The sequence below is a fragment of the Epinephelus fuscoguttatus genome, linkage group LG1 (assembly GCF_011397635.1).
Source record: "Epinephelus fuscoguttatus linkage group LG1, E.fuscoguttatus.final_Chr_v1".
Taxonomy (NCBI): domain Eukaryota; kingdom Metazoa; phylum Chordata; class Actinopteri; order Perciformes; family Serranidae; genus Epinephelus; species Epinephelus fuscoguttatus.
Window position 1 is genome coordinate 11,231,948 of NC_064752.1, and position 288,358 is coordinate 11,520,305.

Genomic DNA, 288,358 nt, shown 5'->3' on the forward strand with positions numbered 1-288,358 from the left:
TGACCATGACATGTATTAGGTTGCTTGACAGATAGAACCTCAGAAACATGTAAATACTTGAAAGATTTTTTCAGAGATAAGTCCATCTCGTACAGATTTATGTATCAAACTGAAAAAAAAAAAGATGAATGTCTGCTGGATGGTGTTGCCATAGAACTGCAGAGTGCACCGTATGTGCTCATTAATCAAAAATCATGTCCTTTTTGCCCTCTGGAGTGACGACCACGAGACGACGTCAAAAACACGATACTCCAATGAAATGCAATCAAACTGAAGTCGGTATGAATGTAATGTCTGTTAGAAAAAAAAGGCTTCAGTCTAATATTATAAATATGTTAACAATGTATGTACATGCTTATTAACATGGCTTCAAAAGCTACCAAAAGACCCTGATAAAAGGCACCTTTGTTGCAGTGAATGCACAGCATGTGAAGCGTTTGATATGACGGTTCACTTTGGGGAGGCGGTAGTGTATCTAGCATTTACAGACAATGAGCTCCAAGCAGTGTTATGGTTCTGATATTTGTGCTGTATAGCAATTGAATGAACAAGTGAATTGTCATCTTTTTATTTGTATTCTGTGTATTTGTTCAATGTGTTTTAATAAATCTTCTGGACAACAATAACACTGTGTGATTGTTCCCTCGCAGACGAGTGAAGGAGCGTGAATGAATAACTGTGCTGAGTCGAGGAGGACTTCAGATTCAATTAAGGCAATTGACCATCTTGACTTGACCTTACACATTACCTTGTGTTCGCTGTGCGGCATCACAATCTGCATGAGCCAGCAGTGCTGTAAATGTGATTAGAGGCAGGAATAGAAACACTGGCGCAGTCAGTGAGGGACCGAAGACAGAAGCCATTCACAAAGGACACAAACTAGTTCAAAGACAATTGAAAAGAAAATACTGAGAATGAATAAAAGTTACCAAACCAGTCAGATGACGTGGTTCTGGACCTCCAGCATGCACTGGGTTGGTTCTGGCAGTCAGGATGAAAGTCAGAACCTCCAAATCTGAGGCCATGGTTCTCCACTGGAAAATGGTGGATTGCTCCCTCTGGATTGGGAGTGAGTTACGCCTCAAGCGAGGGAGTTCAAGTATCTCAGGGTCTTGTTCATGAGTGAGGGCAGAATGGAGCACGAGATGGATCAGAGGTTTGGTGCAGCGTCTGCAGTGATGCAGGCGCTATGCTGGACCGCTGTGGTGAAGAGGGAGCTGAACCAGAAGGCAAAGCTTTCGATTAACTGGTCCATCTACGTCCCAACCCTTACCTATGGTCATGAGCTCTGGGTAGTGACCGAAAAAATGAGATTGTGGATACAAGCGGCCGAAATTAGTGTCCTCAGAAGGGTGGCTGGGCTCAGCCTTAGAGATAGGGTGAGGAGCTCTGACATCTGGAGGGAGCTCGGAGTAGAGCCGCTGCTCCTTCGTGTCGAAAGGGGTCAGTTGAGGTGGTTCAGGTATTTGATCAGGATGCCACCTGGGCGCCTCCCGTTGGAGGTGTTATGGGCATGTCACACTGGTAGGAGGCCCCGGGGGCAGACACAGAACACTCTGGAGGGATTACATATCTCATCTGGCCTGGGAACTCCTCGGGGTCCCCCAGGAGGAGCTGGAAAGTGTTGCTGGGGAGAGGGACGTCTGGAGGACTTTGCTCGGCCTGCTGCAGCAGTGACCCGGCTTCAGGTAAGCGGTTGGAAATGGATGGATGGATGGATGAAAGTTTGAGAAACTCTCAAACTCAAACTTGATCATACGACCACACTGACACCATTTGTATGAGATATGTCAAATTAGCCAAATCCTGTACAGCAGGTTTCATGTCCTGATGTCCCCGATGTTCAGACCCCACTTTATCTTCTTACTTTCAGAACATACTGCAGCTGCCCTTACAAAATTCATAGTGTTGCATGAAGTATTCATACAACTGGCACATACTAACACTGCACCAATAACACTGCACCTCGAACTTTGACCCTCTTTCTTAATGATATCACTGACGGTTACCTTGGAGACAGTGACAACCCATCCACTCCACTAGGTGTGCCTGTTTTCCTGGCTGTACTTTCTGTTACAGGATGTGGGTCAAGGCAGAGGGTTGTCATTTACCTCACGAGCCACACCGATATAAAGCTCACCACCTTCCAGCAGACTTCCCTCCCTCCCTCTTCCTTCACGGCACAGCTGCTGTTCTTTTGCTTTCTCTACAGGCAGTAATAACTGCATACATTGTAGACTCTGACACATTCACAGCGCCTAATCAGAAGTTGTTATTTTGAGCCTCAGAATTGAGCATCAGAACATTTTTTTTTATCACAAGAGTAACAGATTAAACACAGCTAACAAAATGAGAATTCTCACATCACGAGGACAGATACTTGTATAATACTCGTACTTGTCAAAAGTACATTACCTGTACCAGATACTCGTTTTATCCGAGTATTCGGCTCAGCCTTACTGTGTATACCTGCCACTACACCACTAGTCTCCATCACTTGACATCCGTCATTGCAGCTTCTGTTAGCTGTTAGCTGAGCTGTCATCTGTCTGCAACTCAGTCAATGTGACGTATCTTCCACTACACAGAGGGTCAGAATAGCCAGGAAAGCATGCTGGCTTTCATACTGCAAAACGCGACTGGATGTAATAACAATAATAATAAACTTTATTCACATAGCACCTTTCAAAACACAGTTAAAAAGTGCTGTACAACAAAACTAAACACAATTAAAACACAAGAAGAATAAAACAAATAACATGTCATGCAGTAAAAGATAAAATAAGGATATCAAGATAATAAAAGGTCATCAAAATCAGTAAGATAGCATAAAATAAACAGACAGCTCAGATAAAGTCAGGATATGCTTTACGATAAAGGTATGACTTAAATGAAGCCAGTGACTCAGACAGCCTTATATCCTGAAGGACATCCTGGTATTTTTGGCATGCTGTATTTGGCATACTAAATCTTTTTCCGCCTTACTAAATGGTACAGCAGTATGGAAACTCATATATCTTAACATGTTTTGTAATATGTTTCTGTTATGGCACTGCTGTGTTTCCCCTCCCTGTGTTCCTGTCTGTCTGTCTTCCTCCCCCTGTTTAGTTTTGTCCGTGTGCTGGCGTGGGCATGGTCCCCCTCCCTGGTTTCCCTGGGCCTTGGCTCTGCTCATTATACTCACCTGTCTGCCATCAGCTCATCAACCACACCTGCCTCATCAGCTCAGCAGCATGCAGCGTTTCTACTCCGGCTCTTCAACAGTGGATCATCACTCTCCTGCCGTCCAGCTTCATCTCAGTCTGTGACAATAAACCTTTTCATCATCTCCACCCTGTGTCCCACGCTTGGGTTTCCCTCGAGTTCATTTTTATGTTTTATCTTCAAGTCTTTGTATTGTTTTACCCGGCTGTGAGACAAATTTCCCCCTGGACACAATAAAATTAAAGTTGAAAACTGAAGGTCACACTGTTGAGAATTTTCCTGGCAACAATCGCATGAAGAACAACTAGTTTTTAGGCCAATGTGTGGCCCAGAGAAATAAACCAAACCCAAACTAAAAGGGTAGTTAAGGAGACAAACAGAACATTTTTCCAACCCCAGCATCTTTTAGGGAGTGGTGGATAATTTCTCTGCTTTAATTACTATTTTAGCATCAGTAAAACTCGCAATTTAAGATAATACAATCCTTTCATTATATTTCTTTTCAAGTTGGATACCAGAGTGCTTACTTAATGTTTTTCGGTCTCGTATAGGCTCATTTACAAACTGATAAAACTGCACATAAACACAGTTTACACAGTCGACAAAAAGATGACAGCATGGAGCCTGCACTGCTTTTACATTTAGCAGATTCATTCCATATTCTTTGGTTTCATTCATTATACTCAGACTTTCATTCCACGGCTTCAGAGTTCTTAATATTCTCACAGATTATTTCTTGAACAACAGGATATAATATACAGTATTTTAAATTTTATGTATAGTATAATACTTTATATGACATCATGCATGGATAGGTTACTGAACAGACCTACTGGGCACAGGTCCAGGATCCTAAAGTGTCAGGATGTCCTGGTGTTTCCCTGCAAGATGTCAGTCAAATTAACACATACCAACCAGGAAGAGACATAATGACCACAAAAAGGACACAAAGAGATCCAAAGAGACACAAAAATACTTCAAAAAGACACAAAATAACTACAAACAGGACCGAAACAACCACACAGAGACACAAAATGACCAAAAAGACACAAAGTTGTTTCAAAGACACATAAAATGAATTACAACAGGCGGAGAAACCACCACAAAGAGCCAAAAAAGACGCACAGTTTCTTCAGGGACACTAATTGACCCAAAAACACACAAAATGTTGTCAAAGAAACACAAAATAACTACAAAAAGCGGCTTAACAACTACAAAGAGACCCAAAATGACTAAATAGAGACACAAAGTTACTTCAGGGACACAAAATAACCACAAGAAGGGGCAGAACAACCACACACAAAATAACTACAAAAAGCGGCTTAACAACTACAAAGAGACACAAAAAGGCTAAAAAGACACACAAAATTTCTTCAGGGACACAAAATGACCCCAAAAGACACAAAATTATTTCAAATAAACACAAAAAATATCTACAAAAAGGGACAAAACAACTACAAAACGACACAAAATGACCAAAACGAGGCACAAAGTTCCTTCAAAGAGACAAAAAATAACCACAAGAAAGCAAGAATAGCCGATGCTGTTGCTGGTGCTAATGGGGATTAGCACAGTAGTAGTACACAAATTGATCCCAAAAGACACAAAATGTTTTCAAAGAAACACAAAATAACTACCAAACGGGGCTTAACAACTACAAAGAGACACAAAATGACTAAATAGAGACACAAAGTCACTTCAGGGACACAAAATGACCCCAAAAGACACAAAATTATTTCAAATAAACACAAAAATATCTATAAAAAGGGACAAAACAACCACAAAGAGACACAAAATGACCAAAAAGACACCAAAATATTTCAGAGACACAAAATACTACTACAATGGGGGGAAACTCCCACAAAAAGTCAAAGAAAGGCCAAAAAGACACACAAAATTTCACCAGGGACACAAAATGACCCCAAAAGACACAAAACTATTTCAAATAAACACAAAATTATATACAAAAATATGCTTAACAACTACAAAGAGACGGAAAATAACCACAAGAAGGGGAAAAAAACATAAAGAGGCACAAAATGAACAAAAAGAGACACAAAGTAACTATAAGAAGGGGCAAGAAAAACACAAAGAGGCATAAAAAGGCCAAAAAAGACACACAAAATTTCTTCAGGGACACAAAATGACCCTTAGAGACACAAAATTATTTTAAAGAAACACAAAATAACAACAAAAAAATGGGGAAAACAACCGCAGAGAGACATAAGAAAGCAAACAAGACACAGAAATTATCCGAAAAGAGTAAAAAATAGGTAAAAACACCACAAAGTCTGTGTGTCTTGCTCGTGTTAGAGAAGTGGTGGGGCATTTTGCAATTACTTACATGTTGCCAACAATCATATTCATTAAAGCTACTTTTTAAATATAAAATATGTCTCATGTTGATTGTTATATTGCATGAGCAAAGTCTCATTTTACCTTTGAACATTTTATTGAATGTATCACATGTATTGCTCCGGTTAAATCTCAACCATTAGAGAGAAATTCACACAGCTGACTCCAGTTCAGTGTGAACTTCAGTCCCACACGGAAGTACTCTGAGATAGCATTGCCCCTAATTCCCTTTGTCCAGCCCACTTGTACGCAAAAACTCCCCTGATTGGTACACACACAGCCCCCTAGGCTTTTCATTGGCCACGTGCTTGACTTTGTCACTCTCCCATTGGCTGGTTGAGTCTGAGAGCCCTCACCCTGCTTTGTGCTGCTGTCTGGGCAGCAGCAGGGGTCTGGAGAGTGGGAGGAGGGAGGAAAACCAAAGAAAGGACAGAATGAGAGACTGGAGGGGCTGAGTGGGGGAAAGGACCCATCTGAAAAAGAGAGGGACAGAGAGGGGAGATAGAGGGAGGAACACAACGAGGCAGAGGGAGAGGGGAGGGAGCACAGAGGGTTACCTCATCTTGAGCTGCTCGTGCACACGGTGCAGGGGAGAAGTTGTGGGAAAGTAAACAGCACAGGAGAATTCCAATCTGTTCTCAGCCACTTGCAGCCCTCGCAGGATACCATAAAGATGACTGTGCTGGACCCGGCAGTGTGGTAAAAACTGAGAGTGTATGGGAGGTTACCGGGATTAAAGGGTCACCAGGGAGTGCCTGAAGCTTCTCGGAGGACACACTGCTGAAGATAAGGAGGTGAGAGGCGTCTATTTGTTGTCCTCTAAACACTTTCCCCCTTTCCTCCCTTCATTCTCCTCTGTCTCCCTCCTCACTCTCAGCATGGTTAGCATGTTGCAAAGACAGCAGCTTTGTCCAAAGGGGGCCATTGATGGAGTGGAGCTGGGGGTGGGTGTGCTGGTTTGTGCCTCTCTGTCTCAGTCCGACAGCTATATAGGAGCAGCGGAGAGGACAGGGGGAACATGGAGGAGGAGAGGATGGGAATGGCAGATACCCGTGTGGCCCTTTGGCAGAGTACACACCATCATGGACGATTAAACCTGAGCCTGCCTCAGAGAGCCGGCAGGGCTGCGGAGCGTGAGGCCTTGTTATGATAGCGGCAGTTCCCTGAGACAGACACCAGGAAGGATGAGTGAGAGATTGGCGGCACGTCCCAGACCCACACCTCTGGCCCGGCTGTTTTTCAGCAGCGCTGCACAGCTCCTCCACAGCCTCAGGCTATATAAAGAGATCCCCTGGCTCGGGCCAGGCCTTAACCATTCCAGTTTGACGGTTGCTTCCCGGAGTACAATAGCCCCTCCCAGGATGGATTTCACGCTGCCTCAATGCTCTGAACAGAATAGAGAGGGGAGACAGGGAGGAGAGGGGTGAGGAGGGGTGCTAAGGGACCTCTGACCAAAGTAATTTGCATTTTGAGCTAGGGCACTGTTTCTGCCTCACTTGCCGGATGTCCAAGTGCCTTTTTTTCTTTCGAGACACTCCATGGACTCACTGTATCAGATTTTTTTCTTCTTAGTCACAGTCCAGCACTTCCAACAGACATTAACAATCCGTGCATGCATGGCCTGAAGCTACCACAAAGACCTCACTATCAATGGGAACCCTTTCCCCTTTTGCTACACATTCACCCATGAAAACTTGCACTCACGCATATGTACACATGGAAGGGCCTTGGTGCTCAAGTACACAATCAGTCATTTGATAGTGGTGACACGCCTGCCAAATGTTTCAAGGTGTACTGGATTACACACTGACTACATCCCTTTGTGAGTGTCAGATAATTAATTTACAGGAAGAATTCAGGGATGTTTGTTGAGGCTAACCTGCAGTATTTTGTTGTCACATTCGCATCACGTCACCCAAACTTTTTTATTTCCTGTTAAGGTCCAGACACACCAAACTAGATCAAGGAACTAGTGGTGACAAAGGCTGACTGCCTCACATTGCCTGCAAATTAGCAAGAAAGTTGCACTTAAACACACCACAAAGACTACAGCTAGCGGCCAACTAGCATGTACGTTCTGCACATGAATAAAAGACTTGTACAGACCCAGACACACCAAACCAACATCAAATAACTAGTGGTGACGAAGGCCTCACATCACCTGCGTCTCAGCCAAAAAGTTACACCTGGGCACAGCGCAAAGATGACAGCCAACAGCCAACTAGCTTGTACGTTCGGCACCTTTTTTGGACAAAAGACTTTAACTAGTACAGGCCCAGACACACCAAAAAGACATCCAAGAACTTGTGGTGACGAAGGCTAACTGCCTCATGTCACCTGCTTCTTAGCCAAAAAGTTGCCCTTGACCATTGCGCAAAGACTAAAGCCAACTAGCAAATACGTTCTGCACCCCTTTTGAATCAAAGTCTTGAACTTGTACAGGCCCAGGTACTCCAAACCAACTGTAAAGACCTTGTTTTGGCCATAAAGTTGTACTAGAAGACATGACAAAGACTAGAGCCAACGGCCAGCTAGCACGTATGTTATGATCTTGCGTGAGAGGATATAACTCTCCCGACCAACAGGCAGCGATAGTCTGTATTTGTCTTTCAAAACGGGAAACCAGAAGACCAACAGGACGGAATCAAGATGCTAGTTAGCCAGTTAGCACATTAATATCACAACCTAATGCTGAAAGAACAAAGGATGCTTCAAAGGCTCAACGGCTAAAAACATAATCTTACAAGTTTGTTGTGATCTCATGCCGTCTTGACTTTAACTGTTAGTTTGGTTTCCTCCCTTACGTTTCTCTTTTTGTGCTGAACTGCCAGTCAGAGTGACGGGCTCCGACAGTGATTGAACATGCTGAATCGGCCAAAAAAAGCCGCCACAGGCCGACAAGTTGCCAACGGTGTGGGACATACCACCAAAACTAGGGTGACAGATGCTCACAGACAGCCCGAGACCATCAGCTTGGTGTGTCAGGACTCTTAACTCTTCTGATAACAGAGTCCAAGGCCAAATCAACTCGACTACGCTGGTGTGAAGAGTAACTCATCATCGTCACCTATTTGTTAAACACAAGCTTACACTGAACTCTGGGTAACTGGACGATATGAAAAGCATTCTCTGGAACTTCCTGAATAATGACTGAACTCTTTGATTCAGGAGAATATTTTCATATGTTGGTGATATCTGCTTTGACTGGCACATGAAAAGAGCAGCCAAACTCTTTTGCACTGATGACAGTGAAAGCAGGCCGTTCCCTACCTGAGGCTGTACAATAGCTAACATCAGACAAACACAGTGACTGATGCCAAAGGGAACAACTGACTGTGATACAAGAGTTGGGTCACTGCACCTGCCACATACTGAACTGTCAGAGACGGTTTGCATCAGATATTTTTGATCTACATTAGTGTAGTTCAAATAACTATCGTTTTGTACTCTGTGTTGTGTCGCAGTTGTTGTACATGTCGTGATATGGTTCAATAGCAAGATCAGGCTGAATTTGACAGGAGATATTTAATGTCTCTCAGCACTCAAAGGAAACTTCATCTTAAAGCTTTGACTTTAAATCGTAAATAGAATGAACTCTTGAATTTGGACTCTTTTATCCTAGTCTTTGCTATTTTTAAGATAAACAGGGAGCTAATATATCCCACAGGATCATCACACAAACTAAAGTCAATACTCTAAAAGTGACTTTCTGCTCTTAGTGGTCTCACAGTTATTGAGCAAACACTGTAAGGCTCTCTGTTACAAAGGTTAAGTTTGACAGATTGGTAATAAATTTGTTTTTTGGCCAGTGTATGTAAGGATACTATTAAAAAAGCATCATCTGTGTACTAGAATATATGAAAGAGGTATTCGTACACATGAAGGTGCCTTCATGCGTACCGGGGATAACTAAGCCTGTGGGCACAGTTTCATTACAGCTCTTCTGTGGCTCTGGAGAAACTGTGTACAGTCTGAGACTCTCTCAAAATAACCATGATGACATGTCAGTTTCAGATTGGAACCTGGAAGTGAGGAGTTTGAAAGGCGTGGTCATGTGCCAGGCATGGAGGGTTTAACTGTTTCTTGCAGTAGGGCAGGGTTTTTTTTAATATAAAGACTGACGATGTGGGCTCCTAAGACAAAACTGAGACACTGGTGACCCCCCCCAACATCCCCTGTCATCTGCATCCTACTGTGAGCTACAACTTGATTTGCTTTTCAGCCTATGTGTTTACATGTTGGCAAGTATGCCACAGTATCAGTTCCTCTTTGCAATATATCCACGGATGCACAGACAACTATCACTGGTTTACTGTGATACTGAAGGAAACTTAAAAATATGGTGATTCTCAGGCAAGTTCTTGAGTAATAAAAAGCGTCTTTTTATCATTTCTAAATGATGCATATCTGAGAGAATAGCCTCATAAAGCTAGGGTACTGAGAATCTACAAAAAAACTACATCATTTCTGTTTGACTGAGTTATGACTCACAGAAGAAATGAGAGTTTTGACACTAATTGTGGCAATCTGAGCGTTTTAAAGGAGCCCTATACAAGTGGTTCCCAACTGGTGGGTTGTGGTCCAAAAGTGGGTTGCGGGTCCAATCTGAATGGACCAAAAGTGACTCACAAACGTGTCATTTGTAACACGATGCAGAGCTTTTATTATGAAGTGCAGTTTCCTGCTGTAGAGTGAGTGACTAACGGATTGCTACTTGAAAGAGACAGCAAGCTAGCTCCAAGACATGGCTAAACCCAAGTGTGACACTAAATTTATTAAACTGTGTGTACTTTGAACTAATGACTAAAGAGAAATCTGGACCCCGTGGCTGGACCAGTTGGAAACCACTGCCCTATATAACACTCAGAGCACCAATACAGCAGCAAAAAACTTTTTTCTATGGAAAGATATTGTGGGGTAATGGTGTCCTGAGCATAGACGGATGTCACAGTCCCTGTGTGTGTGTAGTAATCCATGCTTCTCTGTCTGTTGTTGTAGTAGATGGTGTATGTTAGTGCTTGAGCCCCATGTGTCCAACAAGCTGGCTAACTGACACGGCTCTGCTCTGCTGTCCTACAGTGTACAGCTGACATCGAGACGCTGTTATCGAGGAAGCGCTGTGCCCACCCCCAGTTAACATTGTCAGCTCTGTCAGCACTGTTGCTGTTGTAAGAGTTAAATTGTGTGATGTACATATAATAGTACACACTTGAATGTACATGACACCATCATGTTTACACATACTCAGTGTTTACAGTAATGTTATGATGTTCTGGTATCAGGTATTTCCACTAGTTGGCGCTGTTCAGGATGCTGGTAGTTCTTGTGTAATGCCGCGTAATGGCTGACTGATCAGTGTTTGGACTTCCTTCTCACACACCCACGTTGCTTACACTGTTGTTGGCACTGTTTGCACTCTTAGCACTGTTAGCTGCTAGCCACGTCCATGTTGAGAGCCATGTGCAAACAACCTTTGAATCATATGTTCTGAACATCATACACAGCTCCTTTAAAGCAGTGGTTCCCAACTGCTGGGTCATGGTCCAAAAGTGGGTTGTGGGCCCATTCTGAATGGACTGCAAGTGACTCGCAAATGTGTCAAAAAATGAAAGTACAGTGAATTCTGCCACAGAGCTTTCATTTTGAAGTGCCATTTCCTGCTGTAGATTGACTGACTAATAGACAGCTACTTTACAGAGACAGCAAACTAGCTCGACAATATGACCAAACAGAAGTATGATGCTTCATGTATTAAACTGTGACTAAGGAGTAATCTGGACCCCGAGGCTGGACCAGTTGGGAAACAATGCTTTAAGGAACTGACGCTCAAGAACAGCCATCCTTTTGACCTCTCTTTGCCTCACGCTGCTCCCTCTGCACCACCCTCACACTTTGAAAACCTCTGCATTAGAGGTGCAGTATGATCAATTGTTTGTGAAACTTGACCCGCACCAGGAACCAAAAGTCAGGATATCTCGGTTTCTGTTGCGATGACTATGCTCATTCCTTTTTTCAGTCTGTCTCTTGTGAGTTCCTAAACTTCATGAAAGTGCAAGTCTAAATTGCAAGGGTACCCTGGTAATGTGTAGCATGTGCATAAGGCAGATATATCTATCTGAGATACAAGAGATGAAATGGTGGCTGCACTTATCTAACATTGGAATACAAGACATCAATCAAGAATCAAGACACCCTTGAGCAGTGCTGGAATATAACATTTATTCAAATACTGCACATATTTGAGGTAGGCCTGTTTGTACTTTACTGAAGCATTTCCATTTTCTGCTACCTAATACTTGTACTCCACTACATCTCAGAGAGAAATATTGTACTCACTTTACTACGTTTATCTTATAACTTCAGTTACTCGTTACAGCAACAGTGGTGCAGTGGTTAACATTGTCACCTCACAGCAAGAGGGTTCCTGGTTCAAACTCAGGGTGGGGGGTTCGAGCTCCTGGGTGGGGGAGCCCCTCTGTACGGAGTCTGCATGTTCTCCCTGTGTCACCGTGGGTTTTCTCCGTACTCCTGCTTCCTCCCACAGTCTAAAGACATGCATGTGAACTGGTGAATCTCAACTGGCCGTAGGTGTGAATGTGAGCGTGAATGGTTGTCTGTCTCTATGTGTTGTTGTCTGGCGACCTGTCCAGGGTGTACCCCATCTCTCACCCAAGGTCAGCTGGGATAGGCTCCAGCCCATTAAACAGATATGTAATTTGATAAGTAATAATCAGGGCAGAGAACTTTAAGAAATAGGGTTCTAAATGATCCTCCCCAGTTGCTTTCCTGCAATCAGTAGTTTGCAGCGCTTCCTTAACAACAGATGAAGTGACAGTCTGAAGGGTGAACTGAGAGGTACGATATGAGGGGAGCACGTGATCCCGAGGGTTATTATTAAGAGAGTAATCTGAGTAAACCATATCAAACTGATGTTTATCAATGATAGTAATAAATGATTTTGTAAAGTATTCCAAGGCTAATTTTATGTCCAGTATTTCAGAGGTGTGATATATATTACAGCCTGTATGGTCATTGAGGAAAGCCTGTTCATTGAAAGTTTTTAAGTTTCTTTTGGTAACAATTCTGGGGGTTGATCGTTCCCATTTAGAACTTCTAACACAGGCTACAGGACAGTGGTCCCTGAAGCGAAGTGCAAGATCTCCAGAAGCCGTAATTTTGTCCCTTATACTGGAGAGAATAAAATCAATTAGTGTTGATTTTGAAGGGTCCTTCAGATTGGGTCTGGTCGGTTCCTCAATGAGCTGTGACAGATTGAGATTATCACACATTTCCTTTAAAGTAGTTGAGTCGTTAGAGAACCAATTTAGGTTAAAGTCACCTAGAACTAGCATCTCTGACTGACTGTACTGAACAAGAAGGTCTGCTTATTTATTAACAGCACCAGAAACAGCTGAGGGTGGCCTATAAACACCCACCACATGTACCTTCAGAGCAATAAGTTCAAAGGAATGAGGAATTGTGACAGCATTTAAAACTATAATGGACAGACATGACGTCACATACACAGCCACACCAACCCCTCTTCCCACTCTATTCAGAACTGTGTATACTCTGTTTAAGCCAGGTTTATGTCAAAACCAGGGTATCGGGGTCCGTCTGTGATATGAGAATTTCTAGCTGATCCAGTTTAAACTGATTACACAGACTTCTGATGTATAGATGCATTAACCCCAGGCCATTTCTGGATCTGAACGTGTGTGCGTTCAATGATATTTGCCCAGCATCACAGGAGGGCCGACTTGCAGATGGCACCCTCCAGCTTGTTTGAGGTGTGAGGTTAATGGTGATTCAGTTTCTGGGTTATAAAAGCTTGTACAGGAGTTAGACCGGTGGTGCTTACGAGGGCCATTAGTAATCAGAACAGGGATGTTAGACACAGGGTCAGAGTGGAGGATGAAGTGTGTTGTGAGGTCATGGAGTGAAAGCGTTTCAGGAGTGTAAAGTCAGTTCAGTGTTGGTGGATAAAAGGCATGAGCCTTCCTGTGATGGGTGCAGACCGTCAGGCCTAAAAAGTATTTTCACTGTGAGCTGGGTCACCCTGTTTGGGCTGGGGCTTCTTCTCTGACTTCTCCCCCCTCTTTTGGTTCTGAAGGGCGGCGCCGTCTGTTGCTGTGCCTTCCTCCACGATTTTGTATTGAGGAGAACAATACACTGTCAACATCCTGTGTCCTCTCTTCACCTGAGGAGGAGGGGGAGGCGTGACATTATTTTTTTTTACTGTGAGCGGGGTCACAGATGTGTTCATTATGATGAACACACTACTCTGTAATATTACTATCTTTACTCAAGTAGAATAACTGAGTACTTTTTTCACCTCTGCCTTTGACTACCTCATGACCTCATGATTTGACTGGCTGTGAGGAGGAACTGCAGCACTTACTAAACTTATCCTCTCCTACATACTGTAAGTTTCTGTCTCAGCCTTCAGCCAGTGATGGATTCTTCAGATAATCATAGCTTTAGTTTTGCATAATGGAAGTTTTGCATGGAGAACCGGAGAGACTGAGTCACATTGGCTTTTGAAATCCAGAAACATTCACACATAAAGGTAATTATTGAGTCACTGGCATTGGTCAGTAACCCAGTCAAACCTCAGTAAATAGAAGCAGTCACCTTTTATTATCTTCAACTGGTCATATGCTGAAAAGCTATGGGTGACCATTATTCACTGAAACCTGGACATTTTATAAAATCAGTTTGAGTAGTATTTTTCTTGATAAACTAAAGCACCAGTTCCTAAAGTGCTCCCTCTAGTGGTATGCAGAGGAACCTCCCAAAAAATAAATAAAAAAATCAGTACATTTAAATATATGCTATCAAAATATGACAACATTTTTAATGAAAATATTTGGAAAATGAGATCCCTGAAATGTAATTTAGTTTAGCCTTTCCTGTTTCAGTATCAGCCCGCTATGTTATCCTGTTCATGAGACATATTTTAGTGCACTGTTTGGCTGTAATACGAGAATTTGTGAACAAGAAGCAGGTGCCATGTGGTAAAACTAGGCAGTGCTGATTAAATATGAACCAAAATCTGTTACTGTGTTGCCTATTTCTCCCCAAAAATGTTTTCAAAAAACACATTTTAGCTTACTGTTCAACTGTAATTTGAGATTGTTTTCTACCAGCTGGCTGCCATATTGTTTCCCCGTGCCAAACCATGGCTGTATTAAGAGACCTGGATACAGGTCAGGGTAAAGGTGGAACCCTGTCCATTCCTATGACAGTTGCTCAGTGGCACATAAAGCCAAAAAAGCTCTATTTTGTGGTACGAAATTCCCCAGATGATCAGTGCTTCTTCTGCATCATGGGGCCATAGAGCAGGCGCTTTTGAGACTTCCGCTAGCCAAGCCTGCTACTTCAGGTTTAATGTTCCACTAACTTGGATGGGGATGAAATTATTTAAACTTGCTGCTCCTCCAGACTTTTCAAATTAATTAAATCCTAAGAGTGGAATGAGTCATTTTGTGGGTGTTGTGACGCGCTAAATAATTAATCCACGGATTTACAGACGTTTCTTTCCCAATGTAAGTCAACGGGAAAAAATATTTTTGGGCCCCATGGCACCACATGTTGGACCTGGGAGTTGCAGTGCCACTGTTTGTCCACTAGGAAAATTGGCTTCAAAGCCCGGCACACTTCCTTTTGGGCCTGGCCAGTACAGGGATGCTTGCATTACATCACCAACAAGTGGTAGAGTTTATTTGTCCGGCGTGGCACAGTGCATTCTGGTAGTTTAGGCTTTCTACCTCTTGAGCAAAAGCATATGCTAGAGCCTTTCTTCTCTTTTTTCTCAGGTCATGTATCACCAGTTTTAAAAGTATTTGTGTCTTTCTATTACATAGACACCCCAGTTTTATGAAAAGACCCATCTCTCCAGCAGGGACGTACTTCTTTAAGCAGTGCCAGTGATGTCTCCACAGCACCTAATAAGGGGGTGGCCTTTGCAGTGAGGCTATGGCTGACAACAGTCAAAAATAAATAACCTTCTGATTAAAAATAAACCTGCTTCATGCATAAACTGACTGCAGCTGAATAGGGTAGGCCTGTGCTACATTTTCTTAACGTACGTAGTGATGGCACTTGAGAGCATTAACATTTTACGAGCTGGTACGCGCTGTAAAAAGTTTGAAAAACACTGAACTGGAGCATTGTCAGGTTAACACATTCGGGACATTCTTATCTCTGCTCAGTGTTTGTACATTACAGCACACATGAATCCAGCATTGTGCTGTGAGCACAAATGCCAGCTGGGAGGTGGAGGTTACTCCCACTGTGTCCTTGACTAATGTGACACCATCAGCACATCACTGCTGTTGTAGACTGACATTATTGGAGCTGCTTTCTACAGCAGAGGGCATCTGAAGGCCAGACTGGCTCCTGAATGAATAATATGTCCCTGAACATCTTAACCGTGGCAACATGATGGCAGACCTGGGGGAAGAGTATCTCAAATATGCATAGATAACCTTCTAATCATGTTGTGTTTACAGTGCGATATGATGTGCCTTTGGCAGGCAGTCGTCAGAAATTCATTTAAAGTGAAATTTAAAATATTCATAACATTCATAATATATAATGCAATAGACTTGGCCTCTTCTGTGTTCTAAAAATCTTTGGAAGGGCAATGTTATGTTTAAGGGAACCCATGAAATCCACAAATGTCTGTGAACAGCCTCCCACTCAGATTGTTATGCCTTTTGACAGGCAAAGAAAGATATATTCCGTCTGTTCTCAAGGAGCTGTTTGCAGTTCCTAAATTGGCCGAGTCACATTCGTATCTCTTGATAGGAAGTCCTCGGGGAAGCTGGAGAACGAAGCAACGCCAGAGGCAGAAACGTCTCTGCCTGGCACTGTTTGTTGTTGTCGGTGGTCGGCTGGTCTCTCATTGTCTGTGTCTGAGTGTTTGTGTGCCATTTTCTGTTAAGGAAAAGCCTTAAGCAGCGGTGCTCTCACTGACTTTCTGTTAGATATCCCAATGCTGTTTATTCAGTTGTCACCAGCTGCTGCTCTCTTCCATTGTCCATTGATATACCCGACTGCCACTGACCAATGGCTGTGAGGTTTGTCTGTAGTAGGTCAAACACAGCACTCTGTAAATCAGTGGCTAGAACTAAATATGCAGCTCAGCAGATCTGCAAAACCCTGACAGAAAGCTCTGAAAACAGTTAGTGGTTAGGCACCTCTTTTTTTCTTCCTTTTGTTTTGAAACCCCGTGATTTCATTTCATTTTTAAAAGCAGATTACATACCCTCACTGCTTTGTGAAGTGAAATACAACACAAAAGGGAACTGAGATTAAATCAGGCAACATAGATCAGATGCCAAGTGCACACAAGATCCAAGTGAGTAATCAAAAACTGCACAATTTGAATGGAAAGGACGTGAAGGGAAAAATACCACAAAATGAAAACCAACCAATAAAACCAACAGCACTTAATATGCAAATACAAGAACTGCTATGTTTAAAACAACACATACGGTAATGATGCTTGCCATTTTCAATCAGAAAGTACACGTGTGCACGTGTGACTTGGCGTTCCACGGATCGCCCATGAAAGTGTACACATACCTCACTTTCCTTTATTCACATACAACATCCCTCCACTCATTAGCACATTTGGTGCACAGCGGGAGAGTGTTCAGAGCTCTATGTAGGTCAGGGACAGGGTGTGTAGGAGTTGGTTTCATCTCTATTCTGTGATGTATCTTATTTTCCCCTCAAGAATAGCTTTCACACAGCTCCACTCCCGGGGCTCTTTATTTTTCTAAGCTGCAGTGTGTTTGATGGCTTGTCCAAATGCCTTCCCTCAAAGAAGTTTGCTCAGAATACCTGTCATTTTCATTCTGCGGAGGGTTATTTTAAGTGGAAAAACTTTCGGGCTCCAGTTCTGTATTAGTTTTATCAAGCTCAACTTTTATTCAAGGCACCGGCTGTCTTGTTGATTGTAATAATGTGGAAATATCAATTATGTCTCTGAGATATCTGGGTGTTTCTTATGCTCGCGTAATCCAATTCAGTCTGGTGAACAATCGGGAGTGATTGTTCAGTCAGCATGGCTTTCATCTGTGGGAGCACAGTAGCAGTATCTTTCAATAAAATCTTTCAATAGAATCATACCCTGATGGTTTCTATGATGTTCTTTCAAAGAAGATGCTGCTTTGTGGGTTTGGCAGCACCTGTTTTTTTTCATACCTTCCTGAAAGTTTGCTGTGGTATATGGTATATGGTATATGATGGTATTGATCGGCAAGTTTGGTATGCTCCGCAAAATCTCTTAAACAATATAAAGTCACAAAAGTTAATATTCTTATTTTAACTGAAAAATACAGCTGTATGTTCTAAATAAAGGTTTCTCTCTTTCACCAAACTAAGACTAATAAATTATACAGTCCTGTATCATAATAAATGTTTTACCAGTGGTTTAGTTGGGAGAACTGGAGAGACTGAGTCACACTGGGTTTTGAAATCTAGAAACACTGACACATAAAGGTATTACTGAGTCACTGGCATTGGTCAGTAACCCAGTCAAATCTCTGCATATAGAAGCAGTCACCTTTTATAAATTATCTTCAACCGTTCATAAGTTTAAACATTTAATGTGACCATATGTTCTATGTTCATATGGCAATGTTCCACGCGCTCTCTTAACTTAAACAATATCAAGTCACAAAATGTCAAGAGTTAATATTCTTATCAAACAGAAAAATACAGCTGTATATTCTGAATAAAGATTTCCTCTTTCACCAAACTAAGACCAGCTTAACTGCCTTGTTAACTCATTGTTAGGGTTGCAGTAGTATGAGATTTTCACAGTACGATAACCGTCTCAGAACATGTCGTGGTTTCATGGTACCTTATTTCTATTAGTTACAATAACTCGTAAAGGAATGAAAATAAAAGGGATTTTTTTTTAAAAGTGAAACAAAAGTTTATTACTATAATTCAAACATGAAACCATTTTTTAAATGGCAGTATGTGTAAAATGTCTTCCTATTGAAAATGACTAAAATAAAGATGAGATTTTCTGTCCAGTTGCATTTTTCACTAGATGACAACTAGTGAAAAATGGTATGATGACGGTATGATAACTGTAAATTTTCACACCATGGTAAACCTTGAAACCAGTATATTGCAGCAGCTCTACTCATTGTAAAATATACTTCATTCAAACTTGACGTAAACAAAATAAAACTAAAATAATGAACTGGCAAAGTTGGTCTTGTTAGTAATTTATTTTATATTAGCTAGTTCACTGTTCCAACAATCACCAACTGTGGTTTGGGATAGTTCGGATTTTTTGAAGTGGGGTTTGTATGGGTACTTATCCATAATTACTGTATCACATACAGTGTTGCCAAGTCCGCTTATTATAAGCGACTTTGGGCTTGTTTTTCTGTAAAGTTGCTTACAAATATCGGTAGTCGCGGGTCACGTTTTTTTTTTGGGCTTGTTTCTAAAGCGTAGTTGCTTATTTGGGCTTGTTCCCAGCTCCATAATAAGTTGTCAAGCAGATATTTTCGATATGTTATTTAAACGTAGGATAGTTTGTCTTGCCTGTTCCCTCTGTCCCTCCCCTTTCCCCATACACACAGGAGACAGCAGAGTTTTTTCCCACCCGCATCCTGCTTCTAATTGGCTCTGACCTTGATGGCAACGAGTACTAGCCAATCAGAGGCAGAGCAGGGCAATCTGTTTTTTTCTGGTTAGGAAAACGTCAGTCCTGTAACTAAAAGAAAAAAGTTAGATGAGTGCATAAAAAGCAGTAATAAATAAATAATTTGTGAATTCAGGATGATATTTATTTGTGTGTGCAAATTTTAATTATCACAGGTTTACTGTGTATATAATGTACTTGGTACATCAGTCTATATTCGATATCCCATCTGTTTTCTAATGTTAATTAATGTTAAAAGGTGGTTTAACTCCCTCTTGTGGTCATTGTCCTGAAGCTCAGGGGGAGAAAAATAAATAAACTATGTACCATGGGTACAGTTTTGCAAAACTGCACACAGTTTACTTATCTGTCCACATGGATGTAAATTGACAATTTGTACCCACAGTTTAAAATCCATCCCCACGGATTGTAAAACCCTGCACACAGTTTATTTAATTTTCTCTCACCGGAACCTAGGGGAGCTCCGTAGAAAAAGTCGCTTGTTTTGGGCTTGTTTTCACAGGCCTGGTTGCTTATTTGTCTCATGAGATCTGGCAACACTGATCACATACAGTAAAAGCCCCCAGTTTGGAGAAGCAGACAGGAGTGCTGACACAGAAGTAAAGCAATGTACTTCTGTAGATGGGGCAGCAGCAAAATGTAAAAAAAAAAGTCCCACCTAAAAAATCTGTAACAGTCTACGTCTAAGCCACAATTTTCATTTTACCTTACCGTCAGACTGCCCATTCAGATGGGGTAGCCATTAATGGCTTCAGTTCCCTATCTATGCTCTTGTCAAAGCCACCAGACTACATTGAAAAAACAGTAATTTTGGCTTGCTGAACACAGGAGCTGCTGGTCTACTGCTGCCTCGATCAGTTGTGTTATTCTGTGACTTTGGTGAATCCAAACTAACCCTTTTAAACACCAAGGTCACCCAATAACACAAACAAAAAATAAGTGATCAAAGCAGTGATACACCAGCAGCTCCTGTGCTAACAATATTAAATCTCTGTTTTTTTCAATGGTGTCTGGCTTCGAAGAGTGTGATTTAACGGCTTCAGTTTCCAGTTTACACTTTAACTGATTGGGATTATTTTTAGGTGGGACGTTTTTTTTGGTGGTTAAAATACATTTTGTTGCTGAACCCTCCTCAGCAGAACACTGCTTAGCTTCCGTGTCCAGCCTGCTTTTCCAAAGTGGGAACATGCTGACTGACATCTACTGTATTTAATCGCCGACACTGACTATGGATAAGTACCTCATACAACCCCATTTCAAAAGATCCGAACCATCCATTTAATTCATTGCGTAAGATGTTAAAATATGCTGTTTTCCCCCACAATCTCTCTCTGCTGTTGCTAGCAGGCTGTTGACAGTCCTGTAATGTTAACCCATGGATTTATAAAGAGAAGTGGATATAGCGATGGAGGCCGTACCCAGTTCAATCCTTTGAAAGTTTGTCAGTTGCGCATGAAGCCAAAATTGTTCAACTGCCACATATAAAATTACCCAAGTGATCGACAATCAGATTCTGATAGTAAAACAAGCTGTGATTGTTACAAAAAATGTATCCACTGATTTATATACGTCTCTTTCACAATGTAAGTCTATAGGATTAAGTCTTTTTTGACCCAATGGCCTCGCGTGATGGATTAGAAAGTTGTAATTCCATTGTTTACAAAAATTGGCTTCAAAGCCAGGCACGCTTCCTGGGGGCCTTTGTTATCCTCACCACTCGCAGTTGCTACTTTTGTCAGCCCAGCTGCCTGTTATACCAGCAGAGAGTGGCCTCTGGTGGTGTGTAACATGCACTATTCTATATACAATACATCTTCAACACAGCCTCTCCATATGAGTTTAATAGAAAGAAGCGTCTGGATTTCTAAAACCCCTGGTATACTGTAACACCCCCCAGGCTCACTGCTCTCTTCTGCCAAATCCCTCCTTTTCTCCACAACTGATACAAGCCATACCATACACTGCACAGCCATGGCCCAACTGACCTGTGAGCTAATCAGTATTGCAGTGACGAATGAAGAAACAATGGTTTCTGAGGCTGGAGAGAAGTTTTTTCCCTCCACAAAAGAGTCATTGTTGATTTGACCGATGAGTGGGCCGACTGGAAAAACTGTGTTTGTGGCACAGAGGACGTGGCTGGGTCCAAAGGCTGCAGTGGCATCTCATACTCGTAAACAGGCAGAGAACTGACTCCTCAAGAAAGCAACAGTGTTTGCTTTGCATAACTTTTAGTTTTCGCCGTCTTCTTCAACACACATGGTGGTGCTTAAGGATTCAGAGCCATCACTACTCCTGAACCGCAGTACTAACAGACATCATGAACAAACATCAACAGGCAGTAGTAAAAGATAATGAGAGCTGTGACTGACATCATGACAGCCCTTGTATCCAGGTTAAACAAAAAATGCTGACAGTGAATTTTACAGCCGGCCCGTGTTCATCCGCCTCCGCTACATGCTGTCATTTTCCCAACGGAGCCCCGACAAACAGCCCCATCAGGCCCAAGAATGTTCCAGCATTGGAAGCAGTGTGGTGCTAATCAAAATGCAAAGCAGATGCAGGGTTCATCGAGCGGTACACTAACATGCGCAGAAACAGTCTGGACGTCATAGAAAATCCCCACTTTGTGTCATAATGAAAGAATTACTGCGTGCAGCAATTTAATACCTTGAGGGCACGGGGGAGTCATGGAGAATTTCTATTTTATTTTGAAAATATGCTAACACAAGTCTCATTTCCATGATTACAGCTGACACTTTATGTGCCCAGCTATTTGTTGAGGAAGCACCGGGGTCTAAGAAGCACTGTAAAGCATGTTATGTGCTCGCAGATACTGTATGCCTGTATTGATTTTTCATTAGTTTTTAATTAAGTCCTAAAATATCCTGTCTGCTGTCATACCTGTTTTCATTGATAAGACAAGATGAAATTAGCCTCTTAGGTAATTGAGGTCTGTAATGTTAGGGCAAATATTTTCATCACTGGATTAATTAATCTGCCACTAAGCCTCATCAGACTCTTTGATTTAACTAAGTCTTTCTAACGGTCGTCCTGTTTATAGTGCCAGGATTATACCCTGCTTCTCTCTCTCTGCACACCAAGTGTACATTACTTCAGTTTTATTTCATCTAAGTTGTCAAACACTTTGAAATAGTTGCTTAATTTATGGTGTTTTTATGTACTGCAAGAAAACACTCAGTAAACTCCACAACCTGTACTGAAGAACACAAGTCTGGGAATTTCAGTCTGACCTATCGCTGTGTACACACTGCAGGTTTAAGAGTTCACGCCATTTCAGTGTTGTTTAGCACAGCACTGATTTGTATCTTCAAGGTGTTTTACATGCGGCTGTTTTTGTAAAGCAGCTTTGCTATGTTTATAAAGACCAGAGGACATTCCAACCCCAAATAAGTCCTGGGTAGGAGTTAAAACAACACTCTTAATGTCATTACTCTGAAGACAGCACATTAGAAAGGAACTTTGATATGTTTCAACTTGGACCCTGTTTTCCTTTGTTTAAGTGTCTGTGTCTAAGTGACTAATGGGGACAACAGCTTTTGAAATTGGTCCAGTGTTAGTGAGACCGCAAAACAGACTGCAGTGTAACCACCAGGGAATTTGTGCACCGTCAATATACTTCTACTAAAAGCACTTGTTTTGCCATTGACAGTGTCTGAACACATTATTGAAAGGATCCCTAGAGAGATGGACCTTTTTATTAAAGAGTAAGAACCTTTTTGTTTAACCAAAAACAGCCCTGAAATCACTATCACCAAACCCACCAGACTCCATTTAAGTAAACAGTGATTTTATTATCATAAAACACACTTCATTTAGAGTCGACAGAAATAGACTGGAACTAACAAAAGCCATCTTGGTTTGTCTTCACTGGTCCAACAAACACCAACTCCTGTTTGGTTGAAATAAACCCTTAATTCACCCACATAGATGTGAAAATATGCTGCCTCTATGCATCATATCAGTTACTGTTTATTTAAATGGAGTCTGGTGAAAGTGGCAATGACGATATTGGGGCTGTTCCTTGTTAAACAAAAATGATCTTACTCTTCAATAAAAAGGTCTATCTCTGTGGGGATCCTTTCAATACTGTTGTCAGACACTCAGAATAATAATCCGAGCCTGACAGTGACAAAACATGTACTTTTAATTTACGTATATTGAACTTTTTGTCACAGAAGCAGCCCCGAAAACTCCATCGCAAGTTCCAACAGTGTCCATTAAAATAAAGATAATTTCAGCATGTGTAGAGCCAGCATGTTTTACATCTGTCTGGATAAATTAAGAGTTTACTTCAACCAACTGACCTTCACAGCGGATAAGGAAAAACTCCCCCCAAAAAAGGTTTAACAGGGGAAATAGATGTAAAGTGATCCATATGACAAAATGATACATAATGCCTATGGCTATTTCGGGGCTGTTTCTGGTTAAACAAAAGGATCTTACTCTTAAAAAAAAGGTCTATCTCTGTAGGGATCCTTTCGATAATGCTGTCAGACACTTGGAATAATAATCTGAGCCTGTCAGTGGCAAAAAAAAAAACAATGTTAGTGGTTAGAGGACATAAACAGATGCACAAATGCCCATTAAGGTTACATTGCAGCTTGTTTTGCTGCTGTCAGCTGCAGCAGTCTCACTCCAATACTGGAACAGTTCCAAAAATAGTTGTTCCCATTGGTCACTTAGACACAAAAGCATTGGAAACAAGGGTACAGGTTGAAAATTACCTAAGTTACCCCTCAAGGCTCAAGCAATAGCTCTGACTTCCTATTAGGTGCAGCTTATTATCAGATGCAGTTGAAAAGACTGGTTATAGCTGATTGCAATCTTTTTTTCTGTGCTTTTGATTTGTTGTAGAGCAACATTTCAAAGCTTGTAAATCCCCTGTAGAAAGAATAAACATTACCTTAACTTCATTATTTAATGTCTCTGATATCAAAGAAGATTAAGTGTTATCATTCTGTCATCCAAAGCCTTAAGTAACCTCATCTTTATCTGTACTAAAATCTTTTTTGATTATGTGGTATCAATCATTTTTTTCATCATCACTTTCAACTCATCTATTTACACTTGAATTTTGTCACTCTTTCAGGGATTATGTCTACTGTGATGTCTCAGCAGCCGCCGAAGGAGGATGAGGAGGAGGAAGACGAGGAGCAAGGGGAAGAGTTTTCGTTTGAGGACAGTGCTGATGAGGAGAAACTTAAGGTGGACAGTAAAGGGATCCGCTCTGACTCTGATAGATCTGTCCAGATGTCAAAAAAGGAGGACAGTGAGACATCACAGACAGGCACAGATGGCACACAGCTTCACAGAACTTCGCCTCCTGCTGGACAGGAGGGCGTCATCACCAAGAACGTAACTTCAACTTCTACTGGAGGTAACATATTTTCAGAAATTACATATATATATTAAACTGGTGCCAAATTGATCTTGGGTGTTTACTAGAAATGATAAAGCACTATTTAGGCAGTAAAGAACAATCTGAAAGGGATCAACTTGCACTGATAGACAGTGGAAGATGTACCGGTACTTAAATCCTTTACTCAAGCAAATATATGTGACTCAGAACTTCCCTTAACCTGTTCAGACACACAAAAAAAATGTAAAGGGTGGGTTTCTACTCTACATGCGCTCATAAATTAGCAAAAAAAAATATTTTATTATGTTTTTTTTCTCTCCTGTCCATTCCAAATGATCAAATATATTCACGCAGAAATCATCAAATAGGAAAAATGACAATAAATGGTCTTTCTCAGGATTGGTTAACTTATATCTATGAACAAAGTGGTGCTTTATAACACATTGCATATATATTTGCATTGTATTCATCATCACGACTCAAATTATCATTAATTTATAAAGTATCTCCAGAAAACAGTATTTTGAAAACCTCCTCAGATGAATACTCTCTGAACATAATTAACAGGATGCTTTATGAGCTGATTGTATCATTAGAAAATCAAATCACAGCAGTGTTTAAAAAGAATCCAAAGTAAAAGCTAGAAAACTTACTTGTAATAGTAATTTAAAATCTCATTTTTACCTTAAACACAGTTTAAACACAAATTAAGTACTTTAACAATATGATTTATTCACTGAAATGTGCCTTGTGCTTCCCTCTTGCTTCACAGTCTGCCACACTTGTTAAAAAGGGGGTAAGGCTCATTGCAGTCCACTTAAGATAATGTGGAACACTGTGACTGGTTTATAGACATCATAAGTCTGTACACTTATGGAGCTAGATAACAGTAATCATAGATCTAGACATCCTAGAAAAGGTATGTCCACTGGGACACGGGAGGATCTGAACGGGTTCAGTAAGTTTAAGCATCAACACTTAATTTTTAGCATTCCGGTGAATTTTTATTCCCCAATTTGTGCATTTTCAGCACACTTCATGGTGTATATGGCTTAAATTTCGTCCCACTCACGGCTTTCTCCTTTTAAATGTTACCATCCCTCGCACTGGCTGCCAGTCAGGGATTTTGATGTGTCACACACTTACAATTCTCACGTGTGAATGGCGACAAATAAGTTCCCAGTTAAGATTTTTTTAAATTAGAGTTAACTGAATTTCAATTTTTAGGCAGTGTTTTCCGCTTTATTAGGAAATGGGTGCATACAACTACGGAAGCGTATTGCATTCACTTGACAAATTAAAAAAGCCCTGTTTTTCTGAGTAATTCTTTCCCTGTTTTTCGGGGTATTTTTTTTCTGTTTTTCGTGTTAATTTTTTCTGTTTTTTTTGTTTTGTTTTTTTTCTTCTGTTTTTTGTGGTAATTTCTTTCTGTTTTCCGTGGTAATTTTCTTCCTGAACGAGGAGACGAGATACTTCAAAATCTCGCGAGAAGCTCCCACCTGCAAGTGATCGGTGCCTGCGTAAAGTCGACAAAATAATGATAACACCATCTATATGACTTAAAGACAACAGTATCTCCCAGTGTCTCAAACCCAAAACAAAGTAAAACTGGATTAAACTAAACAAGCAGGTCATGTTTGCTTCCTTTATATCGAGCTCTAAAGAAAGGAATGAAAGCGTCTTTTGTTCTATTGCTCTCTTAACTCAGAAAAAAATACTCAGAAAAACAGAAAAAATTACCCCGAAAAACAAACAAAAACCCCCCACAAAAAACAGAAAAAAATTACCACGAAAAACAGAAAAATAAAAAAATTACTCCGAAAAACAGAAAAAAATACTCAATAAAACAGATTTTTTTTTAAAATTTGTCGTGTGAATGCAATACGCTTCCGTACATAACATACTGACACAGTCCATTAAAAAAATAATGTAACTTTCTGGAAAAGTCCTGTTGAATATTGTAGTAATAATGGGTCGTTATTACAAAATCCCAAGGCACACCTGAATTGGCATCACTGCACATGATTTGAGAATAACTGATCTAAACAATGAGGGGGACATGTTGCCTGTGTCTCCCCCCCAAATCTACATCCATGTCTAATTAGCATCAAGGTGCACTTTAGATGAGCAGGGAACTTAAAATCATTAAAAAGATTATTCCTACAAAACAGCAGAAATTAGTCAGTCACTTCTTACTGTGCAACATGGGGGCTGTTGTGTGGGGAAAAAAGTAGGCCATATTTTATTATTAGGTATCATTGGAATTAATAGGCTACTGTTTCGCTGAGTCATGGGTTAATAATAATATTTCCCACCCACAGGTGTGTGTAAAGATAGATTTACCTACTATGCAGGACTTTCTTAAAAACCATGTATAGACCCTAAACAGAGGTAACCCCTGCAGCGATCACCTGCGGCCTAGTTGAAGTATGTGAAGGTGCCCTCTGCCTGTATTTTTATTATTTTCTGTACTCAGGACGTTTATGTGTGTGTACCCGACAGCAGGTGAAGTAACCGACAATCCTGTGTAGTGACGTCATATTTCAAGCTAACGTTGCTGTCAGTTGAGCTAAGAGGTTAACGGCTAGTTTAGCTTCGGTTGCTAACTGTTAGCTAGCCACCATTTCAGTTAACGTTAAACCGCGGGGTTCACACTAACAACTCTGAACAAAACCAAAGTGACAGGCTAGTTACGTAAATATAGGGGACTTACCAGCCAGCTAAGTACACACTGGTGCGTGTAGCTTAAATATGGCGACTTACCGGACGATGTATCCTCCCTTTTGGCGTAGGCTAACGTTAGCCGCTTTCCCCACTACTCCAGCCCCTGGCGCTAGCTAATGCTAAGCTAACAGGTGTGTATTAGCCTGTGCATTGAACAGAAGTATGCAAGATGATATCAATATTTGCATCCAAATTCTGGTAAGAAAGTTGACAAAACACCTCAAATGTCAAAATATTAGTTACTGTAAAGCAATGAGCTATGAATTAATAAATTATTTAGGTACACTTCATTAGTTAGCCACTGAAAAAAGTAGCTAACTGTGTCACACAATTACAAAACTCAAATGCCCAACACTGGCGTCATAAGTATTCATATTAATCTAAGTTATGGCCTTTCTTATATTATAATAAATGTATTTTTTGTTTTAATAATTCTGACACACTGACCTGTTGTAGGAGTATTTTAATGTTGTGACATAGCAGGTACATTATGTTAGATGTGTCATTATTTGTTTTGTACATTAACCATACATACTACATAAACTGTTTTTCAAGTGGTAAAATGAATTGTATGAGCAATAAATCATATTTTACAATCTGAAAATAAATTTTGGATTCAAATTATAATATTATAAATAAGTAATGAATAACTATGGCTGCTAAATAAATGTAAGTTGTGTGAAAAGTACAATAAATGTAGCAGAACATAAACCAATGTAAGCACAAAATGGAAGAACTGAAGTAAAGTTAGAAGAAACGAATATAACTGGCTGCTAAATAAATGTAAGTGGTGTGACAAGTATGATAAATGTAATAGAGTTTAAAGTAACGTAAGCACAAAATGGAAAAACTGAACTAAAGTACGAAAAAAATAAACTGTAATCATAGTTTCCACAAGAGTGGAAATTTGTTTTTGGCTCATCTGAAAAATGGAAAAATACTGGATACCAGGAAATTAAATTAAAATATAGTACATGACTAAATGTAGGCTATTTTGTTATTTTCCCCCACTGCTGATGGGTGTGGACTTTGACAGCTTGACACCATCTGGCTCAAATTTAGTGAGCCTTTATTTTGTTACTGTAGAGACGGGGTTAAAGTTGCTGTACTGTCACCAAAACCTACACGCTACATACTCCCAACATATGTGCTGTCATCAAATTGCCGCCAGGCCTATCACTGAAGCACAACCAACTTAGTTTTTGTACAATAATCTGTCTTTGATAAACTGTCTTGAATATTCTATGTTCCTTCTTTTGGTAATATATCTGATCAGTTTCCCATAGCCACATGCTGTGTGAGTGACTTCAGTTTGTCTGTGGTTTTAATCTCTCTCTAACAGGATTTAATTATTGCCACAGGCAAACAGAACAGAGTTAACTTCCCCCTTAATTGGATGAAGTTATGTAGATATAAGTATGATATATTTACTACCTGGCTAACGTTGCCAAACAGGCTCTGGTAATTACACGCCCAGATAAAGAGATTTAGGTCTTGGAGAAGTTCTGTTGGACAAAGTGAAGCGATTAATGCTTAATTAAAAAGCTTTTTTACCAAGTCTGTGTGGTAATCCGCTAAGTGGGCTGTGGGGATGCGTAGGGGAATTCTGGGTGTTGATAATAGTGTGTAGTGGACGTCTGTTACTGTTATGTAATCGAGGGCTGAGAGCAGGCGAGATTCAGAGCCCTCCCTCACCAGATGACACGAGTTTACATGGTGGGGTCCAAAAGAAATCGATCATGACATTTGTTTAACAGTGCTTTCCTTGTGCTGTGCTGTGAAAATACAGCACAACCGTGCAAAATCGTCTTGACTACCTTACACCATCTGCTTAATTGTCTTAGACTTAGGTGTCCTCCATGTAAGCAAGTTTGGTTTTAAGAAGTTCAGCTGTGTAAAACACAAAGTCACAGTCTTTCAAGCTGCCTTTTCAAAATTCTGACTAAGTTGCATTTGCCGTTTTTCAATTATGTGCTTCCTTTGCTTTGGAATAGTTTGTCTCATGGTTGCTGTTTCCTCACTCTGACAGATGTTCCAGTTATCAAGTCACCCAGTGGGTAAGTTGCCTTTGATTTCTATTACAGTATGGGGAAAATTACTAAAGGGCGGCGGAGAAAGTAAACACGCCACATCAGTGTTATGTCATTTTGTCTGAGATAATGTCATGCTTACACTCCATCCAAACATGCCACAGTGGGTATGAGATACCGTGATGTTACGCCGCATCTATTTGTACAACATTTAGATGCCAGATGGCGTGTCACACCCACAGTGACGAGTGGTAATGTCAAGTAGAGAGTGATGTTGCTGATACAATTCTAGAGGGAAATCACAGGATTGCCTTATTCATTATGATGCCTACAGTGTAACACGACGTGCCTTGCTTATATTGTATTATGCAGTGCCAAGATGATTTTAAGTTAAAAAGTCAGTCACCCAAGCAGGAAACAACATATGTTTTTTCCACGTAACCACAGTGATATGTAGCCATGCAGTCAGTGCTAGTTTCCTCTGCTTAAGAAAGGCATCTCTAAGATTTCTACCCAATACTGGGTGCAAACTGGGGGGAAATATAAGTTAATTTGTGATGCTCAGAGCATTAAATAATGACATTTGAAAAAAGCTAACAGCATATTCTTGTTCCAGAAATATTAGATCTTTTTCACTGCAAACATTTTGCAGGAAAAAGACAGGTGTCACTAATCACACTCATGGCTTAATTCAATTAGGTGTCTCTGTAAAGCAATTTCAGTGAGATAGGGTTTACAATATCAGGGAATCTAACCTGGGACACCCAAATGAAATGTGGTTTTAATTATTGTTATTAATAACACCTGTGCGTTTCCTGCTGTGACATGTGAAAATGTCTGCCTTGGAAAAAGCCTATGGGAACTATTTTCTACAGCAGTGGTTCTCAAACTTTTTTCAATAATGTACCACCTTTGAAATATTTCTGCCAGTCTATTACCCTCTGACCAGCACAGAACATTGTGGGTAGGAAAAAAAAAGCCTGAATATAGAGGTGCAATGCAGCTCTGCACCATCAGTGTCTGATTTACTAAACAACAACCTTACAAAAACTTAGACTAGTATTATCAGAGGACCTCATGTGATTTAGAAGTTACCCTCTGCATGTGTGTTAAGTGGTGCATTCGCAGAGGATAAGCGGTCTGTATGTTACTGATATTTACTGACATCATTACAGTCATTTTTAACTCCATTCTACACAACACAGAAAGACTACATGGTACTACTAGTGGTTATATACGGCGATAACCTCCTTTTTTCTTTTAAATGTGGGTTAGACAAACAGAACCGATTCTGCCACACATTGTCACGTTATCCATCTTTCGAGAGTTTGCTCTTCTAATTGATTTAAGCTTGCTTTTTGGGTGTCTGTGCCTTGTTGCCAGATGAGCCTATTACACCCAAAATGCTGTCAGAGCTTTCATTTATATTTGCCAACATAGCCTCTGTAATTCTAGACAGGGATAGAGGCAGAAACAATGCACAGAGAAGCACAGAAAGCCTAAATACGACTCCAAATCAGAGAGATGCCGATTAGTTTGGATACTGATATTATTGCATGACCTCTGTGTTTTACAGAATTTAGTTGGAAATTTGTGGTGTTTTTTTATTTGACGAATTACGAATGTGGCAGATTTGTATGGGATTAAGATCACTGATCACCTCTGTAATTATTAAAAATTACTAGAGGTCCCACGTAATACTAGTTCCGGGTGAATAATATTTTGTAAATTAGCATTTAAAGAAAATTTACCCCCTGCATTACTCCAAAATACCCCTAGGGGTAGACGCACCCCCATTTCAGAAATACTGCTCTAAAGTAAATGGATTATAAAGCTTCTGGAGAGACATATTTCTGTTTAGCTTTTCAAATGTCATTTTGTATTGCTTTGAGTAGCACAAATGAAATCTCATTCATCTTCATTGTATTTGGGTGGTGGCGCAAGTTTACAAGCCCTGCGCACTTATCAAACACCGACTCAGGTGATTCCAATTATCTAGGCTGGTTAGACCCCTCTCCAGGCCTGTGTGGGTGTGTTTGACTGTGTGAGTGACAGCTCCCTCATCTCCTGTTAGCTTTGCTGCACGTGCTAGGGTGGGACAAATAATTACACTTTTATCGTTCTTAATAGTACATGGACCTCACATAATTCCCCAGCACGGGTCCGCCCACCTTCAACTCGAGCAGTCGTCTTATCACACAGATTAAGTGAAAACACCTGGCTGTGTGGGTGTGTTGAGCCTTTAAAAGACGAATATCTCAAAAACTTTGCATGTGAAACAAACTGCATGGTTCTACACTGCTGGGGTGAACATTTATTTCATTTACTGATTGGGGTGAAATGACATCTAAAACTTGTAGAATTTAGGAATGAGAGGTCCCACATCAACATTTGGAAACATTAAAGGAGACATGTTCATTTTCAGGTTCATACTTGTGTTTTGGGTTTCTACTGGAATGTGTTTATATGCTTTAACGTTCAAAAACACTTTATTTTTCTCATACTGCCTGTGCTGGAACGCATGTAGTCACCCTCTGTCTGAGGCGCTTCGTTTCGGTGCCTGTCTCTTTAAGCCCCCCTCTGAAAAAGCCCAATCTGCTGGCATTTCCGCAGTCTCTCACATCTCAGCATCTCTGTATTGTGGCTGCAGGCAGGGACTGCACAACTGACACAACTAGACAAGTTCCAGTTACACCACCACCAGCAGCCTGAACCATTGATTCAAGGCAGGATGGAGCCATGCTTTCATGTTGTTTACACCAAATTCTGACCCTACCATCTGAATGTGGCAGCAGAAATCCAGACTCATCAGACCAGGGAACATTTTTCCAATCTTCTATTGTCCAGTTTTGGTGAGCCTGTGTGAACTGTAGCCTCAGTTTCCTGTTGTTAGCTGACAGGAGTGGCACCTGGTGTTGGACGTGTTGTTGGTTCAGAGATGGTCTTCTGCAGGCCTTGGTTGTAATGAGTGGTTATTGGAGTTACTGTTGCCTTTCTATCATCTTGAACCAGTCTGGCCATTCTCCTCTGACCTCTGGCGTCAACAAGGCATTTTCACCCAGAGAACTGCCACTCACTGGATATTTTCTATTATTCGGACCGTCCTCTGTAAACCCTAGAGATGGTTGTGTCTGGCACCAACAACCATGTCATGTTCAAAGTCACTTAAATCACCTTTCCTCCCCGTTCTGATGCTCAGTTTAAACTTCAGCAGGTCGTCATGACCATGTCTACATGCCTAAATGCATTGAGTTGCTGCCACATGATTGGCTGATAAAGTATTTGCATTAACAAGCAGATGAACAGGTGTACCTACTAAAGTGGCCAGTGAGTGTGTCTACATATACTTATCTCTCTCTCTCTCTCTCTCTCTCTCTATATATATATTTATATGTATACATGTGTGTGTGTGTGTGTGTGTGTGACAGACAATAAGGACAAGCATCATATGTCCCTTTAAAAGCCAACTGGTATTCCAAGGCTGTACTATTGGAAATGTGAATTGAACTGTAGTCTCTGTATACAGTTCTGGCTGAGTAGATGTATGAGTGAAATGACCCCAGACCTGATGCAGTCAGACATCTTTCATACAATCAAGAAGGCAGTTTGCTTCAAGGCCCCAGCACAGTAAATGATAATGTGATAGTTTATTGATTCCTCTACTGCAACTGTCTTTTGCCTGCTCCCTCCACAAGGAGGTCGGCAGTCAAAGTCACCTACAGAACAGCAGCCCTGGAGCTGATAGACAGAGTCAGTTTTTTCCAAAGCATACTTTAGCTTGCTTGAACCGAGTCAGGGCATTTGAAAGAATGGAATCTCAGCAATCAATAGAGTATAAAACAAAATGAAATGAAGGCTGTTATACAGTTTTTAGCTGTGAAACTTATACCATCTTTATACAGGGAGAGCACATCTGAACTGCTAGAACCACCAGACATCGATAAAATGTGAATAAAAACATATTTATACGCTTGAGTATCACTATACTATGTTTTGTCATACTGTATCATCTCCTAGAAAACACTGTCAGTTTAATTTACATGCAAAGATTAGTGACAGTGGTTAATTTTTTGTTGTGTTTAAACCCCCAAATCACAAGATTCTTATGTGTTGTAATCTCTCCTGAGCCATTTGACTCTTCCACGCCAACTTAACATGTTGCTGGCAAAGAACACAGGCCTTTGAAACAAGCAGAGTCATAATGGGCACAGGGCTAGCATTTATAGTTTTCAGTAAGATAATTATGAAATGCCTGTTTTAAAATGTGTACTATATTCAGTGTTCAACTCTTTTTCTCTTGGTTTCTCTATGCCTCACTGTATTGTTGTAGCATATCACAGAACAACACGCTAGCATATGTCAGACGCTGTACATAATTACCCATGGAGCCCTGACTCCTGCAGGAAAGATGTCTGCACTTGTTAGCAAGAAGAATACAAATGTGCCTATTGGGCTATTCCTTGGCTGTAAACCAAACAAAATGGGGAGCCAGAAAATGTGAATGAAGTGATTTGTAAGCTTCGCATTAACCATTCTGAACTTAAGATGGAAACACCTCAATTTTTTGCTTCCATCTTGAGACTCACCGTCCGACAGAATATGCAAGTCCGCCACCGACTGTCACCCACGGCAACAACGAGCATGGCTGAAAGCAAAATTATTACTCACTCCACAGTGGTTCCAAAAAGAGGAGCAGCTTCAGTAGTGTGGAATAAACTATGGCGTCCTGAATGCTTTATGAACAGCCCCGGACTTCTCAGACTCTTTTAGTGAGTTACCGCTCAGAGGGAACTCATTCAGCAGCTCCTCTGGCAGCAGCGCAGCATCTCTCCCTCTCCTTTCTTGCGATGTGCACACAGGAGTTGGTGTCGTCAAGTGATTTTGTCATAAAACTCATAAAAATGTAAACCTACTTGACCCTCGCTGCTCAACAAAATGACATATGTGAATGTGCCCTAGTTATAGTAGCATAACAGCCTGTCACAGGTTACAGCGTGATGATGAGAGGAGATATGTTAGAGCATAAAGGTCCAATCATCAATCATTTAGCAATATCATCACTGCAGGAATTCGAATACAGCACAACTCTACTTTGCTTTAAGTATCACAGTATATTGAATAATGACATCATGATACAAATCATATCTCCAAATTCTGTCTAATACACAACCACAGTGGTCGTCATACTGAGAGACGTGAACTTCTACCATGCTGCACATATTTTTGCAGACTTTCCTTCCTTGTTTTCTAACATTATATTTACCATAATTTTTTGAAGCTAAACAAAAAAAAAACAAAAAACAGAAAGATATTTGCAGAAACACATTCTTATTAGAATCATCTGTCTCCTGCGCTCCTGGATGACACCATGCAGAGTTCCTGGTTTTGGTGAGGCCCCCCAGCTGTGCCTTTGCTGCAGGAAGTGTGTTCAGAAACCTCCACTGTCTGTGAACTTCAGGGTTTGGATTCCTGTGGGCTTTCCTGTGCTGAAAAGAGCGGCCTTTATTATGCACAGGTGTGAGTGTGTGTGTACAGTATATGTTTGTGTTGTGTGCATTTGTGTGTGCTTATGCGTCGCGTGTGTGCAATAGAGTCACACCGAGGTCTTGGCAATTTCTCATGCAGGGAGATATCTGCTGAGTGCACATTTCCACTTTGGTTTAGTCAATATTCTGCCTTTTAAAGAAGAGCTATCAATAGCACTTTCCGCCATCAAGGTGTTAAGACTGTCAGCACATCCACCAGATCTGTCAGCAGTTTTAGAATAATATTGCCAAAATTACTTTGCGATTGTTATTGCAGAAATATGTTTTTTTCTTAACACTGCAATGACAGCACATCAGCTCGTTACAGCTATTAGGCTCAAGGCAGCATTTCCCTCCTGTGAGTTTTATGCGCGCTGCAGTGTTTGATGCCAGCATTTACTTCTGACTTCACTTTTTACCCCTTGACAGATAGTTTTCATTAAAGGCTTTGCATGGAGCCTCGGCAATGAGAAGATTAACACAAAAGATTCCATGACAACGTGACATGTATGCTTCTGTTTTGTGTGCACAGAGCTTTAACCTTAGAGAGTCTAACTTTACTTCAACTGTTTTCCCCCCTATCATCGAAGTTACTTTTTGTTCGAGTTCACCTTTCCACCCTTTTGCAGCCTTGCAGAACTTTAGACTTTTGCCCTTGTGAAAAAAAAAAAATCCTGTAATGTAGCTCACAGAGCACATTTATTTTTCACAACACTTTTTTTGAAGACCCCCTCACCTTGTTGTACTGGCCTCAGTTGGATGTGCTGTGAAAGCAAAAGCAAAAGGAGGTACTGTGAAAACATTAGCAACAAATTTGAATACAAACATAATGAGAAGCCACAAAGCAGGCACTTTGAGTTCTAATTACTGTCTCTCATGTACAGAAGAACTTCAGGCGGTAACACTGGGTGCATTGTGGGAATGGCTCAATGTGAGGAGTGGGCAGTTGTTTGTGGAGGAGATTTATGACCTGAGGACAAATAGAGCTCCATCAGTATGGTCAGCACAATGCCTGTGCAGTTATAAAGAATAGCTATGCTCATGAGAGACCAGGGGGCAAAACAGGTGGAGCTATGGCAGGTAGTACTGCCCTGGCACAGTAGCTGAAGGGAATGGACACAGATGGAAGTGCGAGATTTGCATTCAGGCAGCCTCTGCTTTAGGCTGTACTCTGCCCCAGGCTATGTCATTTGCATTGAAAAATGATTCCTGCTTCTTTCCCTGAGCTATATGACTCACTAGGGCTTATAGGCACAGATAAGTTGTTAAGGGGTGCGCAAAGATATGCCTGGATCGATTGCTACACTGCTCAAATCACTCACGCCTGACATGAATGCATACAGTCGGGCACACTAGCTGTATATCGCCATTCTTCTGGCTCCACTCTTTTTCCACACAGGCAATTTTAATGACAAGGGATCAATTTATCGTAAGGAATGTGTTGACAAATAGCTCTTTATATTGTTTTCATGTGGGTTGAGATCGTTTTTGTTCTTTAGATTGAGATGAATGATGCAGCATCATAGAGAATGCGGCGGTGTAATACTTTACACTCTTTTGCAGCTTGACACCGCAGCAAAACCAAATAGCTACTATCAGTAGCTCTAATATGACATGTTGGCAGACCGTTACGTCTATTCCCAGATATGTAGTGGGCATTTATAGCACAATAGGGAGAGCATGGCACAAACACAGCCAGAACTAGGACTATATTTATGTAATGTTTATAATGTTTAGAATTCTATACTTGTTATATTTGCATACATAGTTATATTTTACAGTTATTTAATTTGTTGATTAATCTGTGGATTATTATCTCTATTAATTGATTGGTTGTTTGGTCTATAAAATGCCCAAGAGAGTGTCCTCAAATGTCTTGTTTTGTCCACAACCCAATGATGTTCAGTTGACTGTCACAGAGTAAAGAAACCAGAAAATATTCACATTTAAAGGATCAGTGTGTAAGATTTAGTGGCATCTAAAGGGGAGGATTGCACATTGCAGCCAGCTGAAACTTCTCCCATATGCCAAGTGCACTGTTCATTGTTTTGGAGGTTTTTTATTGAGAGCTGAATTATCCGCATGGGTCTCTTCGTCTCCTAGACGAACAGACTAGGTGAATAATACATTATATTCACATATAGGCCTATCAGTGTTTCTCTACACTGTTTGGCTCATTGTAGACCTGTGAATATACATTAGACATTGAGGTTTTTACCGGGAGCCGAGTTATCCGCAGAGGCAACTCTGGACCTGGTGATTTAAACCTGTAAAAACACAGAATGAAGCTGTGTCATGTAAAGATATCAGTTTTTTTCTGATACTGCTAATCGCGGAGGGGCCGATGTAAAAACACAGGCCCAATCTAGAGCCAGTATTTGGGTGGTGGAAAGAATCTGTGGATGAGGACCTGCTCCCTCTGTAGTCAATGGCTCATTTTAAGGCAACAACAACACAACCTGTGTTATTTTTAGGTGATCATACACAAATGAAAAGAATACTTATTATATTTTATTCCATTTCTGCCAATATCTACTTAAATCCTACAAACAGGACCTTTAAGGTGCTGGATTTAGAAAATTAACACTTTTTTGTCTAAAAAAAACAAAAAAAAAATCTCAAACTGATTAATCGATTATCAAAGTTAGTTGTACAGTTTGCATCTAGGCAATTAATTGTTGCAGCTCTAAGGAGAGTTGGAAATCAGATCTCTTGTTTGTTCAGCCTATTTCTCTGAGACATAACTTCGCTTAATAAAACATCAGTATGAATTTGACCATTTCCTTGTTCAGACATAGCCTTCCTCCTGTTTTAGCCAGATCCTGATTTAAGATCTTGTTTGCTCTTTTTCCTTCCTCACTCTCAGTTATCTTTATCTTTATTGGTCTAAAATAATCAGCTCTTGAAATAACTGTAAGATTCAAAAGAAAACTCATAAATGAGCCTGCACAATTTCAGAAATTTGTCCCAGTGATCAAATATAAGTCTCAACTCTGTATTTTAAATGTTGAAAAACCTCTGGGAAGCCTAGGAACACAGCAAAAGAACACCTGCTGATTTATTCTTTTGCTCCTTATTTGTCCTCAGGAGGGGGTTTGGGTAGAATTTATTAATATCAAAATTAGAAGCTAACTTATATCTGATGAGACAATGAAAAGACTATTATTTTCCCCTGGGACTTTTCATTGTGGACCAGATTGGAGACAAGACTGCTGGGGTTTGCTGAAATAGCTAAAGAAATTCGAAGTCTTTGTAGAAATATTTTTTTTCTGATTGACACTATCTAAATTATTCTCATGCAGTGAATCTTGCCTATCAGTATTCTGTGTATAGATGCTCCAAACTACCGACTGTGTCTTTTTGAGCCTTGTTTACTCTGGGCATACTTTCCTTTCTTTCTGACTCATAGTACACGGTTCACCTGGTGCTGTGCCTTACAAGAAAAGATAATGGTTTGCAAGATCGTTGAATACAGATAGTCTACTTCCATTGCCTCTCTAATGTAGTCTGCCAGGCTTTCGCCTCAACGGCTCCAAATTTACAGCATTTTGTGCACATTATTTTTCTGCAATGTCTTGTTTGTTTGCAAGTTGCCCATCACTCTGAGCTGCTGCTGCTGGTGCTGCTGGCATTGCAAGCTTTGCTGAGGTGTTAAGCAGGGGGACGGATTTAATTAGTGTAGATGGGACTCTCCTACACACTGGATCCTGTCATATTATCAGTCATGTGGGGGAGGACAATCCCACACTGGCAGCATCAACACAGGCCATGTGATAGCTGTGTCAACAAGATTTTCCCCTGTGATGTCAGCCTGTTTTTTTAATAGCTGGTTCAGGGCATGTTTTCATTCAAAAAGCCAGCGGTGATTATGGTAAGCCGCAGGCATGACACGTAATGATTTGACAGTGCCTGGGGGCAAGTGAAGTAACTCAAGTAACAAATGGTAGGTGTGATTATATTTCTTTTGAACACGTGGATTTGCAAAAGTTCTGAATAAGTAGATCAGCGCAACTTATCCCACATGTAGCTGAAGTTGTCACTTTTAGCACAACTTGTTGGGGAAGAAACGAAATAAACTACACGCATAAACTAAAATAAAAGATAAAGAAAGCACTCAGAGAGCCTGTACTAGCAACGCTGGACAACAGGCCAGATGCCAGAGGAAAATGTACGTTTCATACGTATCGTACCAACACTTCTAAACTGACATTGTCTTCGGGAGGTGGAGGGAATGGTGTTATGCCTTCAGACCACTGTTTCGAGACCAACAAACTACCAAACTGGTTGTTTTATAGGGACACTGTTGCAGTTTTAGCCCCCAAAAGTGTTTGGACATCGCTGCTTTTCCAGCGGCCATTGTGTTCCACAAAACTAGGTATCTTAAGCCAAAACATGATCTTATCCAAACCATAGCCAAGTGTTATTTGTGCTTAAACATAACCAAACTTTAACAATAGCATCGTTGATATGTTAAGTTTCAATGTATCCTCACCATAATAATGTAGAAATGTAACGTAACCGTGGTTTGCAGCGACAATGCCAATATTTTTTTTGGCGATTGTGTTGTGGATAGTCCTCTAAATGTGTTTTTTGGTATTGGAAAATGTTGTGAAATATTTCATCTGTATCTGACCCCACAACTGCATCAAAATACACAGGCTTTTATGTGCTGCACCATTTTTATTCATTCAAATTGTGAAAAACTAAAAAATACCCCAGAACAATGCTGAATAATTTAATAACATAACAATAAATAAGACAAATATTTGAGCCACAAAAGAATCTTTGATCCACACTGAATATTTGCTGTATACCAAGTGTAATACTTGTTGAAGCTTGTTCATATGAACCTGTTATCTTGTTCTTTGGCCCATGCCCTCACTTTCGTCCAAATTTCAGTTCCTGGGTGAAGATAAAACTCCACAGCTGCCCGTATGGAAAAACAGCGTTCATGCTTCCAAAAAAGTTCAAAAACATCACAGTAATTTGACAGCAGCAATATGTGCTCCGTCAGACTTTAGGGAGTGTGCATTTGCATGCTTGGATAGCGGAGAACTATTTTGACCCCCACCTCCAGCCTCTCTGCCTCCCCTTCCTCTCACTGAAATTAACTCGTAATGAGGCACACAGCACTCGGTGTTAGTTTAACAGTGCCAATATTTGGGTACCTTCCAGGGCCTCAGCAGCAGCAGCCGAGCCCATTGCCTCAGCTCCTTGTGTGGGAGAGGAGCTCCAGGGGCTTCCTGTGGCGCCGCCAGCTAAGGAGAAGTCGACTGATTCAGGAGACCACGGGAAAGAAATCGTCAAGGAAAGCTCCGGCTCGAGGGACATCTCCAAAGGTACAGAACTAAATTATATTGACAGGGAAGTGATGCACCTTATATTGTAGATCAAGGGTTCAATTTCAGCCCAAAAAAGATTAAATTTAAGCTTGCCTTGGGATTCAGGCTCATTCCATCTATGTATTATAGTGTTCACACTGTGGACAGATGTGTTAGAAAACCAATTGGGCCTCCACAGTTGCGTAAACAGTACTGTGGACCACACCACAATGACACTGGCAGTATAAATCGAGCACTAGTGTTGTGTTAGCACTGCACATCGCATCCCTTGACCTTGATCAAAGGTGGCAAGAGCACCATATTACAGGCCTACGGTCATCTTATGGTTCATTGATTTCTGTGGTGAAAGACGCCAGGCTCACATACGTATGTATGGACACATCCATGTGCACAAATACACGGACATTTGAACTCGTAATGACACAATAAGCACTGGCTCTCGCACACATATTCCCTGGCATGATTTGATTTCTACACAGACATGACATGAATCCAATTAATTCAGGATGAGGATCAATAGAGAACCATTTCCATGAGGGAAAATTGCTTTTGGATTTCGACTCAGTCAGCAGTGCTGCAGTTATTTGAAGGTGGCTCAGAAATGAGAGATGTAAAGGAGCCCTGCAATGCTGCATGGTTTTTTTTTTTTTTTTTTTTTTTAAAGTCCCACTCCTCTGATGTATTTTCACGCACAGGCCAATGCTGTCATTTTGGACGTGTACAGTATATTTAAACTAACTGAATAATGAAATTAAACCGTTCTCCTGGATATCTGAAATTATAATAGAGATGGTTGAAAAAGCGAGGTAACTTAAAACAACGTAATTTAATGCGACTTCTGTTCTGATCTTACTGCAATGCTGCGTTTTTGTTTTCTCATTCGGGACTCTTTCCTTTTTGTTTTCAAACACCAGACTCCAGGAAATATTTTGCATATTAACCTGCTGTGGAGGGCAAATTTGTTTGTGTAGAACGCCTCTGTTTCAGTTTGACCAAATGTACTTTATGTGGATCATTATGAATAATTATTTCCTGTTTGTAAAAGCAATCATGTCCCTTCACTCCTCCACTGCAGTCCAGGCACGTTTTAATGGCATTATCTGACATTGATTGCCAATGCTTTGCTACGTGTTTTTTTCTCTTTCACATTTTTAACAACGAGGATATGTTCATAATAGCGGTGTCTTTTCCTTTTAATATCCTTCGGTGTCATTGTGAACTGTGGGTGAGTTTATTGGGGTGTCATTGTGCTGCTGTAGAGAAAAGTTAAATAAAAGTAAGTAAGAAAACACAGCGGGAAACTTCTGGTTTACCATGTTTGAAATAACAAGCCATGTTCCCAAGAGGCCCAGTCACTTTGCAGATATGCTGATAGTCAGGCTGATAGCCCAAATCCAGTTGTTTTCTTCTCTATTCTGAATCCTCTCTGAATGCACAAGCATAGGAAAGTGAGCGATATATAAAGAACATTTGTGTAGCTAATCCTCTTTTGTAGCAAAACAGTCACTCTTTGTTCATCTCCTGGATTGTATCCAAGGTTATTTCAAGTTTTTGGGCTGAACTCTGCTGAATAATCCATGACAGAATACACATCTCCAATCAGATTAATTGAAAACAGTGATTGTTGCTGTTGAGGGCTTAGGCCAAAGTGTTACAGACAAATCACAGTTTAAAACCAAATCAATAAAGCTCACTGAGCTAAATTAGGCTGAAACACTCTCAAAGCAGTTAATGACAAATCCTGCTGAGCGTGGAGATAGAATGGGTCAATTGCTCAAACAAGCTGGATACAATCATGTTGCGTCACATGGACAAAGCCATTATGGCAATATGCGCAGGCGACGTGCCAGATCTCCGCGAGGGATTAAGACCTTTAAATGCAAAGGATACAATAAGTATGTAAATACTCAAAGGCTGTGCAAATTCCTAACCAGAGGCAAGAAGATCTGGCGTCTTTTATCTGTGCTGCTGTGCCAAAAGGATTCAGGCAATGTAGTTTGGAGCCGTGTGTGTGTATATCTTTGTGTGTGTTGTTTTTTGGGGGAGAAATGTAAAAGACTGATCTAACAACAGGAGGTGCAACTATCAAACAGAGCGGGAGATAAAAGATAGAAGGCACCACTCTCTTTCTATTTAAAAACACTGTTTGTTTACTTTGATGCTGCCGGATTTCTTTGCCAGCTTTATGTGTGGCTAAAGCTGAGCCACAGACGGTGGAGGCTTCAGAGGTGATCTATGATGATGTTCCAAGCGAGGACCCCCTCTCTCCCGACGAAGGTTAGTAGCTGCGACAGAATTATGTTTGTTTAGGATGTTTATTCCCATCCTAAGTCTTGATGTGGAGCCTCTGATATGGGAGTGTGGTGTGTGTGTGTTTTTTGCAGATATGATCTATGAAGATGTTCAGAGAGACAGCGGTCCCCTGGATGCAGACAATGGGTGGAGCTCCAGTGAGTTTGAAAGCTACGACGAACAGTCTGATAACGAGGCCAAACAACCCACACGGAGCAAGGTACTATTAACGAGTGTGTGGATGCATGCTCTGTGTGTGTGCTTATCTCACACAAACCATCATCTCTGTTTATTTTACATGACCGGCCAGGTTGTTTTGGTTGGTTTCCAGCACTTTAAAAATAATCAAGGGGAATATTTCATCCTCCTGCTCCTCTGTCGCAGTCCTCTTTATTAATGTATAGAACTGGAAGGAAACTATAAAGAACATGAAAAATGTATAATAGGCTGTCTAGGCCTTAAACTTTCATTGTGGGATGAAAGTAAACAAGAGGCATTTCTGTGTTTGAAAAGCCTTAGATCTCTTTGCCTCTCCTCTGCCAAGGATGCTGCTCATCAGTGCTGTGCGGCGCAGCTACACAGTGTCAGTCTTCCACATGATGGCACTGTGTGCACATTCACACTGTGCTGCATTTCCTTTACGCTTCACCAGCCTTTAACGTGCATGCACCTATGCAGACATAGGGAAAATCTGGAGTCATACTAATAAAAAAGTATTTTGCTGAGTTGAATCATTATTAATGTATAGATTTATACCTACCATTGCATATTTTTACACATTATGTATGGGTATAATTCCATTGTAATCCAAGGAAATCCTGAGTTAAATTAATGCTTTGAGAAACGAGTGGACTGAAGGGAAAAAAATGTTTGTTGCATTGGGACTGAAAATGAGTTGCTCAGGTAATTACAGGAAAGTGTGGTGTGAAAATCCCCCACTCTCTTGGCGTGGTTGTCCCAGGCAACAAAAGGAAGGATTCAGCTGCACTGGTTGAACTATTAATATAATAAAGTAACCTTGACAATTAGGGCCCGACAACACTTTGTGGCTTGCGCAGCCTTCATCAGAAACACGTAGTTTTTAATTAGTCCTGCACGATTAATTTTTCACCAAGTGTACCTGAAGTTTTCCTCTTGTTCAGTTCACTGCTTAATTCGAGCAGCCTGGGAGAGCTGTGACAGTTTGCTTCTTTAATAATTGCCCTAAACTGCCTGTACCCCTCTCCTCCTGCTCATCCTCCTTTAAATCAGCGTCCATTAGTCTCATACAGTGTAACCTCTTTGACCAAAGCAGCGCTCTGTGCCTTCACTGTCTATGCTTGTGATTAATTCCCGATGTTGCTTAGCTTGTTTTGCCTTGATCACTTTGCCTCCATTTCCCCTTTTCTATTTCCTCTCCCCTACTTTTTCCGTCTCTCTTTGCCTTTCATGGCCAAACGCAACTCGCCCCCACCACCCCTCATGCCCCGCCTGTCCCTGTCCAACACCTGTAGCTCTCTCCTGAAGTACGTCGGCTGAGGGAACGCTGTGCCAGGACCAAACGTGAACTGGCCATGAAGCTGTCTGGCAAGCACAACTATGACATCAAGGTATATCACCAGCAGCAAGCGAACACAGCTATATCACACTGTTTCTTCGCAGAGCTCAAATCACTCCTCTAGATGTTTGTCAACAGGATTGATGATCACCCAGAGCTGAAATATGCTGCGCTGTGTGCTCAGCTGACTCAAAGGCTTAACTGACTCTGCACCATCCTTCCCTGCTTTCCTTTGGACTGTGACTTTGCTTTGAGACACTCTGTCGGCCTCTCTCTTTTTTCCCCTGCCTGGTTTAATATCATGATGCATTTATGGGACACATGAATTATTAAATAATATTCTGCATATTTACTTCCATAAACACCAGTGCAACTTGCCCCCAATTAATGACCTACTTTCCTGAAGTAGAGCCATTTAAAAATACTACCACCGTGTGTGTATTCTTGGTCTGTGGAGTCATGCCCGGGGTGGAGTTTGTGGTCAAGTGAATTCTCCCACACTGAGCAGTGCAGCTCTGATGTGGAGCTCACTCTGTTACCATAATCTCCCCATGATATGCTCATAGACTCTCTGATTAGAGGCTGTACAGCGACCCACAGGGAGTCGCAGATGGCGAGATTCATGATGAGCCCACCGAGCGCCACTTCTCTCCATCGCTCTCCAGAGGAACACCGTAGGTTATCAAGTCTCCGCAGCATGGCACACTCCCCGCACTCTAACACTCCTCCGTTGTTTCTGTGTGCTCCTTCCAACCAGGTTCAGCAGCTCATGAAGGCGGCGAGAAGCGGAACGAAGGATGGGCTTGAAAAGACCAAGATAGCCGTCATGCGAAAAGTTTCCTTCCTGCAGAGGAAAGATCAATTGGGTAATGCAGGGAAGTCTGTAAACTTTGTAAATGCTGGTCAGCTGGCTTTTTTTGGGATGAAAGTTAAACTATTTTGAATAATGGGTTTTGGTTATGAAGTCTGGGCTTTTACTCCTTACAGTTGACTCTTTGAATTATAGGCAGTTGCTTATGTGCAAAGCTAGCCAAGCCAAAGTAGTGTTTGAGGCAGATAGAGTAGAAAGTCTTCTCTTTATACAAATCTCTTCAGGGAGAAATGAAAGCACTGTGAAAAAGAAAGATCCAGCTGATTATAACCATAATAAATAAAACAGGCAGGCTTTCTCAGTTTTAAGACAGACAATGTGGTCGAGTTAAGTTTTTGATGTGTGAAAGAGAGGAGGATGAAGCAACTCATGCGGTACAATATAGGTTGTTATAGGAACCTTTTGTCAAACAATAGCGAGAGATTACCATCCATTAATGGAGTATCGAGCAGCTCCATAAACCATAGATACCAGACCCACGTCTCAAACAAATCTCCGAGCCATCACAAAGAGGTAAAGAGGCCAGTGCTGCTATTTTTAGGTGTTGATCGAGGGAAATCTGCACGGCATTATATTTCTTTTCCACCAATCCTCTGTTATCATTCCAAAGTCTTTAATTGGAACGGTGAAGGCTTTTGGTATCTGTGTCTTTATGGTTACGGGTGAAGTTTTTGAGACTGTCGAATGTCTTTGTGCCAATGCAGAGATGAATATGTGTTGGATCGTGTTTTTCCAGACACACTTCTGTGTGCTTCCTTTACTCCTACAGAGATACAGTATTGTTTTGAAAGTTTTTTTTTTTCCGAAGGCCTCTCACTCTCACGTCTTTCTCCATAGCTCGCTCCTTCTCTCTCGCGCACTGTCTCTGTTTCAGAGTATAGGAATCTCTTCATATTTTCGAGGTAATAAACTTAGTGTGTCGCATTGTGTCTCTAGCTGCAGTGAGATCTGAAGGCTGCCTCTGTTTTTCCCTCTCTGTCTCATTCTGTCACACACAAACACACTCAGACACACACACTCACACACACACAGCCTCCTTCTCTTTTTAACCTTTCTGTATGTTTCTCCTTTGTTTCTGAATGTCTGCAGAAGAGGAGGACGATGCAGGATACCTGGATGTTGCTGTGTCAGAACTGAAGCATCCTCCCCCACAGCTGAGCCCCATGCCAGAGGGGCTGACCAGCCACCAGGTGCACCTGACACTTTTTGTAACCATTTCTTCCTGTTCTCTCCAAACTGAATGTTACTATTATGTAGAAACATAGACTGCACCTAAAGCGGAACTGCGGTATTTTTCAACCTGGACTGTAATTTCCAGAGGTGAAAACAAGTCGTTGTTTTCCAAATAATGAGTAAGGCTCAAGTCTTTGCACTCAAGTCCCAAGTAAGCGAACAAGCTTATTTTTGATATCATTTAGCAGTGTAACAGTTCACAGAATTCGCGGCTTGGTTCAGTATGATAGAGTCGTGACAGGGTTCGGTATGAATTCAATACAGCAAATACTAGAGTGATTGATTTTTTAATTTTTTATTTTTCTTATTTCATCCATCCATCCTTTTTCAACCGCTTATACAAAGCTGGGTAGCAGGCATAGCAGGCTGAATTATCACAGATGTTCTGCTACCCAGCAACGCTTTCCAGTCAGAAGAGATATGTAATCCCTCCAGCGTGTTCTGGGTCTCCCCCCGGGGCCTCCTACCAGGCATCCTGATCATTTCATGTTATTTTAATAAATTCGTTTATTAAAACTAACCTCAAAGTATGAGCTTTTTTGACAACGACAATGACAACGAGCTAGCTTAGCGTAGCTGCCTCCCAGTGTGTCTCAATGGAGTAGAATACTTTAGTTTGGGGGTGGGAAGTACAGACAGCATGTTGTTTGTTCTGTCATGTGGGCTGCCTTGCTGAGCACAGTGGCACTGTGAACATTATATTAAAGTAGTATTAGTATCTTTTTTTCCAGTTGTTAAGTAATGTCACATTAGTTCTTTATGGTTCTCTCCTGCAACTCGACTGACTGCTGTCAGATTGGTTCAAACAAAGTGGATCCAGGTGGAATTAGGTGATGACTTGTTGGGAATGAATAGTGTTTATGTTAGTTGATTTAGGAGATAAAGGGAAATGAATTGATTTGTGGCACACATTTTTGATAACATACTTTAAATAACTACTACATCTTTGGGTTTCGGGGAAGGTATCAAGTGTTTTTAAGTGAAAAGGCTCAAGTCCAAGTGAATTCACGAATCATAGGAGTCCAAGTTGAGTTACTAGTCTTTTTGATTTTGTCAAGTCGAGTCTGAAGTCATCAAATCTGACATGAGTCTGAGTTAAAGTCATGCAACTTGAGTGTGCACCTCTGCTGTTTTCCAATGTTCTGTGTCTAAGTGACTCGTAGGAACAACCATTTTTTGAATTGGTCCAGTTTTGAGGGACCAGTTTCAAAAAATGGTCGATGTAACCACTCTGAGCACGAGCGCCCGATTATAAATGCAAGCTTTTGCCACTAATAGATTTAGATTCGTTAAATGTCACGGAAAGAACCTACGGAGAAGTGAAATGTTTTTTTTGTACCTTTTTCTTGTTTTAGTCTGTTTTGTGTTCAAGTCTCACTTAAAGGTGAAGATGCGCTCTGAAATCTCATGGACTTTTTTATATTCTCGAAATCAGCCTAATATTCAGCCATGATATTAACAATCGTTTAGACAAGAGTAAGATTTGCTTTCTGTCCTTAAACACAACAACCAGCAGTCCTCTCTCTATCTCTAGTTCTAACTCTAACTCTAACTCTAACTCTAACTCTAACTCTAACACTAACTCGAACTCTACGTTTTCTTCCTGTAACAAATTACATGTCATGAGATTTTAGACTTCTCATTAGTGAGACTTGGACTCAAAACAGACCCGAACAAGTGAAAGGTAAAGAAGGTCCTTTCCGTAATGTTTAAAGATACTCAAAATAACAATCTGAGCATTACATTGTAGCCTGTTTCAACACTCTCTCCCAGTGCTGGACCAATATCAAAACTTGTGTCACTCAGACATACAAAAACATGGGAAAATAGAGACCAGGCTAAAAAATACCAGAGTTCCCCTTTAATGTCTAGCATCTGTGTGAACATATTCTGTACCCTGTAGCCTTGAGATAAAGCTCCAGGCCTTTCAGTGTTTTAACACATCTATATGCTCTTTTCTTTTTATTCTGTTTGGAAAAGCAGTGTGTTTTGTAACAGCAGGAACAGCTGTTTCTTTATGTCACAGAAAATACAATGATTCAGAACTCTGACGGAGGCCTTGTTCAAACAGACCTACTCCTTTTTGAGTCTTTTTCCTCCTGTGACAAACACATGATTATAGTGCAATCCATCAACCCTGCGCTGCTTAACTGAAAGCATACCGCACACTGCAGCCCCATCATGTCTTCTTAGTGCTAGATTTCCTGACTGGTCTGTTGTCTACGCAGGTTGTCAGGCGCCATATCCTCGGCTCCATCATTCAGAGCGAGCGGAGCTACCTGGAGTCTCTGAGGAGAATCTTGCAGGTGAGCTGTTGAGTCCCCGTTGTCCTCCTCTGCCACATGCAATATCTTCACCATTTAGCCATTATGAATTACGCTAAAAAGAGAAGCAGCGATATCCATCAAATTACCGAGGTGTCTCAGCATAAATAATCCTGATAAAACAGCCGTCCTTGTTTCTGCGGTGTTGCGCAGATGCTGAGAGGGAGAGAGAGACTGTCAGGCTGGCGCAGGATGGGGTGCAGCCTCTCCTCTTTAATCTCTCTTTTTAGTGGGGAGAAGGAGACTTGTTATCTCCTCATCACAGAAAAATAAGAGGAGCCTACTGAAATGGAATCAGCAGCAATCAATGGCTTCCTTATGCACTGCAAAATCTTTCACTGTCAAGATACAATACGCTACCTTTGTTGTCGAGTGACATGATTGCTTGTGATACTTGGGGAGGTTTAGCTCTTTTGAAATCTCTCTTGTTATTCAGAGAGTCCAGCCAAGTGGTAAACGCAGCCTCTCCAGACAGATAACATAAAAAGATGAAAGGCCACAAGCACAATTAGACACTGAGGGCTCTAACCGTCATTATTGCTGTAAAACAGATTGCAACAGTTGTTCATGTTGTGCTGCCCGTCCGTGTTCCTTCAGTTGATGATTCATTTGCTGTGATGGATTTGCGGAAATGAGACTTGCAAAACATCAACAAAAATTACCACTGCTGTTTCTCAGATAGATACATCTTTGGTGTTAAATAGCGTTTTCATCTCTCACGTTTGGGTAGCGCACAATACCTATACATGTTCAGATTCAAAGATGTCATGTTTACCAGCTTTCACAAAGAATATTGTCCACAAAGAACCTGCCAACTTATTTCTGTAGGCTATGCTAATATCCCCATGAGTGCTGAGTGAAGGATCAATCAATGCCTCTTTCACCACGTTGCTTTTGCATCTGTAACTCTGCTGGGAGCTGCTTTTTGCCATTATTATTCTGGCTTTTATGATTACAAGTCACCTTGAGTTCTGTACATGTTTGCTAGTGGCAAATGCTGTTTTGTGGGTGAATCCTTTGGATTGATGTGCTTCCAGGCACTGTGACTACATTTCCTCATTTTCCTCGATTCATAGAATATTTGTCTGCTACCCCTCAGTTGTCTATTTATGCTGCACTGAAAAGAAGAGACACTTAAGGAAGGTGGACTGCTGATTCATCTTAAGCATCCACCCACACACACAGATACGCACATACATATCAACAACAATAAAAAACCCAATTTTCTCTCAAAATCTCACCAGGAATACCAGAGACCACTGATGGAAGCTGATCCACGCATCTTGAGTCCAAGGAAGATCCGGCCTATATTTTACCGAATGAGGGAGATCACACAGTGCCACTCCATGTTTCAGATTGCACTGGCATCACGTGTGGCAGAGTGGGACAGCAGTGAGAAAATCGGAGACTTATTTGTTGCCTCGGTTAGTGTGCGTGCATGTGCATGTTTGTATCCTCATATCTGGGAAATAGAAATGCAATCCGGAGGCTTATTTGCTGCCACATATATATATATGTGTGATTGTGTGCATTGTTTGTTTCTGTCTAACATGTAATCAAAGACTTACATTCAGGGTGAAGGAACTCCTATTTTTCTTGGCAGTTTTATCTAACTGTATAACACAATCTCTGCTACTAGAGTTCTAATGAGCTACAGGCTTTAGTCTGAGCAAACAGGGATAGTTTACCCCAAACATGGAATCAATTACAGCTGTGATGAATATCTCCACTGCATCCAATGCTCTCTGGGATACGTGTTTGCAAATTTTGGCACTAGGACAATCGCGTTCAGTGTGAGTTTTCTGTTGTTAGTCTCTGCAGTGTGCTCATCCATAAGGTCCGCTCATTATTTGCCTATTAGAGGCGCTGATTCGACCCTCTCCCTCTCTGCTGGCCATTACAGGGCTGTTCCATTGATAACTCAAGACTTACTATCAAACAAGACCATACTGGGAATGGAAGGTGTAGGGACTGTGCTCCTTATTGAGCTGCCCCCTTCTTTATGTGACAATGTATCTGCACCTGCAGGGCTTGTAGTAGTATCTGAGGAGGTTGTGAGCAAAGAGGGTTAATTCCTTCATGAGGTTTGCTAATTCCCCACCACTCCTCAAACTGCCACTATCAGCTGCCTGGTGTGGGTTTAATTGAGGAGCGAGAATAAATGTCTACCGCACCACAGACACACCCCCTCCCACACACACACACACACTCTTTCACACTCTGCCACCTCATTCCTCTTTGCCCAACCTCTTAAATGGCTCGTGAAGGGTGTTGCGGTAACTGGGGATGGTAAACAAACCAATTTTTTAAAGCACTATACTTAAATGGCCATTTTCTTGCCTCTCTTTACATTGAAATTACCCACGGGTTGCCCTGCAAACAGCACGGTTGACCAAACATTTGAGATGTCAGAAGAAATTACATGACTGTGTTTGCAGATGCCGGTGTAAAGATTATCAAACATGGCAGAGCAGACCCTGTTATTGTAGGGATGTTGTTACAAATTCACATAAATATATGTATTTCTGCTTTCACAGTTTTCCAAGTCCATGGTGCTGGATGTATACAGTGATTACGTGAACAACTTCACTAATGCCATGGCGCTCATTAAAAAGGCATGCATGTCCAAACCAGCGTTTCTGGAATTCCTAAAGGTGAGCTTCAGCCCAGGAGCACAATTTAATTTCTCATTTTTTAAATCAAAGTGTGTTTTAGCCCCTCTGTTTGTTTTCCTTTATGTTCAGCAGATGCTGATTTTAGCAAAGCCCCAAAGCTAAAGACTTTGATAATACATACTGTACTTCTCAGATTTCCAAAGAGACAGGCAAATAATTTAGTGTGTGAAAAGGTGTTTATTTACGCAAAATACATAATTGCTGTTTACACTGGGTTCATGGATGGTTAAATTGTGTCCTGATTTTGTGAAATAGGTTGTCTACAATTTAGTATTCACTAATGTTGGCATATAGATTGAAGCTGTGTCTAACCTTGAAATGTTCATGACTGTTCAGGTAATGTCCTGCATTCATGTTAATCACATGAATATTTTTGGAACATGACATTAACTGTGTGCAGTTGTAGGCTGCTCTATGCACAGACGTTTTTATTCTTTCACGCCAATGACAGCTGTGGCTGGAGACATTATGTTTTGGGTTGTCTGTCCGTACATCCCATTCTTGTGAACGTGATCAAAGGCCACAGTGACCTCACAAAGCACATTTTTGGCAATAACTCAAGAATTCACAGACTAATTGCGACAAAATTTTTCACAAATGTCTTATACGACAAATGATGAAGTGATTACATTTATATCCAAAAGGTCAAAGGTCAACTCTACTGCGACACCATAATGTTTCAACTCCATATCTCAGGATCAGAAGGGCAGACAGTTGGTCAGACACTGAATTGGTGACACTGATTGGTGGTTATGTGAAAAAGTGGAAATTTGGCAACTTCAATCAAGATGCATTTTTCTGTTTACCTAACATTTTGAACAAGAAAAAGTAGCGCCAGGGTGCACGGAGAGTGCCAACGAATTATTTAAATGTGCTGAGTTTAACAATTCCCTGTGCGCTCAGCATTCATGCATGAGTATGGCCTGGATCATTGAGCTGTAGTGCTGATTTACAGAACCAGATCACACAGCTGACAGCCCGGCATGTAACTCCAGATAACATGTGTCCCTTCCTTTCTGTTGAAAGGTTCCTCCGTCTCTCCTGCTGCCTGTTGCAGCTCTCACTCACAATGGGAAGACAAACCAAGTAATAAATTGGCCAGACACAGACTGGAAACAACACTGAATCAATGACAGACTTCATTATGTTGCTTTTAAAATATTGTGCAGGCACTGACTGCATGTACTTGACCATTAGCACGCAAGGCAGATTTCGAGGATAGGGACCATGAAATGAAATGAAATTCAGTATTCGAGAACAGTTTGCAGACATTATGATGTAATATGAGAGCTGCATTTGCAGATAAGCCTCTTGGTGAGTTCAGTGTAAATTAGGACTGTAATGGTTTGTGGATTTGTACCGAACTGTCACAGTATGGGGGTCACAGTTCGATGCATGCAGCCACTGCTCAAAAACATGGCATGTAGATTGATGCACGTAAGGCGGAACCAAATTTTAGAAGTGTGAGTTCCATTTGGAAGATGATAGCATGTGATAAGATAAGCACAACAAGCGGATTGTTGTGGGAGTCAGTCACACTATAGCGAATGAAATCAAACACCAGACCTGAAAGACCCACCTGTGGGTTCTCAGTCAGCTACAGCAACAAAGGAAAGAAAGTTGTGTATGAAACAAGGGTGATGTGTTGGTGTTGCTCTGCTTGTGCACATGTGACTGCATCACCCAAATGTGGTGATCACCAAGATGAGGAATGAATGAGCAATTAGAGCTTAACTCCTTATCCCAGTGCATTCAAGCACTCTAGGTGCCAAAGCAGAATGGGAGAAAACAAATCGCTGGAGCAATTGGCATTTGCATTGGCATACTGCCACGGTGCAACTAACCGTAACACTCCTCCTAATGCATGAGATTTATTTTTAATTTTTTCTATTTATTTTGTATTTCAAATTTATATCATAAGAGATGCTTTTCAGTTTAATAGCCAGTGACCTGTTACCCTTTGGAAGAGTGTTTGTTCAGTGTTTGTACAGTGTAATACACACATGTTATAATTCATCCTTATTTTTACAATTACAGTAATTCGTCAAAGTGGCAAGAGGACAAAATTCTGTTTCAGTCTCCAGCACGAGGATTTTGTTTGTCTTTAACACATGCAGTCCCATCTTTTCAAAATAAATGGAGAGGCACGTATCCTTATGCATTTTTTTCCCCCCCTGCTGTATCGAACTCACACCAAACCGTGACTTTGAAACCGGGGTATTAACCAAACTTGTGTATAGTTACACCCCTAGAGTAAATCAGCTGTTTTTGATAGAATAGAATGATAAGAAGAAGCTGGAAGCTGGGGGAGGCATAAGCACATATGGCAAGCGGCAGCAGGGACCCACCGTCCGACAATGACACACTGTGATCACGGAAACAGAGGGCTGGGCGGGTACGGAGCACTTGCCGCAGCAAGCGAATGCGTCATCTCTGGTCATTTTGACATGACCAGCTGACTTCACAAGCCGATTGGCTGTTGAAACAGGTGACAAGCTTTACCTTATAAAAACCAGCCATTGGCAATTTGACCAGCTGAGGTGCAGGTGACATCATCAGCCGGCTTGAGTCGTGGTCACACTACTGCAACTTTTCTCAGCTACGTTCTGAAACAGTTTTGTCTTGTTGCGAATCATTGGTCTGATTTGGGCATTAGAAGTTGTATATGTACATATACAGTGTAGTTTTGCATTATCCAGTTCAGTGGTGAGAGCTTGTGTGGAGGTGGCTGGTACCTGGATGGCAGGACTTATTATTGAGCCTGCTGGAGGAGTCATGGGCCTAATCTAGTTCACATCAGCTGTGGAGGGAAGTGTCCACTTGAGAGTTCCAATGACATATCCAGCCTTGCCCATTTCCCATTTTTCTTGACATTAAAAGAAGGTGTCAAGTGTTTTAACCCAAAATTTACATAAGGGGCAGTTCCATCAGCTCCAGCATAAACGCTGAGGCTTCTTGCTTTGCTGATAAGGTTGCCTGGCAACAAATGCAGTTCTACTCGGTAAGGTAGGTGACATTGCCAGAAAAATGTCTTAGAGTGAGAAAGTAAAATGTTCCTGATTCATATATCGCAACTAGATGTATGTCTATTTTTATCTTATTTATTGTAATTTGTCAACAACAGTTGGTCACAAGGGTCAGTAATTATATTATAAATAGTCACTAACACATTCAGTTTGTTTCCTGTTTAAGAAAGAAAAAAAAACACAGTCTGCTGTATTTCACTCAGGTCTCGCCCACTAATGGGATCTTAAAGCTTGACCACTCTCCTCTGCAGAGCAGCATACTGAAATTTGCAGCTACTTTCTCAGCCAGTCAGCTCTAATCTTTTCCACTGGTACTAGAATCTACTTTCACTCAGCAGCTGTGAGAAAAACACGACATTGAAACGACTTACTGTGGTCAAGGAAACCCCCGCTTTACCTTGGGCTTTTCGCCGCTGCCCCACCTGCTCAGGCGTGGCTGATCCTTATTGTGAGCATGCCACTGCCAGTGTCCAGGAGGATCTTGAATGTTTGTTGCTTACCTCAGATACTCATAACACAGTTGTTAGCGCGACAGAGGTGCCAACATTCTTGTGTCATCCTACATTTCTACCGCCAGCAAACTTTAGCCTACTCTCCAGATGACATTAATGGATGAAGACCTGCGTGGGAGAGTGAGACGCTTTCCCTCTCTCAGCAGAACAGATTTACACTAGAGGTATTCATGTGTCCAGAATTGGTGAAATGGATCTGTGGAAAGCTTGACGTGCGCTGAGGGCACCAGACAGTCAGTGGACCAAATCTACCCAAGAATAATAATACCTGATCCAAAAGCTGTCAGCCTGGACAGACCCAAACAGAAGGAGGACACCAGCACTGGTAGCAGTATGATCTGCCACCAAGCATTTCTCCCTGCATATCACAGGTCCCTCTCTCAGTCTTTCTACTGCAGTGATTATAAAAACCAGATCACAGCTGATAGATCGTCCGCTCAGATCCATTTGGATATCGAACATATTGACACACAGATTCAAGACGACACAACAGGACCTTATCTGACCTGACTAGAATGAGTCTGATTTGGACCTGACCTGACTCTAGTTTTGATTACTACAAGCCAAGTTAACCCCTGAAGACCTTTAACTTCTTCAGAGTTTCCTCAGCTCCCATGTGAGCAGCCTTTCTGGTGGTTGTCTGGGCTGCCTTTCCTTGTTCCATCTCCCCAACTAACCCCAAGCTGTTGGGTGCCTTCTGGCTGGTTACATTAGTTCTCTGCTATTCCTTGTTTCCCTCATGCAAAAAAAATATTTTGACAGCTTGTAGTTCCCAATACATTAGGCAAAGACTCATGGCTGCATTCCCTGGTTCTTCTGACCACTTCTTCCTCTTGGTGGTGATACACAAGTCCTACACTGCCACCTCAAAACAAAAGAGCAAGGGTGAAATAGATCGTGAGAAACTGCCCACGCTGAAATTCACTGCAGCAGAATGATTCAGTTACTGTTGGCATTGGAGAGCATTTTGAGAATAGGCACCACCAGTCTGTTTGCTTTTGAAAGCTCAGGTTCTGGAGGATCCTGCTGGCCATATCCTCGTGCACGGCTCATGCAACGGCAGGCCAGGCTTTTTTCTGCTGCATTTCTTCAGTCATATACTCTGACTCAAATACATTTTTTGTCAGCCAGAACAATCTAGAATATATCCTCACCTAAAACATTCTCTGCACTCATATTTTTGGAGGCTATTTTCATTGTTGGAAACCTTGCTAGTTTGCAATACAAGCAAAGAGAACAAGGTCCTTCTGCAAACTCAACTTTCTTGGTCAATCTCAGTCAATACAGCAAGCACCAAGAAATGTGTTGTTTCAGCTGACTACATTAACCATCAACTAAGGCTGCCGCCTGAATATTAAAAAGTTCAAATCATCTTCCAGAGACCTTTCAGTTGACTAAGATTCTGTCAAGTTTATTTATTTATTTTTGTTGGTCCGTGTGCAGTATACTACAGGGGATGTTTTGGTCCCCAAATTTTGCTGTAGAGTGAGTATTCCTTAACCTGGAAATCCAGATGCCCCGCCCCTAGCAAATTTGAATTTGCTCTGCACGGGGATCTGGCCCCAACGAGCAGAGCCTGTTGAATCGCCATCGGACCAATCAGATCAGTCTATCAGACAGAGGCAGGCTCTGGGCGGGCGTGACATGATAAGAACAGCGCTGTGCCGTATGAGTTGAAAAGTAAACAGCCAAGATGGCAGCTGCCCAAGGACCGCGTCCATTCAGCTTAGCTTTGGAAGACACACTAAGCCAACTACACTTATCTTTTTCCTTGAGAGAGGAACAGAAGACTGCCCTAGAAGCCCTTGCTTCCAGGAAGGACGTTTTTGCCGTTTTGCCAACGGGATACGGCAAAAGCATAATATATCAGTTAGCCCCACTGGTCGACAAACCAATGGGGCTTACTGCAATGAATACGTCACCTTGTTTTTTGCTCTGATTGGCTATCGTGCTATCCAATTGCGTGCGACAGCATTTAGTATGCCTCAGTTAGTGCCGCCCCTTGGGTAGGAAGGGTGTATCGGTGAGGGCCAGACTCAAAATCTTTTTAGATTTGAGTCTGGATTTCCAGGCTAAGTGCTCCTCGCTTTCATGCTGCTCTTGGGTACAGGCAGCTGCATACATAGAGTCCGCTGCCCAGAGGAAGAGCAGCTTTGTCCGGGCTGGCTCTGAGATAACGTTATCTTTTGCCTTCTGCTTAGAAGTGGTGAATTAACAGCTCACTGCAACTCAATAAGATACAGTCTCTGGCTTTTGTTTGATGTCTAGTGTCATCAAAAAATGTTGCTGCACATTGCCCGTTCTTCTTTAGCACGGTTAGCCTGTCGACTACATTACGTGAATGTAACTGTCATTAAACATCCTGCAGAACCCTGGTCAAACTCTCTAACTCTTGAATACTCATGTTGACCAGCCAAATCTGATTCAGCCGATACAATTGTGAGTCGCATATAGCTGTACTGTCAACACCGATTGGATATCTACAAGTCTGTTGACCAGTGAAAATGTGTCTGGTGATGCTGGGTGTGATGGAGTGTTTTTGCTCCCATAAGTGGAGCCCTCACATGTTTGCATCCTGCTACTCTACAAGTTGCCTTTAGAGCCTGTCAAAGGGCTCCACTTATGGAACTAGGGTTACAATCCATTTACATGTATCCATATCCTGGCTTGTAAGCATTTGTCGTTTTCCATAATTGGTTTTAATTCTCTGCTCGCTTTTCTAATAATAAGAAATCATTTTTAGTGTTTTAAATTAAGGAATTAGCTCAATAATGTGCCTTGAAAATGGTTTAAAGTTTATCAATTAATATGAGCTGATGATATCCAGTATGTAAGGATATTTGTGACTGTTACTGAAGGTCTATTAATGTGAATGTCATGACCAGAAAAGTAGGGGTATTCATTATTCATCTCACTCAGCTGGAAACATCAGATATACTCAAATATTTGATGTTTGAATTTAATAGACCACAAGATTAATTTCTAGGAAAACACATTTAGACTGGATCATGATATTACATTTACCAAAATCTGAGGCAATATCTCGTCTCAATATCAATCTAATTTATTTTGTAATATCAAGTGTCAGTTAAAGATATCCAGCTATAATCTCCGTGTATCATATTAAAAGTGCAAAATTAGTTTCCCAACCCTGGGAAACAATCAGTATACTTAAACTAGAATGAAAGCAGATGGTATGTTCGCTCCTGCTCTGTATACTGTAGCAGATGATGTCACATCTCAGTTTCAGCAACATTTTTTCAGGCTTTTTTTTTTCTTTTTTTTGTATTTCTGTCTCACAGTTGATCTTATTCAACCTTTAGCACCATACCATCTATTAAATGTGCCCAGTGATTTGCCTTCTTACACTGATGGTGTCACGGTGGCGCAGACTTGACACTGCACCGAAACGATCTTCTCCTGACCTCCGCCCACAGTAATACATTAGACATAACACACTCAAAAAAACCTCCTCTTTCATACTCTCATATGACTAACAGACCCTGATTTTCATACCTTATTCTCCCACTCACCCGCCTACACGAGGTCTATAGAGGAATCTGACAAACTCCTCTTAAAGTAGGAATATCATAGTTTCCTCTTAATAGCCTTTCTGTGCAAGAATATCTTTCCAACTGCATGTTATTATGATTTTTGTTTTCCTCTTTCTGTTTCCAGAAAAAGCAGGCAGCCAGTGTTGACCGGATCACTCTGTACGGTCTGATGGTGAAGCCCATTCAGCGATTCCCGCAGTTCATATTGCTCCTGCAGGTATGAAATATTGTTTGCAAAGGAATAGACATTCAGCTTGTTTTAATTAATTCATTTCACTAGCTAAACACTTCCAATATGAGAAACTAGAGTCTCATTAAAGATTCAGCAGCACACACATGCTGATAGAGATGCAAAGCTGCAAGGTCACAGAAGAAGTGTAGATTTTAACTGATCCAAAGTACAAGACGTCTCACCTCTTACTTTTACACCGAGGTTAGCCTGAGCTAGAAAAGTAGCTAGTCACATCAGTTTTTCACATTGCTGGCTTTATATCCAGACTCTTCCACTTTCCATTCTGAGCAAAGATTTGGATTTGAGCTTGACTCTCCGGATCGGCAGAAGCTCATTTCATCCCTCAGCAGGCATTGATTATCCATGAATTCAAAAGATAAGTTATGAATGTGAATCAGGCATTTTCTTCTAGCCTAAACTCAGTCCTCCAAATAAGAACTGTATGTATTAAATCATACATTACAGGCATTGCAGCTCAAAGCACTGCACTACATCTGAGATGCACATCAAGACAACACGAAGCTTTCACTGGGCCATAGATGCAGGACAAATATAGACACATAGACGAAAGCCAAAAAGCCTACGCTTAGACCTGTTTGTTTTAGCCGACACTGCTTACGAAAGGGGAGAAACTGCAATACAATAAGCTTTACAAAGTTTACATAACCACTAGAAAGTTAGTGTTGCGCACACAGTTAAATCCTCTGGAGTCTGTGACAGTCACACACCTACCTCAAAGAGAGTATCTGACCCACATTTGAACTTTTTAAGACAAAACTCCCAACCAGAACACTTTATATTGTTATTACTCAGTATATTGCAGGATACAGATAAAAGTATTATATCATAAACAGTGAGTGGTTTTTTAGCTTGTAGTGTCTTTATTTAAAACTTTCCTTGTCACCTTTTCTAGGACATGCTAAAGAATACACCGAAGGGCCACGTGGATCGTCTGCCCCTGCAGCTTGCTCTTACAGAGCTGGAGATGCTGGCTGAGAAACTGAATGAACAGAAACGAGTAGCTGACCAGATTGCAGAAACTCAACAACTAGCCCGCAGCGTCAGTGATCGCCTGCTCAGTAAGGTGACTGAATACACACGCACTCTCCAGTGCACATGTACATGCACTCGCACACGCACATATGCCCCAATCCCATCAGCTGTGAGCCAGCCTCCGAGCCCTTTAACTCCTCTGCGTTGTTATCACTGTGAGCCAAACACCTATAAATTAAACTAGTATACAGCAATCGCTTATATCACTTTCCCACACATTAATCTAGTGAGGCATTTTTATTTAGAGAAATTATCTCCTAGAAATGATGCCCATTATCATTCCTAAACAGTACCAAATGCAATGGCAGAGGCGTTGCCTCTCCATTACCACACTGAAATTACAGTCCTGCCGCTGCAAATCTGAACAAATGCTGCTCTGAATAAGAAGAATTAGGGGGTAAATGAGACATTTAATTGGAAACTGTAAGAGAGCTATCTCTTTCACCCCGTCGCTCTTCCTCTCTCTCCACTTTGCCTCCCCTCTATTCCCCTCTTGCACCCCCCTGCTTACTTGCTTGCTTACTTTCTCACTCCACTTATGCACTCTTTTTCTCTTTCTCTAGTGTGACTGCATCTGCCTCTGTCTTCTCTCTCTTCCTCCCTCTCACATCCTCCTCCTCTCTTTATTTCTCTCTATCAGCCCTTGCTTTCCAGGACTCTGAGATGAGCTGATTCGGCCAATCTCCTCCACTCCACACAGAATTCCATTTGCTACGGTGACACTGCAGAATTCCAATAGGAAACAGTCTCCTCTATTGCCCCCATAACCATCCAATGAAATATTCATTCTTTGTCTCAAAGTATCTAAGTCGCCGGAATAGGACAGATAACAATGTGAGTGAGAATGGGTTTAGCACACACTCACACACAAGCCTGCACTCCCACTCACACATGCACATGTGCACGGTGCAATGTCCTCTGTGCCTATTGATGCTTGAAGACTTTAAGGGTGTGTTCTTATAGCGGCCCACCTCTTGAGGGAGTTGTACGGTTTGGTGGCCATCAAACGGCAGTCCTACTCGGACTAATGACTCATTTTGTGTGCTATCTGAGCCTCAGCCAAAAGCAGCTACAGATTGCCTGCAGATAGGACATCCTCTTCTGTGAAATGTGGTCAGATGCGTTACTGCACTGCAGGTTGTCGAATGGACACAGCAGAGAGATTCATTACTCGCTAAAAATGTGTGCCTTTTGAACAAACACAAACATCAAAGAATCAAGATGTGAACTCCATATATGGACATAACCCGCTGCTTGCATTATAAATTGTGATGAGTCTGGCTTAGATTGGCACAGTATGCATAAAACTAAAAGTATTGATTTAGGCAGTCATAGAAGAAGCTGGACCAAAGTGATAAAAAAAGCTTTTTGTTGCTGTTTCCTTTTGCCAAACATATGGATGACTGGAAAGCACAGCATGTGCCAACATACTGTGGCATAAATTGCATCTGTTATTGGATTCATTAGCTGTGTGTGTGTGTGTGTGTGTGTGTGTGTGTGTGTGTGTGTGTAAAGGTGTGCAGCCAGCAAACTGTTTTTGTATATATCCAAGTGAAGCTGCCTTGTTATGGTGGAAAGGATTGTGTGTCCCAGTGCTCATCCAGTAAGCTAAGCCAGTTTGGACTCTGAGGTAGTGGTGTGGTGGATTGCATGGTACAGACAAAGAGACAGAATGATCTGAAGCAAGTGTTGGAAGTATTTATTTTGAAGTAAAAGTTTTTGGCAGCTCGTATTGCCCCATTAAATTAAAGTTTGTGTTTAGGTTCCTCTCATCACACGTGTGCAGGGAAAAGATTCACTAAGTTTGCTGAATGAACAGGGTAGAGATGTATGCGTGACTTGTGTGTGTGTGTGTGTGTGTGTGTGTGTGTGTGTGTGTGTGTGTGTGTGTGTGTGTGTGTGTAGGTATACCAGGGCTGGATGATATGGGGAAATAATCTAACTGATCAATATTGCAATTATGATTTAGTATGTGATTGTTTTAAAGGTCCTTATCTTCCCTTATCTTCTTCCTTTTCTGTATTATTCAACATACAGGAGGAATACATCGTTCTAGATTAATATCATCACAATCTTTATCGTCAAAGAATATGGAATTTCTCTTTGGCTTTACCAGTTGGTGAAAGCTTATTGTAGGAAAATCACATTACATACAATAAATAACACATCATGCACAGCACAGACAACAGTAATGGACAGGGTTTCAGTGCTCTGGGTATGACCTACAGCTGTGTATTGGCAAGAATATGATACACATCATGATACAGGGTTATGATTCACTATATATTGTATACATAGAGATATACACAGATTTATTTTTAAAGTGAAACTGCTTTATTCAGTGTTTTTACCTGTTTAAGTCACTGGGTCCATTTTTGGAGAGAATTAGACCTCTGCACATAATTAGTCTCCTGGTAAAATCCGCCAGAACAATGGACACTGAAGGAAATCTAACCGGGGAAAAGTTTTAGCCAGTTGCAATGGGCAGTCCTCGCCACTAGATGTCCCTAAATCACCCTAAATCTTACACACTTTTGCTTTCAGTAAACAAATTTGAAAAATGGTTAATATTTAGAAACTGACAGTGTTTTTGAGAATTAATACAGTATAACAAAACATTATAATGTGATACTAACACAAGTCATGACCAACACAACATTGGTACAGTCGACATATGAATAGCTCTTTCACAGGCTAAGCCTACTTGTTACGGTGAAATGAGATGATGCATGAACTGAAATGAATAACATCTTCATGTAGCTGTTGAATTCTATCATCCTTTAATCACAGTAAATTATAACCTGAAATTTTAAGCTTCATAAACATGTAATATAACCATCATGACTTAACTCAGTAAACTCTGAAAAATATAATAACAAAGCACTGCAGAACAACAGGCCAGAGTATGAACATTAATGTATGATAAGTAGAATAAATGCACACTGAATATGGTTCTACAGCTTACATCGATGTAAATATGTTAACTTTCCCAGAAGTCAGAAAAGGAGACACAGAAAGTTTTCTTGGGTCTTGAGGAGCTGAAGCGTTTTTTAACAGGAGACAACTTTGGTGCAAATTTTTCCTCAGCTGCTCTGAAAGCCTCCACTGTCATGCACTCTGTGTCACACGACCACACACTCGCTACACACACATAACGCTACCCTTACAACAGTATAATATGTAAACATGTGGTGTACTTAAACTTGTCGTGTCCAATGTCTGTTTTCATATATTAGAACTGCAAGCATCAGATCTCGTGCATAGCATTTGTACAAGCTGTTTTCTTTATCTAGTCTCATTCCCATATGTCACGTGCAGCGTAGGACGGTGTGCACGTGAAACCCACAGCGCCAGGCATTTCTGACTCTCTGGTTGGTTCAATCCTGTAGCAATAAACAAACAGCATCGTTTGCTATTTAAAAATTGCTTTCTATTACATCACAATGTCGATTTGAATTCGATTAATCGTTCAGCCCTAACAATCACACACATTAAGTGACCTTCAGCGGCATGAATGTGTTGCTAATCCCCGATGAGACATCTGTTCCTCCCAGGCTGACTTCTGTGTCCTCCAGGCACCAAACTCTGGAGGACTGGCCCTTTGTGATGCTGTCTCCTCCTCCTCTGATCTGATTGCTGTGTCCCTTTTAGCAACTGAACTCGGAGCAGGGGTCACTGGTCCTTTGTGAGACGCTTATTGAGACTGTGTATGGCGAGCGGGGACAAGTCCTGAAGTCGAAGGAGAGAAAGGTCTTCCTCTTTGATGATGTGCTCATCTGTGCCAACATAAATGTCAAGTAAGTCCCTCTTGCAGAACAAGTCGAGCCGAATGCCCTTGCATTCAAAAATACTTTGCTAATGCGTTCATAATGCGCACTTCTAGCATGAAGTTGTGTGAATTTTGAAAGGAGAGTCTGCTAAACTGCACAGTTAGGAGAAATAGCTATTAGGTGGCACAGGGCTCTAATGTGATGCCCTAGGTTTTGCAAGGATATTTTGGCAAACTGCATAGGAAAGAGAAATAGCTGCTAGGGGATTTGAGCACTATCTGGAGTTGCAGGAGCTTTATCAGCTTTAAACAAATGGTAGAATGCCTAACTACAGCTACAGGAGTCCTAGATTACTGACATAAAACATTTTTTGGTTTCTTTCCAATTTATCTTCTGTGACAGCACCATTGATCACATCTCTCCCTCTCTTTTTCCTTCCTTCTCTCCTTCTCTCCCTCTCTCTCTCTCTCGAAGTAAACAGGAAAGGGATTTTGTATATTTTGCAAAGCTCCTGTCAAAGATGTCGCTTAAAGCCCTCTTGTTAAGCCTTCAAAGTAATTATCGCTCTACGTCTCATTCAACTCGAGTGTCCCGAAGTTGACTTTGTCTGCCCTCCAGGATCTTGACAAACCGATCACAATGTTGATTGTCTGCATGATTACAGGAATACATGAATAGCAATGAACTCCTCCTCACAGCCAGGGGTACAATTTTGGCAGGGAACATGGGTGATCATACAGATTCTAATTCCCACTCCCAAGTTGTCTTCATGACATCTCTCCTCCTATGGAGAGCTGTGTGTAGTGCTGTTAGCAAAATGTGGATAGGGAGGGAAATTCTCTCAGGTTGTTTTCCTTCTAAACTGCCTCCGCTCATATTTTTAATTTCTTCTTATCTCCACCAGGGGGCCTCCGGATATCAGCAGCCTGGTCCCTGTCGGTCCCAAGTACACCATGAAGTGGAGCGCCCCCCTTCAGCAGGTGCAAGTAGTCGAGGTGGGGCAGGAGGGCTCTCAAAGCAAAGACACCTTCTTCCAACAGAGTGGAGCCAAGCGCGCAAGTGTCGCCAGCACTTCAGGTAAAACCTAAAATCAAAGTGAACCGGTCCTATCTCATTTCTCTCCCCCCCATGTGTCATCCCCCAGTTAATCTCATCACTTGGACTGACTTTTAGTCTCAGCCCCTTACTCTGACTCAGCAAGGCTAATCTGTTTCTGTTCTCAAGTGTCCCGCAGAGGGCTGGAGATGCATCCGTGCTGCTTGTCACTCTGATTGAGGATGTGTTTGTGAGGAGGATAGTGATGACGGTCACTTGTTCCAATCTGCCTAGGGTGTTTTATCTTGGAGAGAGATGTGGGGGTAGAGAGCCCCCTGCCGCAGCATCCCCACAGTCTCATTTCACTCTCTGATAGACCACAAACACATCGAGAGTGGAGTCATCAATCTGCAGAGATTATTCCCTCCCTTTCCAGGCCCAATTAGAGAGCCAGTAGCAGTAGATAGGAATCGGTGGTTGAAACACTAGTTCTCCCACCACCCCTCACTAAACTCTGGTGTATACAGAGCTTGACGAGATCCCTGATAAATGTGCCATGGGAAAAGGAAGATACAAAGCCTTATCAGGATGTAATGGTACAGGCTTTTTAAAGTTGCAGCTCCATGACTTAAATATTAATGCCGCCTTCTTCAGAGCTCCCCGTGTCATGCTCGGCAAGCAGCTACTGTTTTGAGAGCTGGTTCAGATTCTCACTGGATTAAGTTTTTGCTTTTGCTCAGGTAGTGTATACTCACAACTTTGCTGCAAGGTTTGGGGATCATTTAAGGTTAGCTCTCAATGCAGCTGTCTCTCCTTCCTTCACCTGCGTCTAACTCTGCAAATGTTATGCCCCACAGAGAGTGGTGCTGGATTCTGGCTCTGACATTCTCTCTTCTTCTTCTTCCTTTTCTTTTTTTTTTCCACCTTTTCGACACGGTGCGGTCACCTTAATCATGCCTATCCAGAAACCTCCCCGAACATCTGTGGGACCGTTCCCCCAAATTTTTATTCAGACAGGCTGTCCCATCTATTTATAGTTTCATCCCCTGTGATGTCATTCAGTGGGGTGTCTCGTCTAGATCCTGCGCTCCCTCAGCATGGCTCAAAATGGAGTCATTTTTCATCTTGTGCAGGCCCCGGCGCCCTTCTTTACTGAAGAAAGCTGGCCTTTAGGGAAATGCAACCCCGTCTTTCGTACTCTTCCCTTTTGTCTCTGCCGGACTGTCTCTTTCCCTGTCTGTTCTTACCAACACACAGCAAGCCCGCCGACGTACGTGCTCTTTGTTTGAAAGCAGAGTGTGCCAGTTGTTTATGCTGCCTTACCTTCATCCTGCCCCCATTACACCTCCCTTATTGCTGCTTCTCTTTTGACCTGCTGTCAGGAGTGCAGGTTTTTTTTTTGTCAGAGATGTACCAGTGGGCTTTGGCTGCGGATCAGACAAGGGTTTTGATGCAGGTGTGGAAGCTGCATTGTCTTTAAATCCACTGGCCGGCATCACTGGCACAGCCGCTGAGGGCTAGATTGCTGACTTATTCCAGAGAAAGCAGGGATGGACCCCTCTGGGCTCTGGCCTTCCACACCAGTGAGCTACGTGCCTGGCGGCCGATGTGTATAGCCATGTCTGAGTGTGAAAACCATATCCTGCCTCACCAACGGGATTACGCTGGATTACAACTCAGCACATTCACCTCTCGGGCCGTAGCCAGCAGCAAGCCCCAGAGGACTCAACGAACCTGTACAGGGTTTCAGGCAATCCCTTTGGAGAGGACAGGAAGACATTGTTCGTGCAGCTCACAGCGCACCCTTTTATATTCAGATGTCTCACCTATTGATTTCTTTACACAGATGACAGATGTCACTGGCGGCCTGTGACAAAGATCCCATTAAACCCCAAAAGCTACAATGGAGCTCTTTAAATGAACAATGCAAGCCCACCACTCTCTTTTTCTCATTCCCTCTCCTCTTACGGCTTTACTCTCACTCCATTTATGCACGTGGATAGACAAAAGACGGCAGGTCTCCTCGGAGGAGCGTGCCTCACTAAGCCCGCCTACCGGCTCAGCTCTTCTGCTACTTTATTATGTGGCAGCGGTGACAGTGCAGGACAGCTCAGGAGCAAAATCTACCTGCAGAATTTAATTAGGCAGCTCTCATGGAGCCTGCTGCTGGGGAGATGTGGGCCAGGGGAGCCAGGACGGAGGATGGCAGACAGGAGGAGACACAGCTATCGATTCGCAGCAGTAGGAGAGAGAGACTTTGAAGGTAGCGGGCCTCAAATCGATGCTGAATTTTGCGTCTAATGAGACACCTGCATTCCTTTTGGCCAGCAAAAGGGCATCATAGCTCCGAGTAACAGTTTCTCCATCTGATTTTTTTGCTCATAAATTCATTCTCTGTAGTTCAACAAATAATGAAGATCGATCCATCTGCACATCGAACCTCTTTTATTAGTGCCACTGGAGTTTCAGCAAAAGCAACTTTTCTTTCTGCACTTCCACTAGTTCTCAGAGGCAATGTCATTGTTTTCTCTGAGAGGGTAAAACACTTTAACCTTGAGCGTTCATGTATATTTCATGGTGGTATCAGGATGATGGTCCATGTACCACACATGCTTATTGTATATATTGCTGGGATCTTTTATCCTTGTATCCTTTAAAGAGAAACTTTGCCAATATTCAAAATTCATACATGTTATTCCAGTTGTCTAAGACAGTCCAAGATATAATTAGAAATTAACAAATCTCTCTCAAATCCAAAACTAGAGTGCTTAAACCTAAATTTGTGATTTCATAGTATATAAAATCTGGAGCTGTTCCATAGACAATAAATTGTAAAAGATGTTACAGTCACACTGAGAGCACCCAGGGGAACGTTCTGAGTATATGGGCACATTTTCTGTTTCACAACGTAGAACACTACAAGAGAATAAAGCTTATTTGAGTATAAAAAGGAAAACAAGTATTCTTTGGGTCCACAGAATCAGGCTCCCATTAACTGTCTATGGAGCAGCTCCAGACTTAATACTTTATGACATCACTAATTTGAGACTTATTTCTCAGGTGTCTGGCTTTGAGAGAGAGCAGCTCACGTTCATAAATATTGATTGAAATTTTATAGGCCATGGAAATAACATATTGGAATTCTTAATTTAGGCTTTTAAATGGTTAGTTAAATGACATATTTTTTTAATCAAGTCGTTTTCAAACATTTACTGGTTGCCAGTTTTCAAAAATGAGAATTATCAAAGGGCAACATTGGGGTGTTGTGGTTAGCACTGTCGCCTTACAGCAAGACCCTCCGACTGGCTGGGCCCTTCTGTGTGGAATTTGCATGTTCTCCCCGTGTCAGTGTGGGTTTTCTCTGGGCACTCCAGCTTCCTCCCACCTCCCAAAGACATGCAGGTTAATTGATGACTTTAAACTGGCCGTAGGTGTGAATGTGAGCGTGAATGGTTGTCTGTCTACATGTCAGCCCTGTGATAGTCTGGTGACCTGTCCGGTGTGTAACCCGCCTCTCGCCCAGTGTCAGCTTGGTTAGACTCCAGGCCCCCGTGACCCTGAACAGGATAAGCAATTACGGATAATGAAAGAGTAAATGAGAATTATCTGAATGTATGTTGAAAACCGCAGGGCTTTCGACTGTTTAACTAAACAATTTGCAGACATGACCTTAACACTGAAAACACACCAAGTGAATTGGTGAATAACAGTCAGAGAATACACACAGCCAGGCAGTAAGCAGAGTCCCGTCACTCATGTGACATGTTGACCTATCATCCCGCCTCAAACATGGACCTGACTCACAGCTGCTGAAAATTGTAGTTATTAGAACAAGGCGCACTTTGCTGCTGCTTGGTGTGTTTTTTGCGTGAGGTTTGTGAAATTGTGATGTCATTATTTTATGACAGTTCATAAACAAAAGGCCCTTACTAATAGGGGGTGGGTTTGTTTTTGCCCAGTTAAATGCACATCAGTGCACATCAAAGTGTTGTTTTTGTCATGAGTATTTTCACACAGAATGCAGATATTACACAGCAAAAAAGTGACGTAATTTTATTTCAGATGCCACTCTGGGTCAGTAGGCTTTCAGTAAGTAGCTGTCGCAAGTTTACATTGCTGCCGGTATGAATAGATCTGATACACAACATTTAGAGGCAAGCATTTTGCATTTTTGTGTCATTTATTCGTCACGCCCCCGGTGTATAAAGGCTTTAAGTGTACTAATTTTTTCTTTGAGGAGGAATAAATAATATTTTGGTGATTTTGCAATCCCTAAGGCTTTGTGTGTTGCCCACTCCTTAGGTAAAGCGATCCTCGGCCCTCCACGTCTCTACCAGGAGCTGCAGGAACTGCAACATGACCTTTCTGTCGTGGAGGAGGTCACTCTCCTTGTGGGTACGCTGCAGGGGATGTACCAGGTACGTGTCGCCTCATGTTACACTTCCACTGTGGCTGCACTGTCTCACAGAGAAAATGTGTATCATACAACATACATAATGCAACAAAGATGAGCGACAGGTGAGATTTCAGGCACAGATTTCCCCAGTCTAGCTGACTCCAAAACCACTGAAGGCACAGTTTGCTTTGTTTATCCCAGCACTACACAGTGTAGCCCTGTTCTCTTAGGATTTCCTTTAAAAGCCTCTTTTTAAATTGGCCACTGGAAAAAAAAAAAAAAGAAACACTCTCAGACTGACCTTCAGACGTGCTATTCTGCCCTCCAATCCCGCTTTCAGTATCACAAATTATTTATAAACCAGCTATCTCAAGATATTGACTGAAATATGGAAATATATGTGTATATAATATATAAAATATGAAATGTATTCCGTAAACCGCACCTTACTTTACAATAAGCCCTGAGAACACCGAGGCTGCAAAGACAAAATTGAAGTATGCCCAGCTAATTTGAATAGCCTGATTCAGTGCAAACTGAGAGCTCAAGTCTGGATGGTACAGGGATAACCGTTTGGGGAAATCTCTTTCTGCTCTTCCTCTTAAAGAAATTACAAAAGGATTCTAGATGTTTAAAATGTGATCAAAGAGCAGCCTCATATTCATCTCGAATCATCAATTTCTAAAAGCATGCATGCTGCCATCTATCTCGACATCAAGAGTGCCACAATGGTGGGAATGAGATGTTCCCTCTGATATTCTACATTGGATAGAAGTGTCAGATTTGCTATGTAGCAGAAGAAATCGGCAGCGCCCCTCCTGCGGCGTTCAAATCAGGACACTTCCCAGTTGTCTGCCACTAACACATTAACAGTACCATACACTACATAACACAGCCAGGGAGGTATACTCCAGCAATCACCAAAGAGCCTCTCAGGCTAATGGTGGCACCTTTGCCTCCCTGCACTTAATGAGCACAATGTCCTCAGGAGGAGTGATATTGACACGGCACTAAATGACTGATTTTCACTTTCCACCCAGTTATAATGCTGCCCACCGAACAAACAGACAAAAATATTTCAGCACAGCTCATTGACTACAGAAAATTGATTTGATTCAGTTTGACTTGAGGGAACGAGGTTTACTGTAAAATGGATGCTGGTGTTGAAGTGAATTCAACGTTACATTTGAGGGGATAAAAATGTCATAACCACACAGTGTCAAATAATGTACTGCAGTTGTGCAGCGAGTGGATGTGTGGTTGGTTGCATGTGAGAATATCAATATGTAAGTGCATCTACAGTATGCCCTTGTGCCCTGTACACTTGTGTCTCTGTGAGATGACCTACTGTATGCTACAGCAGAAAAACAAGTTTTAACTGTGTGTGTTTCTCCCTCAAAGAACCTGAACACCACTGTGGCCCAGGACTGGTGTCTGGCTCTACAGAGGCTTATCCGCATCAAAGAAGAACAGATCCAGAGTGCTAACAAATGTCGCTTACGCCTGCAGGTGCCCGGCAGGCCAGACAAGTGAGTAGTATCTCACATAAAGATGTGCTCCAAGTAAAATGTCCCGTATGTCTGGGTTTGAGAACATAAATGACCACAACAGCAACGACAACAACACAGACAGCAGCACCAGAGGCTTTTCTTGTGTTGGTAAATGAATTACAAAGCTTCCAACAATGGAAGTGCAGCATCTTCGTGATTCCATGGCCGTCATATTCACCACTAAAAGTTAACAGCCAGTGACAGACATTAGATTGCACATACAAACAAGGATTATGATGTTCATGGATTGTAACATTGTGCATCTTCATTCACCTCAGAGCACATTCTCCGGGCTTATTCTCAACCACAATCCAGTGCCAGGTCCTGACCTTTTGCAACATGTTTTGTTCATCCAGAATGGCTGAGAATATAGGAGGAAAGACGAGGTGGCTTGAAAAACACAGGACATCGTGGTTACATATATGCACTTTGCAAATTAAAGGCAAGAACAGTTTATTTTGTCGTGAGTGGGTAATTACCTGACTCAAATAACTCATTTCCTTCGGTGCTTGGAGAGAATAATGAATGTTCCTTTTGCAGGATTTAATTGAGACACTTTTTGCCTCAGCCTTTACCTAACATTGGACCTGAGTGCAGAACGGTTGCTCAACTAATATCCACATTATTTTATGTTTAAAGTCACTGTGCTGAAGAGCCAAATTAATTAATTATAAGCCAAAATGCTCAGCATTTGGCAAAGTAGTATATGCTTCCACGCTACAGTGCTATTATTCATCTGCTGGATGAATGAATAATGTATAACACTTTTGGTTATTAATATTAGATTTAAGAGTTGATAAACAAGAGTAAACTATGATAAGTATATAACCTATAATATATATATTCCCATGAAGCTGTTTACATGGTTAATGAAAATAAATATTCAACTAATATTCCTGTTTACATGCAGCCATAAATGCTTCAGTAACGTAAAATAATGTATCAAATAATGGAAAAGACAACAGCCGAAACCACCAATGTCATTTTGCCTCTTTGCTTAAAGGGAAATTTCGGTTTATTTCAACCTGTCTCTTATCGTCCTAAATTCGTTTCAAGTGACTAGTGACATAAAAATAATAGTTAGCATGTTAGCCGTTAGCCTAGATACAGCCGGGGTGCATAGTAGCGTCAGACCTGTTAAAACGTAAGTGAACGGGCAACCTTCAAGTGCACTGTAAGTCCACTAAACAAGCTTTTTTTCCACAAAGACCACCTCATATTGTTAAAACGACATGTAAACGTGTTGTCTTACCTTACCGGTGTGGTGCCATGTTTGTTTACCATTTAGCTCTGCTTTCCAAAGCGCAGCCGAAATATATCGCTGCCTTGCAGCTGTTGCTGCTTGTTCTCGCGAGATTTCAGGCATGGTATGAGATCGCTGCTTGTTCTCGCGATATTTTTGGCCACGCTTTGGAAAGCAGAGCTAAATGGTAAACAATTTATTTGAGCCAGAATACACTGACGAAGAGCTTCGTGAAATTGAAGAACGGAGGAGGAAAGAGAGAGAGGCGCAACAGCTAGAGGACGAGAGAGGAGGAATGGCTGCTGCAAGGCTGCGTAGCTCTGGAGATTGGTGGTGTACCTGTGAATGCTGTGCCCCAGTGCCCACAGAAAAGGAATGCCTGTGTTGCAAGGAATGGGACCGGTTGCAGCCTTATTTTCAAGGTCTGGATGTGACCGAGGACGAGACACCTCCACCTGGAGTAGTATCCAGCTGGGCTTTATCTAGAGCTCGCGATATTTCGGTTGCGCTTTGGAAAGCAGAGCTAAATGGTAAACAAACATGGCACCACACCGGTAAGGTAAGACAACACGTTTACATGTCGTTTTCCATATGTTCTCTGACATTTATCCTAACGATATGAGTCATTGTGGAAAAAAAGCTTGTTTAGTGGACTTACAGTGCACTTGAAGGTTGCCCGTTCAATTATGTTTTAACAGGTCTGACGCTACTATGCGCCCCGGCTGTATCTAGGCTAACGGCTAACATGCTAACTATTATTTTTATGTCACTAGTCACTTGAAACAAATTTAGGATGATAAGAGACAGGTTGAAATAAACCGAAATTTCCCTTGAAAATTAAAATTATTTTAGAGTGTACGACCAGTGGTGGACTCTTAACCACCATGTGAATACAGCCACCCTCTTCCATTCCTTCAACCACTGTTTTAAAAATTTGGCTTTGCGATATTTGTATCCAAAAACCTGTTGATATCCAAGTCTTTCATAGTGATTAAAAGTAGGTGTGTCTCTCCTTCCAACCAAAAATGTTGGCTTTTCTTTTTCGGCATGCATCTCTACCCCAGCCTTGTAAACTGCCAACTGGTTGGTTTGTGTACAATGTATCCATGACAATGCTCAGAGCAGACCATAAACTGGCAAGATGCCTTGTCTGTGCTGTACACATGTCTAAAGAATGCTCCTAGAATCCAAATAATACTGTCATATCCCACATGTCTTTCAGAAAAAGGCCCATTTCAAATATCCAAATACAATATACTGTCACATGACCCGCATCATATTCGGAATATCGTCATATTCAGAATAACAGTGGAATATTAGTGTGCATATAACTGTAGTGACTGACGACAGCAGTGTTTTACTCCATCAGCCAGGCAGTTTTCAGCTATGGCTCTGGAGGTAGAGCAGGTCGTCCTTTAATCATCATACTGGGAATATTAGTGGAATACTGCCAACCTTTCATCACAAGGTTGGTGATTTGATCCCCGGCTTCTTGTGTGTGTCGCTGAACAAGGCACTGAACCACAAGTTGCTCTAAATGGAGAGACCAGCACTGTGCGTGGCAGCTCTGCCACAATCATTGTATGAAAATGTGTGTAAATAGGTGAATAAGAAGCCAATTTTAAAGGGCTTTATCCGGTACGGTAGGAAGGTGCTATATAAATGCAGCCCATTAACCATTTAACATCCATTTTATCCAGCTGAGCATTTATGCAATCCATGACTAGTTGTCTTGTCATACTAAAGATCTTAAAGTGGTTGTCTTAACATGCCAAAGTGGATCCTGGTGGGTGGAGAGACTGCTGAACGACTGAACGCCTACTTAGAGAAGAACAAAGATGGCAAGGAGAGAGCATATGAGTAGCTTAGAGTACTGCACAGGAACTGGGAGTAGCAAATAATGGCAGATTATAATGGATCCCATTTCGTGGGTTCTGGTGGGGATAGGATAAGAAAGAGGCAGGGGAGGACAAAAAGAGAAAGATTGCGATAGAGAAGCCAGAGCCCTGCTGAGAGAGACTAAGCAGGAGAAAGAGAGGAAGAAAGAAGGAGTGAGAGTGATGATTGACCTCCCCCATGAAAGGCTTGGCTTGGTGCCGGCAGGGCAGCGGCAGTCAGAAGAGTGGGCCTAATGCTTCAGAGCCAGGGAGAATCTAACTGTGCCAAGCCAAGCTAAAGTGACAGCTTGAGCAGCGGAGCTGTGCAGATCAGTTCTCCCACATCTCCCAGCTTCCTCGTCGGCTGTCACACCAGGCCTGCAGGGCCAATCTGCTTACTCAGATGTTTGGTGGAGCCAGATGTCATGCTTACAAGAGAGTCCCTGAATTCCTCTTCAAGGGGTACCCTATTTGCTGAGTTCTTGTGATAATGTCATTAGCAACTACACTGACAAGGAGATTTCCCACCCCTACATATGTCCAAGCTGTAGATTTGTATTTAAACCTTAAATAATGTAGAGCAAGACCTGTGCTGAAATCCTACCTGGAGAGTGGAGAGTTTTTTTGTGTTGACGTAAAAGCTAACAATGTCAGCTGAAAGGGAGAAATCTTCTGTTGGGAAAAAGAGCCAATCCTGGTTGTGTGATAGCAATCTAATTGAGGCTAGGCCTCAGTGTCGGGTGGCTGGACCGGCAGTGAGCCTCGGGGCTGGGGGTGACAGGTGGCACAGCGGGTGCCCAAACCATTCTGACACTACCCAGGGTGCAGCAGTGGCAGATTGCAGGGGAGAGCAGCGGACTGGCTCTGTCTCGCTCACAAACACGCCCACACAATCACACACACAATCACACACACACACACACACACACACACACACACACACACACACACACACACACGTAGGATTTTCCCTTGTTATCCGAATCTGTTTTGTTGCTAATCTAAGTAACAATCTACAGGGCCTAACAGCGCTTGCAAAGTGTGTGCGTGCACATTACATGTATTCACACGTGCTTCCTGCTGACAAATGCACCTGCACCCATGCCAGCATGCATCTTAGACAAAGAAGCACACACAAACTGGAGCAGAAACACACATACACTCGCTCACAGAGCCGCGCCTTTGCTCTGCTGGTGAGAGAGTGGGACCGCAGCAGGGACCCCCTGTACTGAGTTGGTCCCCTCCTGTCTGGCCGCGAGCGACTCTCTGCAGTCAGGCAGCACATCACAGCCTCCACACTGCAAACAGACTGAGTACGTGGAGAGAATCCTGACTGCTGCCTCAAAGGCACCAGCCTACGTGTGACAGCAGTTCATTAACATCCTCTTTTTACTGCGTCTACTGGAGCAACCACAGGCAGGGATACATGGGCCATACTGGCAAGCGATAGATACAGAGTTCAAGTTTCACAGTTTAACCAAATGTGTTTGTTGCTTCATCCTCCACTCCCACAAGCACGGCATCCACGGAGCATTGTAAGCCCTAAGCTCCTTTTTTTTCATGGGCTCTTTTATGAAGGATGTGCAGGGTACCTTCAAGGCGAATGGCAGACCTTACATCCTCAGTCAAACAGTATGACTGATTTGGGCTCCATCTCTAGTTCATTCTGGCTGAGTGTCTTACCCAAACAGACATGCTCCCAAAGAGGCTCTGGAGAGTCCTCATGACCTTATTTCGGTGTCTGAACAGTAGAGGGGTTTCTCTGATTGTTCTGTGTGTGAGGAGAGGTGTGCTGCGGATAAGTGCATTGCAGGATCCCACTTAATGGGTCATTTTACCCTAATTAGAGAAAATGTTAATTAAATTCTTGCTAACCTCCAGTGGTATCTCCTTGCAGGTACTTTTGGCTTTATTTGCCCATATTTAGAGGTATCAACCTCTCAGTTTTTTTCATGATGGAGGTGAATTGAACTTCATTTGAGGTGCTCACAGCATTGAAAAATAATGAAAAAAAAACAACAGCAACATGTCTCAGAACGAGTGTCCCTGTTACTGGGGATACTGTTTTTTTTTTTTTTTTCGGTGAAGAGATCGTTTAAGGGAACACTTGTGTCTCAGAATGATCTCACAGAGATGAACTATGTCTCCTCATCTAACTCTCAGTTAGACTTCAAAGTGTACTTCTCAAGATAACTGAGTGTTGCTATAACATCTGTGACATCCGTGTGCTTCAGTGTATAATGGTAAGTGAATATCTCGGCACCTCTGCAACCCACCCCAACCTCTGCTCCACTGTTTTCAGCCTTACTTCTCCAGGCACAGCTTGCTGCTGTTTATTTCTCCCTTTCTTACTGTTCACACATGTAGACACATTCACACCTGGAAGCCACCAAGAATAACCGCAATCCTCTGCTTGTAGGCAGTTATCAGGTGCAGAGGTGCTGGAGGTACGTCTCTTTGGTCAGCTGTGGTGGAAAAATTTGTGTTGCTGCTTGAGTAGCCAAAACAAATAGGGAAATGTGCTCCTTAGCACAGGAGGTATTTTGGGCCTGTCCCATTTCTACCCCTTAAATCTTCCACTTGGTATTGAGTGCCCTCATTTGCGAGATAACCCTTGATGAGGGAAGTGAGAAATATTAGGGTTGAGATCTTTCCCTAAGAAATGGGACACCATTTCATGCAAGTCGGCGTGGCCGACGTACAGGCATACATCACGCGTAGTAGCAACGCAGTGAAAATGCTGCCTCCAGCGCTTGTGTTGTGGCATGTGCTTTGTTTATTCTTCTCTGTCTGATGAATCAACGGAGAAGAAATGCTGAAAACAGGAGGCGCCTATGGTGTCTTCTGGTTCTGATCGATTTTGTTCGGGTAGGTCGATTTGTTTAAATATTTTGACGCTGTGTTCAACCGAGTTGCTGATGAGTTTACGCTAGTCCAACCATCTGTTGTTTGTATAGCCTACATTCCGATCATACAGTAAAAAATTGTTTTCCAAAACTTGCCAAAGTTGTTGACCACATCTTCCACTTCATTGTAAGTGTGGGTCGGGGCTCCCTTGGGGTCTAGGGTGGATTTTAAGTGTTGGAAACCACTTCCACGACCTCTATTCTGTTTGGGACACCGCTAGCCTAAACGTGAACATGCACGACCAAGTGCAAGTGGGTATTTCTAGGGGAAGTGTGAGTATTGGGACAGGCCCTTTATCTGATCTTCACAAACTGTTTGTCCAAGATTCATTTTAATATAGGCTTTTTACCAGCTTATTCCCACTATACATGACCCCTTTAACAAACTGCTAACGAGAGTCAAACCTGAATTTTTATGCTGCTGTAATGCAGTTATTTGATGCCATACAAAGCTGTCTAAATGAATAAAGCTGAAGCAGTGAATGCTTTTATATACTCTATATCCACTAAGGGTTCATTATAACCCCAAGTCGATTTTTGGGGGTGAATTCTAGCCCTCTCAGCTATCACTTTTGTACTCAATTGCAAAGATAGCTGGACAGGATTAATGTGAATTGCTGCACTCACATTTCATTTCTACAGTAACATCAGGTCACCACCATGGACTGTATGGAATCACGTTTGTGGACTCCTGTTTTGAAGTGTTGAGTTTGACATTTCGGCAGTCGCCATCTTGGATTTTATGAGCCAGAATTTACCATATGTGAACGAGAGGGTGGAGATGATACTAGCGCTAGCTGCTAGCTTAGTTAGCATGGTTCATTTACCGCTTAGTTAACTGTGATGATGCTAACATTATGCTTTTGTTAACCAAAAACAGGTTTAACACCATTAAAACAAAATGTATTTACTGGAAAAATTGAATATCTGACTCCTTAGAGGGCCCTTTAGTACAACCAAATGCTAAATAAGACTTTTTTTTTAAGGCAACCAAGATGTGACGTGTAACTTTAATAAACAAAAAATCACACTGAAATAGCTACAGCTATGACTGTGCCTGTGCTCTGTGGATCTGGGGTTACATCACACTTGTTACTTAACCAATGTTGCCGCAGTGATAGCAACTTGGCAACAGATGACACTACTTGTTACTCAAAGCAGCCACGCCCTTAATTATGCATTACTTTAAGCCTCAATAAAATTTAAAGTGGTGAGTTATGTAAAAGGGGATGTGCTGGTGCAGTGACATCGTCACCTCACAGCAAGAGGATTCCTGGTTCGAACCCGGGATGGGGGAGCTCTTCTCTGCGGAGTTTGTGTGTTCTCACTGTAGCGTGGGTTTTCTCCTGCTACTCCGGCTACTTTCCACAATCCGAAGACATGCAAGTTAGGTTAATTGGTGACTCTAAAATGCCCGTAGGTGTGAATATGAGCATGAATGATTGTCTGTCTCTATGTGTCAGCCCTGTGATTGTCTGGCGACCTGTCAAGAGTGTACCCCCCCTCTTGCCCAGTGTCAGCTGGGATAGACTTCAGCCCACCTACAACCCCTAATAGGATGAGCGATTTCGGAAAATGAAAGAATGAATGAGTCTTGTCAAATTCATCCCTGTACAGTGGTCTTGAAGGGGAAAATTAGCTAAAGAGACTAGAGCCACCCTCAAGTGGCCATTTGAGGAACTGCAGCTTTCGGCACTTACGCATTGGCTTTATTTTTTAGCCTTGGAGGTTGCTGCTTGGTCACCACTTTCTGGTAGCCATCTTACATATAAACGCTCAACCAGGCACTTAAATTTAATTTAAACTTAACCTTGTTTGTTATATATCTATGCAAGGTCTGATATAATTTTATGGTTTAGCAGAGACATGTGTCTCAGAAGGTGACAACCAGGTATTAACTTGTGATCAGTGCTTTAAAGGGTCAAACCAGACTGAATACATGTTCAGTTCAAAGTGCTGTTAGTGACTCACACAATGGCAGCACATATTTAGTTGTCAAGGTGAGGGCGGATAGTCACAGGACAACTACTCAGGGTATGGCAGTCTAGAAATGTGTTCAGAGTTTTTCCCATATATTCACCAATTAGTGCAAACACATGTAGACAATATGGACATGCTGACAAACACAAAAACAAAACAGCAGACGTACAGATGTTACTCATTTACAAAACATACTAGGACACAGGTAAGTAGCAGGGGACAGCAGGCGAAGAAAAGCGCTAATTTATACTTCACCTTAATCACACACGTCACAAGCAGCCAGTGTACTGACTGCACACAGATATCAGCTGCCACAGCAAGTGTTTGTTTGTCTTTATACAATGATGGACTCATCTCAAATCTTACCAGAAACTCCAGATGTTTCTGTTATTTTCAGGCTCATTTCGCACTGCCGACAGAAAATCCTGTTTGTGTTTGTATCCACTCGACAATCTTGTTTACAGTCCTGTCACCTCTATAAATCACATCCAGTCTGAACCCACTTTAAGTCTATCTCTTGTAATATGTGTATGTGGCTGATCGTCAAGTCCGTCCAGAATTAGATCAGTGAACTCTCACAGGGATGCTGAACCGTCTCCTTTAACTTGTCTCACTATTTGCAGAGCACACTTTCCCTCTGACTGTTTGTTTCTCTGGAGGGTGGAGGTGAACTGAAGGATGGGTGCATGACAGGCTGCCACTCAGCACTCACTCCTACATCTGTCCCGTCCTTGTGCATTAGTGTCACACGTGTGCTTCGGCACTGACCTGCTCCCATAAATCAGCTGGGCCGGCTCCTCGCTTCGCTCCCTCGCCCCGCGCTGCCCTCGCTCCCCTCCCTTTCCCCTCCCTTTTTGACTCTCCTTACCTCTCAGCTCTCCTCATCTCCCCTCTGCCAGCATGCCCGAGTCTAGTTCTCTATTCTGGCAGTGCACCACACCTGCACTGCGGCTGTCAATCAGCGGGCAGGAGGGAGGAATCGGAGACTGTGCTCAGTTTAGCATGTTTGAGGCCGTGTGGGCATGAAGTGTTGCCTGAGGAATCCAACCAAGTGAGTAGTTGTATTCTCGTCACACCCTGTCTCCCCTTCTGTCTTCGGCAAATTGCCTCTGCTATATTTAAGCAGCGAATGGTATGAATTACACCTCTTTGTGAAAGCTCCACTTTTTCAACATGTCAAGGAAGTTTGAGATCTTACTTACTTTATTCTGTTCCTGACTGCAATCTCTCTCTGTGTCTTTTTCTCTGTACGTGTGTGTGTGTCTCTCTCTACCATTTTTCTTCCTTCGTCTATGAAATGAAAATGAATTTGCAGCGGGCAGCAGCAGGTATGACAGAAGCAGAATTTCAGGCTGCGCTCTGTTCTCCACTCTATTACCTTCTAATGATGTCTGAATGTGAAATTGTCTTCCTTATGTGTGCCTGAGACCCCCACCCCCCACCCCCTTCTTCTCACGCACTCTCTTGCACTCTCTTGCACTTCTTTCTTCTTTCTTTCATCGCCTCAGAATCACTGTAGAATAGCTGTACAGGTGACTGAAACAGGGCCATTATTCTGGAAAGCTGCTTAATGCTTTAAAAAGACGTCTCATCCTTGGCCAGACAGCTAACTTGAAGTTCCAATAAAGCCTGATCAATCCAGACAACAGAGTGCCCCCGTCAATGGACAGACACTGGCTGAGTCATTGCTAACTCAGGGCCGATGCTGCCAGTCTCGCTTTAGCCTGCTCAGCATTAAGAAATTATTTTATTTTACTTGACAGGAGGGAGAGTGAAATATTTAAACACAGACGTGGCTAGTGGTCTAACAAGCCGACATAAATTTTACTAAATAATTGCTCATGGAAGCTAAATGTTTAGGTGGGGATTTACAGCGGGGAGATGAGTTCGTGTGCTTCTGGCCTGTAACGCTCCCTTTGCATGTGTAAAGTCCACCTGTGTTTATTAACTGTCATGTGTTGGTTTTTATGCCTCCTCCGCGGTGGCGGCCGAGGCCAGAGGCATACTGCTTTGTCCGTCCGTCTGTCCGTCTATCCATTGTCCCATTCTTGTTCATGTAATACCTTAAACAAAATTCCTGACTGATTAGAATTTGGTGGTTGAATGTTCAAGGTCACTGTAACATCACATCCATCCTGGTCTCAAGAACACCTTTAGAGATTTTTTTCAGACACAAACATCCATTTAAGTTCGAGAATGAACTGAAGGTCACAGTGACCCTCCAAAACATGTTATTGGCCATAACTCAAAAACTCTTCGCTTATTATGAAAAAAAAATCACACAAATGTCTAATAGGATAAAATAATAAAATCATAATATTTTATATCCCCGAGGTCACTTTCACTGTAATATCATAATGTTTGACAAAAACACCATTATTCAACTCGAGACACATTTGGTAAGACACTGAACTAGTGACACTAATCTTGTGTGTTCACCTTGAAGCTTGTCTGACTGTGTAGATCTTCCCTCTTGCAGAACTGAAGATGTGTGTGAAGCTGGACTGTTTTCATGCACTGTTCATATGTATGTATGAAAAGTAATGCACCCGAATTCATAAATAACCCATGTGATTGGAAAGGCTGCAATCACGTGACAAATGCGCTGATGGCAGCAATGACAGAAGCAGTATAAAGCGTGAAAGTCCGCAGATTTGGGTGGTGGATGGGTCAAACAAACAGAGGACTTTACCCAGGAGACTGGTGTTCATGTCCCATATGACACCAATGGAGCTTTGAGGTATTTTAAGGTGCGTCGTCACGTCATCAAGTTTAGTTTAGCACATCATTTTATGTTAATTTAAGGTTAACAAGTTAAGTAAATTCTTGTGTTCTAGTAGTTTGCTAAAAAATACATTTGCAGTGTTTGTACAGTTAACTATTTACACATTTACATATCTACACATTAAAATATTCCGGCAGCATCGTTAAACACTTAATTTTCACACACATTTACCACAGTCTAAGTCCTCCTAGCTTCCCATCGGTTAGTTAAGAGACATGTGACCCATAACAAGGAAGTGTAACCAGGAAAGGTGGTTGTTGGGAAGCTGCTGAAGCGTGGAAAATAGGGAAGTGCTGCTTAGAGAACATCATCTCTAACGTGTCAACCCCTTGATTCTTTTCCTAAACCAAACCTTCGTAACTTTACGTAAGTACCTAACTTTGTGTTAAGCGTGACGATGCCATTCATGGGGCATTCATTTGATAGGTATCATATGAACTAGTGTAGGTGCGTTTTTATGCCTCCACCTCACTGACCATGCGTCGAGAATGCGACGAGCGCGAGGTGTAAACATCCACTTGGACTCAAGGATGAGCTGATCAGAATTTGGCGGTCAAAGGTCACTTTGACCTCCCAAAACATGTTTTTGGCCATAACTCAAGAGTTTAAAGGCTAATTATGGCAATATTTCACACAAATGTCTAATTGGATAAAATGGTGAAGTGATGACTTTCTGTACCCAAAAGGTGAAAGGTCAGCTTCACTTGACATAATATCTTCAACACCGTAAGGAACAGAAGGGGAGACATTTGGTCAGACACTGAATTGGTGACACTAATCTTGGGTGTCCATCTTGATGCTGATTGCATAGATCTTCCTTGCTGCTGGGGGGCATGTGAGTGTAAAGCATCCATGTTTCAGAATATGTAGCTTCCTCGCAGCAACATCCATATTCTAAGCATTGTCTCCTGTCATGGCTATATATGAGTGTGGACAGACATGGATGTAAACTGCATCTTGACTGATTTGTGGAGGCATACAACCAGGAGGTGGTAATTCCAGTAAGTCATGGCTCTCAGTTGAGCCCACAGAGAGAAAATCCACTTGAAAACCCTGTTATCTGGGAGAGACCTTGCATTTCAGGCCCACTTCAGTATTGACTTTGGTATTGACTTAAGGTGTGTTTTTTATTAGCTGGTGAAACTTTCTTAAATCACTCTCATTAGACATACCTGCGGTTCTCTCTTGGTCATTTGCATTTTTGGAATCCTTTGTAGTATTCAGGCTCAGTGACCTTGGTCTCATGAAGTTATACCCGTTGTGTTTAATAGCATGATTTTTATATTCTCTGTTATATCCAGCATACTTTCTTTGGGTAGGTCGGACAGCTTTCCTCGTTGTTCCCTGCCTCAGATAATAAGACAGCGGCTTGAATGATCAAATGAAAAAGACGTACCTGGTAAAAGCATCACGGAGACAACATCACAATTGCAGTTTTTGTGGTCACAGAACTGGGATGAGAAACTTTGTGACAAAAATCAGCAGCTTAGAATCTGATTTCAACACAGTGGCCTGTACTGACACATTAAAAGAACAATCATCTTTGTGCTGTCTTTGTGTAGGAAAATACTTGTTTAGCTCACAGCATGCTACGTCACAGGGTTCCAGTGTTCCCTCGGCACAATGGAGCGAGACATGAGCAAAATCCGTCTCAGACACCTGAGTGCTTAAGTCTGGGCAGCCATGAAGGATCAGGCCATAAAACACTGTTTGACTGACATTTATTTGTTTACCTCACATTGTTTTGTGCTTTGTAGCCCAGTACTAGCTACATACAATTTGTAGCTCTTTCAGCTCGCAGAGAGAGACCTGAGGGGATAAAAGGAGACGCAACACCCGATGGCTTGTGGAAGGCTCATTGAGAGTGTTAACTTTTGGCAACTTTAAAGGCGTCTGCAGTCCTCTAGTCAACAGCCAGTGAGACTGAAGTCCCTTGTTTCCACATGTGTGTCTTAATAACACAAACCTGAGTTTTGAAATATAATCAGTTTAAAATGTTTCCCCACACATTAAAGGCAAATAATTCTTTATCAAAAAAAATCTGAGCATTAGGATTTAGGATTTAGGACACATCCATTTTTCTGATTCAACAGTTCAAAAGACAAAGATCAGAATAAAATTTATTTTACTCAGTTTAATACAGTCTACTGGTACCAGTTTCTTTCTGAAATTTTTTAGTTATTTTTGCACACCTGTCTGCAAAAAATAATTTTTTTGTTCTTTTCCGAAACAATGTCACTTTTCTGTTTTGTGTTTTGAATGTGACTTGAGCAAATAATCTCTGCCTACTTTAAGTTTGCATGGGAACCACACCTCCAACCACACTTGTGAGTAAATGTCGACATCGGTAACATATTTACCACTTGTCAAAATCACTCAAATTAGCATACAGGGACGGAGGCAAAATGCAAATTCAAGCATCAAGATGTGTGATCTGACATGTTGCAAGGCCTTAAGCAAACTATGTTCACATGATTTATATCAAAGCTGAAGACAGGACATATTTTAGCTCTGTTAAACTTAAAATTATGCATTCCCAGTGGAAATATGTGCACAGATTAGTCAGTATAGTACCATAACACAAAACATCTGTCTCCTTACCTTTGTTAAATGATTATGTTTTAATGTGTTAAACTTTTGAACACCTTCATTAAGTCATGGACAGTGAGTTTGTCTTTTGGTTCAGCAGAGTCTTGTGCATTTGGAGGTTAAAGGAACGCTTCACCAAAAACCTCTGATTTGAACATCAATCGCTCACCCCCTGCAGGTTTAAAAAAATGCCTCTGAAGAGTTTGTAGCTTCTTGTTCCCTTGCAGAGAATGGCAGGTGCAGTGGGCTTGAATTCATGTTTTTTACAATGAATTCCAACCCCGACCCAGTTTCAAGGCGAAAAAGGTTCATAGAAGCCTTTCATACCACTCCTGCAGCATAATACATTCTTCTCTGTCGATTTGTATGTTTGGTATTCATGTCCTTTTTTCCTTTATTTAACGAGGTAAAAGGCTTATTGAGATTTCAATCACTTTTTTTAGGAAAGGCAAAACAAACTGTAATACGCTAAACAAAGCAGAGTCAAGAATGTCCAATTGGTGCCCGTATACATGCCGCGCTTTTTCAGCTTCAAATTTATTGTCTTAAAAGCAGATGTATGGTAGGCGTGCTCAAAAGTAAGAGTGACACTGTCGTGGCACACAAACGTTCCCAAGAGTTTTCTAGGGCCTGCAGCTGCGCCCTGATATAAAGTTCAACTTTTGAAAAGCGGTAACGCACACTGCATGTCATGTGATGAGGAGCCACCAATCACCGCCAGTAGATATCTTTCCTTTCTTCTGTTTCTTATGCCCTCTGAAGTTCATCTGTCACACAGATAACATTTTAAGCTGAAAACACTATTTACAAAACAACGCCTGGAAGATCCCTGGATTTCTGGCAAGCAGTCCATGATACAGTGCTGGCTGTGGTCGCTTAGCAACCTCAGATGCAACCTGCCTTAGCGCCCTTGAGTGTTGGCAGGGAGGAGGCACAAGGGTAGAACCCAGCGCCTGACCTCGTATTTTTAAGGCGATTAAAGATGGAGACGGAGACTGGGATGATAATGAAGATGAATGAAATGACAGCTCCTCCAAAACATCTCAATCTCCCCCTGCCGGCTGGCATAAACCCTGTTCCTGCCATGTTAGTGGACACATGGGCCAAACTAAAAGAGTCCACGCCAAATAATTTTTTCCCATAAAAGATATTTGTCATTTTAGGTAGTTCTTACCACACTGCTGTGTTCAAGTTTATTTACTCTGGTAAGTTTGGTTTTAATTAGTCATTTGAAGCTATAAAAAAGGGGTGCGATGTTATGATTGACAGCTGTGTGTGCTGATCTTTGTGCTTGAGATTGGCGGCACTGCTTGTGACTGGTCGGCGGGTGTATGGGCGGGAACTAGAGATTGCAGATATCACTACTGTGCAGACTCTGGTTCCAAATGACGTTACCTGCCCAAAGTGGCTGCGGCCAGAAATGTCAGGGCTTCATTTTTGTACAGTCCGAGTAAGTGGAGAAGCATTGTCCATCTGTATAGACAGCCTATGGTATGGACATATGAGTGTTTGGAATTTATGTTAACATGCTAAAGTATATTGTGTTAAAAACAGATTGTTTCATAGCTTCTTACATTAGCAAGCATTGTCGCAATCAACAGACCTGACCAGTCTAAAGGAGTGTGTGTTAAATTTTTTGATCATGATGTTTTAAAGTATTCATGATATAACCTGACACATACACTCACATCACCACTGCTGCCTCTCTATTTCTTTCCTTCGTTCTGTCTCTATCACACATGCACTCACAGACACATTCATCTAAGATCTGCTCTCCCCCTGTGTCTGAGCGTGAATTGGCACCAAAAAGCCCTCACTGATCAGAGCTCGTACTGCTCATGCCTGATCCCAGTGGAGCTCCCACACATTAGTGGCATTTTGAGCGTCGGAGCCCACCTAGAAGCGATTTACTGTGACCAGGCTGTGTGGTCGTCGCAACCTGACCTGAATGTTGACGCGTAGGCTGAAATCATAAAGCCTCAGCTTACTGGACTGAACTGCTGTAAAACTACAAACAGGCAAGCAGCTGTTCTGACAGAAAAAAAGTATCTTGACGTATTAAACTTAAAGTCCCATGAAATGAAAAATTTCTTTTCCTTGTTGGTGCCCTGTTTCTCTGACTGTATTGTTCTGCTTTCTGTTTTTATAAAGCTCATCCTCAGTTTATGCCAAAAATGCGCTTTTGCCCATTTTATATCAAAATCTCACACTTTGCTGCCCTTTTGTGATGTCAGATCTCTCCTAGTAAATTTAACCTGATTTTCTGGATAAAGTAAAAGATGATAGGAAAGTCTTGTGATCCTCCATGGCTACCGTCAAGGTCCATTTGTTCAGCGTCAGTTCATCTGCTGTTGGGTTAGATTTAGTGTTTAAGTGATTTCTTGCTTACTTTACTTAGGAAGCTTATTCTGTTTTGTAACTGCAGATGATGTTTTTTTTTTGTTAAAATGCCAAATAGTTCAATCTTTGCTTTTCCAGTAAACAACTTACCAGGTCTGTGGGATTGCATGGGTATTGATTTCTAGTTTTCATGAGGTCATTATAGCTTGTGGTAGCATGGAAAGAGAATCCAATACATGTTGCAGCTACGTTAAGGCTGTGCTCTGTAATCAGAGCTTGACCTGCTGTCTTGTTTTGGGGATGGAGGCTTAAGCATCTGTGCAAGCTCCTTTTTAAACCACCTGCACATTTATATTTGTTTAAAAGTTTTGCACTGTTCTTTATCCATATTTTCTCAAACAGAATGTTTTCCGCACAGATGACCTGTAAGCAATTATTTTAGCATTCATAAATAGCTGGAAGAAACAGCTCAGACTGAAAATTGATCCAGTTAAACTACTGTAATAACTGCTACATACATCCACCCTGAACCCCCTGATAAATGTAGCACTTTATTAATTATAAAAAACAATTTCCTGTGAATATGAGAGTTGTATTCATTGCATTTGTCAGCACAAAATAATTAGAAAACACTAAAAGTCCGGCTTGACGCTGTAAATGTTTCTTTTGTAATGTTTTTGTCCCCTGAAATGTCTGACGTTGACCACTAGAGTTTTTTTTTGTTTTTCACGTTTTCTGTGTATTCCCAAAAATCTGAGATTCAAATGTATAGCAAGCAAGCTAGTTTAGGTATGTCACTAATACCAAAGCCATTGTCTGATATGGGAAACACATATCTATGGGGGAACAGATTTTGACGCAATACTAGCAAAGAAACTTGAAACCGTCAGGGCAGAGCAGACTTGTTAGTACAGAGAGCAGAGTTAGCATTAGCATAGTGAAAGCATGGACGGCCATCATGATACAATTTGCAATTTTTGTATGTGAACTGGTTAGCTAACAAGCTAACAACAAAATAAACAACGCTAACTACACTTAATGTTCTTATACGTCTGCTAGTTGCCAAGTTTAGTGCTCAACCAACTCCTTACTTGAGTCCGACTGAGGCTACATGTATAGCTGAATTTCTCTGATGTTTTCTCCGATGCTAACATTAGCCATCTTGATTGCACTGCTCTTTCACCTAGCATTAGTCTCTGTAGATACAGTTGGTGTTATTGGGAGCGCTCACAAAATGTCACATTCTTTCACAATGGGGAAAACAAAGCATTAGCTATCATGCTAAAATGTTGCTGTGTGGCTCTCTGCATGCCAAATAAACTATATTTTTTTTAACCTGGACCCTATTTTCCAAACGTTTTTGTGTCTGGGTGACTAATGGGAACAACATTTTTAAAAAACTGGTCCAGTATTGAGCGAGGCTGCAGCAGTGACACAGGCTGCAATATAACGTTAACCATTCGCGTTGTGTTTGCGCCGTCAATATTCAAATTTCACTAAAAGTGCTTGTTTTTGCCACTCAAATGCTCTAAGTGTCTGGCAACATTATAGAACTGATTCCCACAGAGACAGAATTTCTTGTTAAAGACTAATATCCTTTTTGTTTAACCAGAAACCGCCCCATAATTGCTATCGTTAAACCAACCAGACTCCATTTAAAAAAACAGTCATTTTGTCATTTTAAACAACACTTTCTTTAAAGTTGACACAAACAAAGTAAAACTCGAAAAGACATCTTGGTTCACTGTTCAACAATCACCTACTCTGGTTTGGTTTAAATAAACCCTAATTCATCCAGTTAGAGGTGATAATATGCTGCCTCTGTACACTCTTAAATTACTGTTTATTCAACTGGAGTCTGGTTAAATTGGCGATGGCAATTTTGGGGCTGTTTTTGGTTAAACACAAAGGATCTAACGTTCATTTCCCTTCATCCAAACAGTGTGAGGTTGGTTAGCCACTGGTTAAAAAAATTATGAGCCGTTCCACTGTGTATAATTCCTGTTTGATAACGTTGCAGTATAACGTTAGGCTAATGGCAGTAGGGTATATTGGTAAGTTTAATTAATCATAGCTATAGTGAATGTAATAGTGGCTCTTTCCAGGCAATTCAACCAGATAGAGGATATCTGGGAATGACACTTATTTAGTTGGCTCATTCGTCCAGGCTTTTATATGGACAAAAATCAGATTCTTCAAGCAACAGCGGTGACTCTATGCTAGATATGACTCCTTGTTGACATTAACAACCACGCTTTTACAGTGTTTCTGGCTGGGAGAAAGGACTGTTTTCCCCCTTGCTAATCTCGCCCCCCAACTATGACTGGACATCGACTGTGTCTATTTCCACACTTTGTTTTCTACCAACTCAAGAGAAACAGTAATGTGAAACCTGAAAGCGGTATTCTCTCAATGAGGAAGAAACAGTAGATCTACTCCTGGCCCCCTTACAATGTTTTATTTTGTGGGGAAAACTTGTTGAACGAAATACGAATCATAACAGAGCATTTTTACACATTTTAAGTGTGCCTGGAGGGGAACGTTAGGTAATAAATAAAAACATTTCTTGGAGACAGGGTTGCAAAAACACACGCATGCACATTGTTTTTGTGGCAAAGGGAATGCATTTTGGTTCAAGGTTCAACTTTACCATCATTACACAATACAGAATTTCACAATGAAATGCAGTTGCAGCTCCTCTATGCTGGTGTCAAATCCTAGTAAATACCAGGTTCACTCCAGGGCCTCAACAACAGAAACTAGCTGACCAGATATCAAATGATGAAAGGGAAAAACCAACAACCAACTAAACCAGCAATGATGTTTATATTCTGTGCTGTTTGGTGAAGACTTCAAGACAACATGTTAAAAAATCAGAATCAGTACATCTGTGTGTTTGTGTGCACTTGTCTGCTCTCTTCCAGGTCAGGGCGTCCTGTCAGTTTCATGGTGGTCCTCAACACTCCCAGCCCCCTTAGTAAGATCTCCTGGGTCAACCGTCTGCACTTGGCCAAGATTGCTCAACGTAAGTACACACACACACACAGACAGACAGACAGACAGACACACACACACACACACACACACACACACACACACACAGAGGCACGCATACAGAGAAAGGATTACTATGCCATTTCTATTTAAACAGGATGATGTAATGCAATGAAATGTAATAACAATGTTTTAAGTCAGGGGCTCAGACACATCATCAGTGTTTGCCTCACTCTCTATTGGCTAAGTGCACAACTGGTGTTACGACTTATATAATCACAGAAAAAACGAGACTCTCAACTGGGTCATCTGAAGTTTATGTGCTGAGGAAAGAGGCAAACTTTTTAAACAACCTTAAATTAATAACCTCTCTTCTAAAATACCATCCATCTATTGTGAAAACAAACATTACTCATCGTTCAGGAAGGACAGTGTTGCCACATGAGGACTTGAGTCATTTACTAGGTCTTGAAAAAGCTTTAGAATTCCTTTTAAATTCTGTACAACCAATCATTTATAAGGTTTAGTCTCCTTCTTTCAAATTTTGGATATCTCACTGGTTGTGGAGACTCAGCAGTGGTCAACATTGATGGAGGAAAAGAATGGCCAGGCCCTGCCCAGCAGGGAGCAGCACAGTTCTTTTTTTTATCTTCCTAACCTCTTTCCTCCACTCCATGCTTTGCTCTGCCCAGGCCCGAGCCTGCAGTCTGACCACGCTGTAGTATTGGAGGTCCTCCTCTCTGGGCTTCATCAATGCGTGCTGTCATCCAGTGGCAAATAGAGAGACGGGACTACCGAGGACATTAATCTGCTTATTTGGCCATGATGGCACGCATATTCAACCCACTCACAACCCAATCCTTCCCTACTCTCTGCGTCGCCTTGAGCGCTCTTCCTTGTCACACACACTTTATTCTGTGTTTGTTGTGCATGCAGTATGTCTCTCAACACTGCGCCTGAGTGTAGCCCCAGTCATCTTGTTGTGGTCTCTCAGATCCCAGAGGCCATTGCTGTGAGCGTCAGCAAGGTTTTCAGATTCAAGGTTTCAGAGGAAGTTGGAGGAGGTGGTCAAAGGACACAATTAGATGTCTTGCTCAGATGAGTACGGTTATAGGGAGGATCAAAGACCCTTGGGCTCAGTGAAGGTCAAGAGAAACCAAGAGTGTTTTGTGCCTCTCCTGCATCCCCTGCATCTTGAGGTTCTCCATCCTTGCACATTACAATAAGAAACACACACAACACTGGATTCTCTCCCCATTCTACTGGCCTTCCTTTCACAGTGGGTGTATAGAGGTGCATGAAGCATAGGCATGAAGCATACACTACATCTGTAGATTCTCCACTAGAGTTTGCAGTATATGGTTTGTGTCAGAGTGGCATCAAAAACATCAGGCTGAGCACAGAGGATGCTGTGGCTGCAGCGAAGCGCAGCATTCCCAGCCTTTCCTTGTTGCTCACACCTTTATCAGCAACACAGCAGGCGTACTGATGAAGACAGTCGCATAGTTAGAGCATGCAGCTCTCCTCCCCCTATAGCTGCTGTGTGAATGTGGGTGATATTCAAGACCAAATCATGCAAGATATCCATACTGTCCTGCAAAGGCTAACCGCAGAAACTGTGCTAACTCTGCAACTGAGAAAAATGGCTTCAAAGCTTTTGACTGTCCAGTCAAATGTGTTATAGTAAGAGAAGTGGTAATATGCTTATTAAATATGGATTCATAAAACAATTTTTATGCTGAAAACCATAATCAGTGATTTGACCTGTGACCCCAAAATGCACTAAAATTTCAGTAACTGTATTCTGCCTTTGTATTATATTACACACCTGTATAGGTCAATTTGTTCTTACTCCCACCTCGTCAGATACCAACGCTTGGTTAGGGATCCTACTGATGCACCAGCAGCCTTTAGTGGCAACATGAGAGGCACTGGGTGACAGCATTTTTGGCACTCCAAGCAACTGCTGGAGTATAGAGAGCAAGAAAGTCCACATAGGGCGGATGGGAGTTGAGGTGAATGGGTCTAACAAGCTCAGGACATTCATCTGGGAGAGCACTGTAAGTTTCCCGTGTGAAACAAAAAGTCATTTGAGGTATTTTAATAACGTGGTGTGTTTGTATGTGTAGCTAACTATGCTAGTGACATATGTTATGTTATGTGACATTACATTATGTAAGTGATACACATATATGTATTTTAAGCCAAAATGTTTTTTCTAAACCTTACTACATACTTTTACTGCTTTAATCTAACCATGTACTTTTGTTACCTAAGCCTAAAGATATACTTCTATTGCCTAAGCCTAACCACATACTTTTGTTGCCTAAACCTAATCATGTACTTTTGTTGCCTAAATCTTGCCACATATTTTTGTTGCCTAAGCCTAAACATGTACTTTTGTTGCCGAAACTTAACCACGTACTTTTGTTGCCTAAACCTAACCATGTACTTTTGTTGCCTAAACCTAACCACGTACTTTTGTTGCCAAAACCTAACCATGTACTTTTGTTGCCGAAACCTAACCATGTACTTTTGTTGCCTAAACCTAACCACGTACTTTTGTTGCCTAAGCCTAACCATGTACTTTTGTTGCCTAAACCTAACCACGTACTTTTGTTGCCTAAGCCTAACCACGTACTTTTGTTGCCTAAACCTAACCACGTACTTTTGTTGCCGAAACCTAACCACGTACTTTTGTTGCCTAAACCTAACCATGTACTTTTGTTGCCTAAACCTTGCCACATACTTTTGTTGCCTAAGCCTAAACATGTACTTTTGTTGCCTAAACCTGATCCCATACTTCTGTTGACTAAACCTAACCACATACTTTTGTTACCTAAGCCTAAAAATATACTTTTGTTGCCTAAACGTAACCACATACTTTTGTTGCCTGGACGTGATTATTTACTTCTGTTGCCAAGGGCAGGGAACAACTACATTTACTGAGATTTGCTTTGGACTTTGGTTGGATTTTGTAGTTACTGCAATTTTTACACCCTGTTTTCTCTAAAGCAGAACAACATTATCAGGATGTTTTGTCACAGGATAAAATAGATATCAAAAAGTTTAATTTAGTTTGTATCTTATTGATGACTAAAATTGTAGTTACTGCCTTTGTAGATCAGCTGTCATACAGATGAGGAGCCTCATACTGAATTAATGGTGATAGAAACCATTATTATTAAGAATGACTTGAGGGGGATTGAAAGTATATCATTCTAACTCCTTTTGCTCAAAATAATTAAATAAACTAGAATTTATTAAGCATTCACTCCGGAAGAAAACACCAAATAAACATTTATTGATCTTACACCTGGAAAATACAACCTGAAAAGCCTGAAGACAGGGGATATGCTATCAAAATGTAAATATTGCACATTGTTTTCACTCTCATATTGATTGACTGGATAATAGTACAACTGTCAGCACCAATCTGTCTTTGTCTGATTTGCTATCCTACTGCCTCGTAGCCTCGAGTGTTTGTCGCAGACATTATACTCCTGTGTGTTAAGATAAACATGAAATCTTTTGTTCTTTCTTTGACTTAGAAAAGTTTCAGATCACTCCACTGATGAAAGAAAATTGACACATCTAAGGTTGTAAGGTTTTAGGCTTCCAGCCAGCACTGCTACCCAGGGCAAGTTACCATGAGAACAACAGTTAAATAAGCTTCGATTCCTCCATCACCAACATGACAAGCAGCTAAGTGTACGGAGAACAAGGTTTGAGGTGCAAGGAATAAAACAGCAGAGCAAGGACAAGAAATAAAATAAGAATTAGAGAGAAATAAGAGGAATTGTGGCAGTTAAAGTAAGTGGAGTAAAAAGAGAGGAGGGGATGTATTACAGAGACACTCCCGCTGCAGTCAAGACATCAAACAATTAGACTGTTTCTATATATCAAACTCAAGACACAGAATAGAGATTGTCTTTCATCCTGAAGAAATATTTCACTAAGATATTGATTCACTCATCTCCAGTTAAATTGATTGACAGCACGTATTTTAAACAATTTCAGGATGTTTCCTTTACTCCCAGACAGTTGCTCTGCCATACAAATGCTGGTTTTGTTGTTTCACACTCTAGCTATGGACGAAACTTTCATATCATATATGCTTTATCATATATCGCCTCAGGTTTTAGATCCCTGCTGTCAGTGTCTGAAATTAACACCTACCAAGCACCAAATGTAGGTAGATATTCAATTAGCAAGTGAATTTCGGAAGACTGTCCGCCATACAGGCAGGTAAATGTTTGTACCAAAATAGTCATGTAATAAAAAACAATGCTGAGAGTGTCTATTGCGTTTTGGTGTCATTTTGGGGTGCAGTGCACTGCTTCTCCTAATCTGCCTCTTTGCTGTCACACACAAACACGTGCACACGTCTAAGCAGTGCTGCGAACTGAGCGTCTCGAATGCCCCTAGTTTTGTGGCACTGTTTACCATAAGGAACACCAGCTGATCTGCAAAGCTATCACTTGCCACAGGTCTACTGCTAGCTACCATCATGCCCACACTTACAAAGGTGACAAAATATTACATGGAGGCTCTGTAGTTTAACTAAAACGGCAAACTGTTTATAGACCCTTTTACTGTTAGCAAACAGTATCACGTTATTTGGTGGGCGAGGCTTAGCTGGAGGTAAAACAATTCTCCAGACATTAGCTAGCCCTAGCTAGCAGGTTCTGTTAGCTTGTTTTAGACAGTGGAGGAAGACAATATGAGTGATGCATTCAAAAATACTCATTCTGAGTGCCGAGTGCAAATGAAATTTGTAACGCTCTTGGAATGTACTGTTTGGTTATCCAGAGCACCACGCTCTCAGAGTGGCAGAGCGTTACGTATATTGAAAAATACAATGCTCCATATTTTCGGCGGAGAGGACTCCCATTTTATTGTAGGGTGTCAGACTGAATATACGAACACATCATTTCAGGTCACTCACTCTGAGGGACCGTGAGTGTCACTTGAATAAGTAAACACTGACCAACGGGACCAGACTGGCCGACCCGCATACTCTCATTCAGCGGATGGATGATTTGACAGGATGGCCAGCTTTGTGGTTGATTACTTTACCAGTCTTACAAGAAAGGATGACACTTGAACAGTTTCCTCCAATTTGTTTCACTATCGAAGCTATTGTTATCTACTGTGCTAAAAAGTTAGCTTTAAGGAGAAATCCATTATTCCTCTTAATGCTTCCCCAATTTCTGATGATGATGAGGTGGACATGATAACCCTTAATACACATAACGTTATTCATCCCTACAACAGGAAATACTTTCTCCCTAACCTGATATAAAGTGTGCGCTACATATGTTAGCATTTTTGATGATCGCCTCCATCCAGTTCTTTTGTCTTATTGCATTTAACCTTAGTTGTCTTTGTTTTTATTGATGGGCAGTGGCGACTGGTATGTGTTCAAATTTAAGCTTTGAGCCATGACTCCTTGTATTCTGGCTTCCAATAACACAACAAGACGACATTTTAAGACTCCTATGTAGCCTACAGCCCTGTGGTGGTGAGTCGGGTTTTGCCCCCAGCTAACAAACTGACATCATTGTGACTTTGGCCCTAAAGGGGTCTATTGCCTCCCTGTTTTTCAGCAGCAGGGCATTTGCTTCACTTTTTCCGTTCTTACCTTTCACAATAAAAGCCCCAGACATATACACAACATCACTGGATACCAGAGGGAACTTAGTGACATGCTGAGACTGTGGTCATGACTTGAGTGTTCAACATAATACCTGATTAACTCAATGACAAGTACTGACACAAATGTATGTATGTGACGAAAAAAGGCATTTTATTGTTTTGGATTTTTTCATCTACCAGCCCCCTTAAATTCAGACACTGCCTGCAGTCTTAACCAATCACAAACACACATGGAGAGAGATAACACTGATTGTAAGGCAAGCAAATAGAACAACTTTAAACTTTGTCCTGTTTTTTTTTCCAAGGCTCTTCTCAAGGCCCTTTCACATTTACCCTTTTTCTCGCAAGAATTTATATGCATATTCACAGGCGGCAGCCCACACATTGTCAGTGCTCTCTCTCATGTAGCTTTGCAAACTAAGGTTAATGGAAATGTTGATCATAATTAGCTAATAAGAGCGTGGAGGCCATAAACACAAAGATAGCAGCTTGTTTACTCGGAACGAGTGGCAGAACATTTTCCTGTAACTTATAAAATGACTAACCTGCCTGTACAAAGCTCATTTATCTATTTTCATAGCTCCTTATCCTTTATAGGGTGGAGTAAGCTTGTCTGAGCATGCGTTGGAGTGAGTGACCCCATACACAGGAATGATGGTGAATGTCACGATATGTAAAGTCAAAGGTTTTTCATGATGTTTGGTGTATATTTGGTTATACTTTGAGTAGATGCACGCTTCCTTCTGTGCGGTAATACAGTCGGTAGGTGTAGTGTGGTAGAAAGAAAAAAGAAAACTCCTCACAACAAGGTCTGTTGATTATCATGAGTAAGTGGGTCATTATCTCTGGAAAGACATGTCTGTTGAGTTTTTCAAATGTTTTTTTTTTTTTTTGGTGCTTTGAGCACCACAAGCTGAGTGCCATCTTGTTTCATTATACAGAACAGAGGGCAGACATCTCTATATCAGATATCGCCAACACTCAGCACCTCACAGACTGATAAATAGCACTACAGGTAAAAGGACAAATATGTATTTTTGATTTTGGGGTGAACTGTCACCTTGAGAAAACTGCATGTTACCCACTATCTGCTGCAGAAAATTTCAAAGGTTTGGAGCTGAATCAAATCAGATAAAATCAAAACTACTTTTTATCTGTAAGGAACTTAATTCATGTAAAAACATCAGTGCATACACAATACATTAACTAACACACAGTGCAGCTTAAAATAGTTAAAGATGTCCACCTACACACACACACACATCTGCAGGTCTTCAGGTGTGTATGTGCCTTATCTTTTTAATGTTATACTAGAACCTTGTGTTTTTAATTGCCCACACATTTTAAATGAGGTATTTGAAAATATTTCATTGTGAATTAAATAAATACAGTGACATGAACATATCATTGCCAATAAGATCATCAATGACTCCTCTCATGTACGAGCTGCTGCCCTCTGGAAGTAAATTCACCGTGCCTCACTGCAGACTGAACAGATTTAAAAATTCATTCATACCTTTGTCTATAAAGCTTTTAAATAATGGCAGATAAAGCCAGAGCTGGCGTTGGATTATTATGATTTGCTGATTTACATTTTTATAGAGGTATTTTTAGCATATAATGTTATTTATTTATTTATCTCTTTGGGTTTCTCATGTTCATCTTGATCTTGATCTTGATATCAGAAAATGTGAACAAGTCAATTGTGATTTCAAAACAGGTTATTAGCTGCAGCATGTCTATCACACATAATACTTACTGATGATCACACATACATGGCAGCCTTGTCTGTGACCAGCTGGCACTCATAGAATCATTCATATAACAACAAATGGTAGAGACGAGGGCGGGGTGATGGATTTCATTGAATCCCTTGGGGAAATAGATCAGCACCAACCTGGTCAGGATGACAATTACATGTTAATTGTATTACACCCACACTTTGCCTTCCCATTTAACCAAATGTAATTACAATAAGTGAGTTGTTGATTTAATTTCACGGATGGTGTACTGTCATCGAGGCTTCCTCGTCATTGCAGGCGGAGGCAGGCCTGCCCTATGCTCAAGGGAGACCTACAGTTGAATCGGCATATCAAACGCACCGAACCGTGGTCTTGTTTAGTTTGAAATGGGTGCTGTGCTCCGAAATGTCCCTGAATGGTGGACACCACAAATAGCTAATGTTCCCATGCATGATTTAGTGAGTGATTAGACATCACGAAACTCATTTTCCCAGACACATCTTCACACCAGTGTTTATCCTGTTACCTCCATTTAGAGGAAACACAGCGATATCCCACTGCTGCACTTCATAGCCTTCCCAGTGCCACATGTGTGGATATCAGCGGCTTTTAGTGAGATTCCTGCATGCTGTATTAAAGTCCTATCACTGTATTGCCCATTAACAATGCCTTGTTAATGCTATGAGGTTTTCTCTGAACCCTTGTGGACCTTGAGCATTTCCATAAAATTTTGCAGCCCGTGGATAGTAGTAGTTTTTAAAAAGGTTTAACTGGAGATAGTTGTACTTTAGCAGGACTGGTGCAGTGCCCATTTAAAATATGCCTCTTCAGAGCGGGGGCCGGTTGCTTGGCCTGTGGTTCTGCTGCCTACAGTGTGTTTTTTTGAGAACCTTTCATACAAACTACTACACACTAAACACTGCACTTCTTTGGTTCTTGAGCAATACAAATGGGACCCTTATAGTTATAGATTTATTGTTATTTTTACATATGAAAATTATTAAATCATGTTGCTGTTCTGGCTCATAATACCCCAAGAATAACATAAAACACCCCCCAAACCATAGAAGACTATGCAGCTCAATAGAAATACTATTTACTTACTGTGTACTTCAACTGCTGCTTAAGAGGAAAACATTTTTCCTCTCAGACACAACCTCAAGTGGAAACCTCTGTGTTATTTTAGATTCTGACCTCAGTTTTAAAGCTCATTATAATCCATTAACAAAAGCGGCATTTTATCATTTATGCAATATAGCTAAGGTACGACCTCCGCTGAGCCAAAGGCATGCTGAGAGGCTTGTTCATGCTTTTGTTTCCAGTCATCTTGACTATTATTATTATATTATAATTATTATTCCCTATCACCTTATGTCCCTCCACGAACCCTGAGATCCTCCACAGCTGCTCATTTTACTTACACCCCAAAAATATGGAACTCCCTGCCTTTTAATATTAGACTTGTTGTCTCAGTGGACAGTTTTAAAAGATTGCTTAAAACATATCTTTTTAATGTAGTCTATAACTAGCAGCAGTCTGTTTTGATATTCTTAATATGTATTCTTTTTATTTGATTAATTTATTGATTGATTAATTTATTTATTCTTTATAAAATTTATAAATAAAATTAATTCAGTCATTCATTGATTTAAGTGCCATATTTACCTGACGGAGACATGTTGCTAGTTGCATGGCAGATTCAGATTTTACTGGCAAATATAACAATTGCATTATTATTCATTAGACTCTGCAACATGATATCAGAGGTGAAAGCTCCACCATTACAAAAGTAAGCCTCTTACTTTACGTAAAAATTTAAATGCATTACTTTTACTGTGTGGCATTAATAGTTTACTTTTAATGATTAGAAGTTTTTCTTAAGGAAAAACAGTTTTGAGTACTTCTTTTACCACTGCCAATACCAATATTCCCAGTTAGAGAAAGGGTGAAAAGTGAAGCGAGAAGGCGTTTGCTGGGGGTCCACAAATCATCAAATCTGCCACTTCAAAAAAAGCCACTCAAATGGCAGCTACTCGCAGTCAGAAACACTGGTGAAACACGCTTACCAAAGTGATTAATTTCCAAATACGATTATTAGTTGCTTGCTTTGACATAACCACCACGATATGAAGTAGAACATGGATTTAATTAGCTGAGGTATTTTGCCGACGGTAACGTTATTAGTGTTATAAGTTAGCATGTCCAAAAAAAACACCCAAGCTGTGGCTCCTTATGGCCGTAAACACTGATGAAAAACACTTTGCAACATGTGTATGACTCTGCAGAGCCCTGAAAACGCCCCTGCTTCACAGACCCATAGAGTGCTGTTTGCTTGTTTATTCAAAATGTATTAATGTTGAATGTTTTGCGTGTCTAAATGGCACCAAATTTGACACCCCATGTCCTTGGGTCCCCTGCAATACACCCACTAAGTGTGAAGTAGGTTGGATGAACGGTTCTCAAGATATGTGAAGGACACACAGTCAGACAGAGATTCCTTCCTTTGTAGTTAAATGTTGAAGCAGCTCTGGTGGCCAGGCTTTACATGATATAATGTGGCAGCCAAGCCTGGTAAAAGACATTCCCAGTAAACAGCATTTGTCCCTTTGTGAGTGCATGTGGTGTAGTTACGAGGCCTTGAAATAGAAAGCAAGAATTACCCCACGGTGGTGCTTCGCCAAAAGCCCCGGGGTCCATTAATAACCTGGTGTGCCACTGCATCTTTTATGCCTCTCCGAGTGGCCCTACTGTTTCTGAAGGGTCTTCGTGAAATAGCCAGAAGCATTTCCTAATTAATGGGTTTTCTCACTGCAGAATTAATTGCTTCCTACCATGCAGTCCCAGCCCTTTCAGACAGGGTTAAGGCTGCAGACTTTGATGGCCCTCACAAGAAGAACAAGAGGCCGTCAAATCATGAGAGATTGCTGCCGAGATGTTGGAGACAGAAGCAGAGGAATGAATGTGGGCAAAGAGAGGAGCTGTTGAGGTCGTGTGGGCGTAAGTGTTTATGCGTGTGTGTGTGTCTATGTGTAGAGTCGGAGGAGGGGGTGAAAGGATGATTGAGACAAGCAATCAGTCCCACTGCAGGGAACAGAGGGCAGGCAGGAGGCTGCTGCCTGTGGTTACACTGCTAAGTGTGCCGGTCTCTCGCTTTTTCCCCTTGCACGCAGATCAATAGATGAGTGGAGTGTAGCTCGGAGGTTCTTGCACACACTCTGACACGCCTTCTTAATCCACTGTGTGATAACCTGTGCCATGCCGATGTATACCGCACAGGGGACAAGCGAAGGGGGGGGAGAATGCAAAATCCGCCCTGCTGCATGGGCTTTGGGAGCAACTGCAAGGGCTTTGCTTTCATTAGTCCCAAGGATTCAGATTGCTTGGCTGCTGCGGTGGCTGATTTCTTTGCATCTGTTCAAATTACATTAGCCATACCTCACGTGGAACTGTTATCTCTTTGTTTTGTGCTGTTAAAGTACGCCTGCTCAATAAGGAAGCTGGAAAGATTCTCTTTGATAACACTTTTAATATAAACATTCAACCGAACGCTCCGCCTCACGAAAAAGGCATTCACTCTGTATGTGCTGGAGGGATTTTCCCTCAGCCCTAAAATTAATCTGTCAGACAGCAAAGATTATCTCCCTATCTCGCTGTGCTCAAACATGGGAAATGTTTATGATGAGTAAACATTATCACGGATTTAATTAACAGATCCCACACTCGCATTGATCCATGGGAAATATCAATTGCACTGGTGTATTTAATTAGTCTATATCTTTGCCCTTTGTGTCACTGGGGTTGATAGAGCGCCATGCTCTGCAAATTAATCTTCATCAGCAAAAGACTTGAAACAAAAGCATGATTGGAATAAAGAAACTGAGAAACGAAATCTCCCTACTTAGTATTCCAACCTTACACCTCTGCAAATGATGTTGTTACACACAGTTATTGTACAGTAGCTGGGACTGTGTGCACAGTAGTTAAAACTGACCTTAACCTTTAGCTTGAGGAGTCTCATCATTCATATAGATTGCTTTTAATTAACACTGTAGACAAATAAACTGCAGCACAGTGGATCTCATCCTGATTTGTTTGTCCAAACATAACCATTGCCATAATGTTACTGCATGTAATACAGTAAATATGTGCAGTAAATATGACAGTATAGCACTTTTCGTATTCACAACTTTTAGACTGTTCCCAGAGGAGTTACCTTCTGACAATAAATATACTACAGATAAATTCCCCTCACACTAACACTGTTTATTTTCCTCCGTAACACAAATATATGTCGTTGTTGTTGGTTTTTTTTTTGCCTGGTATTGTTTCACCTCGTGAATCTGTGTGCGTGCCATCATGGTAAAATGTGGTCCAGGTGTCACCAATTGCAGCGGTGACTACCGCAGAACCTGCTTTGAATATTTTGCCAGGTGTTATATGCCTGTCTGTCTGTCTGTCTGTCTCTGTCAAATGAAAGCCTAATTCAAAGATGGGTGGGCTTGGAGCATGGGTACAAGAAGTTGTGAGATAGGAGGTAGGGAAGGGACCATTTGCCCCACCACGCTGGGTGGGCTTCGAGTATGGTAACAGGAAGTAGCGGAAAAGGAGGCAGGGAAGGGACCATTTTTGGTGGGCTTTGAGCATGTGAACAGGAAGTAGCGGGATAGGAGGTAGGGAAGGGACCATTTGCCCCACCATGTTGCGTGGGCTTCGAGTATGTTAACAGGAAGTAGCGGAAAAGGAGGCAGGGAAGGGACCATTTTTGGTGGGCTTTGAGCATGTGAACAGGAAGTAGCGGGATAGGAGGTAGGGAAGGGACCATTTGCCCCACCATGTTGCGTGGGCTTCGAGTATGTTAACAGGAAGTAGCGGAAAAGGAGGCAGGGAAGGGACCATTTTTTGTGGGCTTTGAGCATGTGAACAGGAAGTAGCGGGATAGGAGGGAAGGGAAGGGACCATTTGCCCCAACATGTTGCGTGGGCTTCGAGTACACCGCGTTCCAAATTATTATGCAAATTGTATTTAAGTGTCATAAAGATTATTTTTTTTGTTTTTCAATTAAACTCATGGATGGTATTGTGTCTCAGGGCTCTTTGGATCACTGAAATCAATCTCAGACACCTGTGATAATTAGTTGGCCAGGTGAGCCCAATTAAAGGAAAAACTACTGAAGAAGGATGTTCCACATTATTAAGCAGACCACCATTTTCAAGCAATATGGGAAAGAAAAAGGATCTCTCTGCTGCTGAAAAGCGTGAAATAGTTGAATGCCTTGGACGAGGTATGAAAACCTTAGATATTTCACGAAAACTTAAGCGTGATCATCGTACTATTAAGAGATTTGTGGCTGATTCAGAGCACACACGGGTTCGTGCAGATAAAGGCACAATGAGGAAGGTTTCTGCCAGACAAATACATCGGATTAAGAGAGCAGCTGCTAAAATGCCATTACAAAGCAGCAAACAGGTATTTGAAGCTGCTGGTGCCTCTGGAGTCCCGCGAACATCAAGGTGTAGGATCCTCCAGAGGCTTGCAGTTATGCATAAACCTTCTATTCGGCCACCCCTAACCAATGCTCACAAGCAGAAACGGCTGCAGTGGGCCCAGAAATACATGAAGACTAATTTTCAAACAGTCTTGTTCACTGATGAGTGCCGTGCAACCCTGGATGGTCCAGATGGATGGAGTAGTGGATGGTTGGTGGATGGCCACCATGTCCCAACAAGGCTGCGACGTCAGCAAGGAGGTGGCGGAGTCATGTTTTGGGCCGGAATCATGGGGAGAGAGCTGGTTGGCCCCTTTAGGGTCCCTGAAGGTGTGAAAATGACCTCTGCAAAATATGTGGAGTTTCTGACTGACCACTTTCTTCCATGGTACAAAAAGAAGAACCATGCTTTCCGAAACAAAATCATCTTCATGCACGACAATGCATCATCTCATGCTGCAAGGAATACCTCTGCATCATTGGCTGCTATGGGCATAAAAGGAGAGAAACTAATGGTGTGGCCCCCATCCTCCCCTGACCTCAACCCTATTGAGAACCTTTGGAGCATCCTCAAGCACAAGATCTTTGAGGGTGGGAGGCAGTTCACATCCAAACAGCAGCTCTGGGAGGCTATTCTGACATCCTGCAAAGAAATTCAAGCAGAAACTCTCCAAAAACTCGCAAGTTCAATGGATACAAGAATTGTGAAGCTGCTATCAAATAAGGGGTCCTGTGTTAAAATGTAACTTGACCTGTTAAGATGTTTTTGATTGAAATAGCTTTTGATTTCAGTAAATATGACCTCCTAATGCTGCATATTCAACAAATGACTATTTTCAGTTCTTTACAACCTATAAAATGTCTTGAAACTCTGTTGTGCATAATAATTTGGAACAGTGCATTTTAAGTTTTTTATTTTTTTAAAAAATACTGTTTTAATTGGGAGGTTTGTTCAATAACATTTGAATTAAACTTTAACAGCTGATGACTTGAAAATTATGCTGACTGTCATTTGCATCAACTATTTAGGAAAATCAGAGAAAAATATAATTTGCATAATAATTTGGAACGCAGTGTATGTTAACAGGAAGTAGCGGAAAAGGAGGCAGGGAAGTGACCATTTTTTGTGGGCTTTGGGCATGTGAACAGGAAGTAGCAGGATAGGAGGTAGGGAAGGGACCATTTGCCCCACCACGTTGGGTAGGCTTTGAGCTTGTGAACAGGAGGTAGCAGGCTAGAAGGGAAGGGAAGGGACCACTATTTGCTCTGCCACGTTGGGCGGGCTTCAAGTATGTCAACAGGAAGTCGCAGGATAGGAGGTAGGAAAGGGACCTGCAGGGCAAATGGTCTGGCTGACAGTTGTGGCTTGCTGTATCACAGCTGAAGTGATCTTGCCACAAGACAGACTCTTGTTGGTTTCTTTTTGTTCGTTTGTTTGTTTTCCACTTCTCAGTTTCCATTCTTTAAACTAGCTGAACCTCTCCGCAATCTTTCCACATACCCCCTGGCAACTGCAGAAGTACCCTCTGGGGTAAAGGTACCCCTGGTTGGGAATCATCACACCAGTCTAGCAGTCAGCAGTCATACATACAGTGCATCATGTAGCAACTGCAGATCCAGGTTTAATATAATATTCTAATTCTAGTAAACACTGGAAATAGAAGTTAGATGTGGATGTAACTAATGTAGCTCTAATGTTGTGTTCACACTACGAGCAACAAACCAACAGCATGGCCAGCTACAGTATTGCCAAGTGGCCGCTGAAGCGTTGCTCAGACTGGGTGTGTCTGCTACTTGCATCAGAGCATCTCAACTGAACGCCATCTGAAATTTGCATTTGGTCAAAATAAATCTGTGCTTCTGATCAATGTCTGAGCCCAATTTTAACATCATAATTTGCTGCCCCATGCGCACAGCAATACACAGAGAGCTTCACTGGGTCATTGGAAAAAGCTGAGGCCAGCTAAAGTTTGATTTGAAGATGTCACGCCTATCAAGCAGCGACAAGTGTCAAGCATCAGTTCGTAGCTTCATGTTAACCATTTACTAATGAAAATGACTCGTAGCCTGTTACTGTATCGCTTGTAGCATGAACACAGCATGAAAGTACAGGCATAGCTCTTGTTATTTTATCTCAGACAATTGCTGCCCAGACAGGTGGCAACTTGCCCTGTAAAAGTCGACAGCTCTCCTCCCTTTAAACTTTGCCAATGCTATAGGAATTGTTGCATCCAGGCAAGGTAATCTTAACATATGCCTCAGCATGCACGCCTTTTCAGCTTGGCCCTTTATTGCAGTGTCACATCATCCCGATGAGCTTATGGTCAGGCCAAGCTGCTGGTGAGTGTGAGTGACAGTGTGAGTGTGTGTGAGTAGAGTGTGAGTAAAGTGACAGCTGCATCTCTGACCCCTGGATCTCCTCTGAAGAACAGTTACTCCGTCCTTGTTTTGCTATTGATATTTACAGGTGTATAATGCAGTTCTTTTGCTGTGGAGAGTAGTTTAATAATGTCTGTATGCTGTAGGAGACAATTCCTGGAGCTCAAGTGGTGCATATGATTGCAAAAGATGTTAAATAATTTTATTTCTTTTTCAAATTTAACCTTTTTTTGTACCAAGGAGCGTCCCATTGAGATTAAGAATCTCTTTTTCAATAATGCAGGGCTCAGACTGCATCCTTGCCTCATGCCTCTGATTTACCAAATAATTTTGTTGGTTTATTGCAAGTTTAATGCAGTATTGATTTTAGTTATGGATTGCTTCAGTGATGGTCTCAGTGAGTGTGCCTCTGACACCAGAAGAAGAGTCTTGTGTCAAATGCAGTCAAATTTATTTGTTTTTAATCAGTGAAATCACAGTATTTGGTCTGTTTTCTGACCATGTTTTGTATGAGGTTATGGAGAATATATTATATCTGTGGTCTGCTGTTTCATTTTCAGGCAATCAGGGAATCTACTTTGGCATGCATTGCGTAGGCATTATGTTTCTCCCACATATCCCTGAGCGAGTTTTGATGTAATTTCCTAAAGCTCTTCTGTCATGAAGCTCAAATCACATTGATCTTATATTTGTTTAAGATGTTTATCTGTACGCTGTATGCACATGCTCACTTTGCTTTGCTGTTTTCCTACAGCAGATTAACAACCATACTGAGTGATTTTGTATTGACACAGCTGCTTATGAATGAAATTAGGCCTATGTACACTGCAGGCAGTGAATACTTTGTTTTTAATAATTAAGTTGACATATTCATATTCCAACCTTTAACATTTAACTAACTGACTACCTATATGCGAAATAACCAGTTTATTGTATTAGTAGTAATATAACACATGTTTTGATGTGTATTATTTCTGACTGCTGGCATTAGTGGCTTTGCTGCAGTTTGCTTTCTGTGTCGACACACTTCTGCTATTTGACACTAATTGGTATATATTGGGAGCCACAGTGCCTTGCATGTCCAAGGCCCCTACTTGTAATCACCATTAGGAGGCTGACATTGGTATTTTTTTTCCTTCTTCTCGGTTGGTCGGTCCTATTTATAGTAAATTTAACGTAATATCAATGTAGTATGAGGTACAATTCTCAGGGCAATGTACCAGGGGAAGCACAGAATAAACATATGAGACAAAAAATAGAGTTTTCTCAGTGATATTTATTTTCCGCTGTTTTTATGTATACTTTAAAAATTAATGAATGTGTATTCAGGCAGTATTTCAAGGAAAAGATGAGCCTGCATGCCTGAGTAAACATAATAAATATCAAGGTGTTTTCATGGTTACTTCCCACAATTTATGACTTAAAAAAATCAGATTTTTAATTATTATTTGTATTTTTTGACAACGGCAGAGCAAGTCTCAAGTGTTGTGTTTTCCTGCATTTAGAGGTCGCTTTGATGAAATTAATTTGTAAATGAAGAAGTGCAGAAGTGTAGTTGTGTGTGTGTGAGTGAGAGAAAGAGGGTGTGAGTGTTGAGGTGAGTGGCCTGCGTGTCCCTATTTGGTGCCGTTTTCGATTTAGGTCTGTGCTTATCATTTGTTCACCGTTATTCATCATCATTACGACATGGCAAAGACTGAAGGTTAAGGCTAATTTCTGTTCCCGTACATCAACTTTTCTCTCCCCATCTTTTAGTGTGTATCACAATCTCTTTTTCTGTCTTTCCATCTGTGTGTGTGTGTGTGTGTGTGTGTGTGTGTGTGTGTGTCTGTTTTAAATCAACTCGACTAATTTTTACCGGCTGACACATTCAGTAAGAGAAGAGAAGTCAGCACACCCAAACGGAACATTATTTATGCTAATCTAATAATTAGCTGAAGAAAATTGATGATTACTCTGGGGTAAAAGAAACCACTGGACCTGCTGCCCCACCTGCAGCAATCTGCCCTCAATTAAAGCCTTTTAATAAGTGACCTCACACCTCTCTGTATCCTGGCAGGGGCTTGCGGAGGGAAAGTCAGCCCACAGGCCAACCCCCTCCCAAAAATATGAATTATTAAAGAAGACTCCACAACTCAAGATGACTGTAGATATAAATGACTGAATGATTTAAAAACTTATAATTGTCTCCCCCATTCTTAGCAGTAACCTTGTCTGTAGCAGTAGTCACAATGTTGTACAAGAGATGAAGCCGTAGTATTCATATTTGACATAAAGCATCATCAGATTAAATGAATGGCTCCTAAAAAAGAAAGCAGTGTGAAAAGGTAAAAGCATAAAAACAGAATTTGTCATATGTAGTTTGCTCTCTATTGTCAGTATAAATCACTTTGTTATATCTTATACCTTGACCTCAGAGTTGCACAGCCATGTAGATAGTTTCTGTTTTATTCACAGGTCTTTTGAGATTTTTACTGTTACTGTTACAATAGAGGTGAACAAAACACCGTTTGTTGTGCTCAAAAGATTTGAAGAAGGAAGTATGAAAAATCCAATGGCAAACAAGCACACAAACACACAAACACAGGATGAAAGATCTATCTTTCATATATGAAAAGATGTAGCACACTTACACAGAGCTGTTCAATCCTGTCCTTGATCTCTCTTTTATCGTCGTGTTCTGAATAAATACGTTTTGTCATTTATTCAGATGTAGTCAAGCTGTGAATGTGAAGAGGACTACTCTGCTGTGATCTCCCGTTTGCAAGCTGTCAAGAGTGATGTCACATTTATGTTAGTTCAGTAATTTCAGCAGGAGCAACTTACAGGTTGTTGTTTTTTAAAAAAGAGTAGTTAAATATTTTTCATTGTTCTTATAAGGATGAGTACATGATGAAAATAAAAGCTAGTGTCAGAGATGTCTGCCTTCTATCCAATATTGATGACACTAGATGGCACTCAGCTTGCCAAAAAATGCATTTGAAAAATTCAACAGCAGTGTCTCTTCCCAGAAATCATGACCCGGATACTCAAGATAATCCACAGACCTTGTTGTGTAGGAACTATTTTCTTTCTTCCAAACTACACCTGCCAACCATATCACTGTGCAGAAGGAAGCATGCATCTACTGCTAGCTCGCCTAGCACCACTGAGGTAGCTAGCGTTAAGCCCAGTTCAGACAGAAGATTTGCGAGGAGACTTGCAATGCGCCGTTCTGCAATATTCTAAAAACCTGCAGGTTCACACCAATGCAACTAGATGAGATGGTGTCTATGCAACAACTCTGTACTTTCGTTCTGATTTCCAGCTTTTTTAGACATATTCATAATAAATATGCCACAATAATATAAGTAAGCAGCACCGGTTAGTCAATGAGAATTTGGGTGTGGAGGCATAAACACATACAGTACAGCGAGCAGCAGCAGCGACCTACTGTCCGACACCGGCACACGTGAGGACGGAGCACCGGCTGCAGCAAACGAACACACCGACTGCAGTCATTTTGACTTGACCAACGGGCTTCACTCCGAGCAGGCTGGCTGTTGAAACTGGTGACGAGCTTTATGTTCTAGAACCAGCCGCCAGCATCTTGACCAGCTGAGTTGCAGGTGACACCATTAGCCAGTTGAGCTCAGACGGCCAGCTTACACGGCTGCAACGTTTCTCTGAACGGTTCTGAAACAGTTTCGTCTTGTCGCGAATCGTCAGTCTGAACTGAGCTTTACTGCTCAGCAAAAGTGGACGCCATTAATGTTGACATCTTGCGCTGTCACGAGCCTCTCATCCATGAGTAGATGCAGACTTCCTTCCATGCTGTGATATGGTTGACAGTTGTAGTTTGGTAGAATTAAAATAGTTCTGACATGAAAGTGCTTACAACAAGGTCTGTGGATTATCTTCAGGTCATGATTTCTGGAAAGAGACATTTTTCAAATATATATATATTTTTTTGGCACTATGAGCACCACAAGCTGAGTGCCATCTGGTTCCATTATACTGGAGAGAAGGCAGACATCTCCACAGCTGATATCTCCAACAATCGGGAACTCACACCAAAACAATCTAGACTGATAAATAGCACAACAGGTAAGAGGGAAAATATGAAATTTTGATGTGAGGGTGAACTGTCCCTTTAACATCTGTAAGGTTTGTCCTGACACGTCATGTGTCCGTGTGGCCAAAACAGAGAAATAAAACCCATTTTACAGCCTTGTTGCTGTCAGTGCCTGCTCATCTAATTGGCCCTTAGGTGCTGCTCTCTCTACCTGTTTGCCACAGAAAGAGTAAGCACACCCTTATCAAACAAACTCTGCCATCCGCTTTTACTGCTGCAAATGAGTCTGATGCATCTGTGACAATGCCAGACAACAGATATAAAGTGTAGCTTATTCCAAGGTAACGTATGGTAACTAACCAGGAAGCAAATTTTAGCAAGCTGTTAAATTTCATGCACAATTTAGTTTCTGTAAATTGAAATTTATGATTACAAAATTACATAATGGGAGCACTTTGGCAGATTTGCCCGGCGCCTTGTCAGAGGTGCACCTGTTGGAAGGCTCAGAGCTATGAGCGTGGAGATGGCGCACACGCCAGGCAAATCCATTATTATAACTCAAATCCAGCAGTTGCATTTTTCCTGCTGGGACTGACTCTCACCGTTGATTAAGTGCAGGTCTAATCACTGTTGAGGCCTTGTGTTGGCAGTACCTGGCCTCGCCTCCAACAACAGGGAATAAGCCTCTGGCTGATTATTTCATTCACCGGCTAGTAGCATCAGTCTTAACACATACATGAGGCAGTGAAATGTTTCTCTGATTATTCGTGTGGTTTTGACATAGCTCGAAGGAAAGGTCACAGCTTGGCTCACTTAGCGTCAGATACATGATGTCAATAAGTACAACAACAAAATAAGTTGGTAAGCTACAACAACATTAGTCTCATCTTTATGAGAAGAAATAAAAAGTCTCCTTTTGTTCTGTTTCAGGGCAGGAGAACTCACCAGGCTGGTTATGTGGAGACGACGAAGGGAAGACTATGGCCCCGTTTTGGTGTCCGTTGCTTGCCTGTCACATGCCTGTCTTTGCTACAAAGTCACCCGAGAGAAAGGTAAGCAGGTTTAACCATGTATTCAAGTATTAAAATATTAAATTAATTTAACTCTCAGTCCAGTACATGTACCTAATTAACATTAAGTACATGTTTTAAAAGGACAAAAATTTGAAGTTCAGTGTCGTTTAATTTTCATGTTGCATGTGTTAATAAAATTAGTGCAGTAATGTACCCCAGGGTTCTTTATACGACATTCAGAACATAAACATAGCAGCAAACAACTGTTTACTGTTTTGAATATGTAGTGCTTTTCATAACTTCAGCCCTGGGCTAAGAATAGCCTTAGGCTAACTTGACCACTGTTCACACACACATTGTTAACTCAGGGTTAACCTAAGCCCAGGGCTATACTGTACTATTCACACTGCACCTCTGCTAGCGCTGGCTTGAATGTCTGCTGGAACATAATGAATTACGTTAACATTCAACAATGACATGTGACCACTCTTTAACAGCAAGTAGCAATTTTAAAATGTTGCCATTAGCAGAGCTTTATGAGAGCGATGCTGAAACATCAAAAACAGAGAGGAAAGTGGAGAAAAGAGTGATTGATAAGAAGACATTGTTGTTTTATCTTCAAGTGTTTCGGGACATGTTTTAAGTTAGCTAGCTTGTTAGCTACCTCCAGTTTCTGTCAGAAGTTACCATGATCACAATATAAACGTGAAGCAGGCATGTACTGATGACATTATGAAGAAGTCATGTGATAGGACAACAAAAGTGTGACACAACTTTCATTAGCTCTGTTGCACACTGGCAACTTTAATTTTCAGGGGATAACCTCACAATCTTGAGGCCAACCCCGCTCCAGAACAGGGCCAGCAAGCCCTAGGCTAGAGTCTGGAGTATACCAGCATTGTGCCAATGTGCAAACTTTCTTAGCTGCAGCCTAACAGCTCACAGTGCTTGTATTAACCTGCTGTGGAGGACAAAATTGTTACTGTGAAGAAAGCCTGTGTTTTACTTTGACCAAATGTCTTTTATATGGATCATTATGAATAATTAACATCAGAACAAAACAACATTTAGAACATTAATAAAGCAGTAAACCACTATTTGCTATGTAACGATATACTGGAGTAATGGCGTCCTGAAAGGAGGATCAAGTCACGCTCCGTCTGTGTGTGTTGTAATCCAAGCTTTCCTCTCTGATGTAGTGGTAGCATGTGAGTCGTGTTTGGCTAGCTAATCACCGCTACACTGTGTTCATACAATGGTTACCGCCAGCTTCCGCTTATAATGACAACAGCGTCATCATGAAAGTGAAGCACTTACTGTACCCTCCGTTTTCCCACCACGTTAACAATGTTAAGTCTGTCAGCACTGTTGCTGCTGTTAGCATCATTTGCTGTCTTTTTTTATAGAGGCATTTCCAGCATATGTTGTTATTTATGAATTTATCTTTTTGTGTTTCTTATTGCTACGTTGGGTATAATGTTGATTTGTAATATCTAATATGTTGTATGCTGTATTTCTATGGCTGCAGCAGAGGTGTAGGGCCTGAGACAAATTTCACACAATGGGACAATAAAGTTAATCTTGATCTTGATCGTGATCTTGTTAGCCCCTGCTTCATCCACCTCCATGTTGAGAGGCACGTGCAGACCATCCTGGCTCAGACTCTGAATCATAGATTTGCTCTGAATGTTGTATACATCTCCTTTAAAATGTTTGAACTTTTCACACTTGTCTCATTCACTATTGATGGTCAGTGCAGCTCAGCTGGTATAGCTGATGTAACAGTTAACTCTGGAAGACTGCAGCTTGACCTCGGTGTAAACTGTATGGAAAATTTTAATCTATAACATCTCCTGGTACATATTGTCATATCGCCCAACTCTATCTGGTCACGCGATAAAATAATACATGAAATGGAGAAAACAAATTAAATACTTAACAAACAAGTTAAAAATACTAATATGAAAATAAGGTGTATGTTGATTTGTGACTTAAAATGGTGAAGCACTGGCGAAGCACCTAGCATAATACTGTATGAAGGTATTCTGTTCCTTAATACTTCCGCTCCTATCAGTGTAATAAAATTGAATGTTCAACAGTAATACCATTACTAATAATAACTGATGAAGAATTTCAGAATAAATGATTGAATAAATGACATTTTTAGCTGGATCAACTAACTGCTGCTGTCAGATTGAAGTTTCAAATCACTGCATCTTATCTGAGCTGAGCTGAGTGTTGATACTCAGGAAGCAAAGTGCTTCCCTTTGGCTCAATCCGTCAAAGCGATTTGACTTTCACTGACGCTAAGTTCTCCTCTTAAGCAGCCATTAGTCCATAGTACTGCTGGAATCTTTATTTTAATAAAGATTCTGTCGAAAGAGATCATAGTGCCATTTTACACAGTCGTTTCCCATTGAAGGCAATCAAAGCCCACTTGTCTCGCCCTCTAACAGCTAAAAATACATTGTCTCAGTGATGATCTCACTCAGAAATACCTGGACTGGTGGAATTACAAGGTGACACGAGAGCATCCCCTTAAGAAACCAGCTAAAGAATTTCGATCAATACAAGCTGTTAAGACCTAGAAGCCTCCAATAGATCAAATGGTCAGCACAGGTGAGAGATAGAGTAAAAGGGTTTTAGAAGTCAGTGGAAATGGTATAAAATCAATTTGCAGGGGCTGAAAGATGATATTTCCAACCACATTTTCTATGGCTGTAATGTGGTTACGGGTCTGACTGAGCAAGGTGGGTGGTGGGGGGAGCCAAATTACCATGGCCACCAGGGGAGGATGTTATAAAGTGATCATGCAATTATCTTAATGGCTGTGGGACACCCAAGCATAAATCAATGTTCCAACATTAGATTAAGACCTATACGCCAACCCATAGTCTGCTAGCCACGCGGACGAGATAGGAAAGTGAGGTGAAACAGCAGCTGGAAGTGCGAGAAATGTAGCTTTGACACGGTAGGGGGGATTTCCCAAAAGATCTCGCCGACGTTCCGGAGTAGTCTGCCAAAGTGTGTTACACCTGGCTGGAAGCGGAGCCAAGTCAATTAATGTATTTTGAGCCAGTGGGACCCCGTGGTCTCTGAGGATGTGCTCATATTCTCCACTTCTCGCACAAACAAATGAAGCACCTGAGCACGCCAGTGAAGGGCATGGCCGCCACGTCAGTCACGAGAGTGGTTTACCATGAAATTGTTTCAAGTGGCTTCATTTTCTGACAGCATGTGTGTTTTCATATTAATTTCATTTTGCTGTAAAGACCTGTGATTGTCGCTCATGTTATTAAAGTGGGATCTTAGAAAGGGAAACATTGGTGCTGGCATTGCTGTGTATGCATGTCGATGTTAGTTTTCCTGCATCAGTGTTTGTGCTTGAGTTGCATCTTTCTCTGTATGTGTTTGACCGTGCACTTCTGTGCATCACAAGAATGGCTATGTGATAGGAATGGAGGCCTAGGTATCAGAAAGCTGAAGAGGTAAGCAGTAGTATTTCTTTCCCTTTTTTGACTAAAGAGAAGGTAGCATTAAATGGAGTGACTTTAAGTCCTTCATGCAGAGCAGACTGTGATTAGGGGCTTAACTCAGCAGCAGCCCCCCTCTCCCTCTCTGTGTCTCCATCTTTGCCTCAGCCACTGCCTCTGGGACACACACGCCTCTCTGTGCCAAAGCTCCGCAGCATCTCTTTCTCCAGCTCTTGCAGCTTCTCTTGGCAGTCTGAGTTACAGTGAGTAGAAAGGATGAAGAAAAGGAGGCAAAAAAAAAGAAATCCCAGATTAAAAGAGATGTGGCCGAAGGGGCTGAAGCCATTTCCTACAGAAAATAAAGTTCTAAAGCAGCGTAGCATGAACAACACGCACAGGTCACCTAAGGGAGCTCAACCCACTGCTGGCTGTGTGCAGCTCTGTGCGCCCCGGTCCACTCGATGGAAGCTGGAGAGGGCTACTGGGCGAACTCGTTAGGCACCGGAGATAAACCTTATCGCAAGTCTGCTGAGTGAGAACAGCGGGGGCAGACTGACTCCTCTCAATTTATCTCTTTCATTTTCTCCCTCTCTTTCTCTCTCTCTCTCTCTCTCTCTCTGTCTCACACACACACACACAAAATCAGATGTTATCTTGGTTAATAGACAAACCACATTCTGATGGTCCTTGTTGTTTAAAGAGTCCGTGCACGCTCCGTTTCGTTGCCCTCTCTGCCATTTTGAAAGATGAAACAGAGCGGGTTTGGCAGTTGGCCCAAAGGGAGGGTGTGAGGTAGTTGGGTTAAGGGATTAATAGGAGATACTATAGCAGAAAGGGTAACAGCTGAACCAGGAGAATCAGCTGTTAAATGGAACATGTCATACCATTTTCTGCACAAGTGCTATGTTGGTGCATAGTGTCAGTTTTTTCCCTTTAATTATTAAAGATGAATGGATGAAATATCAGCTCAGACTTTGACTGAATCTTTGACTGAAATTTTATACAGAAATCACATTTAGCAAGTACTAGTATGTGATGCTAGCACTGTGCCAAAATGAACCAGTGCTGAAATATTTTTTAAAATGTTTGATTTGGACAATTGACAGCAAGAAAAATCCTGCTCAGACCTGGTATTAACATATGTCTTGGGTGGTCAGATCATAAAACAAAATTTCATGTCTGTCTGTTCACTCCTGACATTAGAATGTGTCCCCATATTCATCTCGAGTGATCACATGTGATCGGATCTCACTTCCCTGCTGTATATGCAAATAAACACGTACGTCATGTCCATTTGCAAAGACTGAATGAGTTGTTGTTGGTAATTGGTGAGAAGTTTGTTGTGCTACACAGACACTTAAAGCCGTGTTTCGCTGGCCTGGGGGGACGTTCCTTTAGCCCTACGTCTATATTTTGTAATGCTAGGGTCTTAAGTGTTTTTCAGGACAAGGACCCATTGGCTAAAAGAGAGACGGAGCAAGGACCATCTACTACATTTATTGTATAGAACTGAGTCTGATATCAAACTGGGCGGAATGAAGGTTGCCAGGCAGAAGGGACATGTCAGCGTCAGACTGCAGTCTTGAACTGTGTTTGCTTTTCACGTAGGTGAGGGAGGAAGCTCCACTTTCACAAAGATCCATTGTCGCTAAAGGCAAAATATGTTGGATTCATATTAATGTGCACTTTCATACATATAAAAATTTTCAGGAAAAAGAACTGCAGTAACTCTGAGGACTGTCTAGAGCAGTGGTTCCCAACTGGTCCAACCCAAGGGTCCAGATTTCTCCTTAGTTCAAGGTCCACACAGTTTAACATATTCAGCGTCATACTTGCGTTTGGCCACGTCTTCAAGCTAGTTTGCTGTCTCTGTCAAGTAGCTGTCTCTTAGTTACTCACTGTACAGTAGGAAACTGCACTTTAAATGTGTCAGAAATTCACTGTACTTCACTTTTTTTTAGAAACTTGATATGTTTGCCAGTCACTTTCGGTCCATTCAGAATTGACCACAAGTTGGGAACCACCGTCATGGACCCCTTGTTAAAGACACATGTTGTAACAGCAGCAACAGAAAGTTTGAGTCAGATAAGCAAGGATAGGTGAGTAAGCAGTTCTTCATCTTGCCCAGGACACAATAGTGAACACACTGTTGAAAGAATGTGGCCATATGTGGCCCAGACCACTCAGAGTCTGGGCTAAACAATCAAATCTCGAGGCATTGATGGACATTGGCTGCATTCACACCTGTACTTAGCTGTCCACTTGTGATCCCATTGCCCAAGCACCTGGTATGTTAACACCAGGTGGAAACAGGGCCTTTGTCGTCCACTATTTTGCCAATGGACTAATTGTTTGAGTCATTTGTAAATGAAAATTGCCAAATTTTAACTAGTTCCACCTTTTTAAAATCTGAGTATTTACTGGATAATTGTTTCAGGCTACAGGTTGAACAAAACAAGCAATTTGAAGATCAGACCTTGGGCTCTGGTAATCTGCCATGTTTACTTTTTCATTATTTTCTGACATTTCATTCACAATAAAAATATCATTTAGTTTAAGTCCAAAAATGAACACTTAGCTTTTCATTTTGAAACTCCCTGTCCTAGAAGTAGCAGCCAAATCTAAGAATATTTTCTGTCTTGCACTACAAACTAACAGAGGCATTTTGTTGGCATGGATTGTAATGATATTCATTTGCAATCTTAGAACTTAACTAAGCCGTTCCTCTCATCTGTTCCTCCGTTTGACTGTTTGCACCCGCGTCTCAGCTGTTTCTTTAAGTTCTGTCCAGCAGACTGTGTTAGTGTGAAGTCTTGAGACCAATAATGGATGTATTTATGAAACCGAATGATCAGACAGCACAGCAAGCTGTATAACAAGTGGCATTCGATGGTTTCACTGAATGGAACTGAAGGGCTTAAATTACGTGCCTATCTCTATCTAGGACACATATTTTCTTGTGCGCTGTCTTTCTGTATAAGCGCTCATTCAGCAAAGCTTTGAAGAAGATCAATGTCTGGTCCCTGTCCTGATCTAAACATTCTCTAAAAGGTGCATGTTCATACTGTATGTGCAGTATTTTACGGTGCGGGGGGACAGGAATCCTTCGGCCGCGTAATGATTCACAAACTCCTCACATCTCCTCCAGTAGGAAAGCACCTCTTCCTCTGCAACTCTAAAAGGTTCTTAAAGATCCGAGGCTACAAAGACTTTCGAAATAGTAAAGGGACATGTTTCCAGACTCCGTTTATGAGGCATTAGGCTAGGACAGGGTTGAGGATGGCTGCTATGCCAGAGCTCTTATAATACCTTGGGGGATTTCATCATGTATGCTTTGAAGTGCGGAATGACAAACTGGAAAAGGGCTTGGGCTGCATCAGGGTTAGCTTCCTTTCTCTTTTTCTGAGAGGATTAGCTTCTGTGTCTCAGCTCAGAAAACCGCAAAGCTTGGTCACATCTCACCCCTCATACACTCCCCACTAGTTTACATAGATCACACAGATCACCATTATTATTTATTTATGGACTTATGTGTGTCTTTTTCTTCTTCAGAGTGGGTGTGAAATCCATTAAACTTGTTATAGGTCATTTCTGTCTTTGTCATCTGGTGAAATCACGCTGTACCGGGTCATGGGGGTCTGCGCTTGTTTACTGAGCTAGCCGTTCCTTTTGGGGCATGTTGTGCATGTCCCCCTCGCTCGCTGTGTCATCCATCTTTCCTGCTGATGGAGTGATAAGAGAGCAGCACTGTGCGTTCAGCTAGCCACATGAAAGTGGCTGCATGCACAGAAAATCAGCTTGTGGAGCGGCCTCACTGGCAGAAGCAAATACACTGCATTCATGATTAACGTACATGATGACCCAATGGCCCATACAGCTAAGATGAAGAAAAGGGCTCAGTGTGAAGGCTGTGTGTTTGTGTGTGCATATGTAGTACACCATAGATGAGATACTATAAAATATGGATTAAAAAGGAGAAGGACAGTGTGAAAAGGTGGCCTTTACCTGATGCAACGCCTTTCTGATGATTTATTTCCTCTCCCCCACTCTGGCCTGTTTTTTTATTCAAATTTTTTTAGGTAAAGTCATCAAGCTGACACCTTACACAACGCTTCCCCCTCTGTTTTTCTTGAAGGTCGTTTGCTACCTTTCAGAGTAGCAGATATCAGCTACCTCTCTGATTTGTCGAGAATAGATGCCACAGCATGGATTAAAAGCTCGTTCTAACCACCGCTCCACCGGGGCGTAGCAGCTCCCTTTCTAGCTCTGCAGTAATATCCTTCCTGCAAACAGAAAAACACAAACAGTGGGATGCGCCTGTGCTTGAGACTGTTTGGAAAGAGCATGGCGTTTTCTCTTAGACCTGAGCCTCCATAAGATGAGCTTCTTTTTTCCTTATGTATTGCTTATCAGAAGCCTGGGATAATCTACAGCAGGCAGGATTTTCTGTGATTATCAGGGTCAAATGAATCATGATGATGACCAACAATGCTGACTGTGCCATGCTCTATTTGGCCTCATCATCATTTTCACAAATGATGCTCAAATCTTGCCAGTGTGCCATCAGTGGATACCCATCAGCTAATTAATTTAGGGGACATGTTAAAATTGTGTTTTCTACTTCGCTTTAATTTAAACCCAGAAAGTAGTGAGTGTTCATCAACAGAGCAGGAGTTTCTGCACAATGTTTGGTTTCCTTTGCATGGTTGCATTTTGACACAAGATTTTGGCTCCTAGATTATTGCCAAAATCATAACCACTTGTTTTGGTCAGTATTTAGATAATTATTATTTAACACAGCTTTGTAAACATCATAAATGTATTGAAGTTAGAATAAAACTTGTCTTATTAAGAGTGGATTTTCTTAAGTAAAATTCAACTGTAGGTGGCTCATTGGCCATTATTCCTACTGTTGCAGTTAAAGCTGTCAAATACTGGCATATTGTTGATATGAAAACAAATAAATGAATAACACAAATGTAAGTAATGTAGTATATTCCTCCAGGATAAGACTCTGACCTGTTGATATTCCTGAACTGCAACTTGGGCTTATTGTTTTTTTAAAGAGCAAGCACAACTGACTGACTAAAATGCACATGTGAAAGGAAATAGTAGAGGAGCTCACGTATGGTATTCTTTACAATGTTCAGTATATTGTTGTGTGGTCAGATATCTGCAGCGATAAACATTCTGTAGCATTAGTTATTACTTTGGCACAGTCTGAATCTGTGTTCAAGAATAATTTTTGACTCATCGGCCAAGGGGACTTGTACTGTAGATGAAAAAATCCATCCTCCCAAAATGATAAATGGTCTTTTGGTGTCAAATGCAGTATACATTAGTTTTAGTACATTCCATTGAGCTAATAATAATTAGCTCAATGGAATGAGCTAATAATAATTATTATTTTATATCTTATTTCACCTTTATTGAACCAGAGAAACCTCTTGACATTTAACATCTCTTTTTCAAGGATGTCTCGGCCTTGACAGGCAGCAACATACGTTACAAACAACATAGGACAAAAATACAGGATAGAAATATACAGCTCTACAACAATCAATACAAAAATTCAAAATGAGATTACGACTAGGAAAAGCCAAAACAAACAAAAATCCTACAAAAGTGCTTTGAAGCAGCCGAGGGGAACCAGTCAGAGCAACTGTAAGTCTTTCTGCAGAAGATTCCACATATGCAGGAGCTGCATACATAAATGCACGCTTGCCATACTCTGTATGGACCCTCGGTACAGACAATAAAAACATGATCTGTGAACCGTGAGCATAACCATTTTCAAAATTTTGCTTAATGGAAATGTGGAATACAAACTTAAAGAAGAGGCCAGAGCAAACCTTGAGGCAAAATAATTTTGATGTATTGATCAGTGGTTAACCAGTTCAAGCCTGAATACAGCTCAAGAAGTCTTAATCTCAAAATTCTACTGTTTTTATATTGTTACATTAATCAACACATTGGGCTGATGCTGTCATGAATCAAATGTTAGCAGCCATCCTGAGAGCTCCACCTCATAATGTGATGAGAGCTCAAAACGCTGTACCTGCAGCGGTTATGGTGGCAGCGGGTTATTCTTTTTTTAGAAAAAAAGAGGGTTTGAAAATGATCTAAAGCTAGGAATAAAAGTTGCCAAGTTGGCAACACTGCACATGGCGCTGTGAAGTAAGGAGGTATGCTAGATTTGTAACAGGTGTTGTCACAATACTGGTTATTCTAATTTTGATGCAGTATCTTGAAACATATTGGTATTTGTTACCTACATCCTCTTTTTCCAGCCTGTAGAATATAACACGCCCACTGATGTTGTCACGGTTTGCACTTCAGGTCAAGAAAAACCTGCTATTTTTTGGTTCCAGCTGAGAACCATATTTTCAGGTTCTGAAAAGATTTATATTTGCTTGAAATGCTCTGAATGGTTAAATATTAAGTGGAAGAACCAGAACTGGTTCCATGTTGGTGGAACAGGGGGCATTTGAGTAAAGGATGAACTGACAAGAATTTGGTGGTGAAAGGTTAAGGTCACTGTGACCTCATCCATTCCATACTTGTGGAGGCAGTATCTCAAAAACACCTTGAGGGGAATTTTTCTAATTTGGCACAAACGTCCACTTGGATTCAAGGACGAATTGATTTGAATTTGGTGGTCAAAGGTGAAAGGTCAAGGTCACCGTGACCTCACAAAACACATTTTTCACCATGACCCAAGAGTTTATAATTATGACAACATTTCACAAAAAAATCTAAAGGATAAAATGTGAAGTGATGACATTTGTGACATCATAATGTTTCCCAGAAACACTTTCTAGCCATTAGTCATTGTCATATCTCAGCAGCAGAAGGGAAACATTTGGTCAGATACTGAATTGGTGACACTGATCTTGGGTGCTGTGCTGATTGTATAGATCTTCTGTGTAAAGATGTGTGTGAAGCATCCCTAATTTTACAGACATGGATGTAAACTGTAAGCGCAACTCGAGGGGTTTACAGAGTCATACAACCGTGAGGCTGTGATTCTAGTTTACATCAATGAAAGTAATAGTCTCCTTGCTGTAGTGCACATGATCAAAAGCCTCTGAGATTGTCACACATTAAAAATGCAATAAATTTGCAAAACAAAACAAAATAATGCAGCAAAAGCCTATACACAGCCGTAAGAAATGAGATGAAGACAGCACTGTGAGTGAGTGAGAGGAGGCGGGGCTATAGGGACACCGTGTGTGTGTGTGTGTGTGTGTGTGTGAACTCGCTATCTGAGAGAAGAGAGAGCACCAAAGTAGTATCAAAGATATGGATACTATGGGAAAAAAACACTGAAACCGGTTTGAATGAAAAAAGAAAAAGAAAAAAATGACAACACTGTTTACACAAGCCAAAACTGGAGCATCATTGCAAAACAGAATGTCAACAGGTACGTGGTCTGCAATATTAAATTCAGAGATACTAACACATTTCCATGTTCTGTAAAACTGCTCTGATGGGTTTTGGCAAGGTTTACTCTGCAGAGATATATTCAGTATAACATATCTCCTGATCAATTTTTATTTGATGAACTGTGCTTGTTGAAATGCACTGAGACCTGCACTTAACCTGAAATGTAGTTGTACATTTTGGAGCCACTTTTAGACTTAGAAGCTTTGTAGACATGTACCACAGCTCTCTCCCACAAAAACAGACCATTTATGTCTATCCTCTGAGTTCAAAGAGGGACGACAAGCTTTTGGCTTGCACAATATGAGAATGCAGGAGGAATTGTCAATCTAATTTCTCTGTGTGAAGCTAGATCACAACAGACCTGTCGCTGGAGCTGATACGGCCCTGGCCCTTCTGGTCAGCGTGGCTCAGCACCACGAAACCCAACTGCAGACACACCAAACGTGTCACTGTCACAAATACAGGGGGCAGTGACAGCACACAAGCTCTGACTGCTTAACACTCCCGATCAAAGAGAACCTCTAGCTGAGGTCAGGGCAGAAGTCAAACTTTGGCATTTGCAGAGAACAACTCTGAGAGAGCTGTGACAGTTTCCAACATCCTGGCTAATGTAACGGGAGAGTACAGAGGTCAGGCTTTATTCTTTGTAGATCTGGATCTCTCCTCTGCCCCGACTAAGCAGCATCAGCAGTCAACTTTATTGAACTCAAGTAATGGTTCCAAGGTACTTTCAAGGCTGAAGCAGCAACCCCAGCTGTGCCCCCTTCGTTTGCGATAAGTCTTATGTCAGCAGCAAACACAGATGCAAGGACCACAAAGGCAGAAATGGAGTTGTGGTGGGTGGGCACTCCTGGTGTGATTTTTGACGTGTGCTGTTATTAACAGTAGGTGGCTGTAAAGGTGTGCATTTCATATTTTTTAAATGTGAAGACTAGAAAATTCACCCGAACCCACAAAGAGTTCAAAGCTTCTTAGATACGTTGAATTTATGATCTTATAGTGTATGACACAAACTTTTTAGTGCTTAAAAAGATTTATTTTATAGTAGATGATGTTACTAATAACATCACAGCAAAGAGGAATTATGTTAAATACATAGATTTATATATAAATACACAATAAAACATATGTGTCTCAACAAATTCAAAAAATTGGCTACACACAGGACGAGCCAACCTCCTCACTTATTGTTGCCATGCAGTATAGGTTCTGTTTTAGTGTCCGTACTGCTCAGAGCACATATTTCACAAGATTGGACAACAAGAAGCACAACAACTTTTCTGCCATTTCTGTGGTGGCCTTTTTATCTGTCTGTAAATGTATGCCTTTCCTTGCTTTGATCACTAGAGACATACTAGAGACATACTCTGTACACATGGTGTAAGGTTCATAACCGGTGATCCTTACAGCACCCGCCACTGCCATCTTTACCAAAAGGTTGTCTGGCTACATTTGGCCGTGTGGCTGGACCATTCATTTGTAAAGCTTTGATAAAGATGCTTCTCTTTTAACTCTGAACTCACATTACCCTGCTAGTCGGTCACAGAATAGGTTGTAGCTCCACGTTACCTTAATCAGAACTAAACTCTGAATAATGTCAGTGTCATACGGTGCACCTTATACATGGAATAATCAGCAAAATGCCTTTAACAGGGACACTGTGCTGCCATTCTGGCTCTAAAAATGCCTTGTTTCAAATCTTGTTTTAACTAACTATCAGTGCTATTAAATAGTATGTCTATTATCTTGTACATCATACATACAACTTTTAGCTATTACATATTGTTGCTGTTGTTTTGTATGATTTTAATTTCTATTTTATGTGGTTTGCATAGTGATTGTCTTACTTAAGGTTTGCTTACTGTTTTTTGGATGTATTGATGTTGATTCCCTGAGTCTTAGATAAAGGTCTGATATTCTAAATGGCTGCAGACAGCAAAGCCTACTTCTCCCTCGCACTTATTGGCCAGGACAGCAGTACAGGTTGTGCTGCCTGAGTAGTCAGCAAAGTTGCTGTGTGTATTGAAATGAATTGTGCAAATACCCAAGAGGCTGTGTTAGCATCAGCATGCTAATGTAGTCATGTCATCATTACATCCCGTGTACCTAAGCTTTTAATTAATTTACTAAACAGCTGGAACAGGAATGGTGAAAAGGATTTGGGATTTTTAATTTGCTGCTGTAATGACAGGATCAAGGTGTTTTTTTAACCGCTGAGTCTGGTTTTCACAGTTCGGCTGTACTAAAGAGACTCATTTACTGCATGTAAGTTCGGTTGTCTTACAATAATTGACATGGTAATTACACTGTAGTTACATGCTTTGTGTTGCTCACCCTGTTGAGTGCCACAGCACACATGAGTCTGACTTCCACACTGTGCATATCTTTTCCTTTCATTACTCCCCTTGCCAATAGAGGGCAGTGCAGCGCCTGTATATACATGAACAGGGTAGACACACCCACCGCCTGACAGCGAGGTCATTTGCAAAGGCCCTGATCTGTTGCTGTGACAGTTAACATACTAATTACAGAGAATCATAGACATTCTAGCAATGCCTCAGAGTAGAGTCCTCCTTCTCTGGCCCTGGGTTTCTGCTCACTCTGTACTTGTCAAGATAGCATGCAGGAACAAATTATGTACCCAGAAGGGAAATCCTGCAGATCTGCTAAATGTGCTAATTCGGTCACATTCTTCCTCTGTGATTATACATCAATGTGGAGAGGACGATAGACAAAAACTGCATCAATTCAAAAGGAAAGGGAAGAAAGCCCTCTCTCCTCTTTGATTTCCTATTGTGCCAAAGCAATCCTGTCTCTAGCAGTGATATGTGCTCTCCTTATTCTCTGCTCTGCTAATTAGTCTTCCTGCTACTTGCTTTCAAGACATGGACAACTACCACTCTGAATGCTGCTTAATTTGTTGTTGGTCGCCAGTGTTGGGAGATTTAAGGACAGGTTGTCTTTACCCTCTGCTCTCTTGTAAAGCAGGTGCAAATATGAACTTTTACACAATTAAGAAAGTGTTTTCACCCAATTGACCTGATGTATGTTGAAACTATTGAGTTGACCTGATCTTTGCCTTTTCAATTCTGTCATAATATGGTTGGTTCGCACAAAACGGTTAAAGAATTTGTCACTCATTCTTTTGAAACTGGCAGTATATAAGACCAGAGAAAACAGAGGCAAAGGACTGTGGCATTTGCTTTGGCGCAAGAAGAAGAAAACCTACAATTACAATGTATTGTAGTGCCGTCAATATATGTGACAGTGCCGTATGCAGGAAGGCCAGACATGTAATTGCAGATGCCCCACTTCCATTACACTCAGAGTTTGAGCTGCTCTTGTCTGGGCATCGATTTAAGGTCCCAAGAACCCGTCGGAACATATATAAGAAGTCCTTTATTCTCAGTGCCGCACAGGCAGTGGGCACAGAACGACTGTATCAGGGAACAAGATGTGCTGTCTTGTACTATTTATATAGCTTATTGCTATGTAACACTGTATTTTACACTTCAACTCACATTCACCCATTCACACACATTCTACACTGGTGGCTGAGGCTACCATACAAGATGCTACCTTCTATTCAGTTCTTAACACACTCACACATCGGGAGCAATTCGGGGTTCAGTACCTTGATCAAGTTTACCACAGTTATTTTACACATACTGCCCCCACTGTTATGATACAAAGCTGGTTGAAAATTGGGAAAGACTCCTTTAAATCATGCCTAAACCAGGAATAATTAGTCATGAAATATCAAAATACAGGCTGGAAACAATGGGCCTAAAGTGCGGGTGGGTAAACAATCAGATCAGTATTTGTGAAACAGTTGTGATTTGTGTTCGTCTCATGTTATGCCAAACAGGCCACCACAGAATTAGGAGCCAAGGATTGTAAGGGGCAGATTCAAATTTGGGAGGTGCTCCTTGATGTGCAGAGCTTCCTTGGCAAAAGTAGCTGCAACCACCACATGGCTAGGACTGAGCTGGCACCAGAGCTCCCTTTGTTCTGCATTTCCTGCCATCTGATATTAAGGATTATAGAAAGCCTTTTCCACTCTTGTGCCCAGGGTTTCATCTTGTACCCCATGTTGACAAACAGTTGTGTCAGTTTCTGTCTTTGAGGTGGGTAAAGATCGCTCATCCAAAGCTTGTCTGGGCCCTGTGTGGATGTCTCCTGTCTCTGGCAAAAAAGAGAAGTGAAGATGGAGGAAGTGATTGACTACACAGAGAAGTTTTGGCCCGTAGTCCTCTTTTGAACCCATTAATGCAGGGGCAGTACGCTGCTTTCATCCAGAGTTGGAACTGCCATGGCCGCAGGAGTCAGCGGTGTGTGTGGATGTGTGCGTGTGTGTGTGTGTGTGTGTGTGTGTGTGTGTGAAGAGGGGGCATAGCGACACAGCGAATTTGCATCACATTTGTTGGGCGTGTTGCAATCGTTCAGCTAGGAGCGGTGAAGGACACGAGGAAGAAAATCTCAGTCGAGTCATGAATATGAGTTTGTGATGTCCTACCAATGTCAGGCTGTGGCTCTGAGCAGCGATATGCAAAACCACTCTCCAACTTCATTCCACTTATTGCTGATATGATCTGTGGCATAGCCAGGGGAGACAGGGAATCGTTACTGTACAGACAGTGGTTATTAAATTGAAGGAAATGTCCTGAGCTGATATTAATAATAAGCTGATGCCGCAAGTCCTAACCACCTCTAAAGGACCTGATAGAGGCCTATCAAGAGTTAAAAGTCAGACTGTCTACTCAGCCCTCTCGTGCAGATGGTTTAATCTTATTGTCTTCAAATGACTTTGAATATTCTGAACGTAACACAGGCCTGCAAGCACAGCAGGTGGTTGGCCCTTTGATCTCCGCGTGTAGATGCTGGTGGAATTTAAATCACAGGGTGACGTCGAGCTCATGAAATCATAACATGAAAAGCAAGTTCCAACTTTGATCCTGTTGTCCTTTTGTATTAGGTTCATTATGAGAGTATGATGTATTGGAAAACAGATAATGAGCAAACAACATTTTGCCATCACTGTATGAGTGTGTCCACTGACAATATGTGCGTGTGTGGGCTTTCATAGCATATTGTATACACTCAGCTGTCAACTGTATGATGATTTTAAACGATGCAGTGTGTGGTGCTGCCGTACTGTATTGCAATATGCAGAGAGGTGTCTCTGTTATTTAGACTACCCTCACTGATATGAATATAGTTGCCTAAATATAACTAAAACCTGTCAGTATGTCACAATACAACTCAAACTGCTGCCTCCCAAATTACCATATCGACGACACTCTGAAACAAAGGACGTATAAAATACATGTATAAAATAAATGTCTGTCAGTGTGTCAGCCCTGTCGCCACAGCGAAATGTTGGCATTGTACGTTTCTGCAAATCATAGATACGTACAATTTGTACTTTTCACATGTACCGTATCAACATCTCTATAGTAACGTAGTTCACATTACATGTATATGAGCTCATTGTCATCGGGAGGAAGAGGGGATTGTGGATGGCTTGAAACCTAGGCATCATGGGTGCCAAGCAGCAGACCACTTTTCAAGACCAACAGACAAATCCAGGTGTTTTTTAGCAAGACATCAGGGCATGTCCAGCTGTTGTTGTGGCAACAAAACCAGGTATTTTAAGCTAAAACATGATTTTTTTTTTATACTAACAATAACCAAGTGTTTTTTGCGCCTAAACATAACCGTATCTTAACCACAGCGTCTTTAAAATGTAAAGAAGTGCAAAGTTTTAACATATCCCATACATATGAAACATACAAATGTCCCTTGTTTGCATAAATTTGCATACACCAAAATTCATTCTGGTGATTGGGTTAAATATGTATCGGTCACTGGCACCATTATATAAGGGTGGCAATCACCAGAGGATCCATGATATGATATTATCATGATACTTAAGTCACGATAAAATATTATTGCGTTTTGAAATATGTTGCAATATGCTGAGTAGTGCAATAAAATACATTGTGACATATTGTGATTCAATACCTTGTTCCCAAAGGAAAACTTTGTCACCATCTGTGTTAATCGAAAAGTTTTCAGTCGTTTATCTCACTTCATCTTTTATTTCCACAGCAAAATATATCTAGTGAACTGAAAAAGTAATTGATAATATAATATTAGTAGGCTACCTAAACTTTAATTTGTGATATTGATAATTTATATATTAAAAAAATTGATACTTGGCACAGTGATACGATGCAATACGATATTGCCACACAAAAATATCAAGATACTATGCTGTATCGATTTTTTCCCCCACTCCTACTGTTAGACCCTGATGGAAAAAAGGAAAAAGGAATTATGTTACAAAAATATATATACTGGACCCTGGGTTTGTTTAAGGTGGCAGTGCTGTTTGGGCTGAGAAAGCCATGTATAAGTAAGGTAAAGGAGGTTGTTGGGTCGGTGCGGGGAGCAGTGAGAGCTGGCATTAGGGGAGTGTCTCTGGGACGCCAGAGATCACTGTCTAGCCTCCTGGAGGTGTCGTGGGACCAACTAGACGAAACGCTGGTGAAAGGAGGTTCCCACCGGATGACCCCAAAGACATGTTAGTTATCATTACTCACTGGTCTGTATAGTTAAGCCTTGCCACAATAGCTTATCATAGGGCTTAGGAGGTTATTCACTGAGCGCTGATCCTTTATTTGGAGCACAAACTTCTTGTGTTTATTTGAACTGTGTATATATATATATATCTCAGTAGATAGATAGATGGATAGATAGATCATTCCCAAATGTGCACAATTCATTCTAGTGTTTCAGTTGTCCAACATATATACTTTGTATTGTGCTCTCAAAAATTCCCACAGTGGAACAAAAAACAAGATGTCGTTCACTCCTTAATACCAGAAACCCACAATTGAATATTTAGTCTTTGATGGATATCCGAAATCATCTTCATGCAACACTACACCTGTGAAATCATAATGATGCAAGTGTCCGAAATCCTAATTTATGACTAACTGTAGAGCGGTGCTTCCTAATCTCTTTGTCTGGATGAAGGAGTGGTTTCAGACACAGCTGTAGTCATATAAATTTACCTTGTACGTTAGAGGATTGTTTTGCTGTCTGCCGAGAGGCAAAATTAAAATGTTGAAGAATTAAAGTGAATATGTCGGTGTGTCATTGAGACATAGTTTAGTCTGTAATTAAGGTCTTATAGGTTAGGGTACTTGCCTTTTCTCAGATTCAAGTGTATTGACCCTGTGATCCTTGTCATTTGAAGCCTTGGTGCATTCACAGCAAATCTGCTATTTATTCTGAAGTAAAAAAGACTATTATTATTATTATTATTATCATCTCAGAATTATTTAAGAAGTTTTTATGGGAAAATTAATCTGCTCTTGTTTTTTACAAGATAACCTCATTAATCTTTTCAAAACACAACCAGTTTTTGATCAATACACCTAAAAAGCAAAAAATGAGATGTTAATTGTAGACTAACCTGTTTTCCAATGACACACCTACGTATTTGCTTTCATGAGAAGTTTTTACATAATTCTGAGATGATAATCTTATTTTAATTCAGAAAAACAGGGCAAATACGTATTTTCTTCCTCAAGTGAATGCATCTGTACTTTCACCCTGCGCAGGTGAAATCTGGTGGTCCTCTCACTGGTTACACTGGTCAGTCATCCTCACTGAACAGTTGCTGAATGTCACCTTCTTTTGCTTTTTCAGATTTCACCATCTGTTTTTCATTTTTTTTCCAGAGATGTTTTTTTCCAGTTGCACAGGTTTTACTTGACAACATTATTCATAGCTTGTATTAATAGCGCAACTGTTTGTTTTATTATTTCTGTCCTCTGCTTGCTTACCTCATCTGGCGCAGGTGGAATAAAATCTAAGAAATCAAAGGAAGGAAAGAAGGAATGGCCTTTCTTTCTTCCTTCTATGTCAAAGAGCGTCATCCAAATGCACAGTATGGTAGTTTGAAAAGCTTTTCATTCTAAGGGTCAGAAATCAGTTACTAAATTGGGGCCAGCTGCAGTTTTTGTGCATGATAGATGTCCAGCAGATGTACCTGTTTCAGTTACACAACTTATGTTGACATAAAAGGTCAAATCAAGACGAAACATGGTTAACAAACTCAGCATCCTTTGATATTTTATGAAGAAATCAATGATGAAATGCCACTCTCCATCAGAGCTTGCCTTCGTGATAACCCCAGCAACAACTTTGCAAACTTCTCATGTTACGGGCTTGTTTAGTGTGCATTACCTGTAGCAGTGCACTGGATGTAAGTAATTTCAGGTTGACTGGCAATTCACTCTGCGGCCGTCCTGCCTGTAGCCTTAGGCAGTGGGGTTGCAGTGGGGAGGGAGCGCCAGCACCAGTCAATTACCAGTTAATAAACAGTGGAAGTTTTCTATTAGTGCTTGTTAGTGCGTGTAAAAGATTGTTGGTATGTGGAATTGGGGGAAGGCACTGTGACTATGGAATTACAAAAAAAAAATACAGCCATATTGCTTTTCCTGGGTCTAATATACAGCACCCAGTTCTCTGTCCGCATGCCGTTTATGGAGATAATATTTGTTATTTGATTTTCAGCAGGCTATACTGTGCAATATATAGTATTTGCAGACTCATTTTTTCTTTTGAACAGGGCAGAAATGTGTGCTCAGTAGTTTCACTTAATACAGTATTTCATAAGTGACTATAGAGGACTCTTTCCAATAAAGAGAATCAATTACATAAGCACAGTGGAGGCCAAACAATGCAATGCTGGCTGCAGTGTGTCTTGTCATTGATAACATTATGGGCCCCTGGTGGGTGTGATGCATTAGCCCTTTTTGGATTGCAGTTGTCACAAATCTGATGTGGTGGTAAATCCCCCCACATATTTGAGAGCAGATTTCACAGTGCTTACAGAGGAATATTGCTGTAAGGAAAATCAGTGCACCTGAGTAGCCTTGGGAAGTAAAACAACATTAATTGGATTTGGGAAAGTCACTCTTACCAAGGGGACACCGCTCTGACAGTCTGACAGCCAAAAGCATGAATCATTAAAACCCTCCCCTGTCATATTAGACCACTACCAATAACCGCTGCTCCTTACATTTGTTGACACACAGAGCCAAAAGCTGTGGGTGTGTGTAACTAGGCAGAAAATGTTTGCAGTAGATAAAAGACAGTCACAATAAATGGGCCCATCCATTCTGTCCTGCAGGAATGGGTGTAATTACACACGTTTTACATTTATCTTCCAGGATAGCAATGGATGCGCCTCTGCTAACCATTGCCACCTGGATCCAGCATATGGGCTGGCGCCCTCTTGGGGTAATGGGTGGGGCGGACTCTCTGTCGACCATTGGGTCATTGGTAACCAGCAGCTGGGAGGCCGCCCTCTCATCACATCAACAAATCTCGCTTTAATTAGCTCACCTGCCCGTTTCCTCCCTTTTCCTACCCACGCTCCCCAAAGTCCTCCATCAAACCTCCCTCAGCCAGTTTATAGGCTCACCTTCCCTCTCATCCTGCCTCCACACCTGGGAATGACTTCAGCTTCGCGACTTCACACCTCCAGCTCCACACACACACACGCGCACACACACACACACACACACACACACACACACACACACACACAGAGTGCTTTCAACAAGACTGACAATTGACTCGGAGAAAGCTTGGATCTCATTGATTTTTAAATGGTGCCTCTGTGATACCTTATTAGCATTTGGATCGCCACTGAGATGGTCATAGCTGAAGACCGCATTTCCTTTGTGGCTGTCGAAATAATTTGCACATTCACAGGTGGAAATGATCCACACAGGCTTTGTTGTTATGTTCACTCAGGCTCTTCCCATTGGCTGTTTAAAGAGGTTCAATAAGTGGACCAGTAGTTTACTGTATTGATCATAGCCACTGTCTGCACTTTAATGGGAACACAATCTATCCTCGTCTCAGTGTCCTTGTGTACATCGAGCCCAGTGAGCCATTCTCATACAAAATGTTGCTTTATGTTAACAGTGGTAATATTTCATTCCAAAATGATAATATGGAATAGAATGTATAATGCTAATAAATATAGTAGATTTAACTAATTATTATTATTAGGGATGTCAGTTTCAGTTTATTTTTTTTTTTAATAGCCCGACACCCATTAACCCATTAAAAAAATGCTGTGAAATACAAGAGGCCCACCCTTTTAGTCCGTTGATGAAGTGAAATTTAGCGCCACATTTCAAAGCGCTGTCTTTGTAGAGGAGGTGAAATTTGAATCTTTTGTAATATAACTATCTTGCCTTTTATTTTATCTTCTCTTGACAGACAGTCGGCTAGCCATGTTAGCATGCAGAAACATAGTGCCCACTGCCCATCCTCTGGTCTTCACTGGTTAGCTAACGTTAGCCTTGGCTTGGTCAGGTGGGAGCTAGCTTGCATTGTGCTCATTCGGCTATTACCTCTGTTAACGCCATACCACCCCCGGGAAGACACATGCAGAAACATGATGGCCACCCTTCGCTCTCCCCTGAGATAGCCCTGGTGAAAATGTTGCTTGATTTTGCTCTTTAGCATTATTAACTATATTAGCACAGCTAGCCGTGCTGACACAGCTAACAGTGCTAACAAAGATAACGGTGTTAACACAGCTAAAAATACTAAACAGGGTTTGCAGCTCAAAATTGAGTGACTTACTCAACTGGCACGACCTGACGGGAGACCAGATGGGCACAATGTTTCAACAGCAATGCTGTTGGGTCCAGATGGCATTATCACAGATAATCACCAGATGAACGCACTGCCAGCTAGCTCCCACCAGACCCAGGTGGTGCCCAGTGCAGTAAACTGAATAGCAGCAAAATTAACCTATGGTCCGACATGTGTAGCCTAAATGGTCAAAAATATTCTCTGCTGTTAACCAATTATCCATTGACCATCTACATCCTTATTTGTAATATTCAAAACAAAAGTGCTGTTTGACATGTGAAGGACACAAAGGACTGCAGTTGACAATTAGCTAGCTGGTTAACACTGGTACATTTACAGATATACTAATTAATGTGTGCTAATTAATAGAATAAATGAAATGAATTACAAAATGAAAATATTTAACAATAATAGGATGTCATTACCAAAATCTCATTACTGGTACAATATTCCAAAATGAGATTTTGTCTTTATATCCACAGTCATTTTATAAGAGGCATCAAATGTTTCAAATGGTGTATATCTCATTAAGGAACGAGCTTCTTCATTTAAATATTAGCTCTTTTTCTGGAATACACATTCCTGCCTTTGAATACCTTATTAAGTTGTGATAGCACTGTTCTGTCGGGGTGGAGAGATCCCACTAGTAATGCCAGACTGACTCTAGAGAGTGCTAACATACAAAGCAATCTAGGTCTGAGAAGATTGGCCTACAATGCTTGCCAGTCTCAGGTGACTGATAAAATCCAACCACCATCGAACTACCAGCACCGTCCGATATAGTGCTTCAGTCCCTCTGGTCCACCGCTACTCTCTCCCTCTTAACCACAGGGCTTCCATATGGACACTATTATGGCCGCTGCTTAATTACCTATCAAAAAACATTTCACTGCACTTGACGGAGGGCTAGCAGAAGGAGGAGAGGGAGACACAGACAGAGAAAAAAGAGCAGGCGTTAAAAAAAAAAAACGAGTGAAAGATGGGAATGAGAAATGGGAAAGTGGGACTGAGAGATTGATAGAGAGGACGAGCCATGCATCTGCGTCGTGAATTTGAATAGATGGAGACAGACACGGCAGGGGGGGAGTGGAGGAATAGCCTCGCTGTGCAGATGGGGAGAGCAGTGATCTGGCCAGTATCCTGTTTTTTTTTCTGTTTAGTGTTTACAAACAAGAGAAAAAAAGGGGGAGGGTCCGGGCCAGGAGAGGCTATAAATTACCTGTGATTGATGCTTGCCGCCGTAGAGGACGACAGTTAAAGACGTGCGGTGCTCATCGTTGACCATCTCTTCACTCCCCCCTCCCCCTCTCAAACCCGCCAACTCACCCGGTCCCAACCTCCCCCCACCGACCCCAACAACACACAATTAGCTGTTCCGTCTGTCACATGGCCCACCCTTAGCGGTCATACACCAAAATAATAATCATTTCCTACCAGACCAACTGCTGGTTCGAAGAGCAGCTTTCACCACCGGGGGTTTGATGCATCAGCCACAGCACACACACACACACACACACACACACACACACACACGCTACACTGTAAATGTCAGACTCCATCACTCCGTTTCAGGCAAACAAATCTGCTATATGTCGAAGGAATATAGATTTCTTTTCCCTTTTATGAAGATGTTGGCTCTTTTTATTGATAGTAAATAGTCAGACCACTGCTTTGGTTCAGGAGTTACATCTTCAGGACCCCTGTGAGCGGACAGTATGGTTACTAGAAGAACTAAAAGTTACACCAATACGAGGCATGAAAACAAATCTAATGGTATAAAAATAAGAATTGTGTAGAGGACGGTAAAACAAGGCCAAAACTAAGGTTTACCTCCAATAACAACTAAAATATTAAGCATTGTTTTAGTGTTTTGATCTCAGCATTGGTAGTAGAAAGAAATCTGAAATTGAACACTTGCAGGTTATATACTAATATGAACATTTGGAGCTAAGTCAGTTGTGTGTGTATATTATTTATTTATTTTTTCAGCACTTGATATATAAAATTGCTGTTTTAAATATAGTGTTCACACTCACAGCAAAAAAAGATAAATTTGAAGAAGAGTCCATAGATACTTTGGGTATTCTTTGAATGTAAAGAACACAAGATGTGTGTGTGAGCAGTCAGTGCTTGAAATCAGGTCTTCCACTAAGGATGGGTGACATTTTTGTCTGTGCCAACAGTCACTATGTCAGATTAGGTGACTATGGAGTCATAAAATCTTGCCGTGACTTGGCCGACAGACATGACAGACTACATGTTGGTCCACAACCAAAACATAAAAGCCGCCACCAGATGTCAGGGGCTATATTTGAAGTACCTAATGCAAACTATGTAAGTCACTGAATCCTCCACAACAAGTTCCTGCAAATGTTTCACAATAAAAGCCTTTTTAAAAACAAAGGGATTCTCTCAACCAGAATTGTAAGGGGCTTTTAATTTTAAACAGCTACAGGAAGTGTTGAGTTTGAAATGACTGCACGATGCATTAACTTTAAAACAGGGGAATAATAAATAGCGGCCTGTTTCATATGTAGTCTGTTTCAAACGAAGCTGGTAGCCTCTGCAGTTGTGGTATGACGAAGTGCCTCTGCTATTCATGAGTTTTCTCTATTTACTCTGTGTGGTAACGTCCCTAGAGGAAATAGCAAAAACCCTGGGGTGTTGTTGTCATACAGTTGTTTACGGCAGCAGATCGTTCTGTGTTTCTACTGGTCAAAGTGACGGCTGTGATGGGAGCAGTCGTGGAAGACATAAACAAATTCAAACATGCTGGACTTTATGTTGGGACATCGTGAGGCAACCTAGACCTGGCGCTGGTTGTCGTCTACCATGGCAAACTCCATGAGATTAATTGATGGATTATCGTGTACGACACTCATTGTGATGTTCCCAATCGAAGCCAGCAACCGTATGGCGCTGCATCATGCTATAATCGGGCTGACATTGTGAAATGTGAACCCGACATAATGGTTACGACTAAATTACGTCAGTACTGCCAAGTACTGATTCATGTTAAATCCATCAGTGCCAAATGTTGTCACCTGAGAGCTCTGAGGCCGGCAACAGAGCTCCAAGGAGCCACTAGTTTCAACTTCAGACAGGAGGCGGAAAGGCCCTGAAGCTGAAAAGCCAATCATTAAGCTCTGTGGCTGCCAGAGCTATCGCTGCAGCACCGATCTGCCGCAATAATTTCAGTGTCTGGTTTGTTTTCTTTTCTGTATAATTTTAGTAATAGCCTGGTATCACAGCAGAAGAGCAGAAATGTGTTTTGGTCGACAACATCACCCCTGCAGCTTGTGTGAAAATTAAATTTCTGTTATTACAGAGAGAGCAAAGTACCCAAAAAAGGAACCACTGGGTACTGGTACCAGTTTTCAGGTACCAAAACCAGTGCTGCTGATGGTTCAAATGTGAGTGCTGCTAAAGCCAAGTTTCCATACACTTACATTTACAGCTTATGATGTGGATGAAAAGCCATCAGCTCTGATGTAAAATGACAAACCTCTGGTATACAGCAGAGTTGAGGCGCTTTATGGTCAGCAGGAAATTTAATTTCTCATGTATCGTCTTGGAGAGTGAGCAGTCTGTGCCAGTTTTGCGGCCACTAAGAGTTTTTTTTTTCTTTTTAGACTTCATCAAAAGAACAAAAATACATAAGGTTGCAGTATTGAGCCATGATACGTATTAAATCAATATTCATTTTGTCTCTTGTAGCTTGAAGCTGCCCTCCACAATCCTGTTCATTGTGCATTGTTGGGCTTCTCTGCAGCGAGCACCTCCTTACCTCAAGGCTACTTCTGGGTAAGTAATGTGTTTCTCACACACACACACACACACCAAATAACTAAAACCAATGACAAAGCAAAATGATGCATATTTTACAGCTGCTGATAATTAACTATAACCCAATTACCGTGACCATTTAAAAGTCCTTTCAACAATTCTGCTCTCATTCATTAAAAACAGATTTTAAAAAAAAGGTATCTCAAGGCTAAGAATGGGACATGCACCATTTTTCTCTGTAAAATGTCGCCAGGAAACTGTGAATTAATACAGTACAGTCTAAAGGTAAGTGCTATAGAGTGTTTTAAGATGAGTGGGGCAAATTGTGCTGCTAGACTATCACATCACAATCCCTGGACTTGTGGGAATTTAGGAAAGAGTAGGAATTCAGGGGGAAAAGAATGATGCAGAGAATCCACTATTAATTTTTAAGTTTCAATTTTTGTTCCCCCTCCTTTTTGGAGAAGGTGGGCAATTTATCAGGTAATCCTCTTTCGGCCTAAAAGGTGGCTAAATCCAGTGCGGGTCCTCCAGGACACAGACTGCGGCTCAGTGTCTCAGACTTTTGCTTTGTAGTGTTATTCTAAAGAGGACTGGATGCTCAGTCTGATGTGAAAAAGGAGATATGATGGAATTGGCATCGAGGGCACAGTGATTGCAGTGTCTGGAGAAGCAAAGGCTTCTCTGACCTTCAGCCTCTCTGAGAGCACATACTATTACAAGTGACTTAGACCCTTTCTACACCATAGACAGTATATAAAGATGGACAACCACTTCCTCCCACTGTACAAAAATGAAGCGCTGCCATGTTGTGCTTTTGGAGCCAGAATCTGCACGGTAGTGACTGGGAAGTTTAGCCAGGGTATGGAGTTCCCACCCATACACCTGTTTGACCCAGTTACATCGACTGATACGCACAGTTGCCAGTAACGACATCACACGCCCTTTTTGTGGCATCAAATAACTACTTAAAACCAAACTGTTCAGAAAAACAAACCCAGAAGCCATCCTTGGTCTCAGATTATCTTACAGGTAAAGATGCTGGATGTAGAGATCGTGTGCTGGTGTGGTTACATGCGGTATGCGGTTGTGAGGCCGGTTGGATGTACTGCCAAATTAAAGGAAACGACATTTGAGATGGCTTATGATAGTGAAATGAACATTCAGTTTACGGGCAACAGGGCGGCACAGTGGGGCAGAGGTTAGCATTGTTGCCTTACAGCAGGAGGATTCCTAGTTCGAGCCTGGGGTCAGGGTTATCTTGGAAAGTGCTAACATGGATTTCAACAGATTTGCAACCAAAATTTGGGCAGATTAAATCTTTATTTTACATAAAAAGGTCTTAGATATTTAACTTAAACCTGTGAAAAATGGGAGCAAAAACAAAAGTGCTGTGTTTATGTTTTTGTCCAGTGTAGAAATGCTCAGTCAAAATGTAATAATTTTCAATAATTTATTGGTCACAGGTCTAAGTCCGGATCGTAGGACAGGATAAAGAGGGATGGCAGGTTACCATGGGGGACACATTTGGGTTATTTTGCCTACAAGTATGGATGACATCCCACCTTGTCCCCTCTCAAATCGCCTACTAGCTAAAGGGCCACATAGTTGCATGCCTACTCCTGTCTTAGAACAAATCCCTATTAGACCTAATAATCAAATATGTAATGTGTGTGACCATCAATCCCCACCTGTTGCTGTCCTATTCATTCTTTTTTAATGTTCTGGGATTTGACCTGGTCAAAACTTAGTACTTGAAAGTTTTCAGTTTTAAAGTCAACTCAACGGGGAGTCAAGTTTGAAGTGAGTTAAGTTTAAGTTAAATTTCAAATCAACATTTTATAATGTGCCTAACTTGAGTCCCAGCTCTCACTGCAATTAGTCTTTGCATTAAAAGCAAGTTTTCCTCAAAAGAAGAAAGAGTTTGAATCTGAATCTTCGAGAAGGAAAATTTTTACTGAGATTTACTGAAATGGAGCAATGCTCAGTAAACAATGAAAATGCACCTCTTGATTTAATTCTAATTGCATTTTTGTATTTAGAGGCAGTCACATTTAATATTCTCAACAAACTTTGGTACACTTATTGCATTACAATAACGTGTGTGTAGAGGGACCCAAGGAGTGCAGCTCCTTTGTGTTGAATGCTATCTGTAAGTTTGAAATGGGATTCGGCCAGGAGGCCTTTCACTGAAGAGTCCACATTTTCAGCGGACAATTTTTCGTGCTGAATGGAATTCAAATCTCGAGTCACTTTACTCAACAAAACATTAGTTAGAAGTTCTTGGGGACCGACCTTGCAAACAGGACAAGTAGCTCCTTGAGTACTGGACACATCTGACCTTCAAGGACGGTGATTGTTACGTGCTGTACAATACAACATGTTACCAAAGCAGAAACAAACTGTTAGCTGCTAAAAAATAATAGTGAAGGCTTGCTGATCCAGCAAGAATAATTAGTGGCTGAGCGTTCCCGCCCCCAGTTGGTTCTACCTCCCTGGCAGGCTTGTCAAATAAGGGATGACACTAATCATGTTAAAGTGAGATGGGCTATGGGGATTTCTGTGTGCTTTGATCAGAGTAATGACATTGTGTCTAATCAGCCTGATGCCCCAGTGTTTCCCTGTTTGCCTTCACCTTCCTTGTCCCACTTTTTCCATCCTACATCTCATTTTTAGATAAAGCCTCCATTAAATCTGCTGTTATGTTTCTCTTTTTCTGCACTTATTCAGGGAGTTAGAATTCACAGCAAGTGTCAGTGATGGGGAACTTGAAATGCATCCGTTTCAGAGTACATCAACAATCTGGTGACCCACAGTTTTGGCTTCTTAATGTGACAAATACAATTGAGCAGAGTGTGCCATCATGACTATTCTCCCACGCTACCTCACTGCGTCCAGAGCAATCTAATTAATGCTGGCAGAGCATTTACTTTTTGGGAAGTTTTTGCTTCTCCCAAGCTGAGAGCAGGGATCTGTCCAGGGCACGACTCCAGATATCTATTTCTCTAAATAAGCAGTGATGACTTTGTCAGGACACAGTATTTGCACTGGATATCAGGTGAGGAGAAACAGAGAGAGGAGGGGAAAGTGTTGGTTGACAGGGATAGTGGTGGTGGTTGTGTGTGCAGGGGTTTGGGAGGCACAGATGGACAGTTGAATTTATAAATTGTGGGGGGAGTCTGGGTGAGGGGGGGCCTTGCCTCTGGCTCTGGTTACACAGAGTCACTTGAAGCCGCTCTTTTTTTTTTTCTTCTTCTTCTTCTTCTTTTGGGCTCCTCGCTGCAAGATAAGTCCCTCGTATCTTTTTTTTCACGCTGTGCAACAGACCATTATTTGTTCTGGCTCATTCTCAAGAGCCCACAGGATCGCTCCTGTCCAGATTCTGCACACTGATACAAATCAAACAAATGATTGCATGCAAATAAGGGTGAGCGTGGAGGAGAAGAGCTAAAGACTATATTTAGCTCATGTCACATTCACACGATGTGATTCATACGGAGAATAAATCTGCAGTGTCTAGCAGCAAGCAGCCGTGCTCCTTTTTCCAAGGAGGATGTTGCATTTTGTCTGGACAATCCACCTAGGCCTTGCACACGAGCAATGACTGATATCATATTGAAAACCCACGGCGACACATTAATTGTTTAGGAATGGGAGCAATGCCACCTTAATTGGAATTGCATTAGAGGTAGGGTGGAGGGCTCCTGCTGTCTTCCTTTTCTCAGCATTGGCTTTGACAGGCTTACACAAAGGCCAATATAAATGTGGTACATAGGAAATCAAGCTTCTATTGAGGCAGACACTCAGCCTGTGGGGTGTGAATCACCTTGGGAAGCTTGGCATGATTGTCGGACCTTTTTTGATAACATATAAGGTTGCTTTCTTGTTTGTTAGAGACCTACCAAACAAACAAGTCTCTTTTCTAAAAGAGACAGACATCTTCAGGCACATATTGGTTCAAACTTGGTCCAAATTGAGACACTGAATGCTCCCAGCTGTCAAAAGCTCAGTCTGTTTGCTCTCATGTTTGCTTATTCTTCTACTTTCAGTGTTCAGTGTGACCTTGGACATGTTAATATCAAATGTCAGTTCAATGAATTGAAAATCATTTTATTTTCATTTTATAATGAACTGACTCAAGCAATAGATCAATGACTTGATCCTGTAAACTCATAAAAAAAACCCTCATTGATAAGCAACTCAGAGCCTTTCAGAAACTTAGGAGAGCCCCTCTGTTCTTTGCTGATGAAAAGATCGCAGAGTTATAAGAATTGTTTGATGTTCTAGAGATGACATTGTGAATCCATTACATAATGTGTTTAAAATTCTAAGTGATATTCAGGAAAAAAAGAAGTGAGGGAGGACTACAAACGACAAGGTCTGAAAGGATAATTGATTTGAACTTTTTTGAAATCTAAATTGCTGACAGGTAGAGAATGTTTAACCAAAGACACATTATCCTCTGGCCTCCACAATCTGATTAAGACAGAGAACGCACATTGCAAGCGTGATCTAAGGGAGGCTGGCCTGGTTCTGCTCTCTGCTCTTTCTATCTCTTTTTTTTTTCAGTTTCAGCAGAATAGTTTATTACCCGTGGCATTATGATTCAGTCCATTGGTACAGCTTAACATGGGGTCCTGACCTTTTTTCAACCAGGTTTTTTTTCTCCCCACAGGTGGCTGGTGGAGGAGATGGTTCGCATGGGCACATAGAGATATTTTCCCTCAACAGGCCCATGCCAAGGACTGTAAAGTGCCTGCAGGTAGGCTCTGCTGTCCGATGCCTGGAATACGTGCCAGAACCTTCTCCGACTGATGAAACAGAGGCTGGAGTTCACAAAGCCACTTCAGGGATCGGCGCCAACATTTGTGTTGGATTAGAGGATGGGCGGTGAGAGACTAATCACAGATATGGGATGATTTTATAAAAAAAAAACAAAAAAAAAAACACTCAGTTGCTAAATCAAATAAGTTGATCATGGTGAATTTCTGTTATGAGGATAATCGTGAATATCTCAGCCTAGTCACCAGAGGAAAATGTTGGCAAGGTACATTTCTGTAAACTATGGATACATTGCATTTGTACTTTTTATATGTATCATATTGTATGTATCGCTGCATTTCCTGACAGGATAGTGCCACAAAAAGGGGCTGTTTTTTAAAGGGACATTGCTGTGTTGTCTGCCAGTACAGTGCCACAAAAAGCAGTCGTTTTTTTTTTACCTAAACATTTCTGCATTTTTGGCCAAAAATGTCCCTCAAATGTAGACTTGCCAATTATAGTGTAGCTTTGGCCAGCTCCGACAATGGTCTGACAACAACATGGCTGTGCTCCATCAACTGTCGTGTGATCGTTTCAGATTTCTTTCATTTTCAAGCTGGTTTTGTGGATTTCAAGCAAAACATGTGTTAATGATACTTGTTACCTGGAGAGGTTGGAAGAAGATAAACGTTTCTTTCCCATTCCAAAGTCAAACACCAAAAAGTGTAGGGTTAGCTAGCTCACTAGCTAGCTCCTGAGGGTATAGCCTACTTTTTGATGATTTTGACAGTGATTAAAGGCCGACCAACTTTGCTGATATTCAACCCTTTGTCTTTGTTGTCGCACTGTGTTCAGATGAACGTCATTTGGCTCCCCTCGGAGCTCCCCGCATGTCCGATGGTGGGGGTCCGGCTGCTGGTGGCACGGGGGAAGCCAAACACCGTTCATTTGCACACATTGTTATAACACACCACTGGTTGAATATTGCCGTTCTTTCCCTTGAAACTGTCACAATCGCCAGCAATGTGGCAGTTCACTTTTGTAATCTGTAGCCTATATTTAAAGGTAGGGTCTGGAGGATTTTCCAGTCGCTGTTTGTAAACACACATTCAAATTCGGCCCCTCCTATCAGGCTCAACTCTCCCAGGTGTACGGAGCCCGGAGGTATGGAAGAAGGCTTCACAGAAGAGGTTCAGGCAAGGCTTGCGCTGGTGCACACTCAGACACACTCGGGCACGGCACCTGCGCTCTCTCATTGGCTGGGGATATTTCCGCCCAGAAGCGGTCCGAGCTCACAAAAACATCAAAATACAGTTAAAGGGCAGGAGCTCTGCAAACAGAGTCACCACCACACAAGTAGAAGCCCATAGGTGATGATTAAGCAGGATTTCATTTGTATATGTCTATATTTTGTTTTGTGTGAAAATCCTCCAGATCCTACCTTTAAGTTTTAGCTTCTAACCATCTTTAGCTTTTTAGCCTGTTTTTGCCACTGAGTGGGTTTTACATCCTGGATATATCCTCCAAACACATACTGTCAACCCTACTGTATGCTTCTCTCTGGTTTCACTTTTTCGTTTATCAAAAAAATTGCTTATATTTCCACAGGGAGTTCAGTTAGTTACAGTGCAGGCACCATGCTAGCTTCCACAGCTTGACCATTGTAAAGGGGCGGGGCTTAGAAAAGGGTCAATTGTGCCATCAAAAGCGAATATTTTACTCATAAAATCTTTTTCTAACAGTAACCAAATGTTTTTAACTAAACCCAGAAACCAAAAAAAACATTAATTCTCAATGTATTAGCAGCACAATAATGTACAAATATAACGTATCCTTGGTTTGCTGAGACGTGCAGTGCCAACATTTCTCTCAGCAGTTAGGTTGAATATCCTCACAGGTGACTTGAAAAGCCATCTAGCTTGCTAACAGCTTGCTTATATTGATTTCCTGTTTTATTTTGAGTTCCCACAGGTGGAAACGGCATCTTTCCAGTCACTCTAAAACCAATAGCCTGTCACCATATCTTAATATATCTTTTGTTCACTAAAAACAGATGTGTGTTATATCCATGATGCAATACAAACACGATTCCAGTAGGTTTAAGTACTATTTTAATAGTTTTAAGCACATTTTGATAAGAGCAGGGTAATATTGTGATTAATGTCATAGCATCCAATGTTAAATGACAGAACGCCACAGACACATGAGGAAAAAGAGAAAAAAAAGCTTTTTTCTGGTGATATTAAACTAGGTCAGGTTATTAAATCTGATTCATTGGACATAGATTTATTGCTAAAAAGAAACACAAATATAAAGATAAGAACACAAATGTTTTATTTTCAGTATACTCCACAGCTTCTGTTGTAAAATAATATCCTTTGTATTATCCTTTGTTATGGTCCCCTGAGATGTCCAACAGTATAGATTTGCTTGTCAATATTTCATCAAAGCAAGAAATCAGAGTTGATACCCCCAACACAGCGTCAATACAGCCACTGCTGCTAAGATCACAGTTTCATTTTCAAATCCAATAAACCTTCTGATCCCCTCTGTGTGTAACAGAGGATAGGTTTAATCTCAGTCTACTGTCACAGTTACTGTGAATAAATTGCTTGTTTGTTTGTTGAGAATATTCTTGAATTTCAGATTTAGCCATTGTGTCACCACTTTTCTGTAATTTTCATTTACAGTAGTGTTTAGTCATTTGTATAGGAGCCTAAATCATATGTCAGCAGTTTTTTTTTTTTTTTTGCTGACTCATTCGCTTTCACTGCAAGTGTCTGTCCAGGGAAAAAGAAAAAAGACATACGGTAAAATAAAAAAGACAATTTCAGCATTTTAGCGCACTCGAAAGACTGTCAGCTCCAATGCTACTTAACATTTTCTTCTCAGACAGAGAAACAAACAGCAATGCGCATTTGTCATTCTGAAGAAGACAATAAGATGCAGCAAAGTTCAGATGGCATTTCAAACACAAGAAAGACGGAGTGGTTGCACATACACAATGCTGTGCTCCAAAGTGCACTGTTAAATCAAACTGCATGAAAACGAGGCACTCTGTCATTTCAAATGACGCTCATTTATCATGTTGGCTTGTGCTGCTTTTGTTCTTCCAGCATACTGGTCTACGGCAGTGTGGACACTGCAGCACAATGCCTGTTGACCCTCCATAACCCAGAGGGCTGCCCTGTGCTGTGCCTGAAGCACTCCTCTCGCTTCCTGTTCGCCGGCCTGCGGAATGGGACCGTGATGGTATACAGAAGAGGTAACAACGGTAAGGTGCTTTCAAGGTTGCTTTGGATTCAGACTGATGGCTGTAGGTTTGTGTCTGCCTGTTGCCCTGTATGGTCGATTGGGCAAGAGGGAACGTATATTTGACAGTGGTACTTTTTTATAAATGTGTGTTATATGGCCAAATATGATGGACATTTTCTAAATACTAATTAATAAACTTGTATGTCTTGTATATACAAGAAATAAGGACTTTCATTGTGTGTTAATTCTACCAATGTAATGCAAACACAGTTAGACAAACAGGATCTATTCAATTCCCAGTAAATTACATTTCTTATACCTTTGTTGGTTAATTATTGTTGAGGTCATCCAGTGTTTTATTCATATCCATTTTGCTTATGTAGATAGGTACCCTAGCTTTTGGCTCATAATGAGATGTGACCATGAAATGTACTGAAACATTTTTTATTGTAAATTTCTAATGGGCTTCAAAAAAAATGTTTTTTTCCTACAGGGAAATAATTATAGTGGAAAACGCTATCAGTGATCAGCTGCGTACATGCGTATATAGAACTCTTGGGACAGGATCATTCCTATACATTTGCTTCATTTTGGGTCTTTTTATACATTCATACTCGATATAATTAAGGGTACCGCGCGAATTACGTTAGTACTACAGAGTCCCGATTGATGTTAAATCCAGTGGTGCCAATTTTTGGTACCTGAGAGCACACCGACCTGGGTGAGAACGCTGGGCTTAAACAAGAGGCGGTAGTGCCAGGAAGAGCCTCATAGCCTGGAAGCCAGCCGTAGAGCTCTGAGGCCAGCAATGGAGCTCCAAGGCCGTTCCATCAGCTTCCCAGCAAGCCAGAACCATCGCTGCAGCGCCAACCTGCCATTGTCTGATCTGATTTCTAATATTATTTTAGTAATATCCTAGTAAGACTTCTATATAAACAGGCACAAGCAGACAGATAAAACAAGACAAAGATTAGGTCTATGTGTGATTAGAAAAGAGCTGTGGAGCAGAATTGTGTTTCAGTCGTCACCCCTGCAGCTTCTTCAAAAATTACATTTTTTGTTATTACAGAAAAAGTAAAGTACCGAAAAAAGGTACCAGGTTGGGTACCAGTACTGAGATCCAGGTACAGGAACTGGGACCAGTATCAGTTCAGATGTGAATGGTAGACAACCCTATAAATCACAACATATGGACAAAAATAGAAATAAAACTACAGTAATTCACAGGCTGGCGCTGTGTGCACATTGAAATCATGATGGAAGAAAGGAAGTACTTTTCTCTCAATAAAAAAACCCCGAAAATGTAGTCTCCTCAGAGTTAAGACAAACTGCCAAAAACGAGCTAACGAGACACAGCAATGAAACTTAGTGCTCCTCAGGCTACCTACTCAAAGAATGAGAAACAGCCATGGCTGCTGGTGATGGAGGCAGAACACAAAAGTGCACTGGGAGAGCACCTGTGGTTGAAGCCTCCCTTGTCAAGCGCATTCGCGGTCGCGTAATGTTCCCGTACCAGCTGTACTGTATTTTGAAACAGTCAGTAGAAGCTGTCCATTTTATGACTTTATCAATCAATCAATTTTATTTATAAAGTCCAATATCACAAATCACAATTTGCCTCAGAGGGCTTTACAGCATACGACATCCCTCTGTTCTTAGGACCCTTGCAGCAGATAAGGAATATTTATATAATAAATGTACAGATGACAGTTAGATGGTAATCTGTATGAGAAATAAAGACAAAGGAAAAAAAATTGTTGCAATAATAATCTGCTTGTAGTGATTCATTTTATTACTAAAAGTGGTTTCCACTGGGGATGCACCAATTTTTAAATTCTGCACCAATACTTATACTGATACCAACTTTTTTATGTTGTTTATTTTGTACGTACAAATTTAATTTAACCCGTGATATATAAAAAAATAAATAACTGCTTCCAAAGCCTTTTAGTATATTTTATATATCATGATTTCCTCTCTAATATCTATTTTCTATTGCTGCAAAAACATAAACTCATCTCTATTTCAAACAGCTGTAATTATTTAAGTTTCTCACCAAAAGCAACATTTTGTAAGATTACATTAAACAAATCATTAGAACATTATAGTTTACTTTTGTCTTATACTCATGTTTACTGAATAGAACTTGAACGCATCATAATGCCACATAGTGCAACCTCTGTGTGCTGTTAGTTGCGGCCACCGGCTGCGTAGAGCTAACGATAACTAGCTCTGCTGATTTTAAAACAGATTCACAATGTAGCACTATCAGGGAAACAATGAAGTGCATCCTCAGAGGCGTCCTTTTGTCCCAAATGGGAAGTTTCTGTTTGTCACAAACACATTTTCCATTGTCTTCAGGACGACATGACATCGGCTGCTACAAGTAATCTCATCACACAACAATAAGATCACAGAGCCCATTAGTCAAACAGTCATTGTGTTCTTCTTGTACCTGCTCATTAATTTAAGTTTGTGGCTGTTAGTCTTGAGGTTTTTTAGCCTGCTCAAAATTAATGTGACACAACAGAAAAACAGCGGCCACTGCCATCGCTGATGTCATCTCATTTACCAATCGTCTCATGCTGATTTTCATGAAGACCATTTTCAGAATGAGATTATTTGGAAAAATGACATTAATTTCAGACTGCCTTTGACTTAGAATCACTTTCCCTTTGCACTCGACTTCCCGTTCTTACTGATATTCACACCCACTGTAAATATGAAAATACCACTTCACCGGTGGGTCAACGGCATGCCATGTTCAGTCAGGCATCGCACAGGGCCAGGGGGGCTTCACACCATCTCAGCAGAGGTTTGCAGCCTTCACAGCCAGCGGGAGCACAATAGCTCTATCACTGGGTTCCTCTTACCTGGCCACAGTATGTCAACACGCCTGCCTTCCTCCTGTGCTCCTCTCTCCTCCCAAGCAGAAAGGATGATTAATTACACCAAGCTGCTGCTTGCCGATTAAATATTACTATTCATGCTTTGTATATAAAAAAAAAAGGACAGGAGAAAAACTCTGGAGGGTGCCGGGGAATGTTTGTGGATTCGGCACATCTGTTAAAGATTTATGCCCTTGACTAGTGTATGACTGTTTAAAGACAAGTCTGAAGCAGCCAGGAAATGCCAAGGCTTCAGTTAAGACTTGTATCACGAAGCCGTTGTTCTGTAGTGAATTATGTGCTCCAGCTTTTGTCACACAGATATACACATCAGACATCATGTCTACTTACAATGACAATATTTTGCAAAAGGAAGCGGGGTAGATTTTGGTCCCTTGCTGCATTAAAGAGGGAGAAGCGTCTGCATGATCTTGCTTAGCGCAAGGGGCCGGAGGGACATTTACAAGAGTGAATTTTGAAAAGGTGGAAAAATGACCTTTACAACATGCCAAGCAATTAACCTGTGGAAGTCAGAAGGCATTGTAAAGCTATTCTGCTATGAAAGGCAGAAATAAACAACTCAAAATGTTAATTAAATGGCTGGGTGCACTCTGTTCTCTAATTTTGCTTCATTAACGCATAGCAAAGGAAATGCTTATGTAATTCACTTTATAATGTGGTCGCTGTAACGTTGTCCCCGTGATTAAAACTCAAAGAAGAAAGGTCTGCTTCATTTTTACACTGATGAAGCACAAAGAGAGAGCGAGGCAGCACGTGATAGAGAAGAACCGAGCGGAGGGTGGATTAAAGCGTACACCAGACTCATTAGCATGTGGGTGGCAAGGGTGCAAACGTTGTGCTGCACAGTGTGTTGATTGAAATGGAAGTCACAGTCTTTATGTGGTCAACCTGTTGTTCCTTCTCTCTCACATGGCTGTTTTCACATCCGAGCGTGAGGAAACAAGGCTCGGCTGTGAGCCCTCTCCACTCGTGCTTCAGTATTTGCTCAACAACGTTAAATAGCTTTAAGAGAATTTTGAAAGTAAACACCATGCCAACTTGCTGTGATACAAGTGGGAAGAATTTAATTTAATTGCCTTCCTCAATGTGACAGTGTTCAAATAGAAGTGGGGCATGTGTTCAGAGTTTATTAATAAAACTTGTAGCCTAGCAGTGATAATAGACACTTATTAAAGGGCTTCCTCACGTTCTTGTTATATGTTGCTTGTAGTTTTGAGCATTTTTTTTTTTACCCTCAGATGATTTCTGGGACCAAGACTCCAGCAGATGTGTAAGCCTCGGCACAGAACCAGTGAGGACACTGTTAGTGTTAGATGACTCAGTGTGGGCAAGCTGCGGGAACTCTGTCACAGCCATGGATGTCTCCAGCCTCGCCACTCAGGTAAATGACTAAATTATTACTGGGCACATAATGTTGCAGTTTACCTTGTAGCTAAAAAAAAATGCTGCTTCCATCTGAGCATATTGTCAGAATTGTGCATTATTTAAATGGATATTCCTCCTGAAAGAGGAAGCAATGAACAGAGCTTCAAGTGGCTGCTGATAAATGTAAAGAGACTGTCACTCCATCAGTTCACACTGCCTTTTGAAATTTTGTAAACCTGAGTCATTTACATAGAAGTAGGCTTATTGATAAAATAAGCACCCTTATCCTAAAGGCTGATAAAAAAAAAAAAGTGTTTTATGTGCTAAATGTCTTGTGAAAATAAATATGTATAGATTTTTTTGCTTTTATCAGTGTTTTCGGCGCGGTCATGGGCATGGTTTGTTAACTTAACCTATATTTATTAGATTATGGAACATGTTTCACTGTTCATTTTCTGTCTGTGTATTCAGTGTTTTTAAGGGACATTCTATTAAAAACATGTCTTTTGTCTGGAAATAACTGGAACTGGATGTAAATAGTCACGTTGTGTGGCATACACTGCAAAAACTAGAGCTCATCTTGTGATGAGGTCGCTCTAAACACAGTACAACGATGCACGATTTAAAGCAAAGGTCAGCCAGGGGCGTAAAAGTGGGGGAGCAATGGCCCCTTCCCTTCTTCAGGTGCTCCTGCTCGGATCATTGTGATCTCAGCTAAACAGCTGTAAAATTTAGTGAGCCAGGGGTGTAAGGTGGGGACCAGTGGCCTCTCACATACCTCCTATCCCCCCAATTCCGGCCCACTTGCTAGGACAGCACCCATTTCTTCGTTTTGATCTCAACCAAGCATATGAACAGTTTTGTGGCTGCAACTTACATGGTTGCAGTGTAATTGCGTTGACAAAATCTCTCCACAGAGACAGATATATAAACGCCTGGCAAAATATACCAAACTGCTTCTGTGGTAGTTCTGCCGCAATTAGTGTCACCAGGACCACATTTTGCCATGATGACACACCCACAACTCACAAGGTCAAAACAGTACAAGCGGTCCCAACATTGTCGTGGCTCCTAAATATTACATTCTGTCAATTTAGAGTCACATTTTTAACATAACCTGTATGTCTTTGGACTGTGGGAGGAAACCTGAGAACCCAGAGAAAACCCACACTGACACGGGGAGAACTCCACACAGACAGGCCCCAGCTAGCTGGTGGGTTTAAATCCAGAACCCTCTTGCTGTGAGGCGAGATCATATGATCATAATAAGATCATAATATTTATCAATTCAGAATCTTTTGTTCCAAAATATTGTCTAACCCAGTGGTTCTCGTGGTGTGCTGGAATGCCAGTCCAGGTGTGCCGTGGGATTTTGTGATAACCACACATTATCCTATGCAAAAAGTTTTGAATGAATTTTTAATTGACTGCATCAGTAGGTTGTGTACACCCATTTCCTAATAAGGTGACAAACTGTAGCTAAAAATTTAATTTAGTTTAATTTAATTTTAAAAAAATCTTCATGGGGAACTAATTTGTTGCCATTTGTACGTGGGAATTATAAGTGTGTGACACATCAAAACCCCTGAATGGCAGCCAGTGTGAGGGATGATAACATTTAAAAAGAGAAAGCCATGAGTGTTACAATGGATTGCTTTATTGTACGGAGCATATTACAACAAAGCACCAGCAAAAACGACCTACCACTGAAAGAAAAGAGAAAAAAACTGTCAATAGACAGTATCATGAAAGCTACCTGTCTTATTTTTCCTTACTTTTATTGTCTTATGTCATGAGAAGAGTGATAACACATGTTATAGAAGCTACGCAGTCAGTACTTTCACCTTCAATAGCTTACAATAAATGCATTACTTTGCTACAGCATTGAACTGTGCCCCCCTTTATAAGCATCTTTCAGGGCATGTATGACAACTTGTAGAAAAATACTGGGTGCATGGCAGCTAGGAGCACCTACCAAGTGTCATGACAAATACATTCAGTACGTTTACATGGACAGTTTAATTCCGCTTTTAATCGGAATGAACGGCCATTCCGATTAAAAGTGGTCATGTAAACGGTCATTCCGATTGAAAATTAAATCTGATTAAAGGGGGTGGTTTATTCCGTTTGTCATTCCGAATGAAAGAATGTTGTGTGCATGTATACACTCATTCCTCTTTAAATTCATTCCGGTCTTTCTGCACATGCTCGTTTCCTTGCCCTTCTGGTGCGATGACGTATATAGCGCGCATAGCAACAGGCTGCATAGCAACGGGCTGAGCTAGAGCAGTCGGACTTGTTGCACTCACCGGTTTCCATTCGCCACAGCACAGTCTTCTGCCTCCCTTCTCCTCCTCAACAGATGAAGCATTAGCAGAACAAGGTTGTTGTCGTACTGCTGCTTTAAGAATATGAGCAAAACAAGCCCGAAAAGAACGGCGTCGTCAAGCATCTTGTTATCCGGAGCGAGGACTACAGTGTTTTCTTCCGGTAAACGTAAACACGTAACATCCGCCCCGCCCCCTATCCAATCAGAAATCTTCCCTGCCCCAAACCTTGCGCAGACCTGAATAAAGGCGATTGAACTGATCTCCCATGTAAACCCTCATTCGGAATTAATATTTCCCATGTAAACTACCTGGAAACACTTTAATTCCGAATGATTTCATTCAGATTCATTTCATTCCGAATGACAAACCATCATGTAACCATAGCCAATGTGTCATTAGTGGTAGTGCTGTTGTCTAAAGCTTGCAGTTTCAGTGCACAACTTGCTACTGCACTTTTCTTGTGCGGCCCTTATCATGTTTGCTCCCTAAATTGGCACTCAGTCATCAAAACTTTAAGATCCGATAAATTACGGAATATGCCTCAAGGAAATGTGTTACATTACTTCCATCTTTATTTACAAGGTCAACTCTCCTCCTTTCCCCAGCAGGTAAATATCCTCAGTCTTCCCTGAAACATGGTCTGAAGACGTAAATGGATGAGTTCATACATGAAACAGCTCGACAGGGGTCTTTATTTATTTGTTTTGATGGGATTTTTTGCGGCACTTGAGGAAAAAAATCCTCTCCTTTCATTTTCTAAAAAGATTTATGCACACAGCCTCAGAGAGCCAGCATTGTAATCTGTGATGTCATCAAGATTTACTGCCTGGAGCTGCGGCGCGGACAACGAATCAAACTCTTTGTAGATTCACACAATGTTTGTTGGCGCCCTCACACACAAATAAGCTACATTTAGCTCTAGTGCTCTGAGCTCTGAGTTATGGCACAGGGATGCTCACCATTATGTGCAGAGGATCATCCTGGGTGTTGTTTCTGTCATGCTTTCCATTTTTGTGTAGTCATTCTCTAAGGTGTTCATCTGCACGCTGTGTCATTAGAGGTGTATGTGGGGGGGGGGGGGTCTTCTCGCGCGGTGCTAGACAATAATGAATGACAGGAAATAAACTCTTCTGAGTAATGTTAATATGGTATTCAGATACCAAACTGCAAACCATTACCATTTAATTATAGCTCCCAGATGTGAGTTTGTCTTGCTCTGTAAATGGATAGAAGGTCTTTTGTTGGAAAGGAGCATGTGTGCTAAGCAAACCTTCCCTGGATAAATACAAGTTGATGACATCTACAAATACAACTGTACAAACTAAAACCCCAACAGTAAACAAAATGCATGTGTTGCCCACATCCTATAAATTCGCTTTCATTTTCAATGTAAATGAGCTACATTGTGAGAGAGAGAAAAATAGATCAAGTGGCAAATGTACAACCTTTGTTTACAGATGTTTTCGTCGACCTTATGCCAAATATAAAACCTGCAGAAAAGCAACATTCAGCAAAGCAGCAAATATGTAATCTTGTTAAGTACAGAGTTAATATGTGCATGCATTCATTTTACATATACATATATTATCATGCATTTACATTTATATGTGGCAACAGCTGTGGCTGGAGGCATTATAGTTTTCAGGTTGTCCGTCTGCCCGTATGTCTGTCCAATTGTCCTGAAGGCAATATCTCAAAAAGGCCTTGAGGGAACTTCTTCAAATTTGGCAGAAATATCCATTTGGACTCAGCAATGACCTGAAGGGTCAAGGTCACAGCAAAAACAGTTTAACACCGGTAAGACGAATTTTATATGTAAAAAGATTATAGAATACTCAAATATTAAAACCACTAAGTACAACTAAAGGTCACTGAAAACATGTGTCTTAAGATTTGTCTTAAAAGTGTCAGTGAAGGGTGAGAGCGGAAGGCTATTCCGAAGCTCTGGAGCAGCTAGCACAAAGACACGGTCTCCCTTACAGTGGCTTAGTGGATAGAGCAGGCGGCCCATGTACAAGGCTCTTGCCGCAGCGGCCCGGGTTTGAGTCCAGCATGTGGCCCTTTGCTGCATGTCATCCTCTCTTTCTCCCCTTTTACACTTGGCTCTCCTGTCCATTAAAGGCAAAATGCCCAAAAAAAATCTTTAAAAAAAGAAGAAAACCAGCCCAGTATTTGATAGGTAGCCAGTGCAGGGATGCTACCACTGGTGTAATGCTGTCTCTTTTCTGGCACCAGTGAGGAGTCTCGCTGCAGCATTCTGCACCACCTGCAGGGGAGACAAAGATGACAGGCCAACAATTTCAAATTTGGCAAAAATGTTCACTATAACTCTACTATAAAGTGATTAGATTTTGGTGACCAAAGATTCCTTTGAACTTTCATCGATCTAATTCTAGTGAAGGTGATATTTTAATAAGGTAAATGGACTGCACTGGTAGAACGTCTTCCTAGTCTTCCAAACACTCAAAGTGCTTTTACACAACATCACATTCACCCATTCACACACTGGTTGCTGAGGCTACCATACATGGTGCCACCTGCTATCCAGATTTCAACACACCCACACACCAATGGAACAGGCATTGGGATCAACTTGGGGTTCAGTATCTTGCCCGAGGACGCTTCCACATGCAGACTGGAGGAGCCTGTGATTGGAATGCTGATCTTTTCATTGGTGGGCAACCAGCTCTGCCTCTGAGCCACAGCCTTCCCAAGCACTTGAGAGAATTTTTTCAAATTTGTCATAAACATCCACTTGAACTCACGGATGAACTGATTAAAATATGGTGGGCGAAGGTCAAGCTCTCTGTGACCTCACAAAACATGTTTTTGGCCATAACTCAAGAATTCATGCGCTAATTATGACAGAAAATTCAGACAAATGTCTAAAAGAGTAAAGTGATGAAGTAATGACATTAAATATCTGTAAGGTCAAAGGTCAGCTTCACTGCGGCATCATAATTATCTACAAAAACACATTTCTGGCCATAATTCAATGCCATAAGTCAGGAACAGGGGGGTTAGCCATTTTGTCAGATACTGAATTGGTGACGGTAATCTTGGGTGTCCCCTTCAAACTGCTTATTATAAAGATCTTCTGGGCTGCATATTTGAAACATTGTCAACTGGCATGGATACATATGAGTCTGGAGAGACAAGGATGTAACTTGACTGGTATGCGCAGTTGCAAGGTGGTAATTCTAGTTCTGTTTAAAGTTGCATCAATTAAGAAGCAGCTGAAAAATCTGGATGATCAGTGCTGAGATAGCTGCTTATTGAGTCTACCTCAAGATCTTCATAATCAGGAGTGAGCTGAGCTAGGAATGTCTCCTTTTATTCCTTCACCTCCGTTCCCTCGCCCAGTCCTCCAGAGATACCAGCTTAATCAGCTGAATGGCCACGCAGAGGAGGCACAGTTCTGGTTCACTGTATCTCCCACAGAGCTTAACAGGTCAGCTCTGGTTACTTCTTTGCTAACCTTGTCTTCTCCACTAATATGGACTCAAGAGGGCTGACATCACAGGGGCTGCGGTGCATATCCAGGATCTGGAGAAGCGGCACTTAGAACCTGTAGCGAGAGATATGACTCGGAGCGAGGCTAGAGGGTCGTGGACTCAAATTCATTTCACTTCTTCCCATTGTTTTCCCCTGCGGATGTTCACCACTTTGTCAGATTTGCTGCACATTTGAAGCATTTATCCAGGACTTTGCTGGACACTGTAGGCTGTCTCGTTTGACACTGCTGATCGTTGCACCATACTGGTTGATTTGGGCACTTTTTTCTTCACAGTCAAAGCTTTGATGACACAGTATTATTTAAATACAACCTTCTCTGTCTGTTTTGGGTAAACACGGCCGTATACTTACCATGTGGTTGAAATCGCCTGCAACAGAAACCCAAAGGATCATCACCACTTTAAAATGTGTGTGTACTCTCAGCTTTGTACTATTTGATTATGTACACTCCACCCCAGTGGGGATACATGAAAATTATAGTGCTGACAAAACCTCAGCAATAGAATCGCTGCAAGGAAAGAGTTAGATAAATATGGCTGAAGGAATTTGAGGATTTCAAAGCTGTTTCATCAGTCTTAAGATGCAGATATCCTGTAACAAGCCCACAAAGCCTCAAAATGATACCTTTGACAGTTCTGACTATAAGATATTACCACAGAGGTTTAAACCAAGGAAATTACTTGGAAACAAGACTGAGAGTTAAAGGTAGCTAGGTATGATATTCAGAGCATTAATAAAGCAGCAAGCAACTATTTGATATGTAAAGATATAGTGGAGTAATGGCTTCCTGAGCAGAGGATGAAGTCACACACACACTGTGTGTTGTTTTCTGAGCTTTTCTGTTTGTTGTTGTGGTAGACCATCCGGCGGCACATGCATGTCAGCATATGAGAGTCCCTGTGTGTGTATCCCGCTGGCTAGGTTGTCACCACTGCTGTGCACTGCGGTCATACAGCGGTTCTCATACAACGCCATCCCAACCCTAGTGTCCACCCTCTGCTTTGCTTGTTTCTTTTTCTGAATGCATATCCTGCCCTTCTCTTAGATTAGCAAGTCACTAGCTTACTAGACAGTTAACATATAGCTACATCAAGAGGAGTTAGCGTAATGTCAGCCAGGTTTGCTTCCTTCTTATTTCTCTGGTAACATTAACGAGATTCAGAAAAGGACAGAAAGGTTGATTGCTGACGTAGTTTTAAGATGACATCATTAGCCAGATCAAGCCTGATGTTCCTTTGTTTATTTTATCTGGTAAGTCTATGTGGGGCCCTGAAATAACTTTTGGTTAGGGTTGGGCATTGTAATGACAACACACAATATATCAGTATATTTTCAAGGGAGATATAGATTTAGACAACTCCGTTTGTATCGATATAGGGTCAGGTTGCGTTACATAACGTCATTCTTCTGAAAAGCCACGCCAGTGTGCATCTCTCCTCTCTCACACTCTCCGCACAGCTCCGCCTCACTCACTCACTCACTCACTCACAAGTTCTCCAGCAACACTAAGACAAACAGAGCTACTACTCTGTTTAATCTGTCTGTTAATTAGTCTACAGTGCAACATCGGTCTATATGTTGCATGTGCTACGCTAAATCAGTCTGTGAGATGAATTAAATTAGCGCAGCAGCGCGTGCAGTACAGCGCTGCGCTGCATGTGTGGGAGACAGAGCTGCTTGATTGTGTCAGGTGTCAGGTGAGCGTTTGTTTGCTAGTTTGTGTGTGAGGTGGATCATAGCACCTTACCGTTCTTTTTGGTAGTTGTAGTCTATTGTGTGACAGTGAGACAGCACCTGGGTGCAGACATCAGATGTCTTTAAAAAACGTTTCAGACATTTCAACAATGTCAACGTAACGGACAAAGTATCTGAAGTGTTTCTTGCTCCTTTTCTCCTTCAACCTTTTGATGCTCTGTGCATAAATAGTCTTATATATATATATAATAGTCTTAATATATAAAAATATTTAAATATTTTTCCAGCACTAGATTCACTTGAAAGACCATGGAAAATTATTTTTTACTTCCACCTTATGTTATAGTTTAAAACTAAACTTCTGTAGCTCCAGTGCTGTGTGCAAAAACGTAACATCCCTGCTATTTATTTGATTTTTTGTTACATGTTGTGTTGTCTTTACATTTTCAAACAGGGAATAACATCCCTGTCTTTGCATTTTATTTTGACCACAGTCTGTTTTTCTAAAAGTGCTTGTGACATCTCAAATGTGGCTTTGACTTGGAACGGAACATGTAGCCCATTTCGTAGAAAATGCCAAGATATATATCAAATATATTCAGGCTGTTCAGCCTGAAAATACTGAGATGTGAATCCCCCAGCCCTATATTGGGTGTTATTTATTTGAATATACATGAAGTTTAGCATCCCATTGTGAATATATCCTGTCATCCATCCTCGCTGTTGGCCTCTTTGAAACTATCTAATACACACTGAAGCTTCCATCTAAACAGAACCAGCATCTCATTTTTCTATTCATTTATTTATGTGTGGTCAAACTTGTCTGACCTAGAAACACTAACTAAGGGGGGCAGGACTTAATATTAGTCAATTGTTGAAACTAATTACAGGCATGTTGTGAGCTCTCCTCCGCACTAAAGGAACCTGTTTACAGTAAATTATGGTCATCAGTGTCCTTGTGTAAGACGACACCACTTGTTGGCATGCGAAAAAAAGGAAAAATTGAAAAATTAATTTAAAAGGATTCATTCTTGCAAAAAAAAAAAAAAAAAGAAGAAGAAGAAACCTGGGTACATCAGTAAAATTGCAAAATGACAAACTCTATTTACATTCCCATCAGGCCAGCTAAAGGGGCTCTGTAGCAGCGGGAATCATGGCACGCAATGGGATTTTGAAACAACTTAATTGGGGAGAAAATGAGGAGAAAATCTCAACCAATCAAATAATATTTTTATTTTGTGGATAGTCGCACAGTAGGGGCTGATTTGAATCTGATGATGATGCAGTGCGCTGTTTGTTTGTTTGATTTTTACACACTTCTACACATCATTTTGCTCAAACCTACCAACGTTTGTGCCATGATTTCAGACACTCCTCAGCTTCCTTTGTGAGTTTCTAAAGCCCAATCCATGTAATATTTCAGAGCCTCACAAACTTCAACCCTCTGTAGAAAGTCGTAACCAAACCTTAACAAAGTAGGACATGCATGGACATACAGCCTTTGATCAATACTGACTGGCAAGCCTTGTTCCTTCCTCTTCCCATTACCATTTCTCTTTCTACCTGCTTTCTCCTATCACTCACATGTCCACTCGACTCCCTCCCCATAGCTCACAGAGGAGATGTGGACTTAGCGCTCAGGAAAGGACAAAGACACCTTGTCACCTGGCGTAATGAAGGACTAATGAGCTGTTCAGACCAGCTGTAGTGTTTGCGGCTTTAGCTCTGCTGTTATTTCCCACTGCTGGTGGAGGGATGTTGCTGTTAGTGTGACACTGCCGACTTTAGTGTAAAGGGCACATTACTACTGTCAAGCTTCACTGACCACCTCATCTCAGTAAGCAGCGCTGGGTTCAGCAGACTAATACCAGGTTGTTGGTTGGGGGCAACAGCTGAGGCTTGTACTTATTCCGCATTTGACACAGAACGACGAGCGTTAACATGTTTGGTCTTAGATGTGAGTTGATATTCATGCGAAAACATTGTTTTCTTCCAAATCTTAAATGATTTAAAACATACTTCCAGGCACTTTTTTTTTCTTGTGTATCCCAGCCAAATGGGACTATATATGTACATTTAGCTTCCCACAGTGCCTTCCAGGTGGTTTCAAACATATGGTGAGCAAGATGGCATCTAACAATTGCAGCGTGTCAGCCATTGATTAGCTGGAAGTCCCGTTCAGAGCCACCACGCTTGATAATGATTAATGTGATAATTATGCAGCATATACAGCGCAGAGGGGCTGTGTTTTTCTTTACCAACTTGTCAGCTTATTTGAATTGCAATGGGTTATTGAAGGTGAAATTTGCCTTTTTATTATGGATATCTAATTTTTTGATGGCTGCACTTGAAAAATGAAGAGATGCATTGCACATCCTTTCCCTGGCGGAGCAGGCACCCACTGCTGAGGAGTCAATTAAAAGAGAAAACACATCAAAGGCTTCTCTCCTTTTCCCTGATTTCAAACAAAGGAGGACCCACTGGCAAGGGCACACAAACAGGTGGTAATCCCTGTCCGCTGGTGCACTGGGGTTGGGGTGCCGGTGGTTGGGGGGGAGGGTGTTGCATTCTCATCTTCGCTCACCCGCACTCACTGACTAATTGCCCAGCCTCATGCAACTCGTGCATTGACAGTGATATGAGTTCCAAGATGATGCCCAAACCAACCCTTGTCACGCCTTGGACCGCGGGGGCTGCATGTGTTTCCATGATAAGGCTCATTGCATTTATTTCAAGCTACTCATTAAGACTATGTGCCTGAAACTCTCCTTTTCCCATTGTGCTCTTAAAAAGATAGAAGCCAGGGGAATGATGCAAAAATATGCCCCGTGTGTCAGGGACTCTGTAAATTACAAAATTAGGAGGCACAGTTAGAGTTTATTTACAGAGAAGCAAGTGTGGAGCAACGACTGAATGCAAGATTCAAGGGAGTGTCTGCTGACCTCTGCGTGTCATGATATAATCATGACAGCTCTCTTGTAATGTTTTGACATGAATGAACACAACTTTGAAGTGGCTGTCACAGTAATTGGCATACCAATTAAAAGCTGTTATCAATGTGTGTCCTATTATGAAGCACGACACAGTCAGAACAGTCATGACTTCCCTTTGTTGCTTTAATTTGTGTGTGTTTCATTCATTTACATAAAGTGTTTGCTTTCTCCTCATCTACCTTTTTTTCTAATCTTTCTGTCTTTAATTCTTCTTCCCTTTGTTTGTGGATTTTATAGTTTTAAGGATAAATCATTGTGATGTTGCTAAACTCCGTACAGAATGGTGGGCTAAAATATAAAAGGCCAAAAATATTTTTGAAAAATAAAAATTGCACTGAGGCCACAAAATGTCTGGTTTGTTTAAAGGACCAGAAGAAGATTCCAGAGAGAGCTAACCTTTCATTTTTAGAAATGTTTCATTTTCCATCATGGAAATAATGTCCTGTTGATGATGTGGGTGATTGCATTTCTTCCCATGTAGCTGTTATTCATCAGAGGAAGTTACAGGGTTTGATTTAGGAGAAAAATACAGAAAGAGATATTTCTATAAACAAATGATTGGCTCTTGGTCAAGAGATGTGTGCACATTGTCCTGTAACTGTGGATTCGTTGAAGCATTTCTTAAAAAAAAAAATGAAAAGCTCAACATTTGTTTGTTGAGAGAATCTGTGTTTGCTCAGTATAAAGGGCACTGTGGTGGTGATATATGGACTGAACCATCCATGCATACATTTAGGATGAAACAATATGAATATATAGTCCTGAGAATTCAATCTGAAAAGCAAAGATCCTTGTGTGCGCTGCTGAGATGTGGTATTTTACCGCTGGCTGCTGAAACTGGACAGCGTGTCAGTCTGAAAGAAGTAAAGAGGATGTGCTGTTTGACTGATAAAGAAAATGATTATCTCCTATCTCCCTTTGACTGGGAACTGTGCAGTGCTTTGTTTAGTCCGATAAAAGTTTATATTGATTTTGTAAATATGGATGATGCTCAGAGATTGAGCTGGCTGTTTAAATATGAAACATTTAGTTTAGCTTGTTACGCTGAGAAAGCCCGGGAGATGAGGAAAAACAGCTCTATCAAGATAAACTGCAGGTATGTAGCAGGTACTGTCAGTGTACAGGTGATTTAAAATATACTATTTCAAATTAGTCATTTAAAAGAATATAGAAGAACTTAATTATTATATGGCACCGGCTCCTATACAACTGAATCACAATGCAGATTTTTTTTATCTAGCAAGTTTGCAATTAAATGAGCCCAGAGAGCTTGTGTGTGTGTGTGTGTGACGGTGACATGTACCAGAGAGGCTGTGGTGACTGGAGCAGAGAGTATGAAGTTAAAGTAGCAGTGCAAATTTAGTCCAGGGGTCTCTTAACGTTTTTCAGGCCAGTTTACCCTTAGCTCAAGAAAACAGAGCAGGGACCCTCTACGTCATATATCGCACAAAATTGAGTTTATTTCTGAGGTGGATGGTGTGTAAGTCTCCTACTTGAAACCAAACAATCCATTGCGACTCACAAGAATGTCTGCACACTTGAAATAATAACAATAGGGCTAATTGGTCAGTATGTTTCAGTAGTACGAAACAGTTGGCTATTAGTTCAACTTGACGTTATGGATAAGTGCCGCACAGTGATGCAGCGTTTGCTAGCTCGCATGATTGCACAAGGATTTATGGGTAGCAGTTAGCCTGTTACTAATTTTGCTTAAGGCCACTGTGAATTACATGTTTTTCTTTTTTTATGAATAGACTTATTTATCTTTGCTAATATGTTTGATTCATGTGAATGTGTATTCTCAGACTTATTCTAAATTTAAAAAAAAAATACATTGAAATTAAAGTTCAAATATCAAACAGTAATTTGCCCCCCTGCAGTAACTCTGATGACCCCCTGTTGAAGACCCAGGGTGAAGGCTATTTGTCAGTGAATAAGTGTTACACCTCATCGAGAAACGTTCCCGTGTCCTGCTTGCCACTTGCTGATTAAAGCGAAGGAAGTTACACCCAAACTTAATAAGTCAAGTTAGCACTCACTCACTTAAGGTGGACTGTTAAGGTGAGCCATGGTCATTTTAGTGACAATCGCAGCCGCTCCTGAACAGATCATGGAGAAATGTCTTGCTTCTGAGACTCTCCTAAGTTAGGAAGAGTATTAATTGATCCCAACTCAAATTTTATTTTTCTGTGTTTAGTACTTTAACCATATATAGATTTATACTCTATCCCTAAGAGCTTATGCTGGTACAGGGTCGCAGGTGGGCTGTAGCCTGTCCCAGGTGACACTGGGAGAGAGGCGGGATACACTGGACTGGACAGATTGCCAGATTGTCACAGAGCTGACACACAGAGACAGACGACCACACAAAATTTAGTGTGTTTGGAGTGTGGGCGGAAGCTGCAAAACCCACACAGAAGTGCCTCAGCTGGCCTGTGGTTTTGAATCTGGAGGGAGGTGACAGTTACATATTTATGGTTTGATTAATTATGTGAATTTGCTATTATAATTTGTTAATACTGTTTTGTTTTTATTCATATTTATATATTTAAGTATACTTAGAACTGTGAAGAGTAAGGTTCAAATATACCTTTGCATTTAAAAAATCACTCTTTATCTTTTCTAAAATATCAGTTCAGGCACTGTTTAGGCACAAATACTGTTTTAAAATTTTTAGCACTGGTGTCAGAAAAAAACCCAGACAGTGCACAACCCTACCTGTCGACACTTGGCATGAATAGAAACCAAAAATATAAAAAACTATAACAGTGTTATCATTTCCATTACAGAAATTTGAAGTTCACCCAGACCCAATGGTGAGTGTGGCACACATGGCCTGTGCAGGTGGAGGGGTGTGGATGGCATTCTCCGAGGGCTCCTCCATTCGTCTCTTTCACACTGAAACACTGGAGCTTCTGCAGGAAATCAACATCTCAACACGCTCGACGCTGCTGAACACTGGTACACACACATCACATGTGGTCTCGACCTCCATTTATCGAGGTCACCCTGTATCCTCCAGAGCAGCTGAAACACTTTTTGTGTCTGTATGTGTGTGTGTGTGTGTGTGTGTGTGTATAAGAAAAAAGAAAGAAAAAGAACTACCGTTGTTTTTCTTTGTCACATTTATTGTTTCAAAATTTTACCACAGAGTTTCTTTTTATTCATACTCGTCATATTTTTGTCTTTATCATACAAGAGCAATTAGAGGGCACCAATTTAACACTGATGGTGCTCTCCTTCACAGAATGGTATTCTTGTCTTGTCCAAGTCGCTCCTTGGGTCTTGCACTCCGGGGACTGACCTGAATAAGTATCCATCTCAGGCCCTCGCAAAGCCATAATAAAGCCACGGGGTGAGAGATAGGGATTAATAAAAAAGAAATAAAGTCATTTAGGAGCAGTCAACTGGCAGCCTTTAAGATTTTCATACTAAGGGTTCCCATGGAAACGCTCTTGTCTCCCTTTAAACGTCCACGCTTCTGTGCTATCATGCCCGTTTTACCTCGTTTTTCTCTGCGTGTACCTCCCCGCTTTCCTCCCTTTTCAGTTAATATTTCCCTTTCTTTTTGTCCCACTTTCTCCCTCTCACTCCCCGTTTCATCTCATCCGCTCTGCTTTAAAATCCTCTCACCCCCCGTCTCACTTCTCTCTGCAGTCCGTTTAGGATGCCACAGATAGCCCATTACTTCCTGTGTGCCTTCCTTCATGATGGATGAAATATTTATCAGCCAGTGTGGGCGTTTTCCTCTTCTTTGAGGAAAGAACTATGGTAAACAAATTAGCAATGAAGCATACCTAAAAGTGTCTAATGGTGATAACTACACTGCATGTGACTCAGTGTCAGCTCGCCTTAGACATGTCTATGCTGCGGCACGTGAGCCATCAGCTCATTCATTCAGTACATGTGAAGATCATTTTGAGCTCCGGGGAGTGGTATAAATGCATCTGGATTTAGAAAAATTTCGTCCTTTTCGTTGAGTCACACCAGACTGTGATTGATGTATTTAGAGCAATACTCAAAGCTGTGGTAGCACTTCATCTCATCAGAAAAAAAAATAAAAAAGATTTTCTCTCGTGTGTTGAGTAAAGAGCAAAGAATAAAAACAGGAATGTGTTTCATACACCAAACTTTTCTCTTTCAGATCAAAGTTCCTTTCTTTTTTCGTTCAAGGGGAGACTTAAAGAAGCGCAGACTCCTATGGCTGTGGTATCAGGAGAGAATCGGTGACCCAGAGGTCATTTTCACCCAGCACCAGTGCTTCCCCTTGAAATATGCAGCAGATTTGAGGGAGGGTGGCAGCCTCGAGGCTTGGCCCTGGGGGGAGTTACACGGCGAAAAGAAAAGGAGTTGCTCGGCTCATGTCTTCAGGGTCCACAAAAGGAAGAGGATCTTTGACTTAAGTTGTGATTTGTTGCGCTCACAAGAGAAAAGAGGATCCCCCCCGACACTCTACAACCACAGATACTGCACATGAAATACTGATAGTTCCTCTCTATCAATGGGGTCTGCGCTCCCCTAGGTTTCTCCTTGACTTATGCTAGGACATGCAGTAATGATATACCCCCTAATCCTTTCCCCTTAATGTGATTTATACTCAACAGGGAATTCCAGTTGCAGTAAACAACAGAGAAGTTTCTGAGGCAGAGGAAACTGCTGATCTCTTCTCTACTAATGCCTTTAATAGTTCTATCCTTAGGGTGAAAAAATAATATTCCAAAATAAAGTCCTCAGTGACATATCACAGGGAAACATTTATCTTTGGAGACATCTTCTTTTTTAAGGCAAATACCGGCTTCAACGATAAACCCACTACACACTCAAGAGCGTGTGTATTACTGCAAAAATTGGAGGTGCAAGATTGCTCGAGGTTAAGCTATACCTCCTTAATCTCAAGTGCCTTTGTCATTATCCCTCTTTATCACTGTTCTTAAAGACAATGCCAGGCGCCCACATCTTCCGACTTAACTTCAGATTTCATGGTAACCCGAGAGTGGGTGTTCATGAGCATCACTCTCTCAGTTAAACTCTCTAACTGCAGTACAAATAGACTCTGAGGCGATGTGAGCAGGTGGCAGACAGTTTTGAGATAAAGGCCGTTCTTTGCCGCCGCTGTGACCCTCCAAGGTCTCCACCTAAAGGCGTCTGCTCTCTGTTTGCTGAATGTGCTCCGCCACTCCGCCTTCACTTCCTCTTCCGCGCTCAGCATCAGCTTCCCACTTGGAATGATTCATCTCTGCACAGCGAAATGAATTAATTAATGACACCGTTGAGCCACTCGTGCAAATCATCATAATCTGAGCATGACACAGAACAAACATGTAAATACAGCTACCCATGTAAATGAGCATTCTTTTAGTCCCCATCACATGAGTGCTGGTGTAATTCAATTACGGTTGCCATGGATATTATGGTAAATGGTTCTATAGATAACTAGGCCACAATGGGAGCCAAGAGCTGAGGGACCACAGAAGGAATGCAAAAATAAATCCACAACAAACAATGTTTTTCACTCCTTTGTTAAGTGGAAACAAAGGATGTGCATGTATAATAAGAGTCTGCAATTATCCTCTCCCAGTCACTAATGCAGTGCTGCGAAAACACTTCTGCAATGGAAAACTTCACAGCAGAAAAACTTATGTTGCATCATGCTCTATCACAGGAGGAAAATATGTACCTTTATCCAAAGAAAATCTCTGCCTAAGCTCCCCTCCAGGATTATCAGCACACTCTATAAGGGAAAAGAAAATAACTCTGAATTACTTCATTCGTCTCATTAACAGAGAAGCGCAATAAGAACCAACAGCAGCCTGCTACATGTCATCGGATCTGATTAGCTACGCACAAGAATAAACAAACAAACCTTACAAACAAATAAATGTTTGTCCATGTTTGCATGTGATGCATACCAGTCGGTCGACCTCTGAAAGTAACAATGCAAAATATTATATCAAATATGTTAATTATTTAAGTACATACACTGCTGTCTACTTTTTAAATAAGTCAATGTTAAAAGTTAATGCCACTACAGACAGCTGTGTAGTGCTTTGTTTGAAAGATGAGTCATAGACTCATAATGTGCAAATATGATGAGATAGAGCACTCTCTGAAATTAAATTGTTGACCTCAAAGTTAAAACTCTGAATGTTATTGACAGTGCAAGTCTTTCTGCTCCAGTGTGTCTGATATCCTGTTGGGATATGTAACCTTAAGGCTTGTTGTTAGAGTGTCATCTGGGCCCAAGTCAAGTGTAAATGTGTGTTCAGACGAGGGGTGTCGCAGTATATTCGTATTGATGATAACTCAGATATTATAAAAAATAAAACAGTGATGTTATGTTAATAGTACATACATGATAATATCGTGTAAAAAAAATCCAGCGCCCCATAATTTCCATTTTTTCACTCTTATCTTAATTTGTCTAGTTTCTCCACACCCTTACACTTATACTTTAAATGTGGCTCATAAAAAAAGACAGTTAACAAAGTTAACGATGAATTTGACAGATAGCATTAATAAGACATCGTAATAATGTTATTGTGAATTCTTTTGGCCACAAAACTCAGGTCCCAAAAATCTAATATTGTGCCAGCCCTAGTTCACACCAAAGGCAAAGTGAATTTTTCTCTCAGTCATTTACACGAATACGGCCGCAAACAAGTATTCCAGTATAGTCAGCTCTGCTAGCGGTCGAGCTAACTAACTGGGGAATGTTGGAGCTAACTTTGTTGGTAGCGAAGTACAACTGATTAGCTGGAATCAAGAAAAATACATATTTTCACTCACTTTTCTCTGAACCTTCACCTTTTTTGGTTCAGTCTCTGTGCAGTGCTGACGTTGCGTTGAGGAGCACGCAGTGCCCACAGACAGCCACAATAAGTCTCTGTGACATCTGGAGAATTTAAACACCGATAGACTTTTGCTGCACAGCTTCACGTAATTATTTTGGTCAAGTTAAAACATTTCAACTTTCAAAAAATGTATCCAGGACTGGCATTGACTTGATGAATATCTCCAGGTGCTTTATGATTCGATTCAATTAGGATTCAGAGGGCAATGATTTGATTATGAAAGGATTATCGATGCATCAGGATGCATCAAAATATTTGCTCTCTATACGTGATTTATTTTTCTGACCGTGTGACCACTTGCTACTTTTAAAACAAAGCATACTGCATTTGTAATGACCCAAAACTGTACTGTAAAATTTCACCAGAAATGGGATGCAATTCACGTAATGTTGAATTATAAATGGTCTTCAGCCTTTTCACGTTAAAAAGTTAACTTCATTAATTAATTAAATAATTAATTAATTAATTTAAAAGCACATTACAATCTCTTGCCTGTATGATGATAACAGTATAAGGGGGAGGCGACACGCTCCGCTGTGTTATTAGCATCTCCTGCAGTAGAGAGCAGCTTCTCCACTGCGCTGTTTGCTCCTGGGAAACCCAAGACGCTGAGCAGACTGGACGCAGGGTTTTTGAAGTAAAACAGACTGAGCAGAGAGTTATTTTCGTCACCACCGAGTTGAGTTTAATACTGCAGTCTGTTGGTCAGCAGGTGTTGTTTGTTAACATTACTGCTGATCGCTGCTTTGCTACATTAAGGTTAGTCTCTGGTTAATGGCTTAGAAAGTATTTACAACATACTTTACGTTCATCTGGCAAATGTAATTATTTAAACATGAAATTAAAACATGTTTGCAGCTGCTGCCTTTTGTGAAGTTGAATTACAAGTTCAGCGTGTCCAGCTGTAGACTGTCCGGGTGCTCCTCTGCCCTCGCCCTTGAGTTTGGCCTCTTTCGTTCCGTCAACATCACCTTATTAATAAACATTCAGGAAATTAACTGTTGACATTCAAGAATCAATGCTGAATCGTCAATATCAGCGTCACAATACATCTGAGAATCAATTTTTTTCCCCACCTTTAATCAAAACTCTTGAAAAGAAAAATAATATTAATTATTTGTATTTAAACAAAGTCTTATTACCAGAGATTATTGTTCTCAGTATTGTAAGGTTCTGTCTAATTTACTGGAAGACTGTGTGGAGCCACTATAATCGTCAGTTGTTCTGGAAGTCTAGACCTGATTGAAGTTTTGTGTTTATCAGTAGTTGTCTAGGAAACTAGAACTAGACTCCCTTTAGAAATCATAAGGTTGAGGTCTGTTTTTATCAACCAGAAGGATTGAAAGCCCCTGTGTGTGTGTGTGTGTGTGTGTGTGTGTGTGTGTGTGTGCGCACGCGCGCCATGGGCACGTCGAGTCTTACTCACTTGGAATATTTATAATGTCTGTACTTAGAGTACCTTCAGGATGTCTGTCATTTTACCAATAAAAGAGAATTCCCTGCCTATCAGTTTTGCTATTACAGTGGGAGGTGAAAACTTTGAAGCTCAATATTTCAAAACCACCCAGATATCAAGCAGAGAGATACAACGCCAGCTTCACAGTGTTGTTTCCTACTTTGTGCCTCCACGAGTTTTCTTTCAACTGGGTCAGTAGCAAGTAGACAAATCCAATTTTTTATAATCTTATGTAACCCAGAGCCCTAGGTGGCTGTGCTGTGCATGTGTTGAGCTTGTCAAATACAGATTGATCACAGAGCTCAAACCCCACCGAAAGCTAACAGTGATAGCCAACAATCAAAGTATTTTTCGCTGTTTCCATCACGCTAGGACCGAACAGCTTCCAAAATACAGTGTTTTGCACAACCTTCTGGAAAAAAATAAAATCAATGGGAGTTCATAATTGACTCTCTGAAAGATAGGCAGACCATGCAGTCTGTCAAAGATATATCATTTGGTCAACACGGAATCATCTATTATTATTTTTTTCTAAAAGCTCCATAATCTGTTGTCGTTTTGTGCTATCTGTAATTCTATAAGTGCAGGTGCTGGAGAAAACTGGAATCAATTTTGTGTCATTGTTTTCTATATTGCAGGTCAAAAGAGCATGAGAGTCACGAGTCTGCTGATTTGCCAGGGGCTGTTATGGGTGGGCACCGCCCAGGGCTTAATTATCACTCTTCCAGTTCCCAAACTGGAGGGCATCCCCAAAATAACAGGTATGGATCAGACAGGGCGGCAGACTGTGATTGAACAGCCTCTAGAGAGGTCAAACACAAAAGCAAAGAAGTTATTTTCATGATAGAAAATTACTCTGCACTGCCCATTATTGAGGTCACACTTCACATTTTTCTTGTGGCTCTGGGAATCGGTGCAAATATTACCAGGCAGGCAACACACAAATCATACTACACACACACACACACACACACACACACACACACACATATATATATATATATATATATATATGTATATATATATATTGTTACAGGGTAATTTAAAAACTGCCTGCCAGCGTTTTGTTAATTATGCCAAGTGAATGAGGTCGTTAGTTTCCCACTTGCACAAACCTTACACCATGACCACCTCTTTCCAAGCTAGTTTATTGGAATTGTATAAACCAACTGCAAACTATAGCGATCATTATTACTGTTACAGCAGGATTACAATGAAAAAATACAGTCAGCTGACATTCAGTGTGATCAAGGGTTGAAGTCATTTTCAGCTCACACATTTCAAACTGTGACTTGCATATAAGTGATGGAACTGACAATGACTTGGGCCCAATCCAATTTCATATTCTCATCTCTTGTTTTCAAGTGCCACATTGTCCCTAAGGACAAAGTTACAAGGGGCAGTGGTTAAAAATGTCCCTTATGACCTGGCACAAAACCTTCAAGACCCTGATACATCTTCAGTATGCTAATGTTTATGTGAACAGATGCACAAGTGCGGGACATTGCAAATACGCTGTCTTCTACAGTAGTGATTTCTCTTGTGTGAGCTACAGGCAGCTTTTTGATGTTTTCAGGAACCTTGTGATTCTTTCACGACTTAAAGGTAGGATCTGGAGGATTTTCAAACAAAACAAAATATAGACATATACAAATGAAATCCTGCTTAATCATCATCTATGGGCTTCTACTCATGTGTGGTGGTGACTCTGTTTGCAGAGCTCCTGCCCTTTCACTGTATTTTGATGTTTTTGTGAGCTCGGACCGCTTCTGAGCGGGGATTTCCCCAGCCAATGAGAGTGCGCAGATGCCATGCCCGAGCGTGTCCGAGCGTGCACCAATGCAAGCCTTGCCTGAACCTCTTCTGTGAAGCCTTCTTCCGTACCTCCGGGCTCCATATACCCCCGAGAGTTGAGCCTGATAGGAGGGGCCAAATTTGAATGTGTGTTTACAAACAGCAACTGGAAAATCCTCCAGACCCTACCTTTAAATATAGGCTACAGATTACAGAAGTGAACTGCCACATTGCTGGCGATTGTGACAGTTTCAAGTGAAAGAACGGCAATATTCAACCAGTGGTGTGTTATCACAATGTGTGCAAATGAACGGTGTTTGGCTTCCCCCGTGCCACCAGCAGCCGGACCCCCACCATCGGACATGCAGGGAGCTCTGAGGGGAGCCAAATGACGTTCATCTGAACACAGTGCAACAACACACAAATGGTTGAATAAGTTGAAAAAGTTTTATGCTATCAATCAATCAAAGCAACTAGCTGTGCTCTGCAGGCTAACATTAGCAACCCATAATCCTACCCTGCCAGTCTGCACTGTGCTTAAGGAGCAAAAACAAGAGGAGCAACTTTGCTGCTGGACTTAAGTTAAATTCTGGGCGTCCAGTGCCATCAAAGGGAGGGGAACGCAACACGGAAATATGTCCAAATGCGGCACAGTCATGCTCAAATCAGCAATGACAATGTCATGTTAGCTAGCTAGCACATTAGCTACCAAAACATTGGCAAACTAAGACAATACAAGGATTACCGTAATTTTTTAATCTTTATTAACAAAGAAAATATATTTGAGACTTTCTTTCGTTGCTCATGCAGCCATCTTGTCGACGTTTCCTCATAACACTGTCCTGCCCCTCTGTCCCAGCAAGAATTGGGACACCCTCGCTTTACACATAAACGTGCAAAATGGAGGGGTAAGCCGTGTATTGGGATATAGCTTTGTACTTTCACATTATAATATTCTGTCTGCCTCCTACAGGAAAGGGAATGGTCTCTCTCAATGCCCACTGTGGACCAGTGGACTTCCTGGTAGCCACCACCAGCACTCTGTCTCCTGGTCTGCTGAAAAGGGACTCTGTCGGGGACGGCCCAGACTCTGCCTTCGGAGGCGAGGACCGCAGCAACACGTCCTCTCAGGAATCCCTGCAACAGTCCTACCAGGAAGACAGCAGAGGCAAAGGACGCGGTGTTCTGCTGCAGTACAAGCTGCGCTCCACATCAGGGCTTCCTGGACGGCCGCTGACGGCGCAGGGCGACGAGGCATCGGACTCCTCCCTGGAGTCTTTGGAGCACAGCGTGGAAGATGGATCTATCTATGAGCTCAGCGATGACCCAGAAATGTGGGTTCGGGGACGTCCTTGTGAGAGGGACGGGGGACGCAGGGACAGGGTGATGTCTGCAGCGGTTATCTCTGGAGGCAAAGGCTTCCGTAGACTGAAGGAAGGAGCAGCAGCAGCAGGTACTAGGACAAGTGGGGAGGGCTTAGAGAATATTCTAATGGTTTGGCAGCTTCCACTGACAGTGTGATATGGAAAATATATGGTAAGGTGATGGGTATTTATAGATGTCTACCCAGCTCAGCCTTGAATCAACCGTTCCATAAATTTAAGGGATTTAAATAAACATGTATGATGTGAAGGCGTTGCCACTGTTACGGAGCTTGACATGTTATGATTTGGCTTGTGGAATAAGGAAGCTAAGATGTGCTGGTTACAGAGGTACTGTCAGCCCATAGGACGCTTTGAATGTTCAGGATTGTGCGTCATCATCTCCTCAGCAGTGGCAGAGAACGCCACAGATTAGTTCCGTGCTCCGATTGTTTTGATCTGGCCCCTCTTCCCACCTTCGTTAAGATTGATATGCCTCAATTTAACCTCATCATTGCAGCGTGGGCTCTGCCACATTTATTTTATGCGAAGGACTTGTGTGTGAGCGGCCATGGACAGCACACCTTTCAGAGACAGCCTTTGCTGAATCTGCCATGCTCTGCAGAGTTAGAGATGGACATCTTTTATCTGATCCTGTGGGAGAGATCCCATCTGTTTAGAGCTGAAAGCTGGGGACTTCCACCGCATCACAAAGCACATTAGCATCACTTTATTAGCTTTGCCAGCCTTCCTCTCATCCCATACAATGTGAATGTACGATACCTTCTATTGTGTCTCGAAATTGAATCTGTGCTCTCTTAAAAAAAAAAAAAAAAAGATTCCATTCCTCCTGTTTTGTTGCAGCTGTTGCAGAAATGATTTTTGGTTACGAAAAATGAGTTGCCTCCAAGAGCTTACTATGCCTTTATAATGGGCGGTCATGGTAGAGCAGGCTGGCTGCAATACTGTTGTAAAAACAACTAATTTGGAAAACAAAACTTACACCAGTCAGAGATGTTATTGCTCTACATTACAGAATCTATATTTGTGCTGTAAATATCCTGTAATTATTACAATTTTTTTGAGGAAAAGAAACTTCTTGGTGCCACATTTTAGAGAATTATCTTCCCCAAATACTGTAAACGCCAGATATCAGTTTCATTATTCTCTGTCATTCTTCAGAGATAAAACAAATGCACACACAGAGTTGTTACACAGCTCACATTAGCTGGAAACTCCAGTTACACATCAAAAGCAAAACGCAAACAAACGGATGATGAAATAAAAGAGCTGCAGCCGACAGACAGAACCTGAGAGTAACACCAATGAGCATGTTTACATGCACATTAAATTTCAGTAATATACAATCTGATGACAGATGTTTGAAAATACACAGCATATGCATCTGTATTACAATTACAGTAAGAGGCACTGATATATATCATCTCTGATATTAGCAAAGGACTAGATGACTCTGCAAGGTCGTGTTTTATTTGCTCTGGCAGATGCGTCTGGTTCCCCTCTCGGTCAAGCAGATTTCCAGCAGACCTGGCCGTGGTCGGGCCAAACACAACCGTTTATCTTATGAAGTGCGTGTTTCAGACAATGACTCACAACCTGGTGTCTTTGTGCTTTAAGTAAAATACGTTATGACTTCATTTTTGGCTAGTGCACCCCAGTGACACCACAGTGAGCATCAACCTAACTTAGGCTGGCTCACACTAAAAGATTTTTCAAATCTTCACAGATCGTAAAAATGTGACAGACCCCAAAAATAACGATATGTAATGATAAATCTAACAGTTGTGTTGTTATAGTGCGTGGCACGAAACAAACATGGCAGACGAAGGGCAGGAAGAACTAGCGGTTCGTTTTTACACTACTTTTTTAAAAAAATTAATGAAGAAAAAAATAAAAAAATATGAATGAAGTCGAGGAGACAGCGTGAACATGGACTGTACATGTTACAGCAAGAGAAAGTGAGTAAATTCTGAGTTGATTAATTAAAAGTATTCAAACTGTCCAAGAGTCGCGGGACTGCCGGCGATCCTCAGTGTTCCCCCCTCACAATGTCTTTCCCTTCTTCCGCTAATATCAGTCTGTGGTAAATAAGGAACAGTTGATCATGTTAGTGCAGGGCTGCCAGAGCTTTACATGTGTTCGACAGACGATAGGCCTACACACTTATAAACAGCGCCTGGAAGAAGATCTGCACTCGGGATTTTAGGTATATGGGCTATGATACGGTGCTTGTTAAGGTCGCTTAGCAACCTCAGATGCAACCTGCTGCCACGCTCATGAAAGCTGGCTTAAAAAAAGGCACAAAAGTAGCACCCAGTGCCTGACCTCGGGTTTTCCAGGCGGTCAAAGACGCGGCACGTGTACGGCCCCTAAACATACCTCACGCCACAGGAACATCTGGCCAGATGATCTTTAGAACTGTCAAAATCAGAGCTTTGCGGATGGTTGTCGGAAGGGGGGGCAGGGGAATCAGGCTCAATATTGTATCAATTCTCGTATAGTGTGCCCAGTATTAAAATGAACGCTGATGTGGCAACCAAGATGGCTGCAACTGATGTGGAACTTTGTATAAATAAATTTTCAAATTCTGATAACAAAAACACTCATTCAAAGACACATCGATGCTACGTCATCACAGCTCATCCCTGCACACTGTGGTCTGTTTACATTTATCCGTCGCTTAGCACAGCGTTGAGTTTTGTTGTTTTGATTAGTTGTAGGATTATCCAGTTGCGTCCAGAGGCATTTCTAGCGTTCTACAGCTGTTGATAACGCCCCTCGACAGGTTCCGCATTTGCAATTTGGTCTGGTGATGTCAGGCACACTAAGTCATGTACACCTTCCTCCATCAACGCTTGTTTTTATGCCAATATTCAGTAAATATTTGAAATCTAATTCAAGAATTTAATGTTTTATGATGAAGATATGAGGATGCATGTAAACGTGTCGTGCCAGGTGGAAATGACTCGCGACTCCATTTGAGGTGATGTTTTTCAGATCAGTTGAAGGATCACATGGTGTACCTTCAACCTGACAGGCTTATAAAACCTCTTTTAACCACATTACTGATACATGCTTTGTAATTAGGCTCTGTACAGGCTATTCTTTTTTCTTTAACTTATAAAATTGTGAGATTTTTGCAGGATTGTTGAAGCTGGTATGAGAAGCACTCAGTGGTACTGTCTTCAATATAGAGAAGTGTTTGCTTTATAACCTCTTAATTAAAACCTATGGTAGCTTTGGCAGGTTTGTGAACTTGGACCGCTGACAATGGCATCTACCTTGCATACAGAAACTAAGAAGTATATACTTTACAGTGCATATTTTTCACAGCGTGTTGAGCGCATAGGTGGACTTTCATGCAAGTTTTCAAGTATGAACATAGCTTTGTGGATTTTCAATAAAGCGAGCGATGGTGAAGGTTATGGTATATCATTTTTCTCCACCTCTATCTCTACTTAGCCCTTCCACCGCACATGGAATCTCATCTTATCCTTTCATCACAGATGAAGCGTAAAGTTCATGTTTTTGTATTTCCCTGAGGCACATTGAGGTTTATTTTCCCTTTTCTTCTCCTCCTCACAACCGAAGTTCAAAAGCATTTAAACATCCTGCTGTCAGCCAGAATGAATCCAACAAAAAAAAAAAAAAAAAAATGATGTAAACTGTCCTTGGATGCTGTCATCTAAATGTAAATCTCAATGTCACTTCAAAAATGTATACTCTTAATTCATGTGAGATTCAATGCTGCTGGAGCCACGGCGGCCCTGATGGTCACTATAGAGGTTTTTACTTCAACCACAACGGGACGATGAGTGTGTACTCCGACAGTTTCACAAGCCTCTCTGCTAACAACTGAGATCTAATCTCCCACGTGTGGTGACATTTGATGGACGTTGACTCACACATTTCATTAGCTCACACTACATGTGTACAGGTATTATCCATGCACTGAATATTAATACTTATGAATGAACTGTACTGTACTACTAATTAGAACCGTTACTGTACTAATGATTCCCTTTTGTAAAGAGGACTCTGCAACAGTGTTGATGTTTTAGATGAGACTGTGTAAGGAACAGTTTATGCAATTTATTTTCCTGTGGTGTTAAAAAGAAGTTTATTACAAATGAGATCTTATGGGGTTTTTTTAGATTTGGCCATCAGTTATTACAACATGTAAATTATTTGTTAATTGCTGAGATTTGGGAACATGGTGACATCACTAAAAAGACGTCTGGCCGGAGAAGAAACATAAACAATCACATGATCCTGCAGGTTTTTAACAACAACTCGGGATAGCTCTTGGAAAGGAACAACAGGAAACATTACTTTTATTATTATATTTATGACTGACCACACCGTTCAGTTTTCCTGTGCAATGAGGCACCTTTAGACCTAGTCCACACAAACATGGGTATGTCTGAAAACGTAGCTTTCTCTATATGTTTTGGCCGTTCATCCACACGCAAACTGCACTTTCGGTCACTGAAAATGGATCTTTTGTAAAACTGTCCTGGGTTCAGATGTTCAGAAACTCTGGTGCGCCCACCAGCTCACCTGGTAGAGCAGGCACCCATGTACAAAGCCTGTGTCCTTGCCACAGCAGCCAAGGGTTCGATTCCAACCAGCGGTCCTTTGCTGCGTATCATCCACCTTTCTCTCTACCGCTTTCATGCTATAGCTATCCAATCAAACAAAGGCAAAAAGCCCCAAAAACATCTTCAGTTTTTAGCTTCTAACGTCAGAGTGTGGGTCGAAATCTCCTTTGTGAGATGTCACAAATGAGGCAATGTTTCGTGCAATGGTGGTCATGGCCAGACTAGTGCTATTTACATGTTTACACCTTAATGTGTAGTCACTCTTTTGCTTTATTGAGGAATGGAGACTTCAGAACGGTGTTAACTGCCTCAGGTTTCTGATTGGCCAACATCGTTGTCTGTTGACGCAGCTGTTGGTTGGCCATTGGTCAATCTCGAGCTGTCACTGAGCGTCTGTTGCCCAATTTCAGCTCTTGTCTGCTTTTTTTATGGCTGATTCAGTATGTTGAATCGGCGGCGGATCCCGTCAGTGACAGAAATCACTCTGATTAGCAATTCAGCTCCGTGTACATGAAGGGAAACAGAAGACTAAATTCAAGAGGGCGTGAGATCCAAACAAAATTATTATGTTGGATACGCTTCTGTTTTTAGCCATCAAGCTCGTTAGCAGAAATGTGTTTGCTAGCGCACGGCAAATATTCCTTGTCCTTTCAACATCAGGTTGGTTTGTTAATGTGCTAACTGGCTAACTAGCATCTTGAATCCTTCCTGTCCATCTTCTGGTTTCCTTTTTTGAATGAGAAATACAGTCTACCGCCACCTGCTGGTATAGAGAGTTATTACCTCTCACGCAGGCACAGAAGTTAAGTGGTAGTTGGCCGTTGGCTGTAGTCATTACGGTGTGTTCAAGTGTGCCAAGACACAGGTGACGTGACGCGACATTAACAGTCGGCCTTTGTTGCTACTAGTTCTTTGATGTTGGTTTGGTGTGTTCAGGCCTTTAGGTTCAGGCTCACATCGCCACCTGTTGGTTGGCGTGCTCTTGGCAGCGCTTCATTTTCATATGGATGGTGATTTTTTAATGATAGTGTGTGATCGTGTGGACAAAAAAAAAAAATTCCTGTAACAGTGTGGACTAGGCCTCAGTTTTACAACCTGTGTGATCATCTGTTCTTTTCTTGACCTGTCAGACTTTGCTGCAATGCAATAAAATGATGGCCAAACCTACTGAAGTAAAGGTACAAGAGACGAGTAATAAACCAGATTTATCCTTTAAAGCAAAAGTATTACTCTTAATGCCGTCACAGGCGTGTGGAAACAGTGCTCATTTCCCTTTGGTACAATATTTGAATGTTACATGTCTAAACGTTGTTTAACAGGCTTATGCTAAATTAAAAACATGTTTAAACTTGATTCTGATGTTTTTCATGTGACTGATTCAGAAAGATGTTGGTTGATGTTGTCGAAGCGACAATAGTTTAGGTTTTAGAGATGTGCTGTATATCTGCAGCATTATTATGCTAATGTTGTTGCACTTTTGCTGCTTCTCTATGACTCAGCAACAGAAAATCCCGTCTTTGATGTAGGTGGATTATCTTCTCACTTTTATGGTGTTTGGTTATTCAAATGACAAAAAGCTCACCTCAACAATGCTGCGGAGGCCAGTGCTTTAAGGAAACAACGCAAATGTTTTTGTTGAGCAAAAGTAAAAATACAGGGACTAAATAATTTAGAAAAAAAAAAAGACTATTGATTTCAAATGTGTTCAAGAAAGAAATGAACATATAAACAAGCAGACAAAAGAAAGTATTTACAAATAATGAAAAGCAACTGTCAGTTTATAGTAAGTTTGATTTACACAAGTATAAACTTCTCATATATATATATATATATATATATATATATACATATACATATATATATCTACCAATATATACATGTGTGTACACCCACATACCCATAAATGTTAGTGTTAATTTTGCTCCATCTCTAATACACGACCTTCAAGACGTCCCACCATGGGTCACATACCATTTTATTTGTTTCTTGTTGCTCAAATTTTACATCTAAAGTCCAGTTCAGACCAAAGATTCATGACGAGACGAGTTGAAGCAGGCAACGTCTTGCAACGTCTCGCTGTTTTGCAACGTTCTAAAAACCTGCCAGTTCACACCAATGCAACTAGATGAGATGGTGTATCATCTCTATGCAACAACTCTCTGTACCTTCGCTCTGATTTCCAGCTTTTCAGGCTTGTTTGTGGCTAAATATAATTAGTAGCTTCTTAAAATATGAATGAGAATAGTGATAGTGAGATACTGGCTACAGCTGCATTTGTAGTAGTGGTGAAACGGTGAAAAAACGAAACAAGCATCAGATGGACTGTATTCATGATAAATACACCAAAATAATGTAAATAATCAGCACCAATCAGTCAGTGAGAATATGTGTGTGTCATTGTGACTTGACCAGCGGACTTCACTACAAGCTGATTGGCTGTTGAAACAGGTGACAGTCAGTTCCCACCTCTGCAACGTTCTAAAACGGTTTTGTGTCATTGCAAATCTTTGGTCTGAACTGGGCTTAAAGGAACATCAATTTAATGAACTGATTGCATGTGACAAACAAAGGATTTACCCTCTTTGTTAAGCTAAAAACAGATTTAGGGAATAAAGTAGTTTAGATTTCCTTAAATTGACATTTCTTTTCAATTATAGGCAAAGTGCAGTTTCTCTGAGTGAGTCAAACTTCTTAGTTAAATGATCACCACTGAGACTTGGCTTTATGCCTCTTCACCTTCATCTTAGGTGGAGTGCCAGCGGCTTATGTCGTCGCTGGCACACTACACTTCAGGGAGACAAGCGGGATTGTTACGAGCGAGCTCAAACTGCAGGTGAAAACACACTGGGGAACCCCTGCCATCCTCCTCCTCCTCTTCCTCCTCCTCCTCCACCCCTCCCCCCTCTTTACTCTCTCTGCTTGTCTTTATCTCTCCCCCTCTCCCTGGCTGTGTTTCTTCATCCTGCCACTCTTTCAACACGTGTCAAAGAAGTCCGCACGGAATACAGATCCTCTATCCATCATAGGAGGAAATGAAGCGGTGTGCTATTTCCTCATGACCAATCACCAGGTCAACGTGTGCTGTTGCCCTTTGACCTTCAAGTTACATTAATAGCCTCCTCCTTCTCCGAACTCCACATGGAGCAGTCAGGCCATATAAAGGCCCCCCTTTGGTGCTGACAATGTCAGATGAAGTGTCGCAGGGCGGGTGGAGCGAGCTGCACATCCACTGAAATCAGCCTCAGTAGCAGCCTGCAGGAAATTAGCAGGAAAGGTCGATGCTGGAGGAAACCACAGATGATGGGCTGAATCAGTCAGACGGAGGTTCATGTGTGTGTTTAGCAACATTTAGATAATTACTGATCACAACCGGCTGAATCCTTCAAACATACTGGAGCGTCATGTAAATCAACTTAAAGCTGCATATGAAAAGAACAGATGTTTGTTTTCCTAATTAAAGTGCCCCTACAGACATGTTTTAGACTCGTACTGTCATTTAATTTAACACAGAGTTTCCACATAATAGCTGAAAAAATCTGAAAAGGGTCAGGAAGGAGATCTACTCATGAAAAAATTCTGAGGTTTCTCTTTCCGCTCTGGTCACCAGTCTAGTGCTGGCATGGTGCTACAAGGGCCGGACCGATGACTGGTTGACTAGTGAAAGAGCAGTGTGCATGAAGATCGCTGGCGTTATCGTTAGATGAAACATCAGAGAGATTCAGCCACACGTATTCGAGCCTCAGTTAATGTTGTGCCGTTTACCAAAGAATCGTTCCAAAGAATGAATCTGTTCTCCAAGCTAACGGCTAATGTGGCCAGGAGTCAAGCCACATAAACACGATCACACACCTCCCCATTGTTTTAACAGACTTAGTTTCCAGATAAACAAACTTAAAACGTGAGGCTGGCCAGTAATGAGACTCACCAGTGCAGGGCAGATGCAGCAGCAGCTCAGCCGTGTATCAGGTCAGGGAGTCAGACTATGCAGCACACAGTCAGGGCTCCTCTCGCCAAGCACTGAACGATTCGGTGAACGAATCTTTTGAACAAATCTTTTTAATGAACTGATTCTAGTGATTCAGTAACATCTAAAGAACCGCTTTGCCCATCACTAGCCTCGGTCAGACTCAGATGAGGAGTCTGTTGCGCACCAAATTCGGCAATGATCGGTTTCATTCCCAACCAGGGGACTAGATTCCTAGTGCAGGGCAGACTAAACCATTTTGCACCTCAGAGAGCCGCCACTACTTTTTTATACAAAATTCAGTTTTTCAACCACATTATTCAGCCAGTTTTAATTTTGTTATGGCACTAATTACTTAGATATTAAAAAATTGCAAGTAAAACCAAACTTTTTATTTCAGGCGATTTTTATTTCACAGACAAAGCACTTGTCTTTTGCTGGACACATTTTACCCACAAATACAACATGCTAATGTTTTTAGCACAAGCCTATGGCAATTTGTATAAATTAGCCTAGCGGCTGGAGGACTTTTCATTTACTCGTATAAAACCACGGACAACAGCAACGTTTAACAAAGGCAGGGGCGGACTGGGACTAAAAAACAGCCCTGGACTTTGACTCAGCCCAGCCCACAACAACCGGTGCACGGAAACTCATCAGCCCCAGACACAGGTGTCAAAATACTTAAATCTTAACACATGATACTATACCTTCCAAATTATAGCAATAGCACCGATGTTGACTGGATGTTGTGTTAAGAGCATAGTGTAGAATACCCTGAGAAATAAACGACACAGTCCAGATGTCTCTCTGCTGAACAATACAATGCAGGTGACTGCCTGAAACACACAACAAGACATAGTATGAGTTATTATAAATCACAGTGTAAAGAGGCTGCAATTATACAGTTTAACCTGAATACATCTGCACCTGCTGCACACAGCTGCTCGATTTGCGTGACGTATGTGCTTCCTTCTTCTTCAATTTGATTGGCGGCCGACTGGCTCATAGATATCTATGGGCCGGCCGGCCGCCAATTTAAAGGCTTCCACCTAGCAGGGAGAAAAAGGAAAGAAAAAAAAAAAGCAGTGATGACTGCGTGGCGGCCCGCCGGCTGTCCTGGAGTACCGGCTGTTCTGTGATTATCCAGAACCTCCAGATGGCCAACCCGCCCCTGAACAAAGGTAGCGATACAAAATTCGGTTTCATTTCAACTCACAAGGTACAGCAGTGAGTGTGTTTACAAGGTCTTTAGTATCCCGGTTTTGATTGGGTTTTTTAAGTATCCCGTTTTTGTGTTTGTGCATGTAAACACCATATCCCGAATTCAGAAAATGCCCTTTTCCCCGTTTCAAGAAACCTGGTTTTGCCACCTGGAGTACTCCGATAGAAGCTGGGATACTGGAGCATGTATACACCTTATCCCGGTCTCTGATGGCTGCCCGCTGTGTGCGCAGGTGCCAGAGTGACGCACCAGATATACAAGCAACATGGCGGCAACGAGAGCTTCCCATTTTTGGAGTGATGAAAAGACTGAATTTTGCCTGAAAATGATGAAAGAACTCAACATAACTACGTGTTTAGACGGCAGAAGACACAGAAATGCCAACCTATTCAAGTCTGTTGCGGACAAGCTACATGACGCTGGTTTTTCACCTCGCACCGTTGAACAATGTAGGTCGCGGTGGAAAATATTAATATTTATAATAATAATAATTAATAATTAAATATAGTTAATAAATACATCACATTTCCCGCTCAATCTGTTGTAAACAAAAGACGTAAAAGACATAACACACGCCTGCGCAGATAGGATGCTGTGATCAGAAAACGGGTTACTGGTATTTATCATGTGGGATATGATTAACCGGGTTTCTCTGTGTTCCATGTAAACATCATATCCCGGATATGCCCAAAGCCGGGATAAGCCTCAAAACCGGGATACTAAAGACCTTGTAAACACAGTCATTGATTTGACGCAGAAGCTGAACTCCGGCTTCCTCCCACAGTCCAAAGACATGCAGGTTAACTGATAACTCTAAATTGTCCGTAGGTGTGACTGTGAGTGTGAATGGTTGTCTGTCTCTATGTGTCAGCCCTGTGATAGTCTGGTGACCTGTCCAGGGTGTACCCTGCCTCTCGCCCAATGTCAGCTGGGATAGGCTCCGCCCCCCCACGACCTATCATTTTTTGGATTGGTTTATATTTTTTTAATTTAAAATTTAAATGCATGCTGTCCACCTGAGTGGACATGTGAAAAACTCCTTGCAAAATGCATGTTTAAAAAAATGAACTTCCTAATTTTTTTCATGCCTAAAGAAGAATAAAAACACTTGGCTGAGGTCGTGATGATTCACATGTGAAAGGGTTAAATGTTGTGATGTCTCCTCCAGTCATTCAGTGCGATGTGCACAATATAAACAATGGGCATCAGTAAAAAGATTCCATTAATATGCCTCCTCGTCCTCTGTGGATGTGTATAATCTAGGCTTTGTTTACTTGTACTCTTTTCAGTTTTGCTGCAAGCTCTCATTTACTCAAACTTTTTGGCTCATAGATGTTATCCAGGGAGCGCCCAATACGCAAACCAGCATCCAGCAACACAGTAAGGATCACACTACTACAGGAAGCTCCTGAAAGGCTCCATAAAACTCCAGAGCTGGGTGTGAAACACTGATCTGATAAAGCAGAGCTGAACTGCGCCCTGCGCCTCGGTCAGCATTAGAACACATCCTCGCCTAGAAGCAGACAAAACGAGAGGCCGAAATGCTGTGCAAGCATTTTAACTGTCAGGACTCAAACAGTATGGAGCATAAATATGTGAGCTTTTTCTGGTGGGACTTGAGCAAAACCCCTTTTTCTAAACCTTTCTATAGATATTTTCTGCCAATTAACCCTGCTTCAGGATAGATTTGCCTATCTCGAGCCCCAGCTTTGCGCCTGTGCAGCTCGCGGCGTCACTCTCCCTACGTCTCAGGTATAATTTGCATGCCTCAGTCAAGGCTAAACTGAAGCGGATGAAGCGTTGCAGTTTGAAGGTCTCCTTGCTTTATCTGCCGACTCCTAAAAGCCAGGCATATTTGCATTGCTTTTCATTTCCGCAGGCTTGGCAGCACGGATGATAAAGGAAGGAGAGCACACTGTACAAACCTTGCTTAACAAAGGAAGCAGCAGCTAATGATTTGCATAGGGAGAATGCGAGGATAAGGCCCGCACAGGGGCTGCCTCGGGTGTCATTATCGCCCTCCATCAACGCTCGGAGCTGATGCCTGTCAACATCCAGTGCACAGCCTCGCTGAGAGGGGCTGGGTCACAACTTGGCATCAGATGTAGCTGTCTCCCCTGGCAAAGGCAGTCTCACATGAACCAAAAAAAAAAATCTATATTTCAATAGAGGATATTGTTTTCCAGTTCACCTAACTGCTTTATCTGAGGACTAAACTCCCCCAGTGCCTGCTCAGTGCTCGGTGCTCAGCGCTCAGTCCCACATGCAGACCTGTCTTTTACAATGCTCTCAGCGCTGCTCGCAGATATGTTTTATTTACCACCTTTTAATCATGCAAAAGATTAATGAAAATTTGATCACTGTACATTATTCAACTTGTCCCTCTGGAGAGGGGTCTGCTTAATGGCGTGACACAGTGCCTGTATTGAATAGTTATCATCTCCAACAATATTTATCCCTTCGTCCACCTATTTGTACAGAGGTGCTGAAAAATAAATGTGGCTCTCCATAACAGTGGCATCTCTGTAATGCTTTCTTATTTTGTGCCTTCCTTTGGCTATGACATTATCTGTTTTTCAGTCTGTAAAATCATAATAGGTGAAGTGCAGCTGAGGAGCTTTATAGGCAATTTCCTCAAAACACATTTATATAATGTCTCAGAGCCACTGCTCCGATCCCCCACTCTTATTTACTGTTATATATGTATAAACATGCCAGTTTTACATGCGCCGCACTTCCCTCTGTCCCGCAGTGTTTTATTTTCTAAGACTGTTTGGGCCTTTGAAGGGTGACCTTCAATTCATATATCCATTGCTATAACTCTCTGCTACTATCTCAGTGGGACCTCTGTGGAGAAGATAAAATTTCTTTTTATGTTTCGCAGTGAATCAAGTCACTTTATGCCAACATTTCTGCGACTATTCAAACAAAGAGCGAGACTGTTAGCGTTCAGGCCCAGCCTTTCTCCTTTTTGCATCCTTGTTGAATTTGGACAGCTGCCAGACAACATTTCAGAGGTAAATAACACGTTGAATGTGACTCTAACCTGGCTGCATTTCACCAGCGGATCAAAATTTGACTAGAACCGTTTTTGTCATCAAAAACAACAGCGTCTCATCTCGGCTTTCTCCTGCTGTCTGTTTGACATGCTGATGCAAAAGTTGCATCACCTGCAGCTGAGGATTCACAGGAATGCTGAGCCATAGTCATTTCGGGCCTGTTGTTATAAAGAAAACTGTGTAAGACTGAGGGAGATTTAGCGGCTATAGCAGTGAGGATTGCAGAGTGCAACCAGCTAAAATTTCTCCCAGTTAGAACTCCTTCGGTGCTCATTCATCAGGAGGTTTTTAACCAGGAGCTGAATTATCAAAGGTCTCCTCCTCTCCAAAAAAATGGACCAGGTGATTTAAACTGGTAAAAACACTGAATTGAAAAAGTTTCATGTTACAAATCTGTGTTTCTCCAAAGCTGTTTGGCATGTTGGAGATAGGTCGCTAGCCCAGCACCTGCTAATTTGTCCTCACCTGTTTTTCCTCTGATAACTTAAGATGCAGGCATTCAGGATGTTTTTACTGGAAGCTGAATTATCCACAGAGGTCTCTTCCTCTCCAAAACAATCACACCAGGTGATTTAAACCAGTAAAAACACTGAATTAAGCAGTTTCAAGTTATAAATCAGTGTTTCTTCAACGCTGTCTGGCATTGCAGAGACAGGCCACGAGCCCAGCACCTGCTAATTTCTCATCACCTGTTTTTTCTGATAACTTAATGTCACCTTATTTCTGATTCAGACGTTCAGTAGGTTTTTACAGTGAGCCGAATTATCCACAGAGGTCTCTTCCTCTCCAAAACAAACGCACCTGGTGATTAAAAATGATATAAACATGGAATACAGAAGTTTCACGTTACAAATAAGTGTGTCTTCAAAGCTGTTTTGCATATCGGGGACAGGCTGCTTGCCCAGCACCTGCTAAGGTGTGCTCTTCTTTTTTCTCTAATAACTTAAAATCTACACGTTCAGGTGGTTTTTAATGTGAGCCTAATTATCCACAGAGGTCTCTTCCTCTCCAAAACAAACACACCTGCTGATTTAAACCAATAAAAACACTGAATAAAGCACTTCCATGTAAATAAGGGTGCTTTCAGACCTAGGCCTCTAGTTTCCCGGCGCGGCGCAGGGTGGCGAACCCTGCACAGAGCTAGTTTCGAGCAGCGCAACCCGAGGCACGCTCAGTTTGGTAGTTTGGCAGACCGAGGTGCGCTGAGATGGGTGTGGCGGCGCAGCAGGGGGAGGTGTCGACAGATCCAGCTTGGCGCAGTGACAGTTTCGTGCCAAAAGGCTTCGCCGAAGGTGCACTAAAAGCTCACCAGTTGAAACCAGGTCTACTGTCAGTGCAGCCGGAGCGCAGCCGGTGTAAGTGGAAGTTTGGCTGACCGGCGGACAGTGCGCACGTCACCAAAACCTCACAGGCAGGTTTCCAGAATATCAGGCACATTAACGATGCAATAAATACCCAAAAACCACTATTCAATGCAACTATCTGCAATCAGCACATAAATGTATCTCTGTATCGACTGTCTCGTCACATCTGATGTCAGATCAAAGGGGATTGGCACTGTTTGGCACGTTTGACACGCGTAATGGAAACCCAATCTGATTTGATTAACACAGCTGCAAACTAATGAGTTCACATCCCTCTCAGCCAACCACAAACAGCCACAGCATCAGATAGGGAGTATATATTCAGCGTCTGTCATCTTAGAAAAGTCAAAAGAAAAGAAACAGAGTGAGACTGCGAGAGAGACCACACCACCACAACATTGATTTACAATTGTGGTGACCTCCTCCCAGGCTACCTTTGTATCATCAGCCCCTGGAGGTCTGCTCGCAGTTCCGTATATTCGGACACTGCGAGCAGACCTCCCGGACCAAAACATCAGTTTCCTCCTGGGAGAAGTTTCTCTCATTACGCCTTCGCACGGCGCATTTAAGGGCGAGGAGAGGGGCTCATTTGATTGGTGTGATGTGTGTAAAACCCACTCCACGCCTTCTCTCCTCCCTCTTTCCGACTTGCGCAGGTAGGAAGGACGGAGCACGGTGTGCCAAACTTGCAAAATCCGCCTGGCCACACCCAGTTGGCGAAGCGCAGGTGCGCTGCGCCTCCGCCTCGCCCGGTCTGCGAAACTAGAGGCCCTAGAGTTGTCTTGCTTTGGTCTGAATCAGGGACAAATTTTGTAACAAAGTTGTATAATTGCCTAGAGTTGGTTCGTGTTCTCACGGCAGCATTTACAAGCGGACCAGATCAAATGCCTTGTGTGAGAAAGCTGCTCTTGATTGGTCAGAATTTCCATGTGGGAAAAATCCAGGAAGTAAACAAAACATTGAAGAAGAGTACACTTGCAAGATAAATGTGACACTTTCTAATGTCACAATGGAGGGACAACTACGCAGGTTGATTTTAGCGCTGCTCATCGTGGACTATATTGCTGTCATTGTTCATTTTAGTCAAACCATACAGTTTGAAAACGAGGTGCGGCTCCAACTAGAAAACAATGTTTTGATGCATTGGATGTGCTGAATGTGCATATTAAGGCAGTACAGGAGGAGGTGCACATTAATAATCCTCCAGGACTGTAACATGCTCATGTTTAACCCAAACAATGTGTCATGTGACTGCAGTTGCTTCGGATCGAGGTCGGAAAACGTTCTCACCACAAACGAACCGCACCAGAGTTTGTTTGTCCGTTCTGGGGTACTGTAGAAACATGGCAGTGCAACATGTCACTCTTTGTAGATGAGGATGCGCTCTCTGTGTAAATATAAACAGCTCATTCTAACGTAATGAAAAACACAACGATTCTAATTTAAGGTGGTCATACACCAAAGAAAACAGACTTACTATATTAGTTTCCATCTCTGCCAGTATATCTCCTTAAATCCTCCACACTGGACTTTTAATGATAGTCTTGTCTCCAACCAAGTTTCCAGCGTTTGACTCACAGCAGTTTGGTCCAGTTGAGCCTTTTTTCCTTGTTACTTTTCTGAGTTGCTCTCATTCTTACACTTTCTTCACCATCCTTCTCTCCATCTCTCTTTCTTTCCTCACTCCTGCCTCTCCTCCCTCCTGGGGAAAGAGACCTACAGTACATTTTAGTGCTGTTTTCCTCAGCATGACAGATGGAGCCTATTAAAATACATTTTCATTGTATTATGGAAAATAACACAGCCATGTTTTGTACAATATTGCTGCTCCCAAGACGGCGCTAGCATGCAGGAGGAAGTCATATAACCATCTTGTCCTGGGTTTACTCGCATGTACAGTGTACCATTTCTCCGATTTAGTTACAGATGGTTTTCACTGAGCCGCAGTGTCTCAATTGTTGTTTGATTGCAGTCCAGAGTGAAGCATGAAAAAAAGAAGAGAAAGAAAAAAGCTCTGACACCAGCTCGTCAAGCCTGATTTCCAATCTTACAGAAAGTATGACTGAGTAATGGACTATTTCCACAAGGCATCAGCGCTGACAACCACACACACGGAGCGGTTAAGATTCTTAGTTTTTTCAAAAGGTATAGAAAATCTATATCAGTGGTGGCAGGTATGATATTTATTCAAAATGCACTCGCTCTCTTGATAAAAATAGGAGAGGAGGTTTGGCTTTGCAGGGAGCTTGGCAGCTTAGATGCTGTCTGTTTTATAGGGTGGACATTCACAGTAACCAGCGATGACAGTTTCTATTTTTATACCCCTCAGTCCTCTGAGAGACATCCTGAAATCCAACATTGTCACAGCGGTTGGCTGGCAAAAGAAAAATTCTTGTTTGAAATGATAGTGTGGGGAAAAAATATTTGATTTGGACATTAGCAGTGACTCATAATTATCTGTAACTGGTTGAATGTCATGAGGGGATGTTAGACGTTGTTAGCCAGTAAGTGTAAAGTAAATAACTCAGTGCTCCCAGCTGAGGTGAAGTGGATGGTTTATCTTCTGGGACATAAGTGCTGTCCGATATGCAATGATGATTTCTGGGTAATATGTATGTCAATGTTGTTGACGATACATGCATGATAGCGTGCACTAGGGCTAAAACATCCTTACGCCACTGGACCCATATTTACTTTTAGTTTTTTAGGCAACCGCTAATGGCCCTTGCAATTATGATGGGAACAAAGGAAGAAGTCAGACGACGTAACATAAAGAGTGACAGAGTCTGTATAGTGTGGGAAGGAGGGGAGGTGGACGGGTCAAACCCAAGTGGCAACCACTGGGGCTAAAAAAATTGGGAACTGCCCATTGGTCCGACAGCCCATTGGTCCGATAGCCCATTGTTCCAACCATATTAAACCCATTGTTCCGAAGTCCGTTCCAAAATCATCATGATGCTCTGTGGTTAAGGTCTGGTTAGGTTTAGGCACAAAACCACTTGGTTAGGGTCAGGAAAAGATCATGGTGTGGGTTAAAATGAAAAAGAAAGTGACAAACACATAAGCTGTGAGCCTGCTCCGCTTCAAGCCTGTCGTGGCGCACCATCAAGGCAGAAATACGCCCGCCAGGAGCCATTCAGCACCGCGGACCGTCGGACTAATGGGCTGTCGGACCAATGGGCTGTCGGACCAATGATATGGACCCAAAAAATCAAGTCAACACAGGAAAATGCCTAAAAATGTAGTTCCTCTAATGGCCACTTGAGACTGGCTCCAAAATATGGTCAATTCCTAAAGACAATTCCTAAAGAATTCCAGTGTATTATTCCCATGGCCTAGGACAGTTCAACTGATATTTGTGAGCATGAGCTACTTTCTCTCAAAGCCAGAAACCAGGGAAAGAAGTCTCAAACTTGTGATGTCATCAGATATAAAATGTGAAGCTGCTCCATAGACGATGAACAGGAGACTGATTTAATGATACGTCCATGAGTCAAATAGAAATAGGACTTACACCCAGGAGACTGTGGTGTTTGTGTCCGGTGTAAAATCAAAAGTCAGTGTAAAGTTATTTTAGCAAAGTAACGTAGAATGTTGTGATGTATGTGATATAGGTTGCATGAGATACGTCATGTTAGGTTAGTAACAAATGAACTTATTTTAAGCAAAACTATGATCTTTTCTTAAACCTAACTAGGGAGTTTTGTTGCCTAAACTTAGTCACATAGGTTTGGCGTAACTGCAACTATTTCACAGCGTAACATATCTTCATACAATGGTTTGTATGATATCTAAAAAATTAGCACCCAACAAAGTAGCATCCCTACTTGAATAGTAAAGTTTAGGAAAAGAATCATGGTTGAGCATCACACTTTATGTACTTAATATAAAGTTATGTACCTATGTTATGTAGTTTAGCTTTAGGAAAGTAAAGTTATGCAGGTTGGGTGTGGAAAAAGAAACTCAAACTTCACTCCCTGGTCTCCTAGGGGAAAGTCGTGTGTTTGTTTGACCCATTCACCACCCCAACCTGACCTCTCAAGCACACCCTCACTCTTTATATTACTGCCTTGCTTACTCCCGTCAGTGCATTCGTCATGTGACCACAGCATGATATGGAAAGACAAGCTAACAGCTAAAGGTGTAGAGTAAATGTCTGCCTCTGTGCTCTTTTCTTAAATCAATTGAAATCTGTGAAAACTATTTTTAACCTGTTTTTCTTGAGGACTGGCATCCATCAGGTCAGTAAGCTCAGCCAGCAGAGGTGCGATACGAGTTCACTCCCACTCCGCCTCGCCTCTGAAGGATACTCCTCAGTCACTGTGCTCTGTGAACACTTGGAAGAGAAGGTCACGCTCAGAATAAACAAGCAGAAACACAGTCAGTGCTCTGAATTCATGAACAGTTAACTATACTGTAGCTTGTTGCCAAAGTACAAACTGATGCTCATTATGCCAGTTTACATACATGGCCCTCATTTGAACACTTTGCATAATGGGATAGGTACAAAAACAATATTAATGTCAGACCAGCTGTCAGCAAAACACATATAGCCCATTGGTTCCATTCTTGTTTTGGAGACATTAACACAATAAACGCAGAGAGCGAGCATATCCAAGGAACATTCTTTGATACCCTTGTTTTGAGACAGATGGGACTGGCTGGTTCTTTCTCATTGCTTGGGGAAGCTGTCATAGTCTACATCAAAATGGGCCATGCAGACAAATAAACCAATGGTTATTGAAGCGACTATGTTTCAGTCACAGTCTGAAGTGTTCCCCATGTTTGCCAGACTGTGTGTGTGATTTTTTTTTGTCTCATCACTAATACAGGATTACCCCGTTGGCACATGAAGCAAGTTTAACTAAACAGTTTACGGTGCTTGTGCCTTAGAAAATTACAATACAGCTACAGGGATCCCAGCATACATTCAAGAAATTAGGTGGCAAAATAAAAAAAAAAACAACCTTTAAGCCCTGAGGAGCTTTTATTGTGACAGCAACAAACCAGGTGGCAGAAAGAAGAAGGTAATCTTACACGGTATAAAAGCAGTGGAAAAAGAATGTGTATTCACTTCAATTTGGCTGGTGTGTCTATGGTTTAATGCTCATACAAGATGAAAAGCTCGGCGAGAGGCTGTCAGGGACAGTTAAAGCATTTCAAAAACATTATTTGAGGCTCTCCACGGACAGGAAGCCAATACTGTCGATGGGAATTCCACATGCTGAACAAGCTGGAGTGAGAAAACATCTGTATTTTCCATCAGTCATTATTAAAGTTAAATATGGTTATGGGTTTATATGAGAGCGAGACTGGCTTCAAGAGGAATGGCTTCATTATGAGCAGGTCTGGTAGGAATCAGGAAAGATTGTGTTCTTGTTTATAAAATAAAAACAACAATGAAATTCACATTTAGCAGAACACTGAATTGTGTGTTCAGCTTTCCACTTTTTCAGGGCTACAAATCAAACACCATTTATGCCCACACCGGTGGCATAGCTCAGAGGATTGCGATGTCTTACTCCATCACCTTAGTCCAAACTGAGATATCTTAAAACTACTGGATGCATGACGACCCTCCAACTCTTGATCCAGCACCACCAGCAGGTCAAAGTTTTGACTTATCCAGTGAACTATCTCAACACTTTCTGGATAAATTGGCAAAAACTTTGGTGCAGACATTTCATGCTTTCCAGGGGCTTTAATGACCTTGGTCGATCCCTGACTTGTGCTTCAGCTGGTATTTGTGGTTCAGAGTAAAATATCTCCACTAATGAGTGAATTGCCATGAAATTTAGTGCAAACAATGATGTCCTCTCAGGATGAGTTGTAATAAATGTTAATCACCTGACCTTTCCTCTTTTCCTTTAGCACCATCATTTTGGTTAAAAGTTTAATTTGTCCAAAACTTTATTTTTCAAACAAAACCAGAGACATTACCATCAGCCACATGCTGACCTTCTAAACAAAGATGTTAATCAAACGTAGCTCTGGTATGATATTTGGGTACACATGTACATATATGTATATTTTCTTGGTCTGTTTTTATTATGAATATGGGCAACAAGTATAGGGTGACCATATTTTGATTTCCAAAAAAGAGGACACTCAGCCCGGCCACGACATAGCCTACTTAAATGATACTCGCAGTTTACTCAAAGATGCCTTATCATTTTAATATATTTAAAGTTTATATGTATGGATAGAAAATTCAGTTATATTACAAAATAATATCTCTTAAAGACAGAAATTCAACTAGGCCCCAATAGAGGACACATACATACACTAGAGTGTGGCGATCCGAGCCCGACGGTACCTGACGGGTCGGGCCGGGTTTGGTCAAAAATGTAGCTATAAATTGTATTCGGGCTCAGGTCGGATTCGGTCAGCTTTCAGTGAAAATGTAGTGTAAAAATAAATAAAATCCTATTGTCTGTCCTGGTTATTGCTTGGGCACTGTTATTTACGTGACAACACCTGAACATAACACACACACACACACACACACACACACATTGGCTGTTTGTTTTTACCTCTCCCCTCTCTGGAAGTCTCGGACCTCCAGCCGCCCGCCTCCGCCTTGATTAAACGCTGAAAATAAAATAAAAGAGGGAGACAGGTGCCTCCTGTTTTATCTTATTTTGTTTTATTTCTCCCTCTCCTCTCACTGGAAGCGTCGGACCTCCTGCCTCCCACCTCCCACTCCCGTCTCAAACACGGAGGTCTCCCTCTCCACGGAGCACCCACGACGCATGCCCGGCCTGTTAAATAGCCTGTAACCATAACAACTGCATGACACAAACTCAGTGCTTTAGTAATTAAATAATGTCGGGCTCGCTTCGGGTTTTGACAGAAATATGCAGCCCGTGCCACACTTTAACACACACACACACACACACACACACACACGGAAAACCGGACATTATCATCAATTTATAAACACCCCCCGGACGCCCCGGACGGGACGTGAAAAGTGGACATGTCCGGGCAAAAGAGGACGTTTGGTCAGCCTAGACAAGTGTGGCATGTCTCTGTGGAACTATGGTACTTCAATTGGACGTTGGAATTGTGCATGTCTTTTGTACTGGTTTTGGGCCTCAGTCAGACCTAGACTCAGATGGGGAGTCTGTTGGGCACCAAAATCTGCAATTAGCAGACCTATCAGAATGGAAAGTTGAAGTTAGCATCTTTTATTTATGTTGTTTGTTAGCTTGTTGGTGGCTGACACCACGTTAGTGTTTGTGAAATATACAAAAAATATCTGTTACTATGAGGTCTTTGGTACATCCTAAAACTGAACGCTCTTATATTATGTTTGGGGTCGAAACTTTCACTATGGTAATGCTTACTCTGCTCTCTACTGACAAGTCTGCCTCGCGCTGGAGGTCTCAGGTTTCTTTGCTGTTGCTGTATTGAAGCCATGAACGTGTCAAATGCATGAACCCAAAATGGTTCAACTGCCATGTATAAAATTACTTTGATGATCCAAGGATTATCGGCATCGCCTCCGCACTGTGCAGCCCATAGAGCAGGCGCACAAGAGACTTCCGCCGGTCAAGTGGGCTACTTCCAGTTTAGCGTTCCGTTAACATGAATGGGGATAAAATGATTCAATCCTACGGTTCTAGACTTTTCAAATGTTGTCGGACCAAATGGATTAAATCTCTCTTTTGCCATGTGAGTCAATTGGAAAACGTCTTACTGGGCAACAGATCATGAGGTGATGGACCACAGAAATTGCAGTACCACTGTTTGGCCACTATGAAAATTGGCTTCAACCGAAGGCGCACTTCCTGGGAGCCTGGTCGAAGCTTTTTCCTCCATCGACACGTGTTTTCCGTATTAAACAACGTTTGGCTCTCATACTGGTGACGTACCTGATCTTGTTTGCCCAGCATAAGTTAATGTCTTATATTTTAGGGAAGTGCACAGACACTGACCTCTCTGTAGAGGAATGCGAGAAACACATTTCTGAGTGGAGGGGACTTTAAAAGGTCCAACGATAAGCTAAATACTCGCGTCAGCATGATGACAATTTTTAGTTTTAGTTTTTTTTTTGTTTAGTTTTAGAATTTTTATGTTTAATATATGAGAGGGAAATACCAGCATGTACACATTTTATATCCCGTACATGTGTAAATAATATTACAAAATTATCTGGCTAAGTGACCAATACGTACATCTAGAAAACACATCTTGATATGTCACAGGTGAATGCATTACAGTGTGAGCAAATACACACACAAAGAAATAAATGTTCACGAAGAAAAACACATATGTACAAATACACAAATCATGTACCCCTAATAGTTTCACCACAAGGAGATTTTTGTCATGAATATGGGGAACAGGTGTGTTCACATGTCACATGACTGGTTCAGGCACTATGGGTATCTGAGATGGCAACTTTCTTTCATTTATCAGAAGTCTGAGGAAGAGCCGCAGGTTCGAAACGTCACAGGTCAACCTAATGCGAGCAGCGTAGTTTTAACTATTATGTGGGAACAATAATGTTAAACTAAACATCATTAGTGTTAGAAAAAGTATACATAGTCTACTTTAAATTTGTGCAGAGGGGGACTTTAACATCCAACTAAAATCACTTTTAATTATCCCCTTTTTTGTTGCCAAAATAATTATGTTTTATTCTTCCAAATGTATTGTGAAGAGTTTGTTCAAATGACTATTAAGAAGGCAGAAAATAGAAATGTTCCTCTTCCTGTCAGACAGCTGGAGGGGCGGGTCTCTGTCTGGGTTTGATTGACAGCAGCTGGCAGGCTGCCAGTGTTGGTCCCCGTAAGAAACAAAGTAAACCAAGTTGAGCTGTAGCACAGCACACATGTCACAGGCAGACAGCGTGTTGTTTGTGATATTGGACCACAGCAGTATCAAACCGGACCGAAGTGACATTTGCAGGTGAGTTTACATCTTTTTAATGTGCTCCAGCTGAGCAGCTAATGAGCTCTGTAACGTTAGCCTGCACACTGACATTAGCTGGGCACCAACACCCGGTGTGTGTGTGTGTGTGTGTGTGTGTGTGTGTGTTGAGTGAGCTAAGGTGCAGGGTGAGATGTGAGTTTGTGAGCCGGATAAAAAGGAGACTTTAGCAGGAAAGCTAATGTGGGTTGTTGTTAACAGTCTGTGCCTCTTGTGTTGTGTAGCAGCAGGCCCCTTTGGTTTACCAGTGATTTACAGAGCAGATATTTATACTGTAGCAGACCAAAAAAACAAAAGCAATTTAATCTCAGCAGGGCTTTAAGGTCCTCTCTGTCACACAAGGTCTAATTGGACAAGCACTCACCATTACTGTTTATGTTAATAAAATGAGATGCATCCTCTTCACTGGTCAGTTTAAGTTCATTAAAGGAACAGTGTGTAAGGTTCAGGGGGATTTAGTGGCATCTAGCAGCGAGGACTGAAGATTTAAACCAGCTGAAACTTCTCCCGGTGAGAATTCCCTCAGTGTTCATTGTTCAGGAGGTTTGTATTGGGAGATGAATTATCCGCAAAGATCTCTTCCTTTATAAAACAAACATACCCAATAATTTAAACCACTAAAAACACTGAAAAAAGCAGTTTCATGTTACAAATCAGTGTTTATTGGTGTTGATGTTTGTCATGTCAGAGATGGAGCACTAGCCCAGCGCCTGCTTCATGTTATTTTCTCATAAATGTTCAGGAGGTTTTTTACCAGGAGCTGAATTATCCACAGAGGTTTCTTCCTCTTCAGAAGAAACAGACCAGGGGCCTCATTTATAAAGCTTGCTTACGCACAAAACAGGGCTTGAAAGTGGCGTACGCCACTTCCCACGCAAAGGTTGTGATTTATAAAAATAAACTTGGCGGGAGAATGTTTGCACCTGTAAGCAAACTCTGAGTGATGCGTGCGTACATTTTGGAGACACTGGGAAGTGGTGACGCAGACGGCGAGGTGGAGAAGTGGAGTCAGATTTTTATTGATATCTCACACAAATTTAATGTCATGCTATATCCACCTTAGATCCACGTTATCACTGAAATTAAATCCAGCAGCCTTATTTTGCACTTGGAGTGAGTGATAATTGTTTCATAAAAACGTTCTAAAAACCAACTCAAATCCTGAATTGAAATTCTTTCTAAACATGTATTTAATCCGCACTGCCTCTAACGTCTCATTGTCCACTCTGTGAGCGCAGGAGGGGGAGAGGATGGCGCAACTGCATGGAATATATTTATTTATTTAGCTAAATATTTCCAGTGCGTTTATCATGTCTCGAAATACAGCCATTAAGCACAATCATTACACTCATTTCATCAGCCCTACTTAGACATGTGCTGTTCATGACAAAACTGGCATGAAGAAACGAGTTCGCCTATTACACTTTCATCTTTGAATTGTATTTCAAATTACACGTTGTATTTTGGGACAGGGATACCACTGGTTCATGCTGTAATTCAGGCCAGGAGTCTGATCAGACTAATTGCCATAAACATATAAATACTGCGGTGACCCTCTTGCGTAATTGCGCAAGATGGCACTGGCACATACTCCTTTTTGCCTCCACCTTTAATAAATGTGATTCTTTATGTCGCACATCAATGTCAAACATCCTCAAATTTAAAAGCAACACATTAACTACATGTTGGTAAAGGAGTAGAAATATTTGGTCTACCTTTAGATCAGACCACTTTTTTTTTCTGTCACTGTCCGTGCAGTCCCACAGGCACATCAGCTGACAGCATCAGCAGCGCTGATGTGTTGCCACTTTTCTTGCTTTCTTTTATTAGTGATCCCGCTGCGGTGGCCACCAAATAAAATCTTTCTTCAGTCCTCCACCTCCCGTTAAAGGGTCTCGAGCTCAGTCTCGGAGAAATTCCGTTTTTTGGTTCGTTTCTCACACCTGTCGCCGTGACTCCACAACGAGAGAACACTCGCATGCCGGCTTATTTATATGCAGATTGCATTCATGAGGTGATTTGCATGACCATTTATGGTTGAACTAGGGCGTGTAGAGGGCGGAATATGAGGAGGATCTGGGTGCGCACAACTCCAGGAGGTCTGTGATTTATAAAGAGAACATTGCTTGCAAGTGTGCGTGCGCACGGTTTTATAAATCAGATTATTTTTTGGCACACGCCATTTTCAGCATTTGGGTGCACGTCAACTCTTAGTATGAATCTTAAGCACTCTTTTATAAATGAGGCCCCAGGTGATTTAAGCTGAAAAAAACAGTTTCATGTTACAAATCAGTGTTTGTTAGACGCTGTTTGGCTTGTCCCTGATGGGCTGCTAGCTTAGCACCTGCTAATGTGTGCTCATCTATTTTCTCTGATAAGTTAAGATCTAGATGTTCAGGAGGTTTTAATTGTGAGCTGAATTATCCACAGAGGTCTTTTCCTCTCCAAAACACACCCGATGATTTAAACCACTAAAAACACTGGATAAAGCAGTTTCATGTTACAAATCAGTGTTTCTTAGATGATGTTTGGCATGTCAGAAATGGACTGCTGGCCCAACATCTGCTTCAGTGTGTTCACCTTTTTTCTCTAATAAGTTAAGATCCAGACGTTCAGGAGGTTTTTACAGAGAGCTGAATTATCTGCAGAAGTCTCTTCCTCCCCAAAACAAACAGACCAGAGGCCTGTAGTATGAAGCAGGATTTCAAGCTAACGGTGTAACTTCAGGATTAACTCTGGGTTTTCAGTGCTACAAAGCTGAATCTCTTTTTACTTGGATAAATCACCATGGTAACTTATGCTGAACAGCTAACCTGCTCCGGAGTATCAGATCACAGCCTGTCAACATCCCAACCTCTGACCAATCAGATCACTGAGGAAAAAGTATCCATGAACGCAAGTCCAGGTAAGAGACTCAGGTAAAAAAGAGGAACCTATATATTGGTATAGGTCAGTAGAATCATTTTATTTTTCCAAGGCTATATTTCCACTGATTTTGAAACAGAGCTTCTAACAAACAGAGTGATCCTTTACACACTAAACACATGATTTTAGCAGGATTTTAACTTGTGCAAAGTTTACTTTAGTTCGCAGTGATTGCTGCCAGTGCTGCTACTTTTACACTCTGATTCATCACTGCAGCTCAAAATAACATGAGACACCTGTGTGATGAGACCTAGGGAAAACAGATAATATTTCATGACTAAAATAATCCACACACTGTTAATTGGCTCCTGTTAGTATAAATGCCACATTTCAGTCACATGGACCTCATCAGTCATTGACTGCTTTTACACTTTTTAATGCAGCAGCAGAAACAGTCTGGTGTTACTTTAAAGTGTTTCATGTGACACGTTCAGAGAATTTTCATCATTATCCAACTCAACAGCAAAAAATACTCACATGCAGATGTCACATACATCTCAGTGACACCGACATGTCATGTAAGTCTTGGCCCATGGAGTATTTTTGGATAGTATTTTTAAACAGCTTTGTTGTACCAGTTATCCAGATGGGCAATGTGACGGGTTAGTCCAGCCAGATAACGAAAAGATATCCTGGGTATGTTGAACTGGCTTCGTAGTACAGGCGGGAACTGCCCATTGGTTCGACATCCCATTGTTCCGACCATATTAAACCCATTGTTCTGAAGTCCGTTCCGAAATCATCATGATGCCCTGTGGTTAAGGTCTGGTTAGGTTTAGGCACAAAAACCACTTGGTTAGGGTCAGGAAAAGATCATGGTGTGGGTTAAAATGAAAAAGAAAGTGGCAAACAATAAACTGCCCGCTTCACCTCAAGCCTTTCCCAGGTGACCCAGAGCCGGTCGCAGCGCACCATCAAGGTAGAAATACGCCTGCCGGGAGCCGTTCAGCACCGCGGACCATCGGACCAATGGGCTGTTGGACCAGTGACATGGACCCGTACAGGCCTCAGGTAATTTCAGCTGGTAAAAACTGCAAATAAAACAGTTTCACGTTACACATCAGTGTTTCCCCAATGCCATTCAGCATGTCAGAGACCAGCTGCTGGCCTAGTCTCTGCTAATGTGTGCTCACCTATTTTCTCTGATAACTTAGGATCCAGATGTTCAGGAGGATTTTACTGGAAGCCGAACTATCCGCAGAGGTGCCTTCCTCGAGGTGAGTTTAACGGATAAAATCACTTAATAAAGCAGTGTAATGTAGAAAAAAAACAGTGTTTCTCCAACGCTTTTGTTATGGAGGGGCTACTTACTATGGTGGCCAGTGCAAAAATGCAGAAATGTGAATGGCCCTATTTAGAGACACTGTTAGGTTTGTCCGTTTTGGGCTACTGTAGAAACAAAGCAATGCAACATGGCGATCTCTGTAGACAAGGATCCGCTCCCTTTGTAGATATAAACGGCTCATTCTAAGATTAAAACACGACGATTCTTATTTCCAGGTGATTATAGCCTAAAGAAAAAATACTTATTATATCCAATTTCTTCCAATATATTCCCCTAAATCCTACACCCTGGACCTTTAAGTCACTAATGTGCTGTTTGGTGAGAAGTGTTTACTGGCCAAGTTGCATCCAACATCTGTACTTCCACACTGCCTCTAAGTTATTTAAACATATCTATCATTTAAGCCAACTGATACCAGCAGGTCAGTGCAATTTAGCTCTGTGTCCTCAGAGTGGGACCCACAAATTATTAACTTGTGGATAAGGTTACCTCGTGTCCAGGAAAAAGGAAAAAGCCTATTATCCTGCAGGCAATGTTGGCGAGGACCTCTGATTTAGTGGAGGCAATATTTTATGTTAGATATCTTATCACATGCTCATTGTGGTACAACTGCAGGCTGTAGACCTTTAACATTAATAGCCCACCGAAGTGTGAATTCACCACGAAAGTAAGGCCTGCTTCCTTTTTGTGCTTTTGTACTGTAATTAAAAGAGAGAACCTGTACTCTTAAACTAAGAAAACTCAGAAATGTCATGACACTCTGTGTCACAACTAGAAGCTATTCTTGATCACAGTTGCCTGTGTCAACCAGTAATGTGTCAGAACACACACTGTAAGAGGCTAATGTGCACATTACGCATCACTTAAATAGTCATCATTACGATAATATGCTTGACCTTTAATTATTCCATGCAAAAGAGTGTCAAACATTTTATCTGCTATTAGTTGCAGTGAATTTAAGGGTGCTGTGTGATGGCTTTAAAGGGTGCACAGTGTTGGTAAAAGGAAAAACATCACTTAACTGGAAAATAACGTGTAAAATAACATGTAGTGATCAATGCTGTGCTTTGCACGTGTCGCTCCCCAGTGCAGCGGGGGAAGCTGAGGGTGCTTGAGCGCCTGACTGTTTGACCCCTGATGTCCACAGTGCCCTTTTGTCAAGGCCTTTTATTTGTGAAGGCCCTCATCAAGTAGAACATTTTATAATCAATAATAATTAAGCTATGAATAAAATGACCAGGCTGCCATTAGTCAGATTAGGTCACATGATGACCTTTCACCTGCCACAGCTGAAAGTTCATCCTTGACATGCCCTTTATAGAAGCACAGGCAGACACTTTAAGGGGACGCTTAAATGCCGGGTTTCATTTGTGTGATTCATTATTATGTTATCTTAATTTTTTATTGAGTTTTCATTTTTAATTATTCTTTGCTGTTTCTGCCTTTATTGATAGGACAGCCTAAGACTGACAGGAAAGGTGGGAGAGAGAGGCGGGTTGACACGCAGCCAAGGGCCGCAGGTCAGAATCGAATTCGGGTCACTGCAAAGGACTCAGCATACATGGGGCGCACACTGTATCAGGTGAGCTGCAGGTCGACCCATGTTATATTTGTGTATATAGTAGGGTAACACATCGTCACCTTCAAATCATGCATCAGTTGTGCTGCATAAGTTTAATAATGGTCCTGATTGTTGGTTTTTACTGTGGTCAGGTAGTTTGTACACCTGGTGAAGTCAGCCACTGCTTGTAGTCTAGTAGGAAGGGGGGGTCCCCATGGTCAAGCTGGATTTCTAAATGAAACCTATATTTTTGGAATTGTGAAGGTCTGTAGATAATGAATTTTGATGTTCCCATCGTGAAAAAGGGTAGTCCTCAGAATTCCGGCAGAATTTCGAATTCCGTCAATCAGAATATATGGAAAAAATTAAAAATCAAATGTATCCACAACTTTTGAACTATATATTGTACAGAGACAAATAAACCATCTTTTTTTGCATAAATTAAGCATGAGAAATCAATTAAAATGGTTATTTTAATGATTTAAAATATATGTCTCTGTGTAATTGGCTTTTCTTTGCAAAATTTAGCAGAAAAAACATGAAAAAAGCTATGACCTATAGGAAATCTTCCCAATTTGTCGGTATTTGGTGAGAAACATCAGCTTTTTAATAGCTATAGAAAACTGGCCAGCACTCTAAGCTTTCATTTGATTCGTTACGTGTTGCTGTAACTAAAAAAATAAAGTCTCGGAGACTGTTAGAGCTATGTCTACTCCCAAATTTGTGATAGACAGGTCAAAATGAGGGATAACCATCATACATATATAAATGAACCAACTTTTTAAATGTGATTTTTTTTATTTTACTATTTTACAAATTGATTATGGTGTTCTCTTGATGACTGAAGTAGTTTTTATGTATTTAGTCCAAATAGTGAATATGGGTAAATTGGGACACTTTCTGAAAATTTACCTTCAACATAATTTCTAGTTATGAACCAAATGTCTTAGCCCATCATATCATACCATTCTAAATAGCTTGTGATCTCTACTATACTATGTAGAAGAAAAAAACAAAGAAACATTAAACACAGGATGGATGGCCCTTCACCAAAAACACACTGACCCACAGCCAAAATTTCCAGGTGCTGTTGGTAAAGTGGGACACTATATATTGGTGAACTGGGACACTTGCAACATCATTAATATCATCACTGGTACTCTAATTGTGCAACATAATAATGTAAAAGACATAAGTCTTAGCTTTCACCCACACAAAAATGAATGTTCTAGTTACTATAGTTTTTGTTCTGGATCAATTTAATTTAATTAATTTATTGGATTTTGATGCTCGTCTTTTACATATGAGTGATTGAGCGGCCAAAAGCACAAAGAAAAATATGTCTGGGCATGTGTTCACATAGCGTTTATCTTAAGAAGGAAAGTGGTTGCAAGGCGCTGGAGAGCACTTAATAGAAACAGCACTAGAATCAGCAAACTGACATTAACGTCAGCTTGACCAAGCTAACGTTAATGTCAGATGTGTTACCACTACATTTACAGACAACAGCAACAGTAGACAGTAGCCCAGCTAAAGAGGTGGCAGGGACATCACCAGTGGCTTTCTCAAAAGTTCAGAGATTGTCATGAGTACTTTTAACTTCAACTGGAGCAGCTGTGTGACTCGCCCACCATACCTGCACGTCAGTCCACAATTACGCTAGGGCCACACCGCCCGCGGAAGCGCCGCGAATAGCCTCGAAGCGCCGAGAAGAGAAGGCAGTTTCCTTTCGGCACCCATGTTAACCGACTGTGTCGTCCACACTGGCCGCACCGCGCCGGGAAGCTCCGTGGCAGGCTCACGATTTGCAGCGATCAGTTCGGCGTCTGGTCTATTTTCTGCGCGAGTCGCGAGCGAATCTGACAAGCCAGGCAGTGAAAAACAAGAGCTGGGAGCAGAATCGCTTTTCGACGGCGTGGAGAAATGCGCGTCTGATGTGAACGGAGGTGCTCCGACACGCGCAAGAATTTCGGTGCGCTGCGCTTCCGCGGGCAGTGTGGCCCTGGCGTTAGCCCTCTTTGCGCCTTAGCCTGGAAGTTAGCAGTTAGCTGCAATTAAGTATTATGTCAAAAGAGAGGTGGTTAAGGTCAGGGTAAGGCTGTGAGAAGGCTACTTATGCTAATGCTAACTTAGTGATTTAGCCAACATTAGCCATCATGAAGTATTACGTTAAAAGGGAGGAGGTTATGGTTAAGATAAAAGGTAATGGGAGGGGTGACATTTTTTCACTCACGCTAATGCTAACTTAGCAATTAGCTAATGTTACCTATATGTTAAGAGAGTCTGTTATGGTTAAGGTAAGGGTAATGGAACGGGTGACATTTTGTTGTCAAACTGGATCACGTCTTCATGTATTATGAATTATAAAGTTGATTATTGCTGTATTTTTCACATTTATTTAATACATTATAGTGTTGTATCTAGGTTCAGCTAACTGTCGTGTTGGTGGGTTCGTCCTGTACAAGTGATGGGCGCGGTTTGTAGGGGTGTGTTGTGTGCGCTACAAATGGAACGTGTCTGCTGCTGTACATGTCTCAGTTTTCAACCAGAAGTGCTCAGAGCGGTCACAGGAGTAATGATAATATACCAAGTGAAACTGTATTGTAAACTATGAAATCCAGTTATGATCAAATGTGACATTATTCTACTGTACTGTTTCTTTTTAATGTAAAATACAAGGTCCAAAGTTGAAATATCAAATAACCATTGTTGACTTGTTATAAAAACCTTACCAATGGATTCCTTTTTAGGATGACCTTAACTTTGACCAAACAAAGGTTCAGATGGTTTTACTTTACAGTTTCGGAGATCATCTCAAACACATTCATAATTTCCTCATATTATTATTTAATTTTAAAAAAATCACAATAGGCAGACATAACCAAATCATAATAATTCAACAATTTCAAAGGCTTCCCTTTCAGGACAACCCTGACTTTGTCCAAGTCAAATTTCATGTGATTTTACTGCGAGAACCTGTACTGAGTTATAGAAATTTAAAGGGAAAGTCAGCTCAAATGGCATCATAACACATTCCTAATTTCTTCATATTTATTTATCATAATCCCTCCCCGATTTCACTGGGTGGGGGGCAGTGATGTGGAGAGTGATGTTTGAAATATTGCAGTTGCACTATTTTAAGTTGGAGCACCTCTAAAGATCTCTGCACGGCCCTGCTGTTACTGTTTGTTAAACTACTGCAGTCTTTTCTTCTTTAAAATATCTAGTGTTTTTTTGTTTGTTTGTTTTTTTACACATCTAAGATAGACAACATAATATAGCTGCTGTACATCTCTATCTCTTTGTACTTAGAATAATATCAACTTATAAATCAAGGACAAACTATTGGTTTTCTTTCCTCGAGATTTTTTGACCTTTTCAGATGAAACTTCTTGCAACAACCTCACCTGATAATAATCCTTCAATCTAAATATTGATTAAACAAATTAGAAATACGATCTCAAGAATATTACCTCACAGCACGCTGACATTGATCACACACATTCACGCCACAGACAGAAAACAAATACAACTGGAAGTTTGACATAATAACACACTGACTAAAATCTATAATACAAATCTGCATTGACACCCTCAAAAAAACAGTACTTTAAAAGGCTCTGCAGGCCCAATATGCTCACCTAGTTGTCTCAGTAAGTTGATCTCAGTGGTGCTATAGTATACTCACACAGCTGTAGCCTCCTCCTCACCACCTATGGAGCTGTCCATGGCCGTATCCCTGCATTGCCCTGCATTAACCATGATATCCATTATTGCAGGCACATTATTGCAGGGCTGCACTTATCTTGCGCTGTCTGTCAGTATAGGTTTTGCACACTATCACACTTTCCAGGCTCTGGAATTATGTCCATGTTCGACAATCTCCCTAATCTGTTCTTCATTTTGCTGTGTATAAACCTCGCTACGGCAAACTGTCTGACTACACACTAACCATACCTCACTTTACAAGCGTGACCACTATATATTGGAAGCTGTCACAGTATGTACTGTAAAGTGACTGAATGTTCAGAGGATGATAAATCTATATATATATATAGTTCTGCCATCTCTATGTGCCTTGCATTGTTCGTTGCACAGTATAAGAAGCTGTGTTCTCCGTGTAATGTGTTAGCATGCCAGTTTATTCCCAGTACACTCCCCTGCCACTGTGACACCACATCCCACATGTAAACAGGGTGACAGGGCCTACGGTAAAAGCTGTCACCCTTTAATGACTCACAGTATCCTAGAAAGGCAAATGTAGTCTATATAATGATAAAACACAGTGGAATCCTCACTGCGGGTACTGTAACCTTGTTTTTTAGCATCAAACTGCTGGATGATACATCACTTTGCTCTTTTCATTTTCTGACTCTTCTGAGGTGAAATCGGTTGAGGTTGCAAGATTTATCTGTTATTTTTTTTAATTTCCCTTCATCTCAAGGTTCAGCCTCAGTACCAGCTAATAATTCTTGACTGACCTTGCCCCGCGCTACATTTGTTGATCTTATAATTTCGATTTTTAAGTGATTGCTATGCAACTCGACACAAACAGCATTCCTGCCTTTTTGATGTTAGGCAATAAAGAAATCTGCATACGTGGAGAATTGATTGCCATGCCTCGTCACGTGACCACGTTACATTATCAAATCATGTTCTTGTGCTCGCGCCCTCGATGTCATTACCATCTACATGAATATCTGTTCGGAAATTAAAAACATGGTAGGCTGAAACATTCTGCTCGCATTAGGGTCACAGCTCTCAGTCTTTATATCGGTACTGCATAGCAACTAAGTAAGAAATAAATAAGCCCAGTGAGTGAATATTTTCCAGTATAGAAAAACTCGAAAAGTTGTTGAAACCAAAGAGAGCTCCAGCTCCACTCTAATAAAATGGACTACTATTTATTAGAACCCTTTTGTATATACCAAAGAAAAACAACAATAGGACACAGGGACATCGTTGTTAGGTTCAGGGATTATAAATGGAGGACACTGGGGTAAGAGCTTATGACAAACAGTTCCAGTTTAGAGCTATAGATGAGGAGCAAGGCTGAAAAAAGAAAGAGAAGCAGATTGGAACGAGCAGCCAGATGTATGAAACTGTGTACAGTACAGGCCAAAAGTTTGGACACACCTTCTCATTCAATGCGTTTTCTTTATTTTCATGACTATTTACATTGTAGATTCTCACTGAAGGCATCAAAACTATGAATGAACACATGTGGAGTTATGTACTTAACAAAAAAAGGTGAAATAACTGAAAACATGTTTTATATTTTAGTTTCTTCAAAATAGCCACCCTTTGCTCTGATTACTGCTTTGCACACTCTTGGCATTCTCTCCATGAGCTTCAAGAGGTAGTCACCTGAAATGGTTTTCCAACAGTCTTGAAGGAGTTCCCAGAGGTGTTTAGCACTTGTTGGCCCCTTTGCCTTCACTCTGCGGTCCAGCTCACCCCAAACCATCTCGATTGGGTTCAGGTCCGGTGACTGTGGAGGCCAGGTCATCTGCCGCAGCACTCCATCACTCTCCTTCTTGGTCAAATAGCCCTTACACAGCCTGGAGGTGTGTTTGGGGTCATTGTCCTGTTGAAAAAGAAATGATCGTTCACGCAAACCGGATGGGATGGCATGTTGCTGCAGGATGCTGTGGTAGCCATGCTGGTTCAGTGTGCCTTCAATTTTGAATAAATCCCCAACAGTGTCACCAGCAAAACACCCCCACACCATCACACCTCCTCCTCCATGCTTCACAGTGGGAACCAGGCATGTGGAATCCATCCGTTCACCTTTTCTGCGTCTCACAAAGACACGGCGGTTGGAACCAAAGATCTCAAATTTGGACTCATCAGACCAAAGCACAGATTTCCACTGGTCTAATGTCCATTCCTTGTGTTTCTTGGCCCAAACAAATCTCTTCTGCTTGTTACCTCTCCTTGGCAGTGGTTTCCTAGCAGCTATTTGACCATGAAGGCCTGATTCGCGCAGTCTCCTCTTAACAGTTGTTCTAGAGATGGGTCTGCTGCTAGAACTCTGTGTGGCATTCATCTGGTCTCTGATCTGAGCTGCTGTTAACTTGCGATTTCTGAGGCTGGTGACTCGGATGAACTTATCCTCAGAAGCAGAGGTGACTCTTGGTCTTCCTTTCCTGGGTCGGTCCTCATGTGTGCCAGTTTCGCTGTAGCGCTTGATGGTTTTTGCGACTCCACTTGGGGACACATTTAAAGTTTTTGCAATTTTCCGGACTGACTGACCTTCATTTCTTAAAGTAATGATGGCCACTCGTTTTTCTTTAGTTAGCTGATTGATTCTTGCCATAATATGAATTTTAGCAGTTGTCCAATAGGGCTGTCGGCTGTGTATTAACCTGACTTCTGCACAACACAACTGATGGTCCCAACCCCATTGATAAAGCAAGAAATTCCACTAATTAACCCTGATAAGGCACACCTGTGAAGTAGAAACCATTTCAGGTGACTACCTCTTGAAGCTCATGGAGAGAATGCCAAGAGTGTGCAAAGCAGTAATCAGAGCAAAGGGTGGCTATTTTGAAGAAACTAGAATATAAAACATGTTTTCAGTTATTTCACCTTTTTTTGTTAAGTACATAACTCCACATGTGTTCATTCATAGTTTTGATGCCTTCAGTGAGAATCTACAATGTAAATAGTCATGAAAATAAAGAAAACGCATTGAATGAGAAGGTGTGTCCAAACTTTTGGCCTGTACTGTATGTGCAAAGGAAGAGGTAGGCGTACGCATCCTTTGTGTCAGATTTATAAAGCTGTGTGTATACAGCATGTATGTAGAAATGCCCTCAAAGCATCTGTTTGTATATCGATATTTGTGCCCACTCCACCATTCATTTGACCCGTCAGTGTGAAATAAATAAATAAAGAACAGCAGTTTAACTGACTGTGTCGCATCAGCAAGGCAAAAGTGCCAGAGCATTAACACTAAGTACAGTAAACACAATTTTAACAGTTTACAACCAGACAACCAGTGGGTTCCCCAGGTCAGGGTCACTCACTGGGCCCACTGATAATCACTGTTACATTGAATATGATATAACAATGAGAAGTAGTATTGCACATGACTGAGAAAATGATATTGCACTACAGTGACAGATGATATTGAAGAATCGTGTCTATTTACACATACCACCCTCAGTGTTTTGATACAAAGCTGGTTGCAAATCAACGAAGTATCCCTTTAGCCATTTTCACCTTCCTATAGAAACAGAATTATCTCAGAGCAACTGTGCTCTCATTTTAGTGTTGTCCATTGTTTTTCCAACCTACTGTTATGTTCTCATGAAAACCGCGCATCCCGTGGTCTAGTGCTGGGTCTAAGAGTTTGCTTTCACTCACCTCAGCAGCAGCTTCCTCTCAAATCGAATCCATTAATTTGATCTGATCAGCTCTGATAGATCCGCCCACAAACATATAAACTGATCTATTCTCCACCCTGCGAGTCAAACTCAACAAACTGCTACTGAAGAAACAAAAGCTGCATTCATGGACTTACAGTAGCCTCCAAATTCAGAGAAGGGACACAGATCACAAAGGGACCGTCAATCCCCCCGCCTCTCATCGTCAGGTATATATAAAGTCTAATGCTGTGGGAAACACTGTCTCACCTCATATGCTGTCACAAACTGGCTCAATCAATGTGAGGAGTTGGGAGTCCACTCAAAAGATTTGGTTAAAACAAGCATGATTTATTAAACTAAGATTAACTAACATAAACAGTAGAGTGTGTAGGTCAGCAAAGTCAGTAATGGATGTGCGTCAGGTGTGCTGTGGAGGTGGTGCATGTGCAAACCAAAAGCAATGATGCTGGGTGGATGTCTGTTGCGGGAAAGGAGAGAGTGAGTGAAAACACCAGGCAGCTTTTAAAGCATCCTCAAAGACAGTGGGAGGGGTGTCACAAGGTGTGGATAAAGGTGTAGGCGTATTTTTTGTGCATATTCATCGTTTGTAAATCTGGTGGGCGGTTGTGTGGGGATGGAATTTGGATGTGTATTTTTAGGGCCTTTACCTTCATGATAGAACAGCTGGAGAATGTTGGGGCATGGGGGAAAGAGAATGGGAATGACACAAAGAGTTGCAGGCTGGAATCAAACCCAAGCCACTGTGAAGGCCTTGGCCTACATGGGCTGCACGCCTTGTAGACCTGACTCTTGATATGGATTCAGCAGACTCACTGGGTATTGGTCAAAAAATAAATATTTTTTTTGGTCAGTTAGTCACTCACTCACTTTTATTTTTGTCAATAATCACTGCATGGAGCTGGTTATTTTTCCCCTTTAACTCAGTGGTGTCTGGCCCAAGTGGTCTCTTGAGTTCTAATACAGCAGCTGGCAGAAATGGCTGGGAGTATTCAGCTCTCTGGTAGTTTCACTTGTGGTAGCAACATATTATTACAGAACACATTATTGTGATGTTAGAAATGATATATAAGAAAGCACTTGAAGCTCACAAACCTATCCGACATGTTCTGAGTTGCTAAGAGCTGCTCAAAGTATAAAACTATTATAGCAATATTATAGGAGTAAAATACATGTGATCTCTTCAGTCCTTGGTGATCCTGCTTTCATTGTTTGTGCGCTCTTACTGAATCATATAAGACATCTCCTGCTGATGTATTGAATTATATTAGGCATCATTATTACCACAGAACTGGAACTGGGAAGCCACTTCATGAAAAGAGATAGAGTTGTTCTTATCTGGATGACGGAGCAAGTGCCTCTCCTCAAATTTCTGTGAGGAGCTGTTGGTCAATATTTGTCTGCGAAAAGATCTTGGTGGTTAAATAAAAGTATAGCGATTGGGCTTTGCCACAGTATGATAAGATTTGCGATATCAGTAACCTGGGTGTCTGTACAGTGGTGAAAGATAAGAAAAATGAAAGATAAATGGCATGAAATCAGATTTTGTGTCTCAATGTCTCTCAGCTTTTGTTCTTCTGTACTTGCACTTGCTGTTTTAAGTGATGAAGTGTGTTCACACTGGCAATTACGGCAAAATCGAGTGCAATATGAATATCTGGATGGAGCACTCGTAATCATTAAAAAGTTGAGTATGGAACGCCGGGCACTTCTCACCCTCAGTGGTCGCCATCTTGATGATGTAGCAGAAGGTAAGGGACCACCAAATTTGTGAAAATGGTGGCGGAGCAAGTGTTAGAGCTGCCCCTGGCTAAGAATTTTCCTAGTCGACCAATAGTCTTCATTTTCGTTGGGGCAACACAATGGTGTGAGTTCAAGGTGTGAGAAAGAATAGTATCAGTAACATTGTTAACACTGTGCTACATTACAGAGAAATACAAAACCGTACTAATGAACCTTCATTAATATAGGCCTATATTTTATCTACAAGTGCACGTCACACACTGAGCGAGCCGCCTGTTGATGACGCTGTGGGCTAATGGGCATGTAGCTACTTCCATGTTTCAGATGATACGTCATGTTTGTAGTCGACCAATGAAGATGAGTTTACATATCACCTTGGGTTCATCCTTCACCTTCTCAAAATGATCCCACACTTTGGATTTCCTGCCCGACATGTTATTAACTCGCCTGTGGAATAACCGCAGGTACCAGCCCTGGAAATTAGGGGCCGTACACATGCTGCGTCTTTAACTGCCTGGAAAATGCGAGGTCGGATGCTGGGCGCTACTCTTGTGCGTATTATGTGCCAGCTTTCAGGAGTGTGGCTTTTTTTTAGTGTGACTAAGTAACCAATAAAATCTTGCCGACTGATGACCTTTCTGGGCAACTAACTTTTGGTCAACCATTAGGAGGCAGCCCTAGCAGGAGTAGGCTATTCATCAGGACATTCGGGAATTTTTCCAGTGGCCAGGTCTTGTGAAGGCTTGTCTTTGTTTTCTAACCCCAGTAGTTAACACTTGAAAACTGGATGTAGTCACCTGTGTATCCTTCCACCAAGTCCTCCATTAGCTCAACCCGTTAGCTTGATTTTGGCCATTTGAAGGCATTTACCCTGAGTGTCAGTATATGGGCATACAGCAGTTAAAATGTTGGCTGATTGTATTGCAGTTATTTTTAGGATATGCCCTGCAGGCGATTCATTGGCTCCCTGCGGGCGACCACGTGCTCGCAGACACCATATTGGCTACCCTTGAGGCACATCATATTTAATAGCTGACCCAGCAATAAAATTATTTAACATACTAAATGTAAATATAGTGTGTTTTGTGTGAATATGTGGATAAAGTCTGCTGGTTCTAGTTTAGTTCTGTGTTTAAACACTGTTGACTGGTAACTAATACTTGAAGTACTTCAGGCTAAGTTCAGGCTGTTAGGTCAAATAAGGTGTCAGGTGATCATCACATCAACTTCGACTTTAAATTTTTGTTTTCTGTACACACAAATATGGGATGGGTAACCTCAGAAAATGAACGCAAAAAACAGCCTCCAAATTAATATATTGTGCTTTTTTTGTAATGATATACTGATTAACACAAACGTTGTGTCAGTTGGATTTTGGCGTTTCAAACTGGGTCCACTTGACAGCAAATCCCAGGCTCGTTTTTTGTTGCCAGTCAGCCCCTGTGGATGAGGAAGCTGCCGGGGATGTGGTTGCTCTTGTAAACAATTAAACAAGCCGGCAGATATTTTGGCATGCAACAGCCACAGTCAAGTGTTGGCGGTAAGGCTCTGTCAAGTTGCAATTTGCCATTAAAAAGACAAAGAAGAAGCAATCAGATGTTGCAATCATCTTTTCTGTTAAGTGCACACCAGTCATGTTGGATCTTAGACGACACTACTCAATCGAAATTCATGCACTATACATCATGACAATTTACTGTCTGACAAACAAGCAGTATCAGTCACCACACCCACAAGCTTTCCAAAGGTGTTTCCTGTTATTCCGATAACCAGTTCTGAGATAAAATTGCTTCTCCTCACCTACCCAAATTTGGTCAGACTTAAGTCAGGTCATCTGGCTGAAGTCAGCTCAGGTCATCTACGCTATAAGAGTTTATGTCAAGTCATCTGCACCAGTGGTGCCCAACTGATGGGTCACGGGTCCATTCTGTATGGACCGCAAGTGACTCGTGAACGTTTCAAGTTTGTAAAAAACACATTTTATTTTAGAGTTCAGTGAATGTCCAGCTCAGAGATTTTATTTTGAAGTGCCATTTCCTGCTGTAGCGTGAGTGACTAACTGACAGCTACTTAAGGGATGCAGCAAACTAGCTTGACGACATGGCCAAACGCAAGTATGATGCTAAGTATATTAAACTGTGTGGACCTTTAACTAATGACTAAGGAGAAATCTGGACCCTGTGGCTGGACCAGTTGGGAACCACTGGTCTACACTATAGTTTCCAGTGTTTTTTAAGCCCCCAAACATCGGTGTATTTTAGTGACCCCCTCGCTGTGTTTCCATCAGGGATTGTGCCACAAAAGCATTTGTTTGTTAACTGGGACATTGCTGTGTTTTCAGTGGAGATTGCGCCACCAAAACCATGTATTTTAAGCCAAAATATTGTGACCTTTTTCAAAGCAAAACCAAGTGTTTTTTGTGCCTAAACCTAACCAGGTTAACCACAGCATGGTTCAAATGTAAAATTTCATCATATCTGCTACATAATAACATGCATACGTAATGGATCTTTGGTTTGAAAAATGTACAATGCCAATATTTCTTCTGGTGACTGGGTTGCATCACTGTCCTCTGAAAATATTAATGTGTAAAAAGCTACGAACTGAGCAGATTATCCACCTGCAGTATGTCTGACAAATGCTTTACAAATATTCTGTGAATACTTTTGTACCAACACACAGTTTTTGTGTGTATTAATTTTCACAGAGTTGTCAGACTTTTTAAAAATAGTTTCACCCTAAAGTTTAGCTTTCAAAGGTAAGCAGCTGACACTCAATATCCTAATGGCACATTAGACAGTAGGCAGATTTTCAGCGTAGCTTTTTTGTCTGCACCTGTTCTGAAACTGTGCGAGCAATCAAAGCACATTCAAACATCCTTTTGATATATGAGATGGCTCGGAGGACTTGGGAGTTAGTTCCCACAGGCAGACTGAAGCACCTTTGAGCACTAATGATGTAAACTGGTGGAAAAGAGTACAGTCTGCAGTGGCATTGAGACTTAATTGCTCTTTCAGCAAGGCTGCATGTAAAGCTGTTCTCCTGCTCCAGGACTTAATGAGAGAGCTACCAACATGCTGTAGTCGACTCACCTCTTCATGTGTCACGGTGATGATAATTAGAAATCACTTGGGTGCGCTCTGGTTTGGAGTAGGCCCAAATCAAACCAACAGATCAACGTCTGTGCCGGCGATGTTTGTGGTTATAGCGGTTCCAGCAATGAAGCATGACGAGAGCAGAGCCTGTGGTGAAGTAGGCAAAACATCAATTGCACTCGCTTCCACAACATATGTACACATACGCTTACATGCACCTGTGCACCACTGACTTTTCTGTTTTTCTCTGAATCTCCCTCTTCCTTTGTTATACCCTCTTTCTTATACACACACACACACACACACACAGACAAATATGCTGACCAAAAATATAAACACAACACTTTTGTTTTTGCTCCCATTTTTTATGTGTTTAAAGTAAAGATCTGAGACGTTTTTTTTATGGCACACACAAGACGTATTTCTCTCAAATGTTGGTCGCAAATTTGTGAAAATCTGTGTAAGTGAGCACTTCACATTTTCCAATGTGATCCATCCACCTGACAGCTGTGGCATATCAAGATGCTGATTGTACAGCATTATTACTACACAGGTTTGCCTTGGGATGGTGATGGTAAGAGGACACTTTATTTGCCTGTGTGTCCTTGTGTATCAGTCTGTGTCCCCTCTCTAAATTTGGAGGTGTTAGCGGGTCCGTGAGCAAGCGCAGGTGGAACAGTTTTGTAGAATTTTGAGTTGAGCTAATCAGATCAGGTCAATGGATGAGAGGAGCAGCTGTTTGAAAGTGAAGACAAACTAGACCCAGCACAATGAATAGTTTAGTTTCCCTTTCACTGTGCCTGGTGTTCTGCTGCTCCGTCTGTGACCAGAGTGTGCTCTGTGAATGTGGAGCAATGTATAACTGAACAGTATATAGACCCTTTTACTGTTAGTAAACAGTATCAGGTTTTTGGGTGGGCAGGGCTTAGCTGGAGGTAAAACAATTCTCCACAGACATTAGCGAGAGCTAGCTAGCAAGTTCTGTTAGCTTGTTTTAGAAAATGGAGGAAGATGATGCGAATGGTGCATCAGAAATACTCCTCCCAAGTACCGAAGCACACTTAGGCACAAACTGGACCGTTCGTTAATTTGGAGCCCTGTCTGAATGTACCGTTCAGTCATCCAGGGCACAGCACTCTCGGAGTGGCAGAGCACACTCTGGGCACTCTGTCCAAAGAGATGGAGCAGTTGAGCGACGAGCAGAGTGAACGTGTCATTAACTTAACCGTACGTAATTTCATGTTTGAATATAACGCTTTCTTTCTTTGACCAACATTGCTCTCATTTTCCTGTAGAGCGTCAAACTGAATTTACAAACGCACCATGTCAGGTCACTCACTCTGTGGGACCATGAGTGTTACTTGAATAAGTAACCACTGACCAACTGGACCAGACTGGCCGACCAGTATGCTCGCACTCAGTGGATGAGTGATGAAGGTGGGATGGCCAGCTTTGTGATTTATTACTATGCCAGTCTTACAAAGGAGGACGACACTTGAGCGGTTTCCTCCATTCTGTTTTGCTAGCAAAGCGTTAGCTAAGAGTTAGCGTTATGGAGAAATCCAATATTTCTCCTAATACCTCCCCAATTTCTGATCAAGTAGACATGATAACCCTTAATGCACATTACGTTATTCATCCTTACAACAGTAAATATTGATTCCCTAACCTGATATCAACTGCGCGCTGCACATGCGAACATTTGCGAACAAGATCGCCTCTGACAGGCAGTGGTGGCTGGTATGCAATTAAATTTAAGTGTTGAGCCATGACTCCTTCTATTCTGGCTCCCAATAACACAAGACATTTGAAGACTTTCATGTAGCCTACAGCTCTGTGGTGGCGAGTTGTGTTCTGCCTCCAGCCAACAAATGACGTCATAGTGAAGTCGGCCCTAAAGGGGTCTCCAACAGCGCACCTTATCTTATGGATGGTCCAGCCCTAAAAACAGAAAATCAAAATGTGGTTGCAGATGTTTTAATCATGGTGGCTGCCACAAATAAATGAATGTGTGGGAAACCCTGTTTCACTACCACATGTCACCTCCAGTGTTGTTTCTGTGGATTTGGCAGTACATCCAACCGCCCTCACACGTGTGTAACCACACAAGTTCAGGACCTCCACATCCAGCATCTTCACCTGAGAGATTGTCTGAGACCCGTCATCTGACCAGCTGCCACAATAATTGATTTGCACAACTGAAGAATTTCTGCACAAACCGTCGGAAACTTTGTCAGGGAAGCTCATCTCTGTGCTCGATGTCCTCACCAGAGTTTTGACCTGACAACAGTTGGTCTTCTTAACTAACTCGAGTGGGCAACTGCTCACTTTCAGTGGTGTCTGGCACTTTGTGTTCTTTTCACAGATCAATCCCGGTATACACTGCACCTGGCAGATGACAGATGAAGTGTATGGTGTGTGGGCGAGCGATCTGCCAATGTCAGCGTCATGAACAGATTGCCCCATGGTAGCAGTTGGGTTATGGTATGGGCTGACAACAAACACTGACAGATATATTTTGGGATGATCTGGGCCAGCGTGTACGACACCGTGTTCATATTCCTGCCAGTACCAAGCAACTTTGCACAGCCAATGTAGAGTGGGCCAACGATCAACAACCTGATCAGCTATATGTGAAGAGGATGTGTTGCATTGCATGAAGCAAATGGTGTCACAGACACTGACTGATTCAACCTTTCAGTGTGACCAACCCAAGGCACACCTGTGTAGTAATGATGCTCTTTAATCAGCAGCTTGATATGCCACACCTGTCAGATGGATGGATGATCTTGGAAAAGGAGAAGTGCTCATTAAAATGGAAATTTGCATCTTTTGCGTGTCTTAGTCTTAGATCTTTCATTTAAACCCATGAAAAATGGGAGCAAAAACAAAAGTGTTGCATTTATATTTGTGACCAATGTATACTCATATTGGCAATATTTGTGAACATTATTGACAAACATGCAGGCACTGGGGCGGTTTGTAGCCGAGTATGAAGCGCTCGGGATGAGAGTCAGCACCTCCAAATTTGAGGCTATGGTTCTGTCCTGGAAAACGATGGATTGCCCCCTCCGTGCTGGGAGTGGGTTACTGCCCCAAGCAAAGGAGTTCAAGTATCTCAGGGTCTTGTTCATGAGTGGGCGTAGAATGGAGCGTGAGGTAGATCAGTGTTTTGGTGTGGCATCTGCAGTGATGCAAGTGCAGAGCCGGACTGTTGTGGTGAACTGGGAGCTGAGCTGGAAGGCAAAGCTTTTGATTTCCTGGTCCATCAACATCCCAACCCTCACCTATGGTCATGAGCTCTGGGTAATGACCAAAAAAATGAGGTCGCAGATGCAAGCAGCTGAAAAGAGTTTCCTCAGAAGGGTGGCTGGGCTCAGCCTTAGAGTAAGGAAAAGGAGCTGGGACATCCAGAGGGAGCTCAGTCAGTTTAGGAGGTTTGGGTATCTGATCAGGATGCCTCCTGGGTGCCTCACGTTAGAGGTGGTTCAGACACATCCAACTGGTAGGAGGCCCTGGGGTAGACCCAGAACACGCTGGAGGGATTACATATCTCATCTGGCCTGGGAACTCCTTGGGGTCCCCCAGGAGGAGCTGAAAGTGTTGATGGGGAGAGGGACGTCTGGAGGACTTTGTTCAGCCTGCTGCCCCCATGACCCGGCTTGTATATTGACAAACTGGCAGCTACAGTTAAGTCCAACCGGAGTACATGAAAAAGGAAAGATGTGGTAGTCTTACACTCTCAGGTATTAACTTCTTATGATGTTTTCCTTTATATTCCTGGCTGATATCCACTTGTTACTATTTTCTCTTTCAGTGCAGTAGAAATTGATAAATTACACATAATACAGTTGGTAAGATGCTCATAAATGTCCTCAACGGTCAAGCGCTTGCAATTATATTTGTGTTTTGACCCATTTGTAATAGCAGAGTGGTGGAGTCTACAAAGCAATTCAGAACATGTCAGATTCTTAAGTTGCCTTTCACAGAAATGTACTAATTGCTTCTGAAATACTTACAAATAATTGTTAGGTATTTACACCATTCAGTTTCCTGTATTATCTAAATGTGCACACTTCAAGTCAAGTTGTAGCTATGAGTGCATGATTTTTATTCAAAGCACTAGGGGCATGCAGATTTTAATCTATTTAACTGAATATGAAGATGGAGGACCTGGGAGATGGGTTTGTGAAGATCTTTTGTCCGTTAACAAAAAACTGTAAATGAAATTAAAACTTTTTTTCTTGAATATGATTACCAAAAAAAGAGAACATTGCATTCCCCTTGACTGTTTAATAAGGTTGTGATTAAAGCAGTGAAAGGATATAGCCTAATTTTTTAATTCGTATAAGCTAACAAGAAAAAATAAATTATGATATTTTTCTGACTTTATTAGTATCCACTGATTTCTTTTTTTTTTTTTTTTTTTTTTTTTTAAATATATTTTCACTCCGGTCTTAGGTTAGAACAAATTTTACATGTCGTCAAGAGCACCCTTACAAAGATAAGAAAAAACATGCTTGTTATCATATTCCACTAATTCTTTGTCCAACACTAATTTAAGGGACATAAAAGAAAAGAAAAACGCATGAATATCAACTCTAGATTATTACACGTTTTAAAGCAGTGGTTCCCAACTGGTGGGTCATGGTCCAAAAGTGGGTCGCGGGTCCATTCTCAGTGACTCAAGTGACTCTCAAGTCGAATGTGTCAAGTGAATTTCTAGCACAGGGTTTTTATTTTGAAGGGCCTAGAGTGAGTGACTTATGGACAGTTACTTTACAGATACAGCAAACTATCTCAACAACATGGCCAAACGCAAGTATGAAGCTGAATGTATTGGACTGCATGAACCTTGAAATAATGACTAAAGTAATTTGGACCTTGTGGGTGGACCAACTGGGAACCACTGTTTCAGAGTAATAATCCTGATTGGATTATTTAATTTGTGGTCTACAGAAATACTCTTGGGCCACTGATCCCAATTAAGACTATAGAGACCCTTGGATGATATCGGGTATGTTCAGCTTCTGAGTGACTTCATTCTGCTTTTCAGTGCTTTGGCCATCCAGGCCTGACACAGAGAACATATTTTTAGAGATATCACAGATCTATTTGATGAGACAGATGAATGGCTTCTGAGCCATTTCAGATTGCCAAGAGCCCTGTTTCTAAACCACTTTAATTCTTTTAATTTCAGTTACTGTGTGTTGCTCTGCTGACTAGTGGTGGATTGTAACTCATGTACACAATGTACATTTACTCAAGAACTGAACTTAAGTACTACCTCTACTCCATTACACTTGTACTCTTTACTCCACTGCAATTATTTAAAGATTAGTCACTTTACAAATTGACATTTTTGAAAACAAGACATATGAATGAAAATCTACAAGTGCAGCTGAAACATTCATTCATTTTCCATAACCGCTTATCCTGTTGAAGGTTGCGGGGGGGCTGGAGCCTGTCCCAGCTGACATTGGGTGAGAGGCAGAGTACACCCTGGACAGGTCACCAGACTATCACAGGGCTGACACACAAACAACCATTCACACTCACATTCACACCTACGGACAATGCAGAGTCATCAGTTAACCCGCAGCCCCCACCCTGATCAAACCAGGAACCCTCCTGCTGTGAGGTGCAAATGCTTAACACTGCACCACCGTGCTGTGCAGCTGACACAATTAGCAAATAGTAGTAAAACAAGAAACAGTAAAACAAGAAATGAACCTCATTCTCAATTTCACCTAAATTACACAACAAACAAATTTTGTCTTCCTCTGGGGTGGCGTTAAACCTTCCAGTCTTTAAGGCAAATGGCAATGTTCCTGAGCGCAACAGTGCACATAGGGATCTTTGTCTTTTGTTTAGATTATACTTCATGCCAGGTTCCACAGTATTTATACTTTTACTTAGACCACTGCTGCTGACTCGGCATTTAGAGCATCATAAATGTTTCGCCATTGCTGTGCAGATTTCCCTATAATGGCAGCACTGACACTCTGGAAAATCCCATTTTGTTTAAGTTTATTTAACAGTATGTCGATTTCACAACTGCTGAAGTTCTTCTTACAGCATTTTCTGTGTGTGTGTGTGTGTGTGTGTGTGTGTGTGTCTGTGTGTCTGTGTGTCAACTGGGGACAAACTTTAGTTCCCTACAAGGTAAACAGTTTATTTCCTTTTAAAGACCTGTATTTTTGGCCAGAGTTTGAATATTGCTCAGGTTTAAGGATAGTGCATAACTCTAAAATACTTAAAAATTTGCCTATTTTAAGTGTAAATCAATCAATCAATCAATCAATCAATCAATCAATCAGTCAATCAGTTTTATTTCTAAAGCCCAATATCAGAAATCACAATTTGCCTCACAGGGCTTTACAGCATACGACATCCCTCTGTCCTTAGGACCCTCACAGCGGATAAGGAAAAACTCCCCAAATAAACCCTTTAACAGGGAAAAAAAAATGGTAGAAACCTGAGGAAGAGCAACTGAGGAGGGATCCCTCTTCCAGATGTGCAATAGATGTCGTACAGAACAGATCAACATAATAAATTAACAGTAATCCGTATGACACAATGAGACAGAGAGAGAGAGAGGGAGACAGAGACAGAGAGAGATGCAGGACAGACGGTAATGGTAATAGCTTACAACAACATTAGTGTAAGTAATAATATTATAATTATGGCTAATGTGGTACAATATGTTGAAAGTATATATTAATATCTGATAGTATACATATGTGACAATAATCATATGTGTACAATAACAGTAGAAGTATGACTAATTATAACAGCAGCAGCAGGAGGCATCTGGCAGGACCACGGCAGCAGCACAACCACACACGTCACGCTCGGTGTATTATAGGGGGGTCCTCTGGCAGACTAGGCCTAAGTTAGCCTAACTAGGGGCTGATACAAGGCAGGCCTGAGCCAGCCCTAACTATAAGCTTTATCAAAGAGGAAAGTCTTAAGTCTAGTCTTAAATGTGGAGACGGTGATCTACTTTTGGAGACTTTAGGGACCACGAGTAACCCTGCGTTCTCAGAGCGCAGTGTTCTGGTGGGATAATAGGGCACTACGAGCTCTCTAAGATATGACGGAGCTTGACCATTTAGAGCTTTGTAAGTTAACAGTACGATTTTGAATTCAATTCTGGATTTTACAGGGAGCCAGCGCAGAGAAGCTAAAACAGGAGAAATATGATCTCGTTTCTTAGTTCCTGTTAGTATACGTGCTGCTGCATTCTGAATCAGCTGTAGAGTTTTTAAAGACTTGTTAGAGCTACCTGATATATGCATGTGTATTTTTTGTCAAAGAAAAACGGACTGATTTCCTGCTCCCAAATAATCCCATCCGTAAGGGTGAGGAGAATGAAGTCTTATAAAGCACCTCTGTCAACTTTTGCTATACACTGTAAAGCGCAGTGATTACACTATGTTAATAGGATTAAGCAGCCGCAATCTACAGCGCTACAAGAAGCAGGACAGTTTCCAGTCTGTAGTCAGAAAATAATGTATTAGAAAGTTTAACAGAGGTTTTTCTTTTTTTCATTTAATGGAGGATTGCTTTGAACAGCCTTTTAATGTAATTGACAGAAGATACTTACTCCATTGTTATTGTTTAATGTTGTGTACTTTAGTCTCGCACCCTTCATCACCTGAGCGAGCAGCTGATGTTTGAATCCAGCAGCTGAGATAATTGGTCCTCACTCTAACGGGGGTTGGTAGACCATGAGCCACCGGTGCAATTTCCCCGTTTCATTGAGATCACATTATCAGCAAATGAAATTTCATTATGTTTTGATCTGATCACTCAGAGAAGGACCAAATTAGAAACAAAGCATCCCTGATCATCTATCCTTCTGCACGTCAAGCCTTTTCAGTGGGGCTGTTAACATTGAAGTGTTTTCCTGTCTCAGCTCTCCACAGATTGGTATGAACGCTCTCCATCTGACGATGTACTGTCAAAATACAGTCACTTCACTGATGTGCTTTGTGGATTTACACTCGAGAATTTATCACCTGACTAGCTAGGTCTGCATTATTCATTGAGCAGGGAGAGTGAGACCGCAATCTGAATGCAGACAACGTATTCACACTCAGAGCCATACAGCATGACAGCATTGTCTTCACAACGCCCTTGTTAAAGCTCTGCTTTGGGTAACAGCAGGCAAAGACAGTGGAGAAAAATGCGAACTGTCATTTTAATGCCCTTTGCAAGAGTTTCTCCTTCGTTTACAGCAAGTAATGCGAGCCACACGAAAATACGACTTAACAGCCTGTAGGTCAATGAAAACATCTGCACACTGACACCCAAAGTAGATTTTTGTTGACTCAAAAGTCTAAACCATAGATCCATCCATGTACTGTCTATCAGTGAGTCACAGCTGATTGGATAAAAGATGGAGCTGAATGCAGTTAAAAGGGTTTTCATGTCAGATACAAACCACAATGAGTCATCATCAATATGTACAAACACCACCAAAAAGAATCCTTGAAATGGAAAAGATCAAAACTGTGGATAGAATGGAAAATAAGGTGTACTGCCAAGTAGGTCTTGACTGACAAGGAATAAAAGCATTTAATTATTTCATTTACTCATCTTTATTATTTACTGCAGTAATCATACATTTGTCATATCTGTTTTTTTGGGGTTTTTTTTAAAGACATGTATTTATTGTTTTTTTTGTATTTATATATTAACATCCAACACTCTCAACATCTTGAACATATGGCAGTAATGAAAATAATGGGGGGTGGGGGGTGGAAGATACGTACAATAGCTATTGTTAAGATTGACACTTTCTTTTGTTTCTATGAGAAGTAACCCAGCTGTTGTATCATTTTTGAGTATAACAAAAATAAAGGCAGATCCAGAGCATCCAAGACACGCTCAATGTGTGATAGAACTGACATGTCAATGGCACGCTTCCTCAACATTTGCAACATCTGTAGCATTGTGTCATGTGATCGGACAAAGCATTTTAGAGCCTTTCACTGTGACCAGCCCAAGGCACACCTGTGAAGTAAAGATGCTGTTTAATTAGCGTCCAAATATGCCACACCTGTCAGGTAGCACCATTATAATGGAAAAGGAGACAGATTTTCACAAATTTACAACCAAAATTTAAAAGATATGTCCTTAGTGTGTGTAGAAACTAACATGAAAACACCATCCAAAAATTCACTATTATCCAAGACTTAACGTATCACAGCTCAGTGATACGTGCAGGTATCACTGAGCTGTGGGCCTATGTGACATTAATATAGAATATTTGCTGTTTAGTTGGATGGTGATGTACTCTGAATGTCACATTAAACACTTTGAAGAAACACAAGACTGTTTCTGCTGCTGAAGTAAAGAGTTTCAAAGTAGTTAATGACTGACGACGTCTGTCTGACCGAAATGTTACATTTATAACATGAGCCAGTTAACAGTGTGTGGATTATTTTACTAATAAAATATCTGTTTTCACTAGTTCTCCTCACACAGGTGTCTCATGTTATTTTGAGCTGCAGTGATGAATCCGAGTGGCAGCAATCACTGTGATCTAAAGTAAACTTTGCATAAGTTAAAATCCTTTAGTGTGTAAATGATCTCTGTGTTTGTTAAAAGCTCTGTTTTAAAACCAGTGGAAATAGAGCCCTGGAAATATTAAATGACTCTACTGACCTGTAACAGCATATAGGCTCCTCTTTTTACCTGTCACTGCAGACTTTCATTCATAGATACTTTTTTCTTCAGTGATCTGATTGGTCAGATTTCGGGGTGTTGACAGCCTGTGATCCGATACCCTGAGGTTAACCCGCTCTGGGGCAGGTCGGCTGTTCAGCATAAGTTGCCACGGTGATTTACCCCAGTAAAAAGAGAACCAGCTTCGTAGTACTGAAAACCCAGTGATGTAGACCCCGAACTCCAAATCCTGCTTCCTGATTTACAATTGGTCATTGTGTGTCTGAAGTATTCCTTCGGAGCAAAAACTAAAGTTTACATTTGTACTTTTCGTCAGTGTAAACATAAAAAAATTAAAAAATTATAATAATAAATATACAAGAGATAAAATACTATAACAAATATATGTGTTTTGTGCAGGATGTGCAAAAATAGTGAGCAAATTTCAAAGTAGAGAGAATATGTGCCATGTCCAGAAAAACTGTCCAACATGTGCATTAATGTAACACATAGAGACAGAAGTCAATGGGTGGTGGTAAGACTCTGTCAGTGAGGGTCCCGGATCTTGTTGGTGAGGTCAGCTGCCGATGTTTCTGTGGCGTGAGGTTTTGGTCCTGACTGAGCGCGGCCTCCTGCCAGAGGGGAGTGACTCAAAAAGTTTGTGACTAAAGTTGGGAGCGGTCGGCCACAATACATCACATCAAGAGAGGGACATGGAGATAAACACACATCAATAAGTAATACAGCAAAAGCTGCAGGCAACAGGAAATGTTCTTTTTAAATATAAATATGTGTTAGCCTGAGCACAGGTCTAATCAACCAGAATAACTGAAAACACCTGCGTGTGTGCAGGGCGTTCAAAACAAACAAACAAACAAACAAACAAACAAACAAAAATGTGTCTACAGGTGAGGTAACTTTCTGTAGTTAATGCTGCTTCCTCTCTTTGGAAGTGAAATGGTGGTGGGGGTGTATCTTTTAACTGGCAGGGATCATTTAGAGTAAGTGGGAACACCTGGGCTAATTATTGTCAACCATTATAAGGTTGCCACCTCAGTCAGTATTGGAAAGACTCAGTTCCGTGCTTTGTGTTGGGTTGCTTTAGGACACACATCAGCTGATTTCAAACATTGGCGGATCTCATTCAGGGCGCTCTATTTAGACAGCTCTGGCCTGCCTACTGTTGCTTCTTGCTCTGCAAGCTGCTTTGCAACCCGCCTCCACCCCAGCTCCTTCTTTTCATGTTGTGTCTGACTTATCAGTGTCATATCTGTTTGTCATTGATGCTGCTCTGTTCTGTTCCCCTGGGGTCTCTGCTGCTGCCCTCCCTGCCTTAGGCTTTCCATGTAGGCGCATGGAAGGGCAGGGAGGTTTGCTCTCTCTGCCCCTGGCTTTCCTCATTTGCACATGGAAGGACAGAGAGGTGAGCTCTATCTGCCTTAAGGCTTTCCATGTAGGCGCATGGAAGAGACTTTCTGTGTATGCTTGAGGAAAGGCAGAGGACCCAGAACAGAGCCATATCGCTAAATATAATACTTCAAATGGAAATTAAGTTTTCTCTTACTGTATTGGTCCTGACTGAACTGAGGGCCGAATTCACAAAGAATGAACTGCGGCCACTGATAGCACCTTGAATTGCACTTCATTTGCACCCCCAGTTTTCTCCGTCTTAACGTCCTATTCACAAAGGATATTGCGCTAATAATATACCAGTGCAAACACCAGAGATGGGACCAAGTCACACATGTGCAAGTCTCAAGTCTTAACCTTCAAGTCTCAAGTAAGTCCCAAGTCATTTTTTCTCGGGCAAGTCAAGTCAAGTCACAGGTTATGTCAAGTCAAGTCCAAGTCAAGTCACCTTATTATTGTAATTTTACCTGGAGAATCTGATCTTAGCTATATATACACCTCATTAACTCAGCTGTTAACCCACAACAACTTCATATGCTGTTTTTAACTAAAAGTTACTTCATTTTAAAATCTTATTTATCTCATGTACTGTTTTAACATATTTATTCCATTTTAAATTTTATTTACTTACTTTGCTAAGTTTTAAACCCATATTTATGTCATGATCTGTTTTTAAGCAATATCTACTTTGTTTACTAGTGTTTTAGCATGTAATAATTACTCAATTTTAAAACCATTCCTTCATTTAGTCCATCTCAAACAGTATTCACTCAACTTTACAACCTAAGTTACTTGGGTTGCTCAGTTTTCACTGCAGTGTTTACTTTGCAGGGATGACCCAGTTGTCGTCTGGCTGTCCGAGATGTTTATGCCGCATGTCTTGCACTGTGCTGTTCGTCTTTTGCCGTCATAATGGTAATTCCGAAACCGAAGACGATGACTCGCGGTACCCCTCCCGCTGACATGTTGATGCCTATCTGATATAAGAGAGCCTGTTTCTCCAATAAACACGTAAGGTGCGTAGAGAGGGCATGACTGATTGACAGGGTAGTGATCCAATCATGACAACGCCATTCTCAGCCTGCGCTCTTACCGGGTAATCAACATTATTTTTTAAATTAATTTATTAATTTTATATTCAAACTGAAAACATGATGTGAATAACACTCAAGTCATTCAAGTCATCGTGTTTCAAGTCAAGTCAAGTCCTGAGTCTTTAACTTCCAAGTCCGAGTCAAGTCTCAAGTCTTTTATTTTTTGTCAAGTCAAGTCACAAGTCATCAAAACAGCGACTCAAGTTGACTCGAGTCCAAGTCACAATGACTCAAGTCCCCATCTCTGGCAAACACGCCCACAAAGTTTGGCAGCTGAGTGCAGTTTGCCCCTGATTTGCCCCTGATTGCAAAGTACTGAATACTGTATACCATCATGTAGTGATGTCTGCTGGTGAGTCAGTCTAACAGTGTCGGATGGGTTGAGGCTGTGGATTTGACCAAGTTTGACCACTTTATCACTATTCCCTCTCACTTGTAGCTGTTTTTCATAATCTTTTAAATTTAATATGAATTATGGAACCGTTTTTGTTCACGTTTGTTTCCCCCGTTTTGTAAAATAAATTATTGAAAGTTGCTTTTGAAGTGAGTGACAGAAGTGCGTTTTGAGAACGACTGCAGACTGTCACCTGTTCAATGCGTCAGTATCTTCGGATGCCATTAAAGTAATGATTATAATGATAATGTCAAAATATTATTTACACACTGATTTAACAGACGATCACTGCTGCCACGATCACTGGAAAGTCTGGACAAGAGGCTTCCACAGAGGAGCTCCCAGTTTGCACCAGCTTTCTAAAGACGTTATTTACTTCACTCAAACTGCGTGTGGCTATTAGCGCTGGTCTTAGTGAATTAGACGTTGTTTATCAATGAGACTCATTTGCATAGAAAGGGGCAATTACCTCATTTAAATACGTGCAAATAACGCCGGAGCACCGAGATGCAATCTGCTTGGCAGCGCAGTTAGTGGAGCATTTCACCTTCTGCACGTGCTTTGTGAATTAGACGGTATCTGTTTGCTCCATTTTTACTGGTTTAGCTGCCGCAAAAGCCGCGCAATCCTTTTGTGAATTTGGCACTGAGTATCATGTCAGGAGTCTTGTGGAAAGGCACTGACAGATTTAGTGAAAAGTAGCACTTGACATCCTGAAATTCTGTTTGGAATCTCTGTCAGCGATGCCATTCATGTCATGATCCCACCCCTCCCAATTCTGCATCCACATCCACCTTTTGTACAGAAGACACAGCCATTGCTCCACAAAAAATGCTGGAATGTGGACCTGCACTTGTACAGCACTATTCTGGTCTTTTGACCACAAGAAGCTCTTTTATACTACTGTCACATTTACCCATTCGCACACTGGTGACTAAGGCTACTGTACAAGGTGCCACCTGCTACTCAGTCTTTTAAACACTCATACACAATCACAAACACACAACCTGCTCTACCTCCTGAGTCACAGCTGCCCAATAATGATAAAAAGTTTGGCTCTTTCTGTCCTAGTCTTCGTCCCCATTATCATCTGCTCATGAATTTACTGATTTTAACTGCCCAAAATAAAAGTGTAAACACTGACCTCAGTGGCCTTCATGTTTACTTCTGTATGGCAGCATGCTGCTTGTGACCTCTTTTATTGTTCTTTTGTGAATGCAGGTCAGTTAAGGACCAGTTTACACTAGACTCTGATATTGGCTAGATTTACAAAAGGATGTAAACAGCCACACAAAAAAACCCTGATCTGAGCAGTAAATTCAAAATGAGCACTAAGGCCCGCAGTGTGAAGGTAAACTACTCATATCACTCATTTCCAATGCCAGGGTGGACGAGTGGGTCACAGTAGTGCCTTTACTCTATGTGGATTCATAATTTACTAGGGCCCCTTAAGTGCTTGATCAAAAGCAGTTTTTGTCTTAAGATTTAGTGATTTGTTGAGCTAATTCATCATTTCAGGGTTTTCAGAAATGTGTGATGTCTTAACTTACCTTTTAAATTTTTTTATTTGGTAATTTGCAAACACTTTAATTCTCTACCTTATTATCACGTTTTACTGGAATGTTACTGAAAACCCTTATGTGTGGAATATTTATGAGATTATAGTTTCTTTTAGAATATTTTGCCGACATAAGTTTTGTGGAACCATGGTAACAACAGCATAGTTGGTAATACCCCTGTGGTGCTTAAGGTTAAGAAGGTGCTTTAAATGTCATCATGCAGAGTCATTATTTGCAATAATTAGATTTTCAGAGGCTTTTTAAGGCACAAAATGTGAGTTTTTAGAGGTGTGGACTTGAGTTACATGACTTGGACTCAATTCAGACTCAAGTCACAATTTGATGATGACTTTAGACTCAAATTGACAAAATCAAAATAGACTTGCATCTTGACTTGGACTTGGACACCTATGACTTCTGAACAACTGGACTTGAGCCTTTTTACTTTAAAATACCTTATACCTTCCCCCAAGCCCAAAGATTAGAAAGTATATTATTGGAAAAGTGTGACATTAATCAATTTATTTCCTGAGAATATTAATCCTATGAATTTCCAGCAAGTCGACACTTAATTACCCAGAGTTGCTTGGTTTGAACCTGGGATGCACGATATTGAATTTTTATGATTTACGATAACGATATGGATATCAATATATCCCCTTTTTTTTCTTACCTGTAGTATAGTAAAAAAGCTATTTGCGCTAACAACAGATCAAAAAATGTGCAACATTTTAGACTAGATCCAGAGACGATATCATTAAGTTGCTGTGAGCTGTAAATTCACCACTTATGAGCAGAAGCCGGTGCAAAGCCTCTCTTCCCCTGGGCCAATGCATCATGTCTGCAGCTCCCAGTACTGAAAAGGTACCAAAGAGTATCTTGAAAGTCAAGAGTGCTCACTCCAAAGCAAAATCCGTTGACCTGTACAGCACACTGTACAATTTGAAGAAGTCTCAGTTGACTGAGGGTTCTCAACTGCTGATTCAAATCTCTGACTTTCAAGGGGCAGCCCTAGTTAGTTCAGTTGTTACTTCAGTGATAACGATAAATTCATTTTCATACACAACTATGCGTCGGTTAACAAATAACGAGTTGTAGTATGCAGAACGTATAGGTTTAAAATTACAGATGGAGACCCAAAGTTATTCAAACTTATTTCAACATCTGAAGTTGCACAAAGAACCACAAGTCGAGGCTAATCTTTACATAGCAATCTAATGTTTAGCTAACATTATTAATCTGTCATTAAAATGGCATTACATTTGGTGAAAAGCTTGTTTGGGACCAGAAACTCAAAGTGAAGGGATTGGGTCTTCTCAGTCTTGACTCAGGACTTGACTTCGGACTTAATTGCAAAGACTTGAGACTTACTTGGGATTTGCAAAACACTGACTTTGTCCCATCTGTGCTAACTGTTAGTATGTACAGTATACAGTCTCTCCTGCTCTGATCTTCATTAACAGCGCACTGTGAACCAGATCATGACCACATCATATACAAATTAATGCTATGAGACAAGACAAGTCATCAGGTTTTATCAGCAGCGACAATGTGTGAAACGAGTGGCTGGCAGAACTTATCTCGTCTGAATAACTGGCTCGTTATACCTCTCCAACCTTCCCAGGGGATTCAAGGCTTTAGACCTGTATACATCAATGAAGTATCAACAGTCTAGAGCAGTCTTGTTAAAATATAATTGGCTATTCTTGTAAGCCCTATTCATACATTGCCCGTACCGCCACAGCTCCAACTGCCCTCCCAGAAAGCCTGACACACTAACCTTTTCACAGTAGTCTCTAAATGGCAAAAGATCAAAAAATAGAAGGAGCCACTGAGCAATCTACCTCTGGGTCTGATTCTTATATATCCCTGTACCAGATAGATGCCTGTAGCCAATAAATCCCTCTTAGGCCATGATATATTCAGAACAGTTAAGACCTGGGGTGTAATATGTCTCTCTAAAAAAGAAACCAATGCACTAAGTGCTGTATTTAATTACCAGGAAACCACTGCAAACCCATTTCACTGTAACTGAAAATAAAGGTGATAGACCCAGTGGACCAGTATTGTTTGTAATGAATAACTGTCAAAGACGCACCTAAGGGGAATATTTGCGTTAATGGTTTTAGCAGTGCAAGTTCTCAATTTATTATGGCAAACAGTTTTTGATGTTTTGTTCCTTTTGTGTGACAGCACTTTGTAAATGTTGAGAAAAAAGGCTATTACAGGACTGTCAAGAATATATTTGTGTCCATGAAAATTCCAAGATCAGGCTAAATGGGGGACAACTCAAGACCAAGATCAGAGCTGCTGCTGCTGCTCTCTGTATGCCCCCACATACACACACTCCCATTGACTGATTAATTGGTGCTGGTTAGTCCATCTGATGCTGATTTTGTTTGTTTTCTGTTTTTTTTCACCATTTTATCAATGCAGCTGTAGCCAGTATCTCCCTACCACTATCCTCATTCATATTTTAAGAAGCTACAAATTATATTCAGCCACAAAATCAGCCTGAAAAGCTGGAAATCAGAACAGAAAGTTGTTGAATAGAGATAATACACTGTCTCATCCAGTTGCATTGGTGTGAACCGGCAGGTTTTTAGAACATTGCAGAACAGCACATTGCAAGTAGCTGCCTGTATCAACTAATTTTAGTCTGAACTGGGCTTAAGATTTAGGGGGGTTTACTGGCATCTAGTGGTGAAGAGTGCGCATTGCAACTAGCTGAAACTTCTCCCGGTTAGGATTCCTCTGGTGTTCATTGTTCAGGTTTTTTTTTTTTTACTGTATTATCCACAGAGATCTCTTCACTGGCTCCTTGTTGCAGGTAGGATCCAGTTCAAAATCCTTATTCTTACAGAGCATCACACGGTCAGGCTCCTGCTTATGTGGCTGAACTACTTCCACCATATTACTCAGCTTGCTGTCACAGGTCAAATGCACTAAATTTGTTGTCTGTCCCTTGCACTCACCTTAAGACCTGTGGTGATTGAGTTTTTTGGGCTGTAGCACCTAAATTGGAATAAGCTGGAATGCTCTGCCTGCAACTTTATGGTCTGCTGACTCTATGGTTACTTTTAAAAGACACCTAAGGGCACACCTGTTTAGACAGTTATGTGTTGTGATTATCTCATTATGTATTGTGCAAATAGTTTTGCATTTTTAACTACATGGCTCGGGTGGTCACTTTACCCTCTGTTTTGCTCTTGTATGCTGTATAAAGCCTTTGTCAAGCACTTTGTAGCCAATATCTGTGAAAAGCGCTATATAAATAAATTTCACTTTACTAACTCTTCCTCTCCAAAACAGATCAGGGGTATTCTCAAAACCTCCTCGTACAAAGAGTTGCTCAGAGTGATAACATTCTGAGAGTTTTCTAAGAATTTCCCCTTAACATTAAGACTAGATCATGGAAAAGATAAAAGTCATTCACAAAGCAATGGTGCCCTTAAGAGAGCTCCTGAGGTGAAAAATTGTTCGGAATAGGGAGGAGGACTTTTAAGAGGCTTAAGAGTTTCTTAAGCAGAGAAGAAAATGCTGGAAACACAAACAGGTGGGAGAAATATTCTCCAAATAATGAATGACAGTGAGTAAGTGAAACACTACCAATAAAATCGTGCAGGGATAATGTTTGTGGCCGATCTCATTAGGGGTATGGACACATTTCCCACCCAACGCAAAAAGGCTGTAACACCAGAAACAAAATTATCACAACACTAAGATATTTAGAAAACTGGAAAAACAAAACAGCAGTGATGACTTGAGTCTGCCTCATCCTTCCATCAGCACAGTGATCACACAATGACAACACTTCGAGTCTCATATTGTGATGCAGTTCATTTCATTTCCACAGGGTGTCCGCACCTTGAAGGCTCATCAAAGGGCGTGTCTGTGACAACCAATCACATCTGTTAAAAAATGCATCATACTTAGCAACAGGGTCAACCACACCTCCTCACTAAAGTAAAAGTTTCTTCTTTGCTCGGAGTTTAGGCTAAGTGAGGAACTCTCTGAAAGGAATACGGCCCCTGGTGATTAAAGTCGGCAAAAACATTGAATATGGCAGTTTCACATTACAAATCAATATTTTTTCAGTGCTGTTTGGCATATCGTAAGCAGGCAGCTCATGTACAACGTGCTGTTGTATGCTCACCTATTTTCTCATCTCTTTTCCAATCTTGACATTCAGGAGGTTTTTACCAGAAGCAAATTACCGGCAGAGGTCTCTTCCTCTCCAAAACAAACAGTCCCAGTGATTTAAAGTGGTTTAAAACATTGAAAAGGCAGTTTTGTGTTTCAAATTAATGTTTTTCCTACGCTGTTTGGTATGTCGGAGATGGGTGAGTTTCCCACCACGGGTAAATGTTTGCTCACCATTTTACTCTGATAACCTGAGATCCAGACTTTCAGAAGGTTTTTATTGGGAGCCGCAGAGGTCTCCTCCTCTCCAAAACAAATAGTGATTGTTAAAAACATTGAAAAGCAAATTCCTGTTTTAACAGCTGATTTTAAACTAATGAAAACACAACTATTCTTATTTTCAGGTGATTATACACTAAATAAAATATATTATATTATATTCTATTTCTGTCAATATATCCTGCTAGATCTTACACACTGGATCTCTCAATACACTCTTGTGTGAAACGAGAATTCTTTTCACTGTATTACCAATTTGTACTATTCCATTTTTGAAATGTCTTTGTCTTGTCCATAGACTGTATATGAAGGTGGATGACACGACAGCTCCTTAAGAGTGTAACTACTAATTTGATGTTTAAAAAAAGGAGGACTGGGATCATGATTGACAGGTGTTTGCCAGTCGTTATGGTTGCAGTCACTGCTCATGATTGGTTGCACAGATGTATAGGCAAGAACTTGATACCTGCGGACATCTCTACTATACAGACTCTGGCTCCAAATGATGTCACCAGGGCAAGATGGCAGCAGCCATATCTAGGATATTTTGGCTTTATTTTCGCACAGTGGGGTTAAGTGGAGATGCGTCGTCCATCTTTATGTACAACCTGTGGTCATGTCCTACAGTCATGTCTTGATTAAACTGTACCAAATCACAGTGCTCCCAGGATTTCTGTTTGTACTGCTCTGTTTGGTCCGTATCCGTGATCTGTCAGAAAACTTGCACGAATATGGACGACGTGAACAGAAAGCACAGACAGAAGGTTCTGTCTGCGTCCATATGCATAACCAACATTAAGCATAAATGAGCAGTAAGCAAAACAGGCAATAAAAAGTTTATTTCTCTTGTGCTGTAATGCAAATGACAGCCCTTAAGAATAGTACAAAATGTAGCTCTACTGTATTGGTAAACACACTGAGTCATTCTCTTGAATATCCAACTAAGTAATGCTGATAGGAGAGAACAGACAGTACATTTACACAGACAGTACGTTTACATGGACAGTTTAATTCCACTTTTAATCGGAATGAAAGGCCATTCCGATGAAAAGTGGTCATGTAAACGGTCATTCCAACTGAAAGTTAAATCCGATTAAAGGGGGTGGTTTATTCCGTTTGTCATTCTGAATGAAAGAATTTTGTGTGCATGTATACACTCATTCCTCTTTATGTTCATTCCGGTCTGTCTGCGCATGCTCGTTTCCTTGCCCTTCTGGCGCGATGACATATATAGCGCGCATAGCAACAGGCTGCATAGCAACGGGCTGAGATAGAGCAGTCAGACTCGTTGCACACACTGGTTTCCATTCGCCACAGCACGGTCTTCTACCTCCCTTCTTCGACCTTCTACCTCCCTTCTTCGACCTTCTACCTCCCTTCTCCTCCACAACAGATGAAGCATTAGCAGAACAAGGTTGTTGTTGTACTGCTGCTTCAAGAATATGAGCAAAACAAGCCCGAAAAAGGCACTAAGAACGGCGTCGTCAAGCATCTTGTTATCCGGAGCGAGGACTACAGTGTTTTCTTCTGGTAAACGTAAACGTATAACATCCGCCCCGCCCCCTATCCAATCAGAAATCTTCCCTGCCCCAAACCTTGCGCAGACATGAATAAAGGCGATTAAACTGATCTCCCATGTAAACCCTCATTCAGAATGCATATGTAAACTACCTGGAAACACTTTAATTCAGAATGATTTCATTCAGATTTATTTCATTCTGAATGAGAAGCCATCATGTAACCATAGCCAGTGTCAGAGGTCTGCAATCCTTTAAAGTGTTTGTTGTGTCATATGAATCATGAACATCATTATCATTATAAATAGAAGTAGGGGAGGATAAACTGGAATAACAGTAAAGGTGAACAGGTACAGAAGCCCTTTTCCGTATCTGCTGTATATCAGTTGAAAAAGACAAGCTGACGACTGTTTCAAGAACACCCATACTGTAGTTTCAGTCAGGCTAAGAGAAGATCAGCAGATTGTTCTTTTCTATTGTTGGATCATTATGACAGCTGTGGTCCCAGGCTGTTCGTGGCAAGGCTGACTGACAGGTTGGGCGCCGTGGAGCTGACAGGCTTAGCGCGTCCATTGGCAGATACAGATGTCACATGCACCACAGGTCCGTCTTGCAGCTGGGAATGGAGAACAGGACGGTCATCACCAGAGGGCTGGGGGGGAGACACAGGACACCCTTATGGAAAAGATCCAGACTACTAGTGAATTTCTTTACATGAACACTTTTATTCTGAATATGATGATAGTCAGAATGTGATACCAGTCATGATAACATCATATTCCTAGGCCTAATTCTGGATTTCCGGAATTAGGCCTTATTCTGAATGTGGCATTTTGTGATTAAGACATGGGATATGCTGGTATTATTCAGGTTTTAGGAGCATTCTTTGGACACACAGCCTCTTGCCTGTTTACGCCCAGCTTTGTGTATTTTACACAAACTAACAGCTGTGCATGTTCACACTTCACAAGAACAAGGCTCAATAGGAAGAGCATGTTGTCCACTAATTGGAAGATCGGTGGTTCGATTCCTAGCTCCTCCAGTCTGCATGTTGAATCCCTGAACTCTAAAAGCCAAACTGTGACTGTGTCTGAATGTTCATCTGATGAGCAGGTGGCCACAGCTTAGGTAGCCTCAGCTAGCAGTATATTAATGAGTATGAATGGGTGTAAAAGCGCTTTGAATGGTCGGAAGGCTAGAGAGGCTCTATACAAATCCAAGTATTTACTAAAAGGTAGCTCAAAATACAGTTTACACTAAGCAGCAATCTGCAGGGCTGAAAAATGAGGCCAACAAGGAAGTACCAAAAACTGCAGTTCCTCTAATGGCCACTTGAGGCTGGCTCAGGAAGCCCGCAAATCCCCATAGACCCGCATGTTAAAATGCCCAACTTTACAGCAGAAATACGCATGTTTACAGCCTGGTACAAAAAAAAAGGACATTATAGCTGATTTCCCCCTTTATGACCATTTAATGAGAAGAATTTTTATATAACTCAACCTGTTTACATTTTATTAAGGCTTAAAGTTTTGCCAAAATGCCAGACTTGAGGCTTCAAAACAGTCCACAAACCAATGGGTGATGTCACAGTAGCTATGTACATTATTTTTACAGTCTATGAATCACACAGATTAAAATTAATTACTTGACTTTCATAGTTCACAATTTTAAACAAAGTTCAGTCTCAAAAAATGAACTGGTTTACATCATGCCTTTTTTTTCCCCCGGATGCTTCAACTCTATGTGTCATTTCAAATTTGTTGCCAATGTGGCTGAAATTTCGACTTGGTTTTCAGACCACCTTCTGTCACAGTAGCTACGTAGATTATTTTTTACAGTCTATGTAACATTTCTTAATTAAACCCCTTCAAATATATAAACTGGCTTCAGCAGTACCAGTAGCTGTGTTGTCTGAAGAACCATGAGCATTAAAACAGGAGGAAAACCCGTTTTGACAGGGAACAGACTTCGATACTGCACTGGCGTTGAGTCAGCATGCCGAGATCCATAAATCCTACGTTGCTGTTTAACAAGCATTGTTAACTATAACAAAAATCAATGGCACTGACATTCAAGTTCATAAGTTGCAAACTGATGAATTCAGTTCAGCAACATTATGAGCATGTTCAATGAATACTGTCTGTTTAATGTTAAAGCCTGGCTACATGTCAACAAGAATATTAGTGGAATATTCATTGTCATTAGCTATGTAAACAACTTAGTAGGAATATTATCTTTTACTGAATGAGGGCAAAAATATATATATTTTTTGCATGTAAACATAGTCATTGACTTGAAAAGCAGAGCACTCATGACTTTCTAAATCACCAAGTGGTCTATAATTCAGTTATACACAACTGGCATTCTGCTGTAAATCATTTCACATATGTATGTTACATGATAAACAACCCCATGCCACTTGGGTTTTGTGTACATGTTCTAACATGCCGTCATAGCAATTACATGTCAATGCTGCAGATGTTTAGAGACCTTGATTAAAACCAAGAATGGGCCACCAATTATCAGGCGTGTAATGGAGAAGTTGTAAAAGCTGTCTCACTGAAGCTGACTCGTGCGACCTAATTAGATGTGACAAAGTTCAGCATCTCTTGGGGGTAGGATTAAGAACACATTGTGGAATGCAGACCGTTTGGACAAAATCGATTATGACACTAATCCTTGATGAATAATGAATACGGTCATTTACCAAGAACGCTGCAGGGGGAAGCCCATTGTGTGATGATAAAACGATGCTTGGAGAGGTAAGCTGGAATACACCATTTACTAATACATGGTGGTAATGAGAGAGGCCTTCTCTATGATGATAATGTGCACTGCCCTGAGGCACCTGCTTAAGACCTTTTCAACCCATGGGTGAAAAGGCCAATCCAGAAAACCCATTTAACTAAGACAGTTGAATCTGTGTGAAATACCTGATGCGAAACACTCAGTGACACAGGTAAGTTACCCGCTCCTCTGGGAGGATATAAACTCACTTCCCTCAAGCTGCGGCGCTTAAATAATTTAACACATAAAAGACTACGTGAGGGATGTGTTGACTGAAAATCAATTGGATGTCCACAGCCTCATATGTCTCTTTCGCAGCGTTGGCACCAGCACTTCTTTAAAAGGTGCAATAGGTTTTCCCTGCGGGGGCTCTACTCAGAAAGCATTTCAGGAAACCCAGTGCATAACAACAGAATACTTCCCTCGAAATTTGAAAACATTTCAGGGACACCACAACATCACTGAAGCTATGTCTTTCTCTTACACCAATCATTAAAGCTTTATCCTTGACGGTGGAAAACAGAGTTGACAAAGACACTACTGTGTGTCTAACGATGACACCGCAGTGAATGTTTCCAACAAGAATTCAAATTTCACAAAGTGAGCCCTAAACTTTTGTTTTGTACAGTGTTGGGTAATCCTGCAGGATTGTAGTTATGGAATGGGAATTTGTTTGTGACTATGCTATTTTGGAACTGTACAATCCCTTCAGACTTCCACAACAGACTCATTATAATCCTAAAAGTCATAGAGGCTTTGCAGTTGGGACACAAAACTCCAAGCAAGTAGCCTCACATTCAGAACTCTGAGATAGTGATGAGGCACAGGTTTCTGACAGAGGGGCTGTCTGTCCCAACGAATACATGAAAAATATTCTCAGTATTGCACAGGAACATTTCAATCTGTCTTATGCTCAGAGTACTCAAGTACTCAGCTCTAGGTTGCACTGGGGACTGCCCATTGTTCCCAATCCTGTTAGTCCAAAAAATGTCCATTTGGACTGATATTCTATGTCTCCGACAGCCTGTTATCCCAAAAATAAAGCCCTGTTTCTCCCAAAATACACACTCCCTGCAGTTACTCATCTCAATGTTAGCTTTGTATGTTTCTGTACTCCATGGAAACCTTTCATTTGTCAACAATGCTGTGGTGGATGTACAGTTAGGTTTAGGCACAGAAATTGCTTGGTCATGGTTAGTAAAAAAAATGCTTTGGCTTAACACACCCATGTTTGGTGGCAACACATTCTCTGTGGTTATACCCACAGGTGTTCTAGTGCCTTTTACACTCGAAATAGAAATGCCTGAAATATTACAGACAGTACATATAAAATAGCACATATCCTCTGTGCTACATTGGTGAGCAAATATGTAAGATTTGATAACGTTCCAATTAACAACTATTAATTACTACTACAGTTTGCCATCATTGGCTGTCATTATGTTATTGTTATAACCTTCCAACTTCATCTGCCCAATAGTAGGGCACTGTCATAATAACCTATGTTGTAGTTGGTGGTTTCATCACCTGTTGTATGGTTGTATTACCCAATGCTTTGTTCTAGTTTATGTAGCTTTTTGTAGCTGTTTGGTGAAGCTATTTTTTAGCCATTAGACAGAATAGTGCTTTTCACTGATTGGTCACAGGAAGTGAGATCAACATTTTCTGCGACCATATTTTGGTTAGTGTGGCTATTACACCACAGAAGCTCAGATGAATCTTGCGTTTCCATGGTGCAACCACACATCGACGCAGCTCTACTATCAAACAAACTTCAGAATATCATTGACAGCTATAAGCTATAAGCTCAGGGGTAGGCAACCTGCGGCTTTTTAACATCTCATCGACCAAATTCTGCTTCATACATCTACTACATTAGGCCTTCTCCAAAATTTTGGTGAACCTAAAAAGTGGTGGCTAGTTAGTGGTGGTCACTGGGCTACCTATTGATTCCAAATCCAAAAAAGGTCTCAGAGGAAAACAGAGAACTTGGTGAGTGGACAGATTTCTTCGCTTCCACCACCAATGCTGCAACATTTAGGTACCAAATAATCCTAAATAACCCACTGCAGAGGAGCCACTTTGAGCTAAAACATATTAATGAATGCTTATTTAGAACTATTGGTAATATTGAGAAGCTTTTTAAAACCTCATAGACTGTGTTTCCTGTGTTATAAACTACAAATGTGAATTGCGGCTGCATACAAATTAAAAAAATAAAAAATAAATTAGGCCAAAAATGGCTCTTATGATAGTAAAGGCTGCTGGCCCCTGGTATCGCTGATGCAACAGGCTTTAGATCTTTTAAGTAATAGTAAGAATACCACAGTATAGAAATACTTAAATTTTGCTTAAAGGTCTAATGTTTAGGATTTAGGGCCATCGCTTGGCAGAAACGGTATATGACATTCATAACTGCTTTATTTAATTTATAATCACCTGAAAATAAGAATCACTGTGTTTTTGTTACCTTTCAATGGGCCTTTTTTTTTAAAGATATTTTTTGGGCATTTTTTGCCTTTAATGGACAGGACAGGACAGTTAAGTGTGAAAGGGGGAGAGAGAGAGGGAGTGACATGCAGCAAAGGGCCACAGGCTGGACTTGAACCCAGGCCGCTGCGGCAACAGCCTTGTACATGGGGTGCCTGCTCTACCACTAAGCCACCGACGCCCCGTGAATGGGCCTTTTATATCTAAATAATACTCAGGTCTGCTTTCACAGAGTCTGCCACGTTGTTCTACTGTAACCCAGGATAGACAAACCAAACAGTGACTCTAAGTAGGGCCATTGGTGTTTTCGCGTTTCTGCGTTGGCCGCCATAGTTCTCCTACATGCTTTGCACACAGGAGAAGTTTCAGTTCTGCAATTTCACCTCTAGATGTCGCTAAATTCTACACACTAGACCTTTTTAAATATTCAGAATATTTCAGAATAATGTATGTTATATTTCTGGATTGTAATTACTGAGGCATTAACATGTACATGATTTTACTGCTCTAGCTGGTGAAGGAAAGTAGGAGTATAAAGTAGCATTTGTTCAGTCTTTACAAAAACCATAGAGACCAAAACCACTTAGAGAGACCAATTAGTAGGAAGCCTCTCTGTGTTCGGGCATTAGACCAAGAATCAGACCTGCTTTATGCTGTTTCTGGGAAACTGACATGGAATAATGACACGGAAATACTGTAGGCTCTCCTGTTTGTGTATCCCCCTCTCTCCTCCTACACTCAGAAGATTCATGGATACAGCAGCTTTTGCTAGATCACTCAATTTGTAATAGCGCCAGAGCTGAACTTCTGATTTATGAACAGTCAAGGGTCTACAAGAGGCCATTAACTATGAGGAACATGAAGGAGTGAGATGTATATAAATTGAGTTAAAATTCTAGATGATAACTCTCCATAATATCTGGGTTTTCCTGGCATGAGAAATATTCAAGGCTTGAAGGAATCTAAATTGCAGAGTATATTATACAAAAGTCATAATTTTATATGACGTGTAAAATGTAACCTACATGCAATGTAGTCATAGTGTATTGATGGTAACAACATAATTCAGACAGTCAGTCATAGAGCATTCAGTATGTTAATGTATTGTATGTGCACTGATTATATGAGTGTGTTTCAGAGGGAGAGTATGCAAATCAGGCTTATGCATGAGTATTTGTGTGCAGTACAGTCTGTGAGTGTTTATGAAATACAGCCAGGCTCAACTTCAGTTTGTTGATTTTGATTCAATTCCACGAGTTTGGACAGAGACATTTCTCAAAGCATAATACTGTTTTGCAAAGACACCAAACTCAGTGAGGCATACTTTCAGGGCCTTGGAAGTTCCACAACGTCAAAGCGCTGATCCAAGCACTTCCATCTCAACAATGGTTGTAGTAATTTAAATGATTTGACAGGTACATCTTCTCTCTTGACAGAGGCAGGCTATTACAAAGAGTCTGTGATTCACATATGGGCTGAGTTGAGACAGCTTTAGCAGGTACAGAAGCACACAATCCTTTTCATTTTGGTTTATTCCCCTGAATCTGCAATTGAAGGCACAATGTAAATTCAGCACATGTGAGAGGACACACAGACAATACACAACAGATGCCTGAATAAATTCACAACTTCCTGGCTTGGCCAGCTGCTTAATGAAAATACCATGTTGGCCAAAGGATTCACATACCATATTGTAGTTGTGGGGTGAAAAGCTGGCATCTTAAATGTGTAAAGTGGCAGAAAAATATTGCAGCTCCTGCTAACACCACCAGAAGGCACTGTCTCTTTTGTGTTAACCCTGACTGCAAGATTGGGAACAGCAGAAAGTTAGACAGCCAAAACACGGAGCCATTTTGTTTCCCACAGCAACACTGCTGCTCTCATTCGCTGAAGATGAAATGTGCAACATTTCCTAAGATAAATATCACCATATAAAATATGTGCTTTTGCCCCAAAACATGAAATATATTAAAAACTGATGTGTACAAACCAGCCCGTTCTTACACCACTCTCCCAGGTGAAGGTCAATGTTTGTTGGACCCACCCTATCACCTGCCCTACTTGGACTTTCGTCGCCTTTACTTTCGTTCTTGTCCCACTGCGTTTCCCCAACGCCAATTAGCGTCCTTAAACTATAATGGCGACCGGCCGCGTATCATGCCGATGTTAAAGGACGGCTGCCCAAGTGCTGGATTTCGATGACTTTAGAGTGAGACCTGGTTGTTAGACCAGCTGACAGGGGTGATGGAGTGGACTTCGACCCAGGACACAGCTGTTTGTGTCCCATGTGAAACCAAAAATCAATGCTGTTTTTATGTAACTTATGTCTGTCCCTGACATACTGACGTGATTTAGATGACGTATTTATGTCATGTTACATACTGATTTTAACCCAAAACATGACGTTTTCTCCAAATCTAATCACAACCTTTCTGATTACTTTAACCACCCAGGAGACAGCTGTGTGTCACATACAGATGTTAAAGAGTGTATTGAAATGCCAAAGGCTCCTTTGGTATCCATATGATACACCAAAAGCACGAGAAAGTGTCAGTATTTGAGGGCCTGGGAATGTTGACAACCTCAATATCATGTGGTGCTAATTGTCAAGTCTTATTGAAAGCCTGTGGTAATGGATTTGAGCTTACTTTAACTAGCATGACTCCAGAGGTTTCAAATTCCTATCAACATCACCAGCATTAAATGGAAACATCACATGCTAAAACATTTATGTAAACATACTACCATGGAATGGTAGTATGAGGACAAGACAAACCTTTTGACCAACTTGAGACCATCACAATTGAGTGGCAGGCATGTCTAAATAATGGGCCAAGCACGGTCAGGCTGTTGGAAAGCTACCAAATACTCTGATGAAGGATTCTCAAGGACAAGTGATACACGTCTGGGGAGCCCGTTTGTTTCAGATGCAAAGTAGAAGGACATATTGCAAGTTAGTGTGAAAAGAAGTGTGAGGGCCAGTTTGTTACCAGTGCTTTGCCTATTCAGGTGGTTCCATAGTGGTCGAAAAAAAAAATCACTATCAAAGGTGAAAGTGAAAGTTCAAGCAACCCATGGGACATTTCTCTTTTACTGGGCAGCCATTGATCGTCAGAAGGAGGGAGCTGAGGAGAGTGGAGGTAATGCCAATACTGTATTGGATACTGAGAACCAGGATAGCACTTGTGGTTAACTGCATGAACTTGAGTATGTGTTTCTCGTGGTCAAGGATCAAGCCCAGAAAAGCTGTGATAATTTCAGGGGAGAATAGGATCCAGAATAGCAGCCTCTGGAGAAAACTTGGCGAAGAGATACTCAGTTTGGAGAGCAGGACCAAGCATATAAAAAGATGACTTCAGATAAAATAGCAGGTATATCTAAATGCATGTGCCATCAGCTTCAGTTGCTACACTAAAACTCAAAAGAAACTCTCAGATGATCAGATTTTGAGGCTACGAGAGCCCATCATCACATTATTTCCTAGTGACGTCCTTGTGGTTCACACTGAATTTCCACACAGTCGATTAGATGACTTACTGAGAGGGTATGTTGAAGAGACGATCTTCAAGCACATCTCTCAGCTATGAGGTTTCTTGAAGCTAAGCAGTGAAACTGATGTACTCTTGGCTCATTATGCAGATACAGTAGCTTTCAAGAGAAGAGAATTGAGAATACGGTAGATAAGGTTAAATATAATGTGCAGTCGACAATGACTCAATCACTCAGCCTTACTTACCAACACCTCCCATGCAGTACAATAAAGTTAGCACATCGTCTTAAGAAATAGTGTTAGCAAAAAGCATGTGTCAAGGACTGTATTAGTGAGGCAGACAACAGCTTAAGGCGACATCTGGAGACCTTGTATGGCATCAGGCAGTCTTGCAGAGACTTCAGAGGACATTGGTGAAGGTCAAGGTTGAAAAACATCAGTCTGAAGTATGAGTCATTGATCCTGATCGCAGTTGAGGACACAAGTACAAACCTAGATCACTGCAGTGAATCATTGGCTTGTGTCAGCAACCCGTTAAATACTGGTGCTGTTTTTTTTTCTTTAGATTTTGCAGATCCTGGAGAGATTCCTCCAGGGTTTCTGTCAGCTGTTAGATCTCTTACATGATGTGGTCAAAGCATGCTTCAAGCCATAAAGACTGCCAAATCCAAAGACCTATTTTATTGCATATGGAAATCTGAATGCTAGGAATGTTTTGACCAACGGAAACAGAAAGTGCTTTGCTGCTGAACAAAACTGATTTGTCTCGTCCATTACTGCAGAGACACATGACAGCAGCCTAGATTTAGATGCTGTTCTCTACCAGCTGTAAAGGGGCAAGAAAAATAGCCTGGAAACTGGAGCGCCTTGCTTTCTCAAGTGGAGTGTCTTAGAAAAGTTCCAGAAGATACCTGAACTGGCATAACAGACCACATCCCCTAGGTCATCTTAGCTAAGAGCATCTGAACATCAGTAGGTTGCCCAGCTAGCTGCATTTGATATTGATGTGTTGTATTGCCCAGGGCAAAGTAACACTGGGGCTGACACTGTATCTAAGCAGCTGTTAGCAGTTGGAGCCTCAGTCAGATGGGAATCACCAGGGGTTTGATGGGTATATATCCATTTGTAAGTCATCAGGGAGGAAATGGCAACATGGCAATGGCAATCGGTACAAATTCAGTGTGTTTGGGCACCAAGTAGATAGATCTGTGTGAAGTTTTTGATATCAGAATTAAAAAGCCTACCGATAAGAGGGAAACAATGTTAGGCCAGTCTGTCATTTTTGCACTCAAAGATTGGCCAAGAATCAGGATTATTTATGGAGTACTATGCTATATCATTATGTGTGTGCATGACAGTGACAGTGGCTCCTATTTCCAGCATGTTTGCAGAAGGCATTTGATCACTGGTTGCACTGACCAGTAGAGCAAATACAGAGTTCATTGAAACAGAAGTATTTTTGGGTTGGAATTTGTGAAGATATGGAGCATTGCCAGAGGTGTTTGCTCACCAAGATGCCCCATCTCAGAAATCATTTTGTTCAAGCCTGTCTCAGGTGGTTGCAAAAATGTTGAAACATTCAAAGTTTAAAACAGCACTTCCAGAACTTAACTTAGGTATTCCCAATGTGTTACCAGTTGGCTGTTGCCAAAGCCCTCCTTTAGCAATATTTTTTTGTACTGAAGAAGTTACATTCAGTCACTCTCAAGGTGACGGAACAGTCAAAAACGTTAAAGATTCAGTGGGATGCTATATAACCTCTTAAACACTCTAACACCAGAAATGAAACGTGTTGACCTGAGTACTGGCCAGTAGTTTATGCAGTAACACCTCTTACTTCTACAAGAAATTCATCATGTGTCCTGCATTGGAAGTACAACTCTGATTAGACCGCAAACAAATGTTGGATAAGAAACATGATTGGTTGGTGATACATTGATGTAACATGTAAATTAGCCGTAAACAAGGGCATAGTCTGGCTCATCAGTTGTTGACTATGGATTTAAGCCATTTTAATCCCAGTGCTTGTCTCCTAAAGTGCAAATGTTTCACCAAAACAAGTTCCTCCTGACACTTTTTTGCACGGGCACTGTCACTGCACTCTGGGCTTAGCGCTGCCCAAGACAATTGTGATTGGTTAAATGAAATACAAACAAACAATATTTTTTTTCCTGTAGTGTGGAATTAGAATGGTTCAGTCAGACCTTTTTTCCAGATGGTACAATATGAGATACGTCTAGATATGTGAGACTTATAGGGTAAGACAATATGCTGAGGAGAAATAAGAGATTTTAACATGAAAAATATGCTATTCTACTGTAACCCTGTCTCCTGGAAGATACGCTAACACGGTACGAGTTTGGAACGACAGTTGGGTGATATTCAGACAGAATTGTCAACTCGTTACACTGTGTTTCTATCTTCATTCTGACAGTGCGTCCATTCGATTTCCATGGGGGAGTGGGATTTGATTATTCCCCACCAATCACAAGAGAACATTTCAGCCTAAATCTAATGGGATTGTAGGTCCACACTGATGTGTGGCCATGCCAACATAATGGTTTTCGCAGGGTTGTAAGAGTGGAGTAAAATGGCATAAAACAACCTACAATGCTGGCATGGAAAGATAACTGAACAGGTCTATCAAGCACAGGCCCAGGAGCCTAAAGTTTAAGGGGCAGCCCCCTGGCCCTCACCTGCAACATGTAATTAAAATTAACAAGTTCTGACCAGGAAGAGATTCAAAATGACCAAAAATAGAGGTGAAGGAACTGCAGAGAGGCAGAAAAACCACAAAAGATGTATTACCACTACAAAGAGATGCAAAATGACACCAAAAGAGGCTATACAACTTTAAAGTATGTGTGTCTTGCTCCTGTGTAGAAGAAGTGGAAGGGCCTTTTGTCCGTATTGAGAATACATATTGATTTAGAACAGCCTCAATGGCAGCGTCTTTCTTGTCTATGGCACTCACTCAACTCCTCATAACTCCTCACACCCAACACCGCTTCACAATACTAGACAACAATCGACATGTGTTTCATTTGTTTTCTGCCTATATATCAGATCTTGCCGTACAGTAATTGCTTATAGAAACTACAGCATATTAAACATTTATATGGTTATATTTAGGCACTGGCAGATCTTGGTTAGGGCTTGGGCAATATGAGCACCATCCACTCAATATCACAATGTAACACTTCTCATTCAAAAATGCATCTGGACATAATCCAGGCAGTGATTACATTTACTACCATGATGTAACTGGGAAAATAATTCAGGTCAGCTAGTCTACCCTCAACGCCAGTCACGCAGAAATGCAATTCCAAATACTTGAGGTTCTTATTTTCACAGCGTAGTTGAGTTTCAGGACGAGCAGAACCAGTCAAAGGACTGAGAAGGTCCACAGAGTTAATCTTACAGTAAGTCTTTTATCATTTCTGTTCCTGATCCCAGGGGAGCAACAGGAAGTTCCTCTAAATTATCACCAGTCTCTTCTCACCCAGAGTGAGATCCAAAGTATGTAGTGCTTGAAGAATTTCAACCGCACCAGAGGGGAAGAAGGAGTAAGAGATGGACTGTGATCATGATTCAAAGCCAAATCTCTTGATGTGGTTTGGGTTTAAATGTGAAGTCCTTCATGCTCTGATGGAAACTTTATGATGAAATGCTTCAGCAGATTTGTCAGCTTGCTGTTGTTGACCAAAACATGGGGTGACCTATCTCAACACCAGTAAGATACTGCCTGAGATGCTCAACACTATGGGTGCTGTGTTCTTCGGAAAGACTGCGATTTAAAAAGTATGAGTCCTTGTAATTTCTGTTTCCAACATTCTGAGCCATTGCCTCCTGTGAAGTTCCTTCATCATTGTGCACAAAAGAGTCTTCTGATGTTTTGGTAAATACTTATATTTAATAGGGCAATTATCAATTTGTTCTCAAGTTGTGTTACATTTGCATCATCAGCGACAAAGCTACTATTATCCTCTTGATAATTCTGCAAAAGAGTGGGCTACGTGCATTGTCCCTCTCTGCCAGGCTTTGTTTTGTCAGAATGGTGGTTTCTTCTTTTAAATACCCCAACAAGAATGTGCTTGACATAATCACAGGGCACAAAAAAATGTCCTCATGGTATTCATTAATGGGCAGAAAACATAATACTGTACATGTAAATATAGAATGAAGGGGGATGACAAAGTGAGCTGTTAAAGCGTGAGCGGTGATTATTGATTCTGCAGTGGAAGTTAAGAGCTCATAAACACCTTAGGCGCACATGAATGTTTTCAGCTTTACTCGAATGAGAAGTCATGCACAGCTCACTTAAGATATTGTCTGATGTCAATTACCAATCCACCAAGTTAATTGTGTGTGTGTGTGTGTGTGTGTGTGTGTGTGTGTGTGTGTGTGTACAGTAGCCTGAGCCGATAAGCATTCAGCTTTTATAAAGCATCAATTAACATCACAGCAGACTTTGGGAAATGGAAAGTTATACTGCCATGTCTATGCATTTGTTGAACTGCTTTGACCTATAGATGTGAACTGATCTCTGAATGTACCAGCTTAAACAACCTATGAATATTTCAAATATTGAAGCATGTAGAGTCATGGAATGAGGCATATGGTTAAATTATGCATCCTTGAGTGGTGAGCTCATTAGCCCCCAGGAGGTCCCTCTAAATAGACCACAGGCCTCATCTAGGCCTCCATTTAGACACTATAGAAAGAAAATAGCTTTGGAAACCATGCTAATGGTTCACAACCTGATGAAAGCGACCTGATAATGGCACAATACTCATATAATGAAATCAAATTAGAGGCCTCCTTCTCATATTGTACTGTCCATTTCGAACTGCAGGCTAAGCATCCATCTGTAAGTGATTCATAACAGCTCTTTATGAATCTGGCCCCCAAAAGATTGTGTGTAATAAAGACTGCTGAGGAGAATAAAAGTGTTTGATCACGCGTCCGTCCGGTAGCATGACAGTCTAATCCAATAAGAGCTCCTTAAGGAGGTCACGCTGAAAACTTGAGGCTAGTCGCAGGCAACACAGAAAAATTATGGATGGTTATGCCCCTTATTCACCATTACAGTTATGAGTACTGTTATAGTGAGGCAAATATGTCATTCCATAACTGGTAAGAAATGTCATTTCTAGACACAGCATGACCCGCCTTTGGGGGGCTGCTGACATGAACAATCTGTGTGATGTAATAAGCAGCAAGAATCCTCAAGTCTACCCCAATAAATACTCATTGTAGGCTAACAACGATCCCACTGCTTCCTGTAGCTACTGCCAGGAAAGACCACACGTTACTTTCTAACTGAAAGAGACTTGCACTCAGCGGAGGTGTACAGTCCCTCTGGGAGCCCCATTACTCGTAACAATGCCACAATCCCTGCGTCTCACTACTCAGAGGGTGGACGCCTGGTGTGATATACACCTTCACATTAGCCCCTGACAAGAAAGGGTTGTTTTTGATGAAGTGCAGTTCTTTGGTGACAGCCTCCTCTCTCATGAAGAATATTTACACAGCCACAAGTGGAGGGCTGTAAATAAATTGCCTTGTGGTGAACCACAAAGTCACCAGACCTCTTCCTGCAGAGGAGGCAGAGATCAGGGGGGTTGACAATCTTTCTCTTCTCCGTCTTACAGTAATTGCAACCGTGACTCAAATTACATTCAATGTCCTGAATAAAAGAAATTGCAGTTTAGCATATTTATAGCTTGTTCAGCTTGTTTCTACACTTGTTGCAAGAGTCCAGATTAATATAAGAGAACAACCCCGTGTGTTGCCAAGTCTTTTCCAATAAAAGCTTCTGTGGCTGTTTAGAAAGTTTCTACTGCTATTTTCTACTGCTTGTCAGGTGTCAAAACGTCAAGGCTGACGTCCAGAGATCCAGAGAACCTGTAGAATTTAGTTCAATCTGATGTGTTTGGATTATAATTTGACAAGTTTGTCTTGTCAAACAATCAGTTGTTTCATGGACATGTCTAAAGTCAATGTAATGTCTTGAGATCAGCCATCTCGGGGGGATAGGGGGTGTGTATTCTGTGGTCTGCACACTGCAAAATCTTGAGTGAGTGCAGGCTTTTCATTCTTTCTAGTTAATCTGACACCATTGAGTTACATTTTGCCTGAAGATTGTCTGAGGTAAGATATGAGAGAATACTTGGCCTTGCACCCACTAACATGACAGTTGGTACCAATGGGTTTAGGTTGGCTAGTTTCATATGATAGCACTACCTTCGCAACAATTCACGGGCTTGGAGTGTCACCATTATACCTTTATGAGATATTAGCATAAGAATTGCATCGATTTTTGTATTTCATTCTTGCCTTTTTTGAAATGGGAAGAGTGGACACGAGTGTTGGGGGACCAGGCTCTATTTTGGTTGACACTCCTATCGGTGTTTCCGTGAGCCCTCTTGATGGCCATGAGCCATGTTTCTTTTCATGATCCCTCAACTCTGGTTTGATATAAAACTGGAGTGTTTGGTTTTTGGTCTTGTTAGTCATACAATGAGTCACACGTTCATCTCATGAAGAAAACAATCTTAATTCACTTTCCCGAGCAGCTCCCTGACTGCTCTGATCTTTCACCAGCTCCATAGAACTCTATCAACAACAGATTCTATGCCTGAACCTGAGTGTTCGCGATACCATAATAAACTAAGGTTGATCCCCGTCATGTCTCTTCATTCTAATGCCGTATAAGGGGATCAGTCACCCAACACAGTGGCCAGATAGTGCTTGTCTTGACATCTATACATATTTGATTGATGGACCTGGTATCGTAAGGCTCAGTGTTGCTGTAAATAGCCAACCTGTTCATAGCCAACTGTTTGATCTAGAGGCTTAGACAGTCTGATGCTGCTTTACTGTATGACTGCACTGCCTCAGCCTCCCACTCACGCTAACAGCTATCTATCAATAGTAACTGTCACCAGTATCATTTGGCGATTTAGCTCACTGACAGTAACTATTGACTTATCTTAAATGCCTCAAATCTTAGTGGGAAAGCCTTAGTGATCCCGCTACACAACAGCTTTTTGGCATTTTCCGAATTCTCTCCTGATGTGACAGTGCCTTTCTTTCCCCCAAAATGGGGCGTGGCCTTGGTGATGATGCAATCTGGTCTATGTTGTTAAGATATATTAAGGCAGGAGCTGATGTTTGTGAGTGCTGTTGTGATCATCAGACAGCTTTGGCGAAGACGAGCGATTCTCACTGCTTTTGTAAAATTTAAAGTCAAAATCGTTAAGTGGAGGCACTTTGATTGTATTTTTTTAATTTTGCATTGCAGACAGATCACGCCCGCTCTTTAGTTAGCGGTATTTTATTAGCTGTAGATTTGTTTCGTGTTTGATTTTTGGTTGTGTAATATCAGTATCGGCTTTATGCAGTGTGAGTCCCCCCCCCCCCCCGTTAAAGATTTTTTTGTGGGAGTTTTTCCTTATCCGCTGGACAGAGGGATGTTGCATGCTGTAAAACCCTCAGGCAGATTGTGATTAGTAATATTGGACTTTACAAATATAATTAAATTGAAATTGAATGACAAAACTATCTCAAACCGAAGTCTACTCAGTCGCTTAGTCATAACGTAAAAGTGCTCAGAATAATTGAGGGTTCAAAACATCTGAAGTTCCATTACAGCCGAGCAAACTCCATCTGCTGATTAAAAAAATTGTATGACAAGGTAGAAAGCTCTGGCACAAGTGTACTTTGAGTGGAGATTGTTTTGTCTACTGCTGTTCCCAAGGCCAAGAATGAACAGTCAAGCTCAAGGTCATCTATGTTGATATTCGACAATTGAGAACCAGATGGATGTAAGTTACATTTAGATGGAAAATGAGATATATATGCAAAATAAAAGCCCTTTATGAGCACTTTCTATACCCAGAAGGATACTTGTGATGTCTAAACCAATACGGAGTTATCAATCAAATACCAAAAGACTGAACACTGAACACACGGAACTATCTGTGGCCAAAAATGGGTGTAAGTGCACTTACTTAAAAATATTTTTTAATAATCGCCAATGTATTGTAGTATATTATCTGCATATTTCTGAAGTTTTCATTTTTAAAAATAGATTCAATGAACACAGGACAAAGTATGGTCTCTTTGATTTGACAAAGTCAGTCAAATGTCACTTAAGGCCCTCTGGTTCTCAGCCGCAAGTAAACTTTTTAAAAAACTTTTAAAATCACACTCCGTATCCCCAGGAATAAAATCCACACTGAATGAATCTGCACCTCATGGTTTATGTCTAATGATAATGCAGGAAGTACAGTAGTCTTTTTGTAGCAGACAGTAGGGATGTGGAGATTAGTGTGGTGGATGAATGTGTAGCACAACCAGTTTTCACGCAGGAGATTGGAGTTGCCCTTCTCTCACAGATCTGCAGTTAACTTCACATTATCAGTATCAAAACCATGAACTTTCCCTGACCTTAACCTATTGTTGCAGTTTGCTTAGGGGGGTGTGAAGAATCGTTTATTATTGACAATCTTGTCTGGTGATAAAGTTTATATAGTGTATGCTCTGAGAGACGCATGTTGCTGTTAAAACAGTAATTGTATGTTTGCCTGCATATACATATGTATGTTGCTACTTGCAAATCAAACAGCTTAATATTGCTGTATTCTCCACAGACGATATCAACCACAGATCTGACATGCAGCAATCAAAAACACTCCACTGATTAATCTCATCTACATCTACATATGTGCCTGTGATGGGGCTCAACAGAGTCCTGACATGCTGTTGCTTTTTATTTTACCCCACGGATTTATGCATACCTAAAACCTCTCATGTGGAAGAAAACAGGCACAAAAAATACAGATTTTTAATAACAATCTCCTGAAAAAGAGACAACATTAATTTCTGTTTATGACCCATCATATTTCATAATCTTAGAATTTTCAATTTTGCTGAGACACTGTGCAATTAATATTGTATGACAGCAATTTGAAATCACCCACCGCCATGGCATTCCAATAAAATGAGCTTCATATTGCCAAAACTGTGAGGATTAAAAACCAGGTGCTTGAGGCACTCTGAGTCTACTGCATTACATCTGATCACCACATTGAGAATGTTTGTGCCAGTTACATATTTTGAAAGCTCCTGGCTCGGTGTGATAAAATATGAAGTAGGTGCATGATACATCACGACCTAAGTCAGGCGTCATTGCTGTCGCAGTTTACTGAGAATTCTGAACAATCCTTTCCTCCTTCCTTGTTTCAGCTATAACATTTTGGACATTTTTATGATCTGTATTTGGGTTTGTTTATCCTCAAATAAAGGAAATTAAAGATGTCTCTCTGATTGTCCCCAACGATCATCAACATCATTCTGTAGTTTTAGCAGAGAGGTGCAAAGATATGCTGATTAACATTCATTCATTCATTTCCGTAATGATTATCCTGTTAGGTGGTGTTTATACTTCTGCTTTGAATCGACGCGATAACCCACGGCATAGCCTGACATGCACCTCCCCAGAAATGTAACCACATTGGCGATGCAGACCTCCTGTCTATGTTTATAAGCTGAAACCATTTCCCTCAGTGGAAACAAAGCTTTATTTACTTTAATTTTACAGATAAGAAATAATAAATTGTGAAGACAATAAAGCTTCCACAAAAATACCGTTTTAAGTCTTGTGTTTGATTTATCCTGGCTTCATATGAGCAGAGAAAATCTCCTCTCGTCACTAGGCTAATTTATACAATGCAAAATGCCATAGGCTTGTGCTAATAATGTTAGCATGTTGCTCTGTTTTGGAAAACGTGTTTAGTATGAGACAGTTGTTTCGTCAGTGAACCTTGTGAGCTGTAATGGAGCCGAATTTTTTACCGTTACCTTTGTTAAATGTTGCTGTTGTCCCTGGCTTCATATGAGAAGAGGAAAAGTTCGCTGGCCGCTAGGCTAAATTTTACAATGTAAAATGCCATAGGCTTGTGATACTAAGGTTTGCATGTTGTATCTGTGGGGAAAATGTGTCCAGATAAAGACAAGTGTTTGTCTGTGAATGCTGCGAGTTATAGTGAAGCTGATTTGTGTACTTGTGTTTGAAATTGTCGCTATTAAGCCATGTTTAATGTGTGTTTAATGTGTGTTTTGAATCAACTAAACTTTACAGCACTTAAGAGAAACCCCGCTGCTGACTAGTGTTTTGGAGGTGTAACTGCAGAGTGACACAGACACACCACCACACAAGTATTTAATGTTCACAACAGTGTAGACTACAGCGTAGGGTCTGCTGCACAAGTATAAATCTCACTTTAGGGGTCGCAGGGGGCTGGAGCCTATCCCAGCTGACATTGGGTGAGAGGCAGGGTACACCCTGGACAGGTCACCAGACTATCACAGGGCTGACACATAGAGACAGACAACCATTCACACTCACATTCACACCTACAGACAATTTAGAGTCACCAGTTCACCTGCATGTCTTTGGACTGTGGGAGGAAGCTGGAGTACCCAGAGAACATGCAAACTGTGCACAGAAGAACCCCTGTGCTGTGAGGCAACAATTCAAACCACTGTACTACCGTGCCACCCGTGCTGCTGTCAACGCTTACTGAGAATTCTGAACAATCCTTTCCTCCTGCCTTGTTTTAGCTATAGTATTTTGGACATTAGCATAATCCGTAATTTGGGTTTGTTTATCCTCAAATAAAAGAAATTAAAGTTGTCTCACTGGTTGTCCGCGACGATCAACGACATCATTCTGTAGTTTAGATAAGCGGAAAGTTGCAAAGATATGCTGATGAACAGTGGCACAAAAATAAGCATCTCTAGCTCTAAAATATAAGAATCCTCCCCGACTTTTGATTGCCACATTGATACAGCATGTCAATGAGGCCAAGTGGGATTTGTGTATGTGTTTGTGTGTGTGTTTGTGTGTGTGTGTGTGTGTGTGTGTGTGTGTGTGGAGCGGTAGTGGATTAATTATCATCATCGCTTGCTAAGTCTTAATTAATCAGACAGCGTATTTTCCTCGAAGGCTTTTTGTTTATTTGCTAGTTTCCTATAGGCCCTCTGTATCAGTACAATAATTTTAATAGACTCCTCTATCTCTCATATAAATCTTTTAAATGAAATACAACCTGAATGGTGCTCAAATGAGGAGATGATAAATGCACACTGTTATAAACAGCTCCTCCTACATGCTCTCCTGCTCTCCCAAAACATTTCTGGTAATGAAAAAGCCCAAACACAACACTCAGTTAAGGGAAACCTTTATTTTTGAAAATCCAGATAAGAACAGCAGGTAAGTCACTGTGTGGAGTTAACAATATGATGGGAAAGGCACTGTGTCTGTTTTGGAGTTTGTGCTCACTGCAAAACAGCGGTCCACATTTGTGATGGTTTGACAGAAGTGTTTTGGCAGTTTCACCTTCAAACTTAAAGCCCATTTTCACGACAGGTGGTATTTGGTGATATCAAGAAGAAAATATATATTTCTCAGAGGAGTGGCAGGGGTATTGCATTTTAGTGTCTGCAGCTTATAAATTGAGGGGAATAATTACAGGCACCTTACATTAACAGTGATTCACTCTGCTTCTTCACCAGCAGCTGTTTTCTCTCTTTCAGTGGCGCAATGAGTTGTTCCCCCCTGCCTGCCATGGCTGGAGTTGACAGAGACACTTAAGGTGGTCACCCTGAAAGTGCATTCTTAAATGAAACACTCTCCTCTGTCTGAAAAGTGTCCGCGGGTGTTGTGGCTTACTTAACAGACAGTGATGCTGTCTCGTTTGAAGCAGATCTTCCAGACACAAGTACCACAGTCCTTAATTAAACACAAAGTAATGTGCTGACAATCACACACTGTTTACTTCAATCAGGCGAGTTCACTTGTGTTACTGTGCACATTGTAATTAAACTCTGCCTGGACTCACTGTAGAGTAGATTAGGACATCTGTTCATTTATTTTCATTCGGAGGTTGCTCATGGTGCAAGAAGTTACTGTGAAATATTCATGTGTTAAGGAAAACTGATTAATGTGGCATACATAATCAATGTAGAATCATAAGCTCGCAATATGTTAGACATTTTTGAGGGGGTATTGACGTTGCTATTCATTCTCTCTGTGGTAGTTCATTGATGATGCAGCTGCTGGGGCAAAAATTAAGTGAAATGAGGACATGTGCTGTTTTATTTGGTGAAAGTTACCAGAATAAATGCATGTATTAAAGCTGGGATGGCAGAAATCTGGACAAAGGGGGAAAAAAGTGGCAGAATTTGAATATACACCCTCCTCCTACAGCTCTACCATCTCTGTATTAAGACCCTCTCACCAGACGACCACGGGCATAAGCTCACACTTCATACAGTAACCCGGTGTTTCCCATTGATTTATTTAATCTTATTTCACTGTGGAGTTGCCTTCAGCACATACCCTCAACTCCTCCTTACAAATGAGACAAGAATTAGCAAGCTAACTTTAGCCACCCCACCATCCCGCGGACTAGCCTTCTGCCACTGAAGACCGCCTATCCAGGAGGAGAGCTGGCAGCAGCTCCGGAGACAGATCTTCGGTCAACAGTTGTAGCGTCCGACCAGCACAAACACCCCAGCGCTGGGTGTCACAGTGGACTGGTGACCAGCAGCAGCACCAGGTCTAACCTGTGTAACTGCAGCAACAGAAAGTTTGCTGATCTGGTGAGGAGTCGGGACTGTCTGTTCCCCCAGAGCTAGGGGTTTTGTGCTGGCTTGAGATCTGTTTTAAGAGCTGCTACCCACTCTCCTTCCGGTGAGGTGGTCTGTAGCGGCAGGGAGTGAGGCGGAGGCCACACTGATTCGAGGCTCTAGCTAGAGGGCTTAACTGTTAGTAACATTTTCTCTCCATCTCTGACATAGATATTTGTTTGTTTCATTTCCACAGACTGTGTAATTATGGATATAGCTACAACAAAGTCACCCATTGGGTGATGGACCTTCGTTTTGAAGCCTCGAGTTGGCATTTTAGCCATCGCCATCTTAGTGTGCTTTCAGACCTAGAGTTGTCTTGTTTTGGTCTGAATCAGGGACTAATTTTGTTACAAAAATGGTTCGTGTTCTCACGGCAGCATTTACAAGTGAAGCAGATAAAACGTCTTGCGTGAGAAAGCTGCTCTTGATTGGTCAGAATTTCCAAAATCCAGGAAGTAAAGCAAATGTTGAAGAAGAGTACACTTGCAAGATAAATGTGACACTTTCTAATGTCACAATGGAGGGACAACTACGCAGGTTGATTTTAGCGCTGCTCATCGTGGACTATATTGCTGTCATTGTTCATTTTAGTCAAACCATACAGTTTGAAAACGAGGTGCGGCTCCAACTAGAAAACAATGTTCTGATGCATTGGATGTGCTGAATGTGCATATTAAGGCAGTACAGGAGGAGGTGCACATTAATAATCCTCCAGGACTGTAACATGCTCATGTTTAACCCAAACAATGTGTCATGTGACTGCAGTTGGTTCGCATCGAGGTCGGAACACGTTCTCACCACAAACGAACTGCACCAGAGTTCGTTTGTAACCAGACCACCTCTTCAAGAAGGTCTCGGTCTGGTTGTTTTGGTGCACACCTGAGTGCTATTGCTGTGTTCACACCTGCCCAAACGAACTGCACTCTGACGGTGACTCTCTTCCATTTCAGCCTCGGAGGTTGTCGTTTTCTGTCTCAACTCAACTCAACTCAACTCAAACTTTATTTATAAAGCACATTTAAAACAACCAAGGTTGACCAAAGTGCTGAACAGGTCAATAGAAATAAACAAGCAAATACAAGGAGGCACCCAATAGTACACCACAATAACAACCATAAGATACATACAATACAATACAATACAATACAATAAAATACAAGAGTTATAAAATAAGATAAAAATAAGATAAAATGTTTGGGTGTCCAGCTCAACCTGAGTTAAAAGCCTGAGAGAAGAAGTGGGTTTTAAGAAAAGACTTAAAACCTCTAGGGTCTGGGCAGACCCAATGTGCAGGGGCAGGCTATTTCAGAGCCTAGGGGCAGCCGCCCCAAAGGCTCTGTCACCTCTGGTCTTCAGCCTAGTCCTAGGAGTAGCCAGTAATAGCTGACTGGCTGATCTCAAGGCTCTGGAGGGAGCATGAAAGTGCAGGATTTCCGTTAAATAAGGGGGTGCCAGCCCATTTAGGGCTTTAAAAACAATCAATAAAATCTTAAAATTAATTCTAAAATGCACTGGAAGCCAGTGGAGCGAGGCCAAGATTGGTGTGATGTGTTCGCGTTTACACTTTCCAGTGAGGAGACGGGCTGACTCACATTTTGATACGCCTGTCTTTCTTTTTTCGGTTGCTTTGCAGTTGTTGCCAAAGGCTGGATAGCCACTGTTTTCTGCGGGATTCTCCACCACTGAATCAGGCTTTCACAGACGGTATGTGCATCTGCATTTGTACAACCAGTGCTCTCTCTGAAATGACCTGTGATTGGCCAAAGTCTTCTGTCACAAGCTAGATTTTCTAAAGCTTGAAAACAGAGCCGAAAGGAGGTGCAAAAGTCTAGTTTCCTCTCAGTGCACTTGAATTAATGTTAAGTTCAAGGTATATTATGGGATTTTTGCACAGTGACTCCAAAATGAAACTTTTTACTGCAGCTTTAATGTGTGTGGCATCAAACAGCAACATAATGATGGTGTGCAAGCAACTGTGTGTGCTGGTAATATTGTTATTAAAATACCAAATACACAAATCCGATAAATTTTCCTCTTCTCTGTTGCTCATCTTTATGCAGGTTAGCGTTGTCTCGTGTCTTTTATGTGTCTGACAATTCATCTATTCTGCTCTCATGCAGAGCTTTTATCCTTTCCATCAAAGCCTCAGATAGGGACAATCAACATAATTAATACTGTGTACATAATAATGCAAAGTTAGAATATGCAAACAACCTCTCTTTGCTTTTAACTGCTAACTATTTAGCGGCAGTGTGCAGCGAGCGCTGAGGAAACATCAGATGAGCGTTGTGCATTTGTAAAATGTAAAGCCGAACAAAAGCAGAGCCTAATTGAGGAATAACACTGTGATTATTCTATATATGTATTCATAAGCCACCAGATAAACACATAACAGAAATCTGGTGCTTACTGGGTAGAGAGTGGGCTGTGGATGATGGGACCACATGGTGAGCTTGTCTTCATCTGGCCCAGCAGGGGTGCCACTGGCCGTCCTTCCCATTCTCTGAACCTCTTGTCAGAGCACCACTTATCTGTTCGCCCAGCATAGTGGCTGGCTTCTGTCTAGGTTCATCCTCCTCGTCCCCTCACGCTATTCCGCAGCATTCCTTTGTGAAGATGAGGGCAGGCTAATACCTGTGCTATTTTGCAATGCTCAGGAGCATCTTATCGCATGCAGGCAAAATCCCTGGCCTAGGAAGGGAGCAACTAGGCCAGTCTTATTGGGAAGGGGCTGAGGCTGTGGTAACCAGTGGCAGGGAGGCAGTCTTATCTCAGTGTGAGCAGCCGTGGCTCCCCTCCCTGTCCCTCTCAACTCCACACAAGCCTCTCAGATTAACAACACCCTTCTCCTCCCTGCCTCCCCCCCACCCTTGCACATGCCCCTTATCCACCTCCCTAGCTCCCCTGCGTCCTTGAACAGACATCATTACTGTGATTATTACTGTTTATCGGGCTGATGAGTACAGAACAAAGCATTGGCCTGTTTTGTTCGGGAGTTGCTTTGTTCTGGTTTTTGTGCTTGCTGGTTCATGGCTTTGTCATGGAGGTAACAAGGAGGCCTATCAAGTGTGTGTTAACAGGCCTTCTGGGGAGAACGCTTCCATTGGATACTGAGCAGGACGCGGGATCATACACAACACCTTTGATTTAGTCCAGCTTACTGTTTTACCTTTATCCCTGCTGTGTGAGTCACCGCTTTCCTGAAGCTTCCTGCTCTGTGGTTTATCTTGTACTCCTCTGTGGATTGGTCCAGCATTACACATATACACACAATAAATATTCAGAGGTGTTTTTTTTTTTTGTCTGTTTCTCCTTTATTTGCGTGTGCTTTGTTGGTCTGTAAAGAGTTTTACAATGACCCTGTTTGTTAAAAAAAAAGCCTTATAAATAAATTTAGATGGCCTTGAATTGACTTGATGTGCTTACAGCTCCCACAACACTGTACACACAGCGGAAAAATCCATTTTTCATTTTTGGGAAATCTGATTTAGGTTTTCATTACTCAATTATTCCCCACTGAAACTTAACCTCAGGGCGGCCTGTCATCAGAAAGCGGACCACTCTCCTGACAGCGTAATACACCCTCGAAACATTGGATTTCCCTTGTCCCAAGCACTAAAATATGCAATTATGTATTTATTGCTGAGGAGGAAAAAGGCCCGAGATATTTATTTCATAATAGTGTGCCTGCTCACCTTCTTAGCAACAAACTTTGTAATCCATGGGCTTGTTTTGTTTGCTCTTTCAGGCTGGCAAGACGCATTTTGAACTAAGACCGGGGCATCTGTAGATTTGGGAAGACAAACAGGCATCTTAATTAAATTCAAAGTGGTTTATGCGAAGGCATTATTCAAATCATACCGTCTGTGAAATTAAGTTGGAATGCATTTGAAATGTGAAGTCAAATATACTGGAAGGGGAGGAAAATCGTTTAATTAAATCCCTATAGTCGTCATTAGCATGCAAGCTCGTGGAGCCCTGGTCACAGATTACATGTGATGTGCTAAAAAGCTGACGAGCACTTTTATTCAAAAGTTATTAACTTTTTAAGCACCCAATTACGTCTGCTGGATTGCGAGCTCACAACTTATAATCTTCTAAGGCAACTTTGGCTTAGGATCATTGTCCCTCTGAAGTATGGCCAATTAAGCCGTGTTGAGGCTGACAGAGGAAACATAGACCATGTAATGTCAATATGATGCTATTTTTTCCCTCTGAAAGTTAAAGCACAACAGTTCCTACAGAGAGATATACCTTCCCTCAGTTTATAGACAATTACCATGCACAGCAAAGTGGAAGAAATGTTGTGGCACGAACGCACAATTAGCGAAAGTGTTTATTCAGCTTTCTCATTTGCTGCTTGTGAGGCACAACGCATGGGTGCGTATCCCAGCTGAAACTGTGGAGGTGATTTCCGTCGACTATCAGAGTTTTACCATCGTGACACAGTGGGTAGAATAAAAAGGGAAAGCCAGATTAACCTCAAGAAAGGAAAGTTTGTTTTTGATTTACCTTGGCAGAACTCCATGTAAGACTCTCATATCCGTCCTTGTACTTATCTTGTGACTACACTTTATTTACTTGCTACTTTCAGAGCTTTTGTATTTTTCCTCTCCTTCACCGCAGCCCTATAGAAAACACTGCATATCCATTTGTTGTTATACGAGGAATGTGCTGACTTACAGCGAAACACTGATGTTTGAGAAAGTTGAGTTTTTCATACCCTCAGTGAGCACTGATGTATTATACAAAGCTCTCAAAGAAAAATGAAACACAGGCTACAACATCATTTTACTTTACATTTAAGGGAGACTTTGCTTATATTCTTCCAGCTTTATATCATAAAGCATATCCTGAGTAGTATGTGAGAATAAACTATGTTAAACTTTCCTTCATATTGCCAGTGCCCAGATCTCCCTGCTCATTTGCCAGTGAAAATTTGCTAGATTATGCGAAATGACTATAAGGAGACCTGGATATGGTGGGCTCCTTTTATTTCTTTTAAGACTGCTCACTGGCTCATAAAGCAAAAAAATCTAAATTTCCACACTGTAAAAATCTGAAACATTGTAGGGCCCATAGAGCAAGCACATAAGAGACTTACGCTGGGTTCACACTGGAGGTGGAAGTGTCCTGATTTGTTAATTACTGCGCAGCCGTACATTAGCAGTCATCTCGCATTCACACCAGAAGCGCATCCCTCTGCGAGCAATTCTGCGCTGCTCGTCTCTCTTGCTCTCTTTTTAGACACGACTAAGAAATATGTGGAAGCATGAGGTGCATAATTTGTCATAGATCACTTATGTCATATTTGAAATACACTTTATATCTTTTAAATACATTTTCAGTGTGTTTTCTCACCAGATTAACTTGCGACCAGACGCTAAAAATGTCACTGCAGACTGGCAGCACTCAACTGAAAATCAGCGTGCTTTGTGGTGCTTCCGTGTCCAGTGTGAACCCGTTGTCACAGTGGCTAAGTGGCTGACTTCCAGTTTAGCCTCTCACTAACGTCAATGGGGATACAATGATTTAATTGTATAGCTGTTCTAGACGTTAAAGAGATGTTATCGGATCAAATAGATCAAATCCAGACAGTGAAATGAGTCATTTTGCAGGGGTTTGTGACATGAAATGTTCTTCCTGATAAGTCTCGTTCATTATGTTAATCTATGCGAAAAAGTCTTTTTTGCCCCAAGGTATCACATTGTTATTCCATGTTTGGCTACTACGTAAAAAAGATATAAACCTAGATGTTGTTTCTATGTTGCCTCTTTCTCATTAAAAATTATTTGAAAACCATATTTTAGTGCACTGTTTAGCCATAACATGAGAGTTTATGAACAGGACTGGGTGCAATACTGTTTCCTGTATTGTAAAAACCAAGATTGTGTAAGTGCGATGCCTATGTCTCATCTAAAATGATTTCATAAACATATATTACCTTACTGTTTCACGATACATGATTGTTTGTTACTAGCCAGTTGCCATATTGTTTTCAGACGCGCAACTCACGCAGCTGTCCAAAATTAAAATCCAATTTTTGTTGTTTAGCCAGTGCAGGGCTACAGCTGACCTGTGCGTCCGAGAAGGGCTCACCTTTGTTGGGGTGTATTTCCTGGAGCTTCTTGTTGTTGTGCTGTCAGTCGTAGCAGCCGAGGTGTTTCAGAACGAAGGTTTGAGAACATGTTTTTCGCAGTGGAAAGAGCTTTAGTCCGACTACCTGCAGCAACAGTGTTCTTGTCATCTTTCCTCCCGACAAAACCAATGTAATGGGAATATTTCCAGCCTCTAAAGTAATCGTTTCCAACCAGCTTGCTGTGATGTGTGTATGTGCAGCACGACGATTGCTAAAACGAGTCCACTGATGCGATTGTTGTATTTCAAGTCAGTAGTGATGTGATAACAAAAGTAACCTTGTAACAAGTTGTTTGGTTTTGGAGTAATTGTAATATTACTACTCCATACCCATTGGTAGCTTTGTCACCTTCTACCTATGCCAATCCTCAATGCCTATGTGCAGTTTCACATAGATTGACCACGTCAGTGAGCAGAAAAACGTGGGACAGACAGAATGACTGACTGACAGAATGACACACTGACAGCTTCCATGATTATGTACAGCATACCATACCATGACTTAGTCATACCAAAAATTAGAAAAAACAAACATTGGTCCACAGGGGGAGCCACAGCGATCGGTCGCATTTAAGCCATTTTTAAGCATTTTTCTGTCGTTATAGCGCCACCCAGTTGCCAATTAGAGTTAAATTTCTCCAGTCACCTTGAGGCGTCCTGTTCTACATATCTACCAAGTTCAGTAAAAATCCATATGGCAGTTCTGCCTAGATAGAAATTAGCTCTCTAGCACCCCCATTTTGTTTGATGGGGTCAATAATGGAGGGGTCCCCTCAGATTATGTGTGGTCATATGCCTACAAAGTTGCGTGGTGATGGGTGAAACCCTTGAGATGTTATACACTTTTATGTGATGAGCCACGCCCTCCACAATATTCATTGCCTTATAGAAGCTCAGTTTTAGTAAGTTTTCCAACTTTTGCCAAGAGGGAATTTTAGATATTGGTCCCTAGATTATGTTCACAGAGTTTCATGCAGATCGGTCAAACTTCCTAGGGAGAGATCGATTTCAAGTGTTTTTCAAAAAATTCAAAATGGTGGAAAATCTATATAAGCGGAAGTTATGGGTTCTTGAGGCAAATTTGTTCCTCATGAGGAGAGGCATCTCTGTGCAAAGTTTCATGTCTCTACGACATACGGGGCATGAGATATGCCCATTCAAAGTTTGCAATTTCAGTCGGTTGCTATAGCGCCCCCCTTTGGCCAACTGATGTAATATTGCTTCATTCACATCCTCTACCACTGTGCCAAATTTCACATGGATTGACCAAGTCAGTGAGGAGAAAAACGTGGAACAGACACACACAGACACACACAGACACACACACACACACACACACACACACACACAGAGTTTTTGTCATTATATAGTAAGATATGATAGTAAGATTACAGAAATTTCCTTAGTAATTAGTTACATGTCTCGATACGGGAAAAAGCAATATCACTACTGTAACAGGTTACTGCCCAGCACTGTTTATTGGTCTGGTACAAAGCAGTGCATTCTGGTAGTTGTAGGTTTTCTACCTCTTGAGAAAAAGTGAATGCCACCCTCATTATCCTCCGTTATCTCTGACCATATGGCACCAATTTCAAAAGTATTTGCATCTTTTTACTGCATAGCCAGCCAGGTTTTATGAAAAGACCATCTCTCCAGCTGTGAAATACTTCTCTCGTAAAGTGTAATATCTCAGGAACACCATGTTGTGCAAAACTCGTGCTTACATAATACCGGTGTAGTGTGACTATATACATGCAGGGTGATTTTGTTTACACTGTTTATGGCGACACGCCACAACATTTTCCAGAGGTCAGTCTCGGTATTTGTCAACTCATTGGAATTCTGCGAGCCAGGTAGGAAAGGAAGCTCATGGCGTGAAATTGTCATCGCAGTGACTGCAGGGGACTTGAGGGACGTGGGTCAGTTGACAACCAAATGACAGGGTAGTCCAATCCTTGACTGCCTCCCAGGGCGTATGTCTCAGTGGCACACACTTCCCTGCCAGGAGACAGTGGAGCACAGCCATGCTAAGCTGTTGTGGCTTATGTTGGGATCTATGCAGCGGCCTGTTGTGACATCTTTCTCAACTTTTTAACCCGGTCGCAGTCACTTCCCTATAAAAAGTCCAAAGCCCTGACACTGATAACACTTTGAGATTGATCAGGACAGCACTGCAACTGGCGGGATGCGTGGACACAGCGGGCGAGACAGCTTGAGCCTGCATACAATTCAGACAGGTCACAGTGAATTACCCTTATCCACTGAGATAAAAAAAATAACCATTGACCTAGAAAATGCCTCCACTGATTGTATTGCACATAAAATCACAGCTAGTGTAATAAGACAAAAAAGGGGAGTGAGCTTTTAAGAGTGAAAATTTAACTTGGCTATACTTTATGCTGTCTCTTTCTGGCTGAATAATTTAACACATTTAAAGCTACTCTTCAGTGGCTGGCGGCTGGTCTGACTGAGAATGTTGTGTGGTATGAATATGTCAATTCTGTCTGATCTCAGAGGCGTTCACTGTCATTTAAAGGGAGTGTTGCGCTGACCTGGAAAAAGGCAACACCCCTCCATTTTAGGTGTCATCCTTCATCATGTTCCTGAATGGTGTGAAATATTTTACAGTTAAAATCTGTCAATCATTTTAAAGATGAATGTAAAAATGACACTCTGTCATTGTGTCCACAGTAAAACTGGGTAATCTGAAAATACACCTTTTTTTTGTCTGCATGAAATGTTTTGCCGCCTACAAATGTGGGGCTTTTTAGGGGGGCGCAGGGCCTGGGAACCACAAATGCAAGCATACGCGGTTCCCAGGACCAGCGGTGCTGTGAACCCTATTGTTTTTGTTCGGGTTTTTATTATTATTATTATAGTTTTTCTCTATTTTTATTTTTCCGTTGGTAAAAGTGATGCTGCAGGCTAAACCGTGCAAAGGAGGGTGGTGCCATTTGGAGGGTTGGTCCAGACCCCTGCACGTACCTCAGACGCAAAAAATGACATAGGTCTGTCAGCAGGGGGCGCTATAACCAAGGTCAGCGCGTTTTGGGCTATAACTCCCACACTGTATGTCACACATTCAACAGCCTCATATCCCCAGATTCCCTGAATAGTGCTGAATCACCTGGGCTGGGCCACGCCCATTTCCGCCTATAATTTTTTTTCACAAAATCATGAAAACTGGAAAACGTGCTTTTTTAAACTCCTCCTTGGGATTTTGTCCGATCGGCGTGAAACTTGGCACAGACAGTCGTCAGCTGGACCTGATCTAAAGTTATCAAAAGAATTTTGTTCGGTACAAACATGCTCAAATTATTAACAAATACATTTTGCTAGCTACCTATAAAAACACAAACTGTTGCATATCTCAGTCAAAATAAACGCTAACAACACTAAATCTCAGATCTTTGCTTGGCATGTGACTCTGAGGGTATGAGCCAAATTTGACTAATGTTGGCCACTAGGGGGCGCTGCAAATATGGGAAATTTATATCTCTCAAATGGCAGCACCGATTTGTACGACATTTGGTGAGTATGATGCTGGGTCACTCCTGAGGCCATAACTTGAAGTTTATCACGACTGTTCAAAGTGGGCGTGGCTTATTACAAGATCAACAACAAACATTTATTTTTATACTGAGAGCTTTAAAATTCACAGGGTATATATAGAATAGCACACAGACCACCCATACCAAAAATTGTGTGTCTACTCCACTAGGTGGCGCTATAACAGAGGCAAACGCGTTTTGGCCTGTAACTTCCACATTTTAAAACACATCTTCATAAACTTTATATCCACGTGTTCCCTAAATAGAGTTGCATCTTCTGACATAGGCCACGCCCACTCCCACTGTATATGTCTCTTAGTAAGTCACTACACATTAAAAACCTAATTTTTCAAACTCCTCCTAGCGTTTAAGCTCCATCTGCACGAAACTTTACACATACAATCTCCATTCTGGCCTGATCAAAAGTTATCAAAAGAATTTTGCTACTCCAAAAAATGCGGTACTTATAAATAAACATTTTTTAGCTAAAAAACACATACTGTTGCATATTTTTGTCGAAGTAAAAGCTATCAACGTCAAACTCAAGTCACTTGTTTCAGATGTCAACCAGAGGCTCTGTGCCAAATTTGCCACAAATTAACTGGTAGGGGGCGCTATAAACAGAGAAACATCAAGTGACATGAGAGTTGATCAGATTCGCATGAAATTTGGTGAGCGTGATGCAGAGTCGCTCCTGAGGCCCGCCATAAAGCTTAGTGATGTTTGGTCGGGCCGACTTCCAAGGGCTCTGCGACACCCGGGGGCCGAGTTGCGCAGGGAGGCTTGGCCCCCGTTCATAACTGCTTGCAGTTCTAGTTTTAATTTGTTTTTAATATGCTCTGTCTATCACATCTGAATAAATTCTTTTAAAGAACAATGAAATTATGCAAATATTTTTCTTGCCTTATTTTATGCAAATGCAAGCTTTTTAATACTTCCTATTAAAATATGAAGGAAATAGCACTGCACAATTTTCCTAGTTTCCTAGTTCAACAAATAGTCGACTAGTCGCCCGCATATTTACGATATTAATTAAATTATTAAATGATATATTTTGGGCGGGGCAACACAGTGGTTTGAGTTGAACGTGTGAGAAAGAATAGTATCAGTAACATTGTTAACACTGTGCTACATTACAGAGAAATACAAAACCGTACTAATGAACCTTCATTAATATAGGCCTATATTTTATCTACAAGTGCACGTCACACACTGAGCGAGCCGCCTGTTAATGACGCTGTGGGCTAATGGGCATGTAGCTACTTCCATGTTTCAGATGATACGTCATGTTTGTAGTCGACCAATGAAGATGAGTTTACATATCACCTTGGGTTCGTCCTTCACCTTCTCAAAATGATCCCACACTTTGGATTTCCTGCCCGACATGTTATTAACTCGCCTGTGGAACAACCGCAGGTACCAGCCCTGGAAATTAACCTGACTCCTGTCTGACTGCTGAGCATGGCCACTTCCTGTGTCTGTCCTTTCAAATTAAGTTCCCACATGGTCCAGTCATATAGGTTTTGATTTATTTTGACAAGGCGCATAGTTTCACTTTTCTTTTTTTTTCTGTGACTAAGTGACCAATGAAATTTTGCAACCTAGTGACTGATGTACTATTTTTTTGCAGCAAAATAAGATTAAATAAGGTGTTGGATTTTTTCTTCCTGCCATGAATGTCTGAGTTGACGCTGGACATGGACTGGGGCTAAAGGCCCATTTATGCTCAACGTTAAATACGGCTCCGGATACGGACGGAGCCTTCTGTCCGTACTCCACGTTCATTTCGTCCGTATTTCTGCACGTTTCCATAAAGCTTATGGATACTGGCCAAACGGAGCAGTACCACCGGAAACCGTGGGGGCAGTGTTGCTGTCACTACCCGATACGTAGCTCTAGTGAGACACGAAGAAGAAATAACAATTCAATATTTCTATCGCAGTACTAGAGAAAAGAATTCTCCGTCCTCCAGTCGCAATGTATTTAACAGCCTCACCAACCACCGCCTCCTACAACGCTGTCTCTGTTTTTGTCTTTTACGCAAGAGGTACATTATCAATATCTCCTCCACAGTCGCCATGTTTGTTTTTGAGTTTGTTGTTGTCATAAACTTTTGACTCTGGGCTGCCTCCTGGTGGATATATTGGTTAACATCCATGGCAACGTAAAGGGCGCATGGAAGTATGTGGGCAGTGACGGTAACATCGTTTGAAACAGACGTATACATTTTCGTACGTAAAGGGAGCATAAATGGGCCTTAATGATACCACAGCTTGTGGTATTTTTTAAAGTCATCTAACTAGTTTGTTGTGTTGCTTTTCAATGCAGACACTATTCTCATGCACTCTTTGCATGCTGTTTGTTCTCTCCTTAATCTGAAATTATTCCAAACATCAGATGATGAGGTATGATTTTTGCTTTACCCATCTGCAGTTGTAACAGGAAGGAAGGAAGCTCTTAATTTTAACATGCAGCTGAGTTTCCTATGAGCAGAACACATAAACATCAATGTAGCAGCTGATCATGGTCACTTAATTGTGGGATCCAAAATCATGATTGCGATTAATATTGGAAATGGTTGCTATTCACCTACCGGTAGTCTGAATCCACCTCTACAAAGTTACGCCTCCTTTAGCTCTTAACTTTAGCACGTACTTGCGCACACCCCGTGGTGCCGTAGCATTGTTCCGACCTCTCATTGTTCCGACATCCCATTAGTCCGACGTCCCGTTGTTCTGATATGTGATTGTACTAGGCTATACTGTATTTGTGTGCCATAGAGGATCAGCAAACGCAACAAAAGTAGGCTACTGGTCGAGATACAAGTTTCATAGAGAGGAGAGAATGAAACACCATAACCTCCTGTTGTTAACTCTGGGGTCCGGGTTGTGTGGGGAGCTCTCCGGTGCTGAACGGCTCCCAGCGGGCGTATTTCTGCCTTGATGGTGCGCCGCGACCGGCTCTGGGTCAGCTGGGAAAGGTTTGAGGCGAAGCAGGCTCACAGCTTATGTGGTTGCCACTTTCTTTTTCATTTTAACCCACACCATGATCTTTTCCTGACCCTAACCAAGTGGTTTTTGTGCCTAAACCTAACCAGACCTTAACCACAGGGCATCATGATGATTTCGGAACAACGGGACTTCGGAACAATGGGTTTAATATGGCCGGAACAATGGGCTGTCGGACCAATGGGCAGACCCCCACCCCATCTGGTTCCATTGTAGCCACAGAATCATGGTCACAACTTTTGTGCGGTCTTACTTTCTTTACCCCAAAACTCGCACTTTAGTGTTGATTTGAAATACCACAGAGCTCGGTTGGTTAAAAGATCCTGGGCCAAAAAGACACTTAAATCCCCCAATAAGCTACAGTAGCAACCAGGCCTGACAGCAAATCTTGGACTTAAAGCTGACGTGAAACTGAATAGCTCTCACCCAAGCCCCTGGTCTGACAAAACTATATTTGCTTTTAATCTTCTTATTGAGTCCAACGCCGGCCTTTTAAAGACCAATTGAAAAAATGTAAATCACATACAAATGAGGAGTAATTCTGATTTCCTCAGCCGGCTTGTCCCTCAGTGACCATATCCAATTTTCAGACTTATATTATCAGGCTTGGTGAAGTGGTCAGCACACTAAAAGGAGCTAATATCTGCCAGACCAGCTGCTCTGCCAGGGCGCAGAGAATGCTTGAATCATACTCTGCTCTGTTACCCCATTTAAATGGACAGACTGGAGCTAATTTTAAATAAAGTCTAATTACGGACATGCTTTTGAAACGAAGAGAAACATAAGCTGGGGCTACCGTCGAGTAGCAATTATTCTGTAGCATAATGCGTCTTAGAAAATGGAGTGAAACAGACTGCAACGCATTAATCTTTCTTTTAACTTTCTTTGGACCGCATGAAGTCAAAGTTCATGGGTCATATAATCATTGCCCCCCCTTTTAAAATTTTATCTTGTACGTTGTGTGACTGTGAAACAATGATTTCAAAGTATGCACATGTCCTCCATCATAAAACACTGTCAAGGGATAAACCAACCTCCTGCCAAGTAACCCCAAAATTAAATATTGAACCACTGAAATGGGAATAATTCAAATGTATATGATTTATATCAAATATTCTGCTCAGTGAATGAGAGTGGAACACGGATGACTGATTAGGCTTTTATCCTCACCAGTTCCCGCTGATTATACTCGGTGTGGTAGTAAAGAATGTCGGGGGATTGAACGAGACTGAGGAGAGAAGTAACAGTAGATGGAGTGTATAGGGTGAAGGTGCCAGTGTGTGCAGCAGAATAGTGCTGTTTCGATTATATTTTGGCATTTGATTGAGAGTTTTTCAACATCCTTGTTTATTTAAATGTCCTGACCTTCCACCTAGCAGTTGTTTCTTTGAGGCATGTCAGTCCTTCAGCTCACTGAAGCAGGATGTGGGGGTGGTATTGTTATCCTTTGCTCTCACACAGTAAAATCCTTGCACCTCAAGGCTTTCCGAATGTTATGGGTGAGTGCAGAAAAGCTGTGCTGCCAAAAGTATTGACCACTGTAAACCATAAGATATAGGGCCGGCCATTTGATCCATGCCTGGGAAGTGCTGTAATGTACTAACAGTAATGGTGTTATGTCTGTAGTTGAGATCGTTATTAACCATTAGATCACTCCTTCAGAGTGTTGGAAGACCAGCCCAGGCGCCCTGAAGAAAATGTTGGATTGTATGTTTCTGCAAACCGTGAGTATGTTACATTAGCAGGGTTCATATCAGTGTTTAAAGTGAAGTAGTACATGAGCTGACTTTATCATTTGGTGGAGGGGCTGGAGGATGGCGTGACATCTCGGCAAGATGCCCCCCAAGCTGCAGACCACTGTTAGACAAGAATGAACAACGAGCTTTTCAGCTGACCAGTTGATTGTTTTCTTGGATTGCTTGATAGTGCCACAAAAAGCAGTTGTTTTTTACTGAGACACCACCTTGTTTCCTGCAAAAATGTGGCAAAGAGAGGTTGTTTTTTACCAAGCCATGGTTGTATTTTCTGCCGGGAGAGTGCATCAAAAAGCACTTGTTTTTTATCGAGACATCACTGCATTTCCTGCCGTGATGATTTGGCAAAGAGAGGTTGCTCTTTTGAAGACATCACTACTCCGGGATAGAGTGACAGAAAGCAGTTGTTTTTATCGAGACATCGCTGTGTTTTCTGCCAGAATATGGCAGAAAATGGTTGTTGTTTTTCTCCAACATACCATTGCCTCGTTTTCTGCTAGGACAGTGTGATGAGAAGTGGTTGTTGTTCACCAAGACATTGATGCAATTGCTGCCATGATAGTGCCACAAAAAGTGGTTGTTTTTTCCGAGACATCACTGCATTTTCTTTGCAGGGACAATGACACCAAAACCAGGTATTTTAAGCCAAAACATGATTATTTCCAAAACATAACCAAGTGGTCTTTGTGTCTAAACCTAATCACACGTTAACCACAGCCCGCTACACAATAATGTGCTAATATAACCTATCTGTGGTTTGCAGAACTGTACAATGCCGTCATTTGTTCTGGGGTCTCATTGATAAACATTGCATACATACAAAACGAGACCTGAGAGAGGCGTACGCCACTTCCCACGCAATAGTTGTGATCTGAAAAAACAGACGTAATGGGAGAAACTTTGACCCATGCATACAGTCATTTTGGAGATGGGAAATTGGCGATGCAGATGGTGAGGTGGAAGCCTGATTGTAGAAACTGTTGAATACGTTTTGGTGCATTTTTGGCTCTTGTCCGTACGTACATTTTTAGTATGGATCCGATTCAATGTTTTATAAATGAGACCCCTGGTGATCGGCTTGTGGACAGCCCTCTGAATGTGCTGTTTGTTGATGGAAATGTTTTTAAAATGCGTGATTTGTATCTGACTGCACATCTGCATCAAAATACACATAAGAGTAGGCAATCATGGACTTCATGTGCTGCATGATAATCGCATTTTCTGTCTGGATATTGTGATGAAAAACAGCTGTTTTGAGACAAATATAACGAATCTTTGGTTTACAGAAACACACAATGCCAACATGGTGTTCTGGGGGTCAAGTTGGGCGGACTCATCTTTGGAGCATGACTTTAGATCATCACTCTACAACCTTGACAACAAATGTTCTCATTAACGTCTAAAGATATATCACAGTCTCAAAATAAACATAAGTTAAACTGACAAGTATCAAAGAATGAAAAAGAAAGGTGTTTTTCTTCTGTAAAGAAACAACATATCACTGATTATGTCCTTTGTGCACCTGCCATCACCTTTCTGTGGATTGATCTGTTAAATCTTAAAGTAAATAAATGCATTAACATCACTACAGTGTAGTTATTCACCCCGAAGTGCTGCCAGTCACGCCACGCTGAGTATTTAAGCCCACATAATGGTTGTCTTTGATTATATGTGATTTTGTAAACATAGCTGGTTGTTCCTCCCTTTGGGGTTTTTGAAACGTTCCCCACTGTGACGACAGCCGAGCTGGAGCAGCATGTATTGACGCAAAAAATAAACTGTGACCTCTGTCAAAAGGAAAGGTCAGAATCCCAAATGCTCTTTCCCAAAAGGCGTCCTGTCAGCTGCTATCACAAACAGTATTAACCCAGCTTGGTGGCACTCCTGCAGAAATCCCACCAGCAATTTTCACCATCTAAATGAACTGTCATTCTCTTGTCATAGTTAACTCTAACTGATTCTCAGCCACTAATCTGCTTAGCAGATATCCCAAAAGGACACAGTGATAAAGAAAAAAAAAAGGAGGGAAATCTCGTGGAATGATTTCATAACAAATTCACATTTAGGTCATTTGACAGTCATTGTAGTTGATCTCTGAAGGGTTAAGGCTTGTGACAGTAATGTTATTCATCAGTCTGCGCAGTGTTTAATGGACATGTTGACATAATCTGCATTAACCAGGGATTTTAAATGTACGGCGCAGTTAAGTGGTGGACAGTGACGGCCATATTCCTGCGGTATTCAACTGTCAATCAACTTTAATGCGCTGGTCCACTCCACTGTGTTGCTTGTTACTAACTTGCTTAACAGTTTAAAATGTTCAATTACACAGTTGGATGACCATTATGACTACATAAGCGAGCGACATGACTGAGCTATTGAAATTGGTTTTTGCAGTGCGAAATAATCTGAAATCCAAATGGTATTATGCAAATGATGATAAATATTAAGACAAAGAAAATGATGCTCATTTGCTCTCGCTGTAGCTCTGCCACACATGAGCTCTGCCTTCACTTCGATGCTAAATGCGGAATATATTAACTGTAAAGCATGTGAGGGGAACTAGGACATTCAGACTGCTGCTAGGAACAAAAAGTTTTATTTCTGATATTTTTTTTCTCTCTCACTTGGCTGTCACAATCATTCAACTTCTTTGTCAAGCTTATTTTCATCGCCACGTCTTGTCAGGAGTCTATTCATCACAGTCCTCATCTGTGCCATGTGTGATTGATGCATGTGTTTGATGGCAGCCAACTGCAAAATACCTCAAAAGTGAGGGTGCTCTTCACAGATCGCCTTTAGTTTTCGTCCTGTCGATGTTTTGCTTGCACAAGCAGCCTCTCCCGTTTTCACATGCCAGCATCACTCATATCAGAGCAGCCTCTCTCTGGCGATAGCTCTGTAAAGTATATATCGTTTCAAGCAGGTAAACAACCCTCCCAGCACCATCCATATTATCACCTATGTGAACTGATGGAAATTCATCCCAGTTGCCAGAAAACAGTGTTCCCATTGGTTAGATTTAGGCACAAAAATCACTTGGTTGTGGTTAGGATAAGATCATGTGTGGTTTAAAAGTTGCTGGAAAAGCAGGGATGGGTCGATGAAAACATTCCACGTCTGGTGCCACAAATGCAGCTGGGGAATGCAATGTATCAGTTAAAAATCACCAGGTTTGTTGGCATAAACAGAACTGAGAGACTCCGTGATGTGTTGGTGAAAAACATCCATGTGTCAGATAAAGCTTGAAAACACTGCAATGTGTCTGTAAAAGACACCCAGGTTCGGTGGCTCAAACAGTACTGGGAAACGCTGCGGTACATCAGTTATAAATCATCAGGTTTGGTGGCTCAGATGGTGCAGTGTGTTGATAAAAAACACCCAGGTTTGGATACTCAAACAGCATTGCGAAATGCTGCGATGTGTTGGTGAAAAACTCCCAGGCACTGTGTATCAAAGGGAGCTGGCAAACACCGGGATGTGTTGATGAAAATCATCCAGGTTCCATGTCTCAAATAAAGCTGGGAAATGCTGCAATGTGTGCGTAAAAGACACTCAGGTTCGATTGCTCAAATGGAGCTGGAAAATGCATCAATGCTTTGGGAAAAACCATGCAGGTCCTGTGACATTAATGGTGTTGGAAAACACTGTGACAGTAAAACACACCTCCGTTAAGTGGCTTAAATGCTGTTGGGAAAGGCTGCCTTGTGTTGGATGAAAACACCTGAGTTCTGTGGCTCATAGGCTTCTGGGAAATGCTGCGATGTGCCACTAACAACATATAGGTCAAGTGGAAAACACCCAGGTTTGGTGTCACAAACATCTCTGGAAAAGGTTGCCCAAAAACAACCAGTGTTGTTTGTTGATTTCGAACCCTTGTCTGCAGCTTGGCAAGCATATTGCCAAGATAACACGCCATCCACCATCCTCTCCATCTCTGGATGAAAAATTAGCTCATGTATTACGTCCCTTTAGAAATGTTCATATGATGTGTGTAAAACATGCAAATGTCATTAGGGATGCACCGATATTAGAGAGTGCAGACCTCCGCTAAGTAAGTGATATTCCCTCCCCCTCTGCATCAGATTTTGCAGCCTGCATCACAATTAGGTTATTTGCATCACTATCATTATTAGGTTATATATGCCTTCACCATGGAGACACTGTGGTGTACTTATTTCATTTTTATTTTGTACCAACACAGAATATAATATGTTTTTTTGTATTTTTCACTTTCTTTTTTCCAACACAGAACATTAATTTCAACTTTAGAATTACAACAATATTTCGCAAGTAGAACAAGATGTGCTTTCCAGCCACCAGATGGCGCTATTTTCACCGTCTTAATTGCTGCTGCGGCTGTCAGACCATAGACTTTATTTATTATTTTATCCACTTTACTTCAACTGATCACCACCAAAATGTTATCATCTGTTCCTTGTCCCATTATCCATCTTTCCTGAAAATTTCATCAAAATCTGTTCATAACTTTTTGACTTATTTTGCAGACAAACAAACAAACAAACGAACAAACAGACAAACAGACGCCAGCGAAAACATAACTTCCTTGGCGGAGGTAATAATAACCTGCTTGTCATGGTTGATATCCGATAATTTAACATTTTTGTTTTTTAAAAATAAGTGTATAACCTGTAGTTTATGTACACCTGAGGGTAAGAAAGGCTCAGATGTAGTGAGGAAATATGGATGATTTAATATTCTGTAGCCCTGACCGAACCAAATCAAACTGACATCAATTGCCAACACAACAAAAACAAAGAACAGTTCTGACTCTTCATACCTGCCAACATTAGGTCTACCCTCAGCACCCCTGCCCCCATATAACCCTACACTGCAGATATATATATATATATATATATATATATATATATAAAATACAAGGATGTGAAAGTAAAATGAGTAAGACAGAGACAGATGATGAAGCCCAGTGTAACTGTAATTCCTTGGTGTTTCACTAAAGTGTATAAACTACACCATAGAGTGGAGTCTCTGACAGCTGACTTACATGAACATCTGCAGGTCTGCGTTACATCTCGTCTATGAAATGTTTATATCATCACGCTGCATTTTTATAAACACACCCAGGTGCCGTCTCACCATCCCATGATCGTCTAGTCTACAACTGCCAGGTAGAAAAACGATGCGCTTTGATTCACTCCACACTTTAACACTTAACTCACACGAACACACGCAGCCTGAGAGGTAACGATACAAATAATTGCTAACTGTAACGTCACAGGGCTAGCAGTTATCATTGAGTTTAACAACAGAGTCAAGCCTTTTAAAAGCTCGGTGTTGGATGTTAGCCGCTGCTGCTAATTGGCTCGTGCTAACACTCTGGAGACGGTCCCTCAGCGCGTGTCTAACCTGTTCGGCAGTTTTGCCCTCTAGACAGCGTGCTGCATTTGTTGTACTTCCTCTTCTCTGTGTTTATTGGCAGCTCGCAAACCAAATTTAAAGGTACATGTACTGCCACTCACTGTCTTGGGTGTAGATGCTGCCCTTGTTAAATGAAAGCAGTTTGGCTTCATATTAGTGGTGCTATGTATCGGAATAATGCATAATTGTAAATAATGTCCCATTATCAGGTGATAATTTATCGGCCCACTATAAATCGTGGTTTGCAGAAACATACAATGCCAATATTTCCTTCTGGCGATGGGGCTGTTTAGTTTTGCATTGCTACCAGTAACCATCTTGTGTCTTGTGAGTTCCAGTCAGCCCCTGTTGCTGCATGTTTTTGCAGCATGATCATCTGCATCCAGGGGGGGAGCTGAAATACAAGGCACAGAGAACACAAGTGTACAGAAACCACAAGCTACACAAACATTTAAATGAGAGTTTTCCAGCTCTATTTTGCCAATGCAAAATAGTTGCTTAGAAACATAATTCACATGAGATAAGGTTGCTGCCTCCTGCTATGTATTCCAGTATTTCATTTTTGACTCCATTTGAAGAGGTTCATTTCTGGGGAAGTTCTTTGAAGCTCAATGTTCTTTATTCTGCGGAAGGTGGAAAGAGGTCATCCTGTCCCCCCCGTCCTCCTAACACCTGTAAAGCAGAAATATAGATATCGAAAGCCTGCATCTTATAGTGCATCCTATACAGGTATCTGGAGATGGTAACGCCTGGTGCAGCTGCTGATAAGAAGCTGTTACAGGTGCAATAAATAAAGGTTTTACAGCTGCACAGCACAAAATGATCCTAAAACATCTCTGGTGGTTTGATTGGGCTGCTGATCAATACCAATGACACAATGATTGCTCTGCTGGTTACTGAGGTCTTAAGGATTTCAAGACTCACTTTTCCAACCTGTGCTGTGTTCAGAACTTGCTCTTTGTGAGGACATGTCAGTGCCAGCCCAACTTTGCAGTGGTGGACGTTGCTACAAGCGGACATTTGTGTTTGACCCCACTCTAATTAGCTCTCTTACTTTGTCTCCATCGTCAAAGTGTAGCTCTTGATTGTGTCAATTACGGTAAGTGGTGCCAGAGACCTGTCAGTGTTTTTGTTATCCCTTGTCATTGACAGAGGTTGATAATCTACCATCACTTATGACCCCTTTAATTACAGGATGTCATGTTATTCCATTTATCATGCTTAATGTGTACCTCAAGGACAGAGAGCTGGATTTATTTCTGCCATATGTGTGTCTCTGCAGCTTGTTTTCAGCTGGTGTGACTCCGTTCACCTATCCTTGCATCAAATGACATTGGAGCGCAGACATGTCCTATTAGTGAGTGATACAAGTGTTCCTCAATTACGGATCTCATTAAAGACATTTGATAAGCCTCTCTGTCCCTCGTGGGATATCAAGAAACTCGCTAATTCCCAGACCAGAATAAAGTTCACTGTCACAGTAGCACAGTCTGACAGATGTAAGGGCTGTTTGTATATTTGTGGGGTGGCAACATGAAGCAGCGCAGACATGACACGCTGTGTGCTGTGGTGGTGATTAGTCTCCATAGTGCAGGATTTAATGGTGTGGATGGAGACTCTGGCCCAATCCCAAAACACCCCTAGCCCCCGGAGCTGTGATCGGGCCTAAAACATCGGGCCCGACCCTACAAGGACCCACACAGTTTTGTCTGAGCCTGCCCTGAGCCTGAACCACAGCAGCAGTTTTGGGCACAAGCCTAATTAAAAACCCCTACTGTAAAAAATATATTTTATATATTATAAGATGTTTTTTTAAATAATAAAACATTCATCACAAGCTAAGGGCTGACATGTATCCTTGCACCACTTCTTCTTCCTTTTTTTTAATTTCAGTAGTCTGATGTCTTGTTCAATATTTTCTTATCCTCAGACAAAAAAGTGTAGGAGATGTTTCTGTGACTCCAGTCTTCCTCAGAAGCGTCATCCAACGTGTTGCTGTCATGTCATTTATCAGCTGGCCGGCCCAACAGACCTATGCGAATCTGTTGGGCCGGCCACGCCCCCCGCCGTTGGATGGTCTCTGGAGAAGGAAATGCCAGTTGTGCGAGAGGGTGTACGCCCCCTCGTCCCGGTTGATGGTGCCACTTGCCAGCTTCCTGATTTCGATCGCCTCTTTCATCCAGCGTTTGAATTTATTGGTCTCTGATGTGATTATTTTGCCCAGTCCATAATGTGGTTATTTCTCCTGCAGTGATCTGTGATGGCTGATTTTAAGTTTTCCTGTTCCGCTTTGTCTTTTTGTGTCCTTTCTCTTTCTCGCATTCTTTTTGATGTTCTTTTTTCCATGTATTGAATGATCTTCCTGGTTCTCTGATGTATGTTTTCTTGCATGATTTGCATGCTATTTTGCATATTACATTGCATTTTTTGTCTGGTTCTATTTTGTCTTTCGGGTGTACTAGCAGCTGACGGAGTTTTGCATGTGGCTTTACGGCTGTGTTGATGTGATGTTTTTTCATGATCCATTGTATGGGTCTGTTGGGCCGTCGGCAACACGTCGGATAACGCTTCTGAGGAAGACTGGAGTCACAGTTGAAACTGTCAAGCAGGTAAAAGAAACATCTCCTACATTTTTTGTCTGAAGATAAGAAAATATTGAACAGTTCTAAAAAGAAGACAAAATGAACCTAATCAATCTAGTCTGTTGTCTTGTGCACAACACAACAACTGAGGCTGCCCCCCTCAGTGCGTCTAGTGCACACGGCGGCCCATGAGGATGTGGCATGCAGATGTAATCACTGCTCTTTGATGCATGTTGCTCATCTGTCCCACTGCTGGGGAGGCAGAAGGGAACACTGCCAAACAAGTTGTCTACCAGCCCCTCTCTCTCTGTCTTTCTATTGTCTTCCATCCCTCTCTTGTGCGCACTCTGTCCTGTTTCCCTGAGTTCTCCGATATTGCTCCATTGTTTTGTCACTTTCCCTCTCTCAGTCACAGCCCCTCCCTCTTTCTTCCTCTTTCCCTCTTTATTCAGTCCATTAAAACTCTTACCATTTATACATGAGAGCTGCCAGTTTCATTAAAAACAAAGCAAAACAAACAAACAATAACAAAACAGGTAACGCACTTGTCTTTTGCTGGACAAATTTTCCCCACAGATACAACATGCTAATGTTTTTAGCACAAGCCTATGGCATTTCACATTGTATAAATTAGCCTACTGGCTAGCGGACTTTTCCTCTACTCATATGAAGCCTGGGACAACAGCAACATTTAACAAAGGTAACTTTACAAAATTCAGCTCCATTACAACTCACAAGGTTCACCGACAAAACAACTGTCTCATACTAAACACATTTTCTCAACAAATATAACATGCTAACGTTATTAGCACAAGCCTATGGCATTTTACATTGTATAAATTAGCCTTGAGACTAGTGCAGATTTCTTCTAGCTATATGAAGCCAGGACAAATCCCCAAAGGATAAATCATACACACGATTAAAAATGCTATTTTTGTTTTATTGTCTTCACAATTTATTGTTTCTTATCTGTGAAATTAAAGTAAATAAAAGCTTTGTTTCCACTGAGGGAAATGGTTTCAGCTTACAGAAATAGACAGGAGGTCTGCGTTGCCGCGACATGTAGTTACATTTCTGGGGAGGTGCAGAGTCTACACGGTAGGTACAGTATGTTTGCATTATGATGCTGCTTGTCACATCTGTCCACGTAAATGTTAGCATACCGATGATGTATCAAGGTCATGACAGGTTGTCCCAATTCATGGAGAAGGTTTTCAACCACTGTCCCTTGTAACTCTGTCCCAAAGGGCAAGGTGGCACTTGAAAAACAAGGGGTAGAGGTAAAATATGAAATGAGATTGGGCCTCTGTGCTGAGCATGGTCCGCTCAGCCTCCTTGACCTTCTCCGACAGAGGTGCTTCACTAAAACAAATGGTGAGCATCTGCTTTGGAGTCAGTGTAGGTGGCAGAGAGACACAAACTCATCAGGTATCCTGGATCAGCAGCCCATTTTACTCAAGGGTATGACACTCACCAGACCCCTCAGCGCCTGTTCTGAGCCATAAAACAGTAAAACAAACTCACCACGAGAATCCTGACCTTGGTTGGATGAATCCCTGGTTACTGTGGAAATATTTAGGGGCACGCAAAGTAGGGCAAGGCCAAAACCCAACCACATGTATCTACACTGTTTATTCAATCTCCCATTTTCACTAAATGAATAAACAAACCTTCAATTAGAAAGCAACACACATGAGTACAGTACAGTGACCTCCAGAATATTTCCTTTCTCATTCCTCATAGTCCCAGGTGTGCATGTAATTTCTGTATTTACTCACGCATTACAGAATGAATTTCCACAGCAAGGAGCTAAAACATTATTTTGCCATAATAAGACTGAAGGCCAGAATATTGCACGTTTGGGGATCTGTGAATTCATCCTGAAACATGCAAAGGACTCTCTTAATTTATTTACAAGGGAAAACTGCTGATTATTCTACCTTCACAGACTGTACACAGCAAGAATTACTGGAAATAGTTCTGAGTGTTAGAAATGAGATTTCTTTCCTGTTGGTCAATAGAGTCTTTATCTCTTCAGAGAAAAATGGATGGCTGCCAGTTTCATCACCAAACATTTGCCGATTCTCTGAATACATTCCACATTGTATTTAACTTAACTGAATTGTCCATCTCAAAAAACCTAATACAGTACGAGTGTTTCATCTCATGCAATCAGTGAAATAGTTTTTGGCAGTGTATCTGATTGCTGTGCTTGTTTCAGTTTAACGTCTCTGAAATTTTAAATAATTTTTCAGACATTTATAGACTGTTAATTGTACTCCAGAGGTAGAGCTCAGCACTAGATAATTAAAAACATGTAAATTTACTTGAGATAGACATTGACTTTTTTAACTACTCCAATTATAATGTTTTGAGAAGGTTAAATCAAGCCGTCCTCTAAGAACACTCCCAGCGCAGCCATAAAATGTGCAATTCCAGAGAGGATACTGTCGCCTAAAGCTTTTCCCCTTAAAACATAAACTACATTTAGTTTTAAGAAGACGAAAATTCTTAAGCTATTAGGGGCCTCAATGTTCATTACATCCAATTATACAACAAGTAGTTCCAACCAAGCAGTCTGATTGGTCAAGAAGACATTTAAAATGTGCTCAAATCAGCACAACAACACACGTGGCTCATCATTAACAATATTACTCCTCCATTTCCGTGGCAGTGTTGTAACTGCCAGAGCAAATACCAGAGGGCTTCAAGACTGCTACAAAATGGATGTTTTTCTTGTTCATTTTGATCTATACATTGAACTTAGTTTAATGAATTGTTGGAAGAAGAGGATGCTGCTGCGAATGTATTGGCACATACTTGGATGGATCCATGCTTTCATGTTGTACTAGTCCATACCCATTGAGTGCACAGTTGCCCACGTACAGTTTCACATGGTGTGTGTTTGGGATACAGGTCATAGGAAATTGCAGATTAAATAGTCAACTGAACCCATTAAGAAGAGCAATGTATTCAGACAGAGTTTTTGTGAATTTGATAGTACGATTGCTTTATTGAAAGTACAGTAGTACCATTGCCAATAGTGGGATAGTTAGTGGGCTAAAACTGTACATTAGTAGTTGAGGTAGCACGTTGAAAGGCAGATAGTTAAAGTCATTGCCTTATAGAAGCTCAGTTTTAGTAAGTTTTCCAACTTTTGCCAAGAGGGAACTTTAGATATTGGTCCCTAGATTATGTTCACCGAGTTTCATGCAGGTTGGTAAAACTTCCTAGGAAGAGATCGATTTGAAGTGTTTTTCAGAAAATTCAAAATGGCGGAAAATCTATATAACCGGAAGTTATGGGTTCTTGAGGCAGATTTGTTCCTCATGAGGAGAGGCATCTCTGTGCAAAGTTTCATGTCTCTACGACATACGGGGCATGAGATATGCCCATTCAAAGTTTGCAATTTCAATCGGTTGCTATAGCGCCCCCCTTTGGCCAATTGATGCAATATTGCTTCATTCGCATCCTCCCATGACCCTCTACCACTGTGCCAAATTTCACATGGATTGACCAAGTCAGTGAGGAGAAAAACGTGGAACAGACAAACAGAAAGACAGAGTTTCCGTCATTATATAGTAAGATACACCAAATTCTGACCCTACCATCTGAATGTCGCAGCAGGAATCGAGACATTTTTCCAATCTTCTATTGTCCAGTTTTGGTGAGCCTGTGTGAACTGTGGCCTCAGTTTCCTGTTGTTAGCTGACAGGAGTGGCACCTGGTGTGGTCTTCTGCTGCTGTAGCCCATCTGCTTCAAGGTTGGACGTGTTGTTGGTTCAGAGATGGTCTTCTGCAGACCTTGGTTGTAATGAGTGGTTATTTGAGTTACTGTTACCTTTCTATCATCTTGAACCAGTCTGGCCATTCTCCTCTGACCTCTGGCATCAACAGGGCTCGCTGGATATCTTCTCTTTTTCGGACCATCCTCTGTAAACCCTAGAGATGGTTGTGTGTGAAAATCCCAGTAGATCAGCAGTATCTGAAACACTCACCCCAGCCCGTCTGGCACCAACAACCATGCCACGTTCAAAGTCACTTAAATCACCTTTCCTCCCCGTTCTGATGCTCGGTTTGACCTTAACCAGGTTGTCTTGACCGTGTCTGCATGCCTAAATGCATTGAGTTGCTGCCATGTGATTAGCTGAGCTATTTGTGTTAATGAGCAGTTGAACAGGTGTACCTAATAAAGTGGCTGGTGAGTGTATTTAAGCGATTGTCTTTTACACCTGCCTACCACTTCTTGTGCCAAATACTGTTTTCAAGTCAGAAACAGTATCATCATTTCAGAAAAGCTGTTTTCTGACATTACACAGTTTGATGTAAGAAAAGATTCATTCTAACAGACAATCAGATTAGCTGGCCTCGTGGCTCCCACCACGTCCGCCATGATGCATTTGCTTTGTGCTGTTTGAGGAAGTTGAAATGCAAATATGAATCTAATATGCATCATCACAAAACACCTGCTTCATAATTCACCTTTGGAAATGCATTTTGTGTCTCAGCTCAATATTCAAAAGAACTCAAAGAAAGAGACTTTAAGCAATACATAATGAGGATTAGACATATGTAATTATAATTGTAGTGCTACAGTGAGTGATCAAATTCATGAATATCAAAATGCCTCAACAAAGCGGTTCCTCTGTCGGAACAGAACGGTTATTGTGTGATTCTTGAGACCTGTTTTAAGCTGCAGGGAAAAAAGTTCACTCGTCTAACACAAACAAAAGCTAAGATGTAGCAGGTGTGGCTGCTGACAACACAGTCTCATCCAGCTATAATTGATAGAGATTGAGAACAATTTAAAGAGGTCCTGTTAGTTTCTCTAATCATGTGTTGGCTGTTTTATATACTGTAACATATGTTCAGCTGATTGAGGGGAGTCATTCACAGCCTCAAGGCTAAACAATTGGTTGAAGCCATTTAGACAAGTAGGTCAAACGCATGTTAACTGAAGTCACGCAGAGAAGTGCTTAGTGCAAAAAGTCAGCCAGACTTTATTGGTTTAATTAGTCGTTCTTAATGCTATTGACCAGCTCTCTAACGCAGCTCTGCAGCTATTTAACATCAAACAATGTGATAAAAAAGCAACAGGACTGCAGAGACATGGCCAGGTCAATGAATTGCACCAAGGCTGAATAAGTGGGAGTGTAATTACCACTTTGTTGGTAATTTTGCCAGCAGAGGGGACATCAATCTAGTATTAAAATCTAATTACATTTGAAGTTGCTTGTCATCTCCCTTCATTTCAGGTTTTATCAACTTGTGAAGCCTTCATGATATCGTAGCAAACATGCCTGTTTGGGTCCACCGTGGGCAGTCGTGGCAAACCCACACTCATCCCATTAGGGCCGACTGTGGGTTTGTGCGCCCACAGCAGTTTGCCCTTTGGGGATCCCGTGAGGTTTGCCCACACAGGTTCCTGTGTCAGCAGCACAGCACAGTTAGAATGTTGTTTCAAAGGGATAGTTTAGATTTTTTTTAGTGGGGTAATTTCAGACCCTCACACATCTTACTATATAATGACGAAAACTCTGTCTGTGGGTGTGTCTCCACGTTTTTTCTCCTCACTGACTTGGTCAATCCATGTGAAATTTGGCACAGTGGTAGAGGGTCATGGGAGGATGCAAATAAAGCAATATTACATCAATTGGCTGCCAATTTTCCACCATTTCTAATTTTTTGGAAAAACACTTCAAATCGATCTCTTCCTAGGAAGTTTGACCGATCTGCATGAAACTGGGTGAACATAATCTAGGGACCAATATCTAAAATTCCCTCTTGGCAAAAGTTGGAAAACTTACTAAAACTGAGCTTCTATAAGGCAATGAATATTGCGGAGGGCGTGGCTCATCACATAAAGGTGTAGAACATCTCAAGGGTTTCACCCATCACCACGCAACTTTGTAGGCATATGACCACACATAATCTGAGGGGACCCCTCCATTATTGACCCCAAAATACAAAATGGGGGCGCTAGAGAGCTAATTTCTTATCTAGGCCTAACCGCCATATTGATTTTTACTAAACTTGGTAGATATGTAGAACAGGACGCCTCAGGGTGCTCATACTCGTACTTGTCGTCCTCCGCATATCCGGGTCTGGGTCGCGGGGGCAGCAGCCTCAGCACAGAAGCCCAGACAGTCCTCCCCCCAGCCACTTCCATCAGCTCTTCCGAGGGAACCCTGAGGTGTTCCCAGGCCAGCCGGGCGATGTAATCCCTCCACCGTGTCCGAGGTCTCCTCCCGGTTGGACATGCCCGAAACACCTCCCAAGGAAGGCGTCCGGAAGGCATCCTTACCAGATGCCCGAACCACCTCAACTGGCTCCTCTCGATGTGGAGGAGCAGCGACTCTACTCCGGGTTCCTCCCGGATGTCCGAGCTCCTCACCCTATCTCTAAGGCTGAGCCCAGCCACCCTGCGGAGGAAACTCATTTTGGTCGCTTGTACTCGCGATCTCGTTCTTTCGGTCACTACCCAGAGCTCGTGACCATAGGTGAGGGTTGGAATGTAGATCGACCGGTAAATCGAGAGTTTTGCTTTCTGGCTAAGCTCCCTCTTCACCACAACGGACTGGTTAGGTGCCTGCATCACTGCTGACGCCACCCCAATCCGCCTGTCAATCTCCCGCTCCATCCTACCCTCACTTGTGAACAAGATCCCGAGATACTTAAACTCCTCCACCTGAGGCAAGACCTTCCCCCTGACCTGGAGTGGGCAATCCACCCTTTTCCGGCTGAGGACCATGGCCTCAGACTTGGAGGTTCTGATTCTCGCCTCAAGGTGACTGGAGAAAATTAACTCTAACTGGCAACTGGGTGGCGCTATAACAACAGAAAAAAGCTTAAAAATGGCTTAAATGCGTCCGATCGCTGTGGCTCCCCCTGTGGACCAATGTTTGTTTTTTCAAATTTTTGGTATGACTAAGTCATGGGATGGTATGCTGTACATAATCACGGAAGCTGTCAGTGTGTCATTCTGTCAGTCAGTCATTCTGTCTATCCCACGTTTTCCTACTCACTGACGTGGTCAATCTATGTGAAACTGCATATAGGCATTGACGATTGGCATAGGTAGAAGGTGACAAAGCTAACAGCTAAAGCAAACAGTATATTATGGTATTATATGGTATTATACAGTAGATGTCGGTCTGCATGCCCCTGTTTGGAGAAGCAGGCTGGAGTCTGACATTAAAGCTAAGCAATATATAGTGTAGATGATGACCTGCTATTGTTCTCGGAGCTGGTTGTCTGCATAACAGAAAAAAACAGTTGCTTAAGTGACAGGAAACACCTTTTAATGTGTACTGGAAAGCTGTAGGTGTGTCACAGACACTATAAATTGTCACAATGTAATAATTCTTTGGCTTTTTTCACGAGTCAACCCTCAAATGTGCAACTCCATGTCTGAGCCTCCCATATTTTAAGTTTTGCTATAACATCTACTGCTGTGGAGCGGTCAGTAACAGAGTGTATTTTAGCCACTTAAAAAAAGTTCTACCTAAAAAAAAAAAAAAAACAACTAGCAGTTTAAGTTTATGCTATATTCACAATATTTTCACTGCTTTTCTTTAATGCTAGACAGTGTTGTCCAACGGGAAAATGGCCAGACTCCACTGAGAAAAATACTGATTTAATATTGCTGCTCACAGGAGCTGCTGGTCTACCAATGCCTGAAAAGGTTGTTTTCTTTTGTGTTATTGTGTGACTTTGGCTCTTAAAAGGGTTTGTTTGTACACACCAAAGTCACACAATAACACAAATAAGATAATGGTTTGAGGCAGTGGTATAAGAGCAGCTCCTGTGTTCAGGGAGCTAAAATGACTGTTTTTGTCAATGGAGTCTGGTGGATTTGACAAAAGCAGCTACTGTCTATGGGTAAGTACCCCATACAACCCCACTTCAAAACATCTAAACTTTCTGTTTGTCTGTGTTTGACGGTGGACATGAGACAGGTTCCATCTGTAGACTATATAAAAATAATGGACATAGCCAAAATGGTGCCACCCATTGACAGTGTTGGGCTTGTTACTCAAAAAATGTAAGGAGGCTTCAAGAGTGGTCAACCAGAGCGTGATTATGATGAAATGTGAAGAAATCACAGGTTGCTTTAAGGTTGTGTAGTACAAGGCACAACCATGACACTCCAAGCCACCTGTATCCTTAACGACTAAACCTCAGTCTGTTGGGTGTCCAAACCTGAACAGTGCACCCACGTACACCCACAATGAAGCGGTCAGTCAGATGGAGGAGGCGACAGCAGTGACCATAACCAGCACTATTAATTACCGGTTCGCAAACAGTTAATATGTCATGGTAATAGTCAGAGATGAGGACTCGAGTCATTGTGACTTGGCTGTTTTGATGACTTGTGACTTGACTTGACCAAAAAAAAAAAAAAAAGACTTGAGACTTGACTTGGACTTGGAAGTTAAAGACTCGGGACTTGACTTGATGAGACACAGTGACTTAAATGACTTGAGTGTTATTCACATCATGTTTTCGGTTAGAATATAAAATTAATAAATTCATTTAAAAAATAATGTTGATTACCCGGTAGGAGCGCAGGCTGAGAATGGCGTTGTCATGATTGGATCACTACCCTGTCAATCAGTCATGCCCTCTCTACGCACCTTACATGTTTATTGGAGAAACACGCCCTCTTATATCAGATAGGCATCAACATGTCAGTGGGAGGGGTACCGAGAGTCATCGTCTTCGGCTTTCGGAATTACCATTATGACAGCAAAAGACATTTGAAGAGCCATTCTGCCCAGTAAGTGCTTGTCAGTTAGCTAATATTATCTGGTTAGTCAGTAGTTAGCTAACGTTAGCTTGATACGATACGGGGGTGGGGTGGAGGGGGCAATGAAGTCAGTGTTTTCTGACAGTTACTTATATCTTGTCTTTTCACTTTATTAAGATCAGATTCTGCAGGTAAAATTACAATATTAAGGTGACTTGACTTGGACTTGACTTGACCTATTACAGGTCTTGACATAACCTGTGACTTGACTTGCCCAAGAAAAAATGACTTGGGACTTACTTGAGACTTGCACATGTGTGACTTGGTCCCATCTCTGGTAATAATAGCCTGTTTATTTTATAAAAATAAAAATGAATGAATGAAAACTATTTTGTAAATAACAATGACATACAACAATTGATTACGATGGAATTTTTATGTCCCTGTCTGTCAAAATAACAGACAATCGGAAAGTCTAACGCGACCTCTGCTACCGAGCTGTGGGCTTGGGAGGAACATTGGGGAAAATCCTTGGACTCTCTTCATTCAGTGAGTGATTGATTAAGATGCTGAGTAATAAAATTTCAACATTAGTCGGTTGAGTATTGGAGTTGTCCTACTGGTTGCTGTTCTTTAAAACGGAGAGGCACAACAGTGTTTCTGTTGGCAGCATTCTGACGTTGATTTACTTCAACTGCAGCAGCTTTTAACCAATGTTTATAGTATATCTGCTCCCCCTATGGGATGGTGACCTTAGCGGACAGAGCAGTTGTTTCATTAGAAATTCACCAACAGGTGGTAAAAGGAGCAGTTGTCACAGAAAATGAAGTTATCCAATGTGAAGTTATCCATAAGTCAAACCAGTATTCAGATTCTCAGCTCACCCAAGATCCTCTCATTTCTGCATACCTCAACTCAACTCTATACCGGTTCCATCTACTGCAGCCCATGCATTTAAATAGGATATTTAACTGAACTGCAGCAGCATTTTGGTATATATGGTGGTCACTTGTACAATTCTGGAAAGTCAACCTCACATTTTTAGCCCTAGGATATCACATTTTTATTTATTTATGCCTGATTTCAAGTGCATATCATGTGTCAATGAAATGCTGTATATCCCTTATGGGACAGCAGTGTTGAAACCTAAGTTGCATTCAGAGAGAAAATCTTCTGTATCAGCAGTTTTTTAATTATGCAATGCACACTTTAAATACTGTAAATGGGCATGCTGCTTAATTCTGTGCCATCTAATTCAATGTGTGTGTTTCTTGTGCACTGTTCATAATTGGTATAATGACCGGAACGGCAGGGAAGTCCTTGGTGAAGTTCTGAACCACAAAATAAATGCAGAGCAGAATACTTGGATATTGTTAGTAACAAATTACCTCGCATTTGTTGTTGTGTTGTATAACTGCCTCGGGGTTTAAGGTCATGCTCTTCAGTCGACTGGTAGAAAAAGCCTGGATAGAGTTTGACAGCTGTAGAAAAAATATATATACCTCACAGGCACTGTGCAGCCATGAGTGAGCAGAGGAAATTACTTTTTACTAATACCCAGCTTGGACAAAGGCAGACAGAACACAGTTTGATTTGGGTACACATCTGGGATCTCAGGTTAGGTGGATTTGACATTGTGAATACATATCCTATCGACTATTGATATAATCCTGGTGCTTGGTATATTCATTCAGATTTAATAATATGTAATAATTCTGTTAGTTAAACACAACTTAGCAACACAGTGGATGTTCGGAGATATTTCAGTGGATAATTTAGAAATCAAACACTGACTGATCTGCCATGTTTTTACATATTAAACATCTGAAAAAGGACAAGCCAGCGAGTGCTGCATCAGTCTAATCAGTTGCAAGAAGTGCCCATGCTGATGTTTCAGTAGAGTGGTGCAGGAATGAGTCCTAAAACCTGGAACTGATTGAGCATTTTAGCGCTTCCGTTACCCTCGTCTCAATGGGATTTCCGGATGGGTTTTTGGTTATTTGCCTGAAATAAGGTCTGTGGTTAAAGCAAGCTTCAGAGACTTTCACGTTTTGTTCTACGACATAAAATACATCAGTAAATATTAGGGATGCACAGTAATATTGGCACATCATCTTTGTCAGCCGATATTGGTTTTTTAAAAATAAGAATTGGTCAACATTCTGATTTCTCTCACTCTGACAAACCTTTTTTTTAAAGTGACAAAGTCAACATGTACAAAACATCAAGTATATATTACAGCATGGTAACAACGCAACATATCTATAAGATATACAAGTATGTTTATATATAAATGACAAAAATTTAAACAGAAGATAAACAGATGATAAAATAAATGCTTGTTACCCTTTCACAGTCTCCTCCTGCTGTGTTAATTACTGCCAGAGCAACTAAGCAGAAAAAATAACTCTGGCATGCTCGAAAATGACGACGATAGGACCATTAACTAAAGATAGCATGTCTTGTGCTTACGCTTCGGTTACTAACTTTTTGGCGCAAAAGTATTACAATATCTATACTAAATGCTGATACCCCTGTGTGAAAATGATATTCCCTATAGAGTAACCAGACACCCAAATAAATATGTAGTTTCAGTGTATTAACAAACTGTTAAGAATAAAACATACTGATCATTAAAACAATTGGGCCAACAAATGTGTTACCGTTACAGTCAGTGATAGTCTATGTTGTATGTATGCTGGAGCCCAGAGGAGTGAATCTGTGCATTCCCAGTTCAGTAACTTATGACTCCGCAACGTCCTGACCACCAGTTCATGTATAGCCGAACACTGGGATTGCATTTCGGCTCAAAACCATAAAAGTGGCGTTCTTTGTGAAGATTATCATGCTGAAAACAAAACATGTAAGTATCATAAACTTGTATATGCCACAGATCTTTAATGTTTTTGAAGATATCCAAAATCCAATGGAAAAATCCTATTGGCTTTTTGTCAAGGGAACCAGCATGATATTAAGTTCTGTGTTGGCCTACAAATAAACGTCATCCTTGCAGCACTCGATGAAGACGAACACTCATCAATTTTAAGTCATTTGGCAAAGTCTGACCTAACAGCATAACAAGACAAGCAAGAGCTTATCTAATGATATTGGTGATGGGCCAGTTCTGATTGGGTGTGTCAGCATGCTCTGCAAGGCTCTGGCACAGGAACATCCAAATGTAGTACAGCAGTTAGTAAGGTTATTTATTGTTACTTTGGCTAAGGGGGTTATGTATTTGGTTTGCTTTGTTAATTGGTTTGTTGGTCCGTTTGTCTAAAGTATTATGGAAAAACTACTGGCTCAGTTTTCGTGAAACTTGGTTAAAGGTTGTAGCATAAGCCAGGGAAGAACCTATTAAATTTTGGAGTGGATCCAAATCAAAGGGCATATACACAAATTATTTTTTGCTTTTGTAAACAATAGCAGATAGAGCATTTTGCCTTGACGGTTTGCCCTCTCCAAGGTGCCCTTCCAGTTACACCTGCGTTTGACCGATCATCTGTGAGAAAAGTCTGTTACAAAGTCTGTCGGTCATCTCCTACTGAAGACGCCCTTAATGTTTAGTAAGCAAATAAAGCTGTTGCAAAAGCTGAGTGAGGAAGATCTTTTCTCTGATGTTCTACCTTCATTTCTCTGTGGGTAAATTTCTGCTGATTTGCAGAGGTGGGAATAAGTCACACATATGCGAGTCACAAGCAAGTCCTACGTTTCTGGGGTTTTAATTAAGCAAGTCGAGTCCCTGATATAAGTCAAGCAAGTCACAAGTCAAGTCATACAAAATTCTGATGACTCACTTATCTAAGAAGTTAGCTGAAAGTCCCCTACCTCTGCTGATTTGCCCTTTAAAGTCAGGTCTGCCGTCCCTCCTCCCAATAAATTTTGCTATACACTTCCAGCTGATCTCTCCTCTTTGATATACCTATTATATCTTGATGTAGCACAAAGAAAGAAACACAATTTATGTGCTGGCTGTGCAAAGCTATGGTGTATATGAGTGATGTCACAAGTAATAGCACCTTGTTGTTGGGAGCTGAAGTCTACAGATCTTGGAAAAGGCGCAAGGCACCACTTACTTTGCACAAATGAAAGCAGCAATCCTGTGCTGCCCAGAATGTGGCAGAGTTAAAGAAACCTGAGGGGAAGTGGGTCTATACGCCCTCACACTGGCCTTCTTAAAGCTTAATCAGCCACCCATTGTGACAAACTCAGCTAAAACAGACGCCGTCACACTGGGAGAGTAAAGAGTTGGCATGACTGTCTCAAGGCTCTCGTACCTATCTAATGAAATACTCTAGTTAACCAGCTGGACTCATTGAGTTAGCCTTATCCTTTTTCTTTAATGTAAATGAAGAACCTGTCAGGGTAATGGTTGATCTATATGGGGGACAGCGCATTTGGTAAGACAGAGTGTATTCAGCTATAATGTGACAACATGTCACCGGGCCCGAGGTTAGGCAGCCTGATTAAAGAGACAACTGCCGGGCACAGCACAGCTAAGACCATCATCCACCATCAGTCGAAAGCAAAAAAGGAAAAGTTCTGACTCAGAAACAGATCCAGAGCCAGCACAGATCCCCAGCTTTCATGTGAAACCAGTGCAAACACAAAAGACTTACCATAGTAGACAGCGCAGACGATCAGCCCACAGGGAATATCGAGGAAGATATGTCAAGGCAGGAGAATCTGGCACTGTTAACCATGAACTGCCAGGTCAAATGAAATTCATTCCAAGGAGCAATAGGAAAAGCCAAACTAAGGCTCACTAGAAATAACCAGCGCCAGTTTTTGAAGATTCGGTCCTGGAGCCATTTCGGTTTTACCTGGACTTCAGCCCTTCTCCTCCTCTTCCTCCTGGCCTCTGCAGGACCCTGTTGGTAAAGGCCACTGTTGGATTACTGGGGGCTGGCAATAAAAAGAGGAAACGGGGATTAAAGAACACCATCTCATGGATTTGGACCAATGTCATCCACCATAGAGGAGTCTGGCGATAATACACCAGAGCAGCGAGGAAATCCTGGATAAACAGAGCTAGCAGAGCATCATGGATGACAGGGTGGATGAAACAGAGAACTTAGGCAGCTTTAAAGTGAAACACAAGCACTATTAGGCCAAATAAAGTAGTTAGGATCTCAAAAATATGCTAACAGATTTTGGTAAAATGTTAGGCCAAGGAATCAATTTGTTGTGGTGTGAATGCAGATTGAGGTGCAGAATCAGAAAGTGCGAAATGAAGTGTTTTTAATTTTTAAAAAATGCATATTTTTGCTGTTTTCTTTAAAAGGACTGCACAGTACATGGATTTCATTATATTTTCCAGAATAGCACCTTTTTGGAGGACCACGCAGCCTTGGCAGTAGTATAGCTCAGTGAGTTCTTGCTACTTCGGTTCATGCTACTAGATTTGTTTCCTTCCTCATG

General features: G+C 41.4%; 1 protein-coding gene across 3 annotated transcripts; it reads left to right on the forward strand.

Moving 5' to 3' along the window:
* The first annotated feature begins 5,947 nt into the window (after window positions 1–5,947).
* Window positions 5,948–175,022, forward strand: arhgef10la (Rho guanine nucleotide exchange factor (GEF) 10-like a). Of its 3 annotated transcripts, XM_049572451.1 has the most exons (27): window positions 5,948–6,353; window positions 24,369–24,656; window positions 29,392–29,419; window positions 40,093–40,256; window positions 42,441–42,536; window positions 42,644–42,771; window positions 44,045–44,140; window positions 44,846–44,954; window positions 46,049–46,149; window positions 48,421–48,498; window positions 49,761–49,940; window positions 51,054–51,170; window positions 58,408–58,500; window positions 59,429–59,599; window positions 63,220–63,365; window positions 64,243–64,415; window positions 68,676–68,791; window positions 70,171–70,298; window positions 88,964–89,064; window positions 109,282–109,403; window positions 134,693–134,779; window positions 139,437–139,651; window positions 142,639–142,796; window positions 146,925–147,067; window positions 160,375–160,546; window positions 166,531–166,653; window positions 168,660–175,022. In XM_049572451.1, the coding sequence occupies exons 2-27, from the start codon at window positions 24,374–24,376 to the stop codon at window positions 169,205–169,207; spliced, it is 3,876 nt and encodes a 1,291-aa protein (XP_049428408.1). In that variant the 5' UTR covers window positions 5,948–6,353; window positions 24,369–24,373; the 3' UTR covers window positions 169,208–175,022. The 3 variants fall into 3 exon arrangements, with proteins under 3 accessions (XP_049428408.1, XP_049428423.1, XP_049428417.1); XM_049572466.1 differs by lacking the exon at window positions 51,054–51,170; XM_049572460.1 differs by lacking the exon at window positions 44,045–44,140 and having other exon boundaries at window positions 5,949–6,353.
* The last annotated feature ends 113,336 nt before the right edge of the window (window positions 175,023–288,358 follow it).

What these genes read in the sequence shown, in the direction of transcription:
- arhgef10la (XM_049572451.1), top strand. Translation starts at nt 24,374, where the DNA reads ATGTCTACTGTGATGTCTCAGCAGCCGCCGAAGGAGGATGAGGAGGAG. An exon ending in GTGATCGCCTGCTCAGTAAG is followed by an intron (nt 59,600 to 63,219) that starts GTGACTGAATAC and finishes TGTCCCTTTTAG; the next exon opens with CAACTGAACTCGGAGCAGGG. An exon ending in CAAAGTCACCCGAGAGAAAG is followed by an intron (nt 109,404 to 134,692) that starts GTAAGCAGGTTT and finishes TGTCTCTTGTAG; the next exon opens with CTTGAAGCTGCCCTCCACAA.